This window comes from Salminus brasiliensis, chromosome 1, assembly GCF_030463535.1.
Source record: "Salminus brasiliensis chromosome 1, fSalBra1.hap2, whole genome shotgun sequence".
Classification (NCBI taxonomy): Eukaryota; Metazoa; Chordata; class Actinopteri; order Characiformes; family Bryconidae; genus Salminus; species Salminus brasiliensis.
Window position 1 is genome coordinate 86,742,271 of NC_132878.1, and position 288,358 is coordinate 87,030,628.

General features: G+C 41.4%; 5 protein-coding genes across 11 annotated transcripts; 2 read left to right on the forward strand and 3 right to left on the reverse strand.

Moving 5' to 3' along the window:
* The first annotated feature begins 11,545 nt into the window (after positions 1–11,545).
* galnt1 (UDP-N-acetyl-alpha-D-galactosamine:polypeptide N-acetylgalactosaminyltransferase 1) lies at positions 11,546–166,796 on the forward strand. Of its 4 annotated transcripts, none has more exons than XM_072692097.1 (13): positions 11,546–12,198; positions 66,723–66,813; positions 90,153–90,299; positions 106,148–106,316; positions 125,504–125,670; positions 136,031–136,238; positions 142,005–142,175; positions 147,692–147,809; positions 152,646–152,826; positions 153,654–153,793; positions 157,430–157,528; positions 158,910–159,044; positions 162,701–166,796. In XM_072692097.1, the coding sequence occupies exons 3-13, from the start codon at positions 90,161–90,163 to the stop codon at positions 162,845–162,847; spliced, it is 1,674 nt and encodes a 557-aa protein (XP_072548198.1). In that variant the 5' UTR covers positions 11,546–12,198; positions 66,723–66,813; positions 90,153–90,160; the 3' UTR covers positions 162,848–166,796. The 4 variants fall into 4 exon arrangements, with proteins under 4 accessions (XP_072548198.1, XP_072548208.1, XP_072548216.1 ...); XM_072692107.1 differs by lacking the exon at positions 11,546–12,198 and adding an exon at positions 15,659–15,745; XM_072692115.1 differs by lacking the exon at positions 11,546–12,198 and adding an exon at positions 46,626–46,694.
* A 5,054-nt stretch (positions 166,797–171,850) lies between these two features.
* On the reverse strand, positions 171,851–216,711 carry tmem245 (transmembrane protein 245). 3 transcript variants are annotated; one of them, XM_072692137.1, is made up of 18 exons: positions 216,041–216,711; positions 208,923–209,040; positions 206,963–207,058; positions 204,498–204,620; positions 204,169–204,360; positions 202,194–202,363; positions 198,895–198,918; positions 194,086–194,194; positions 193,819–193,897; positions 192,921–193,011; positions 192,141–192,239; positions 191,567–191,698; positions 189,955–190,077; positions 187,655–187,800; positions 182,887–182,987; positions 179,124–179,298; positions 177,014–177,208; positions 171,851–175,643 (listed from the first exon to the last, which is right to left on the reverse strand). In XM_072692137.1, the coding sequence occupies exons 1-18, from the start codon at positions 216,590–216,592 to the stop codon at positions 175,598–175,600; spliced, it is 2,571 nt and encodes an 856-aa protein (XP_072548238.1). In that variant the 5' UTR covers positions 216,593–216,711; the 3' UTR covers positions 171,851–175,597. The 3 variants fall into 3 exon arrangements, with proteins under 3 accessions (XP_072548238.1, XP_072548253.1, XP_072548245.1); XM_072692152.1 differs by lacking the exon at positions 206,963–207,058; XM_072692144.1 differs by lacking the exon at positions 198,895–198,918.
* A 4,318-nt stretch (positions 216,712–221,029) lies between these two features.
* frrs1l (ferric-chelate reductase 1-like) lies at positions 221,030–230,209 on the reverse strand. Its single transcript, XM_072692168.1, has 5 exons — positions 229,787–230,209; positions 226,974–227,058; positions 225,669–225,807; positions 223,900–224,146; positions 221,030–222,050 (listed from the first exon to the last, which is right to left on the reverse strand). The coding sequence occupies exons 1-5, from the start codon at positions 229,977–229,979 to the stop codon at positions 221,878–221,880; spliced, it is 837 nt and encodes a 278-aa protein (XP_072548269.1). The 5' UTR covers positions 229,980–230,209; the 3' UTR covers positions 221,030–221,877.
* Positions 230,210–268,857: 38,648 nt separating this feature from the next.
* Positions 268,858–273,092, reverse strand: alg2 (ALG2 alpha-1,3/1,6-mannosyltransferase). Of its 2 annotated transcripts, none has more exons than XM_072658939.1 (3): positions 273,029–273,092; positions 271,062–271,374; positions 268,858–270,433 (listed from the first exon to the last, which is right to left on the reverse strand). In XM_072658939.1, the coding sequence occupies exons 2-3, from the start codon at positions 271,368–271,370 to the stop codon at positions 269,531–269,533; spliced, it is 1,212 nt and encodes a 403-aa protein (XP_072515040.1). In that variant the 5' UTR covers positions 271,371–271,374; positions 273,029–273,092; the 3' UTR covers positions 268,858–269,530. The 2 variants fall into 2 exon arrangements, with proteins under 2 accessions (XP_072515040.1, XP_072515049.1); XM_072658948.1 differs by having other exon boundaries at positions 271,062–271,371; positions 273,029–273,074.
* A 313-nt stretch (positions 273,093–273,405) lies between these two features.
* sec61b (SEC61 translocon subunit beta) lies at positions 273,406–279,236 on the forward strand. Its single transcript, XM_072658957.1, has 4 exons — positions 273,406–273,513; positions 274,137–274,234; positions 274,950–275,054; positions 278,806–279,236. Exons 1-4 carry the CDS (start codon positions 273,511–273,513, stop codon positions 278,891–278,893), a joined length of 294 nt encoding a protein of 97 aa, XP_072515058.1. The 5' UTR covers positions 273,406–273,510; the 3' UTR covers positions 278,894–279,236.
* Positions 279,237–288,358: the final 9,122 nt, after the last annotated feature.

Consider the following 288,358-nt stretch of genomic DNA (forward strand, 5'->3'; position numbering starts at 1 on the left):
GAACCCTTTAAGAACCCTTTACATTAAGTGAAGGTTCTTTAAAACTTCTTCACTCCCATACATCTGATCTGCAAACAAAGTTCTTTAAGGAGCCAAAAGTGGTTCTTCTATTTATTTTTAAGAGTGAAGAATACATTATGTAGCCTTGTGAAAGGGGTTAGAGAGGTTAATAGTGAGGCAGGATCAGCTGACTGACATCTTTGGGAAGCTTGTGATGGGGAAAGCTAACACTGTTCTATCTCCTTGGAAGAGGGAAAGTCTGAGTTATTGCCCTCTGGACGACACTTCAGTGTGTTACAGCAGATAACTAAGAGGTTTAGAAAATAATTTATTCAATTGGCTCTATAAATACTTAAAAGGACAGGGAAAAGGGGGAAATTGCCCTCTCTAGCTCAGTTAGAAAAATGCTTACTCACGTCCTACGAAAGTCCTGCAGTTTAAAGACAAGGAAAACCTTCTCCTGATGCTCTTGAAGGTACGTAGGAAAACCTTTTAAAGCTCCGGCTGCTTTGAGGTGAATTTGTTTGAGGCAGACTGTTTATTTATTCTGTTTAAGTACTGTAGTAACTGTAGTAACTGTCTTCAATGACACATCAGTGGAGGAAATGGATCAGAGCAGAAATGAATGTCAGATATGAAGAACTGAGCAGCTTTCAAAGGTAAAGTTAGCAAGCTAGCCCGGAATCTAGATATCTAGGCCCTTAAATTGACTAAATTTTTATGGGGTTACTTGCATATACTGAATTTTAGCAAATGCGTCTAAAAGTGTTTACCCCCAGTGTACCGGGATACTTGCATATACTATATTTTAACTAACATTTATATGTTTATGTGTATATGTTTATTACCCCAGTATACTCACTTTTTGGGATACTTAATTTTAACAAATAAATTATATTCATGTTGAAAACCCTGCAAAAAAAACAGCTTAGACTAACATAGCTGCTAAACAAGCATTTGCTGTGTTTTGGATGCTTGTATGCTAGTCAGTTTTGCTGGTGATGAAACCAGCATATCAGCAGCACTAGGACAGCATAAACCAGCTTTGTAACCTATGCTGGTCTAGACTGTTTTTTAAAGCATGAGAAAGACAGAATTGCCCTGTTCCCCGCAATTTTCATTAGAGTAATACTAATACTAGAGTTAGCTTCTTTACATTTTATTAGCCCATAGATCAATGGGAAGACCTGCTGTCAGCACTGCAGGGATTCCCAATATACAGTGGATTCGCGTAATGCATGCAAGGCATTATAGTGAGAGAACATTTATAAATGTTGGAAGCATGAAAGGGATACAAATATGGATTCTGTCAAAAATGGATTCTTCCCAAAGGTTGGGAAATGAGAGATAATGCTATGCTATAAACTATAGCTTTAGTTTTTATTCAACACCTATATCTGACTTTTTCTATGGCTAATTATAAATCTATAGACTAGTATTTGTGTCAGCTGATGACTGTAGAAAGCATGGACGCTGTGTAAAAAAAAATATTGCACAGGTACAGTGTGGTGTGCTTGCTTACACAGGGTTTGTACTCCTGTAAGCCAGTTGGAGGGTAGTAGTATTACCCATAAACAATAAAAAAAATATAGTGAAATACAAACAATACAGAAAAACATGGACACTGTGGTTTCTATACCTTCCATTCTACAGAAATAAAGCACAAACTGTCCATCACAATAGAAACCAGAGGGGGAGCCACACTCGTCTACTCATGTAGTAGACCCGTCCCTTTTTCCTTGACCAAATGTGTCTTAGACCGCCTTCAGTGAGCTTATTTAACAGAAGCAAACTGGATGTTTCCTTCAGATACCCAGTTTATCCAGAATGTGTACATTTTCAACAGTAACAGCGCAGCTCATGTAAGTTCCACTACAACTCAGCTGCTCCATGTAATGAACAGAAAAGGGTGCAATGCTGGTCCTGCAGACAGTCTCTTCCAGCCAAGCCTTTCAATTACTTCATTCCTAAGTGTAAAAATGACCCAATATTAACACAGGGAAAACTATTGGAATTAGAAACTGGAGATGGAAAGATGGGTTAGAAGAGGACAATGAGATGGAAATGGGCTGTTTTGTCATTGAAATATGAGGATGGGTGGAACTACACATCATACTGCAAGCAGCCAGCAGAGGCACTAGTCCTTCACTTTTGAGAGATGTTGCACTTTCCCTGTTTTCTACAGTCACTGGTGTCAACAGAGTTACCTCAAAGCAAATGTCTGTCTTTCCAACAAAAACACACGTATTTTTGATATCATTAATAAGCATGCATGACCCTATCGCAGTCCAATATACTACAATTTCCAAATAATAAGACAAGCACAAAGTGATCGGAAACAGCTACAGAAGATGTCCACTGAGCACAGTTTTGATTGAAGGATAAGGACTCTAAACTAAATGGGCAAAGTCATGTGACTGATATTGCACTGACAGAAAGACTGTGGTGTGCAAGCATGTACCCCTGTTATGCTGTTGCTAGCATCACAATTCCACTGGCCTAGTTAGCGCAGTTTAACATTTAGCGATTGGCGTATCTAGGCTACTTCAGGATGAGGGTTAAGGAAAACAACTAAGAGTGTTTATAATTGTTTTGTAGGTCACAGTGCTTTGCTATAGTTTTATCCAGGTGTCTCCTCCCTTTAACCCTGTCATAGCCCAAAGTCCTAGTTCCATTTATCAAGATGGGGGTTGGTCTTCCAGCTCAAAGCAGAATTCAACTGAACTCCAGACCACATTCTTTCCCTATGCCATAATCATATGCTAAGGCCATGGTCCGAACTCATCCATCATTTTCATGTGATCTGGAACTACCTGCCATGTTCTTCACTGTTGTGCCCAGACCATCAGTAGTGGTTGGATTTTTCCTCTCCACACATTTACACATGCAGTCCTGTTAGTTCTCAATGGGATTTAAAGCTGGTGATAGTTCTGGTCATGGCATCAACTGAGTTCCCTCAAACCAATCCCAAGCCACTGTAATGCTTTGTCTTGTTGGACTATCCAGTCATTTGTGTGGTTTTCCTCTTTTAAGTTTATAGAAGCATTAGATCTCTTGGAAACATCAGAAACAGTCAATAACCATTAGCATTTAACATGGATGCGTCTGAGAAATTCTTTCAGGCCACCAGCGTATTTTATAACATGTGAAAGAAAGATCAATCTTTTAGTATTGATTTGCACTATTTATTTCTGTGTGGGGCTGCAGAAAGAGAAAGTAATTGTGCCAATTTTGCCCCAAAGCAATAATCACGCTTCTGTTATCCAGAGACTCAGTATGCACACAAGCTGAAACACAAAACGATAAGGAAACTTAATCAGTGTGTTTTTATTATTATACCTCCTAAAATTTGGGAACGCAAAATTAGATCAGTAGAGATTGATTCCACACAGAAAGGATAGCTTTACAAGAATCTGCATTAGTTTTGTGCTTTGAATTAGTTCATCCTTTAGAATCTCTACAACTGGCTTGTAGGCCAGATAACCAGTGATATGCTGCACTGACCCAGTGAGCTGGACATTGATCAACTGCAGTGTGTATGTATTTTAATTGCTCTGTCCTATGTGGCCTAGAGAGGAATATATTCACCTGTTGAGCCTTTGTTTTCTTTCTCATTCTCTTCAGAGGGTTCTTTCAGTAAGTAAGTGTCATGTGGCCTTATGGATAGTGCACTACACTAATGTGTTATCTTTTTTTTTTTTTTTTTTACAAATAAATTTCCATCTTTAATAGACAGGCAAATTTCATCAATTTGGTGAAGACTACTCTTCATGTGTGCCTACCACAAATTCAAAAATCTGCACAACTGTATAATAACAATATCTCACAGAGCTTTTACTTTTGAAACATATAAGCAAGTTCTTTTATGCTTTTATGTAGGTGGAAATATGAATAGACATAATTGACTATAGTTTATAGGGTATTTGCATGCTTGCATGTTTGCACACTCTTGTCTGTGTTCACATAAATGAAGAAATTGCTCTCAAATCTCACACAATGAGGTGTCAACACATGCAGCTAACATCATTACACTGTTACAACAGTGCAGGCCTGAGACGAGGCCTGCTGATAGAGTCTGATGAAAGCATAATAATGTATAATCGACTAAACACAAACAACAATCAGCTAAATACTGCAAACTCATTACTAAATTGGGCTTTAGCAGTGCAAAGAGGCTTCACTTGAGTGACAGATCCATTTTTTGTGTGAAATTCAAGGTTGACAATTAAAACAATCACACTAAGTCTAGTGGAGGTTCTAGACCACTGGGGGGGCCAGTGAACAATAAGAGACGAATGTTAATGTAAAATATAATCAGTTTTCAGTTTCATTGTACTATATTATATATTCTGTATTCTATAGTTTCTCATCTTCCACACAAAAAGATCAACAATGAGCACAATCAACAAACTTTCGGCCTGCTGGTGGGCCATTGGCTGTTTAAGGGGTTAAATGAGGTGTGAGTCACCTCACATTTGCAAACACACAGCAACAAAGTGGGACACTGGTGTAAAAACACATTTTCCAGTCGGAACCGTTTAGTTGTTAAGGACTAGAAGGAGATGTGAACACAGACAAGAGTGTGCAAACATGCAAGCATGCAAATACTCTATAAACTATAGTAAATTCTGTCTATTCATATGTCCACTTACATAAAAGCATAAAAGGACTTGCTTATATGTTTCAAAAGCAATTGCTGTGAGATATTGTTATTATACAGTATGCAGATTTTTGAATTTGTGGTAGGCACACATGAAGAGTCGTCATCACCAAATTGATGAAATGTCCCTGTCTATTAAAGATGGAATTCATTTGTAAAAAAAAAAATATATATATATAGTGTAGTGCACTATCCATAAGGCCACATGACACATACTTACTGAAAGAACCCTCTGAAGAGAATGAGGAAGAAAACAAAGGCTCAACAGGTGAACATATTCCTCTCACCTTCTAGTCCTTCAACTAAACGGTTCCGACTGGAAAATGTGTTTTTACACCAGTGTCCCACTATGTTGCTGTGTGTTTGCAAATGTGAGGTGACTCACACCTCATTTAACTCCTTAAACAGCCAATGGCCCACCAGCAGGTCGAAAGTGTTATTACAAACCCCTAATACCAAAGAATAGCCCCACCAGTCTGTGCAGAATTCCCTGTAGTTACTGGGTTATACACATTCGTGTGTAATAAGCCTTTCAGTGTTAAGGGGTTAATGGGGAGGCCAAGCTTGTATGAGATGATCAGTCTCACCAGGATCTTGCAGCCGTTTCTATGATTGTTGCCTGATGTTGCAGCAGCGTTATCAGTATTTATGGCAATGGTTTTTGGAAAATTAAATGTACCTTTGAGAAACGAAATGATACAGTTGTATAGGTTTTAGTTGACAGGGGCTGTGTAGACATGCCAAACCCCACCCCCTTTCCTCCCACTCCCAAAACATGGACGGCTTGGCTCTGTTCCCTTCTGATCTACAGAAATGAAGCCAATACTGTCTGCCATGTGTTTAAATTTGCATCTTGAGTCTGCACAGAGTGGAGGGTGAATGAATGTGATATCACTTATGACCTTTATTATTCATATTTTCATTACATCCATATGCAAGATCACACACTTTGCTTTTCATGTGGAGTGTTGGGTACAGCCTTTATGGCTGCCATTACCTACTTGGCCAGTTTAAAAATGAATTGGCAGGAGAATATAATGAAGTTTTGGCTTCTGGTGGGTGACTTTTAAGCAAACGTTGGCTTAGAGATTTTTGCTGGACCTAGCAGCTTTGTCTACCACAGGGGAAGCTAGAAATACAGCAGGATCTGTGAACTTTCTTTAAAGATTACCACAGGGACCTGCTGGGCACATGTACCATGATAAAAATACTGCTCGCTGTCTTCCCTTTTCATAGTTTTGTTCTTATGTAGTGCTGCTTTGATTTTGATGGACTAAATAAGGATCAATTTAGGTAGCTGTATTCCACACACACACACACACACACACACACACACACACACTAAATATTGGTCAGAACTTTCCAGAATGAAATGAATGCAAAAAAATGACTACAGCAGCCATGTCCAACACCAAAGCTGCATCTGGCTTCTTAATCTCCACTTTCTTATTCAAGATTTTTGTTCCACCTTAACCTCTTAGAGCAGCTTATTACACACTAAGGAGTATTATTCAGAAACTACTGGGACTTCTGTACAAACTGGTGGGGCTATTCTTCAGTAAGAGAATTTTGTAATAACACTTTCGGCCTGCCAGCAGATCATAGGCTTTTTAAGGGTTTCATTGGTGCAGCAGTTTCATTTTGGTGCCTGTATAGGTGCGAACGGAAAATTCAAATAAGAAGCCAACCTCAGCTTTATCCCATCGCCAGGAAACCACTGAACTTGAAAATTGGAGTTTATAATCTTCAGGGAATATTTTAATGAAAGGCAGATGATAAAATGCAGCATTGTCAGCTCCAGACTGACAATTAGCAAGCTAACTTAGTGAGACTGCTGCCAGCAGTGATGAGTGATGGTGTTTACATCATGCCTGATACTCTAAATGCTGTGATTGGCAATTGAGATGTCTTAGGGTAATCAAATGCTGTTTAATGGGCTAACATTTTGACAGTTTTCCTGAGGATGGAAGATGGCTATGTTAGGATACTCTGCATTTGGAATGCAGTCTGAAAATGGAGATGCCACTGTCCTCCAATACACATTAAGAAATACCAAATATTTCTTAGTCCAATCACAAACACTTTTGTATGACACCTGTTGGCTTGAATTCACCAGTGATGAATTCAGTGGGCAGTGGCGGTTCAGAGGGGGCAGTGGTGGCTCACTGTGTGTGTTCACTACCACAGATGGGTTAAATGCAGAGGACACATTTCGCTGTACATAGTACAGTGACAAATATGTGCACCTTTACCATTGGCTCTGAACACTATTGGGCCTTGAGGTTTAACCTCATAGTTAGCCAGATCTTCAGGATAGAAGGCAGGAAGCAAATGCAAGTAGTCTTAGGCTACGTTCATATTACGAGCCTCATTAATCACTTTTGCTCAGATCAGCTTTGGCTATCTTGACGATTCACATGCATGTAAGTGATCTATATCCACTGCTGATGTGAATGAATCTGTCTCTGAAACAGCACACGTGCAATTTAATATGTTAATATACGTCAACTCTGTTGTTGTTTTGCCGCGCTGCAGGTGCTGACTGATGACTACATCACTTTGCATGTGCATACAGACAAAAGGATGTGTGAAATCCGATCTGACCGTTTGAATTCATTTAAGAAGCCCACAAATTGGATACTTATCAAATCTAGGATCAAATATGAAAGGATATGTTCACACTGCAGGCAAATCGGATGTCCGCACTGTTATTTGCAAGTGATCAGATCAGATTTGTGTGTCCAGGTATCACAAACCTATTTGTGTGGGTTGATGAGGTAACAACATAGATGCTTTCGATATGTCCATCATATCAGGCCGTGTCCACATAAGTCCTTATTGGCAAGTCTCTTCACTCTGCAGCCACCTTTGCGATGCCGCCGGGCAGTTATTTCCAGTCACACAATACCATGCTCTTATTTATATAAATGAGAAGTAATTAACATTTCCAAAATATTGGAAACTGAAGATTAAATTACTGTTTTAAAAACGTTTTAAATCCCTGATAACAGCTGTTAAAAAAAACAACTCATCCTGGCTCTTTTTTTTAATGGTGGGACTTTTTCAGTAAAACGGATATTCCAACTAGTGCCTGGTCTCCCCATTTAAAACGTCTCTGGTTTCATACGCAGCAGCAGGACAGGTAGAAATTGCTCTCAAATTGATGTGGTTGTTGTCGACGTGTTGTGAGGGATGCATAAGACACAGTTTGAGTGCCCAGTGTGTCCAGAATGAGACTAATCCAATTACAATCGCATTTCAAGCCACCTCCAAATGTGGTTTAAATCTGATTTGCAAAAATCAGATTTCATGTCGTTTTTAGCCGTCCAGCCTATCAAAAATCAACCTGGATACAATGTAGATGCCAAAAATCCGATATGGGCTGGCAGTCAGAGCAAGTGACTCAAATCTGATTTCAAAAGAAGGGAAGAAGTTTTTTTTTCAGAGCTTATTGTGAATCTTGTGTGAATCCTATTGTGAATAGACAGGACTAGCGATTGCAGGACAACAGAGCAAGGTTCTGGCCAGTACCTAAATATCATGACATTTACAGCGTTTACCTGAGGCTTTTATCCAGGGTGATTTACATTTGATCCATCTCACACAGGTAAGCAAATGTAACATTAGGAGTCTTATTCAAGGACCCCACTGCCATCCTCGTGCCAAGGTACTAAACCCCACCTTGCCATTGGGATGGAAAACCACTATGCTAAATCAACCACCAGCACAATATTGTGCTGAAGATATTGCATGACATATTTTGCTTGTGGTTGGTGTAGCATAGCAACACTCTTTCATTGTTTTTCACCATGCGTTCGGCATATAATATAGGAGCTCTTGCAAATATTGTAGAAGTTGGTTGAATTTGCTTGATTTTGCAACTGTAAATTCCTGGAAGGACGTCTGCTAGACTAATTCACACAAAGCTCCCAGCAGACTTATTCTACAGCTTTTATAGCTTATCTTAGAACCAAGCAATTTAGCCTAATGATTAACTAGGCCATTTCCTTAATGAATCTTAATGCTGATGAGATAAAATGCTTCTGCTCCATCCCTGATTAAGCAAGGCTAATGAATTATGGCATCTGTCTATGGCAATCCTGATGTAATATTAAGTCATCTGTTTGATTGGTTACTGTGTCTGTCCTTCATGAGCTTCTGCCAAGACAAACACTTATCTTTCTTGGCCCATAAAATCCTATTGTCAGATTTTTATTCTGAGATCAGACAGTAATTGTGTCGCAGTTGTAATTAAACACTGTCAGAGGTTTCACTCATTTCTTCCATGTCGTTATCAGAACCTGCAACACAACATTTGGCAGCTAAAGACGAAAAGTAGATGACTGTTTTTGAACACCTGGTAGACTTAAATGTGTTGTAAATGTTTTTTAATTGGAATTAAATGACCCACGTAGGAGTATATTGCTAAAGTAAGTAAACATACATACACATTTGAATAGGAGTTTCAAGTTTGCAATATTATGATTCTATATAGACCTACAATATACGGTTATTAGTATGAAAGATAGATTCTTACTTCAGATTCTTACATTACAATGAATAGACTGTCTGATTCAGTGATTCAATGATTCATTTATTCAGGCCAAGCAAACATCTGATCTGTTAGTAATGGAGAAGGACCTGGAAAGCATACAGCACAAACACATGACAGAAAAGAGGCCATATAACTGTAAGCAAATTCAACCATTTTGAAATCAAAATGCAAAATGCGTTACAGTATATATTTTATATAGCGTAAGTGTACTGACAGCCATTCGTATTCCCAGTGTGAGTTCTCATGTTATCAAAGTAGCTTGCAAAATGTTACTGCAGGTTTGTAGTTTTGCTTATACCTGATAAGGCCACCTATTCTGGAGTGTTATTTTCCACTATTACACACAGATTTTCCTATGCATTAAATGTACCATAATGCTATACATAAGTATGATATTTAGCTTATTTAAAAAATTAATAATTGTCCAGTGGGCAAAAAAAGAGACATTTGTACAAACTGGTGGGGCAATTCTGTGGTAACACTTTGGCAGGCTGAAGCCTTTTTAAGGTGTTCACACCACACAGGTCCATGGTTATGCACGGGTGTACTGTTATAATCACTGATACGCTCAACAACAGAAGTAATGATAATATGGCTAAATCAGCCCCATTATATATTTCCAATGGCTGGTCCACCAGGATGACACAGTGATGTAGTTAGAAGGTGTGGATTGTGATCTACAACCTGTTTAGGTAAATGTGCACGTATTTGTCACTGTACAGCGAAATGTATCCTCCGCATTTAACCCATCTGGTAGTGAACACACACTCACACACACACACATGTGTTAGGGGCAGTGAGGGTAAAGGGCCCAACAGTGGCAGCTTGCCGAGCCCGGGAATCGAACCCACAACCCTGTTATCAATATCCCATAATCTACAACTTAGACATACGGTTACACAGATGGTACAAAAAATGCACTCAGTGAGAATCAGTTTGACCAAATAATCAAAAATGACACTTTTCTGTGGGCTATGCCAGGCGTGGGCTAGAGGGGTAAGTCCCCGAGCATTGAGCTGAGGAGCAGTGGGACTGTGTTTTCTGGAATTATGGTGCTCCATCCAATACTTTTGGGATGAGCTCTGTGAGTCTGACCTCTGCACCCTACACAATACTGAGTCTGCATTCTTAAGAGTTGTCAATGATCTCCTAATTTCTACTGATGCCAGTCACCTTAATGTCATCATCTGCCTGGACAGTTTTAAAACCATAAAACGTGACATATTTCTTTCGAGACATTCATGCAGTAGTCCGTTGGCTTAGCCATTTCAGTCCTCTGTTTTACTAATAAGCAACAACTGTTGTATATAGGCATCCAAAGATAACTGCTTGGCCCATAGAAAAAGATCAGGGCGTGCCCCAGAGGTCTGTCCTTGGTCCCTACCTGTTCACATTATGTATTTATTTTTTGGTTAGATCATTTGTAATAATGGTAGTTTTCATTGTTATTATAAAGACATTCAGATTTACATTCTCAAATCTGGGTCAGGCTCTGGACTTCTGGTCAGTCACTGGCAGGTTTGAGGCTGCCACTCTCAAATGTTGTAACTTTGTGGCATAAACCTTTCTAAACTGCTGTAATCTTGCATCTGTAAGAACAACTTAACAAAATAATAACAAATTAATAACAAAAATAATAACAAATTAATAACAACATGTTTGAAGTTTTTGCTGCAAACTGTAAGTCTTATATATTGTTCAGCATTTTGTCCTAAAAGTGTCTGTGGGTTTAACAAAAAAAAAATCCTTTTCACTTTTTAACATTATGTGAATTAGGCAATGATAAATGAATTCTCTGATCAATGCATCAGTATATAAGCAAAAAAATATTTCTACACTGACTTCCATTCAAAGTTCAGAAGGTTTTTGGCCATTTTATTTTAAAGTCAGGTCATATAACATGTTTATGTGTAGTCAAAATAAAATTAAAGCCTTATAAAAAGACTTTTAATGTAAATAATGTAAACACAAATAAATAATAAACACAAATAGTAAATAGTAAAAAAATCCCGCACGTTTATACGTCGATTCAATCGGACGGTTCATTGAGTTCGACTGATTCGGTTCAATGAACTGAATCGAACCTCACATAAAAAGTCATCAGAGCGTAGGAATCAAAGAGAGCCCCACCTCCAAATCTCGGAGGATTATTATTATTATGAAATATTAGGCTTAACCACTGCCCGCGTCGGTAAATGACACTCATTTATCTGTCATTTAGTATTTTGTTGACCCATTCTGACTGTTTTCTTCCGGGTTGAGGAGGTGGGCGGGTTTCCTCCGGCTCCTCCTCCGCCGAGCAGCGGCGCTCACTCAGCGCTCCAGCCCGAGCAGAGCACCAGCAACGCGGAGTATCCGCTCTCTGTCTTCGCCTGCTACACTTCACGATTACCGCCAGTAGGAGCGACCGGGCACGGCCAATTTTGGAGGTCGTTGTTTCTTATTGAAGGCGATAACTAAATTAAGCAAACTGCTGCCGGGAGCTGTTCTCCGAGGCGGGGAATCACACGGTCTGCTGGGAGGTAGCTAACGCCGCCGCCACCACCACCACCGCTGCCGCCACCACCACCGCCGCCGTCTCAGGCTGCATGGGAGCCCCTCGTTCTTCGTCGGGACGCGGCTAGCTAGCAGGCTTCCAACCCCCTCCCCTCCCTTCCCTTCTTCCCTTCTCTCACACTTATCAAGCTAGAGCCAGAGACTTTCAACAGACCCTCGTCGGACGGATAACTATCTAGCTATACAGAGCGTGTAGCGGTGAGCTCGGACGGACGTCCGTTATTCGGGGAAGCTTCTCGGCGGAGGACTGCGCTCCTTTTCTGTCTGGAGTGAAGAGACATTTTCTGCTCGTCCGCTGTAGAGCTACTCACAGAGGGGGAGGAGGAGGTGGAGAAGGTCGGAGGGAACCGGAATGCGACTTTTCCGACGTTTGTGAGCTTTCTGGAGAAGGAAAAGACCTGCACATTCACACGACATCTCGGTAACGGTATGTGTCCGGAGGGGGTGGCTGTTGTCATTTTACAGGAACTTGTGCTGTAGCTTAGCTAACTTGTGACTCCACTGTGGATTTCTGAGCGTTTAGCTGTTTACTAGATTATTAATGACTTGCTAGCTTATCATTTGTATTCCAACTTTAACTAGACAGCCAATTATGCACCATTAACATCCTTAAATATGTTCACTTTCAGTTACACTCTGTGTCCAAATATTTATGGACACCCCTTCTAATGCATGCATTCAGCTACTTTAAACTGCACCCATTGCTGACACCCCCCCCCCCACACACACACACACACACACACGGCCTGTCTGGTCCCTGTAGAGAAGTATTGCCAGTAGACTAGGACTCTCTGGGGCAGATAAACGAGCTATGGCACCATGCGTAATGTCAGGCGTGGGCTAGAGGGGTGTAGTAAAGCCCCCCAGCATTGAACTGTGGTGCAACCGTGTTCTCTGGAATAGTGGTCCCCCTTACCTTACTAACATTCCGATTGTTGCTGATTGCAATCAAATCCTCACAGCCGGAAGTCTTCCCAGCACCGTTCAGACAGGGTTTTAATACCCTTCAAAGAAATGGTGAGTCTGCAGTTGTCCAAATACTTTTGTCCTTATCGTGTATGTCTGTATATCTCATTGTATTGTATATGTGAGTCCGTCACGTTATACAGGTCTGCTCATGGTATCAGTATGGACCAAGTGGCGCTGGTTAAGGAGTTTCCCTGTGTTAGTGTGTCTCTGCTAATAGACTTAAGAGCTTGATAGCGACTGATGACATGACAGGAGAAAGCAGGCAACCGGCCTTCACCGCTGAACACCAAAGCTTGCCAGGATGTACAACACGGCCTGCACCGCTCAATAAGTTGTCAGTCAGGCTTACAGAGTATGACAGCCTCCGAGCGCAGCTCTGGTGGGCACTGCCAGCATCTCTGGGCTTGATTACATTTGGAGCTGTGCGGACGGGGCGGCTTTGAAGATCCGTTGGCGCGATTGATGATTGATCGTGGAGTCGGAAGATGCTCTTATGTCTCAGTAATCACTCCAAAGCCCATTAGGAGATGAGAGAGCGGAGCCGGCAGCTGATTGGCCCCAGGAGCCTGCCAGCCAGCCAGGATGGAAGCTGTAAGGGCAGGAGAGGCCAAGGGAACCGAGGAAAGGGGTCTGTCATGTTTTCTCAGAGGAGCGAGAAGAATGGACCATCCATTATTTATCCACTGATCCTTTGCTAGGCTTCTTCCCCTTAGAGCCAGCGGTGCAGGGTGAGCTTTGAGAGGAAGCTTCCGGGCTGTTGTGTGAGTGTGTGTGGTTGTTATTTTGGGGTAATTGGTTGGCCAGGTGTCATGGCCAAAACAGGACCCACTGGGGAGGAAAATTCCCTTTAACTTAAAAAAGGGTCACCATATGACACCGCTTCCATCAAGGCATGTTGATTATCCACCACGTAGCTCAGGAAGAGCTTCATAACTGAGTTTGAATGGAGCGTGATGTTGAAGTGTTTGACTGAATTGGCTCCTCTGAAGCTCAGGCCTTGGCTGCATCTGAAGGAAGTGAATCATATTCCACAAAACAGGGGCCTTAAAAACACGGCCTGCTGTTTCCCTCCCTCAGCAGGAGTTTTCGCAGCAGCCCAGCAGATGCACATCCTCAACATTAACGGTGTTTGTGTGTGTGTGTGTGTCTAGTGACCTCAGTATGTGAGTTTTTACACAGTGAAGTGACTGAGTGACAGTACAGTACAGAGCCAGCACAGAGTCAGCTGTGCTACTTTCGAATGCTATAATTGATCAGAATCAATTGGAATAATATTTACTGAAGGATGCAGCAGTTTCTTAGGCCACAGTAAAACTCTCATGCTGTTTTCCAGCAGAATTGTTGGTGTTGTTGTCTGTATTAGAGGGAAATCCACTTATATTTTTCAGATTCTGAACATAATTAAAGTTTTGTAAATGTGTAAACAGCCATTCAGAGTGGTTTGGTGTGAAATGTTCGAGAGAACCTTACAGAGTCAGAATTGTTCGCAGTGGTGGTGATCAGAACCAGATACCTTCTAACAGAAGGTTGATAAATGAGATGATTAAAAAGCAGAAATGTCGCCATACCAGAAATACTGAAATTCTATGATTTCTAATACCAGATTTGATACCGCAACAAAAATAAACTAATAAATAAATATAAACTAGATTTTTTTTTCAAGCAGCAAGAGTGTGATGAAGTCTTAGGTTAATGAAGTGTGATAGTGTTTTCTTCTCTTCAAATAATAAAAAAAATAAAACTGTCACAAAAATCTAGTACAGATCATCTGTACAGTGGCATAGCATTTCTATTGCAGTGCCCCATTGCCTGAAATATGAAAAAAATGAATGCTAATAGCCTGGGTGTAATAAATAATATGACAAAATGTTAATATTAAAAAAAAAAAAAACCCAGCCTGGGCATAAAAACTTGCTGATTGGCGCACTGAACTGGTTTCCAGTATCAAGTCCAGCATTGGCTCATAACCATGAAGTGTGGTCTAGCGATCATCATATGTCCGTAACAGCTTCCTTTCATAAACACTCAGCAGGGTTTTGACTGCTGACCCGAGCCGTGCTGTACTTCGGTATAGAGATACTTCTAGGTATAAGTAGGACGAACCAGCGCGGTGCTTCTGTTGTTAAGAAAACCACAGAGGTTGCTGCAGGCTCTTTTTCCGAATATCATTGGTTACGAGCCCTGAATGCAGTTCACTAACAGTAATGCTAACGCTTAGATGAATCTCGCTCACCTTGAATTCTGTGTACAGACCTGGAGGTCTGTCTTTGAGGTGCTTAGATAAAGTTTGAGGTGTTTTCTCATTTCGTTCTGAATACTCACACATTGTTTGCATACTGATCCCTGATCATCCGACTCAACTCCCGACTCCTTCTTGTTCTTCCTCTACACAAATATTTTTATTCTGAGGCATTATTTTCTTAAAAAGTGCAGAAGATTTGAGAAGTTGGTCATATTTTTCTATTTAATATATTTCCAAAGTGTACCAAAAATAATGGAATTGTGGTGAAATTTGAGACTGCATGATTAATTCGCTTCCGAATCAATTGTAATCAAATGGGGAATGTGTGTGAGGTCTGGGATTCACACTCCTAACATTGCAGTGCAATTTGTGCATGTGTGTGAGAGGTCATTTACACAGTGAGTATGTCTGTGGTTGTGAGTGTCCCATGAAGTGACCGCTGAACAATGGTGCCATTCTACGACTCTGCCTCGCTGCTCCCTGGGTTTGGCCGAATATGTGCCGGGACAGACACACACACACACTGCAGATGGAGGAGATCGTGTTCCCGCCGGCACCTGGCATCACGGAGCACAGGAATGCCATTGTTTCCATCCAGCCGACTCACTTTCCCGGACACGCCGTAGCAGTAAGAGGGTTGAAACTGAATTACAAGTCATACGTCTAACAGGATAGGCAGGAGAGTGCTTTCAAGAGCCGTAGAGTCGACGAGAGCCATTAGCGTGTACGGCAGGAGTGGATGTGAAGGTGGCGGTGGTGGAAGGTAGGAATCGATTATAGTAATACTCTCTGTGCTCATTTTTTTGGGCCAAACCAACAATTGGATGTAGAAATATGTTAGGTAAGACAGTCTAACCTTGTTTGTTCTTGGTCTTGTTTATATTAAACCAGATCAGATCATCCCATGGTTACAGATGCCCTGGAGTGTGGAGCTGTATTTGTCCTGGCAAAGTTGAATAATAAGAGTGGGGTGCGTGAAAATGACCTACCGTGAGCACTATTGTCCAAAACCCCCAAAACTGATTGATAAGTCCTCTCTAATAAGAAAAGTAAGGAAGTAAAAGTAAGGATATATATGGATAAGGATATATATATATAAAATCCATCATTCCAGACAGTACAGTTTTACTGCTCCACAGCTCATGGGCTTTATACCCTTTATACCCTTCCAGCCTTTATACCCCTTTATATCCCTCTAGCCTCTAGCCTACACCTGGCATTAGGCATAATATATATATATATATATATATATATATATATATATATATATATATATATATATATATTAAGATAAGACTTAATATAAGTATAAAGTATATAAAGCCAAAACTGTGCATGAAATGTATGTATTTATTTATAAATAAATAAAAAATAAATAAAATAACTGGGTGCTTAATAGGTTTGCAAAACCACTTCTAAGCATTTTTCTATTTACTATCGAAGAACAACTCAAAATACTCAATAGTACGGCAGCTTTAAAAGACTGAGCTGTCTCTGCAGTCTTTAGACCCCCCTCTTTACGCTTTCCGTTGATTGATTGCGTTACCGCGCACCGTGCACTGTGAACATTATTATTAATCAATAATACTAGTGCGTGTTTTTCCTCCTCCACCTTGACCTGTCATGAAATAAACACACCAGCTGCCTCACTGTGCCTGCAGGCTAAAATAAAAGTGTGGGTAAAAGTATTGGGACACCTGCTCATTGTTTCTTCCACATTAAGGGTATTATAAAGAGTTTGTCCTGCTTTTGTTTGTTGAACCATCTCTACTGTCCAGTGAAAACTTTCTACTAGATTTTGGAGCACTGCGGTGAGGATTTGATTGCATTCAGCGACAAAAACATTAGTAAGATCAGGATGTTGGATGATCGGCACCCAACCTTACCCCCAAACCCCCCAAATCATTCCAAAAGTATTGGCTGGAGCACCATCCATTATTCCAGACAATAGAGTTTTACAGCTTCACAGCTCAGGGGCTTTATACCCCTCTAGCCTACACCTGGCATTAGGCATGATGGCAGTAGGTTCATGTTTATCATCTGTCTACTCCAGTTCTATCCAGTGTTCTATTCAGTTGGCAAGCTGTGCGCATTTGCACATCTGTGTCAGCACTGGGTGCAACTTCAAGTAGATCAATGTATTCATTAGAAGGGGTGTCCACAAACATTTGGACATTTGATGTAAGGATGGCCACCTCATAGTTCAAAGATTTTGTATTGTCCTCATCTTCCCGTGTCTCCAGTACTGCCAGGATTTCGCCCCCCTCCTTCAGTGTGGATGTCTGAGGTGTTACAGGAGACAAGTAGTCCCACCCAGTTGTCACAATCCAACCAAATCTCGATGGATAAAATCACATCCCGTCTGTAATTATTTCCCCCATGTATATCCTGTTTCACTCAGATGTTCGCCACGTTATTGAAGGGAATTTGGTTTCTGATTTCCAATTGACTTGATTTAAAAAGCGTGGTGTCAAATTGAATCCAATTGGGTCATGGTGATATCTGAGAATCTACAGAATCAAATCTACGCCTGCAGACGGATTTATACCCCTGCTGTTCGGCCGTTACCAGAGGTGGAGGCACTGCGATCTGAGTGGCATTCTGTAATAGATTTGATTAAGTCTTGCCAACTGGCACATTCTGGAGCACTTTGATATCGAAGCTCAGGTTGAGGCACGACTCTGAAAAGGTGCTGATTGTGTGGATAAGACAGAAGGGACCCGTTATCTGCAGAACAAAGTGCTGGAAACAAATCATGAGCAGCCCGACACCAGGAAAGTGATTTGGTTCGTTTTGGTTGAGTTGCACCAACCAGGCAGGCTCATTATCATATCTAAATTGGCCAAACACTTGTGTGTCTTAAGAGTTTTCCTGGCCTGCTTTAGCTTTTGGATGCAAGCCCTTCCGGTTAAAACTTCTGAACAGTTGTTCAAATTAAGAAGTTACCAAAGAGTTTGGCATCACTTGGCGATCACACTTGCTTTTATAGGAACGTCTGTGGTCAAGTTACATCTTACTTCTCTTCTGGCACAGGAAGAAGTTACATCAGCTTATGGTTACAGATGCATGCTCACTAGTTCCCCACTTTCTTGGTAGGGTCAGACAGAGGCCCAGATGTAAGTTAGAGCATAGCAGTGGCGCATGGTGTGCCTTGATGTGACCCCAGTATGTGCGCACAATGTGTCTGAAGCTAGTGTTTGGTTTGCTATGGCTGAAGCTAGAAATGCACCACCTGATAACCCTAGTGAGTTTTGGAAGCTATAGTGGAATAGCGGCGATGGCTTGGCATAAAATCAATTCTATTAATGAATGTTCAGTGACTGCCATAAGTTGCCCTTCTTGGTTCTCCAGCTCATTTACATTTTCTAAAAGTCCTTGTTATAGTGTTCTTCGTCTTGCTGTTGTTGGCTGCATTTAGCAGTAACACTTGCACTGCTGTGTTGTGAATGTAATGAATAAGCTAGCCAGCTAGTGTGGCTAGTTATTGTTACCTAGATAGTTGCCTAAGACAATAGTGATGGAGAGTACCACATCAACCTCTGCACCTCTACGACATGAGTGTTCAGTGGTTGTTTAGTAAAGGCACTGGATCTATGTAGAACCATGACAACGTTAACTGACTGGTTAAATGGTTCCTCTCTATGGTAGAAAACATCTTGTTGATGGTTCTTTTTAAAACCTTTTAAAACTGATCTAGGACTTTCTCTCTATCCAGCACCAAAAAGAGGTTTACTGTTGTTGCTTAGAGTGTAGTTTCAGCAGTCATGTGTGCTGTATTTCCAGATATTTGTGGACATACCTTCTAATAAACACACTCAGCTATTTTAAGTTGCATCCATTGCTGACACAGATGTGCAAACACACACACCTCTCCAATCCCTAGTAGTTGTCAATGGTCAAAAGCCGATCGGCACCAAGAGCCCTTCGAGCTCGGCTCGACCCGCCATCCCTCAAAATCCATGGAAGACAAGCGTCCAGGCTTTTTTCTGTCCTGGGTGTCCGAACGGCAGTCGCTCGCTGTCTTCAAACCCAGACTGAATACCCACCTCTTCTGAGAGTACTTGGGTGAATAGCAGAGTGCTCCTCTTACTGACTTGTGTTTAGTAGAGTCTAAACTTAGAGGTATCTTTAAATTATTAGCCTATTTAAACTAGCTGAGGTTTTTCTTGGGTAAATAGCAAGTAGCATTTAGCAAGTCGCTCTGGATAAGAGCGTCTGCTAAATGCCTTAAGTGTAGTTGGGGAGCTAGGGATGAGATGGGGTGGTGACCCTCCAACATCCTGACCTCACTAATGCTCTTGTCATTGTCTCTTGTATTCATTCAAATCCTCACAGCAATGCTTAAATGTCTACTAGAAATCCTTCCCTGGATAGTAGAGACAGTTACTACAACAAGAAACAATAAATGAGGAACTGTCCAAATACTTTTGTCTAGAAAAATATTGGACATTGACATCAACCCACAATTTCAACATCAGTGCACAGTGTTCAGGTCATTACCTCCTGCTGGTTTAGTGTATGTGGACTTGTCCCTGAGAGCCACCGAGCACATGTTCTAGTGCTATGATTGTTTGCAAGCTTCCAGTAAACAAACATTGATGTTTTCCCCAAAGCTTCCTGGACCCGCCTCTTCCTCGCGGCAGTCACAGTATCGTTCAGGGATAAATAATTGCAGCAATAATAAGTAATAATGTGCCTATTAAGCTTTAAGCAGACAATAGACAACATGTGTTTTGACGTTAAGAAGCAAATAATAAGGGAGATAAGTGAGTGTGCTATTGGTAATGTTTGTTTTTGACAGAGGAAATGGAGCAATAAATGGATTACTAGTGGGGTCTCGCTTCCTCACAGAGGAGGAATCTAGTGGACTGGACCAGTGTTGGAGATCTTGGAGGTCTTTCTACTGAACCAAGACTTTTCTTTTAATTTGACTAATGGACATGTTGACAGACATCTTCCCCTGTCTCTGCTCTCTGCCATGCTGCTCTGTAATTAAATTAAAGCTCATTAGGCTAGATTTGATCTCTAGCATGTTGGACAGCGGTGCACGTTCTCCATCATTAGGTGCCCTATCAGCAGCTGTGACATCATTTTTTCATTTTTTTTTTTCTTTTCTTTTTTCTAAGCTGTTGATATCTTGACCCTTCATCTTGAGACGTCTCTCCTGGGGGCCGACCTGCCCTTCGGCGAACGCGGAGACATTAACAAGACAGCTTAACCTCCGAGGTTTGAGGATTGTTCTAGCGCAGAATCTGCGATTCCTTTGTGAGCTTGATGATAGTCCGGCCCTTCTGACCGGCTCTTATCAACGTTTTCCCACACAGTCGTGCCCTGTCTAGCTCATCAGCAGAAACGCCCTCTTTTCTGTTCTCCTTCAATTCTCACCTTTTTTCTCCTTCCCTTCTGCCTCTCAGGAGAGGTTCAGTCATTTTAGATGAAGAATAATTAAGCCTTCAAGTGCAGAGGACCTAAATACTGAATGCTAATTGTCTGATCACTGTCACTTGAGACATTGATCTAAATGGGAGGTGTGTGTGATAGGGATTCATATGAAAACACAAAGAGGCCATGATGAATTGAAACAGCCGCCTTAAGTGAACAGGCTGGGGATGCAGTGTAGAACACACATGGACATTATTTTCATATGTTAAGAGCAAAGCAAGCAACTACGGTTTCAGATATTTGATGATGAAAGCCAAAGGGCCGTCTAGGTTTGTGTTTGTCCAGCATCACAAGCAGAAATCTCAAAGTTGTTTCCATTGTGGATCTGGATGAATTAAAACAAAGAGGGTTAAAAAAAACTAGTCGGCTGCTCTACTCTGCCGTTCTTGTATCTCTAATATGATCTGGACTCTGAATTAAACGTAACTGATGAGCTCGCCATCTTCCCCTGAAGGATTTGTTTAGGCTAGCAGGCCTATATGGAGGTTGGCATGATGGTGCAGGGTAATGTGTGGTTCTGCATATGTTTGGCTTATAAGTACATCATAAAACCTTTGAGTGGAGCTCATATTCTGTTGTTTATTGTTGTTTATTAGATTAGTGAATGTGGAGAACCTTTTGCATTTTTTACAGTCATGATTCTTCATGGGACCAAAAGTAGTCTTGCTATGTCATTGCTCAAAGATCCATTTGTAGCACTTTTCTTTTTAACAGTGCAGTACGTAAACTATAAACCTAGGTTTCTCCTCGGCGTCCCCAGCCAGTGCAAGGGTTTGTTGAACCAGCACTTTTAAATGAACATAATGAAGTATTGATTAACTAAGCTAAGTGTTGGATGATACGCTATATGCACCCATTGCTGACACAGATGTGCAAATGTGCACACGTAAGCAACATGTCTAGTCCCTGTAGAGAAGCATTGCCTCTGGAATAGGACTCTCTGGGGCCCAGAATGACTCAGTGGTCTAATGTGCTGCTTCTGTAGCCCGGGGGGTCGCGAGTTTAAGTCCCGAGCCATGCCGCCTTGCCATCAGCATCTGGAGTCATAGACAGCACAATTTGTCTCCTCACTATTAGCTGATGTTGGCTTGCACCGACATCTGTTAAGCTTTCCTCTGAGAGTGTTGGCTGCCTGCCGATGCCACACAGTTTTCTGTCTTTGCGTGTATCGGAGCACCAATAAAAGGGGGTAAATGGCATTCTTAAAAAGAATATGACTTTTTTTGGGATGAATTTGGGAGTTGGGGGTGAAGGGGGGTAGGGGGTGTGATCAATCAAATCCTCCTTCCCTGGACAATGGAGACAGTTAGTCCAACAAAACAGGATAAACTTTTTTTTTTAATATATCCTTGGAATGAGCTGGTGTCCCAATAATTTTGTCAGTTTAGTGTAAGCTCATAAAAATGGGCTCCAAACAAGTGGAGCTTCAGAAAGGCCCAGAGTTGTGCAACCTGTACTTATGGTGTTGAAGTATAAGCAGTCTTTTATGAGTGCTATGTGACGTGATGGTAATGGACATCTGTTGAATTGCACAAAGAAACCAGAGCTTCAGTGGAGAGGCTCAGTAACTCAGTAAGTTGCAGCAGTGTTGTTTGGAGCAAAAGTATACTGTGAAGAACCCATGCTGACAGTTTGACATCCCTGCAGTTTTTATGTATGAGGGTGAGCGCGTGCCTTCTTTATACCCTGCTGCTTGTATCGCCACACCACATGCGCGCATGTGCGGTAGAAAGAGCGAGATGGATGGAGAGTTCGACAACGCTCCTGGCTTTCTCTCGTTACAGATAGTGTTCTGTGGAAATGGGTCATCTTTTGCCAAGAGGGAACAGAGCCAGGCCTGTCTAAAGAAGCTGAGCTAGGAAGCAGCCAGCCCACTAACAGCCAGTGTAACACAATACCACAGGCTAACAGGCTAGCACCTCTACCCTCCATTCAAGGAGCAGCACGGGCAAAGATCTATCAAACTAACTCAACCCTCTGTATCCCTGCGGGGACTGTGACAGGTCGGACTTTGCTCACAGTGTGAGGAGGTCGGCTGTGAAGGAGTGGAATGTAAAAGTGACCTGCTGAGAAGACTAGCCAAGCCCCATCTTGGCATGCTTTTACATATTGCACTGCTTTTGCATTATGGTTTGTTTAAGCCATTAGTGAGGGGTTTCGAACACACTAGGCTGAATGAAATTAAGACAGATTAAGGAAGGTTATGGTTACAAACCTATGGACGCTTTGGTGGGTCATCACATTTCTGAAGAGAGAGAGGCTGGACAGTAAATAAGAAGTATCTGGCCAAGTTAGAACAGCGTACGACCGACCCTCAGACGTTGTAGTTGTGCCTATAAACATCAGCTCTAATTGGATTAGTAGTGGAGTCTCGCTTCCTCACTGTGGAGGGTCTAGTGAATTGAACCAGATGGTGAATTCACAGTGGTGGAGATCTTGGAGGTCTTTCTACTGAACCAAGATTGTTCTTTTAATTAAACTAACTGCTCTCTGCTTTGGGGTGGGGTGGCGGGGGAGGGAGGTGTGGTGTGGGGGGTCAAACTGAATGTCACCACGTTTCTGAAGGGAGGAGCAGGACATTTAAATAAGACATGGAAGGCATCTGGACAGCTTAGAACATTGTATGACCCTCAGACATTTTAGTCACGCCTATAAACATCACAAAGTAAAGAGGCCCAAAAACAAGACGCCTTTAATTAGCGTGGACTTGTGGGCCTACTTAAAGAGGACTAATCCCAACAGCAAGTTACTTCAGTACAGTGCAGCACTGATGGAAAAGTAGCACAGCCTTCATTCAGAGACAGAATGTGACTCCTTTGGGTTTTGCTATTTTGACAGGCACGTCTCCTGAAGAAAGATTAAAGTCAGTCACAAACCTGAAAGCCACAAAGGTTTCTCCCCAGGATTCCTCTTTGTGTTTTTTGCCCTTTCTTCTCTTTGAGAGGATACATTGACTCTGAGGGTCCTACAGTCATTTGGTAAAATGTTTCCATTAATGTCAAAAACCTTTTATTTATGTGTATATATACGTATACATAAACATGGAGTAAACAGGCCCAGCTGATCAAGGATCAAAGCGAACCAGGGTGCGTTTATACTCGTCAGCTTTGGTTCAGTTAAAAACTAACCCTGGTGGAATTGCTCTGTTAGTGCAGTTCGTTAGAGTAAGTATGAGCACTGTCTTTCGACCTGTGGTGCGGACCGAGACCACCTGAGTATGAGCGTTTGGAGTATGAACACAATACGAACCACACTCTGGACATGAGGACACAAGATGGTTGTGGTATAGGCGTTCTTGCAGCTAGAGTTGCAGCTAGACGCCTTGGTTTAGCGGAGGTTAAGACTGCAGTGGTGGCTCAGCGGTCAGAGCTCTGGGCTATTGATCACAGGGTTGTGGGTTCGATACCCGGGCTCGGCTAGCTGCCACTGTTGGGTCCTTGAGCAGGGCCTGTCGCCCTCTCTGCTCCCCGGGCGCTGGAGTTGGCTGCCCACCGCTCTGGGTGTCTGTATGTGCTCACTGCCCCTATTTCCATATTGTGTGTGTGTGTGTTTGTGTGTGTGTTCACTACCACAGATGGGTAAAATGCGGAGGACACATTTCGCTGTAAATAGTACAGTGACAGATGTGCACCTTTACCTTTACCTGTGTCAGTTTGGACGCAGCTACAGTCATGTTCAGTTTTACAGCATCTGTTGTTCCGTGGCAATGAACAAAGTAACGTGTACACAATCACAAAAGTGCTCAACTGCTAATATCAAGACGATGGGATTTAATGTGCCAGGTTGAAGGGTTACATTTTAAGCCTAATTGTCCTGCTAGTTATTGTGTGGAAATATGGTAGCATGATTTTTTTTTTATTGTTTTATTGGGTTAGCCATGTCCTAAAGATTAGATTAGTGGCCTTAGGACAGGAAGATCGCTGATCAGTCCCCTGGACTGGCAAGAAGTGTATGTGTGGGGGAGCAGGCATGGCCTGAAGATCGGAGAAGTGGGCTTGGGAACGGAAGGCCGTCTGTTAGATTCCCTGGACCTGCCGGAAAGGGGGGTGAGGGGAGTGAAGGAACAGCGCCTTCTCCTCCCCCAACAGCTGGGGTGCACTTAGCCAAGACTCTGAACTCTGAACTGTGATCTGACTGTCAGACGTTCAGATTTTTATTTTAGTCGGACTGCCATTAGTGTGTAAACCCCTCGTTCCAAAAAGCAAATGCACATTCAGGGATGGATAGGACCTTCACCATATTCTTGCTAGTAGCTTGGTTATAGTGTTTTGGACATTTTTATGGTATGTTCTGGTTCGACTCGTCACTGCAGGACAATACAAAGTTATTTTGGCTGTTCACTTTATCCTGTCATTAACATTTCCAGGATGACTGTCCCCACATTCCCAGGCCATGAGGCGAGGCGTCATTGAATTCTATGGGCATCACAGTCACTAGATCACAACCCACTTAAACACATATGGAAGATTTTGGACAGGATCACCATACCAGTTGAGAAAATACCGTAGGTACCTGCTTCAAGGACTGGTAGAATCAATGCCAAGGCTCATTTTAATCTGGCAGCTTGTGATGGCCCAACACCTTACCAAAGACACTGTATCGTCGCTGTCCCGCAAAACCCTGTATCACCATTTGAGCTATGTTTCACTTTTGGATGTAATATAAATCTGACAGTTGTTGTTTACATTGTGTCAGATTTTCAGGAACAAAAGACCAATAGAAATGCTTCAAAAGGCCTTGGAATAAAGTGTGTTACATTAACTTCCATTAAAATGGAAGTCATTGTTTTTTCCTTCAATGAGCCACAGTTTGTACATCAGAAAAGTCAGGCTGAAGTTTATTCCTTCCAAACCGGTCTCGATGGGATGTGATGTTCACAGAAGCCACATATTGAGTTGAGGCTTGGACTGCTTACTCATGCTTGCTGAAGCAAAAAGAGGTGTCACCATTTCTAAGGTCATCTCTCCATGCTGGGAAGTTTGGCTCGGGTTACTGGTCAGTGTTGCATGTAAAAAGATCAAGTGGTGTATGTGTGGGGAGATCATGTGTATTAGCAGAACACTCTAGTTCTCTAGCTTCTGTGAAATGAGATTACTCCAGATCTCCATCCTTGATGTGATTTTCTCAGTTCATGCCTCAGTGCCAGCCCTGCTTTGTGCAGGTGTTTGAGTTTGAATCCAATTACTCGCAGCTTCAGAATTTCGGTACCGCTGATCAGCTCAAGACCTTAAAATATACCAGAGTCTTTAACCCACGGACGTCTGGTGCTATGACTGTTTGCTGTGCTGTTTATGCCTTTCATTTACATATAATCCACTCTGTATTGATGGGGCTGAGTATTAAGGATGCGCTGATTTGGGAACTGTGACCAATGTTGTTATTAAATATTTCTGTAAATGTATCTGCTGACACCGATGCACATGGACATGTTTATAAATATGCAATAGAGTACATTTATTATATAAGTTCTTCTGTATCAATAGCGAGTGCACTATATGGACAAAGGTATTGGGACACCTGCTTATTCATGGTTTAAGTAGTTTATCCAGCTTTTAATGGAGTAACCGTCTCTCTCCACTGTCCAGGGAAGACTTTCTACTAGACTTTAGAGCACTGCTTTGAGGAGTTGATTGCATTCAGCAACAAGAGTGTTAGTTAGGTCAGGATGTTTAATGATCACCTCCCCAGCTCATCCCAGAAGTATTGAATGGAGCACCAACACCCCATCCCAGAGAACACAGTCCCACTGCTCCACAGCTCAATGCTGGGGGGCTTTATACCCCTCTAGCTCACGCCTAGCATTAGGCAGCATGGTCCAATAGGTTCATGTTGATCTGCTCCAGGGAGTCCTATTCTATTGGCAATATTTCTCTGCAGAGATTAGACAAGCTGTGCATCAGTCTGTGTCAGCAACAGGTGCGACTTAAAGTAGCTGAATGCATCTATTAGAAGGGGTGTCCACAAACATTTGGACATATAGTGGATGTGACTTGTGAGTGGTTGCTAGCCCCCCCCCCTCATAGAGAGTGGTACAGTGTGAAGCAGCTCTGCAGACACGTAACAGGCTGATGAGTAAGCGCTATCCCAGCGATGGTGCCGATGTGGACTAACAAAGATCGGACACACCTTAACAGTTAGTATTGTCATGTCGTTGCTTGCATGATAGCGGACAGTTCACTTTGTGCTCCACGTCACACAGAAAGTGACGGAGTACATCATTTTTTTTTTCTCATACAGAAGTATAAGTGGGGTCATAAAGATCAGTAAAGCCATCCCTATGTTAATATATGCAAGTTTTTCCACTATACATTTCCATACAGATATTTGGCATAGATGTGTGTGTATTATAAGATTAGAGAAATTCTGAAAATGCAGGATTTTTTTTTTTTTTTTTTAATGTGAGACTGTAGCTCCTTCATTCGTTTCAGTGAGAAAATTTTATACAGACTATAAGAAGAGCTATTTCAGTTCATGTAACCCATGGGAAACTTTGAAGAGTTAAAGTTATGTTCAGTAGTTTTACCTCAAAAAGGGGGCAGCATTTGAAGCTGCATGCCAAGTGCTTTAGGCTTTAGTCTAGAGCCAAGTTTGTTACTCTCCATGCACTCGTCTCTGGACTAAAGCCTAAAGCACTTGGCATACAGCTTTAGTTGTATTTCTGTTGTATGGTGAGAGAGAGAGCTAAAAAAAAAGAAATAGAGCACCAACTCCTGAGGCAATGTAGTGCTTGACAGTGTCATCTATACTGGTGTATGAGTGTAAGACCTTGCGTATACTGGTGTAAGACCAGTATTGACTCTTCGTTTTAATGGAAACTAATGTTATTGTATGGTAGTTGCTCGTTGCTTCAGGCTGTGTTAAAATACGTTACTGTAAAGTTTCTCTGTGCATGCTTCTGTACGGCTAACATTTACAACACTGTGTGTATTGTAGTATGACGTATACCAAAAATACCACTTTAGGACATTTTAGAGGTGGGGGACCAGCATAGTTTGCTGATTTCCCTGCTTTAACACACCCACTCGCAGCCACTTGAATGTGATGTGCTTGAGCAGGAAAAGTGCACAGCTGTGCAGGAATTCAGCCCTCCAGGACTGCAGTTCCCCACCCCTGATTTAGGGCCATTTTAACAGACGAATAAAAGAACAAAATGATGAAATCCGCTTTGTAGGATCTCTTGCTTTGATATAATGCTGAATAATGCTGAATTTTATCCCACTTGTGCTGAATTCAGTCAAGACTAAAGAGAGTTAAAGAAAGGAAAGCAACTAAAGCCACGGTCAGACCGGGTTTGGTCAGCGAATTGATGTGAAATGTGAAATTCACACATTTCAATGAGCGGCTGATTTTTAAGTGTTCTGAGATCTTTTATAATCCCTTGCCAGACTCCTCTGCATCCCCCACCTTCTTTCTGAAGGCCTCAGAGAGAGATACTTGGACACCACTCACTTCAACAATCCAGAGCAAACCAGAATAAATGTCTGAGGTTTAAATAAGACCGGCTTCTCCAAAATCCTCTCTGACCCATGTTTTAATCGTCTGCAGGCTGCAGCTGATTCTAATTTTGGACTTTTTAAGTGTTAATAAATGTCTGTGTCCGTACTGTCGGTACGGAGTTGCAGCATTCCCTAACTAGCTAAAGCATTTTTATTGACCAGAAATTAAGAGTGTGTGTGTGTGTGTGTGTGTGTGTGTGTGTGTGTGTGTGTGTGTGTGTGTGTGTGTGTGTGTGTGTGTGTGTGTGTGTGGCCATTAAGTTGAAAGGTTTTATCAGCTACTTATGTGGAGAACAGGCCAAAGGCCTTGTTTGGACTTCTAGCAGTGTGTTTCTGTACTGCAGGTGATCTCTTCCATCATTGGAGGCCTTAACGATGTGTCTCTTGTAAAAACTTGTATCATGATAATGATAAAAAATGGATTATTATGCAGCCCTATTACTTACCCGAGATATTTGAGAGTCAGCTGGGCCTTGCCTGAGACTTCTGTGTGTGTGTGTGTGTGTGTGTGTGTGTGTGTGTGTGTGTGTGTGTGTGTGTGTGTGTGTGTGTGTGTGTGTGTGTGTGTGTGTGTGAGAGAGAGAGGGAGAGAGAGAGGCTGCCTGCATGATACTGTCCTGCAATTCCTTATGTTATTTATACTCGCTCATGCTTGGCCCTGCCTGTGGCTGTGTGTAGGGGCTCTGACAGCTTGTCCTTCTCAAGGGAGATGCATCCTCTCCATTTCTCTCTCACTTCTCTCTGTGTGTGTGTGTGTGTGTGTGTGTGTGTGTGTGTGTGTGTGTGTGTGTGTGTGTGTGTGTGTGTGTGCGCGCCTGGCTAGCGTAGAGTTGGCAGATGCTCATGTGTCTAACATGCTGCTGCATGGTGGGTAGGTGCCACGCTGAAGTGTTTGTGCATGCTGTGATCCTGATTGATTCTCTCTCTCTCTCTCTCTCTCTCTCTCTCCCTTCCTTTGTTTCTCTGTCTCTTTCTCTCTCTCACTCTGTCTATCCCTTATTCATGTTCTCTCAGCCCCCTCTCCGGCTCCCTACTACCTTCCCTCTACCTTTTTTCTCCTTTGCTGCTCTTCTATAAACGTTTTGTACTTTTACAAGATGAATGCAGCAGAGCATTTGTTCCACTCGTGTAAACCAGTACAGTCACATCTGTTCTACCTGGTTTGTGCTGGTCCATGAACAATATATGTTCAGCGTGTTTCCAGTGAACACTGCCCATCAAGCGTTTGCCGTGTTGACATTGTTACTAAAGTGAACCAGACGGTGTGGACTAAAACATACCTACTTCATTTAAGATTTAAAGGTTTAAGAAATGGTATTGTTTTTGTCATTTTGTGTAAAGTGGTGTTGTTGTACAGGGCAGTGGTGGCTTAGCGGTAAGAGCTCTGGGCTATTGATGACAGGGTTGTGGGTTCAATACCCAGGCTTGGCAAATGCCACTGTTGGGCCCTTGAGCAAGGAGCTTCACCCGCCCTGCTTCCCGGATGCTGCAGCAGTGGCTGCCCACTGCTCTGGGCAGGTTTGCTAAATGTGTGTGTGTGTGTGTGTGTGTGTGTGTGTGTGTGTGTGTGTGTGTGTGTGTGTGTGTGTGTGTGTTCACTGCACTGCAAGTCTTGAAAATGAATCCGAAGGCCCATACATTTTTAAAAACCTGCTCTTGTTACCATAGAAGATGCTTTAAGGGACGTGAAGCTGGACATTGCAAAAAGCTAAGAGTCACATATTTCCATAAAGCAACATTTGCTTTATCTGACTAATACAGTTCCTCTAACTGAATAGAGGGTGTCCTCAAACTGTGTATCTCTGAGGTCACACCAGTCTAGTTTAGAGGCACTGAAGTGGACTGTTTTTATCTACCTGTAGAGATAAAGCTCTCTCAGCAGTTACATGCAAATTCATCCACTGAAGCCAGGGGCAGGACTTGCCTTGAAGTAGTACAGAATTTGGATGCAGCCAGCAACATCTCGGTAGGTTCTTTTATAGTCAGTCATGGCTGTATGGCACTCATTGAAGCCCTGCTATAATCTGAAAAGCATGCTAGATGCTTATGTAAGGTGACACATTTGGATTTCTTGTTTTGCTTTGAGTTTTGGTTCCTTTAGTCAGTCTCCAGCGCCTCCAGAGCCTGTACAAGGTTAATTTACCCCATGCTTTAAACGGACCTACATAAGCCCAGTTTAATATTCCTAATGCATGTCTGTAGACTTGCCCTGCAGCACGTACAGGTAGTTTTCCATTTCTGTGCTAATGTTAGGTTAAAGTGTAATACATTTGCTAATAGCAAAATACACACCTATGGAATAAGCCATTTATTGGAAAAAAAGGAAAAGGTGAGTGTGTAGAATCTTCTGAAGATTGTAAATGTATTGGTTAAAGCTTTTAATGAATGTAAATGAGTCATTCTCAGGACTAGACGCCTTTGTGAAGATGTAAAAAGTTAATCATTCAGCTCTGCAACAACCATCCAACCCAGTCACGTTCAGGAATGTGATGGAGGTTGAAGCAGGAACCTTCTATTGCGCAAACGAATGTTTTCACATCAGATATTTCTGTGCTTGGCACCACGCCAGGTATGTTTATGGCAACGTTTGTTAACTAAGAATAACTCAGAAACAGAAAGTCGGAACAGGGATGAAATATTGAGCTTGATGAGCTTGAGCTGAAAGTACAAATGTTTTTGTAGGCAGAGAAGAGGGAAGATAATCTTACCTCTGTTTGAACTTTGCGGTCAAACTTTGCAACTTTGATGATGTCACTTCCTCAAAACCAGAGTAGAAGGATCAAACCATTCTTTTTTATTTTACAGGGGGATACATGGCAGTGTTACGGGGTTGAATTGAAAGGCATTGAAGTATTGGGACACCTGTTCATTCATTGTTTCTTCCAAAATCAAGGGTATTAAAAACAGTTTATCCTGGAGTCTCTACTGCCCAGAATGGCTTTATACTAGATTCTGAAGCATTGCTGTAAGGATTTGATTGCATTCAGAGACAAGGACCTTTGTAAGGTTAGAACGTTGGATGAGCGCTGCCTCATATAGTCAGCAACTCCCCAAGTAAGTATTGAATATATATATATATATCTATCTTGAATACTTAAGTATTGAAAGGAGCATCATCCATCATTCCAGAGAACACAGTTCCACTGCTCTACAGCTCAATGCTGAGGGGCTTGATACCCCTCTAGCCCACACCTGGCATTAGGCATAGTGCCAATAGGCTCTTGTTAATCCGTGCTTTTAATAATCTACATGAATGTGATGTAAATCAATTGGGAGATGCCAGAATGCTGGTAATTGTCAGGAAGCGTGGAAGACCTTTTAAATGTTTTTCATTTATTAAAGGTGTTAATCTGCTGCGTAATGTGAGTCAGGTACATTTAGTGATTTTCCTAATTGAGAATATTAACCAGATGTCTTAAAAGCTTAAAGGGCACCAGATCCTTAGAATCACTCAAATGTGTTACCTCCATATGTGCTCCTTCTCAAACTGTGTGTCTGTGTGTGTCTGTGTGTGTCTGTGTGTGTCTGTGTGTGTCTGTGTGTGTGTCTGTGTGTGTCTGTGTGTGTCTGTGTGTGTCTGTGTGTGTCTGTGTGTGTGTCTGTGTGTGTGTCTGTGTGTGTGTCTGTGTGTGTGTCTGTGTGTGTGTCTGTGTGTGTCTCTGTGTGTGTGTCTCTGTGTGTGTGTCTCTGTGTCTGTGGTATAGGTGGTATGTAAAGCTTGCTGAGATGCAGGTGTTTTTGTAACATCTGTAACACTGAACACATGTTAAGCACTCACACACACATTAAAGCGCTGTGCTTTGTGGACCAGGGTGCTGAATGACTGAGGCTCAGAAGAAAGTGGTGCAGCAAAGGTTAAAGCAACAGTTGAATTGAGGTTTCAGATAACAGCTCGAGTGGAGCGCTCTGCTCTGTTTATGACTCAAGTCTTCTGTCTGTGTGACTAATACAAGTTTGAGTGCTGGGTTTCTGCCAGCGTCAGACAGCTGTTATTCCGTGTCGTCACTAAAACTAAAAACACTCGGGATGGTCCGCGCAGGGGCTATATGTTGTTAAGACGTCTGTGCCGTTTCAGCTCTCAGAGGTAATTCTCTTTGCTCCTTTCGTCTCCATAGCAACTTACCTTCTCGGGTCACTCCCATGGCTCTTCGCCAGTGCTCATTAACTTTGCTCTGCGGTCTTGTGTGTCGGGATGCACAATATGCTGTTAATGCAAATGTTTTCACGACACACTGTGATGTGATGTACTATGAGACAGAAATGAGCGAGCACTGTGAGCTTTTTACCGTTCAGCTGATGTTTGGGTTGTTGGATGGATCAAGACGTTCACATGATCCGACAGTGAAGAAGAGCAAATGAACAGTTTTGTAGCAAACCTTTGCTGTCTGTCTGTCTATCTTTAGGCCTATCTCTCTGTCTGTCTGTGTTTCATCTGTAGACCATACATCTATAGACATATCTGTCTATAGGCCCATCTGTCTGTTTGTCTATAGAACATCTATCTATCTGTCTGTAGACCAATTTGTCTGTTAGTCTGTGTGTAGCCCAAGCTGCCTGTTTATCTTCATCTGTAGACCCATCTGTCTGAAGGTCTGTCTGCCTGTAGACTAATCTCTCTGTCTGTTTATCTTCATCTGTAGACCATCTATCTATAGATACATCTGACTATAGGCTCGTCTGTCTGTCTGCCTGTAGACCAATCTCTCTGTCTGTTTATCTTCATCTGTAGACCATCTATCTATAGATACATCTGACTATAGGCTTGTCTGTCTGTCTGCCTATAGACCAATCTCTCTGTCTGTCTATCTTCATCTGTAGACCATCTATCTATAGATACATCTGACTATAGACTCGTCTGTCTGTCTTTTTTTTTTAATCTGGAGACCGCCTTTCTGTAGACCATCTTTCTCGTCATCTTTCTATGTTTGTAAGTCTGCGTATTGCCCAAGCTACCTGTTCATCTTCATCTGTAGACCATCTGTCTCTCTGTCTATAGACCCATCTATCTGTCTGTAGGCCTATCTCTGTCTACACTATCTGTTCTACATCTACTTGTTTGTCTATAGACCAATTTGCCTGTTGGTCTGTTTGTAGCCCAAGCTGCCTGTTTATCTTCATCTGTAGACAGCCTGCCTATAGAACGAGTATCTGTCTATAGACCAATTTGCCTGCTAGTCTGTGTGTAGCCCAAGCTGCCTGTTTATCTTCATCAGTAGACTTGTCTGTCTGTCTGTCTATAGACCCGTATGTCTGTCTAGTTGTAACCCGGTTATTCTGTCCGTAGACCCATCTGTCTGTTAGTCTCTATCTGTACACTCCGCTGTCTGTCTGTAGACCTTTCTGTCAATCCGTCTGTCTGTCTGTAGACCTGTCTGGCTAATCAGGCAGAAGAACATGGCGTATCACCTGAATATCTGACGCGTGTTTACAACAGAAGATGCTAGGCTAACAGTGTTTACAAACATGGTCATTCATTTCTTTAAATATGAGCTCAGAACTCTAATTCATCAAAGTTTATTAACAGTACTGTTCAGTAAAACAGCCCAGACCTTTAAGTTAAAACAGGAACAGTCAGTCAGAATGGCATTTATTTATTTATTTATTTAGTCATTTATTTAGACTAAATGATATGTATGAACAAAAACTTGAGGCTACAATCCACTGGAGAGCTGAACCATTGACCGTAAAGAGGATATGAGATGTACAGTCTATTGCAAAAGTTTGGACACCCCAGGTCAAATTACGTGTGCTCTTGCTTTTCTGTAGCACTGTAAAGAAGTTCACACATCCTCTGCACAGACACACTTCTGCACACTACACACAGCATAATTACTGTTTAGTAGCTTAATTAAACATATTGCAAAAACAAATGAATAAAATGTGTGTGAAAAAGTAATGGCACATTAAATATTTTCTGTTAAAAAAATAAATAGACATGCTCTAAAATATGCAGAATAAGACAAATAAGACAAACATGGTTTATTGTGATTAATGGCACTAATTGTGTTCTGACAGCTCTAATTGCAACAACCATATCACAGTGTGTTTTCTACCCCCTGCAATATGCCTGATGAGGGGGATTTGTTTGTGTGTGTCTCAGAAAACGAAATCCTAGTTGTGTTCTGCTGGCAGTGTGTTGTCATGTTCCCGTGCTCTGCCGCTCTGTGTTGTTGCAAGCTTCAGTGAGGAAACATAAACTGTGAGTGAAAGCTGAAGCATCTGTGCTGTTCTTCAGACAGTGAGTCAGCAGTCCCCCCCTACCCTCTTCCCCCACGCTGTACACACACTCTCTCAGAGGCCTTCAGCCTTCCGTCACACTCCCCGCAGCCATATGCCTGAGCTGAGCCACTGAACTCATCCCAGCTGCGCACCCATGAAGCCAAGTTAGTGGTTCTTAGTCCCAATCCAGTCCCACGTTCACTCCCACTTCTGCATTTTCTGTATTTTACTCACCTCGTCAGATCATTATGAAGACCTCCATGCTGAGAGTTCAGCATTCCCAGCATCTGCTACACCTCGCACCTTCATCCTGATGTACCAGTACTTACACAAACTCCATCTGAGGTTGAAGATCCTACAACTCAGACCTTCACAGAAGCTCTTCTTTCACTCCGAAGCTGTACTGCTACACTGAAACTCAAACTGATCTTGATGTAATATAATAATCAGTTCACTCATGCATAACAAATGACCAGAGGCGGATGGGTCTTTGTTCCTCCCAAGGTTCCTTGCTCCAGGCTCTTTTTCTGGCCATCTTTGGCTTGCTCACTTGGGGTTAGGCTACAGGTTCTACAGCATTTAGCTATTTTATTTTATTAGTCTTTATTAGTCTCATTTCTGTACCATAAGGTTGTAAAAAGTAAGGCCGTGTATTGGCAGGAACCTGGGGATCTGTATCACGACACACAGGCTGCAGTATTGTAAGCAAGGTGATACATTTTTTAATGCAAATTGTCATAGTATAAAAACAGCCCACCATATGCCTAAAATCTGGGGAAAGGGGTTGACTTTTTATCCAATCAGAAGAGTGGGATCTGATGATGAGTGCAACACGTCTAGCAGTTGGGGGTTAAATGCAACACAACATGCAGCACTGTCTCCCACCAATCTTTACATGTAAACGAAAGTGTTTTTGAGAATCGATACAGTATTTCAAAACATCATGATACTGCGGTTTATCGATACTTTCATACACTCCTGGTAACAGAACCTCTACAAATAAATGTTAACTTGTTATCTGGTTAAGCTATGCTCCGTTCAACCAGTACTGGGGTCAGGAAGCTCTGGGCTAAATAATGAATGATTAATAATATGCCAAGAGGCTGGACTTACATTTATATTTACAGCATTTAGCAGACGCTCAGAGTCGCCCAGAGCGACTTACAAGGTTACTGGTATTACAGCAGTGGGCCAATGTAGTGTTAGGAGTCTTGCCCAAGGACTCTTATTGGTGTAGTGCAGCATAGTCACCCACACCGGGAATTGAACCCCAGTCTCCCACATGCTGTGGTAGCTCACTGGCCAATAGTGGTGTTATCTGTTGTGCCACACCAACCACCTCACTTGAGCTCTTGAGCTGGACTGAACTGAGCAGCCAGAGTTTTGAGTTGTCACTGACTTTGTTGTTTGCTTTTATTTGAGTGAGGCTGTTATGGCACGTTTTCCCCCCCAGGTCTGCAGATTTTAGCCACAAACGGCTGAAAAGGTTGGTCTAGGCATTTTTTCTAACCACCTTGTAACAGCTCCAGCTCCACTAAAGAGATTCTTTTTGAATGATAGTAATGTGTCAGCTTGGTTCACTTTAGGTAATAAACAGTGCTTGGGCAATGCATAAAGCTACATCACATCTGTCTGCTTGTTTGTCTGCTTCGCTATCTATTTATCTACCTGTCTACCTGAAATGATCTGTAATTTGGGTCAAATTACAGGTTTTGTTGATTTTCTTAGTGAGGGGAAAAACTATCGGTTGTTTTTTCTTCCACCTGTTTTTGCCAGGGGCTGGTGTAGCGTAGTGGGTAACAACACCTCCAGTCCCCCTGGCAGACTAGGGTTTAATTTTCTGTCTAGACAAGCACACCACTACACAACAACAAGAGTCCTTGGATAAGACCCCTAATTCTACATTCTACTACCTGTGTAGCATGACTCAAATGTAAGTAACTCCTCATAAGGGCATCATCCACATGCCATTAATGTAAATGCTAAATGAACATATTTATATCATTTATATCATAAATGTTATGGTCAAAGGTTTTGTATAAAGTCCATATGTTTAATATTTTACAGTGGAAGAGAGTTGGACAAGCTATAGTCTATTCAGCTTGCTAACAGAACATCATTCTGAGAGGACAGCAACACTATCCGCTAACACGTAATATAATAACGGATAATAACGTACGCTATAATATCCCAGAGCTGTAAACCAGCCAATAAAAGCAGAGCTTAGCATGTTTCATTTTGAGGCAAAATGACGGGCTGTAAGTAGGCTGAGCATCTGAGCATTTATACATCAGAGACGGGCTTAAATACTCCATAAGTGCATTTATGGCATCTTTAAATCATACTGCCACAATAAAACATTGCTTAAATACCTATTGCATTCAAATTCCACTGTAGTGTTTCTTGTAATGGATTTGTTTACTTGTTGTCACTTAGTGAAACACAATGGCGCTATGTGTTTCTGTTCAGTGCTCTGAATATATGCATCTGTGTTTGGGCTCAACCGGACGCTTGAGTGTGGCCTAAGCCTGAAGTTTGTGGAATATGTGTGAGCTCAGTTAGCCAGTGTTTAGGTGAGGTTACTGGAGCGAACGGTCGGCCACCAGCTCTGTCCGAATAATTCACTGAAACATCCTTTCATAGGTCTTGCCTGATCTGCTAGCCCTGCCAGGATTTTAGTAGGAAGCAGCTAAGATTCAACTACAACAGCTCAGGTTAGGTCTTTTTTTAGTCTTGCCGGGCAATTCTGTGTTTATGAGTTGCTGTTGGAGGGGGAAAAAAAACACATGAAAAACCATGAAGGCGTTGCCATGGTGATCGCAGCTGGCGAAAATTGGTTTTGATCAAAGGAGAACTTTGGCAGTCTTTTATTTCTTCAAGGTGGAAAGAAGCAGGATGATGCAAGAACTCTAGGCCTTTGAGTTCGTATTGGGTTCATAATAGTGAGAGCGGATTTATCCAGTTCAGTTCCATTTTCTAACGTTTCATTGGTATTTTGGGGTATTACCCATTTGGGCAGGCCCCAGTGTATGAACCGGCCCACCTCAATACACATTTTCCTTATTAACCCAGTTGCTTTTGGGTTGCTGTTGTGTCATTATCCATCTATGCTGTATCCTATCAATTTTGCAGTATTTGAATCTCAGCAGAAGGTGTAGCTAGTTTCCGAAATCACCCTGCTACTACTTCATCAGCAGTCACAACCCAAGAAAACACCAGTGATCCAGTTCCATTGGTAGCCATACATGCCCATGACATGACAGTGCCACCACCGTGTTTGACAGATGATGAGCCCTTTCTTTCCTTCTTCATACCCAAACTTGTGTTTGTTGTGTTTGATGTTGTGAACAGTTTTCTCTTTATTGTGGACAAGGAAAGAAACGAGCCTGGTGCTTCAGTGTTGAATACATGTAGATCAGTGAAGGAATCCTTCCTTCACAAGCCTATTAAATGTTGCTTGTCTGGAACAAATTCACTGGTCTCTTGTAAGGCAATACAAATGTGAGGGGTGTTTAATAGATTCACTCGTTTTCAAATACAAAGAAAAGACTTCAACAAGATGATTCCTCTCCACAAAAAAAAAAAAGCTCTCGACTTGAAATGACCAGAAATGTGTTGTATATTATTGAATGCAGCGCCGCTTTAGATGATTTGCGTAGCACTGTGCTGGAAGTACTCTGTGTAAGCCAGCTCAGTCAGTTCTTCAGACGTTGCATTTTTATGGAATATTAAAAACCTCCCAAATGATCCTCGTTCAGCTCAGGCTGCATTGTTGTAAGCCCCCTCGGCCCGCTTTCTTTTTTGCTTGTATGCTTTTAACCAAAAAAAAAAAAAAAAAAAAAAAAGCTGTTCCACAAGTGTTCTGTTTTTCATGGCCTACGGTTCAGAAAATAAAAGAAAAAGCAAGGTCTGTTTGCTTAAGATAAATTCTTCAAGGAATTGTAGGAAGAAAAGGATGTGAATGCGTGCACACACACACACACACACGCGCAAACCTTCCTAAAAGTGTGTTTCCTGACCTCAAAACGCTTCAAATTGCAAACCTTTCCCAAAAAAATCATTGTTCCATTGCAGATCGCTCTCAGCCTGTCTCAGGTAAATAATAGAATGGACCCAGGTCACTGGAGGAGCTGTATTACACTTAATTATTCCTCACGTGCAAAATGAAATGCACAGTTCAGGGCTCCTGAGTGGCGCATTTGTCTAAGCGTCAGCTCTGTTGTAGGAAGGCCTGAGTGGGTATGATGGCTTTTCCTGTCCCCATCACTCTGTGCGATTGCTGTTGCCATGGGTGATGAAACACAATGTGGTGAGACTTCATGTGATTCGAAGGAAGCTAGCCTTTACCCTGCAAGGGCTGGCAGCATTGTGTAAAGGGGGCCTATTTGTGCGTGGCCTATGGAGGAACTTGACCGTGACTAAGCCCCTGTCCACATGTACCGTAATATATTTTAAAACGTTCTTAAAAATGGGTTTTGTCTGTTTTTGCCTCCCTTCTGCATGAACACACCATTTTCGGCACTGAGAAAGTGGAGATTTTTGAAATTGTGAAAAGATGGTCGCCCCATGCACAGCTAGCATGCTCCTGCTAGCAACTATGTCTGTGTGTGGATGGAAATATTAAAAAACGTAGAGAGAAAAATGTGCACAGAGCATGTGGACAGAGCGTGATTATAACAATAAATAAAATAAAAATAATAAATAAATAAATAAATAAAAATATATTCCAATTTATGATATTTTTTTTTTGTAGCCTTCCAAAATCCATTCACTTCAACAGCCACCTTCAGCCTGATGCATCACGATGCATTCCTGCAGCCCATTCCCTTGCTCACTTTCAGTCAGCTGCGCCGGATAGCCACGTGAGCTCCGTGCAAGGATTTGTGGGAATGTGGCAGATCAGCCTGGAACATGCCTGCCCCATCCACTTTCATCCCTTCCTTATCTCTCCATCTCTCGCTGTGTCCTCTGCTCCATCACTCCGCTCATCCCTCGCTCAGGCCCGCAGGATTAAGCCGGATTTAAGTACATGCCGCATGAAGAGGCTCCTTCAAGCCCGAGTGGCGTGGAGCGCAGCTAAGTTACAGAGGTCACGTCACGACTCCCTGCCCCGGCTGGTCTCCGTTCAGTTCAGATCTGCCCGACCGCTTCTACTGCTTCTGGCACATGGGATTGCACTGTTGAAATGAAGCCAGGAGCTAATGCTGTTAGTCCATTTTTACCGAGCAGTCAATTCCGAAGGCTCTGAGGAGAATATTAAAACGAAAAGTGACTAAGCACTCGAGAGGAACCTAATGGTGGCAGTGAACGAAATCATTTTAGCACCTTTGCAACTGCTGTGCGACGTTAAAGGCCCCACGTTCAGCTCAGGGTGCCTAATGTTGACTTTTCAATTCTGTATGTGGAACCTGCTAGATGCCCATGATTAGCTAGCATTGCTCTGAATCCACAGGAAAAGTCACCTTTTCCATCCAGTCAAGGCCAGTCCAGTGGTTTTCTGGCAGGAGATGGCTGTGTTATCATTGGAAAGTGAGCTGTTCCAGGTATAGGCTACAGTGTTCTTAGCCAGCTGGAGGGCAATGAATTAATCCCTACATTTGTAATAATACATAATCTTTGCATATTGGTTGATACCAGACCTCACCTTATGGGAGAGCCTTAAGCATTAATTTATATAATATAAATGAAATAAATAAAAATGAACACCTAGATAAAAATGTACAAATGGTCATTTGTCATTTATTTATAACCCTAGTCTCACACCACCAAATAAAAGTAAAAGAATTGGTTCCATGGATTGGCCTGATTATCCGATACCTGATCCAGCTAATTTTGTTAACATCAGGACTGATACCTAATCCTAATATCGGATCAGTGCATAAAAGTGTAGAACCTTGCACATATAAAGCCCAGATCCATTAAGAGTCTTTATTTTGAAAGGAATTAATGCTAATTAATATTATCCTGATTGTGTTCATGGATTAACAGAATAGAGTTCTGATCAGATCTGATGTACACTGGCTGTCAAATCGACTGATTTGTTGTGTACATGATGTTTAGCAACTGTCCAAATTTTTTAGAGGGGTTATTCCCTTCTTATTTAAATGAAGACCCCCCACTGACTTGATATGGCAAGCAAGACCAGTTCAGCATGCCACACAGCTCACAAAGCGATGAAGTAGGTTGGGGAGGACGTTTATGTGATCTCATGGACCAAACAAAGACTTGATTTACATAGTATTGTCAAGTTGTGGGAGTGTGGAGATGGAAGATCCCAACCACTGTAGATGGTGTGTGGATAGCCCCTCACTGAGCGGACCTTTTTTTTTTTTAAACTATTAGCATGTGGCGCTAACAGAAAGCAGTGGACATTTCAGAAAAAAAAACATGTTTCTTTGAAATGCCTTATCTTGGATGATCTCCGACTCCCCTACACTTGACCTGAATCCAGCCTTTAGCTCATCTTGGCCAGTTGTTTACTACTAATCTTCGCAACTTCACATCCTGTGCTGTGGTTGGATTTCCGCTTGTGCAGATAGCACTGGTATGCTCTTACCAGTATCAGGGAGACCACAGCGCAAAAGCGGGATCCTAGAATGCCAACGTATCTTCACGGTCATGTCAAACGCTTGTAACTGCATGTGCTTTTCTTTGGGGGCTTCTTTTTATTTCATTTGAAAACACCAGGTACCATAGAATGAGTATATTGAGTATTTGAAACTGTTCTGATGAATGAATAGTAAGCATGTGACTTTTATTGAGGTGACAATCGCCCAGATGTAGATTAACAACCCTGTTTACACTGATGAGCCATAACATTAGCACCACATGACTAATAATATAATAACACATGACCCTTGTACCGCCACAACAGATCTGACCGTTCGAGGCATGAACTCCACAAGACCTCTTAAGGCGTCCTGTGGTATCTGGCACCAAGATGTTACCAACTGATTCTTTAAGTCTTGTAAGTTGTAAGATCCATGAATCTCTTTGATAAGCCTTGGGAGCCCATGACCCTGGGAGTTGAAGATGAGGTGAGGTGGTAATCACCCAAACATCCTGACCTCAGTAACTTCCCTAATGCTGAATCCTCACAGCAGTGCTCCCGAATCAAGTAGAAAGCCTTACTCCCTGGAGACAGTTACTCCAACAAATTACTCCAGCAGCATAAACTCTTTTTTTAATAGCCTTTATTTCAGAAGACGCAATGAACAAGCAAGTGTCCTAATACTTTTGTCCACTTAGTGTCTATGTAGACTGGTACAGAACTGCTTTTGAAGGAGGACACAACAGTGTTTAAGGTTCACGGGTTGCCGCTTCCGTGTACCGAACCCTCATTATTCAGCTATACCAGAACAAGCCTGATTTTTAACTCATAGACTCAACAGAAATGGTCCAGAATTACTTAAAAAAAAAAAAGTTTAGTTCCACATGTGAATCTTAGCAGTCTGTTCTGAGAATGTCCCAAAATGCACTTTGTACTGTAGGTGACTTTTTATGGGCATGAAACCCTGTAGGTGTCTGTGGATCGGAGCCTGTTCCACCACTGGAGCTCAACAGCTGCTTTCCGGCCTTGCTTTGGTTGGCCTGAAACTTGGGACAGGACAGAGCCAAGCGAGGATACAGTTAAAGGACTGCAGTGGAAATGTTAATTGCAGGCAGCATTTGCACTGATTTTCTCAGTGATGTTGTTTAGGTTTAGCATTATTTATATGTAAAGCATGCTTCCCGCGAAGAGATAACCGCGTGTGTGTGTGTGTGTGTGTGTGTGTGTGTGTGTGTGTGTGTGTGCTGGGGGGATTTTCTTATCTGTGGTGAAGCTTTAGATCAGTGACAACTTCCCACCCAACCCCCTGAATCCCTAGACATACACACACAGATGTAAACATACATGGTGAAACTGACCAGAGCAGCTGCAAACAGTACCTTAGCTAATGTCCTGTGTTTGGCATTGTGTGTGTGTGTGTGTGTGTGTGTGTGTGTGTGTGTGTGTGTGTCTGCATTTTTTCCTCTCTCTGACATTATCACTAGGCTCTTGATAGGTAGTATCAGCTCGTTGCAGCTGGACATGCATACTGTGTATGGAAGAGAGAGGGAAAGTGTGTGAGAAGTGAGAAGTGAGAGTGAGAGTGAAAGTGTGTGTGTGTGTGTGTGTGCATACTTTCATTCTTGAGTGCTGACGTGAGCATACTTGGATGTATTAGTGCGTGGATAAACCTGATGCATGTGCAACTGATCATGCTCTGGGAGAAGGAATTTTGACATGTACTCATAAACGGAAGTGTGTGTGTGTGTGTGTGTGTGTGTGTGTGTGTGTGAGTGGTTTTAGTTAAGCCATTTAAAATCTCTCTCAGTTGGGGGCTCATGTGGCCTGAGCCTGGTTGCACAGAGACTGCAGACTTAATCTGCCAAAAGCCTAGAATTGGGTCAGCCACTGGTGTGTGTGTGTAAGAGAGTGTGTTACAGTGTAAATGGAATATTGATGAAGCTTTAAATCATAATTGAAAGCTCTTCAGAGAGTGTGAAAGCTGGCTTATTCAATCGGAAACCAATATCTTAATTAATGAAGGAATGCTTTCCTGTTCATTACGCTTCAGAGATGAAAGAGATGATCTTGTGATATAAAAGGGTGATTAAGAAACAATAACAGTGCTGTTTTAAATGGCTAACTTCTGATATTGTTGTTTTTTATTTTTTTATTTTTTGTCTTGATTTTTACAGCTTGTCAAAGCTAGCCCTACTTTCCCCACCACCATTGCAGCTCCTGCTGATTAGCAGAGCGAGCCGTTGGGAGTTGATTTTGTCCTAAAAAGACTGAAGGGGAGACACTGAGAGCTCAGCTTATCGTTCTGTTTGAGCCTTGATGAGCACAATTATAACTGACCCCCCCCCCCCCCCCCTCCTCCTCCTCCTCAACACTCACACACTGCAGAGTGTACTGACACTACAAGTAGTGCTGGTCAGTGTGCACTCTTTGTCCAAATATTTGTGGACACCCTTTCTAATGAATGTATTCTGCTACTTTAAGTTGCGTCCATTGCTGACAGTGATTTGCACAGCTTGTCTAGTCACTGTACAGGCAAACACAACCATACTCACCATTTATGTTTGACCCAGATGGAATTTGGCTTTCATTTTTATCCCATTTGTGCAGTCAACACACACTCACACACATACACACTTGTGAGCAATGCACGCAGTGACCGCGAGTACACGTGCCCGGAGTGGTGGGCAGCCATTGCTGCAGCGCCCTGTGAGCAGAGAGAGTGAAGGGCCTTGTTGAACTGAATTCAAGTAGACAGTTTTTATTGCATTTCAGACTCTGCAGTTCTCTGGGGCTGGCAGCCACGGTTGACTGGGACATCTCTGGGGATCAAACCGGCGATCTTCCAAAGATAGGGGGCGACACCACCTGGGACTTTATTGCTGCTTTGTTAAAGGTGTTACAAAGGGTTCTTTGAGTGATGCCATAGAAGAACAATTTTTGTAAAAGAGATGCATGTTTAAAGAACCTCTCGAAGCTCATTGTAAAGGACACCTGTTTAAAGGTTCTTTATACTCACAGCTTATTTAAAAAAATGTTCTTCTATGGCATCACTGAAAAAACAGGGACATTACACCCTTATTGACATTTACCCATATTTTATCCAGTCTCTGTCAGTTACAATGCAGGTCTTTGATTTGTAGTGCTGGTCGATGTGCACTCTTTGTCCAAATATTTGTGGACACCCTTTCTAATGAATGTATTCAGCTACTTTAAGTTGCGTTCATTGCTGACAAAGATTTTCACATGCGTTCACACACACACACAGCTTGTCTAGTCACTGTAGAGACAAACACAACCATACTCACCATTTATGTTTGACCCAGATAGAATTTGGATTTCATTTTTATGCCATTTGTGCAGTCAACACACACTCACACACATACACACTTGGGTTAGCAAACACAGGCTTTGACCGGGAGCACACATGCCCGGAGTGGTGGGCAGCCACTGAAAGAACAGAGACATTACAGGACATACTGACATTTACCCTTATTTTATCCAGGCCCTGACAGTTGCAATGTAATGTCTTTGATTTAAAAATCACATATTACTAAATAAATCATACGTCTTCCTAATTTAGAAACATGGCAGGGTAATCTTAACTGACTATTTAGGATTCCCTGTTAGGTAAAATTAATGGACATGTGATTTTAAGTGACGAAAACATGGAAAATGAAAAATGTTCTACTTCTGTCATGTTTGGAAAATATTGATTGATATTCAGTACTGGTTGAGTTGTAGTAGCTGTATCAGTATTTCCCCCTCAGGCTTTGAATTTCACAGTTGAAGGTTTCCAGTTTTATACCTCTGTTGTAGATCAGTTCTTTGTGAGGTCTAAGAATCTGAAAGTGAAGAGTGTAGATCTTTATTATAGCCAGTGTGCTGTAGAGTGAGCTGGTAAATGGTGCTCAGAGAATGCCTCAGATTGTTTTTTCTGATGTCAGAAATGTTGATCTGTCGTTCTGTGCTGAATGAGTTCACATCCGTGGGTTAATGTCGCACAAACAATTTGCGACCATTATCACTAGCCTGAAAAATTGATCTCAACAGTGGCCTGAATTCTCAATAGGCATTCTTTCATAATGCACCACAGCTCAAAATTGCTCTACATGGCACATATCCAACAATGTGGTCCAGTTTTAAAGATAGAAAGCATTTCATTGACTAGCAGCCATTAGAACTGCCCATGTAAGTGATATGGAAGTGAGTGGACGTCCCTATTCAGGAAGTAAAAGCGCAGTAAACTGATGCTCCATTAGTGAAGGCCTCAACCTAACAAACTAGTAAGTCTAAACCTACGCCAAGCCAAAAGCCTTGCAGGATGAGCAGTCCCATGACTTGCTGAGCAGTTGTGTAGACTTTTGAGGAACATGTTTAAAGGCCTTGTTGCTTTTGTTGATCTGAGTGCAAGCCAGATGAGGAAAGACGGCTCTATTTAATGTATGGTGGGTCATTTCCATTAAGAGTAGCTAGAGAATTGTTCCTTAATCAATACTCTATTGATGACATTTGCAATATTCACAATGAAGCACTGATTGTGTTTATTATGTGTTCAGAGCAGCCTGATATTCTTTGGGTTTTTGGAGGAATTGAGGCGTTCGATTAGATTGGGATGTTCGGGTATGCTTTGTTTTCTAGCTTCTAGTCATCTCTGCCCCTGCCAGCCAACCAGAACACAGCAGATAGCTAAGAGATAAGCTAGTTAGCAGGCTGTGCATCACCAAATCCAACTGGAGAAGACCCTTGTTTTAGAGTAATGTGTAATTATGAGCATTGATAATATTTTGCATAGTTTTGCAGGTAGAGGAAGTACTGAGAAGTACTCTAGGACGTTCTGGGAATAAACAGCAGCCAGACATGTTACACCGGGCCGTGAGACGAGGACATAAATTCCAGAATGAGACAGCGAGACTGAGCAGATTACAGCCTCACAAATGGAGGAAAAATCTATTTTAAGTAAAAGAATTTCATGCTTTTTTTTTTTTTTTGCTCACACCTGCTACGTTAGCCACCCAGAAGTGTCTTGAAGCCCTTTGTTAAAAATCACATTACAGAACACAGCGTTATTAAAAAAAACTGAACTTTAAAAAGTTAAACACTGTAATTGAGATGCATTATAGACACTTAAAAAAAGTTTTTGCTACATCCACGAATGAGAGTTCTGAATTTTCAGTGAAATGTGCTGCTGTTCTGTTCATGAATCTGAATCTAAATCATTAATATTTCTGTATACGGTTCTTTTTTTTTTTTTTTTTTTTTTTTTGGACTGTTGGAAATGCTATGAGCTCACTGCAGTCTGCAAATTACATTGCAAACAGGGATCATCGGGGTCAAAGCACACTGCGCAGTTCTGAAACCTGAACACTGTTACATGTATGAGTTCCTTTAGGGGTTGTACAGTTTGAAACCATAGAGGAACCGCTTATGGAGCTTTGAGGAATCTTCAAGAACCCTTTTTCTTCTAAAACCTTTTCTTGAAGGTTCCTCAAAGCCCCTTTATAAGGTTTCTCCACAGTTTCAAACTGAAGGACCTCCAAAAAGAAACTTGATGTCTTGTCATGTTTAACAGTATAGAACACAAATGATAGGCAGATGTTTTAGATTGGCCTTGATTCTGCGGTAATTATCTCTGGCTTTTGGTTTAGTTTAGGTGTCAGAATGTACCAGGATGTTTTTATTGTTCAAAACTTTCACTGGTGGAACAGTTTGGGAACCATTACACCCCAGTGCAGTAATTACACAGCATTTTGCTTAAAAATACAGGTCACTCATTAATATCAAGAGTTCACTAATGTGTTTTTTAAAATATGAAGGTACACTGTGGTGGTATATTTTCACACAGTCTTTCTAAATGCACCTTTTCACTAATTAGCTCAATTTGGGAATAGTCTGGGTATTTTTTTATACTACATTAATTCTCACAATCTAAAATACTGATTTTTCTGTTTCTTAACCAACAGACCAACAAGTTGAGAAGATCTGGTGGAGGTTCAAGGTTGTAGAAAGTGAGTGAAAAGAAATAGCAGAGGGTGAAAGGAAGGAACAAAGAGGAATGACCTTTGCGAATGCCAGATTGTCTAGCGGACAATGAATTACACTGTCTGTATTGATCAGACCAGCACTCTGCAATCTGCCCGATCGCTAACACGCAAACATCCAGCTCCCTCAGCTTTTGGTTTGTCCTGCTGGTAGACAGACGTGCTTTATCTTCTAGAAGTTGTTAGATTGAAGTTGAGCCAAGCAGTATTCAGCCACCATTTAGCAAATGCATTTAATTGGCCTAATAATCCCTGCAGAGCGCGAGCCCGCTTATCATTTCATTAAAGGTAATGTTGATGATGATCCATTTCCTGCTGAATCTCCTCAGCTCCATTAGCTCACCCCAGCCTTTTTAATCACAGCCTTTATAAATATCCAAAGTGAACCAGGTTTGTTTGATTTCATCATGTTCTTACATAGATTGGCAGGCAGTGCATTTTCTGTGTGGTGTAGCCTAGGAGACCTTTTAAGCACCTTTCTTCATCTGAACCCTAGCAAGAAGGCAGAGTTTCTTTGTGCAGTAATACGTGATTCAGTAATTCACTTTAGGCTTTAGGAACAAAACACCAAGACTGAATAAGGGAGGGAAAATTCCTGCTCAGCTTGAGAGGTCTCAGAGCCAAGTTGTAAGCCATGCTGTAGGGATCTCGCCAGCATTGGAAACATCCCAGCCACAATGTAGGGTCACTCTGTCAACGGGCGGTTAGAGCTCTGGGCTATTGATGACAGGGTTATGGGTTCGATACCCAGGCTCGGTTGTGGGTTCGATACCCAGGCTCGGCAAGCTGCCCACCTCTCTGGGTGTGTGTGTGTGTGTGCTCACTGCCCCTAGTGTCTGTTTGTGTGTGTGTGTGTTCACTACCACAGATAAAAATGGGTATTGCACATCTTTAAAGTACATCTAAGAGTCAGTACGGCGTCCAGCCTGGGAAACCTCATAGCTGTAATAGAGAAACACTCCATGGGAAGCTTCAGAGCCATGTAGAGAAGTCACCTCCGATCAAATGATATAAAACAAATGGTACGAAAACAAATCTAACTAAATGAGACTGAGGGAAATCGGCAGCTATCATACTTGCACCGTAAACATTCCCGGGATCACAGGAGTCATCCTTTAAAAGTCGTGGAAAAGGGGACCAAGAATGTCCCGTAAAAGTCCCGCGACATGTTTTCCTAAAAGAGTGGGAACCCTGCAATTCCTGTGTGAATAATCCATCTGGAATAAATGTTTTCTGGGATGCTTTAAATTGGATTGATTTCCAGAATAAGTTTGTACTGTTTGTTATTGTACTGGATGATCCAGCCAAACTGCATGAGTTGTGTTTTCACTGAGTGCAGGGTGTGCGAGCGCTGTGGATGAGTCAGATTTTCCAAAAGGCCCATAAATAAATTGTGGCTGAATCTGTTTCGTGTTTCCAAATTTGGGAATCTTGTTATAGCACACATTGACGCCAGAAACAACATAAATGCACATAAACTGTATGTTGCTACGTTTAGTCCAGGGCCTCAAATGAACAAGCTTCTCAGTTTGGGAAGCCAACGCTGCCGCACGTCTCCAAAAACGGCACATTCCTGTTTCTTAACTCTTATCTGCTCAGATATCAGAAAATTCTCTCATCTTCTTCCATTACATTCAGCATTCTGTGATGAGCACAAACAGCTCTGCTTGTTAACTCTGCACACCACACGCTGGGAAATTTATTACAATAGGCCTCAGCCACGGAATGCAGTTTATAGTCGAGCTGTTTATGTCTGTTTCACCTGCCTGGGCAAACCTTGCTTAATCTGTTTTGCTGTGTTGACAGAAGACATTCATGAATTTCTGTTTTGCCATCATTAACATAAAAAAGAGGAAGGAATGGTATTGTGCTTCAGGACTGTGGGGGTCACGCTTGTCTCTAATTCAGCAAAAATACTTGTATAAACTTAGGACTTAGGTGTGTGTGTGTCTGTGGTATTCATTGCGATGTGTGTAAAGAGAAACATTTAGTCATTTTAAGTAAACATTGCATGTTGGAACATATTTGCCGTCCCAGGTATTAAATAAACATGCAGTGTTTAGTATACTGGAATTAAGGCGTGTTGGCTTGTCTGTGCTTTCTAATGAGAATTTCCAAAAGTAAAAAAAAAAGTCTACATTTCAAATGAAGAACATTCAGAGACCACCCTGCAAAATTCAGAGACCGCCTTTATTTATTTTTGTAGTAGTTAAAGAAAGTAAAAGTTCCCTGCACTGAGGAAGGGGGGGGGCGTAAATAAATAACAATAAATAAAATAATAATAAATGAATAAAACAGCATATGTCTGAGGAAAGCTTGCTACTAGACTTTGGAGCATTGCAATCAGTGACACGACCATTAGTAATATCTTTACTGTGGATACAATGCTTTTATCTATCTTCTAAAAGTATATGGACGTGTATGTAGTGTATCCCTTTGGAGGATTCTTTGTTCAGTATGCTTTGTTTCCCCCCTTCAATGCCAGTATTAAGCCAATAACCTTTAATTGTCATGCCATGGTATACCTACCAACGGTATATACTACTGCAACCCTGCATAGAACCGATCATCTACTGAATACCCCAAACTCGCACATCTTATACACACTTGTAATACACACACAGTGGGATGGTCATAACTGTTTCTTTGCTCAGCATTATCTATCATTTAGCACACCTCCCTCCTGCTCCTCAACAGACATAGCATAATTATGGTGTGGAGAGATCACTTGGTTATTACATGGTTTTGTAGATCTAAATGACAATGTGATGAAAAAACCTAATCAAGTAAAAGCAGTGTTCAATGTCTGTGAACTGAGCAAAGTCCAAAACACACAGTAGTATTAGTAGCATCAAGTAATTGAGTACAATTACTCAAGTACTATTTACAACCCCGAAACAGTACGAACAGTAGAAAGTACGAGGAGTGTTTGAATAAGTGAGTGAGGTTATTGATGTGTTTGGTAAAAGCATGCATTTATACGAACACTGATCCAATCAAACATCTGATGGTTCGGTTGGACTTGAGCCATTGTATGGATTTGTTCCACCAGCAGCTCACATGATTAACTTTACTGAAGGATTGATTAGATACTAGGTGCTGGGTGGTAGCAGTAAATACTGGGCTTTTGCAACTGGTTATTAAGTCATTACTGCTCTGATAAATAGCTGAATGATCTTTTTCTTTTTTTCTTTTGTGTATTATGCATGTATTTTGATGTAAATATAAACAGTTAACGTTTTTTTAAGCTATATGTACACTGCTACTCATAGTCCCATTAATATTGCCCCATAGCAATACCTGTGTGATTCTGCTACTGCAGACCTGTTCTCAACAAAGCAGACACTAGAAGCTAAGAACTCTGGCAGAATTAGTTTACCTCAAGCTACTGATGTCACATCCATTCAACAGAGGGGAGAATATGTGTATGTGTATGTGTATGTGTATGTGTGTGTGTGTGTGTGTGTGTGTGTGTGTGTGTGTGTGTGTGTGTGTGTGTGTGTGTGTGTTAGGCCTCTTTAGATGTGCTGTCTGTTGTAGATCTTGTCACAAGTTGCCAGCTAGAGAAAAACTCAGACTGCCGTCAGTGCTTTTGCTGACACAACTCGCTCAGGAAATCTGCATCTTGCAGCGTAGGCAGTGTGCGTCTGTGTGTGAGTGAATGTGTATGTGCGTGAGCGCGGAAAGACAGAGGTCGAGTTTACCGCGACAGCCGGCTCGTCTGATGACAGGAGAGAGATTTGTCTGTTTATTTGCCTTTCTTTCGTAAACGGCAGTGCTGTCTTTCTGTACAGCTTTTAGAATGGAAAACGCCTCAGCCTGACAGTCGGGAGAAGAGACATGCCAACAAAAAGTAGTGCCACTAGGTATGCTGAAAGAACCTTATTTGGAGTGAAATGCTGTGGAGCAAGAAGCGATTTGACATGCATCACATAGAGATGGAAAAATCGATCGGCTATGTATCGCCATCTGATGATTTTCAGCCAAAAGAAGCGATCAGCCACTGATCAAAGCTTGTGCGTGGTTGCAGAAACATTTGCCAGTCAGCCGTTTTTTCTGTCCGCATCTGTCAAAAACTATCGTGTCTTGTGAAGGAAGCAGAGTAAAGACGTAACACCACGTACCGCGTTCACACTCAGTCCAGTACAGTGAGTATCAGAGCGCACCAGAGCTGGTGAACACAGCTAACCACACAGACCAGCAAACGGTGCAGTCCACATTTAACCACGACCAGAAATACAGCAGCAACAGTCGGAAAGGAATCGCATACAAAGTGCTGGAGGTTTTAGTGGTAGATAAGCAGCCCTTTCCGGTTGTGTTTGCACTTATGCTGCTTGCCATCAGCAGCCGGAGCCCAAGAGAGCACAATTAGCCTTGCTTTCTCAGGGGTTGGTAGAGGAGTCCCACCCCTTCCTGCCCACATCACTTTGTGATGTGATGTTGGTCAGCACAGGCATCTGTTAGCTGTTATATCAGAGCTGGGGAGACTTGCTTACTTTCAGCAGTGCTGCATTAGCTGCAGTTCATAAAAAGCTGGCTTTACATGTGAAGGCCGAGAAGACGTGCTAGTCTTCTCCCTGCTAGTGTTGGGGGCATTGCTAGTGACGGGGGGGTGGTAGTTCACATGAACAGGGATAGTGTGATTGGCTGTCCAAATTGGGTAGAAAATGGGGTAAAATGACAAATTATATATATTAAAAAATAAATTTTTGCATCCAGTTTCAATTTTAAGGGGCTAAAAATTCTGTATGTAATAGTATTTGAACTTACTTATAATAATAATAATAATAATAATAATAACTTTTTACTGAAACTATGTTTTTCTGATATGATAATCAGTTCTCCATGGTCCCAGTTCTTAAACTCAAATAAATAGCACAAACTACAGATGGCATATCGATCATAGTGTATTGATTGATATTAATATTGGGCCAGTATCCTCTGAAAATGTTGGATCAGATATCAGAAGTAAAAAAGAATGAATCCAGATCTGCAACAAATGTAGCCTGAATCAGCACATGCTTACACTGCGATGCCAAATTCCCAGCTTTCTATGTTTCTCTCCCTGTGCTATAATGGACAGTTAGGGTCAGTGTTGGTGCCTCTATTCCATCATCAACCAGATCCTCTATGTTGGCATCTGTAAAACATAGCTGGTCTATGTTCCAGAGCCAGGCAATTAGTAATTGGTAATTAGGCACGCATTTAGGTCAATTTTCTACCACTTTTCTTCATTTGATGAGTAACGTTATGTCTGACAGGTGGCTAATAACTCCTCAGCAGCATGAAATGTGCATGACACGTGATGCAACTCATCTAACGCATGCTTAACATGACATCTGCGTGTCTTCACTGAAAGGAAGAAAAAATAAATTCACACAGATGTTCCAACAGACGAGAGTGTGGAGGCATCAACATGCACTATACAGACACACGGATTGGGCACACTTCTGAAATCGAGGGGATTAAAGGGTTTCTCCTGCTTTTGTTGGAGTAACTGTCTCTCTACTAGATTTTGGAGCAGCATTGCTGTGAGGATTTGATTGAATTCAGCAACAGGAACATTAGTGAGGTCAGGATGTTGAATGATCAACACCTCACTTTATCCCTAACCCCCCAACTCATCTCAGAAGTAATGACTCCCGTCATTCCAGAGAACACAGTTCTTCCACGGCTCCACAGCTCAATGCTGGGGGGCTTTATACCCCTCTAGCCCATGCCTGGCATTGGGCACGGTACCAATAAGTTCCTGTTTAACAGAATAGGTCTCTCTGGAGCAGATAAAGGTCGAACTACACGAGATCTGCGTCAGCAATGGACGCAACTTATAGTAGCTGAATGCTTTCATTAGAAGCTAGAGGGTCACTGGTTCAATCCCCTGTACTGGCAGGACGTGGGGACACGGGATTAAAGGAACCGTCCTTTGTCCTCCTTTTACGGCTGAGGTGCCCCTCCAGGGTACAGAGGTGGCTGCTAGCCGGTCTGGGTGCGTGATCTTACTGCCAGTTTTACAAGTGTGTGTTTGTGTTCACTGCCACAGATGGGTTAAATGCGGAGTGTCGCTAATTCTTGTCTTTATACTTCGTACCCAGGTATCGAACCCAAAACCCTGTGATTAATAACCCAGTGCTCTAACTACTGAGAAGATTTTGCCCATCAGGTTCAGTATCAGCTGATATTCAAGGTTCTTATTTCAGTACAATAAACAGTGGTGTTGTGCTCATTCTAGCTGAAACAAAATATTAATTATTATAGATATTGTAGCACTGTGGGCGGAGTTACTCAATTCTTTGCATTTTAAGTTACGGTTTATTATTACAGCAGTTTTATTTATTTATTTATTTGCCTTTTTTGTTTGTTTTTAGATTGCTTTTCTCATGCTAAAGTTGAGGAAAGGATGTATTTACATGCTTTTTTAATACTTTTTGTTAAATTCACAAGTTCTATCTCTGGGAATCTCATGTTGGGTTTGGCTTGCATGTTTAAATCCCAGCAAAGCAGTGGCCAGAAAAGTGGGGAATTATCAACATTTTATCATTGATGTTTGGGGAGGATGTCAATATCGGTCGGTATGATGTGCCTAATGATGTCGGTCTGTCCCTACTGCTCATCCATACTCATAACAGTGGGACTGTGCATGTGTGTAAGAGCAAGAGACATACAGTGGAACGAAGACAACTGAGCACTAGAACTTGGCTATATGTGGTTTAACAGAATCTGTGACTTCTAATGTGTGTGTGTGTGTGTGTGTGTGTGTGTGTGTGTGTGTGTGTGTGTGTGTGTGTGTGTGTATGTGTGTGTATGTGTGTGTGTGTGTGTGTGTGTGTGTGTATGTGTGTGTATGTGTGTGTATGTGTGTGTATGTGTGTGTGTGTGTGTGTGTGTGTGTGTCTTAATGGCTTATTACTCGCAAGGCTTTGAGGTTCCGGGCTGTTTGGCTGAAGTGAGGGCGCTCTATCACACAACTGCCACAGCAGCTTAATCGCTTTCTTAAAACCCCCATTTCAATTTCTTCTTCTCTCTCTGTCTGCCATGCTTCAGTACACACTTACACACACACACACACACACACACACACACACACACACACACACACACACACACACACACACACAGAGTGAATTCCATCAGACGTGCAAGGGTGTGGAGAAACTGATAGCTCTCTCTTAACAGACTTCCTAAAATTCCAGTCATAACTAAGCAGAAGTTAAGACGAGTGTGAGGCAGACAGACAGGAGATGGAAGGATGGAGAGGTACTCAGAGGTCAGTGGTTGATCAGATTCTTCAATCACTGCAGTTGACCATTGTGCACTTTATATGTATGCAATTATTCAGAGCATTGTACTTTTCTGAATCATGTCACACCGGTAGGAGAATGTAGTGTTGAGTATTTCGCCCAAGGACTCTCATTAGTGTGGTGTGGTGTGATTGCCTGGCTGGGAAATCGAGCCCTAGTCTACTACAAGGAAGGCAGTGTTGTTGCCCGCTAGGCTCCACCAACCAGTAAATCTGTAATGATTCTTCAGGAAGCAGTTCAGTGCCTCTTGCGTTCACCTTGCTTTCATTTGGTTTGATTATTCGGGTTCAGGTTCTGGATTACCCTGTTAGAAATGCACAGAATGCACAGATCTGACTGGAGGAGCTTTTTTACATAGCTGTGCCGTGCAGACAGTTGGAGATGAATATCAGCACTGCGGCCAAATGCTGGTGGTGTTTGATTGTTTGGGTATTGGAGAGGAAAAAGGATGAATCCAATCCAGTCATGTATCCAATCTAGCCTAAAATTGAACACACTCGCATCATGTGACCGTGCTAGCTGTGTGTTTGTTCCTTGTGGGCTGTGGGTTTGAGTGTGCTGGCCTACTTTCAGGTTCTCCTAAGTGTTTCCTAAGTTCTTCAACTAAAAACTGTGTACTTTTTAAAATGTAGTAGTTTGTAGATTAGGAACACACCTTACGGCCATTCAGCGTAGCAATGCAACAGAATTCAGCCTCCACAGTTAACCCATCCGTGGCAGTGAACACTGTAAGAACACACACCTGGAGGGTTGTGGGGAGCCACCTCAGTACCCCAGTGTGGGTTAGGTGCCTTGCTCGTGGCACCCTTAGCTGTGAATGCTGCTACTCCTTCACTTCCACTATCCCCACTTCCTGCCAGTCCAGGGGATCGAACCTGCGGCCTTCTGCTTCCAGGCCTGCTTCCCTAACCTTTGGGCAAAGACTGTTCTCTGAAGGAGAACTGCAGGAGAATTTGGCATTAGTATTGGCTGATACTGAAGGTTTCAGTTTCTGGTATCAGAGAAGAAAAGGTAGCATCATGCTATTTCCGTAGACCAGGGATGAGGAACCGAGAGCAGAACCATTTACTGGTTCCTCTGCTCGAACTCACCTACTCTCCTTAATAAAGCCTTCCTGAGCCCCCCCACCCACCCCACCCACCGGCCTATAGAAATGAATATTTATTTGTATAAACAGTTGAAGGTTGTTCGGTGGTGTTCAGTTGTCATGCATATTTTGCATATCTTCCCTCTTGAGGTCATGTGGTGTGTTGGCTTGGTTGGCCTGGTTGGCCCTAAACGGTTTCTGTTTGTGCCCTGTGGCTTCTTCACGAGCTTGTTCACACACTCTGCCCGGTGACGCTCCTCTCTCATGCTTCCCTTCTCCACCGGCCGCAAATTTACGACAGGATCTGTGTTAAGGAGGTGGAATGGAGAATGACCAGAGAGAGAAAGTGGGCGAGCGAGTGAGCGAGGGTGGGAGGGGGATTGAGGGATGGAAAAAAAAAAAAAGAGAGGGAGTTGCGCAATGATGTCATTGAGTCTTAGTTTTGTAGGCGCTGCTCTCAACCGGCCTCACATTATAAATCCCTCTCTCCCTGTCTAATTTCTCTCGCTCTTTCGCTCTCTCTCTTTCTCTGTCTATTCATTCTCTGTCATTACCCGTACAGCCCAGTTCCGGCAGAGGGCAAATTTTGGGTTTGGTGCAGACGTGAGCCTTGAGACTTGCGTCATGCTGGGCTGTTCCAGGATCTCAGGATCATGTCTCAAACAGCATGCAGACATGCTCTTAAACACCAGTATAATCCCAAGTGCTTGATTAAGTCTAAGTTGGGCCTAGATGAATCTGTAGGAGTTTGTTTACCTCTAGGGATTGTGCTGTTCTTTCCTCTATGTGGATTAGGCAGCAAAGGCTGGTAGTTTGAACAGTTGCTACGTTGGTGCAACATATTAAATATATATATTAAGTGCTTGCTTATGACTAACTTAGTAAGTAGAAAAGGTTCACACACAACAGTGATGTTGCTACAACACCATTTGTAGTAGCGTAACATACACGATGCAAGTTGGGCAGGGGCTGCAGATCGGGTACGATGCAGGACTTTTAAAGTCAAAGCAGATTGTCATTTGGGCCGCAGATCCAAAACAAAAGAAACTTGTTTTGAGGTGACCTTAAGTTCTGAGGTGACCTGTCTGGGAAGATGGATTTAGCATAATCTGTACAGACTGTAGAGATAGTTGGGGATGAGTAGCACAGCACATATTGGAGGCTACCCCACATATGAGGCAGATGTTGGCTTCTTATACAAATTTAAGATAGGATAATCCTTTATTAGTCCCACAGTGGGGAAATTCTCAGTGTTACAGCAGAAAGGGATAGCAAGACACTCAGTTACAAAAACTTAGATAAATAATTGACACTATATACACAATATAAATAAGAATTAAAAAAGCAATAGCAATATTATTTATGGGGGGGGGCGTATTGCACATAGTCATTTTACATTGAGTAGTGTAGTTTAAGTGTGTGTGCATGTAGTCCGCTGTGAGCAGTGCTGGTTGTGGAATTATTTACGAATTACTTAAGGTGGAACCTAAATTTAAAAATAGAAACTGCCTAAATATTGCCTGAAGAGCGGTACGTTTCCTGCTCGTTTTCATTGGCTATGGACTGGACCAGTATAGACTACTAGATTTGCGTTCAGTGTCGGGTCAAAAAAAATCTAATGGGTCTGAAACGAGATCAGGAGTCAACAATCTGAGTCTGCACACCTCACACACTACTCTATTCTCTCTCCACCTGCCAACTCTGACTGACGGGAAATCTGCAGACTAGAGCCAGCCAGGGTAGTGTAATTTGGGTAGTGTAACCCCTGGCTTAACATGAGTGTCGTTACACTCTGAACCTTCAATGTTACAATTATGGAGTTACAAAAAAATGCAAATTTAAGGAAAATATTTTGGGGAGAAAATGGGGAAATTATGGAAAAAAGTAGACACATGCTTTCTTTAGTGTGCAGTCTGTTTTCCTCCAAAAATAGACATAATATGGACTAATTTAGACATAAAATTATACTTAAAATGTAACTTAAAATGCATGGCCCAGTCTGATCTAGTGGAATGTTATCGGGGCTGATCCATGGCTGATTTTAATAGATCAGGTGTCGGCTATTTCAGTCTTATTGAGTTCAGGTCCTTTGTTTTTACTGCTGTGCTCTAGCAGAGCGCCAGAAGAGAACTGTGTTTAGTTCAGTGGAGCTATTTTACAGTAGATCATGAACATAGCATAACATCTGTGGTTCTAAGGCTTTGACTGTTTGTGCGCATCCAGAAGATCCTCTATTGCTCATGCTTTCAAACCAATCCAGGTTTCTACTTTTTTTACTTTTGAATTCTGTCTGTTTAGAAATGAAACTATTGCAGGAACACTCAGTATGTTTGATCAACGGGTGTTCAGCACACCTTTCTTCGGTTTCAGTTCAGTCAGCTTACTGCTTTCATAATACAGTAAAGTGATTATCAATAACCAATTGAAAAAAATGTAGTTCCCTTTTAGCAACATTGAGCAAACGCCAGATGAACGAACCCGTCCTGCGACATGATCATCATCTCTGACAGAATCACCTCTATACTCATCTTTACTTCTTTACTGTTTCTTTTTCTTCTGTTGTTTCTCAGGAGACAGTAGTCTGAGTAGTCTGTCTCCACTCTCTGTAATTGATCCAAAAATCCAATTTGGCCAAAAAAAATCTATATTCACACTGCTAACAACCCAAACCATGATTCAGTTGGATCCGGACCAAGACCACCTCTTTTGGTCTGAGCACCTACCTTGTTTGGTCTGGCCCTTACTTCTTAGTTTGGGCTGCCTGGCGATGCCGCATCGGTGGCAGTTTAAAAAAAGAAGCCGTGGCTGGCTGTGCATGTATCAGAAGACGTGTATTAAGTCATTGCGCTCCTAGTGTGAGGAGCATTGCTACTAGCTAGGGGGAGCTACGAACAGGTGGATTAATTGGCAGTATTCAATATGTTCACACAGCAAACTAACCAAACCATGGTTCAGTTTCTACTGACAGACCACCTCTTTTGACCCGACCAAACTTTAAGGCACGTTTCACCTGTACTGGTTCGGACAAAAGTTCTGGATAAAAGCAGGTAGGTGTGAAACTGAAGCGCACTAAAAACACAGCTCTGAAACAAGAGGAATATTAGCATGAACTCTTTGGAATGAAAATATGCATTTCTTTTTTGCAACAGCCAAGTGTGTGGCGTTCATTAGACCTTGTGTGAGACGATGCGCAGGCCAGCTGTTGCAGACACTGCGTTTGCAGAGCATCTCTTTATACGTCTGTGGATGGAACAAGAGCTGTAAATATTTGGACTGAGAGTGTTCTATTAGTCAGTTGTGTTTAATACACACCTCCTACGCTACTGTGTGTTGGTGCTAATTGAGTCCTGTGTGTGTGTGTGTGTGTGTGTGTGTGTGTGTGCGTGCAGTGACTAAGCCTGCCATTATTCTTGGAAACTGAACGACAAAATTGCAATGACATACTGAGTCTCAGTAGGAGGATTGATTAAAGAGGGAGACGGGAAAACAGCTTGTCCTCTCTCTCTCTCTCTCTCTCTCTCTCTCTCTCTCTCTCTCTCTCTCTCTCTCTGTCTCTCTCTCTCTCTCTCTCTCTCTGTCTCTCTCTCTCTCTCCACCTACCTTCCCTTTTGCTCTATCCACTTTATCTCGCTTTCGCTAATGTTCTCATTCTTGACAGGCCTGAAACATCTTGCTGTGCAGTGAGCGTTATACGTTGAGAGGCACACACACACATATATATGCCAGGCTAGTTCAGGCCAGAGTTAACCAACAGCATGAAGTCTTGGATTTGAAGTGGATTTCTTCAAGGCAGAAAAGAGCCGGTTCACTTCTAAAGGGTTTGTGCCCGTTAAATGGAGGGTCACTGTCACGCATAAACCTTGTACTTCAAAATACCAATTTTAGGAGAAGCTTTCAATGAAAGTCAGTGTCAGAAGATTTTATTCCAAGCCTTTTTGGAGCATTTCTGTTGGTCCATTCATCATGACATTCAGACATAATGGAAAGAACAACTATTAAGTTTTAAATTATGTCAAAAAGTGGAAAATGGCAAAAAGACTCATTGATTGTGATGGAGGCCCCATCTCAATTTACAGCACTCACCGCATAAAGGGTTTGCTGCTTCAGTGGTCTGTTAGGTTCTATGTATCCACAGGTCAGAGCAGTTTTGGTGGCACGATGGGGGGTCTACGCAATGCTAGACAGGTGTTTTTAATGTTATGGCTGATCGTTGTATATTCAGCCCAGTAATGAATTGGTGCTAGTTTCCTGTACCCAAATTTAGGCTAAGTTTGAAACTACAGTGTCATGCGATGGTTTTGGGAATCCCTGATTAACATGTGTTACTGTAAATAGATGATAAATTACATGAGTAGGAGATGAACTGATCTCCAAAAGGTATAGGCCTTCATTCACTCGTTTAAGGCTGAGACTTGTTTATATTCTTTGTTGGGAAAGACCGGGTGATGCTAATTTCGAAGCTTTATAAAAATTATTTTAGACTCCTCAAATCTTGTCCCAACAGTCAGCAGCCATGGGCTCCTCTAAGCAGCCAGCTAGCACTCTGAAAATGAAAATAATCCATATGTTGATGTGCATAAAGCAGAAGAAGACTATAAGAAGATGATCTGTGTTTTCAGGTAGACGTTTCCTCAGTTTGAATGTAATCAACATGTGCAGTTGACAAGAGCATTATAGGTCAAGTTGAGGTCTGGAGGGCCAAGAAAACTTTCAGAGAGAGCTGCTTAAAGCTAAATTGCTAGACAGACAAATTAAAAACTCAGGAAAACTTTCAGGAAAATTAGGGGAGGCTGGAGTGGTGGTGCACTGTTCTACTGTGCAGCAACACCTGCACCAATATGACCTTAATCATTAGAGGAAAGCCCTTTCTGCAAGGATCCCTCAAACAACCATTACAAGCTGTGATACTTGCAACATGTTTGTCTCGAGCGTTGGGATGCCATTCTTGGTATTGGGGTGATAATACTCAATATAATAATTCCTATAAACTTCTAACCGTTATAAGCAGTAGGGATGCAACAGTCTGCTTCATGGAGCTTAAACCATGAGCCTTGTCTGAGTTCTTTGAACATCAGACTGCTGTTTGTGTTTGATTAATCTGCAAGGAAAATGAAGTAGATGCTGCTGATATAACAGGAAACAGATAAAAAATCGTTTGGGACTAAATTACTGGTCATCACATAGAGGAGGAGGTCATGACCTGGTGATGTTTATAGTCATGGCTGCATGACCCTGCTGCAATTAGCATTGACCTAAAGCTACTGTGAAGCATTTCATGTAACTTCTCTTGGGTTTCCTAATAAAAAATGGGAAGATTAGGAGTGTGGTAGTCATACACACGTTTTCATGCTGTGAGAAACAGGCCTTAGGGCCTGGACCTGTGGGCAGTGCTGTATGTAGGTCACGATCTCAGCAGCCTAGTAACATTTGATCTTAGGTCAGCGCCGTGGAATTATCTGATCTCAATTCTGTAATTGTGGTCAACACTGGTAATGTCTGATCTTGGGTCAGCACTGTTGATTTGAATTTTCGTTTCTCTAAGTACTGTAGAAAAGTCAGATCTGAGGTTAGCACTGAAAACGTATGATCTCAGGTCAGCACTATGGTAAATTCTGATCTTTGTTGACTGTGAAAATGTCTGATCTAAGATTAAGTATTGTAGAAATGTGTAATCTCAGATCAGCTTGATGGGGAATATTTCATTTTTTTACACTTCTATTGACCTGTCTGATCTCAGTACTGTGGAAATGTCTGATCTCAATACTGTGGAAATGTCTGATCTTGGTTCACCACTATCTTACTGTATGTTCTGATTTAGGTGAGTTATGTGGAAATAGCTGATCTTAGCTTAGCAGTGTGGAAATATATGATCTCATAAGTACTGAATTATTGGGCCTCATAAGTACCGTCAGTGTCTGATCTTGGATCAGCATTGTGGAAACGACTGTCTGATTCTGTGCCAGTCTCATGATGTAATTTACTTCAGTGTGCTAAAGACATAAATGGGTCTGTCTGAATAGCGGCGGTTTTGCTCGGTTTGGTTAAACACTGTGCTTTCTTCTTTATTAGGGGACAAATGCAATAACTCCACAGTGAGAACCGAAGGCCGAGAGAGAAGCAGAGAGAGAGAGAGTTATTGTTTTGTTTTATGATGCAGAGAAATATGTGCGGGTTTTATTGCAGTGGTTAAGCATGTGGCCCGCATGCTTACACACTCACACACACACACACACATAGCTGTGTTAGTGTGTAAATTTGATTTGGATCCCATAGGCGGATTCATTCTCTTTTAGGCGTGGTACACAACCAGATGGACAGAGCCGCCATGTCTCCCTCGCCACTGCAGATGCTCTCCATAGACAAATGCATACATGCACTCGCACTCTCTCTCTCTCTCTCTCTCTCTCTCTCTCTCTCTCTCTCTCTCTCGCGCATTCACACACACATTCTCACCCTCCCTGTCAGTCTGTCTGGCAGGAATCCCCTGGAGTGTAAGTGATTTCATATGGATCCCTTTAGCAGTAGGAGAATGTAAGCTGTGTCGTAGACTGTCATATTTCTCCATGTCTCTCATTGTGTTTCGGTTCACACATGTTCTACCACCCTTTAAAACACTCACCTCTCCCCTCACACTCTCACTCTCCATTAGCTCGCTCTCTTCTGAGATGGCATGACATGATGGATGGCATACTCTGTGTGTTTTCCACGCTGCTTAAAATCTGCCTGCTCTTGTGTAAAAAAACAAACCTGGTTTATGGCATTTGAAGTAGAGCTGCATGATATTAAAATAAAATCTGTTAAATACATTTTATTTTATTGTCTATCTATCTATCTAAATTTATATATATATATTTATAAATTAATATATATATATAAATCATTAATTTATAAAAAACATATATATGAATAATATATATCTATAAATAATATATACATTTATAATTAATATAATTTTATATAATATAATTATTTTTCTTTCTTTTAAAAACATATTTAATATTGTATTAATTTTTTTATAATATAATTAATATATATATATATATATATATATAATAAATGTATCATTTATATATGTATATATTATAAATTAAATGTATATTTATTATTTTCTGTTTGGGCTTGCAAAAAATACATGCATTTATTGAAAGCAGAGAGATACGGAACCAGCATTGAACATGAAAGAAGCATGTGGACATGTGGACTCCAGCCTGCTTCACCTGCCAGAGTTCCATAGTGCAGTTAGCAGTATTCCAAGCCCAGAGTGGGAATGATGGAGGTAAGCCGTTCCTCCTTTTACAAGTCAGTAAAACATCACATTGATTTAGAAGCTGCTATTTGGAGGTGAAATGCTGCACAGTGTTGCTGTAATAAGAGCATGCTCGTGGTGACATGCATGTAGGATGGTTTATACATCCTGTCTTATCAGAGCATATCATGATGACCTCTCTTGGACTATTGACGTGCATGACGACGGGCGACCGGGGCCCATCCTGCTGCAGTGACCGCTGCTGCGTGCTATTGTGGTTGTGATTGACGGATGTCAGTGTGAATGACGTGAGTGCTCCCTGATCTGTGATCAGGGTCGTTTCCTCCTGGAGTGTCCGACTGCGGCACTGATCGTTGGCTTTGGCCTGACCTCAGACTGATGCTGCTGGTGTGAATTATGATGTAGTTGATGTGTGTGTGTGTGTGTGTGTGTGTGTGTGTGTGTGTGTGTGTGTGTGTGTGTGTGTGCGTGCTTGTGCATGCATGTCGTTCTCTCTCTGTGTGGGGATCTGTTTCCTGTATGGTGAGAGATTTTTCCTGGCATTTGGATTGATTACAGCGCAGATCGTTGCGTCTGACCTGACCTCTGAGAGGCTGGATTAATGCTATAGCAGGAAATCAGTGGCAAGCTGCAGCACGACACAGACACTGCTGCATCCGAAGCAGGCAGCGTTTACTGTGTGTGTGTGTGTGTGTGTGTGTGTGTGTGTGTGTGTGTGTGTGTGTGTGTGTGTTACTGCCTTTACTGCAGTAAAAGTGTTGAGTAACATGAGTGCATTCCTTAAGTACAGAGTCACAGAGGCGTCCATTGGAACCATGTGTTCTGCTGACCGTTTCCTGTGTGTGTGTGTGTGTGTGTGTGTGTGTGTGTGTGTGTGTGTGTGTGTTTTAGTTCTGGGAGGTATTGGTACAGTTCAGGATCACATTTCCCAAATATAGCCTGTTATAGCCTTACATCTTATCATCAAATCTGTGTTTGTGTTTAATTAAGACTAGGTCGAGAGCTAGGTTTAGGGTTTGGGTTGAGATCAAGGTTAGGACTTGTTATAGAACCAAGTTGAGGGTTGGGTTTTGGGTTTAGGTTAAAGTGAGGGTTGGGTTTTGGGTTAAGGTTGGATTTTGGATTTAGGTTAAGGTGAGGGTTAGGTTTTGGGATTAGGTTAAGGTTGGGTTTTGGATTTGGGTTAAGGTGAGGGTTAGGTTTTGGGTTAAGGTGAGGGTTAGGTTTTGGATTAAGGTGAGGATTAGGTTTTGGGTTTAGGTTAAGGTCAGGGTTGGGTTTTGGGTTTAGGTTAAGGTCAGGGTTGGGTTTTGGGTTAAGGTTGGATTTTGGATTTAGGTTAAGGTGAGGGTTAGGTTTTGGGATTAGGTTAAGGTTGGGTTTTGGATTTGGGTTAAGGTGAGGGTTAGGTTTTGGGTTAAGGTGAGGGTTAGGTTTTGGATTAAGGTGAGGATTAGGTTTTGGGATTAGGTTAAGGTTGGGTTTTGGATTTGGGTTAAGGTGAGGGTTAGGTTTTGGGTTAAGGTGAGGGTTAGGTTTTGGATTAAGGTGAGGATTAGGTTTTGGGATTAGGTTAAGGTCAGGGTAAATTAATGTGATTTAATACTGATGGCGTTGGCAGTTGTTGTAGCTCGTACCCGGGTGTAGATTAGATGACAGGCTTTGGATCTAGGGCAGTTTCATTTCACCTCCATATTTTTTGCTCTGGTTTTAGCTCTGATACAGATTAATCTTGGTCTCGTCTGTCCCCAAGAACTCTGCACTCTGTTTTTCAGAACTCTGCAGGCTCAAGTGACCTGTAATCCAGTTGTCCTGTTTTTGTAGCTGACAAGTGGTCTGCGTCTTGCAGCGTAGCCTCTGCTTTTCTGAACAGTGGGTCTGATCTGTCAGACAGGTGAAAAAGGTTTTTTCTTCGTTATGGTAAAAATTCTTCTATCGTCAGCAGTGGTTTTCGTTGGCCTACCAGTCCCTTTATTAGTAATAGTCCAGAATGTTGACTTTGCAGAGCCTAAGTTGTGGCTGATGTCTCTTACAGTTGCTTGTTGTTTCTCAGGCTTGTAATGGTTATCTTGACTCTCATTGGCACCACTCATTGGTCTCTACTGTTCTGAAAGGTCAAAAATAGTATGAAGAAAAATCTTCTGTGGGGACGTTTGTCTAGGTTTGACTGTTATTGAAAGCCCTTCACGCTCTGTATTGACTTGACTGGAGTGAATGGAAAGGCCACATCATCAGGAAAGGGGTGCTACAGGTATAGCGTACATTTGCAGTCTTAGGGTCTGTTTCACTTCCAGATGCTGTGGAGTTTCCCCACCTCTGGAACAGAAAGTGTGTGTGTGCGTGTGTGTTGTCAGAGAGATGTGCCCACGGTCGAGGGCCTTTAATTGGTTCTTTGTTCACCTAGCAGCCGTTGCCATGGTATCTCTGCGGCGTTACCGCTAGAACTGTCTCCTTCACACACACTGGTGGTATAATCAGGTTTGCATGAAGTTTGTAAACACACACACACACACACACACACACACACACACACACACACACACATATAAAGACTCACACACAGATCTATATATATGCATATATACATAGCCACATGCATAAGGGAGCACTATACAGTCAGGAAGCATCAGGATTAAAAAAGTGCTTTTGATGAAGTGCAGTTGAGTTCAGTAATAAACACACCTCCGTGTGTGTGTGTGTGTGTGTGTGTGTGTGTGTGTGTGTGTGTGTGTGTGTGTGTGCATGCAGAGACGTGTGCAGAAGGCTGATCTCCTGATCACTTCTCTTTGATAGAGATGTTGCGCTGCATGCTGATATTTTATTCATGATGGCTCCAAATGCTGCAGGCCAGAGCCCTGTGCAGGAGAACACTCAGAATAACTGATTCTAAGTCTCTCTCCCTCTCCACTCGCACTTACACACACATCCACACACACACACACTCTCACACTTACTTGTGAATGCAGTAGAGAGAGAGGGAGGGGAACAGCACAAAAAGAGACAAAAAGATTTGACTGAAGGAAAAAGAGAGAGGGGGAAAAAGAAGCCACTGCCAGAGGACCGGCTGAATCTTCAGCGCACTCTCAGGCCATTCTGATCATTTCTTCACACATTCGGAGATTTTTGATGGTTTAAAGCAGCGGTAGGGAACCCAGGGACGGAGTCCAGCACCGTGTGCTGATGTTCCTGCTCCAGCACACTTTCTGAACTTGGCAGTTAAGAGGTGAGTTGAATCAGGTGTGCTTGAGCAGGAAAAATGAATTCGGCCCTCCAGGACTGGAGTTTCCCACCCCCGGTTCAAATGTTACTGTGGGTAGTTAAGTCCGCAGAAGATTAGCTGATCTCTACTTTACAACCTTCTTTTAATTTATTTATATATTTATTTATTTTTGTGGGATAAGTGTACAGTTTTTGTTTTGTACAGAATGGTAAAAAAGGGACATTGAGCCGCATGCAAGAGATTTGAGCTTTCAGATAACCTTTACCACCATTTCAGACCTTAATTAGCTTGTTAAGGCTGTGGCTTGTTCACAGGTATCACTAAGAAAGGCCAGATGATGCTAATTTTAAAGCTCTGTTCATAATGAAAGAAATGGCTGTTAACAGGGACAGCAGGGCTGTGTCCCATTTGCACACTACTACTAAGGTAGAGCTGGGCAATATGACGATATTTTATCGTATTGTGATAAATGTTGTTATCGTGATAATAAGCTTTTCTAAGTATATGGAGGAGACTGTTAGTGCTCAATAAACACTGGTCAGCTGCAGGTTTCATTACTAACAGTGTAACTAGACTGGTTTCATTAGATGAAGTGCAGCAGATGAATATGAATATGAAGATGAAGATGAATATATATATATATAACTATATGCTACATAGTTCATACGCACAAGCAGTTAAGTATTAGAAATGTAGTTGAGGTCATGAAGAGCAAGAAACATTTCAGAGATTTGCACAAAGTATTGCTAGAAAGTAAAATACCTTCAGGAGATATTAGCAGACTCTGGAGGAAGAGTCAACATGAAGAAACTTTTACTGCATCCTCAACACCAAATTCAGCTTCAGAAGTTTTCAAAGAAATGTATGTGGACTGATGAAGTTAATGTTTCTGGACTCAATAAGCAAAGGTATGTTCGGATAAAAAAGGGTGCAGAACTTTACACCTCTCCAACTGAAAAGCAATGAGTTCAATGAAAGTGAATAAGCGTAAGAGAACTTCAGAGAAAGTTCTTCATGTCGTATGATGTTCTGTCTAACTGCATTTGGAATTGTTTGTTAAAGGGGTCTCTGGTCATATCAGTCGTTATTCATATTTGTTGTGTTATTGCTCTGATGTTCACAGGAGGCATGTGTGAGTAGCAGGTGTCAGCAGTGGGATCTCAAGCTCCAAAGGACCAGAGACCCCTTCACTACACAGTGACGTCTGCCTACAGGTAGGAGTGTGTTTGGGTGTGTGTTTTGTGCTTGTGAAGATAAAATAGCTTGAGCCTTTGATGTAAGATTGCTTCTACAGTAGTCAATAGATATATACAGTAGATGGACAAAAGTAGTGGGACACCTGCTCATTCATTGATCCTTTCGAAATCAAAGGTTTATAAAAGAGAGTTTATCCTGCTTTTGTTGGAGTGTTGTTCTCTGCTGGCTTTCTACAAGATTTTGGAGCATTGCTGTGAGGATTTGATTGCATTCAGCAACAGGAGTGTTAGTGAGGTCAGGATGTTGGATAATCGCCACCCCACTTCATCACCAACTCCTCAACTCATTCCAGACATATGGGAGGAAGCACCATCCATCATTTCAGAGAACCCGGTTCCCCTGCTCCACGTCTCAATTTACTCATCATCATGTGAATTTGCAGTCTACCACAAAGACGCTCACTTTCACTCAGAGACTGACTGACTGTCTGTCTCTATCTCTGTTGAATTGGGGTTCTAGGCAGGTGGTAATTTACAAACACCTATGTTTAAAATCGGCTCAATATTGGCGCACTAATATGAGTTATTAATACTGGTTTCGTCTGGATTAATGCCAACTGAGCAGACTATTCCAGCATTCGTTTACTGTAGGCCCTGCTAGTCCATCTTATAATCCATTCCGGGTGTAGGTCTAAACAGAAAGTAAATTATGAGTGTATTTAAGAACATATTAATAAATTTGTCAGAGTTTGAATAAGCTGCTGGTGTGCCGCCGTGCAGGCAGAGCGCTGTGGCAGTCTCTGCTCTAAATAGACAGTAATGCGTATCGATCTGAGCGACACCACGAAATGGAAGAATGATTGTAAATTGAAGTATTTAATTCCGCTGGCTGTTAGTGCCAGGCCATGCATTGGTAATCAATTAGTGTTCTTTTTCTGCTTTTGGCAGCAGATTTTCTATTAGAGCCTTCACGCTTTCCATCCCTCACGCTGTGCGCGTCTGTGTGTGTGGCAGCATAGCGAGGTCATGTGTTTGACCCTGTAACACGAGACGGAAACATGTTTTAAAGGTTGTGTCATGCGAAGCAAAATGTAAAGTTTCATTGGACGATGTCCAAATGTTTGAATGCATTCATTAAAGGGGTGTCCACAGATACATTAAATTGCATCCATAGCAAACAGCTTGTCTAGTCTACAGTTTGTCTATGCCCTGTAAAAACGTGCCCTATTGGAACCATGCCTGATGCCAGACATTTTCCAGACCATGCTGACACTTCCATGCCCTCTCCAGTACGGTAGTGGAGGTGATGATCCCCTGGGGCAACCACGCCAGTAGCAGGATAAGACTTTTTTTTTCAATATGATTGATTTAAGATGAAAGGCGTCCCAATATTTTTGTCATCTATATAGAGTGTATATATATATATATATATATATATGTGTGTGTGTGTGTGTGTGTGTGTGAATATATACACTGAGAGAGAAATTTCTCCTCCTTCTCCTGTTCAAATCTAAAGGCCTTCAGTGCTTAGTGTTCTGAATGTTTGTTTGAGTGCATCTAACAAAAAAGGCAGCATCATTTAATGTAACATCCAAAAAGCTCCACTTCCACATACTGATGCAGTTTGCTTTGCACAACTTGGGCATGCACAAAGCGCAGCATAATGTGGTGGCAGAAGGAAGTTAAAGGAAACATAGACATCTCTCTAAATAGATTTCCAAAGGTCTGTTAGGGTTAAAAGCGTTTGTGCTGTAATGAGTCACCATTGACTAGAAGAAGAGGAAGTGAAAAACCATGATGGGAACTCTGTATTCAGTGAGTTTGATTTTTCTCTCGAATTCTGGATAAAAGAATGAATTCTGTCTGGCCTTCCAGTAATTTTTAATCAGTGAAGACTAATTATACTCTCGCAATTATCCAAGTATCTTGTTGGATTTCTTTGCGTCTATTTTCTCAAAGTGTTATTTTTTTTCCTGCAGATGCATCTTGCCCACTTCCCCTTCTGCTCTAACTTGACAAAGGCGGGTTAGCCTTGAGGGTTTCCTGCTAGCGGTGTGCGTCTATTTCAAGCTGTGACACATGCACGCACGCACACGCACACACACACACACGCACGCACACATACACATAAGGTTAGTTTCTGACCCAGTGACATCATCAGCACTGTTTCAAAATGGCCTCAGGTCGGTGTGGCCCTGCCCTGGTCAGAAGCTGATAGTGTGAAGTATTGACCTAGAACCAGTCTTTAAAGTTGTTGCAATTAAAGCGGCCCTGTTTGAGATCGTTGCTGTGTGTTGCTAACAGGAGCTAATAGGAACATTCCCTCACAACCCCTGTTTAAAGCCTGTGCTTTTCTCTGGATATAAAGAGGATGAAATGGCAGAAGAAGCCACCATTAAAAACAGTGGCCCTTCACTCTAAAGCTAACCAGCCTAGCATGTACAAAATACTGCCTGAACCTGCAGTACAATGGCAGGGGGCTTTTTTTTTTTTTTTTTTTTTTTTTTTTTTTTTTTTTTTGCAGAATTGCTTTAATTCATCCACATTGAAAGGCTTTCGAGCACCAACTGCTCTTTTCAGGTCCTGCCAGAGAATATCAGTGGGGTTCAGACGTTTCACTAGATCACACCGAAATCCTCATTTTTCATGCAGACATGGATTTACTCTTTTTGTGCTTTGATTGGTGTCTTGCTGCGCTCAGTAGCACTTCATGCTTAGTCATGAATTGATGATTTCTGCCCAGCCCTGAAGCTGCAAAGTGTCCACACACCATCACTTTCACCTCCATCGTGTTTGACATGTTTCTTATTGAGGAATGGGGCAGTGGCGGTTCAGCAGTTAGAGCACCAGGCTACAGGATTGTGGGTTCGATAGCCGGGCTTGCCTAGGGCCAAAGTTGTGCCCTTGAGCAAGGCTCCTCACCCTCTCTGCTCCCCGGGTGCCACAGCAATGGCTGTGTGTGTTCACTGCACAGATGGGTTAAAGACGGAGGTCAAATTCCATCTGTGTCCAACACAAATGGAGAATATGGTTGTCTCGTCTTATGATTTGTTAACTTCCAATCTTCTAAAGGACATTATTTCAAAAGTCTTGTGGATCTTAAACATTTCACCAGTCTCTTTATGGCTTTACAGAGATCTGAGCCTCTCTTGAGCAAGCTAGAGGGGACAGTGGCAAGGGGAAACTCCCTCAGAACGAAAGGAAGAAACTCAAAAGAGGAACCCATCCTCCTTTGGTCAACACCAGATAACAACAAACAGCAGAGACGAGAATAACTGCAGGAAAATAGTGAGAAAGAGAACTGGCTCCATAAATGATGAGAATGCCAGTGAGTGTAGAACACATGTTCACATGCAGGTTAGACAGTCATATGCAGAGCAGTACAGTGAGACACGAATGAAACAATGGGAGGATCCAGAGCGGGACAGCTGTGGGGAGCAGGTTATTGGAGAGCCAGGTTGGGTAACCCTGGGCAGAACAGTAGGAACAAAGCATCTCGATAAATGGTAAAGAAAACAGAATAGGAAGGGAAATCAAAGGGGTTAGGAGGATTATGGTAAAACATCAGGTTTACACAATGGGAGAGCCCGTTCCAGGGGGTAGACAGGCACCAGCATCCAACCACGACAGCATCTGTCTGGCCAATTGCTTTGTTTTTGAGGAAATTTGGACAGGCTGGCCACTTCACTGGAGTCCCAAAGCCTCAGCATTTAACTCTGTCCAGAGAGAAAAGGTCTGTTCAAGTACTGTTTAGTTGTGTCTAGTTGAACTAGCTCTAATTAGCAACTGCATTTTGGCTTATTGAGTAACTGGGCAGTTCCTTTTTCACACAGTTCCACTTTGGATGAATGAATGAGACATATTTTTATTTATTTTATTTCTTTTCTGATGGTGTAAATCTAATTGGGACAAAGTCTGCACTTTGTCTGGTTTGCGAAGTTAAGTCTCACTTTGGCCAGTTCATTGCACTCAGAGCGTGTGAATTACACGGAGCGTAATTACTGCTGATCACCCTGGCTGGAAGTGGTACCCTGCTGTGGGAGGCAGCCTGGCTACCGGCTTATCGTTCAACATTGGTGTGTGTGTGTGTCTGCATAGTTTATTATGCATGACCATGTCTGGGTTGTGTGTTAATTATGGAACTAAGTCTGGCAGCCCCATCCTACCTAACCAGCTGAATATTCTCTTTGAGGTTATCACTCTAATCCACACACACACACACACACACACACACACACACACACACACACACACACTAACCTCTACATACTTAAACACATGCCTAAGCGCACAATTAGTTATTATCTAAAGAGATCTGAGTATTGATCTGAGTTTCTGGAATGGACTGTGAATGCAGTATGTAACCTTTTTATGTATATTTAAAAATTGCAACCCAGTTTGATACTGACACACACACACACACACACACACACTACGAAGCATGCAAATCATAGGTTTAGCAGGAAACGGCTGTATTCATTTGCTTGAAAAAATGTTTTTTTAATCTGAACTGTGAAAGGAAGGTCAGAACTAGTGCCTGAAAGTTTTAGAAATTCATGGCATGGTTTGTTCTGCATGTTCAGTTTTGACATCACAGTGCAGTACAGCTGCTTACTATATAAACTTACTATATAAATAAAAGGGTGTACAGTCTGAACAGTGTGTTTTTGTGAATCATTATTCCATGGTTTCTGTTGGTGTTTTGATAAATCCTGCAGAGATGTTCACAAATGCAAGTCCACACTTCATGCAAGTCAGAATCTTGAGCTTCTAGGGTGAAAGTCCAAGTTGATTCTCCAGTGTCTAGGGGGAGAGTCCGAGTTGAGTCTTGAGTTTCTGGGGAAGACCCAGAGTTGAGTCTTGAGTCAGTGGTGGAAGAGTTCTGATTCTATTGAATTTCTTGGGAAGAGTTTTGAGTTTCTGGGATGAGAGACCAAGCTGAGTCTTGATTCTCTGGGTGGTGAATGCTGAGTCAAGTCTTGAGTTTCTGGGGAAGACCCTCAGTTGAGTTTTGAGTCACTGGAGGAAGAGTTTTGAGTTTCTGGGGTGAGACTTGAGTCTTGTGTTTTGAGAGGGAAAAGTCAGTCTTGAGTCTTGAGTCAGTGGTGGAAGTTCTGATTCTATTCTTGAGCTCCTGGGGAAGAGTTTTGAGTTTCTGGGATGAGACCAAGTTGAGTCTTGATTCTCTGGGTGGTGAATGTTGAGTCAAGTCTTGAGTTCCTGTGGAAGAGTCCTGGTTGAGTCTTGAGTCAATGAGGTACAAGTTGTGAGCTGGTTTTAGAGTTTCTGGGGAAGAGTCCAAGCTGAGTCTCTTTGACTCATGACTACAATTGCCAAGAAAACTATGATAAATTCACAGTACCTATAATACCATACACCGAAAACCTGAACTCTATATAGGCCGTGCATAGTGGTAGGAAAACTCTCAGGAACTGTGATTCATGTATGGTTGAAAATGAAGGGTTTAAACTATTCACTTCATTAAGGTCTGTGGTTTGTATTTATTTAGATTTGTTGTTTTGTTTTTTCTCAGACATTTTGCATGCCTTAAGTCTTGAGTCAGAGTTCATTTGCGAGTCATTCAAGCGCCCAGTTCCATGTCGTTCGAGTCTAAGTTGAGTCTTGAATCACCTAACATGCCACTCGAGTCTGCGTCTTTAAAACTCTATAATGACCAAGTGAATTGTACATGGCCACAGCATACTGCCTTGACTTTGAGCACATTGTCTTAGTTTGTCTTCTCACTGGTCGATTGTTCATAACTCATGTCATCTAAATCTGCCCAGCTGGCAGCTTCCTTCGAAAGGCATTCTTCTCATCAGTTTCTTAACCGAACAGCCATTGTTTATATGTCTGCAGTACCCCAGGATTTACCGCCCAGGTGACATCATTAGCCAGGGTGGTTTGCCCATGAAGAAAATGATGGGTTTTGTCCCACATACTGAAACAATGCTTTGTACTCTCATCAGTCTGCCTTGTGAACACCTTACAGAGGCTTCTTTTTGAATCGTATTACTTCGGATGACAAAAGGTGAGTATCTGCGAATGCTATGGCTACTGAATATCAAATATGTGAATGCCTTACCCTCAAGTCTGCAGGGAATTGTGGTACCATGCTGCAGTTGATCCTATTGTTAATAGGATCAGCATTTTCAACACAAAACTCGCTATACTTTTTCTGTCTTGTGGTGTTTTTCTCAACACTGGTTCATTGTAATTCAGTATCTTGAGAACGTTCTTGTAGTTTTCCAAGTGGTATAACATGATCTACCACATGGCTTTTGTTTCATCATACACCACATTTATAACCATCTTAATCTTAATCTGTGTGGTCATTTGTTTAGCTTTGTCTGGTGGGTGATTGGGAAAACAGTATTAGCAGTGTTTACAGTGTTGTAAACAGTATGATCAAGCCTCATTCTTTTCTAATTCTTCTCATTCTGATGGTCATTGTTAACTGAAATCTGCACCCAGTTGGAGAAGGTATTGTTTTGGTGGGAAAGTAGATAGAAATGTACATCAGTCTGAAAACCAATTATTAGTGTGTGATTTGCATGTTCAAGAGTAGATACAACAATTGAAATGAGGACCTGCACACCAGACCTCACATAAGTTAAGAAAATATTCAAAGAGGGAAAAAATGAATTTCAAAAATGCAGTGTTAAATAACTAATTAAATAAGTTTAATGGATCAGATTTAACATATTCTACAAATATTTTCTAATAATTATCCTCTATTGGGACATAATTTCTAATAAATTTTCAATTCAGGGTCAGTCTGAAAAATTGATGTGATGTTTACATACCACAAAATATAATTTTATCTTAACTGATGAGCATGTATGAAGAATGTTAGGGTTGAATTTGCTGTTTATTTCAAACCCTAATAGAATGTAGCATGTCTATCGTTTTGTGTAAATTAGACATGCTAATCCATTTCAAAACACTTTTTCTGTTGTGGCACACCACAGGGCGTAAATAAACATATTCTGAACACTGAACCAACACTGCTTAAAAAAGCAGCCAATGTATTTGACTAGATATCTGATATAGCATCACCTCACATTGAAACACAAGCAGATTAGTATAATTTTCTAATGTTTTGTTAAGACCAACAAACAAAAAGTAAACAATATGGAATTTATCCATTAATGTGATGAATCAGGCTTTCATGCAGAATAACAGAAGTACATTATAATGGTCTAAGTAATCTTAAACCATGTCATGTCAAGCTATGGGTTTTTAGGGCATTTATAATATATTGCGAGTTGTATCGCAGTTACAGCTACGATCAGTGTTTTTTATATATATTCTTCAACCAGGTTTAATCAGAGTTCAACCTTTCTAGTGTTGCTGACTGGTCATAATATGCCTATTTCACAACTGAAATGTGCCTACCTGAAGTTACAGAATTAAACACAGCATGTTTTCTTTGTTATATACTTTCCAGCTGGACAAAAAAAAACAATACAGTGAATATTATATTATATTTAAAAAGGGGTCTGATAGCAATGTGCTACTGCTAACAGAAATGGAGCATCACATCTACAGCCTCGTTAGATCAAATTCTTGTTCTGCAGATCTGATCAAAGTAATGCAGCATGCCAACTGTGTAGCTGTTTTTTCACTTACAAATCCCTGAATGCACACAAGCGGAATTAATCATTGCAGTAGTCAGTACACATATCAGTCTCACGGAGGGATTAGGACCATGGCCCAGCAGTTTCCTGTAGCATTCCAGGGTTATTCCTGGGTTAGCCTGCATATGTAAGAGGGGTCATGACCTGAAATATGCTTAAATGTGCTGCTGCCATGTGCTAACTCAAGTCTGTGACCTTGCTTTTACTTGATTGTGATCCTTTAGGAAACAGTTCAGTGCATAGTGATTCACTTTGACTTCATTGTTTTACTATAATTCTAAATTAGTTTTAGGAATGTGTGACTGGTGGGACTGTTTACACTGGCTTATATATATATATATATATATATATATATATATATATATATATATATATATAATGTTTTTGACTTTTGGACAAGGTCTGTGTCTCTCCCCCCCAAAAGTCTTTAGAATGTAAAGATTTAACTTAGTACAAAGGTAATGCAGATGGAGGTCTTCATACTTGTACTCTCGCCCCCACAGACGACTGGAAAATGAGTTTAAGGTATTAGGGGTGCGAGTTGAGAGATTCGACAGCTGTGAGATGTGACTGTGGGATGATATGATCATTTGTTGGTTGTTGGTCGTTTCAGATACTTCTAATCTTATACTGCCAGAGTATCTAAATATTTTTCCTTATCCTAAACTGACCTCTCGAAGTTTTGCCATGGCCCTAGCTTTACTAGTTTGCAAAATAATACAAATTATATATATATATATATATATATATATATATATATATATATATATATATATATATATATATATATATATAGCATTTCTCATACAGAGTTAAGTATAATATTTACATTTACATTTATGGCATTTAGCTGACGCTCTTATCCAGAACGACTTGCAAGGTTAATTGTATTACAGAGGTGGGCCAGTGTAGTGTTAGGAGTCTTGCCCAAGGACTCTTTTTGGTGTAGCGCTGCATAGTCACCCAGACCGGGAATCGAACCCCAGTCTCCCACATGTTGAGGTAGCTCACTGGCAGGTAGATGTGTTATCTGTTGCGCTACACCAACCACCATCTAATATACACCAACCACCATCTAATATACACCAACCACCATCTAATATACACCAACCACATCTAATATAGATGTCGATATGAGTGATTTCATAGAGTAGTTTTGTAAGATACTTTATATAGTTGTATATATGATTTAGTATCTGCACAGCTTTTTCACCATCTATAGGCATCAACAATTAGGCTGTTTAGCAAAAGGACACACACTGGAAGGAGGGAGCAAGTGAACAAATAGAAGGGCAGAGCAGGTCATTGCGCACTTGCTACAATAAAGCGTATAATGATGTGCGCGCGCACACACACACACACACACACAAATCCACTATGTGCTACTTGGCGTGCCTTTGCCTTGCACACAGCTTGTGGCTGCGTAGGAGCGTGAGCATGGTAATGAAGTATGATGAGGGTCAGATCAGGTCAAGAAGTGAGGAAAAAAAGTTCCTTTTGTAATCACCCGCACGACATGGGTAGCATAACTGGATAAAAACCAGGTGTGTGTGTGTGTGTGTGTGTGTGTGTGTGTGTGTGTGTGTGTGTGTGTGTGTGTGTGTGTGTGTGTGTGTGTGTGTGTGTGTGTGTGTGTGTGTACACGAGAGCAAGGGAGGATGAGACACTTTTATTTCAACCTCTATTAACCCTTAATTCCTGAGGATATCTGAGGATATAATAGGCATATCTCTAAAGAACCCAGTACACAGGGTGCCACACGCTACTACACACACTTTAAATAATGTTGTCTTACAGCTTTCTGCCTAAAATAAGGAACTTTGCCAAGTATCTATATTTCTTTTCTTTCCAAAAAGTTAGTTTTGTTAGACAAAGATTCCTTATTTTAAATGAATTGTTTCATTCAAATCATCTATAAAAATATAAAAATCTTTCGAAGAAAATAGATAGAAATGCTGTTAGTGGAAATAAGTGGTTCTTCGTCCACAGTGACTAGAATGCTCACTTGTAGAAGGGTTAGAATTGAGAACTGCTCGTAGGATGCCTAGAAAGGCCAATCAAAAAGGAATGTTTCAGGGAAAAGAACACCTCTCCAACTGTTAAGTACATGGATGGGTTGGTGATTATTTGGGTTTGTGTTGCAGCCAGTGGCTCAGAGAGCATTTCACTAGTAGTGGGGAAGAGGAAGTCACTTCAGTTACCAGCACATGCTGAAAGGAGGATGGCTTCTACAGCAGGATAAGTGATTGGTGTGGTGCAACACATAACATCACTACCTGCCCGTGAGCTACCACAACATGTGGGAGACCAGGGTTCGATGACTGGGTCTGGGTGGCTATGCTGCGCTACACTAATAAGAGTCCTTGGGCAAGACTGGGCAACACTTCACTGGCCAGCCTCTGTAAGTCGCTGTGGATAAGAGCATCAGCTAAATGCCGTAAATGTAATGTAATGATACTGTTCGTACATACCTACATACATACATACCTACGTACATACATGCCTATTTTTACCTCTTGTAAAAGAAAAATATATATACACATTTTAGTGTATAAATAGTGGTTAAATATACTTCTTATTAAAATAGTGTGTATATTTATATTACACACTATTACTGCTACTAAAGTTTACACCTCCTATAATAAGATCTTCATATTGCTGACAGTTTTGTATTTCTCGGGCCCCTAATCATGTCCGTTCAGTGATTACTGAACCTCCTCCACTTCTTGCATGCGATTAACTTGGATTTTTTCGACAAAGAGACGGAAGTAGCTTCATGGTCTCCAGAGAAGGTTAATGGTCAGAATAACTAATCTAGCCTTGTCCAAATGCCCTGATGTCCTAATTACAACCAATCAAGAGCAGGAAGATTGACCTTGTCGCTTTCAGGACATTTTCTGCTCGTAAAGCTTTAAATCAGCCCAAAGATGATGCAATTATGGCAGTAGTCTTTGCAAAGAGTGGTATCTTGCCTGCAGACACACACACTCTGGTGTGTATACAGTGAATGCCTTTTTTAAAAAATGTATTTATTCTACGACACTGACACTGAGCCGCTGGTGATATGCATACTGCACTGACACACAAAGCACTTCAGATGTGTTGATAAATGGCATTACAGCTTCATGCAGCTCCCTCACAGTTCTTTGAACACTGTCACATTCGGGCTAATTTTCTGCAAATGAGTCATTGTTACAGAATAAGCTCTAACTAGCTGGGAAAAGCAACAGTGCAGAGCAGCCTGGGTTTAACCACCCCGATCGTATTTACAGCAATCACTTGTTTGATCACACTTTACTGCACTTTTAAATACTACACAAAGAGAAGCTACCGTAGATCACACACTTACTGGCCACTTCATTGGAAACACTAGTGTAGTTATAGGACTGTGGCCCATCTGTTTCCGCAGCCATCCAGGCATGCTGGAGTTGCAGCCCTGCCAATTAGCATTTATTGCCATTGATTCTTGTGCAGCACACCGAAGCATCTCTCTTCACATATCTGTGCTGCGAAAGCCAGGGTCAGGGCGCAGGGTCAGGGTGCAGGGTCAGCCGCGCCACAGCACCCTTGGCATCTTGCTCAAGGGTAACAACTGTAGCAGCTTAGTGCCCTGGATATCAAACCCACTACCATGTGACTTAAAAGCCCACCACCATGCCACCACTGCCTGCATTGTTTGTCTGAGAAAGTGATGCACTAAGCTGTTGGTGTGTTGCACTGCCACTTTATTAGAAACCCCTGACCTACTGCTCCACCTTGCTGGTAAGAAACTGTAGCTTATTTGTTGGAGCACAATTTCTGTTCTCTGCCATCCTCTGTACTTTCATTGTACCGTCAGTCGTTTTCCGACCACCAAGCTGGTCTTGGTTTTATGTTTTTGACTGATGGACCTCTTTTAACCTAGCAATGATCCTGAACCCCCCCCCCCCCATAGCAAATACGCTCATTCATTCATTTGTACAACAGCAATGCTACGTCAGGTACCATTTCCTTCAGCAAAGGACAGAAAGCTGAGGCTGCACAATGGACTGTAATGAATGTAATGCGTTAACTATCATGCTAACCACAAACTGCTAGCTAACGTACAAAGCACAAGCTAAAGCTGCAAACATAAATTGGCTCTTTGGCTGCAAGCTAAAGTTGCTCCCCAGAGCTGATGTTTTATCTAATAAAGTTTCTAATAAAGTGGCAGTGCAAATTACCAACGTCTGTGTGCATCACTTTCTTAGACCAACACGTGGGCAGTGGTGGCATGGCGGTGAGTTGACAAGCTAGCCTAATGTGCTCTGCCCAAGCTGGCACGCTAACAGCAACATTTGCAAAGAATTGTTACAACTATAACAACCATTACATTTCCATGTCGGGAGTCTCTGCTGTTGAAAACTGTCCACCACTCAAATAATATCGGGTCAACAGTGGTCAGAAACTGACCAATGATGAATGCAGTAGGGGGGACTGAAAAATGGACAGTTCAGGACAGCAGAAGGGCCACAGTCTGTAACTGGACACTTGTATAGTGGACCTGTTTGGTAGGTGGACTTCATGACGTGGTCAGTGGCTATGTTTACAGTATAGTCACTGTATAGGAGCAGCATTTTGATACCAGAGTTGTCAGGGGTTTTATTATTTTTTTTATTAATAATTGCTTTAAATGATTGACAGATTCAGGATAATGTACTTCACATTCACTAAAGACTAAAAAGACTGGTGGGAGAGAGTCGTACTAAGGAAGCTATTGGTTTTGAGTAGAAGCTAATTTTCCTATGACACAGCAGTCATTTGAGTTAATGTGACTTGGTGAACGTAGAGCTGGGCAGTAATCAATAAATTTTATTGTTATACACAATATGCTTTTATGAGTGTATTGTGGGTCTCGTCAGTGCTTAAAGAACACTAACTGCACGTTTCATTACAAAGAGTGTAATCAGTCTTATTTAATTCAGTAGACTGCAGCATAGTTTAAGTAAAAATCACGGTACTCAGTTATTAAAATGTTATGCCGTGGGTGCATTTTGTCTACATGACAAAATATTGCTATAAATATTGTATATTGTTTAAAAAATGTCTTTAAATATTGTGATGATATTATTTTTTTTTTTCCATATTGCCCAGCTCTAGGTAAAAGATTCTCGCCTGCAGAACATACCTAACAGAAGCTTTTCCAGTAATACTGCTCATTGTTTGTACAAGCTAGGCTCTTGCATGGAATTTACCCAACCTTTTCAATTAGGACTGTAATCGGATACAGGTGTTTACGTGACCGTTATTCTAGTATTTATCTGTTTAATTGTTCAGTTGGATAGAAATTGTATTCGGAATGGTCTCAATCAGACTAGTCTATTCGGATTGAGGTGTATACAGGTCGTTTTCAATTCTGATTGAGCCCCTGGGGACCAAAATCAGAGTTGTATTTCTATTATGGGCAGTGGTGGCTCAGCGGTTAGAGCGCCGGGTTATCGATAACAGGGTTGTGGGTTCGATTCCCGGGCTTGGCAAGCTGCCACTGTTGGACCCTTGAGCAAGGCCCTTTACCCTCTCTGCTCTCTGGGTGCTGGAGTTGGCTGCCCACCGCTCTGGGTGTGTGTGTACTCACTGCCCCTAGTTCACTAGTGTGTGTGTGTGTGTGTGTGTTCACTACCACACGGAGCTAGTATTGCTCCTCTCTCTCTCTTTGAGTCTGAGGAACCTGCAGAGCTGGTAAGACTAAAACTAAACCTCGCAGGCTGAATCCCCTTCCGTCTGTCACTCGCCACTTCTCTACCTCACCCCGGAATTTAGCAGCTGGAAGCCAGGACAGACAGGAGGTCCCCGATGCAGCACTGTAGCCAGGGAGATCTGTGGCCAGCCACCCACGCATACACTGTCCTACTGGCATGGTGTGTATCTGTCCCCCTGCTAAATGATGCAGTGAAGCGGAGAGGGACCAGAGAGATGACTGGGCATGTGGGGCAGCCGTTCTCCAGTTATGGCTCAAGCTTGTAGCTTGAGTCCATGCCCAGAGCGTTCTCAGGGAGGTCTGATGAGTGCATTTTGGTGATTTTTGATCAGTGTTTTATCATATTTCGGCTTTGCTGAAAAAAAGAAAAATCTGTATATCAAAAAGTATTCCCAGGAGCTTTAACAGGCTATCAGGTTGCAGATTATCTGCATGTAAAATGTGGCTAATAAGTGAAGGTGCAAGTACAAGAAGTAAGTGGATAATATTCGCGTTATCTCGTACAGCAATAGCACAAAGCTACCTGAATTGAATTATGTATTTAATTCAGTTATCAATGCTGTCTTCATATCAGTACACAGTACTGACTACACAGAATTCCATGCCGATCTCTTCGGGAAGCACTAAGAACAATTCTAGCTCGAGCACTATGCAAACAGACAGATAAGAGGGTCTCGGATGTCTCCTCCGTTTTGCAGGAGTGTGTTGGAGTATGGAAACGCTCTTCATGTCTGATATGCCGCTTCCAGGAGTGAAGATAAGTGCTGTAAATGGACCATTCCCCTCTACAGATTACCACTGCAAGCCTCTGTTCTCCACTGAGACTCTGAGCATGGGAGAGAGGAGGAAGCACACAGAGAGAGAGAGAGAGAGAGAGAGAGAGAGAGAGAGAGAGAGAGAGAGAGAGAGAGAGAGGGAGAGAGGGAGAGAGGGAGAGAGGGAGGGAGGGAGGTGGAAGAAGAAGGGAAGAAGAAGAGCAGAGAGGCATGGATGGGTAGATTGAGTAAATAACGAGAAGGAGAAGCTGTAGGGGTTTAATTTACTTTTCTGTAACAGACGGATGCAGCCAAGGAAAGTTAATTACCCTCTCCTCTTGCATCTCAGTGGTGTTTGTGTGTGTGTGTTTGTGTGTGTGGGTCTGTGCCCATCTGTTTGTTTGCCAGCCGTGGGTGTGAAAGGGGTCTTTTGGTTTAATATGCCAGTGCGCTCTTCCTCATCATCTTCTTCTTCTTCCTCCCATCTCACACCATCACTCCCCCCCTTTGATCCTTCTCCTCTCTCTCTCTCTCTCTCTCTCTGTGTCTGTCTGTCTGTGTCTGTCTGTCTGTCTCTCTCTCTCTCTCTCTCTCTCTCTCTTTCAGGATGGGCAAAAGATCATATTCTGATTATGTTGCTGCACATTCTGTAGGGTTGTTTGAATCCGGCACACTATATTGAATTGTATTGCAGTGCATCGTAACTAGCACATTAGCTTGTGGCTTGTGCGGAACACTTCAGCCTCGTTCATGCACTTTTACCCAGTTAGTGCTTTCAAAAGCTGACATATTAAGCTAAAAGGGGACATATGAAAAACCCATTTCAGTGCTTCTACGCATAGATTTGGGGCTGTGGAGTATCTGTCAACCCACAAACTGTGTTTTTTTTATTATTATTTATATATATATTTTTTAATATAAGGTTAGTAGTGCCTAGTAGTATTGGACATGCCGTACCGAGTTATTTTGGCTTGCTACGTCACAAGCCATTTTATTAGAATAGCGTTGCTGGTGGAGTAGCTCCACCCGCTAAATTTTAGGCAGATTAGGCAGAGTTAGATGGTTAAATTTCTATGCACCTTATTAATACCTATCTGTTAAATATCTATGCACCTTACACTCATTACCTCTACTCAGAATTGAGTCATATTTATTATTAGTCTTGCACATTGTACTCTCTGCAGTCTGTCCTGCATTGATTTTGTTCTCGTTTTGTTCCATGTTGCACCTTGTTCTGGAAAAAAACCTTCATTTCGTTTCATGCCTACTGGCATGATGCATGAGTGTGTCGATGCTTATTTGAGTAGCTGGAAACCTAAGGGCAGAAAGGCAGGGACAGCAGACTGTAGCTGAAAGAGAGCGTGACCTCAAGGTGAAGTAAACGTTAGCCAGCTAGTGCAAGCAGTGTCTAATTAATGTTACCTTCAGTAACAATGAAGAAAGGTGCTCCAAATATGAATGAGATTTCTATTTCTATTAGGAGTGCACCAATATGGGAATTGTGGGCCGATGCCTCGATCAGAGATTTTGCATGAGATGTGAGATGTGCATGTCTTCTGATGACCATATATAAACATTAATGCTTAAATGTTTAAAAATGGGGTTATATCCATCTGGATTAGCATCACGGAGAAATATATAATATATAGTTATGCAGTAAAATAAATTAAATAAATGAAATGCAGATGTATTAGTACTGAAGCCCAGCGTCACCTAATCATTGTGCTACCCAGAGTGTAAGCAATATGATCGCAATAGCAGTATCAAGATAAAATCAGTCTGGGTTTAGGTGACTTGGTCAAGGGTGCCTCACCTGACAATGCCAATCCTGGGGATCGAACCACCACCACCATCATCTTCTTCTTTAATTTGATTAAGATTAAAGGTCAAAAGTATTTGTGATTCTGATATCATGGTGCAAAATGCAAACAAACAGCCTGAAGCAAATTCAAGCCTGTGCTTAGTGTGTTCACGTGGACCTGGGGCCTTGGTTTGTGGTTACTTGTGTTTACTGCAGTCAGCATGTTAGTTTGTGGTCAGCGCACTAGTTCACATTTAGCACGTTTGTTTACTTTTACTGCATTAGTGCATTAGGAGCATTATCTCACAGGTAGCACATTAGTTCTCTTAGAAACTCGGTCAGGAATGGTCAGGAAATTTGACTATGTTTAAAAAAGCTCTAATATTGAACTTATAATATTGATTATTTAAATAAAACAGAAAATCTAAAACCATAACACAATATAATGAACGTACCCTTATGAACATCAGCCACAGTAATGCTGCATTAAAGATCTCCGTGGATTCAGACACTTACTACAGTACTACATGGTGCTTCACAAGTGATTTTTTATTTATTTTTTTTGCATGCGTAACAAAACACTATGGATTACTGCTTAGGGGTGTAAGGGCACACTTTCCTAATTTTTCATGCGTCCAAAACAAATTGAATTGAGGCTCCACTGTATCATAGTGGCTTCAGTTCTGAGTTTAGTAAAGGAAACTTGCTCGTTTCCGAAGCTGTAAAAAGCTTCAGAAGGTCACACTTAAAGCAGGGCAGTGATCCAACCACAAGGACTTTCTTAAGAACTAAAAGGTGAATGTCCTACATTGCCCCAGTCAGATCCTGACTTCACTCCCACTGAGGAACCGTGGCACTGTTTGAAAGTGGCAAACAGACCAAAACAACCTCCAGCCACAGCGAATACAGGAGAGGGAAACAGCTCGCTGTAGAACAGCATTTCAGCCTTGCCATTTCTTCTAAATACTTGCAGACACATGAGCTTGTTTTGACTTTGCGCTTTTTATTCACCAGAACTGCTGAGTTGAGTTGAGAGGCTGGTCAGGCCTGTCAATAAAGTATGTCAGTAAAGGGCTTATTTGCATATTGTTATTCTCTTACAAAGTGCAAACTTGCCATGGAAATAACCAAACACAAATATATGTTCACAGTATATAAAAAAAACTACCAAGTCAAGTCAAGTGGGCTACCATGCAGTTCATTGATGTTCCACCTCCATTATAGGTCCAATTTTATGGGTGTACAGTTACAGACCCCATAGTCCATTCGTTGTCGTACTCAGTTTGTCAGTTAACCTTTACATTATTGATCATTTGTCAGTCTCTGGCCAGCGGGACACTCTTTTGTCCAGATATTATTTGGATAGTAGACTGATTTCGGCACAGCAGAAACACTAACAAGGTAGTGTAGTGATTGCAGGTGGTCCACCACCTTACAAAACATCCATCTGTCTATCTGTAATTGTTTTATATCCATCATCAACTTTGCTTTGCAACTTTGCTAAATGTAGCTTTGTTTTATATATATATATATATATATATATATATATATATATATATATATATATATATATATATATATATATATATATATATGCACCCGTGGAAAGGTTTTGTACCTTAAATTAAACATGTGAGAATTTAGAAAGCTCCTAATCTGTCCAGTACGTGTGGATTCACCCAGTAAAACACTAATTATCTAGTGCTCATCCGAATCCGCGCTTAATGATGGAAATCAGGTGAGCTGCTGGTGATGGAACTGAGCACATCCACGCTGTGCTGGCTGATGAGGCCGTCCAGGAGCAATCTGGAACCAAGCCTTGTCCTTCAGACTAGCTCACTGGATTTTCTTCAAAATGAGAACCTCTTGTTCCTTTTTACTGCATTTATGTTCACCTGCAGCTTCTTGTTGAGAGAAATATTTTACAATAATGTGGTCTGTGTGTACTGTGGTGCTCTCTCTTGTTCTCAGGTGGTTGATAGTTGTGCTGAGTGAGGGAATAATGTGGTGATGGACAGGTCACACCTTTTCCCTCAATACTGAAGAATCCCTAATCATATTTGCTAATGGAGTGTAAGTGGGCATGGCTGTGTGTGCGCGTGTGTGCACGAATGAGGGAGATCCCGGGTGCGATGTGTGTCGCACCTTGGTACTTATTGTGTGAATGAATGTGATGGTATTTATGATGGGTGTGTGTGTGTTTGCTCCCTTGCAAATTTGCAGATCTTGCAGATAAATGAGAGGGGCAGAAAGGGGGAGGAGCTGGAAAGATGGTTGCTGAGTGTAAAGTTATGCAGGGTGGATAGAGAGCATGGTGGATAGAACATGTGTGTGTATATATGTGTGTATATGCTTCCTGATGAGGTTGAAGCTGTCCTGGAGGACAGTGGTGACTGATTGGACCCTTCATCTGGCTCCGGGGTAAGAAGGGCTGCTAGTAAGTAAGTTACCCAAGAAGTAGCAATGACTGTACATTCACATTACAGTGAATACATTGCAGTCAATGGGGTCCAAGCACTGATGGATCTATTAGAGAAGCTAGTAGTCAAACTAGTGGTGTAAGAAAATATTGATATATTGAAGTATTGTGATGATGTGTTGAATAATACTGTATCGTTTCTCTACATTTAATTAACAGCAGACAGCAAATCATTTTGTGTGATGTTTAAACCCACTAGACAGCTGGATTGATGGCACTGTTGTATTGCCTTCAGATCGCACTCATTCTGATTGCATATAAAGGTTGCTTTTTTATTTGAATGATGGTGTTTTTATAAGTACAGGTTGGGTAATGAACAGTCCCTTGTGGAGAAAATGGGTAAAAATAGGATAAAATCTATTTTAAAAATAAATCACACAAATCTATAGCCTTGTTTTCAGTCTCGCTGTACTGTGCAGTATATTGAATCGTGACCACTGTACCGTGATCTGGGTATCGTATATCCAGGTTCTTGGCAAAACACAGCCCTCCTCGAAACATTCAAGTTCTCTGCTGTTATGTGAGAGTTTTGCTTTGCCTCTCTTGCCAGCGTATGCACTCTTTTTTATCTGAGAGGTTTCTTGGTCTTCCTGAGCTTGCCTTGTTTTTCCCAGTTCTCCCAGTTCTACTTAACTGCTGCTTCTCAATGATGGTTCATATAATAGATGGTTCATACTTTGTGCTTTAGTGCTTTGCCCATAAGTTGCACTTTGATATCTTTTAATATCTTTATTGTTTTGCTCTGATTTATAGCACCATTTAGCTTCATTGTCAGATCCTCATCCAGCTGCTTAGAGGAGCCTGATGTTGTTGAGTGTTGGCACAAGGTTGAGTCAGAAAATGTCTTGCGTCAACTGACCGTCCCTACTGCCAATTCCTGGCCTCCCTAATCAGTCCTGACGTGTCAGTTCAGACCTAATGAGTCTGTCTCTGGTGATGGTTAACTGAGTTACTTTACTTTTGTTGATAAAAAAGGAATTTAGTGCTGCTCTATATTACCTTTGTTCATTTATTGATTTATTTCATGCAAACCAGAGCGAGACATGAACATCAGTGAGTGTTTATTCCACCTGCTGGGTGAATTGATATCCTACATTAAACTTTATTACACTTAACCAGTCAGAATGTTCTAATAGCATGGGTCTGGAGCTGCTGCTGCTGCTGCTGTTGCTGCTGTGCTGATTAAATGCAGGTGCTGTGGACAGATATTATGTCTGTAGAATGAGCCATTTATACAGTACAGTGTGCATTTTAAGACGTCTTCAGACCACAGCTTCAGGTTTCAGGAAAACCACGGTAAACAGTTTCAGAAAAAAACATGTCAAAATATCTGGTAGTGTTTTAATTTATTTATTATTAAAATGTATTAAACAGACAATGTGAAGTGTTTTTCCCGTGCTACTGGTTGCAACATAATAGTTGAATATTTTTTTCTATGCATGTGAACGACAGTAATGGCGCAGTTCCAGCACGCTGGAAATGTTAAGCTGTAACGGCCGTCTGGCTGTTCTACACCGACACTTCTATAAATACCTTTTGTGTGTTTGTGTTTGATCTAAGATTCGTTGTAGCACAAATTCCATCCCAGCACCAATAAATATCTGTCTGGCTGTCTGGCTGGCTGTCTGGCTGGCTGGCTGTCTGGCTGGCTGTCTGGCTGGCTGTCTGGCTGGCTGTCTGGCTGGCTGTCTGGCTGGCTGGCTGTGTATAGAGTGGTGTGGTTGTGATTTAAAGTGTTTGTATATCCCACAGGTCTGTGCCCACAGGTGTGTGTGTGTGTGTTGTCAAGGTGATGAATGTTTGGCCAGGCTAAAGTGGGCAAGGGCCTTTGGCGTTTCCGCAGTGATGGACGAGGGCCACCAGGACAGTGGCATTTCTCACTGTGCCAGTCATAACCTTCAGACTCACGCTCTCACCATCCTACTGCTTTCTTTCATTGCTGTCTTCTGCTTTTCATGCTCTTGTTCACGGTCCTGACCACTTCCTGTCTCTCTCTGTCTGTCTTTCCATCTGTCTGTCTTCTTCGTCTTGTTTGTCCTTTCTACTTTTTTCTGTCCTTTCTGTCTTTCTCTCTTCACTTTCTTTCTGTCTGTCTCCTTTGCTTTTGAGTATGTCTGCTTTTCCATCTGTCTGTCTTTCTTTCTTTCTCTCCATCTGTCTTTCTCTCTTTTTCTTTTTCTGTCTTACTTTCTCTCCCACTCTCTCCCATCTTTCTTACTGTCTTTCCGTTTGTCTTTCAGTCTCTCATTCTGTGTCTTTCTTTTCTCTCTTTCCGTCTGTCTGTCTGTCTGTCTGTCTGTCTCTCTTTCCATCTATCTTCCCCACGGTCTTTCTTTTTCTGTCTTTTTGTCTGTCCGTCTGTCTCTTTCTTTTTCTGTCTTTTTGTCTGTCCGTCTGTCTCTTTCTTTTTTTGTCCTTCATTTCTCTCTTTCCGTCTGTTTGACTGTTTTTCTGTCTGTCTTTCTGTCTCTTTTTGTCTGTCTGTCTTTTTCTGTCTTTCTCTTTTTGTCTGTCTGTCTGTCTTTCTCTTTCTCTCATTATTTTTAGTGACTCCGCATACACACGTGTGTTGCATGTATTTGGTGTAGGTGTGTGTTAGATGTTGGAGGTGAGTGTGATGTAGGTGTCGTGGTGTTGTGCTGCTGAGAGTTGAGTTGTACTGTCTCGTGCTTTGTGACAGTTTGCTGTAATTCCGCTTTCTAAATCCACGCCAGAGGGGTGTGTGGGGGTGTGGGTGTGTGTGTGAAAGCTGATAAAGTCCATTTTGACAGCATGGGCGTGGGAAGCAGGGAGAGAGAGCGAGAGAGGACGACTTGGGCGGGACGTCCCAGGATCCCTTTCTCTTTTTCTTTGTCCTACCAAATCTTATCTCTTTTCCAGAAATGTCTGTGAGCCGCTGAGCGAGTGTGCTGTGATTCCCTCACGCTGACTACAAAGAGAGGCAGCACAACACACTCTCTCTCACACATACACACACACTCACTTGAAAGCACTCGGTAGGCTTAGCTGGAGTGGCTGCGAGTGAAGTTTGGCAGGAGTGTCCTCAGTATTGCTCTCAGGAGCGAGCGAGGGAGACTAGAGACAGACAGACAGACAGAGAGAGAGAGAGAGAGAGAGAGAGTAGACAGAGGAAAGAAAGGAACCTTCAGCTTTGTATTCTGTCAGCGGAGGCCTAGAAGACAGCCTGACTTCTGCACACTCACACACATCAGAGAGAGAAATAGGTGTAGTAGAGATGTGCAAACTCACACACTCACATACGCGTACACATGCACACACACACACACACACACACACACACACACACACACACACACACACACACACACACACAGAATGGGTTTGGATGGAGAAAAGAGAGGAACAGGTCATCATGTTCAGCACAGCAATTGTTTCTTCTCTTCTTTTTCTGTGGTAGTTTTTGGGCTTTTAGGGGTGTGTGTGTGTGTGTGTGTGTGTGTGTGTGTGTGTGTGTGTGCTTATGTGTGTGTGTGTGTGTGTTTTCTTCATAGTGCCGAGATGATACCATCATATTTACTCTACTGTGAACACATCACCCCTATCTCTGTGTTTCTCTCTTGACCATTTTTTCTTCTAAAATTTTCTTCCTTTTTTTCTTTCTGTATTTTATTGTATTCTGTATTTCTATGTCTATTTCTGTTTTTTCTTCTGTTTCTGTTTATATTTCCATCTTCCTGAATGTTATTTTATCTTTCTTTCTATATTTTTTGCCTCTCTGTATGTTTTATTTCTGTATTTTTGAGAATAGAGAAATCACTGAGAATTTCCCCACTGCGGGACTAATAAAGGATTATCTTATCTTATCTTATCTTATCTTATCTTATCTTATCTTTTTCTGTTTTAGTTATGTAATTGTCTCTTTATTTTGATTTTTTTGTTGTATTTCTGTAGTTTTCTTTCTGCAGTTTTATCTTTCTGTAGTTTTATCTTTCTGCATTTTTATCTTTCTGCAGTTTTCTTTCTGCATTTTTATCTTTTTGCATTTTTATCTTTCTGCATTTTTATCGTTCTGCAGTTTTTTCTTTCTGTAATTTTCTTTCTGAATTGTCATATTTCTGTAGTTTTTTATCTTTCTGAATTTTTATCTTTCTGTAGTTTTTATCTTTCTGAATTTTTATATATTGGCAAGTTAAAAACGTGATAGTCTTGTGATAATCTGTGAAATGTAGCGTGAAAAAAAGTACATAAACAATGTCTACATAAGAAAAACACAATCCAGAGAAAAATCACCATCACCAAAATCACCCAAAAAACCCCATAAAATCTTAAGAGTAATGATAAACAATTTGATATATTTATTTACTTTCCCATGTGTAATTCTATATATTACTTAAGTTAAGTTGTGTTCTTATAAACGTTCTTAGGAACGTCTTGGTGTTTATCGTAACATTCTTAGAAAAGCTTTTGTGAATTCCCCTGTGAACTCTCCCATGATGGCACATGCCAAGTTCTTAAATGTATACCTTGCAACACCTTGCTTGCACTTTACATGCATTTTAAAAACCAGGGCTTAAGACCAGCTCTGTTGTGAAATGATTCTAAAATATAATCAAAAATATCTTCGAGGCATCGAGGTCTGGAAACATCTGGTTTCGATCACCACTACTCTGAACAATTCTAACTTCTCTAGAACGATGCATTTTCAGCAACCCACCCTGAATGACTCACCCTGTTGGCCTCTTAATGAGTTATTTATGCAGCAGCGTTGTAATGTTGATGGAATTCCCCTTTAATACCAACATAATAGCGATTTAACACCCATTTAATAATAGATCTGAAAAGCTAGAAAACCGCCTTTTATTTAAAAAGCTCTGTACTATTCCTTTAGGGGCAGGAGTATGCTCAGTGCATGTTCAGTGCTGTTTGTGGAAATAAGGAAGAGTGTGAATATGCTGTTTTTCTGAGTGTGTGTGTGGGTGTAACGCTGTCTTTTCCTGTGTTGCAGGTGTGAAGATGAGGAAGTTTGCGTATTGTAAGGTAGTGCTGGCCACCTCTCTGGTGTGGGTGATGCTGGACATGTTCATCCTCCTCTACTTCAGCGAGTGCAACAAGTGTGATGACAAGAAAGAGAGGGGGCTTCCAGGGAGAGACGGTGCGTATATATTATATATATATTTATATAAATAGGCGTAAACACGGCACACACACGCACACACAGTGGAACTGAGCTGTTCAGTACTTTTTGCTGACACGGCTGATGTCTTTCACACAAGCTGTATATAATCTCCATTAGAGAAGCATTGCAATAAAATGTGACCTGAGGTCACCATTCCTAATGTCAGAGGTGGTGGGCTAGAGAGGTATAAAGCCCCCCAGCATTGAGCTGTAGAGCAGTGGAACTGAAGTGATGGTGCTTCTAACATGTAGTGTAAAGCCTTCCCAAGAGATTAGAGGCTGCTACTGCAGCAAAAGAAGACAACCTCCCAGTTAATAAGGGCATTGATAGGGAGGTTGTCCTCCTTTGCTGCAGTAGCATCCTCTAATCACATGTCTGATGATCAGATGTCTGCAGACTTTTGGATATATAGTCATGTACAAAGGTTAGGATATCCCATGAAAAGATTTGAAAAAGCCACTGGTGCAGTCTACACAATTTATGTCAGCTGTCCTCTAGCTCGTCATCAGTGGTCAGTTTCTGGCTGCACGTGTTTGCCCGGACCACTTTCAGCCTTGCGGTGACACTGACTTGTGTAAGAACCCCTGTAACATGACTGTGCCTGACACTGTGCACTCGCTCCAGCACCACACTTACTATCTTGTCAGTGTCACTACTGTGTGAAGAACTGCCCACCACCCATAGAATATCTGGTCAGCAGCAGTCCTGGCTGACCGATTGTTTGGGATAAATGATGGACTATAGCTGGTGACTGTACATCTCCATTGCAAATCTATGTGATGGTGGTTAACATGGGAGGTTTTCACATTAAATTCAACTAAGCATGTGTTCTATGCGCTGAAGAGACTCTGCTGCATAAGAGGCTTGGCCAAGCATCACTAGAGAAGAGACTCAGCACCTGGTGATGTCTGTGAATCACGGAGTTCAAGCAGTCACTATGTGCAAGAAATATGCTACACTGGACTATCCCCCCAAACACTGTAGTGTCCTGAAATGAGGGGGACTGTGTAGAAAAAACGTTTACGATTTGAGCATGGTGAAATTGAAGTGTTGCAAGTACCCTTAAGTTATAGTTTGGAATGTGTGCTTTCATTTCTGACTGCTTTGGAGTTTCTAATAAAGTGGCCGGGAGTGTACACTCTCATATTTGTGTACACACACACACAATGTGTAGAAGAAAATCTCATTCAGTATTTGAAGTCATAAAAAAGTCTTTAGGATGTTTACCCTCGCAGGCCTTTCTGCAGCTAATTGTTGAGCTTTGTTGGTAGTAATGTGCTCCTCTCCTGGGAGGCATATTTTATTTCCTCCTTTGTTTTTCCTGTCCTCATAATTCTGCTGTGGATCTGTTCTTTCAGGGGTTCTATCTGCCACAGGCTGTGTGTGCCTGATAAGGTGAAATATAATATATGGACCACTATCAAACTCCGTGTTTGCAGAAACAATGCCCAGTATAAAGGGGCCGATATTGATTTTGTGTGTCTATGTGAGCGCTGGTGAGAGAGGGAGAATACAGGGCAAAAATAGGATCTGAAGGGATTAGAGCAGAGCTTGCACACGGCCGAAAGGGCAGGGGGCAACCTGCGACAGAAGCTGGTGGAGCTTTTGACCTGACCCTTATTTTCGGTTGATGAATACTAGGGCTGCACCCAACAATTATTCATTCTAGTGATTAATCCATCGGTTGATCTAACAACTAATTTATTGATTATTTTAAAGAGTTTTCTGTGTCTGTGAGCTCGATTTATATCATTGAACCTTAATAAAACAATGACCATTTCTGTTAATATTTCAGTGCTTTGTTCTTTTAATTATTTTATCTTAATAAAACAAACACTTCAGGGCATTATTATGCAACACAAATACTCTGTTTTCTGTCATAGCAACCCTTTACCTGAAGTGGAGAATCAATATTTTTATTCATTTCATCACTGGGGTTATATGTAGTTAAGGTAATCACTGGCAATAACCCAAGCGATTCCCTGGCTGTGATGCTATTTATATTACAAGCTATTCTCTCACTCGCACAACACCATTAAAGTAAACCGAAAAATAGAAATCTGCTGAATTACAGATTTAGAGAATGCGTGGTCCAACGTTATGTTGCCATAACAACAGTGGTGCAGAATTATTATTATTATTTATTTATTTTTAACAATGAAAAGGCAGCACTTGTGGTGCTGATATGCTGCCGTACTAAGGCTGCAGTTGACAAAGACAAGCCATTTCCCCCTTTGCAAAGCTTACAGATACTAGAACACTTTAGATACCCCTGGGTGTTTTATTTATTTATTTATTTTTTTTTTTTTTTTTTAACCACAGCTTGCTCTCCAGAGAAATCAATGCCAGCGTCCCAAACCACACATTTCTATACTTTTCTGTAAAGAACGACTGTCAAATTCTCATGTGCCAAAAAGTGGGAAACAGCAAAGTCATGAGGGATGCCATTACATATGTTTAGTGATGATATGAAAGACATTATTTTTCATGGAGTGTCCTAATTATTTCACATAGCTGTATGCAGAGGTGGGCAATATGGCAGCATTTTAATTGTATTGTGATAAATTGTGTTATTGTGATAAACAAACAATGCACATTCTATTATATAATATAAAATCATATATAATATAAAATATACACTCTTATGATTACCAGTGCTTAAAGAACACTGACCAACTGTACAGTTCATTACAAAGAGTGTAATTGCTCCAATTTCACTGGATGAAGTGCAGCAATTTTGTGTAGGAATCACTGGACTAAATATGGGACATCATTTGAATAGTAGTTTTGCCACCACTGACTACTATATCATGCTAAATTATGTGTATTATGAATGTCTTTAAATATGGTGATGTAATATTTTTACTGTACAAAGCACCTCTCTTACATTGAAAATCACTTTAAAATAATGCAAGTAAGTAAGTAAATAAATAGCTAAATAGTCAAAGTAAAAAAACATCTATCAGGAAAGGAAGAACAGTCGTAGAGTTTCTGAGGGATGCCATTCCAGAGCCTAGAGGATACAGCACTGAAAGATCAGGCCTCCCATAGATGCCTGTCTGGCCAGTGGACCAGTATTGGTGGTGCTGAGAGTGTGAGATGAGATGAGATGAGGCGAGGCAAGGCGAGGCCAGGCAGAGCTTTTTCATATGTGAGAATCTGGACTCAGAGAAATGGGAAGCCAGTGTAGTTGATGGAGAATGAGTGTGATTTGGGCTGAGTGTTTTAATGTGAGTAAGGACTCCAGAGGAAAGTTGTGTAGCTAATGGAAAGTGCTTCTAGTAAGTGGTTTGAAGGAAAGTGTGTCGTGAAAGATTAGGCTAAGATTTGGAGTGCTTGTAGGCAGTTTAACGGTGGCACCAACAGCCATGGGGTTTTGAGAGCAGAGCCAAAAGCAAATACAGCTTTTACTGTGTATGATAGTCAATATTGTCATGTTCAAAATTTAGTTAAGCACCAGAGATGAATACTCACTAATGTCACATGAAAATGTGATAACACCAAAATACCAAAATTCTCATAATATAGTAGAATTAATCATATACACTAAATGGACAAAACTATTGGGACATCTGCTCATTCATTGTTTCTTCTAAAATCAAGGGTATTAAAAAAATACCCATATATATATATATATCCTGCTTTTGTCTAGGGAAGGCTTTCTACTACATTTTGCAGCACTGGTGTTAGGATTTCATTGCATTCAATGATGAGAGCGTTTGTTATATCAGGATGTTGGATGATCACCACATGACCTCACCCACAACTCCCCAACTCATCCCAGAAATATTGGGTGGAGCACCATCCATCATTCCAAAGAATGCACTTCCACTACTCCACAGCTCAATGCTGGGGGGCTATTTTACCCTTCTAGCCCATGTCTGGCATTAGACATGGTGCCGGTAGGTTCATGTTTATTGTCTATCTGAGTCCTATTCTATTGGCAGTACTGCTCTACAGGGACTAGACAAGCTGTGTGTGTGTACGTTTGTACATCTATGTCAGCAATGGGTGCAACTTAAAGAATGCATTCATTAGAAGGAGTGTCCACAAACATTTGGACATAGTGTATGCTTTACTGTTTAAAATATGTATGTTCCATTTGACCTCCCTTTGTATCCTCCTTCTGACCGATAGAGCTAGCGGACGCTTCAAGTTAGCGGAGGAGCCAAAATTCGACTGCTGCGTTCATGAGCAAGTGTGATTATTTCTGTGACATTGACTGTGATGTTGATGCTACTTCAGGTATTGGTCTCTAAGTGGTTCATCTCACAGTCAGTGTTTTCAGTGTCGTTGCTTTTAGTTATATTAGCCTCGGCCTACATTGACACTGTGTAGTTGATGGGTAATGCGCCACAGAAGTGCTGATACGGGTAAAGCTAATCTGATCGTCTTATATAAATATTTACCCACCCTTGTCGGGTTGAGTGAAGGGTGTTCATTTGGCGCTGGTATGGGTTTGTTTGCTGATAAAGCTCACTGCCGCATTGCCACATGGAAGCTTGGCTAGATGTGGGCTTCTGTGGGAAAATGGGTGGCCTCTGGATTTATTGCATTCGTGTAGCTGTTGTGTTCTGCTGATTGCGACTAAATCCCCTGCGCACATGTAGTCATGATTGTCCTTGTTTCAACCAGCCACTGGATTTCTCTTCGCAGTGATCCTATCTGTGGTAATCTAAGCAGAAATGCAAGGTGACATATTATTCCTAGCTTGTAAATCACTGCAGCTGATTGAAACCGTGTCTCTTCATCTCTGGCAACCTCAGGCTCTCAGAGTCAGGCTTAGGGACGACAAACTCTTCAATAGAGCTTCAAAAGCTTCAGTAAATAAGGTTCGTTAACCCCTGGAAGTCTCGCTGTTATGGTCATGGAGCTGCTGGTTACGTTCTTTTTCTAGTCTGTATTGACGGGTCCCGTTTTTCTGTTTGTTTTAGTATCCACCAGTATCAGGACTGTGAGGAATGACGTTAACATGATTTCTGATAGGACTGTAGATGGTCACAATAGTACATAATCATCAAATTCAGGTCCTCACCTACAATATATGGACAAAAAGTATTGGGACACCTGCTTGTTCATTGTTTCTTCTGAAATAAAGGCTATAAAACATGTTTATCCTACATGTTTATCTCTAGTGTCCAGTAAAATCTAACAGAAAGATGTCAAAATGTTAGTGAGGTCAGGATGGTGAATGATCAGCTCTCCACCTCATCCCCAGCTCCCCAACTTATCTTAGAAGTATTGGATGGAGCACCATCCATCATTTCAGGGAACACAGTTCCTCTGCTCCACAGCTCAATGCTGAGGGGGCTTTATACCCCTCTGTCCTACAGTGGCTCTTATTCTGTTGGCAATACTTTTCTACAGGGACCAGACAAACTATATGTGTGTGTATTTGGGTTCAGCTTAAAGTAGAATCAGAATCAGAATCTCTTTATTTCACCAAGTATGTTACACATACAAGGAATTTGTCTTGGTGAGAGCAACACGTATGACAAGTAACAAAGAAACACAGAACACAGTCTTAAACTAAAGGAAAATGACACTAAACAATAAATAGGGTAGGGGATAAATTAAAAAAGTAAAAAGTACTAAGGTAATAAAGAGCTGAAAATATATTTACAGAAAAGAACATCTGTACAGGTGTGCAAATAGTCATAGTGCAAAATAGGCAGAGTGCAAAATAGCTGTTCAGTCCAAGTAGCTAAATGCATTCATTGGAAGGGGTGTCCACAAACATTTGGACTTGTGTGGAACCTCTCTTCTACTTGCGAACACAAGTGTGGTATTGATGAAAAGTTTTGTTTTTGGTTTGTTTGAGAATTTCTCTGCTTATTACAGAGTGACAAATAATCCATACACCATACAAATCCACCCATGCACCATACATTTGTTTTCTGCTAACGAGAGCTGCAGCTTCACAAACTGCCCAAAATAGTTTTGTCACCTCTTGCAACAGCTTTAAAAATGCCAGAAATGTCTTTACAATGCTAAGTTTTAATAGGTTTTTACTTTTAAAGGTATTTAATTATAAGATCTGAGAAGTAACTAGTGTATCAAACTTATTTTAAATGACAGGCTACATTATGTGCAGACCAATGTCAAGTAGATTGGACCAGTTTTTTTTGCAGAAAGCCTTACAATCAATACATAAATAGATAAAAAGATACTGTTGCTGTCACTCAAACTTGGGTTGTGTCTCCAAAATAGCAACTTCACAGCTAAGTGAAAGGTCTTTTGCCATTGTAAGTAAATGTATAAAGATTGTATTCTTGTAGCTCTAAGTAATTTAAAGAACTGCCAGATTCACATCATGTCAAAAAATGAATATAATATGGTATAATATTGTCATAAGTGCTGCTGGTTACATTCACTTCATATTCTGTATTGACAGTTCCAAGACTGTCCTTACAAAAGCAAAGCAATGGCAAAACTGTAAAGAATGTCTTTTTTTCTATGCTTTCTGTTCAACACTGTAGCCACAATAGTGCACTTACATCTAGTTTAAAACCTGTTCACATATCTCCTCTGCTAGGACTGGGAGATCTGGTAAAAAATCTGCTGTCCCGCCCACTTCAGCAAAAATGGAGATTTGGTTGTCTATCTGTCAGTGACTGATTAGTGTGTGTATGGTTAAGGAAAGTCGTCTTGTTATTTAATTGAGTGGCCTGAAGTCAGTCTAAATTAATTTGGTGGACTGAATTAAAACTTTTATCGAGCCTGTCCCGGCCTGTAGGCTGTATATTTGACACCCCTGGGCTGGAGGTAGGCGGAGCTACTAAAATCTAATTTGTTAAACTGTTAATTAGGCACATTGCAAAGAGGGCTAGTGGTGCTACATATTTTGTATATATCTGAAACCATATCGTCCATGTTTGATGATGAGTAATTGTGAGGAAAATAGACATAACACAGATTTGGTCAAAACAAATATACTTTTATGCAAATTATATGTAATGCATGACTCTTTTATTCATTCTGTTAAAATCAGACCACACATCTAGACTTCTGTGCTTGGTCTTTAAAGCGTATCAAAGTTTGATGCTAATGACTAAGTAGAAAACCTTTGTCTAGAGTCTGTCAGCATGACTACGTCAGCAGCATCTGATTAACATCTTGTTGTTTCGCTCTGGAGACCTTGAAAGGCTTCACTCTGGTGACAGCTTAAAGATGAGCACAAGTTCTTATCTTGCATGTCACTGCGTCCTCCTTCAGGAACAATCAGTCTATATATGTCAAGGAACCTCTTGAAGGCGTTTATTGAAGTCTTTGAAAAGCTGAAAGAGAAGAAATGAGTGGATGAAAAACGATCTTTTGGCCTGTGTGCTACTTGCAGTCCATACTGATGAGAAGATATGAGAGATGAGCTTATGTCTCTGAGTTCATACGCTTTCAGTCCTAGCCCACTTCTTCACATTCAGTTCTGCCCAAGAAAACACCATCCTCCAAACGATCTCCAAGGCCTGAATAGCTGATGTGACACAGCTACAAAGATTACATATTAAAAATCAGGTTTGTTGGGTTTAAATATAGACTTTATAGAATTTGTGCAGCAACTCTTGCATGATCACTAACCTCCCGCACACTCCATTCAGAGTAAGGTTGGAGGAATTGGAAGACTTATACTCAGAATGACATCAATGGCTCTATTGGATCTGGAGCCCATGTGGTGGATGAACAGCAGTGATTGAAAACACACTGACCTCAGGGCAGATGGGGCTAGTAAAAGCAAATCGACCTTTAATCTACTGAGTTGCTGCATGCTGTAAACGAACATACGCCTGATTTCAAGTTCGTCAGGCCGGAAAACGGCAAGAAATGTCAAGGTAATAGGGAATAGACGTCATAATAGGGGACAAATGACATGACAAAGCCTACAGGCTCAATTCTTGTGAGCTTGCCCAGTCCATAAGTAATAAACTGTAAAGATTGCTTTCTGTGAGAGCGCATTGCCTCTTATTTCTCAGTGTTGTATGAGAAGGATGGGATAGGACGTCCATTGCGGTACAGGCTGTTTGTATAGACGTGTACAGATAGTGCCAGAAAAAGTTCTTTACCCCCTCCTGATTTCATCTGTTTATACTTCTAGAGCTTCAGCAAAGTCTAGTAGAAGACAAAGACATCCAGAGGAAACATATTGCATTTTTAAGGCAATTGTTTTGTTTATTGAAGTAAACAAGTTATCCAACTGCCCATTATTCAGTCAACCAGTTACTCAAATGTAGTTGACTAATAGAATTGCTAAAACTGGACACAGCCGTGTTGAGAGACATTTAGATAAATATTTCCAGAAGATTTAGATCGAACATTTCCAGCATAGTGAACCCTCTACAGAGCCTCAACAAGCATCACCCCAGAACACCATCAAAAGACATTCCAGAGGAGATGAGAAATCTGTTCCTGAAATAAATCAGCCTGGGGAGGGTTATAGAAGTCATTTCTAAAGCTGTGGGACTCCAGCGAGCCACAGTGAGGCTCATTATTTTCAAATGGAGAAAACTTAGAATAGTGGTAATCTTCTCAGAAGTGACCGGCCTACCAAAATTTCCCCCAAGAGCGCAGTGACGACTCATCCAGGAACTCACGAAAGAACCAAGATGAACATCTAACGCTAAAAAAGTAGAAGCAACCCAATTTAGGTCTCTTCCTCAACTGCAAGAACTGTAAGCTTCACTCGCCTCAGAAAAGTTGAGCTTTCATAAGTCTCCTGAAAGAGAATGAGCAAGAATTGGATCCATATGAGAGTTGGAGGTTGAAAATCATTGCTAACTAAGAGAGGCCGACAGGCTTGTCTCGCGTTTGCCAGAGGACATCTTGATGACCCCTAAGACTTGGGAGAATTGCTGTGGTATGCGAGTTGAGAGTGGAACTTTTTTGGGAGCTAACTGAGCACCTAACAATAAGAGTATAATGCTAACCGCCAAACATGGTGGCATTTCGAACCCTGCATCATGCTACTTGCCATCAGTAGCCAGAGTTTGAGAGAGCATAATTGGCCTTACTCTCAGGGGTGAGTTAATGACCTTCCTAGTGTGATGTTGGTAAGCACAGGTGTCTATTAGCTGTTGTACCAAGAGCTCGGGAACAGTGCTTTCCTCAATGCATGTCTGCTGCCTAGCAATGCTGCATCAACGGCAGTCCAAAAAGAGGCGGTGGCTGCCTTTACATGAGTCTTTACAACTCCTAGTGCTGGGGGGCATTTCTAGTATTAGGGGACGTTCACATGAATGGGGATTGGCCTTCCAGATTGGGTAGAAAATGGTGTAAAATTAGAAAGAAATGATTAGAAATACAAAAAGAAAAGCATGGTGGTGGCAGTGTGATGGTGTGGGGATGCTTTAGGGGTGGACAGGAGAGGGTTCAGTCATCACCTTTACCCTTATTGCAGCTACATTACTTTTGCCGAAGGTTTAGTTTGTCAATGAAACCTGCAGGGAAATGAAAGTCCAGGCCATTTTCTGATTCTCACCAACCAACAGTCTCACATTTAATGATGTTGAGGTCTGGATTCTGGGGTAGTCACTCAATTGTTCTGAGTACACCAGCAGATTCCGCAGTTTGATTTGAAGATGTTTTTCCTTTTTGTCTGTTTGCTTTTCTTAGTAAGATCTTCTTGATCAGATCCTGACACATCCTTTCAGAACAGTGTAAGAAAACTTGTAGGTAAATTAGGTCTAAAGCGAGAGAGCTTGATTTTCTACTCACTCGCAAAGATAAATTGCTTAAGTACTGTTTATCTGATGGGGGCAGTTTTGATGGTCTGTCTTGCACAGATGTTTGGAATAGTGCTCTACACACTGATCAGCCATAACGTTTAAAACTATGTTGTGTAGGTCCCCTTCATGCTGCTAAAATAGCTGTGGCCTGTAGAGGCATGGACTCCTTAAGCCCTCTGAAGGTGTCTTGTGGATCTTGCACCAAGACGTTAGCAGCAGATCATGTAAGTTGTGAGGTGGGGCCTCCATGGATCGCATCAGTGAGCGTTGGACACCCATGACCCTGTCGCTGGTTCCCTGTTTTTTTTCTTTCTTTCACCTGAATACCAGAAAAACCTGACAAGACCTGCCTGATGAGTTGGAGATGTTCTGACCCAGTTCGAACCCACAATTTGGTCCTTTTTAAAGTTCCTCAGGTTCTTAGGCTTGCCTGTTTTTTGTGCTTTTAACACATCACTCTCAAGAACTGACTGTTCACTTGCTGACATATAATAACCATGTAACCAGTCAATGTTATTTACATCACCTGTCTGTGGTTTTAATGTTATGGCTGATCAGTGTATGTTTTATTCATTTATGGAATCCTCCTGTTTATTTATTGATTGATTGATTGATTGATTGATTTCCCCCCAAATTAAATAAATGAATATGTCTGATGCAATATAATATTAATAAAAAATGATGCATTCATGTATCTATAATGCAGCAAACATGTGATTCAATGAAGAGCTACTGTGTTCTAACACCAGAAACAAAGACATGGGAAATAACAAATCTTATGATTCTCATTCTGACAGGGAAGACTTTCGTACTTGCCTTATTTTCTTGGTTTCTTTTCCTTCTTGGACTTCATTGTGACCTTTTGACCTGATGGAAGAGTGCTGACTCTGATTGGTCAGTTCAGTCCCAAAGTAGCCCCAGGCGGCACACATTTTCCTGCTTATTCCATCTCTGAACATGGCGAACCCAGCTAATGGAGCTGTTTTGAGCTGGTACCAGGCTCTAAAGTGTCCAGAGCTGAAATAGAACAAAGATGCAAACTGCCCAGGGGTCCGCGAGGACAGGGGAAGCTTAGGATGAAGTTTTGTCAGCATTCACCTGAGACATTTCTGCTTTGTGCCCAAAAAAGGACCATCAGTGTGTCTGTGTGTGTGTGTGAGTCCTGCAATAGTCATTTGACGCTGTTAAGAAGGGACAGGACAAAGTTGCCTTCTAATGCTCTCAGAAAGTGCACACACACACACACACACACACACACACACACACATACACATACGAACGAATACACACACACAAACACACACCTGCACACACAGCATTAAAGAGAGGGAGCCGTTTACATGCTAAAGCTGATGTAATCTCTTTCTCGCCGCAGCAAATCTGACCTTAATCTCACCAAAGCATGCTTTTGGATTTATTAACCATCAAGCCCAGAACAACACACACACACACACACACAATCGCATACAAGCTCAGGGCTAACCACTTTCCTTGATGATTTTGGGAATGCAGAAACGAGTAAATTGTCTTTCTGAGAGGCTTGAATCTCTCAGACCAGGCACTCCATGACCAGGCACTCCATTTATTATTCTCCCTCCCTAAAGCCTTGTGTTCCACAGTAAGGTGAGTGTTCATAAATCCACCATTAAAAAGGGGGCTGGGCTAAAAGAAAAACATCATATAAGCTTTTTAGGAGACTTTTTGTGGAGCGTCGAGTTAAAAGTGGGACTTTTTGGGAGACTGGGGGTTAGGGCAGCGTGGTTCAGCGGTTATAGCACCTGGTTATTCTTGATAAAGGTAAAAAAGGTAAAGGTGCACGTATTTGTCACTGTACAGTGTACACTGTACAGCGAAATGTGTCCTCCGCATTTAACAGATACAGATGTCCTCCATCTGGTAGTGAACACACACACACACACACACACACATGTGTTACGGGCAGTGAGTACACACACACACCCAGAGCGGTGGGCAGCCAACTCCAGCACCTGGGGAGCAGAGAGGGTAAAGGGCCTTGCTCAAGGGCCCAACAGTGGCAGCTTGCCGAGCCCGGGAATCGAACCCACAACCCTGTTATCAATATCCCGGCGCTCTAACCGCTGAGCCACCACTTCCCCAAAAAAGGGTTGGGTTCGATACCCGTGGCAAGCTGCCACTGTGGCTGCTTGTGCGTATGTGTCTGTGTTCAATGGTTGGATGGGTTGAAGGTGGAGGACATATTCCATCTGCGCCCAACGCAAATAGCAAAGAGGGGTGTCTTTGGGAGTCTCTAAACCTAACACAGCATTCAACAGCATACCAACAGTCAAACATGGTGGTGGTAGTGTAATGGTGTTAGGGTGCTGTTCCTGCTTCAGGGATGAACAAACATCCATCCTAAATCTAAAGCTTAAGTGCAAAGTCCACTTCTAAAAGGCTTGAAGAAAACAAAATGCACATTTTGGGGTGACCTTGTCCTGACTCGAACCTCATTGGCATGCTGTGACAGGACGTGAAAACCTGATTGTCCTACTGAGCAGCTCAAGTCCTTCATAAATAGACAAGCCATTTATTATTCTACCTCCGTAAAGCCTTCTGTTCCACAAGAACTTACCCAAACATTTTCCTGTGGAACTGATTTTTCCTTTCAAGTGAACTGTATTAATATACTGTAGCACCTTTATTAAATGATGAACTTGGTATCTGAGGGGTTACAGTGGCTCTTTTTCTTTGTCTGGAGCATAAAGCCCTGAACATTGAGACAGAGTGGTAATCATGATGTGAATGAATGATTTTCACCTTTTAGAAGTAGGGTAGGGCGCAGTGGCCCACAGTACAGGGTAAACTATAACATGGTTTCTTTTGTAGTTAAACTTTTTCTACTTTATTCATTAATCTCCGGAGCAGTGCCATCTCTGAATTCTCATTGTGTTCAGACAGTTATTCCTCAAGATTCATCCTAAACCTGTACTTAATTACGCCAGTCAGCTCTAACATTAAAGCCACTGACCAGTGAAGTGGCTAACCTTGATCATCTGGTTACAGTGGGACCTGTCAAGGGGTGGCACGTACATATTAGGCAGGAAGTTGATGCATTAAAAGCAGGAAAAACGAGCAAGAGCAAAGATCCGAGCCACTTTGACTAGGGCCAAATTGCGATGGCTAGACGACTGGGTCAGAGCATCTCCAAAACTCCAGGCAGGTCTTGTGGGGTGTTTCCAGTATGCAGTGGTCAGCACCTATCAAAAGTGCTCCAAGGAAGAACAAACAGAGAACTGGCAAACGGGTCATGAATGCCCAAGGCTTACTGATGGAATCCATGGAGGCTCCACCTCCAACATAGAGGAGTTTTGAGGATCTGTTACTTGGTGTATCCGATACCACAGGGCGCCTTCAGAGGTCCAAGGTCATAGCTGTTTTGGTAGCACAAAGGGGAAACTACTCTAGGAAACTAGGGTCATGCAGTATTTTGTGACTGTTACAGGTAATTCTCAGAGTTATGTCCTCCTCTTAGCTATATCACAGTCATTTGCATTACTTAAAAAATAAGATTTAGGATCTTTGTTTAATCTCCTCACCACTAGGTTTATTAACCAAGTATTAATCCTAATTGGTTTATCTTATACTGTGGAGTCCCACATGGTTCGGTTTTAGGGCCTGTGATGATGATGATGTTAATTGTGATAGTAATGTAATAATTGCAAGTGAAAACTGAAGAGTGGTCTTACATCAAATGTTGTAGGGTTTAAAGGAGTAGCTGAAAGGCAATGGAAGCGTATGCCCCACTAGTTAGTATTATTTGAGATTACATCTGCCCCATTGGAGTATGGGGCAGGTGTGCAGGAGTGTTTATTGGTGGGATAAACGATTCTTTATTACTTATTAGCTACATTAGCCTTGTAGCTCCTGAGTAAAACTAAAGAAGCTCACTTCAGACACCAGTGTATCTTAGCTAATGGACTGCATTAATGAGGGGAAAGGCCTAAACTGTTTCATTACATTGGTTGATTTCCTGATGAGAAGCTTGAATCCATCAGGCCTGGACCATGCTGTGGTTGTATTTACCCCCAACTAGTTCCCCGCTGAGGAATCATTTACCAAACGCACATGAATCCTATTTGAATCCCTGCTTGCTTATCTGTCATATCTCTCAAAGAGAGCGATTCCACAGTGGTGGTTCTGTGAACCCAGGTGATATTGAAACTAATGATTTTAGAAATTACTACATAATCACACTGAGAGAACAGCAGGCTCTGTTAACAATCTGATAACTGAAGCTTGAAGTGTGACCTGACAGCATATCTTCAGGTTTGGACTATTAACCATAAAAGTGCTCGTCTTCCATACATCTGTTCTTGTATGATATACAATGTACGGAATGTGGATTAATGCCTTATGATACTTGCTACAGTAGCTGAGTGTCCAAAAGTCAGAACACCCTTTACTACATTCATTTACAGTCAAAACAGCCATGTACGTTTAGGATAAATAAGTCAAAATAAGTAGGAGCTGGGAATGTAGGAGTCCTTACCTTCCTAATGTTGGGAGGATTGCTAGTACTAAGGTTAGTACTCTCCTCTGCTGCGTTCTCTCTTCACTGGCATCCTGTAGCTGCTGCCCGCATCAGATTCAAAACCCTGACGCTGGCCTACAAAGCCCAGAAACGACCGCCCCCTCCGTACTTGATGGCAAAGGTCAAAAGGTGATCAGTACCAAGAGCCCTTCGAGCTTCAAGTACGGCTCAGCTCGACCCGCCATCCCTCAAAATCCACGGAAAACAAGCGTCCAGGCTTTTTTCTGTCCTGCACCGAAGTGGTGGAATGAGCTTCCCCTGGGTGTCTGAACAGCAGAGTTGCTTGCTGTCGTCAAACGCAGACTGAAGACCCTCCTCTTCAGAGAATGCTTGAGCGAATAGTAGAGTACTATGGTCTCCATATTTACTTGTGTTTAGTAACGTCTAAAGCTTAGAGGTTTCTTTGAATTATTAGTATATTCAAACTAGCTGAGGCTTTTCTTGGGTAAATAGTAAAGCACTTTTGTAAGTCGCTCTGGATAAGAGCGTCTGCTAAATGCCTTAAATGTAAATGTACTGAGGGGTGTTAAATGTAACAGGTGGTTTAAGTGACAGTACCACATTAGTGTTGAACATTTGACAAACAAATAAAATAAATTGCAGAAAATGCAACTTTGCAAGACCTTATATATCTGTAAACAGCAGTTAACCTTTTCTTTGAGAGACTGGAACAAAATCAAGCTCCAGTCTTGCTTGAGATTTGTCCATCCTTCAACTATAAGTCAGCTCAACACTGAGGGTCTAAAAGGATGTGGAGCTGACATTGAAGCTCCTACTGAGGCCTCATTCACACATATCCAAATATATTTTTAAAGATCAGGTCATTGTGTGTTTTGGCCTCCCGTCCACATAAAAACGCTGAAAAAAAGAGCTCTTCAAGTTGGAGATCGGGCAAAATGCTGACATCACAACACATGCATGTTTCTGGCTGAATCTCAAACACCTCCTTAACTCCCTATATAGTGAACTACATAGATCATAAAACTACATGCAGATGCATCTACATGCAGATAGCACTGGATTTCAGATGTCCACATATAAGTGAATGTAAATAATGTTCTATAAGATATATAATGCTCTATTTAGATTTAGAATCTGTAATTTCACAGTACAGTGTGTGGTATGCTCATGCAAGTGTTTTTGTCTCTAAAAAAGGGAGGGAAGGAAGTGGAAAAAATGGGTAGGTGTGGGCGGGGCCTGGGAAAAGGAAACATTTGCCAGTCAAATGACTGAAGATGCTGGTGTTTTAAGAAAAAAATGGTCTGTTTGCCCAGAATCCAGACCTCAGCCTCATTGAATGTGTTTGGGACCACTTGGATGCTAAGAAACAGAAAATGCTCCAACTTCTGAGTCCGAACTAAGGAGGTGTGAAAAGATCTCCCTGCATGAAAACAACTCTCCTGTAAAGGAAAATAAAAGAGAAATTGAATGAATGGAATGTACTGTAACATCTACGCACATCAGTGTAGAATTCTGTCGAATCATTAGAGCTTTGTAACATGAAATGAGTTGTTGTGAAAACCTCTAAATCCCGACTATATGTTTGTGTGTTCCAGAGGTGGTCCCGAGGCCTCACGATGGACCGGGTGAGATGGGGAAACCAGTGGTCATTCCTAAAGAGCAACAGGAGAAGATGAAGGAGATGTTTAAGATCAACCAGTTCAATCTGATGGCCAGCGAGATGATCGCGCTCAACCGATCACTGCCCGATGTTCGCCTTGAAGGGTGAGTTTGTGTTTGGACGTGGTTGCTGGGGGCGGAGGGGGGGTAGAAAGCTTCAGTTGCAGGGTTTTACTTGTGTTGAGTTCAAGGACTTTGACAATGTTAAAATCAGGTTCATTTCAGACCTCCAACCAAGACATGTTTGAAACAGGGGTGGGATGATTTAGACATGCAATTTCAGATTGGTATCCACATGTGTTTGGTGACAGGTGTTCAGATTTAAGCAATATTCCAAGCTGATATTAGACGATGCATTTAGAAACCCTGAAGAGCGTTTAGGTGACGCCGGACTGCTGTGCTAAAATATCTGCATTTCATTCATTTTACTGTATTACATTTCTCTATGAAGCTGTTCCCAGTGGAATTAATCCCAGTGTCTACATTTTAGACCTGTTTATCAGCATTGGCAGATTTGTACAAGAATAATTGAGAGAATCCGCATTAGCTCACAATTTCCATTCCTTCTCTTGGTGCATTCCTGCGTTATTATGGCTCTACAGCAATGCGCAACTACATTCTATCCGATTCTTTTTCTTCTGCTTTCATTTTATTTTGGTCGGCTTTCTTGTCCCACAGTTTTCAAGATACCGGCAGCGTTCCTACTCCAGATTGCAACGTCCTGGGAGACCATATCAACTGCCTGACATTTTCACACTACTAACAACAAAGCAATAGCCTCGCAACTGCCTGAAAGTGGTTACGTAATTATTATACTGGGTGCACGTTAATACGCAATCAACATGGTTCCAATTCCAAATTATTTGCTTTGATTGATCAATAAGCTGTATACTAGCCCGTATTGCACAAATGTATAGTTTATGTGTAGTAGTAGTAGTCTGTGTAGTTTTTTTTCCAAAAGGAATTTATGGAAACCACCTGGAATATCATTGCAGCCTTACAGCAACAGCCTAGCAACTGTACTTTTTCAGTACTTTTTTTAGTGTTATTGTGACTGACTATATTAAAACAATAGTCTGTACGTTTTGGGGATTTGGGGCTTTAAAACATGCATTGCAGAGCGAATGAATCTGATGATTGCAAACCTCCGTTTAGTCAGTAGAGCAGTTCAGAGTGAGGAAAACTTTGGTGAACCTTGGTCTTCATGTTTTCAGTAGCTCTTCAGTATTGCTGTTCTGTTGAAACCAGTGCCATTAGCAGTGTTGCGGTTGCTCAGGTAACCAGCAAAAGGTGTGGGATCCTCTTTTTGAGGCTGTGCATGTGACATAAGTATGTAAAGACGATTACGCAGTCAGAAAAACGCCTGTGAAAACTTAACAGACCACTATATTGGATGTTGCGGGGGCGGTAGCACAGCACTGAGACAGTTTATTAGAGTATTTGTTCTTCTGCTGCTGTCAATTTCGGACTTGCATTCTTCAAACGTCATCTTTTGCTATATGTATATTATACGTGTGTGTATATATATATATATATATATATATATATATATATATATATATATATATATATATATATATATATATATATATATGTATATATATGTATATGTATATGCGTCATCTTTTTCTACCCTAATGTGTCCATTTCACGCAGTGTGCCTCTCACCCTAAATGTTGCTGATGCAGCCTAGACAAGCTTGACATCTGAAGTCTGCTATTCCGTCAATCTGAAACGACTCGGCTCCATGATGTGAGCATGCAGATAGTACCATTCTGTCATAAGCGTCAATTATTTGTCAGTTACGTTAGCCTTATGTCTTATGTCTGATGGCGCTTCCTCTTCACATCACTCCTGCTGTGATGTTGGTCAGCACAGGTGTCTGTTAGGTGTAGCTGTGCTTTCCTCCTAGCCTGCTGGCTACCTAGCAATGCTGGGTCAGTGGGGGGGGGGGCGCATGTGCTAGTCCTCACCCTAGTGAAAGGGGGGTTCACATGAACAGGATTCCAAATTGGGTAGAAATGGGATATAATTATTGAGGGGGGGATCCCAAAGGTCTGCAGTTTGTGCAATGCCGAATTCCATAAGCTTGCATTATCCCTTCAGAATGTGCACTGCTCATGTGAAAGCGAAACAGGACAAAGACTCGCTGTAGCTACAGTCACGTATCGATTGTATTGGCACTTCTGACCGAGCTGTGTGAGCTTGTCTCGGGCCATGAGCTTCAGAGTGGCAGGTTGGTGTATTGTTGCTGGCTGCTGACAATTCTGCAGATTTGTGTGTGTGTGCAGCCGGAGCAGCAAGTGGGAAATGCGAACAGCAACCCATGAAATGCGTTTATTTTCCACTACTTAATTACCAGCCAGCACCCCCCCACCTCTCTCTCTCGGCTTCGTTTGAAAAGATCCAATAGAATTGACACATTCAATTAAAAGATAAGAGCGTGTCAATTACAAAGTTGCAGCCACCGCTTCCCGCCCAACTTTCCTCCTCTGTCCTCCTCCTGTGTTTCTCCCTGGTCTTTAGATAAGGCCCTAATACAAATAAACATTGTTTATTTCTCAACGAGTTAAGCTTTGCATTTCTGAAAATGTGAGTGTGTGCGTGTGTGTGTGTTGTTTTAGGGCACTTGACTGAGTTACAAAGCGTATGCCTGATGGTAACCTACCCCCCTATTCATTCTCAACCTTTTCAGGCTTGCCTTGGCAAAGCTGAAATCCGGCACTGCCCTCAGCGCGGCTTCCATGTCCGAATGTGCCAAACATCAATCAGCGCTGACTCTCAGAAGCTAAGCCGGTGCAGTTGGCGGGGGCTGTTTTGCTGTGCGTGTGTGTGTGTAATGTTGCTGCAGGTGCTTGCTGTTTCCCTGTCGCTCGAGCGTAGGTGTGTGTCGGACTCCAGCTTGGCTTGGCGCCCGGAAGCGGCGTTCAGAATGATATTTAAGCGTCCCGTGCTCAGTCTGCATACCTTATCAAACGGGATGGAGAAGAATCCTCAGCCTGTGAGTATGGTAGTGGAGGAAAGGTCAGATTATTGTGTTATTGGGGCTGTGTGTGTATGTGTGACAGAGCGAGAGAGAGAGAGAGGGAAAGCAAGAGAATGTTAACGGAGAGGCTGAAGGGCTGCAATGAAAAGTCGACTGAAGTCATTAAGGAGAGACGTACCGACTTCCCATACATGAATTCTACAAAAAAAAGGTTAGGTAGTCCAATGGGACCTGGGGCTGTGGGTTTAGTCTTTGCTAAACTCTGGTGGGTTGGTAGGCTGACTGGTCAGTCGGTCGGTCGGTCAGTCAGTCAGTCGGTGGGCGCTTCATGTCTTCACTTTTTCTTTACTGCACTGTGGCTGTTTACACAGTGTGCTTAGTAAAAAGACATGCACAGTGCAAATGATTATTAGTTTAGTTAGCTGTAATTGTGACTTAGACTTGGACTTGGTGAAGTATTTTAAGAGTAGCCAAGGCAGATATCTAGGTCATTTCAAAGGGTTCGTTTACTTTCGTTCGTTTACTTTGCAACGGTTTAACCCCCCTGGCTACGTTTAGCCACATTATTTCTATCAGCATGTAGAACAACATCCCAGCATCCTCTGCAAACATGACACGAACATTTCCACGACACGAGGAGATGAGAAAAATGAAACCACAGACATGGACAGTACTACACACGAACTTGAACTGACCTGCACTGCCACACTGGCTGTACAGTCAGAGGTGAGGGAGAGGGAGGGTCTCTATGGTACAGTCTTTTTCTCATATGCAGAGCTGGAGGAAGATGCATCGGCTCAGGGCTTCATTAACTTAACTTTTTTTTTTTTTATTATCCTAAACCTAGGCTATCCACTTTTGGGGGCACAAAAATGTTTTTGGACCGCTTGTATCTTACCTTAGACAACCGCAAGATTGACATGGTGGGTAGCAATCGTCTACACTACATAAAGCAGGGTTTGGGATCATCGGATGCACGTTCAGTAATGACACCCCCAGTGTCCGCGCTCACGTAAAACCAATCAAGATGATTGGCCCAATCCGCACTGCTGCAGTAAATAGTATGTAAAAATAGTTCCTCATTAGAAGTGCTTTTATTAGTGTGATATTTTAAGCACACAAGTGTGTGGTTTGTTACGCAGGCTGAGGCTTCAGTGATGTGCAGCCAACTAAAGATAAACATGCTGTGGTTTAATTATTGCTTTGGGTTTGATAGGAATAAATAACCGAGGCTGAAATTAGGCCTACTTCACAGAAGAATAAAATAGTCATTATCACCATGACTTTCTTATTGTTGGGCAGAAAGTACTGTACTATTGAATAGACTGTGACAGATACTGGATGTGGATAAGCCTCTACAGGACAGCGCAGGCGGGAGCAGGCCATTTAGGTTTTCGGTGAGAGGGACACAAATTCACCAGTACTAAAGCAAGCAGTCCAGCACAGTCCTCTAGCATGGAGCCGCTGGTATATGAAGAAAGTACGGTTTCAGTTCTGAAATCATGAATGTCTTGAACGCTCATTTCCCCCAGTTTTGTTACTGGTGAATTTACTACATTTACATTTAAGGCATTTAGCAGACGCTCTTATCCAGAGCGACTTACAAAAGTGCTTTGCTATTTACGCAAGAAAAGCCTTAGCTAGTTAGAATAGACTAATAATTCAAAGATACCTCTAAGCTTTAGACGTTACTAAGCACAAGTCAATAAGGTGACCATAGTACTCTATTCGTCCAAGTACTCTCAGAAGAGGAGGGTCTTCAGTCTGCGTTTGAAGACAGCGAGCGACTCGGCCGTTCAGACACCCAGGGGCAGCTCGTTCCACCACTTTGGTGCCAGAACAGAAAAAAGCCTGGACGCTTGTCTTCCGTGGATTTTGAGGGATGGCGGGTCGAGCCGTGCCGCACTCGAAGCTCGATGGACTCTTGGTGCGGTCTGGCTTTTGACCATTGCCTACTATTCACTCCGTTGTCCATGCAGTCCATATTGACGGTTTTCCCATGTCCACGCCTAACTGAGGTGTAACTGAAGTGTTTCCGCCAGTTGTCAGAGAGCTTATACATACACTTTACAGCCACAGAATTCAAACCACTGATGTGAAGTGAAATGTAGTTACAGTGGCATCTGTCAAGGGGTGGGATCTACAGGTTAGGCAGCGAGTGAACAGTCAGGCAGGTGTTCAAAGCAGGTTTCAAAGCATGATTAAGCATAAAAATCTAAGCCACTTTAACAAGAACCAGACTGTGATGGCTAGACGACTGGGTCAGAACATCTCCAAAACATCGGACAGGTCTTGTGGGGTGTTCCCGGTATACAGTGTTCAGTACCTACTGGAAGTGGACTAAAGGAGGACTGCCAGTGAACCAAAGACAGGGTCATGGGTGCCCAAGACTCACTGATGTAATCCATGGAGGCCCTGCTTTGCAATGTACAAGACTTAGAAGATCTGCTGCAAATGTCTTGGTAGAATGTAAACCACAGGACGCTGTCCGAGGGCTCCCGGTGGTGTAACTGTCTAAGTGTTGGTCATATTATCAAGGGGTTGCAGAAGATTCGCTCAGCAGTGATGCCACAACCATGCTCTCTGGGAAGGTAGGAGAGCATTAGTGAGGTCAGGTGCTGATAATGGATCATTAGTTATTGATTAGTTGTAGATTAGCTGGTTAGCTGGAGCTCAGAGGGCCTGCAGAGCCAGAACGGGCAGGACCTACACAGTATTAAGCAGGTGGCTTTAATAATGTTATGGCTGATGGGTGGTCAGGGCAGTGGTGGCTTAGCAGTTAGAGCTCCAGGCTATTGATGACAAGGTTGTGGGTTTGATACCACACTAGTGTGTGCGCGTGTGTGTTCACTACCACAGATGGGTCAAATGCAGACACAATTGCACCCTTATCTTTATATCTGACAGTCATAAAACCTACCTAGGAGTGATATGTCGTACTGTAAGTAGGGGGAAATCGTAGGACATGAGCCATCCTTCTTACCCAGCAACACCTGAAACCCCTTACCTGCGCTGAAGTGACAGTGCCCCATGGCTTCTCGTGGGTTATTGCTTTAATGGCTTGTAGAATTGATCGGAGTAGAGGTAATACATGTGTGAGGTAAGAGGTCATTGGGGGTTGGGAGTTGGGGGTGGCTGTGTGTGGTTATCGTTGTGTTTAAGTCTCACTAGGGTGCCGTGCCGTGCCGTGTTTTTCATTTCTGCTCCATTTGACTCAAATATTGACCCGGCAGATCAGAGCACTCTCTGACAAACAGTGCGAGAGGAGGCAGGCTTTAGACAGGGCTTATCATACTTGTCCTTGAGAAACGCTGAAAGAGTTGTTTGTGCGAGTTTGCCCGAGATGGCCCACCCCTCCTCTCTCACGCCCAGGCTTCTGCTCCTGCCTAAAACATTTACGATTCGAAGTCTCCGGATGGCCTCGCAAGGCGCGACCATGGAAACAGTTTTGCCATGACGACGTGGTCACCAGAGCTCTACGTGCCAAGAAAAGCAAGGAACTCGACTCAACCCTGCATGAGAAGCTGGCTTAATTGTGTCTCTTCCACACACACACATCTATATACACATCTATATACACACGTGTAGTTCTCCAATGGAGGTGGTGAGGTAAGGCGTTGAGCACTTGCGTCAAGGCAAATCTTACACGTCTCAAGACGAACAGTGAGCTCAGTGGTGCACCTGGAGGTGTTTAGCAGCCGTCCCGGGTGTGGTGTAAGAGTTTTGAGGGTTCTGAGGTTCCAGAAGGCGTCTTTTAGGCTTATATTAGAGATGTTCTGCAGTTTCAACCTCTATACGTTTAATCCCTACACTTCATTTTAATAGTTATGAGAATTAGAAATGGTCATTTCCCGGGCTCCCAGGTGGTGTGACTGTCCAAGTGTTGGTCATATTATCACGGGGTTGCAGGAGATTCGCTCACCAGTGATGCCACAAACATCCATGGCTGGAAGTGCCAAAGAGCATAGTTGGCCATGCTCTCTGGGAGGGTAGGAGAGCATTAGTGAGGTCAGGTGCTGATAACGGATCATTAGTTATTAATTAGTTATAGATTAGCTGGAGCTCCAACACCGTAGAGAACTCCGTTCCACTGCTCTGCAGCCCAGTGGTGCGAGGCTTCATACCCCTGTATCTACCGGATGGCGTCGGGCATGGTGACCTCAGACTCATGCGTGGCGACCCCAGAGTGTCCTGTTGTATTAGCCATTCTTTTCAATTAAACAAGCTGTCTATAGCATACAGTTGTACTATGCAGGCAAATGCACTAGAGAGAGACGTACCCTTACATTACTATACTGCATGTGATGCATTGGCCAACTGATATTTGGTAGAAGTTTTAGGTGTTAAAATATAGCATTTACACTTTATAGACAAAAGTATTGGGACACCTGCTCATTCGTCGTTTCTTCTGAAATCAAGGGTATCATAAAGAGTTTATCTTGCTTTTGTTGGAGTAACTGTTCCCAACTGTCCAGAGAAGACTTTCCTGTAGATTTGTATTTACATTTAGGGCATTTAGATTTTGGATCATTGCTGGGAGGACAGGATGTTGGATGATCACCACCCCACCTCATCACCCCTTTATTCCAGAGAATACAGTTCCACTGCTCCACAGCTCAATACTGAGTGTCCAACAGCAGTTGTAGAGCAGTGAAGCAGCTGTCCAGTAATTGGTCCTTTGCGTGCTTAGTGCGCATGATCTGCCCATGAGATGTTGTCTACGTGTCAGTCTTGTAGGGTGTGTTATAATATGACCGTGTGTGTGTGTGTGTGTGTGTGTGTGTGTGTGTGTGTGTGTGTGTGTGTGTGTGTGTGTGTGTGTTTGTTTGTGTTTGCCTGGGTTCTAGTGAATAGTGGACACACTGTTTGGTTTAGAGACGCCTAAGGGGATGGGGAGGTCAACCCCCCCCTCTCCACCCCTTTCCTCATACTCTCTCTCTCTCTCTCTCAGTTCATTACTCCCTCAGTGCTATGATGATAAACAGAAAGTCTCATGTCATGTGTTGTTCTTCGAATGTGTAAGTATGTTATATGGACAAAAGTATTGGGACACTTTTATTAAAGAGTTAATTTGCTTTTGTTGATGTAACTGTCCCGGGAAGGCTTTCTACTTGTGGAGATTGTGGAGAATTGCTGTGCAGATTTGATTTTGTTCAACGACAAGAGCATTAGAGAGGTCGTTGGTATCCACATTGGTTGCTATGGTGTTGCTAAATGGTTTCTAAATGGTTGCTATGGCGTTGATATCCTAAACTGGGCACAGGCCTACATTAGCAACCACTAAACAACTGAATAGCAACCACTTAGCAACACCATTACAGCTATTTAGCAACACCACATCAAACACCTGGCAGCCACTGAACAACTTGATAGCGACCACATAGCAACACCGATTTGGATGTTTGAAAAGTCACTTTGCAACATCATAGTAACCACTTAGCAACACCATAGCAACTGCCTGGAAATAAGAACCACTTAAGCTACACAACCATTCTGTTTCCTTCAGGAAAAGCATTTTTCTAGTGTGTTAAACTGAGATGGGTGTTTTGCGAAACTGCATGTGTTCCACTGTCCGGTGGGTCGTCTTCGAACTTGCTGCTAATCCACAGAGAGTGAATGCTGTTAATGTAGCACCACTCAAACGCTGTGGTGAACAGCATGTCAGTGTGCACCCAACCTCACAGTCAACGAAGCTCAGAGCACTTATCATCCCACTGTCGCCCTTAGCTAAACTCTCACTGTCACCTCTATTACACAGTTACCTACTGCTTGCTGGTATTGCTGTTAGTAGTAGTGGTAGTAATAATAGTGATATCTCAGTGGTGTGTGATCGAGATAGAGATGATGATAAACTATGTAGTACAGGCATTTTTAAAAGGACCCTGGCTCGAGAGGACCCATGCGCCCCCGGTCACAGCGTCACTGTCAAACAGAACCCGCCTATTTTACAAATTCTGTCCCACACACACACACACACACACACACACTCTTGCACTCAGTGGTGTGAAGACGGGCAGCTGCTAAATGAGTTTTAGTGCTTCAGTGAGAATAAACGACTGTGTTCTGCAGCCTGTGTGATTCAGAGAGAATGTGTGAGGAAGTGGAGAGGAGAGGAAGAGTGTGCAGAGATGGAGAGGATGGCCAAGCAATCCTCCATATATACGCACAGACAGGAAGTGTTGCAGAGGAAGAGGAAGAGGATGGAGGAAGAAAGACAGGCCAGGAGAAAGAAGCAACGTGCTGCAAATCATTCAGCCTTAACTGTGCATGAAGATTCAGTCATATGGAGGGGAGAGGCCCAGTGGAACAGGCTTCTTCAAGGGTTCTTTACTAAAGACCGGGGGCCTCATTCACCAGTGCCTTCTTAAGGTGTTTTTTTTTTAATGAGGTGTCAGATTTATTTATAACTATTTATAGATTTATTTATATTATTTAAAATTATTATTTGTTATTCTGACCTCCCATTGGATGGGTTGAGTAGTGCCCTGCTTACGTGAACTCCAGAACTAGCAGGGTGAAGACTAGCACATGTCTCCTCCTCCATGATGCAACATGGTCGTGATATTAATAATGGCCTCTGCGTGGTTAAGATTGGAGTAAGAGGAGTGGTGATGGGCAGATATAACGGTTCTACAGTGTGGCTGTTGCGCATGTGGACAATGCAGTGACCATGCTGAAGCAATATATTCTGCAGCCCTAGCTAGCAACCACCTGAGACACCATATCAGCATTCTGGGATACCACAGCAACTGCCTAACAAGACCATAGAAATGACCTAGCAACACCATAGCAACCACATAGAAACCATTACCCAGTACCAAAGCAACTACTTAGCAAAACATCATAGCAACCAATTGGAATTATCATATCAACCACCTAGCAACTATTTAAGAACTGAAAAGCAACCACTTAGCAACACTTTAACAACCACTTAGCAACCACCTAGGATACCATAGCATCTGCCTCTAGGCACTGCTAGGCAGTGATTTCCATTGCACTGCGAACAGGCTCTAGTCTCCATGAATTTGGAGAAATACCAGAAACTCGGATAACCAAAACCTCGGATAAAGGTCGGATAAAGGTTGGCTAACCAAAATTTTCATTTTTAACACATCTCTTATCTCTATCTCTATTATTCGGTCCTGATGTTTTGGAATAGTTACCATTGCATCAGTCAGTCTTTTAGTTGTGGAACTACTTTTTGGTAGAAGAATCTGACCGTATTGAAACATATTCAGTCTTAAATAATTATGGATTCCACTGTCCAATTGAACAAACCCCAAATAAGAAAACGTAAATGGTTCTTTGCATTGGGTGAAAAACCTTTTAAACACGCCACCAAAAAATGTTCTACTAGCTCTGTCACTGTTAACCAAGGCTGCTCTGAGTGTTTCATGAATGAAGGGCTGAGTGTTTATGGATAAAAGTGTTTTATCACCCCATAAATCAATGATGTGATTCACTGTGTGAAAGTTGGTTTGATGTGTGATTGACTGTTGTGCTGTGTGGATGTGTGTGTGGATGTGTGTGTGGATGTGTGTGTGGATGTGTGTGTGGCTGTGTGTGTGTGTGTGTGTGTGTGTGTGTGTGTGTGTCATGGAGAATCATGAATATTCATTGTTATTCGATTGCGTGTGTGTGTGTGTGCGCGTGTGTGTGTGTGTGTGTGTGCACCTGCTTGTGTGTATAATTGTTTCGTTTTTTTTTATTAAGCCTTTATTGGCTGGTGTTCCTGTAATTAGAGAGTTACTGCACACTCATAAAAACATATGGCCTTAACTGTAAACACTCTCTCACTCGCACTCTCTCACCCTCCCTCTCTCATGCACTCTCTCATGCACTCTCTCTTTCTCTCTCTCAAATGCACTATTGCGCTCTCTCGCACTCGCTCTGTACATCTGCCTGCCTGCTGGTCTATCTATATTCTCTCTATGTATTCATCTGTCTCTCTGTCTGACTGTCTCTCTATCTGTCTGTCTATCAATATATTTATCTATCTCTCTGTCTGTCTGTCTCTCTGTCTGTCTATCAATATATTTATGTCTCTATCTGACTGTCAATATATTTCTCTTTCTGTCTGTCTGTCTCTCTATCTAACTGTCACTATATTTATCTATCTGTCTCTCTGTCTGACTGTCTCTCTATCTGTCTGTCTGTCAATATATTTATCTCTCTGTCTGTCTGTCAATCTATCTGACTGTCTCTCTGTCTGACTGTCTATCAATATATTTATCTATCTATCTCTCTGTCTCTCTCTCTGTCTGTCTGTCTATCAATATATTTATGTTTCTCTATCTGACTGTCTCTATCTGACTGTCTGTCAATATATTTATCTATCTATCTCTCTGTCTCTCTCTCTGTCTGTCTGTCTCTCTGTTTGACTGTCAGTATATTTCTCTTTCTGTCTGACTGGCTCTCTATCTAACTGTCACTATATTTATCTATCTCTCTGTCTGACTGTCTCTCTGTCTGACTGTCTCTCTATCTGACTGTCTGTCAGTATATTGATCTATCTGTCTGTCTGTCTCTGTCTGTCTGTCTCTGTCTGTCTATCAATATATTTATCTGTCTCTCTATCTGACTGTCTCTCTATCTGACTGTCTGTCAATATATTTATCTCTCTGTCTGTCTGTCTCTCTATCTAACTGTCACTATACCTATCTCTCTGTCTGTCTCTGTCTGACTGTCTCTCTATCTGACTGTCTGTCAGTATATTGATCTATCTGTTTGTCTGTCTCTGTCTGTCTGTCTCTGTCTGTCTATCAATATATTTATCTGTCTCTCTATCTGACTGTCTCTCTATCTGACTGTCTGTTAATATATTTATCTCTCTGTCTGTCTGTCTCTCTATCTGACTGTCTGTCAATATATTTATCTCTCTGTCTGACTGTCTCTCTATCTGACTGTCTGTCAATATATTTATCTATCTGTTTGTCTGTCTCTGTCTGTCTGTCTCTGTCTGTCTATCAATATATTTATCTGTCTCTCTATCTGACTGTCTCTCTATCTGACTGTCTGTCAATATATTTATCTCTCTGTCTGTCTGTCTCTCTATCTGACTGTCTGTCAATATATTTATCTCTCTGTCTGACTGTCTCTCTATCTGACTGTCTGTCAATATATTTATCTCTCTGTCTGACTGTCTCTCTATCTGACTGTCTCTCTATCTAACTGTCACTATATTTATCTCTCTGTCTCTCTGTCTGTCTGTCAATATATATATATATATATATATATATATATATATATATATATATATATATCAATATATATATATATATCAATCTGTCTGTCTGTCTCTCTCATCTGTGTTTATTGGTTTCTCTCTCTCTATCTCTGTTAGTCTGTCTGTCTGTCTGTTTCTCTGTCACTTTACCTATGTGTTTATTGGTTTCTCTCTGCCTGTCTGTCTCTCTATCTGACTCTCTCTATCTGACTGTCTGGCAATATATCACTCTCGATGGTAGAGTTTAGGGAACAGTTTTTGGTATCATTTTAATAGCTGATCCATCAGCAGCTGATCTCTCTGGATGTGTGAGGAAGAGTTTTGTTAGATAGACGCTGTCTGCACCAATCCCCCCCCCCCCACACACACACACACATAACACATCAATTATATATATATATACACACACACACACACACACACACATTTATCAGTGTGCTGCAGAGTGAGTTTGAGCACAGCAGGAGACAGTTCTGACCTTTTCTCCTTTCCTGCTTTCCTGCTGTCGGCTAGGGGTGTGTGTGTGTGTGTGTGTGTGTGTGTGTGTGTGTGTGTGTGTGTGTGTGTGTGTGTGTGTGTGTGTGTGTGTGTGTGTGTGTGTGTCTAAGAGTGTGTAATAGTCTGGAGGACACTGGATTAATATTCCAGCTTTCAGAGCTTTAAATTCTGTGAACAGTCAGTTCTTGAAGGTGACGTGTTAAAAGCAGATCTATCTAAGCCGCTTTGACAAGAACCAAATTATGTTGGCTAGAGGACTGGGTCAGAACATTTCCAGAATACCGGGCAGGTCTTGTGAGGTTTTTCTGGTGTGCAGCGGTCAGTACCTACCAAAAGTGCTCCAAGAATGGACAACAGGTGAACCGACGACAGAGTCATTGATGTGATTCCTTTACCCAGACAGAGAGCCATTTAAACATCCCATTAATGCATTCAGAAAAACGGGACTTCATCCACCTGGATCAGCATTACAGACAACACTAGATCTTTTTTGTCTTCTTTCTTTATTTTCTTCATCTTCTCCTTTGTTGTCTTCTTGATCTTTGTTGTCTTCTTCTTCTTGATTTTTTTTCTTTTTCTCATTCATCTTCTCCTTCTTCTCCTTCATCTTCATCTTCTCCTTCTTCTCCTTCATATTCATCTTCTCATTCTTCATCTTCTCTTTCATCGTCATCTTCTCCTTCATCTTCTCCTTCATCTTCTCATTCTTCTTCTTCTTCTCCTTCTTCTCATTCTTCTTCTCATTCTTCTTCTCCTTCTTCTCATTCATCTTCTTCATCCTTCATCTTCTCATTCTTCTTCTTCATCTTCTCCTTCTTTTGCTTCATCTTCTTCATCTTCTCATTCTTCTTTATCATCTTCATCTTCTCATTCTTTTTCATCTTCTCATTCTTCTTCTTCATCTTCTCATTCTTCTTCTTCTTCTCCTTCTTCTCCATCTTCTTCACCTTCTCATTCTTCTTCTTCATCTTCTCCCTATTCTCCTTCATCTTCTTCTCAGTCATTGTCATGTAACATACATTACAATATAGTTATTTTGTCCATATCGTGTGTGTGTGTGTGTATATAAGAGTGAGCCAGTGTAATAGAGAAAGTGAAAGTAATATAGTCTACTGTTTTTGTCTGGCTGTGATTGCAATGAGGATATAAGCTGAATATCTTCAGCCAGAGAGTGGGGTGTGTGTGTGTGTGTGTGTGTGTGTGTGTGTGTGTGTGTGTGTGTGTGTGTGTGTGTGTGTGTGTGTGTGTGTGTGTGTGTGTGTGTGTGTGTGTGTGTGTGTGTGTGTGTGAACGGAGGTTCTGTTCTGGCCTGGTAAGAGACAGTAAAGTCTCCAGGCTCCATTTTAATCAGGCAGGTAGCAAGAGGCCAGCCAATCAGACGCCTTGCTGCAAATTAAACTGATGTTAGGGACCGGAGAGTGGCATCAGGTTAATGAATTTAAAGGGAAGTCTGTGTGTGCGCATGTGTGTGTTTGTGTGAACGCGTGTGTGTATGAGTTTCCTGAGATTGACAATAGGCTAATGAGTTAAAGGAGGATGGGGCATTGAGGGCCAGTGTTACTGCAGCGGTGGGACACGATGGGCTACAACCCCTCTGCTTGATTTAATTAGAGCGTTTCTGTGTGTGTGTGTGTGTGTGTGTGTGTGTGTGTGTGTGTGTGTGTGTGTGTGTGTGTGTGTGTGTGTGTGTGTTTCTGTTAAGTTTGGACTTAATGGCCCTTCTTCCTAGTTATGTGCTGTGGCCATATATAACTAACACAGTATAGAACCAGCAGATATGGGCAGAGCCGAGTTCAGGCATGGAGCACAGGTGTGCCTCCTGACTTCTCTGGCTGTGGATTTGTTCCACCAGCAGCTTACCTGATTAACTTTAATGGAGGTTTATTTAAATAAACTGGGTTTTTGATGGTAGCTGTAAGTAGCCGAAGTCTTCAGTAAGAGCGCTTGAGTGCTTGTTAACACACGTGCAGATAAAATCATAACCTGTAGTTTATTTGTATGTATTTAGACTTTATTTTTTGTTCAGATGTGTAGGACTGCTGCTCAGTGCTGTAGATGTGTCACAAATGTATAGAAAAGCTACGTAAACATGTTTATTAAAAAAATAATCAATAATGAAACTTTTATAGATTAAAGTAAGTAAGGCCTGTTGTGATAATTAAGGTTTATTTACTGATCAGACAGTATGTGGACATGTAATCGCAAATTTTTTCTGACCTCAATATCGTTCACTGTGTTTACTGGTGTGTTTGTTTACGTAAGAATGAACAGCCTCGATATTTCAGCCAGTTTTACAATTCCGTTCACTGGTCTTCTCTCGGTTGGAGGTGGGGCTCGTGTCTATGAGCAGCAGGGCACTCTGTCGTGTAGACTATGCGGCGCAGACTGCAAAGATGTGTCTGGTATTAATTAAAAGTGATTTGCTCTTTAAAATGATGCAGTTATTATGAATAAAAGGCCTAGACTCATGACGGGCCTAGAATGTGTTTTGAGCATGTTGAGAAGTTTTTGGGTTTGCATTTCTGATCTATATGATCTGTGTTGTAGCACTGGAGTGGAGCTGGCAGTGTTTCATTCTCGTTAAAAATGGCTTATTTATCCTACTTTCCACTTTCTTACTTTCGTTCTTTTTTTTGTATCATGGTATCATCATGTTAAAGGTTAGGTTTTTAACCATAGCCATGTTTTGTATGCGGGTGCAGCAGTTCAGCCTGTATTGCTGTAATTACAGATGGCTGAAGAGCTGCTTTTTAAAAGAAGCTCTTCACTCATGAGATGAGAATGTGAAAGTAGACTACCAGCATCACATCATACAGTGAGAGTGTGTGCTGTTTCAGGCTAGATTTGTTCCAGGATTGCAATTTGGGTCGGACATTCAATGCAGCATTAATTTATTTATTTGCTTAACTTGGCCCTGATGCTAATAACCACGGATACTCATTTTTTTGCAAATTTCAAAGCTTTATAAATGATGTATAAACCTTGTCCGTCGATCAGCAGCTATGAGCTCCGCTGCAGAACACTCTCTGCAGAGACATTGCGATTATTGGCGTCCACAAAGCAGGTTTAAAAGATTATGAGAAGGTTTTCTGGTAGCTGTTCCCTCGGTTAATGATGTAATTAATGTCTGTGAGTTAGCAGAAACAGTGGAGTGAAGTTCCAGAGAGGTCTGCTCCTGGGGTTGCAAGAAAAGCAGCTCAAAGCCCCTGTACCTTCAGGAAGGCAACTCCCTGAAATATCACAGCAATCACCTGAAAAAAACACCACGTTTACCATAGCAACCACCTAGCACCACTGTAGCAACCACTTTGTAACCACTTAATGACCACTTGGCAACACCATAGCAACCACATGGGATACCATAGCAGCCACATAGCAGCACCATAGCAACTACTTAGTTACCACTTAGCAACACCAATGCAACCACCTGGGATACCATAGCAGCCACCCTAGCAACACCATTGAAACCACCTAGAATGATGTACTGTTCTATGCAGCACCGCACAAATGACTTTCATGGAAGAGAAATTGCAGGTTGTTGAGCTTGGCCCACATTATCAGCCAACTGAGATCACTCAGGCATTAGTGTGTTTGTGAATTCCCCGTCTGTCTGTGTGTGTCTCTGTGTGTGTCTCTGTGTGTGAGTTAGTTAGTTTGGGGTCTGTGTTAGAAGTGTCCTTCTAGGTGACATGCACATGTCAAGTCAAGTCAGATTTATTTGTATAGCTTTTTACAACTGTTGTCATTACAAAGCAGCTTTACATAAATAGTGATTAATAAAAGACCCCCAGTGAGCAAGCCAACGGCAACAGTGGCAAGGAAAAACTCCCTCAGAGCTGGAGGAAGAAACCTTGGGAGGAACCAAGACTCATAAGGGGGACCCGACCCATCCTCCTCTGGTCAGAACTATTTAAACATTAATGATAAAAATGAGCAAACCAGGTATAACAGATAGTTAAAAACCTTTTAACTATCATTTAACATGGTCACTAAACAAGTAGCAGTGGTAGGCGGGTGAGCCGCTGGTCTGCTATGGGTGGTGGTGGGTGGGAGGGCCTGCTGGTTGGACCGGTAGGTGGCAGCTGGTTAGACAAAGGTAGAGGGGACCTCAGCGGGCAATCTTTCAGCAGGTCGGGCTGGGTGGCCAATTTACCCAGAGAAGGTAAAGAGACAGAGTTAGTTCTGAGAGGAATTTTATGGAGAGCAGAGAATGTTGAGCAGTATCAGATTGGGCCTGACAACTCTGGCAGGTCTGACTATAACAGCCTAGTTAAAAGGAGCGAGCCAGAAGGTAACACAGACATGGGAGCACCCTGAAACGCTAGCGTCCATCTGCTCCACCGTCTACAAACCTGAGTGATCGTGTGTAAGCAGCAAGACGACAGCTCCAGCATCTCAGTGTACTACAATTCCATGGGTCCGCGAACCCCTGGACCTGCAACCTTTATCTAAGAAACATTAATTACCAAAAGCTAAACTAAACAGATGAGTTTTCAGCTTGGATTTAAAGATTGAGACTGTGTCTGAGTCCCGAACATTATCTGGAAGGTTATTCCAGAGTTGGGGGGCTTTATAAGAAAAGGCTCTTCCCCCTGCTGAGGTTTTCTGAATTTTGGGAACGAGTAAGAGTCCAGCACCCTGAGATCTAAGTAGTCTTGATGGTTCGTAATATGTAATAAGATGTGTATGTGTGTATTTGGTACCCTTTACTATAGAGCTCAGAAAGGCAAACAAAAGGCAGGTGCAGTCTGCGTGGGTGTTTTCGGGCTGACTGTAAGCCCACGTCAGTCCAGTCAGCTGCATCAGGGCAAACAGGAAGTGAGGCAGGAAGTAGGAGCGTGTGTCCCGTTTTAGCGCTCCAGATCCAACAAACACTGGCTTTCCTGTCCTTACCTACTCACACACACACGCTGGCACACAATACCGCGCTTACATAATCCCCCTCGAGAGAGAAAATAACAAAACCCCCGACTCCCGCCAACCCCTTCAGTCACTGAACCCACCAATCACCGCTTGAGTCCTGCCTGACCGACAAGGACGCTGACAATCAGGAGAGCCTGTCGGGAATAACGGCCACATTTGCTCTATAGACGCAGTCCTGTAATTGTATTTGCATGTCTTTCGTGTGTGCTGGGGGAGAGCAGTTAAGGGTGCGTTCACACTTGGCAGGTTAAAACAAACCCTCCTGCCAACGCTCTGATAGTGCGGTGCCATGCAAATGAGGGGAATGGGCCGACATGGGAATTCTGGATCACTGCCTATTTATGCTAATTTCCACATACGTGTTTTGCCAGTTCCAGTTCATACACTCTTACCTGTTGTACTATAGGATAGCGTAACAGTGTTTATTTGCAGAGGGTTTCAAATGTACAGGGAATACATAGGTTTTAGCACAGTAGCCCAGTTTCACCTAAACGTTCTGATCCTCTGGAGTTTAATAACTGCATTGTAAATATCAGTTTAAAATATCAGTCTGCCAGTACATTCTTTACACCAAATATCTGCCGATATTGAGAGTATTTAAATATGTTTAGCCCAGCCTTAACTCGAACCCTGGTGCACACCAAATAAGTGGTTCAAGACTGAGCTACTGAGCATATTTAAGCTTTTCTGATACCTAGATTAGTTTCATCATCTCTTCATGAGTCCTGATCCAGTAACTATACAGTTTTATAAGAAGGCTGCGGTGTGTTCAAAGCCCCCCTGTGAAGCAAAGGTGTCAAAAGTATTGACATTCATGACTCTAAAGCTTTTTACTCTAGTAAAAGTACTGGTTTAAACACTAATTCAAGTACAAAAGTAAAAGTAATGGAAGGAAAACAAAGGCCAAAAGCTTAGGCCGCGCCACAGGGGCCTATAGAAAAACTAACTAGTTTTTTCTAAATGCCATAATAAGGATATTATATTATGAGATGTATTATTATAATTATAATAATAATATTATTATTGTGTATTATTAAAATGTTGATGTTGAAAAATGTTGGGATGCTCTAGGCAACCTGTTTCAGCTGCATATCTGCCCATTGAAAATAAATGCATTTTAGTAATATATGAAAACAAACTGAAATGAAAGTAGAAAATACAGATAATTGTATGAAAATGTAAAAACGTAAAAAGTAAAAAAAAAAAAAAAATTATATGCTTTGTTACTTGACACTTCTGCTGTAAAGTACTCTTTAAGCTCAGTTCTACTTAGTTAAAACTGTGGTAGTTATTTTACTCCGACCTAAGGTCAACTTAAGGTCAAGACCAAGAATACTGCTCGTTTTTTCCTAGGGAGGCAAGTAAGATTCAGATTCAGACTCTGGAGAGCACTGTTCTATTTATGCACACTGCACAAATTAAAACCTTCATGGAAGAGTAGAAAGCTTTTCCTGCATCCTCACAGAGTTTCATGAAAAGAACACCGCTCCAACTGAAATCGATTGATCATACTTTGGCATTGTGTTGCAGCCAGTAGCACAGCGAAACCATCCAGTTTACCATAGTTTATCTGCTCGTTCTCAGCGGGCCGTTTTGCATTTGTACGTTTCTAACACTCTCCACCTTCTGCTCTCCATCTCTCTCTCTCTCTCTCTCTAGGTGTAAGACCAAAGTGTATCCTGACGATCTTCCCCGGACCAGCGTGGTGATCGTGTTCCATAACGAAGCGTGGACCACGTTACTGCGTACCGTCCACAGCGTCATCAACCGATCCCCACGACACCTGCTGGAGGAGGTGGTGCTGGTGGATGACGCCAGTGAGAGAGGTGTGTGTGTGTGTGTGTGTCTGTGTATGTTCTCTGAAATGCCCTTTGAATTTTCGCTCCATTAAAAAATGAACTGCTATTTGAATATATTCAAATGTGTACCAGTACTACAGGGATGTGACATGCTTTTGTTTCCATGCCCAGAAGGAGAGGACATTGGCAGCTGGTAGCTTTGAGCGAGCGAGCAACTGAGGGAGTGTAGCGAGTGTGTGTGTATGTGTGTGTGTGTAATACATCTGGAGGAAAAAGATGGCTGGTGACCCTTAGAGTGTTTAACGTCAAAGCTGAATTGTAGATGACAGGTTTTTGGAAGCATGTAGAAAGAGAAAAAGGGGAGGGGGGGCGAGAGACAGACATGCAGAGATCAGTGAGTGGCTTTATTCTGTTGAATCTCTGATCTGTGTGTGGGTGTCTAGTGCTAGTCTTTTAGCAGTTGTATGGAACACAAGCCTGTAATTTGGCTAGATTGAGGGATTAGTGAACATAATGAACACCTACTTTGATCTCCACCATCTCTCTTTTTCACACACACACACACACAGTTGTACTGGGCGACATGTCCTCTGAACTGGTGTGCTGTTCATTTGTTCGGTTGATTTTAATATTGGTTTTAACAGTAGTGATACATAACCAGCATTATGTCCCTGACTATATCCTACTGAGCTAAATAGCAGAGTGTCTGTTGCCATGCCAATAGACCTACACTGTGTAAGATACCCTTTGGGGGCAGTGGTGGCTCAGCGGTTAGAGCGCCGGGATATCGATAACAGGGTTGTGGGTTCGATTCCCGGGCTTGGCAAGCTGCCACTGTTGGGCCCTTGAGCAAGGCCCTTTACCCTCTCTGCTCCCCGGGCGCTGGAGTTGGCTGCCCACCGCTCTGGGTGTGTGTGTGTACTCACTGCCCCTAACACATGTGTGTGTGTGAGTGTGTGTTCACTACCAGATGGGTTAAATGCGGAGGACACATTTCGCTGTACACCTGTACAGTGACAAATACGTGCACCTTTACCTTTTTACCTTTACCTTTTGGTGTCATTTTAAAAGAGGACAACAGAAGAAAACAGCAGTCAAAACAAGCTAAATCAGGATTACAGCATTCTTTTAACATAGAGCCTCTAAGAGGAGGTAGGGATGTCACAATACCATACATTTGGTAGTCTGTGCAAATACCACAAAAATAAAACCAATAAAATAAATATGAAATATGAATATAAACTCTAAAAATGAACTTTTTTATTTGACACACTTCTTTTGTTTTGTTTTAATATTTGGACACTTTTTTTGACACATCCCGCTTTCCAATAGTTACAGATGAAATGTTTTTAAATGTCTTTCCTTGACAAATATAAAAACACAATCAAAAGACTTCTGATAAATAGGCAGAACATTTAAGAGTGCTGATTTTGCCAGAATTAAAGCCTTTTATTTCTCATTCTCAAAACAGTACTTCAGTACTTCAATACTTAACACATTGTCCTTTAGCAGCAATTACAGCTTTGATTCATGTTGGATGTCTCTCTATTAGCTTTATCCATTTTAATGTTGGCATTGTCTTCCATTCCTCTACGCAAATGTTCTCCATCTCTGCCAAATTACATGGAGAATATTGAAGTACAGCAGTTGTCACAGTCTGGGCTTTGACTTTCAGCAGACCCACCCCCCCTCCCCCAAGCCGTTGCTGTATCATTTTTGCCCTGTGCTTCAGGTCCTGTTGGGACATACACAGATGAGCCAAACGTGAAGACCATTTTCTTAATATATGCCAGCACAGTCCTCTGCCAGCTAAACGGTGCATGTGGACCTGGTCATTCAGGTGATATAAATGAAAGCAGGACGCTTTTGACTGTGGACTGGAGTTAGCCTGGTCTGAAGTGATGTGGTGTATTCCTCCCATAAATAAATTAAAAATGTCTGGCTTGCCCCACAGTAGCTTTTCTATTGGTTCACCCACATCGCACAACATTCTGTTGTAGAGGTCCTGTATGAGTGGCAGTTGGAGGGCAGCTGCAGTGATGTACTAGGCAGATTCTACCACTCTCTGCAGGGCCTAGTGTTCAGCAGCAGTAGCGCTGCTGTGTCAGACCGTGATGCAGCTTGTCAGGATGCTTTCCACAGTGGACCCGTAGAAGTTGCAGGGGAGCTGTTGTGGCAGGTTGACGGGCTGTCGAAGTGGAGGCGTTGTGGGCTTTACCAGCAACAAGGCCATCTATAAGGCACAGACCTTACAGGAAAGAATCTGAGTGGCTGCTCTCTACCCTGGTCGTGCCACAGTAAGCCCCACAGCTGCACGCTGGTTATCGACTGTCTAACTCACGTTTATCTGATGTGCTGAGAAAGCTGAGACCTGCTGATATTGAGGGTGATGTACTCTGTAAATTGCTGCAGTTATTTCAAGTAACTGTGATCAGGTGGTTTAATATTAAGTGTGACAGGCCAGTGTGCAACTAGCATGTCGACACTGTCAGATTTGGAGAGTTGGAAGCCTATTTGTCTGCCCATGACAGTTTGCCCTTGTCACTCAGGTCTTTACACGCTGTTTGACATGCTCTTGTGTTACAGGGTGAACAATGTTATTCGCTTTATCTATAGTACAGAGAACTCAGCCCCACTGCTCCACAGCTCAGTGCTGGGGGGCTTTATCCCCCATTGTCAAGGCGCCAATAGGTTCATGTTTATCTGCTTCAGAGAATCCTGTTCTATTGGCAGTTCTTCTCTACAGGGACTAGATGAGCTAGCTGTGTGTGTGTGTGTATGTGTGCATTTGCACATCTGTGTCAGCAATGGGTGCAACTTAAAGTAGCTGAATGCATTCATTAGAATGGGTGTCCACAAACATTTGGACATACACTGTAACCAATATAATGTATTCAAATTTAAAGCAAAAACAGAAGAAATCAATGAGAGGCCAAAGCTCTCTGAAGGCAGTGTGGAATACCAGTACTCCAGAAGCGTGGGCTTATGAAAATGAATATGAATGTACATATCTAAAATCATAACGTACAGCACGATGTTCAGTGTTTAGAAACGTCCTTGCTGTTGAATTTTATCAGTGCTGTCCATTGCTAAGCTGTAAACACAGCAGAAGTCAGTGGAAGTAAAACTCCCACTAGGCATTGCTCCCACTACATTGAACATTTAACAGGCCCTCTGGCTGTGTTACTACGCCACAATGCCTTGCCTCCATCTCTCATGTGACCCAGCACTTCAGTTTGGCCACAGTGTCTGACTCTGACCGGCCTGGCTTGTGTGACTCCTGTGGGCCTGAGCGAAGAGCATGTAGCCTGCAGGGCTGGGCAGTTGGCACCGCTGCCTTGGCCTCTAAAACCATCACACATCGCACACATCCTGCAGCAAACCACACAGCTGACAACTCACTGACCCAGGGCCATGTACACATGTGCGGGTGTACACACACACCCCCACACAAGAGTGCACGCAGGGAATGCTGCAGAGTTATGACCTCATCCTTGCAGTGTCCCCTTTTGTCCATTTTATGAGCTCCATGTAAGCCAGTCTGTTCACACGGACCACACTCCTCAAAATGATGGCGGAAGACTATGTTGGGTTCCACTTCTGTCAGCCAAGAATAGAAGGCTGAGGATGCAGTGAGCACAGGCTAAGGACTGGACAGGAAAGGCGTGGCTTGGTCTGATAAAGGCTGGACTTGGACTGATGAACACTCCTGCTTGATTCATTTGCTGCTTTCTTTTATTTAGCATGTGTGTTAACCTGCTGATATTGAGGGTAGTACTTCTTAAATTGCTGCAGTCATCTCCAGTAACTGTGGTCATTGTGATGGGTTAATATTTAGTGGGACCGGCCAGTGTGCAACTAGCATATCAACACTAGCATATGTTGTTGTAGAGGTCCTGTATGAGTGGCAGTTGGAGGGCAGCTGCAGTGATGTACTAGGCAGATTCTACCACTCTCTGCAGGGCCTAGTGTTCAGCAGCAGTAGCGCTGCTTTACCAGACCGTGATGCAGCTTGTCAGCATGCTTTCCACAGTGGACCCGTAGAAGTTGCAGGGGAGTTGTTGTGGCCATCTATAAGGCACAGACCTTACAGGGAAGAATCTGAGTGGCTGCTCTCTACCCTGGTCGTGCATGAGTGGAGTCAGAGGAGATACTGATGGCTTTCCTCCCGTATCTCTTCCTGGTCCTGTATGGGTGGGAGGGCAGCTGCAGTGATGTACTGGGCAGTTTCTACCACTCAGGATGCTTTCCATAGTGGAACTGTAGAAAGTGCAGGGGAGCTGTTGTGGCAGGTTGACTATCCTCAGCCTTCGGAGGAAGTGGAGGCATTGCTGGGGTTTCCCATCGACAAGGTCACCCACAAGGCATCGTTTTGCGTGAGAGGTATGAGATACAGTGATTTTTACTCTGTTTTGGGTTGAGTTAAAGAATTTTCCTTGTGTTTTAGGCATACATGATTTTTAAGAGAGTAGCAGCTGACCTCAAGAAAATAGCATTTAATTTTGCTCGCTCGCTTTCACTCTCGCTCGCTCTTTCTCTCTCTCTCTCTCTCTCTCTCTCGCTCTCGCGTGTCTCACTTCCGGAGTTACGAGACTGTGAGGATGAATCACTTCCGGACTTACGAGACACTGAGGACGAGTCAACAGACTGGTCTCTACCTCACGCCCTGGCTTAACTGGTGGATTCATGTGTCCGTCATCTGCTCCTCATCTGTAATTGGTGGATTTGTGCGTTGGTCTATGTTTTGTGTGAATCTGACCAATGGACACTCAGAGGCTCGCCTTCTGCCTCTCGCCCTTTAAATGACGTTATTTGTAAATTCCACTACTTTTGTAAAAATAAAATTTCAAGCACCAAAACAGTTTATCCACATGAGTAAAGTTATGTTTACCCAGGAAATAATAAGATTCTTTAGAATCTGGCCTTAGGTTTTCAGGTCAGAGAATCTCTTCACACAGTGCTCTAGATCACCTTACCATTCAGTTCCCGGTTCCTATAAAACACTGCAGTCTAATGACTTCATGTGTGTGTGTCTGGTTTAGAACTTTAGGAGACAGGGCACAGTTTTCCCGCCAGTGAAGCAGAGTGATACAGATATTCAAGTTTTCATGTTCCACTATAAACTGTTGTTGGCCTCTGAGCATGCTCCTTACTGCAGCAGGCTGGGAATAATGTCCGTTAATGGTGCTGTGAAGATGGAGTGAGCACCATGGTAAAAGCAAAGTATTGGAACTGGATCAGGCCTAAAATAGTCAATACCCGATCCATTTAAGTAAGCCTGGATCCTGCCTGAATCGGATCCACTGGATCATCCCGGGACGTCTCTAGTTACGACATCCTCAGGGTTGACATACAGATGATATACATATGCGTTGTTTCACACTGTTTCTGGTAATATTAAATACTATATTACAGCACAGACATGTGGTTCAAACATTGCCTGAATCTGTAGGTTGAGACGTACGTCTTATTTTAGACAAATTAAATGAAGAAATCAGTTGCCATGCTGTGATTGACCGATAAAGACACTGCCGTCCTCGTTGTTTTCAGCTCCGTGCTCAAGGTCTGGCCTGGCGCTGGTCTCTTTGGTCGCCTGCATTGGATTCTGACTTCACTTTCTCCCATTTTTCAGTCAAGGCCATCTGTAAGGCATAGTCCTTTCTCTAGAGAATAGCTGTCCTACTATCTGGTGGCTGTGTGAAGGACGCAGAATCTCGCTTTCTCCCTCCCTCCCCTCTCTCTCCCTTTCTCTCTCGCTCGCTCAAGCTCCCTCTCATTTTCCGTTATCAGCGCGAGTGTTTATATCGGGAAAGCAAATATTGATCCCTGTGTGGCTTTAACCTCTCTTTTTCTCATTAGTGCTTTCAGGAGAGTAGATGAAAGTCAAAGCAAGTGTGTGCGCGTGTGTGTGGACACGCCCATGTCCTCAAATAGAATGTGATACAGAATGTGTATTATCAGACCCCTTTGAGCACCACTCGTTTGTTCTCTTAGGCAAGACATGCCAATACCACAATGGGACACAGTGACTGTTAGTGATGTCCCAATTGGATCCAGTGAACCAGTGCAGATACTGGTGTATTTAAATGTATTGAGTATGTCCTCTGTTTACTCCAGTTTGGTTGAGGTGTTGTAAAACACCATCCACAGCCTGTAGCAGTGAGGCATGTTATCAGAATCAGATAAGGCAGCAGTGGGTGAATCTCAGTGGCAGCAGTGGGGGAACTATCTTACAGCGGAACACAAAATTTGATTATCTGCAAACTCTGACTCTCTTACTGTGTTTGAAGTGACCGCCTTTCCCATAAAGGGGGTCTCGTACAGTCTATTTTTAGTTTCAGCTCTTTACCACAAGCGATATGCCCCCAAAACCATGTAAACCATGTAAAAAGTAAAATGTTTCCCTTCCTTTCTTTGTAATGTTTTCCTTTACGTTTATCAGTCACTTCCTGTGTTAGCCAGCTGGCATCATTAGCTGCAGCTGTCCAGTATTTTAGTATTCTATTAAAAAGCCAACACCTACATAGTGGCATTTCTACCAAATAGCCAACACCTACATAGTGGCATTTCTACCAAATAGCCAACACCTACATGGGGCCATATCTTACACCCTGAACAAGGAGCGTCACAATGCTCATTGCCATCGTACACACCTCCAAAAGTCTATTTTCACACCTACTGCCTGCATCGTTTAAATAGCAACTGTGCTTGCGAATATATCTAAAACAACTGAAAACAACCGAGCCGCGCAAGGCAAACTTTTCCTGCCGTTACTGTGTAGCACGCAGTTGACAGCTCACCAAAAGTCGATAAAATAGGGCCCATTGTGTTACTTTTACCAAATATCCAACACTATATATATATATATATATATATATATATATATATATATATATATATATATATATTACTCTAAAGATGCTTCACCCAAGGCTTGACTTTACTCAGTTTTGTCTCATACAGTGATGGAAGTCGATGATGTCGTAGCTAAAATAATTATTTTACGATGTTCCACATATGTTAGCAGATTTGAATTTCAAGAAAAGAGTAAATTAACTGATGCTCATTAAAGATGTTAAACATTTAAAATGATCATAAAAAACTGTCAAGCTATAGTCACTTGTAATAAAAATAGCATTCTGCTGTAGCATTTATTACCAGACTACAAAACCTTCATTTTTCCTAAATTATGTGGCTGCATTACGGCATGAAAAACTGGATCTGGACATCCCTAGTGACTATAGTGTGTATGTAAGTATGTATATGTGTTCATGATAGATGTACTGAATGAGAAATACACGCTATTGTACTCTGAACTGATCTTTATTATTCTCTCTATTTCAGTCAGAGCGTGCGATTGTGCAATATAATAGAGGTTTTGTAAACGCACTGACAAACGTCCTACAGTTATTTTGTCACTCAGGCTAGTCATTGTCAATCAGGCCAGTGACACACACACACGTTTGACCAGAGGGACACAACAAGCTGTTTTCTCAATGCAACATAGGTGGATGACAAGAAAACGTCTTCACCATCACCTCCTCCCCCCTTTGCTTCTTCTTTGCTCTGTCATAGGCTGTCGTTTCTGAGGAAAGATAAAGGCCTCCAGTCTAGCTCTCCGCCTAGACTGATAAAGGCTCTTTATTTTGCCTTTCATTGTAAGAAGAAAGGCCTTTGAAGGGTGAAAGCTGTTTACTGAGTGACAGCTCAAACAGCCCAAACATAACTCCACAAAGGTGCAAACACGAGGGTGACTGTTTCCAAGCTTTTTCTGCAGTTTTTTCACCCAATTTCTAGGACTCCCCATCATACAATGCTACCAGCAGTAGGAAGGAGAAGGTTAGCACGTAGCCTTAGCGCCCTTTTTTTTCGAAATAGGTATTGGATATTTGGCAGAAATGGGTTTTGGATATTTTGGAGAAATTACGCTATTTAGGTATTTGATATTTGGAAATGACAGTATTGGGTATTGTCTCAATTTAACCGTTGGATTTTTGGTATAAATTGCACAATTTAGGTGTTGGATATGTGGTTGAAATGACACTATTTTACTATTGAATATGTAATGTGTATTTAGTAAAAGTGACTCTATGTAGGTGTTGGATATTTAGTAGAAGTGACTCTATGTAGGTGTTGGATATTTAGTAAAAGTGACTCTATGTAGGTGTTGGATATTTGGTAGAAGTGACTATGTAGGTGTTGGATATTTAGTAAAAGTGACTCTATGTAGGTGTTGGATATTTAGTAAAAGTGACTCTATGTAGGTGTTGGATATTTAGTAAAAGCGACTCTGTAGGTGTTGGATATTTGGTAGAAGTGACTATGTAGGTGTTGGATATTTAGTAAAAGTGACTCTGTAGGTGTTGGATATTTAGTAAAAGTGACTCTGTAGGTGTTGGATATTTAGTAAAAGTGACACTATGTAGGTGTTGGATATTTGGTAGAAGTGACACTGTAGGTTTTGGATATTTAGTAAAAGTGACTCTGTAGGTGTTGGATATTTAGTAAAAGTGACTCTGTAGGTGTTGGATATTTAGTAAAAGTGACACTATGTAGGTGTTGGATATTTAGTAAAAGTGACACTATGTAGGTGTTGGATATTTAGTAAAAGTGACTCTATGTAGGTGTTGGATATTTAGTAAAAGTGACTCTATGTAGGTGTTGGATATTTAGTAAAAGTGACTCTATGTAGGTGTTGGATATTTAGTAAAAGCGACTCTGTAGGTGTTGGATATTTGGTAGAAGTGACTCTGTAGGTGTTGGATATTTGGTAGAAGTGACTATGTAGGTGTTGGATATTTAGTAAAAGCGACTCTGTAGGTGTTGGATATTTGGTAGAAGTGACTATGTAGGTGTTGGATATTTAGTAAAAGTGACTCTGTAGGTGTTGGATATTTAGTAAAAGTGACTCTGTAGGTGTTGGATATTTAGTAAAAGTGACACTATGTAGGTGTTGGATATTTGGTAGAAGTGACACTGTAGGTTTTGGATATTTAGTAAAAGTGACTCTGTAGGTGTTGGATATTTAGTAAAAGTGACTCTGTAGGTGTTGGATATTTAGTAAAAGTGACTCTGTAGGTGTTGGATATTTAGTAAAAGTGACACTATGTAGGTGTTGGATATTTAGTAAAAGTGACTCTATGTAGGTGTTGGATATTTAGTAAAAGTGACTCTATGTAGGTGTTGGATATTTAGTAAAAGTGACTCTATGTAGGTGTTGGATATTTAGTAAAAGTGACTCTATGTAGGTGTTGGATATTTGGTAGAAGTGACACTGTAGGTTTTGGATATTTGATAAAAGTGACACTATGTTGCTGTTGGATATTTGGTAGAAATGCCACTATGTAGGTGTTGGATATTTGGTAGAAATGCCACTATGTGGGTGTTGGCTTTTTGGTAGAAATGCCACTATGTGGGTGTTGGCTTTTTGGTAGAAATGCCACTTTGTGGGTGTTGGCTTTTTAGTAGAAATGCCACTATGTGGGTGTTGGATATTTGGTAGAAATGCCACTTGGCCACTATGAAGGTGTTGGATATTTGGTAGAAATGCCGCTTTGTAGATTTTTACATTTACATTTATGGCATTTTAGCTGACACTCTTATCCAAAGTGACTTACAAGGTTACTTGTATTACAGAGGTGGGCCAATGTAGTGTTAGGAGTCTTGCCCAAGGACTCTTATTGGTGTAGCGCAGCATAGTCACCCAGACCAGAAATCGAACCCCAGTCTCCCACATGGTGTGGTAACTCACTGGCAGGTAGTGGTGTTATCTGTTGCGCCACACCAACCACATGGATAGATGTTGGCTATTTGGTCAAAATGACACTTAGGGATTGGGTATTTAGCAAAAATGGCAGCAGAGAGAGATCTAGAGAGAGAAGGATTAGTAACTTCTACAGCATTATTGAATCTTCCCTTCCTTTCTTTCTGTCTCTTGGGACTTTTGGGTTAAGACCGTTGGCATGACAAATCTCTCCGATCATCCTTCACAGCGAAGACTTCGTTCCACCTGTTAGAGCTCTAATGTAGCATGAGAGGAGGGAGAGAGAGACAGCCAGAAACAGCAAATGCTGTAAAAGTAGGGTCTGAATAATCGTAGTTCTTAAGCCATTGTTTGTTATAATGGTATTTAATTCTCCCTAGGTGCTTAACATAATGTCACGGTCATAAAACATTTTAGAGAAGGCAAAAAAAAAATCTTATTTTTATGTTCAGCTTATTTTAATTTCTCCTGGGCTCCCAGTCATGAAATGCAATGCTATGTAAAGGCAGCAGAGATTTTCAGATAGTGTAAAAGAACAAAGCCTTGAGGTTTTAGATTGACCGGAACAAAATGTGAATATATTTTTATGCCTTTTTGAAATAATGACTTGTGTTGTGCTTACAGACTTCCTGAAACGTAAGTTGGAACAGTATGTGCGGAACTTGATCGTACCTGTGCGGATTGTGCGGATGGAGCAGCGTTCCGGTCTGATTCGTGCTCGACTGAAGGGGGCGTCGCTCTCCACTGGTCAAGTCATCACCTTCTTGGACGCTCACTGCGAGTGTACCATGGGCTGGCTGGAGCCACTACTTGCTCGGATCAAACAAGACAGGTAAACTCCCACAGTGCAACACTGTCAAACAATATGGGGTAAACCCTACAACTCCCACAATGCAATGTTTCAGTAATGAGAGTCAGTGTGCATGAAATAGCTGAGAGAGATGTGTAAAACTACAGATGACTACTAAGAGTAAAGGATAATAAAGACTTTCTGGATTTTGATAGAGATGTTTTCTCCTTAGTGAACAACATGCCAGCAGTGAGCTCCTGCTGATTCATAGCTGTTACTTTGTTTTAAATGACTGACAGAAGAAACTGACATGCTAATAGTGCCCCCTACTGGGTGCAGATCACATGTAACGCAAACTAACAAAATGCTCATGGTAGTGGCTTGGATGATAGGTAAGGGGAAAGAGTACTTTATTGTCACAAATATAAATTAGTTATCATTGCAAGACTGTTTTGGACCAATTGTATGCTGTTGTATGCTGGAGAAATGGTCAGGCATGAAGACCTGAGTGATTTGATGACTGACAGTTGTCATGACCAACAGTGGTCCAATGAAGGAGGCAAGAGAAATGGTCAGACGACAAGACCTGAGCAATGTTGACAAGGGTCAGATCATTATGGCCATTTTGATAGGTACATCTCAGAAACGTTAAAGCTTAAGGGGTACTCCTGGTCAGCAGTAATGAGTACCTTATGACAGTGGTCCAGTGATGTCAGTGGTGACAAGATGTTACTGAGGCACAAGTCACAACCCTGTTCCTTATGGACTGTAGAGCTACAGAGTACCCATGCTGACCCTTGTCCACTATCAGAAGCCTCTGCAGTGGGCAGACGAGTATTGGAGCTGGATCTTGGAGTTATGGAAGAAGAATCATCTGAACTGATTTCTTTCACATCATATGGACCGCCAGGTACATGTACACCGCTTTACCTGGAGAAGTGACGGCACCAGGATGCACTGTGAGAAGAAGATTCACTGGTGGAGGGAGCGTGATGCCCTTGAAGTGTTCTGCTGGGAAACCCTGGGCCCGAGCATGATTTTGACATCTCTACAGACCAGGCATGCCTCTTTATGGAAGATAGAAACGTGTTCTGCTGGGGATTGATCAAATGTTATGAAGCAGTTTGGCCTTGTCAGATCGGAGTTTAAAGCCACTAGATCCACAGAAACGCCTGCATCAGGGCCAGAAATGAATGAGGTTTCTTGAAAGTAATAAAAGTGCCTCTGAAATTCTAAACACTGGTGGAAAACTCGGCCCTGTAATGAATCCCTCTCTAAGGCCAATGTTCTTCGGCTTAGCGTCCACTGGCAGAGGGCGAGTGAAACATGAAGTGGTTTTTGATTAAAAATCCTAAAATCAATTCTGTTATAGCAGCAGTAGAGAACACTGCACACAATGAAAACACTCCATCTCCAACACCTGAGTCAGCAAATGCCGCAAACGTAACCCGTCAGGCCACTTCTAGATGTAATGCAGACATTATAGAAAGCAGCCATGCTTATACAGAAGAAGTCATTATTACACTGCGTTGGTTTAATTAGTGTTTGTGGTGGTTTAATTAGCTTTGTCTTCAGTGTTGACACTGTCTCCATTGTGTTTGTGCGTGTATGACCGGCTCTGTTAAGCTGGACACAAGCCATTCTTACATGGTGGCTGTGTTTGTTTATGTACCACATGCACCTTATCATGAGAATTTTTTGAAAGGAAGATTGAGGACCTCAGGTCGATAACAATTCTTGGCGAGGAGCCGCCAACTAATGGAATGACCGACCTGAAAGTATTGGAGACAAGGTGATACACACACTCTGTGAAAAAATGCTAGTAATTCCAGTTACCTGCAAAGCTGTTATGTACGTTTGTATGATAACGGTGGCTGTGATTTCACTGTCTGTTGTGAATGATGAAATTCTACACTCTTCAAGGTCAAATTTATCTTCATAAGGCCTCAGGAATTCTTATTTGTGCAGGTCAGGGTTGCAGATCACATGTAACACAAACTAACAAAATGCTCATGGCAGTGGCTTGGATGATAGGTAAGGGGAAAGAGTACTTTATTGTCACAAATATAAATTAGTTATCGTTGCAAGGCTGTTTTTGAACAATTTTGCATATGCAAAATTCAGCATATGTTGTATGCTGGATAAATGGTCAGGCATGAATACCTGAGAGATTTGGTGACTTTGACAATTGTCATGATCAACAGTGGTCCAATGAAGAAGGTAAGAGCAATGTTGACATGGGTCAGATCATTATGGCCATAACGATAATACCGTATCCTGCGATGTTAAAATGATGACGGTATCTCTGAATAATGACAGCATTTCAAAATTAGGACATGTCTGTTGTTTAATGAAATGGCAGAACAAGCAAGCTGGTTCAACCAGTCTGCTAAATCTGCCTGAAACAGTCGAAAACACTCCCAAGACCATTCACACGACTTTGTGCTCTCCGATATGAGGCCTTATTCACTAAACATGTGTTTGTGGGTTCGATTCCCGGGCTCGGCAAGCTGCCACTGTTGGGCCCTTGAGCAAGGCCCTTTACCCTCTCTGCTCCCTGGGCGCTGGAGTTGGCTGCCCACTGCTCTGGGTGTGTGTGTACTCACTGCCCCTAGTTCACTAGTGTGTGTGTGGGTGTGGGTGTTAATGACCACAGATGGGTTATATGCGGAGGATAACATAGTACAGTGAAAAATACATGCACCTTTACCTTTAGTTAGCTGTGCTTTAGCATATTGGCTAACTTACCTGAGCCTAGATAGCCAGCTATGAGTCAAACACAGTAGAACTGGTCTCTCATTATCGCCTCTCTGTTACGGTGTCAAACTCGAACACGAGTTTTTATCATCAGCACTTGTGTTCGTAGGGCACCAGTTAGTCAATAGTAGCGGTGCTGGGCTGTCTGGTACTTGGAGGTTCAGTAGCTGAGCTAGCTAAGCAAAGACTAGCTTAGCTAGTGGGCTCCAAATCCAAAACCATGGAGCAAGAAACTTCAACAGCAGACGCTCGATCCCATGTTTATCAGTGCGCTTTCAGTCAGCCAGGCTTGAGCATGTTCTGTGGTGAGTGGATCCTGCTCATGCTGCTAACTGAGCTAAGACTAACCAGCTTCTTTGTGGTCGTTAGTTGTCGGTGATTTTAGCTTGTTACCATTTACATTTTACATTTACATTTACGGCATTTAGCAGACGCTCTTATCCAGAGCGACTTACAAAGTGCTTTGCTATTTACCCAAGAAAAGCCTCAGCTAGTTAGAATAGACTAATAGTTCAAAGGATACCTCTAAGCTTTAGAAGTTACTAAACACAAGACAATAAGGTGACCATAGTACTCTATTCGTCCAAGTACTCTCTGAAGAGGAGGGTCTTCAGTCTGCGTTTGAAGACAGCGAGTGTTGGACCCAGGGGATCCTCGTTCCACCACTTTGGTGCAGGACAGAAAAAAGCCTGGACGCTCGTCTTCCGTGGATTTTGAGGGATGGTGGGTCGAGCCGAGCCGTACTTGAAGCTCGAAGGGCTCTAGGTGCGGATCGGCTTTTGACCATTGCCATCAAGTACGGAGGGGCTGGTCCGTTCTTGGCTTTGTAGGCCAGCATCAGGGTTTTGAATCTGATGCGGGCAGCAGCTACAGGAAGCCAGTTTAGCATGTTTAGCATGTAAGTGTGGAATGAGCAGTGGGAAACTGCAGCAGTTTAAATCACTAATTTCTGAGTAGCTCTTATATTGCTCTTTACAAAGAGCCATTTAGATCTTCAGAAAGTAGTCATTCAGATGAGCATTTATTAAATTATAAACAGCCAGCAGTCAGAGCACTGTTGGGGTTTTATAGGCAGTATTTTTCCCTCCAGGCATTCATATGACAGATTTTTGATGATGGTGAGAAATTTATAGAACTTTTACAGCAATGGTTCTGTGAAATCACAATTTTCACCATTTTCCACTTACCCTAGATGTAGAGCATGAGCTAAGACACATTCAGTGTCCAGATTATGCTGCTTTAGTTATAAACTGGCACTTGTGTTGCTGACTAATGTTGCTAATAAACACTAGACATCAACGGTCACCCGAATCACACGTCTCACAGTCATAAGGACTTTACACATTATTATTATGATTATTTTGAAGCTGTTTATATATACCAAACAGAATAGGACTCTCTTGAGCAGTTAAACATGAACCTATTGGCACCGTGTCTAATGCCAGGCGTGGGCTAGAGGGGTATAAAGACCCCCAGCATTGAGCTGTGTTCTCTGGAATGATGGTGCTCCATCCAGTACATTCGGCATGAGTTGGGGATGAGGTGGGGTGGTGATCCTCCAACATCTAGATCTCATAATGCTCTAATGCTCTTGGCACTGATTGCAATCAAATCCTCACAGCAGTGCTCCAAAATCTAGTAGAAGTGTAGACAGTTACTCTAACAAAAGCAGGATAAACTCTTTATAGTATCCTTGATTTTGGAAGAAACGAGCAAGAAATGAGCAGGTGTCCCAATACTTTTGTCTATACAGTGTAGTTAAAGATTTAGGTGACTATTGACTTGTGTTTGTTAGCAGCGTTAGCCTCATGGCTCCGGTTTACAATTAAAGAACCAAACTTTGGACAGCAGAATGACTAGGTTGATTGACTGCATGAACGCTACAAGTGGGGAAAACTGAAAATTTGCTGTCGTCAAACCACTCCTTTAATGTCTGATGAAAACTGATGAAGTGGTCAGTGACTGCTAGCCCACTGTGCCCGCAGCGTCCAGCAGACTGCACTGGTTTCCTAAACAAGGAGTTATTGACTGCTGTTGAAATTGTTCAGTATTGATTGTGTGTTTGAAGGGCCTAAACCCTTACCTGTGAGAGGTTTAGTTGGCCACACACACACTTAAGCCCACACACACACAAACACGTATATACACAAGAATACACAACCTTGGCTGCTCGGACCCTGTTTGGCTGGCAGGCAGCAGAGAGATCAATAGCTCTTAGTTGAGCCAGCATTTATTTATTTATTTATTTATTTATGTAGAGTTAATTACATTTGTAGCTTTGGTCTCAGGGTGTGTGCGTGTGTGTGTGTGTGTGCCTGGTTTTGCGCGCGCGTGTGTGTGTGTGTGTGTGTGTGTGTGTGTGTGTGTGTGTGTGTGTGTGTGTGTGTGTGTGTGTACACTCCTGCACATGTGTATGTGTTTGTATGTTTAAATGTGTCAGCATACTGTTATCATAAGGTGTGTGCTTGTGTTTTCCTTCCATGAAAAGTCTCTCTTTTTCTCTCTCTCCCACTCACACACACTCACACACACACACACACACACACACACACACACACACACACACACACACACACACACATACACAGACACACACACACTCTCTGATTCTCTGTGTGTTTGCCTCAGGCAGCCTGTGAGGGGATCATTAGCAGATGAGGCAGATGAAACTCTAGCATGCTGAATCTACTGTGTCCGCAGGCTCTTAAGCGTGCGTGCGTCTGTGTGTGTGTGTGTGTGTGAGAGAGAGAGGGAGAGACAGAGAGAGAAAGCCAGCGTGTGTGTGATCCATCATCGTTGGCAGTACTAGAATGGCGGTGGGCTGCTTGGTGCTGATTGATGACACAGGTTTACTGAGACGTCCCCTCTGATTTGTGTCTGCATCTGTTTGAGAAAGTCTTCTGTGTGGGTAGGGGGGTGGGGGTGGGTGTGTGCATTAACTGATGTCCAGAGCCAGTCATAAGAGAATAAGTTATTCGAATAGAGAGGAAAAAAAAGGGTGTGCCACAATATAAACCAGTCAACATGATTGTGTCTGTGTGTGTTCGGCAGGAAAACTGTGGTGTGCCCCATTATTGATGTGATCAGCGATGACACGTTTGAATACATGGCGGGGTCGGATATGACGTATGGAGGCTTTAACTGGAAACTCAATTTCCGCTGGTACCCTGTACCCCAGCGAGAGATGGACCGCCGGAAAGGAGACAGAACACTGCCTGTCAGGTAACACACACACACACACACACACACACACACACACACACACTTGCACATGTACAAAACGATGCCCTGATCTGTACATAGTGGGACTGTCAACTTGCTTCATAAATAGGATTACTGCGATTGGTCGATGTAATCCATGATGACGGGGGGTGGAAATGCATTCCATCAATAATATAGGGAGTAGATCCACCCTCAGAATCAGCGAGGTTCCTGCCTTCTCAGCGCATTAGAAAAATGCACGTTACAGGGTTGATGACGAGTGCAGAGGTAGGCCGGTAATACCACTACATTATTAAGCATGCATTAAGCATGCACTTGCATGTTTGAATCCAGTCATTTTTCGGCTATTCCAATCTAAAGTTATAGCAGCTGTGGTAGAGTGTAGTGCAGTGTATGAGCACCTGAAGAGAAAACACTGAACAATTCTGAGCAATGGACTTCCAACACTGGATTACACTTTGGAAAAGCTAGAATCTGGGTGTTCATGTGCATTGGGCTTGATGGAGTGTGTACCTTATCTAGTTGTTTTGTTTCTGCCATTATATTAAGCACATGCTTTGTTCAGGGAATGCCATAATTACAGCAGATCACAATTAAATTACAGAGGCCAGTTTACTTAGATAAGATTTAAATGGGAATATCTTTTGGAGTTGCACTACAATAGACCCTCTTTTTTCTCTTTGGTTGCAATGCATCCTGGGGATTGTAGTGCAGTGGATTAATATTAATAAAAAAAATCTAAACCGTTTCAAGGCACAAAGCAGATTGGATTGTGGCCCAAGGGTCTTGCACAGTCTAATTAAATGACTTAAACCTAAACATAGTCATTCAGACTGGTTTGGTGCGAAATGCTCCAGTCTAGATTTGTTCACATTGGTGTTCAGTGAATGTCTGAGCAGTGTAGAGCCTCTTAAAACTCTCTTACTAAAGCAGCTAGATAATGTTGCCTCAGCTGAATATGGAGTGAAATGCATTGTGAGTCTCCTGCAACTAAGCAGCTGATGTACATCCGTCAGCAAACAGTAGCAAAGGCCATTGTAAATGCCAGCTGAACCACTGAAAATAAACAGCAGACTCTTAAATCTCCTAAAATCTCTAGCGAAGCACGAAAAAGTTCATCATCTTCTCTGAAGCAGCTAATGCTGGTTTGTTATTGGGGCTCAGTAAGCCGCAAAAGATGCAGGCACGGGATGCTTAAAAAAGTGGCAATTATTGATTCATGCTTTTTAATGCTGTTTAGTAGCTTAATAGTTCACCCCTGGTTAGTGCAGTAATGAGGGAGATTTAATGAGAGATTATGGACCCATTTCTGTCATAGCCATTACTGTGCCATTACACTGATGGATATGACTGCTGATAAATAGTGACCTTTATTTCAATGACTGCATTCTGTAAAATACTGTTTGCGAAAATCTCTTCCATCCACTGGTGTCTAAAAGCAAGTTTTGTGACAAATGTGTCATTTGCTGGACAACCCAGACTGTTAAAAAAAAAACTTAATGTACTTTAAAAGACTTTTAATTTTTCCCCTTTCCTCCCTATTTGGTACTGCCGATTAACCCACCATCCCCTAGAACTTGCAGTGCTCCCAGCTTAGGTAAGGACTTAACACATGCTCCTCCGATACATGCAAAGCCATCTACCCCCTCTTTTTTGACTTTCCGCCAGTGTGGAAGCGTCGGGTCCTCAGTTCCGGCACACCAGCCAACAGCACGGCCAGTTGTGCTTTCTCAGACTCCGGCCGCTGATGGCAATACGGCATGGCTTGGGAGTCGACCTCGCGACCCCCTGGGCCATAGTGGTAGAGGACTCTCGATACCCTGCTGGCTACTTTAGACAATACCTCTCATTCCCTGCACTCAACACTGGAAAAACAGAACCCCATTCAGGGTCAGACTGATACAGCTGTGCTGTGTTAAAGAGCTCCATGTGAGATCATTCTCACCCACTGCAGAAAAGCTGTACAGCGGTACACCAGTACTGACCCCCTGCTGACGGACCTGTGCTGAATTACACAGTACAGCTTAGCGCAGCTGCTGTTACCACACCTTTACTGTTATAAGATTTATTACATACTGTTATACACTGATCAGCCATAACATTAACACCCCTCCTTGTTTCTGCACTCACTGTCCATTAGATCAGCTCCACTCTCCATACAGGAGCACTTTGTAGTTCTAGAATTACAGACTGCAGTCCATCGGTTTCTCTGCCTACTGTGTTAGCCCCCTTTCACCCTGTTCTTTAATGGTCAGGACCCCACAGGACCTGGTGTGTGTTGCGCTGGTACGAGTGGATTAGACACAGCAGTGCTGCTGGAGTGTTTAAACACCTGTGTGAACAGTCCACCAACCAGAAATATCCAGCCAGCAGCGTCCTGTGGGCAGCATCCTGTGGGAAGCATCCTGTGACCACTGATGAAGGACTAGAGGATGACCAACACCAACTGTGCAGCAACAGAAGGGCTCTCTTACTGACTTTACATCTACAAGGTGGACCAACTAGGTAGAAGGGTCTAATAGAGTGGACAGTGAGTGGGCAGTGTTTAAACACTCCAGCAGCACTGCTGTGTCTGATCCATTCATATCAGTGCAGCACACACCAACACGCCACCACCACCCAAATACGACCTGCCCTGTGGTGGTCCTCTGAGATCCTGACCATTAAAAAATTAAAAAAAAAAAAAAACAGGGTGAAAGGATGCTAAGAGAAAGTATACAGAGAAACAGATGGACTATAGTCAGGACTATAGAACTACAAAGTGGAGCTGATCTAATGGACCATGAGTGTAGAAAAAAGGAGGTGGTGTTAAGGTTATGGTTGATGGCTGTATATTATTTCTACTGAGTAATAATTACTGGGGGAACAAATGCAGGCTTGTACACTCAGCATAATGTCATAATCATCACACATATGAACAATATTCATTTAATTTAGTAGATCAGTGAAGAAAATATTGATATGTAACGCACACAGGGCAGCAGATAAAGGGACGTGACGGTGATTAGAGTTGAATAGTTATGTAGCTGCTAGCGTTAGCCTCATAGAAACAGCGTTGCAAGCTAGAGAGGTTTATGCTTTTGACAGGATTGTGTTTTGTGCTTGCGAGAGATTCTGGTTGTGTTTAAGGATGAAGTCTGAAGTCCTTCTGTGTGACGCTGCTCCAGATCACAGTGTTTTTTGTGTTCCTCTCTGACACACACACACACACACACACACCCTGCAGCCACACAGACGCTGCTGTTTTTGATGGAAGGCCTTTGCTCTCACTGTTGCAGCGTGTTTTTCTGACAACAAAGCAGCTTAACTTCAACAACAACAAATCCGCCATGTAAAAACAAGCTCGCCGTGCCGATAACAACAACAGGTCCTCACTTGTGGAAAACAGGAGAGAAGGATGGACGGAGGGCAAACAGGAAAGAGCGGAGTGGCCAAAGAAAGAGAGAGAGCGGGAGAGCGAGAGAGAGGGAGAGTGAGAGAGAAGGATGTTGTTCTGAAGTAGATGAGAGTAAAAGTGCCATTTCCACTGAAGAGCTCTTTCCCCCGAGTGACAAACAGAGATGTTTGTTCCTGAGATAGAAAGAAAGGAGAGAGAGCGCGAGAGAGAGAGCGAGAGACCTGGAGAAAGATTAAAGAGGAGAGAGCTACTTGCTTGTGTAAGAGAGGGTCTAGACCCTTAAGCGCCTTCTTTGCATGCTAAGTCTGCCTGTGTGTGTGTGTGTGTGTGTGTGTGTGTGTGTGTGTGTGTGTGTGTGTGTGTGAGAGAGAGAGAGATAGACGAGAGTCGGGTCTCATTGGGTTTGGATAAATATTTCAAGCCTAAAAGGAAATTCCACTTTTTTCCTGCACAGTTCGATTGGTAAGGTGTGAGCCGTTTTATTCAGGGTGGTTTTATTTCTCTACAGTGGTGGTGATGGGGACTAGAACCAAATGTCCAAATGCAGTGAGCTTAACACATGCCCTCTGTCTCTTCTTACAATAAACAATCAAATGAAAACACAATCAAACCTATTTGCAGTAAACCAATCAAACCAGACCCATTCAAATATCTAAACACAACTAAAAGAACAAGCGCTTTCACTAAATGACCCTTTTAATGACGACTGCAGTCTGAGAATTATTCAGCCCCTTTATGACCAGCATCTTTAGTACTTAGTAGAGCATCATTCTGCTGTTATGACCTGCTGCAAACGTGATGCATAGCTTCCAGCTTCTGGCAGCGTTCCTGAGGAATCTAAGCCCATCCCTCATGGGCAGTGGCCTACAGTTCACTAATATCCTCGGCTTTGCTTTTGCTGCATCCAACGCCATTAGATTCCATCATAGATGCGGTTCAAGTCAGGAAAACGTGACGACCACTCCAGAGTCTTCCAGGACATCTTCTAAAACCAAGCTTTGGTGGACTTTGAGGTATGCCTGGGATCCAACGATGCCCAATCTTCAGCTTCCTCACAGAAGGGTTGAGGTTTTCACCTAGGATTTCCAGAGACCCGATTAAATCCCTCTTGCCCTTCACATGCTGCAGAGCACCACCGAGCCACCACCGAGCCACCACCGAGCCACCACCAAGCTTCACTGTAGACAGGGTGTCCTTTCCAGCATGTGGGCCTTACTGTGCAGACTTTAACCTCAGTACCTGCTGCCACCGATCTTGCTGCAGCTCTTTTGCAGTCACTTGTTATTTTTTTGGCCACCTCAGGAATCTGGTGGTAGCCGGTGATAGCTTCTTCCTCCTGCCACGTCCAGGTGGTGTAGCCAGTGTTCCTTTTACTCTGTACTTGTGAATTCTGCTTCCAGCTGCACCTCTAGGAACATTCAGTGCTTTGCTCTTTTTGCTTCCTTTTTAAGGTAAGATAAGATGAAATAATCATTTTTTTAGTCCCACTGTGGGGAAATTCATTCTTTTCTTATTTGTGAAGGTAGTGATCTCTTCTCTGAAGTTATTGGACAACTCTCTTGACTTACATTGCATTTACATTATGGTATTTAGCTGATGCCTTAAGTCTTGCCTAAGGACTCTTATTGGTGTAGCGCAGCATAGCCACCCAGACCAGGAATTAAACCTCAAAGTGATTCTGCCAGTTGTTCATGAAAATTTCATGATGAATGGACTAATTGAAATGCTCCACAATGACCTAAAATACAAGCCTTTTACACTGACCTCCATTTTTTCCTTCTTCTGTGAAGTTGCTATTTTAGAGATGCAAGAGTTTTGCTTGACGGCAGCAATATATGTTTGAAGCCAAAGCGTATATATAAAACCCCACTATGTCTGTAATGAATGTATCTGTGGTTTGGTCGGACTTCAGGATTTGTTTTGGCTGCAGTCGGGTTCAGGTTTGAAATCTGGCAGAGTGGATCAGCTAGTGGATTAGCTTTGGGAAGAATGTCCTCGGGCTGTATTGGGGTTCGAACCAAAAATCTCACGCCTAATTAAGGCTCCAGTGTGAGTGGGTTTTATTGATGTGTCTCTGCATGTCTGTGCAGTCTCTCATTTCTCTCCCTTCTCTCTGCAGGACTCCTACAATGGCAGGTGGACTGTTCTCCATAGACAGAGATTACTTCCAGGAGATTGGCACATATGATGCAGGAATGGACATCTGGGGAGGAGAGAACCTGGAGATTTCCTTTAGGGTTAGTGTTTCACTACTGGCTTACACTACCCATTCACTTCACAGCTCATCAGTCTGTGTGGGTCTGTGGGTGTGTTGTTTATTTTGTACATTCTTAGGATATGTCCTGGCCGTGTGTGAAAACCTGAGAAAAAAAGGGGTAAGCAAACGATAATGGGATAGGACGAATGTCCCAGACTCTGGAAAGTCCTAAATATTTCATTGGTTAACATTTCCTTTCTGTTACTGAAAGATTAGGTTTCGGTTTTGGCTGTACAAACACTTTTTACATATCTCCACTGTCAGAACACAACCTTGTATCTCATAAATTTCAGCTTTAGAAAAGGAGGAAAAAACCTTTATAACACTCAATAGAAGTCATTGTACAAATATGTTATTCCAAGCCATTTTAGAGCATTTCTATTGGTCCAATCATCATGCAGTAAAACTGGAGATTATGTATAATACATATGACTAGGGATGGGGCTACATGGTTGGCACACCTGCCACCCTTGAAATAAGCTTTGCCTTTCCAATTGCCACCCAAACTCTAACCTCTGACCAACCCCTAAATCTATGTTGCATGCACAGTGAGTGTGAGGCAGGGTTAGACTCATAGGTTGTTCCTCTAATTGGTCCTTGGACTTATCCGGAGGTTTTTACTTTGAGGTAAGTGCGTGGATGGGTTGTTTGTAGAAACTATAGATCATCGTAGGACCTATAGGCCCAATGGATGTACACCATATGTCCAAAGGGTTGTGGAAACCCTTTCAAATAAATGCATTTAACCCCACGCAATAATGACACAGATGTGCAAATGCATGCACACACACAGCTTGTCTGGTCCCTGTAAAGCAGTATTGCCAATTAAACAGATATCTCTGGAGTGGATAAGCATGAACGTTTTGGCACCGTGCCAAGTGCCATGACCTTGAATACTGACCTTGCTCACAAACTTGTTGCTGAATGCAATCAAATCAAAGAGCTGTACTCCAAAATCTAGTGGTAAGCCTTCCCTGTTCCCTGTTTTTTTTTTTTTTTTTTGTAATACCCTTGATTTCAGTAGACACAATTAATGAGCAGGTGTCCCAATACTTTTGAGCATATAGTGTACAGCAGGTGTGTTGTCCCTATTCCATATTTTGTATTAAACACAATATGAAGCCTAAACACAAAGTGCATGTATTTGAGAGAGGGACAGTCAAAATGTGGGATTTTTTTCCCCCTACAAAGTCTATCAAAGTAGAATTACACCCCTGTCGAATGGTCTTTTTCTGGCTTTTCCTGAGTTATCTTGAGACATGGGCACGCTGCCAGTGCTGCAGCCGTAATTTTTCATGAAAAAGAGGAAATGAGAAAATATACTCCCCTATTTTTCCCCATGACTATAACATGATTCTGACTGAGGACCAAAACTGTATTTCTTCCCAGTGAATCTGTCTTCAGGTAATACTTCGTTTTCACTGGACGTGTCTTGTGTAATTTGCTAAAGCTAGCATATTAATATATTACTTCCTTGGCCACATAGCCACTGCTAATTTCATTCCTGTGCTTAGCTGAATTATGTGATCGCCTGCCTGAAAGAAAAACATGATTTGTCTTTAGTAACGTAAAACTCAAACTGTTATTAGATACAGTATAATGAATGTGTGTGATACTCCTGAATAGATCACTGACAATACAGAGCAGATACAAAAGAGAAGGCTAGTAAAGCACAGGTTCCTATAATGGGATTTTAGGGGATTTTATTGTACACCGTTTGTGCAATCTCAGAGTAATAAAACACGGCACAATAAGAGAAAATGAGAATAAAATTAATGATTTATTGTAAAGATTATTGTCAATAATCAGTTGCCATTGTCTGTAAATGCTCATGACTGCATTGATATGCATTATAACACAACATACTAATACAGTAAATGCATAAAAGATTAAAATATACAACATCAGAAGTTCTCTGTCCTCCAGAATCCCCATGAGCTAAAAGACCATTAAAAATATTCAGCGCAATAAATTTATGCAAATATACCATTTTTAAAACATTGCAATTTTTAATATTACACTTCCGCATTGCTTTACTCACGGAAGGGAGAAGAAAAGAATGGGTTGTTCATAATAACCAGGACCTGCGGGGGGTGAAAAAACAACTTCAGATGGTTCTTGTTTTAAAAGCCTTCAGTCTTCAGACCCTGGCTGTGAGGAAGCTGAGAGTCTTTCAGATTCTGTGTTGGTTCAGTAGGGCTGAATGACGTGACAAATATCATATTGCGGTTGTATCTGAGGTTAACAATGGTAAGTTTTGGATAGTATATTCTCTGTGTATATAGTCCAAATGTTTGTAGACTATTCTATTGAACATTTTCATCTACTTTAAGTTGCATCAGTTGCTGACACAGATGTACAAATGCACACACACACACAGCCTGTATGGCCCCTGTAGAGAAGTACTGCCAGTAGAATAGGACTCTCCGGAGCAGATAAACATGAACCTATTTGCACCATGCCTAATGCCACGCGTGGGTTAGACAGGTATAACACCAATTTGAAATGAGTTGAAATGTGTTGATCATCCAGCATCCTGACCTCACTAGTTCCCCAAGTTCTTTCCACTAAATGCAATCAACACCATTGATTTCAGAAGAAACTATGAACAAGCAAGTATCCCAATACTTTTGTCCATGTAGTGTATTTAATAGTTAACAGTTAGTTTTTGTGTCATTTTGCACCAATAATGTAGTGCTAAAAAGGTGCTTAAACTCTAAATTTCAGTGGCTGCCCAGGCATGTGAAAGCACTGAGAACTTCTTTAATGTAATATCCCATTAAAACTGCAGTCAGATCTTTGGACATGTTGACTCCTTGTAATTTTGCCTCTGTATTTTACCACAATGGATTTAAAATGAAGCAATCAGGGTGTAATAAAGTGTAATTCTTTTGTTTTTGTTTTTAGTGAAAATATGGCATTAGCTGTTTGGGAATTACAGCCTTTTTTACACAGACCCTCCATTTTCACAGTGCCATTATTTGACTAAAAAAAAGAAACCTATCAAGAAGACCAACAGTTTTACTCCACTCTTAAAAGGAAGGAATTTTCTGTAGAACTCCTCCACACCAAAAGGCCTGGATGAGCACAAAAGTCAACTGAAGAAAATCCTTGTCAGAACATCTAGTCAGGCAAGAACAGTCTCGAGGAGGTGGGCGTATTATTGTCAAAGTCTACAATCAAGAGACGCCTTAATGAATGTAAATGCAGAGGGTTTACCTGAAGATGCAAATCACTAAAGAACACTCAAGAACAGAAAGGTCAGATTAGAAAACATCTAAAAAGGCCTGACCTGGATCTGGAACAAGGTTCTTTTGGACAGAATGATGGGAAGTGAAGACAATGGAGAAACGCTTATGTTCTGACAAACATGGTGGAGGCACTGTCAGTCACCTGACCTCAACCAAATTGAGCAGCACAAGTCAGAAAGACCCACAAACCAGCAGCATATGAAGGCTTTCTCAGTAAAGACCTGCCAAAGCATCTCAAATTGGGGAACTTAAGATCTGGTGATGTCTAAATACTCTGTACATTAACTGTGCAGAGGGTGGACGTTTGCCTTGCATGCCTGTGTGAAGTGTGACGGGGTGTGTTTTGATGGTGGCGGAAGTAAGGGCTATTGGTCTATAATCATTCTAGCAAGTGACTTTTAAGGAATGCTTTCTTCAGGGCTAATTAGACACTTTGAAGGCAGTAGGGACAGTGGGTAGCTAAAACCAGGGAGATAACCAGTCTGGGTTTAGCAATTTCCTATTTTTAAAATAGACTATTTCCCTGTTTATAATGGCAGGTTTATAATGACAGTTTTCTTTGTAATCTAGATGTGAGAGCAAGCGATTATAGTTTCAGTTCATTTAATAAGGATTTTTTATATATATAAATATATATATATTTTTTTTATTATTATTATTATTATTATTATTATTATTTTAATTAGTGCCTTCTTAAAGACTGTTCCAGGCATTGGAGTACTCAAATATACAGATATCACCCAGAGACAGATATCAGTCAATTCTAACTGTCAATACTACCAGGTTGAATAGTAACAGGTGTCCTGGAATATATAGATGTAAAAAAGGCTAATTAAGCTGTGAATAAAGATAATGAGTGTTTTAAAGGTTTTGCCATAGTATCAATGGTGTCCACTAGAGTATGAGTTTCCATTACTTCTTAGCTTATATAGCTCCAGTTCCAGAGTGGCCCAGCCATCTAAGTGTTTGCCTTATTATTGAGAGATTGCAGGTTTAATCCCTGATGATACCACAGTCATACATGGCTGGGAGTTCCTGAAAGCATAATTGGCTTCTTTCTCTCTGGGAGGATAGGGTGACCCCCGCCCACATCACAGAACTTGATGTTCTCCTTCAAACATGCACAGCTGTCCAGTGTGCTTAGAGTTTATCCTGTTTTTGTTGGAGTAACGGTCACCATTGTCCGACAGTGAAGGCTTTCGACTAGATTCTAGTAGTAGGATGATCACCATCACACCTCATCCCCAACTCATCTCAAAAGTACTGAATGGAACACCATCATTCCAGAGAACAACGTCCCACTGCTCCACAGCTCAAGCCCCTCTAACCCACGTCTGGCATTAGGCATAGTGCCACCAGATTCATGTTTATCTGTTACAAAAGATCCTATTCTGTTGACAGTACTTCTCTACAGGGACTAGACAAGTGTGTTTGTGTGCATTTCCATGTCCATTTCCAAGTAGCTGAATGCATTCATTAGAAGGTGTGTCCACAAACATTTGGACACACAGTGTGTTTTGAAGGTGTGTTGCTACGTCTAATGTGTTTGTGTATGTGTGTCTCAGATTTGGCAATGTGGCGGGACTTTAGAGATCGTGACGTGTTCTCACGTGGGTCACGTTTTCCGTAAAGCCACTCCATACACGTTTCCCGGCGGGACAGGCCAGATCATCAACAAAAACAACAGACGCCTTGCTGAAGTCTGGATGGACGAGTTCAAAAACTTCTTCTACATTATCTCACCTGGTCAGTTTCACACACCTACACACACTCACACATACATATACATACACATACATATACACACACATATATATGCGCAGTGTCTCTCTCTCTCGCTCCCTCTCTCTATTCCCTCCTCTTTCTCTCTCTCTCGCTCTCTAGAGTATTTGTATTGTCAGTGCTCTTGGGTGGAGGGGCATTATTGACTCAGAGATGGAACATAATGGATATTAATGTCACTGTCAATATTTCCCATTGCGGTCCAGAGCTCTGGGGCCTGTGTATGTGTACACACATTTGGAAGAGATTGAGAATGACTCTGCTGGGGGGGGTGGAGGGGGGGGGCATTATAAAGAATACAACTTTTGCTAAGCTATACTGCAGACTGTTCTATAAAGAACTGATCTATAAAAGTGTCTCACATTGCAAACAGTAGCAGCAGTCCCCTTTATTAGGCCCAGCTGTTTATTAGCTTTTGTCCATTTTTATAGGCAGTATTGTCATACAATGTCTGAAGCAATGTGAACAAGTCTGCTAGAGATTAATGTGTGAGGCACATGTGTGAGGGTTGAGGCCTGACATTTGCACTGCTAACTGCAGGGGGTATAAGCTTCCATTAGGTATTAGCTTAATCAGCCTTGTTGCTCGGGTCAATGCTAAAGACGCAAAATTCAGACACCTGGTCTTAACTGATCAACTGCATTTGAGGAAAGGAGCTCTGTAGGAGAGCTGTAAAATATACATTGACAAACAGTTATTTTAAATGTATTCCATCGTATGTCTCACTTTGCTCACTTCCCTTTCTGTTTCTTCTCTTGCGTTCGTGTGTTTTCGCATGTGTGTGTATTAAGGTGTGACGAAGGTGGACTACGGGGACATTTCAACCAGGACGTCTCTGCGACAGAAGCTGCAGTGTAGGCCTTTCGCCTGGTACCTTGAAAACGTCTATCCTGACTCTCAGATCCCACGTCACTACTATTCCCTAGGAGAGGTAACACCCCCCCCCCCCCCCCCCCCACACACACACACACACACACATTTTGAGTTTCTCTAAATCAGCTAAAGTCTCATTTATTGGTGTTTGACTGAAAATAAAAGCTGTTGCACTTGAGCACCTCCACTAAGGACAGGCTTGGTTATCCACATAAACATCTGAAATCACAGTCCATAATTTACTCCTAGTTTGATTTAAAATGGAATAATAATTAAATAAATGTGCTTTATCTTGAAATGGAATGTGAGGACCCAAGTTATGTTTATAGTGTCCCACATTAAGCAAAACAGCAAAGAAAATGATTCACATTTAGTATACAGAGCTGTATATGGTAACATTGTGAATGAATTTGACACTTTTGTTCAGTGTAATTTGTTATGTAGATTAAAGTGCATCATTTAGACCCCTTAGACCCTGTATGTAAGCATGCAATTCTTCACTCTTATAAACAAACTGCTATCATAATTGACATCAGTTTTATAGGTCCTAAAATAGAACCCTGAGGGACCCCACAAGATATGCTAAATCAAACAGTTGCCAAAGAATTTATAATAGTTTATGCTTTAGGATTAAAAAATGAATAATAAACACAGGGTTCTACGTATTTAATTAAATGACGTATGTGTGTGTGTGTGTGTGTGTGTGTATGCTTTGAAAGAGAGAGAGACACTGTTGTGTAGGGTTCTGGGCATCATATGGATTGATTTGGTCTCTTATCTTTTTGTTTTAGTCGGAAAATTAGATATTTATATCCACACGATTTCCTCACACTCTCTCTCACTCTCACTCTCTCTCTCACTCTTTCTCTCTCTCTCTCACTCTCTCTCACTCTCTCTCCCACTCTTTCTCTCTCACTCTCTCTCACTCTCTCTCTCTCTCATGAATAAACCATGCGTGTTGTCTCTGATGTCTGACACGCCGTTCCCCGTGAGTGTGTCCGTTTCTCTGACAGCTGACACTCGTTCGTCCCGTCTGTCCGTCTCTCTGATGTTTGCTGTTGGTCTGTGATGTCAAAGACACTCTTTGAGCTCTCTGTCCGCCCAGTGACCACCATGTTCACATGCGAGGACACTCGTAGAAATGGAACCACATTCAGAGGAAGTGAGGTCACCATAGATGTACCTGGGCCTAAAGGTCATTGATTGCATGTTGTCCAGTGATGAACTTGACCTTTAGGAGTTGTAGTAATCAGCAGGGATGACAAAACCATGGTGTAGTTTTATATTAAAGCAATAAGCTCTGTGGTGATTTTTTTTCTAATGAAAGCATTCAGCTACGTTTCAGCTGTTCCATCCATTACTGACACAGCTTGTCTAGTCCCCATAGAGAAGTATTGCCAATAGAATAGGGACTCTCTGGAGCAGATAAACATGAGCTCATTGTCTCTTTCTTTTGGGCCATTCCTTGGTAGATTTGTTGCAATGTTTTGGCTCACTGTCATGTTACCTGGTCCGCTCCCACTTTAGTTTTTGGACAGATAGGCTCACATTTTCCTCAAGCCCTCTTCTTATCCAATGAAGATTTCATAGTGGATTCTTTGACTGAGTGCTTGGCAGGCCATGCTTGCAGCAAAGCAGCCCCTGTGCTGAAATGTGTTTGGCTTGTGCCAGACATGTCTTCTGATACAAATATTACAGCTTCAGATTCATCTGTTCAAAGCACATTGCTCCAGAAGTCCTGGTCTTCTGATCATGATCTTGTCTGAGTGTCCTCTTGTAAACTTTAGTCTTGCCCTGATGCTTTGTTTTTTTTCTGACAGCAAGGGTTTCCTTCCTGCACACCTTCCATTAAATTAAACTTATTTGGTCTATTTATGATAGTGGATGAATGTACTTTGGCATTAACTATGGCAAGAGCTGCCTGCCACAGATAACTGTAGTGGACAGTGGAACGGTTCTATTGTACATTGAGATTTTTTAAAATCCCTTCCTAGGCTCATCTACATCTACAACTTTCTTTCTGAACTCCTTAGAGAGCTCTGGATCTGGTCATGGTAATACCACTCGCTTTACCATGTTCTAATCATTTGCAGCTGATGTTAGGCTTTTGAAGTAGTAATAAATGTGGTTGTCCTGTTTCCTGAATCCTGACACAGGAAATTGATTTTTTTTTCTTAGACAAATAGCAGTAACAACACTTCACTTGTCAGGGTTCACATATTTGATATGCCTTCGACATTTTACGTGAATGCATTTGTCAAGATTTAGCCTCCAGTGATGCTACTTACTTACTCATGCTAAAGCTGTGTGTGTGTGTGTGTGTGTGTGTGTGTGTGTGTGTGTGTGTGTGTGTGTTTTCGATTGGCACAGTTATGTCTTAGCTAGTCAATACAACCCCCTGGCATGTGATAAGCTCTGGGTAATTACCCGTGTTCGCATGTTTGACACAGAGCCACAGTTGTGAGCGAGTTTATTTATACACGAGTCTGTATGTGAATATGTATGCGAGTGTGTGTATGTGTGTGTGCATGCAGCTCTGAAAACATAATTAGCTGAACTGCCAGCTACACCCCAGTAAAAGTGTGTAAGCTGAAGCACAGTTATGATGAAGAAAAGCGCCTCATTACACTAAATCTTTTTTTAAAACGCAGCTAACCACTTTGAAGCTGTTTCACTAATTACCGAATAACATGGGACTGTAACGGGGATGACAGCAGCTAGCTAACTGCTGTGCTCGCAGGGTTTATCCACCTAAGTGGAGGGTTTAAGACTCGCACGCTTTCTCTGAGCTGAGGCTTAGCAGCATAATGATGCTGATAATAGAAGTAATAGCAGAACTGCCACCTCATGTCAACTCAGCAGAATGTAGCCTGCCTCATTTTGTGTGTCTGTCTATGTGTGTGTCTGTGTGTGTCTGTGTCACGATGCCTTATTCAGAAGGTGGCAATTTAACTATATAGATATTGGAATTGTTTAGGATCTGTTAAGGAACCTGTGTTAAGGGTTTATTAAGATCTCATGCTTTGTTTATTAATGCCATAATCAGACATTTCTAAATGATGTATTTACTATTTATGATGACCTTTATTAGTACATAAATGGGGGTCTGTTATGTGAATGATAATAATAATCAAAATTTTTTAAATGTATAATGCCCAACAAACACACTACCACCCTGTTATGCTAATTACGGAGCAGAATTGATCTAAATGTGCATGTTATTAATCTTTAAGTGGCGGTGATGTGTTAATTATGCATTATTACAACTAACATTTAAATTATTTGTGAGTTTCACATAGTGCTCAGATAATGTACTAATAAAGATCATAATGCATAATCAAGTCTTTAGGAAGGTAGAAGGCTTTAATGACTAAAGATAAAGGCTTTAATTAAGCCCTGGTTTGGGGCTGTTAAATAAAGTGTTTGCTCAGATATAACAGATATTCCACAAGCAGTCCGTAATGGCTTTGAGCTCTTTTCAGTTGTAAAAGTTGAGCAAAATGCATGAATTCCTCTAATAATGTATAAATGTATTGTATTTTATAAGGTATATTGTTCTTATTGTCTGTATGTCATTGTGTGAAATCAGATCTTTATGGAATCTGATTTTTAGTGTGTGTCATATCTCTCTCTCTCTCTCTCTCTGTGTGTGTGTGTGTGTGTGTGTGTGTGTGTGTGTGTGTGTGTGCTGCAGATTCGTAATGTGGAGACTAATCAGTGTCTGGACAACATGGCTAGGAAAGAAAATGAGAAAGTGGGAATCTTTAACTGTCACGGCATGGGGGGCAACCAGGTGAGTCTCACACTCTCGTGTTCACCTTCTCACTCTCTCACTCTTCCACTCTCTCACAGGAACTGCATAGGATATAATTGTTTTCAGCATCATAACAAGAACATTGTCATTATTTTTTAACTGTACAGTGCTGATATCCTGTTCTTTGGCGTGAGGTTAGCTAGCTGAAGAAATGGGAAAGCCAGTTGGCTAGTGTTGGCTTTTAGCATAGAATGGATGCTTGCTTGCTTCTCCAGCTTGAGTTCCCCCTCTGCCATTACAGGTCCTAATTTGCATAGCAACCTGAGGTTGCATATTTTCCTATATATAGCAGAGTCTGGTGGTGATTTCTTTATTAATCTACTTTTTTATTAGCAGTGAACTGACACTGCTGAATCTCACACATGTTATGCCGCACACTCTAAATAATGTTACACTTAAGCTGCAGGATGAGTCTCATATTTATTGCTTCATAATAAGAGTTTCTGCAAACACAACATTAAGGCTTTGATGGATCGAATTACATTACAGCCACACTGAGGCAGAGTAATTAGATTAGATTTGAACCTCGGTCTACCAGGTGAAGAGCAAGGAGAAGTGCTTTTCTAAAATCAAGGGTATTTTAGTATATATTGTTATGTTATTCTGCTTTTGTTGATGTAACTGTCCAAGGAGGAAGGCTTTCTACTAGATTTTGGAGCATTTCTGTGAGGATTTGACTGCGACAAGCATTAGTGAGGTCAGGATGTTGGATGATCACTCCTCCACTCATTCCAAAAGTATTGGATGGAGCTCCATCATTCCAGAGAAAACAGGTTCACTGCTCCACAACTCAATTCGGGGGGGTGGGGGTGGGGGGGGTTATATGTATTCCTCTAGCCCATGCCTGGCATTAGGCATGGTGCCAATAGGTTCATGTTTATCCCTAAGTCCTATACTATTGACAGTACGTCTCTACAGGGATTAGTGGTGTCCAGAAACATTTGGACATATTGTGTATTTTAATCATGTATTTGTATGTGGTGCAGTTTGGGCACCACAGTCACATAAGGCACACTTCTGCACATTCTATAGCATAATTACTGTTTATGTGCTCAACAGATTGCAAAAAAAAAGCAAATGTACCCTGTGCAAAAGAAATAACCCATTATTTCTTTTTTGAATTGATTATATTTAATTAAAACTTTTTTTTAGGCAGGGACCATGTTAAATCAGAATTCTACCAACAGAATATTTGAAAACTTAACCAAACACTGTTCTTAATGTCGATAAAGTGCAGCTCCCTGATGAACCTTTGTTATTTACCTGAGATGTTTAAACACTGTTTGTGTAATAGAGCAGAAATTTGAACAGCAGTGATGGGTAAAAGGTCCGTCTCTAATGCTGGCCCCTCTCTCTTCAGGTCTTCTCCTACACAGCAAATAAGGAGATCAGGACGGATGACCTGTGTCTGGACGTGTCCAAACTCAATGGTCCGGTCATGATGCTCAAGTGCCATCATCTAAAAGGCAACCAGCTCTGGGACTACGACCCACTGGTAAGTGTGTGTAGGACAGCTGTGGTGCTTTTGTTTATGAGCATAAATGTAGCATTGTTGAATTGAATACTTGTTGTGTGTGTGTGTGTGTGTGTGTGTGTGTGTGTGTGTGTTGGGTGGTGAGAGAGAGAAAGACTGTCCATTTGTGTGTGCGCAGCTATGTGCATTTGACTCAGATCCTTCACCTCAAGGGCACTTATATACCTTCCTTGTCATATAGCATCTAAATCAGGCTTATTCCCATTCCAGGCTATCCGCAGTATGTGTGTGTGGGAAAGAGGGTGTGTATGTATGAGTAAATGTTGACTGTACATGTGCATACACACCCTCTCTCCCTATAGTGTGCCTTATATATGCAGTTTGAGGGCTGATTGTATAGTTAGGTTCAGACAGCTGTCACTGTGTCTAAATATCACACTAATGCCTCAGTATGTTAAAGAGCTCTGAGAGAGAGGAGGGGTGAGAGGGGGCAGTAAATGAGCGGAAAAAGGGAGAGGGGTTATGTAAAGAGAAGAAAAGCAGGGGAGAGAGAAAAGTAGAAATAAGGATAAGACAGTTAAAGGCAAACGTTTGGAGTCAGACTTTTGGCTGTTTACAGTTACCAGTTTAAAAAGCTAAAATATAAGTCAATATAATAGATATCTAATAAATAATATTACAAATGCTTTCTCCAAATTCAACATTAAATGTCTCTTTTAATGACAACTGCAGTCTCAGCATTATTCAACCCCCTGAATAGGGTCCCTCATAAGAGCACACATTTGCAAATCAGGTGGTAAATCAAGAGCTTCATTGGTTGCATCAGGTCTGCTTGAGATAAAACCACATCAAAGTCTACGCCTGCACTGGCTAGGGGTTTGTTGACTGCGATGTTTGATTGCATGTTAGAAATACGACAAAAAAAGTCAAAAGAGTTGTCCAGAAAAGTTCAGAGAAGGGATCACTGCTTTCATAAACATGGAAAAGGATGCTAAATGAGATCAAAGGCACTGAATCTTCCTAGAGATGCAGCTGGAAGCTGTATTTAAAGGAGCATTGGCTACACTACCTGGACGTGGCAGGAGGAGGAAGCTATCATCGGCTGCCATCAGATTCCTGAGGAGGCAGGTGTGACTGCAGAAGAGCTGCAGCACAAATTGGTGTTAGCAGACACTGAGGTTTCAGTTTACGCAGTAGGTCTCATACGATCTCATAAGGTCTCCATGCCCACGCTTGTCTACTGACACATAAGCACAAGAACAGTCGACTCCAATCTGCTCAAAGCTGTTTAAATAATCACAAGCACATGCTGGGAAAGCACCCTGGCTACACTGAAGCTTGGCGGTGGCTTGTGATGCTTTTGGGGCTGCTTTGCTTTCCCTGGAACAGGAAACCTGCAGCGTATGCAGGGCAATTATGAGGAGAGTACCTTAGGCCTTCTGTGAGGAAGCTGAAGCTTGGGCATCATTGGGCCTTCCAACAGGACAATTATCCCAAGCATACCTCAAAGTCCACCAAAGCTTGGTTTCAGAAGTCCTGGAAGGTCCTGTAGTGGTCGTCACAGTCACCTAACTTGAACTCCCTAGAAAATATTTGGTGGGATTTGAAGGCGTTGGTTGTCTGGCTATGCATCTTGTGTGCAGCAGATCATAACAGCAGAAGATGCTCTACTAAGTGTCAAGAAGGGGTTGAGTAATTCTGAAACTGCAGTCATCATTAAAAGTGGCATTCTGTGTTGAATTCGGTGAAACCATTCGTTCTATTAGTTGTGTGTGTGAGATATTTAAATTAGTATTGTTTGATTGGTTTACTGCAAACAGCTGAAAGATGGGGTTGAATTCTTATTCTTAAGGTGGCTTTGAATTCGTAGATGAGAGAATAAAGCAGGGAGAGGGGGTGTGCAGGGTGAGAGAAAGAGAAGGGTAGAAGGGAAGAGACGGGAGAGTAAGAGGGGGAGAGTGATGTGGAGGGTCAGTCTGAAAAGTGCTCTCTGCGTGGCACTGAAGCTTCTGTTGGCTGAAGGAAACAACTGTCACTCCAAGCTCTCTCTCTCTCCCGCTCTCTCGCTCTTCCCTCCAGCACTCCACATCATTCTGGCCCCGTGCCTAGAGAGAAATAGGAGGGGGGAAGCAAAGAGACAGAGAGGGAAAAAAGGACAGACAGGAAGAATGGGTGGGAGAGAGAGAGCGATAGAGAGAGACAGGTGAAATGGAGGACTGCAACAGCCTCTCCACTGTCAGATAAGATGCTCTGTTTTTCTTGCCCAGAAAGAGACAGCCATGGTGAGGGACACTCAGACATACAGACAGACCGACAGACAGACGGACGAAGAGAGAGCCAGGGAGAAAAGGAGTGCAGATAGATGAGTGAATCTCTTGCCAAAGAAGCACCTCTCCTGCATTTATTACCATACATTACCATCACTCACACACTGAGGTGTGTGGGTTTTGTTAGCACAGTTGTATTAGTGTGTTTTACGTCCTGGATAATTGAAACTTTAGAACCCACATCTTACCTAAAGCCTCACAAACATGCCAGCGTGAAGACTTCCGTATGACGTTCGCTGTGACTTAATGTAGCCTTCATGTTGGTGTGCATACATGTGTCTCAGGAGTTAAGAAGAATGACATCATCCCATCCAAATGCAAAATATGGATGTAAAATACACCGTAATTCGATAAATAAGCTACAAAAACAAAAAAAACTACGAAAATGGCATTCAGATAGCCACCTATACTCACCAAGCACTTTATTATGAACACCAGTACGCACAGCAGTGCATCAAATCGTGCAGATATGGGCCAGCAGCTTCAGGTAATGTTTCAGTCAACAGTCAACAGTCTGTAGAATTTCCTCAGGTTGGTGTAATAGAAAACACAAATGTTGAGCGGCGGCTCTTCAGACGAAAACCCCTTACTTGGTTGGAGCTGACAGAAAGACCACAGTACCTCAGTGTGCAGAAAAGCATCTTGGAATGTAGAGCATGTTGAAGCTTGAGGTGGATGAGCTTAAGGCCAGGTCAGGTTCCAGCTCCTTCAGCCAAGAACAGAAAACTGAGGCTGCAGTAGACATAGGCTCACCACAACTGTACAGCTGAGGACTGGAGAGACATAGTCTGGTCTGATGAATCTGGAGTCACAGAGGTGGTAGGGTCAGAATTTGGTGTCGACATCATGAATCCATGAACCCAACCTGCCTTGTGTAAATAGTCCAGGCTGATGGAGGTGGTGTAATGGTGTGGGGAGGTTTTTATGGCACACCAATCATCATGTGAATGCCACAGCCTGTTTGAGTATTGGTGCAGTGTTCAGTGATTGTGTATAACTGCTACCACTTTTTGTACTGTTTGCCATAAGGATTGAGACAGAGTGATTATCAGACATAAGTGCAGAGTTTACTGACAGTACTTGAACACAGCCAAGTTGTGTTCAAGGGTTGTTTTCAGAGGTTGGCCAGTAGGCCTCTTAGTTCCAGTGGAGGGAATCGCAATGCTTCAGCAAACCAAGACATTTTGGACTGTTGTACGCTTCCAGCATGACTGTGCCACAGAGAACAGAGCCCTAACGTCAGCCCCATCAAACTTCTTTCTCATGGAGATTTAGTATATGGTGTGTGTGTGTGTGTGTGTGTGTGTGTGTGTGTGTAATCATTGCATCTCTCGTTCTCTCTCTCTGCAGAAGCTGAGTCTGCTGCATGTGAACAGTAATCAGTGTTTGGATAAAGCGTCAGAGGACGACAGTCAGGTGCCCAGTGTCAGAGACTGCACGGGCAGCCGCTCTCAGCAGTGGCTGCTCCGCAACGTCACACTGCCCGAAATCTTCTGAGCACACACTCGCACACGATGACCCACGGAGAGGCAGACGGACAGGCTCTCGACACCGCTGATGGTGGAGAGATGGAGAAAGAGCGTGAGAGGGAGCGAGCCTGCAGGTCACCTCTGTACTCCTCTTTCATTTCCTGGAGGTGCACTTTGGAGGCGGAGCCAAAATAACACACGTACATATGTAAATGAATCTCCCCATCACTCCACTTTACCGAGACGAGGAACGCGATGGAGAGAGAGAGAGACATAGAAGGAAAGCGTGAGAGAGAGAGAACATGATTCTGTCTTCTGTGCAGAAAGCTTGGTACCTTTGTCTTCCTTTGAGGAGCAGAGGGGTTTCGGTGATGTTTACAAGGTTGCCTCCCTTTTAGAATATCAGATTGTGTGCATGTGCATATATGTGTGTGTGTGTGTGTGTGTGTGTGTTGGTGTGTATGTGTGTCTGTCTGTGGTTACACAGAAGAGTTTCATCTCTTTTTTTTTATTTAAATCTTTCTGGATAAAATTAGACTGTGGGTATAAGTAGTGACCACATCCAGCTGAAACTCACGATTTTGTGTGTGTTTGTGTGTGTGAGCGTGAGCGATGCATATCAGGATGGATCTCCATGCATCTGTGGATGCTTAAGTGATGTGCTCTTCTGATTGGCCCAGCTTTGAAGCGTGAGCCCCCCCTGCTGGCCACTGGTCAGCTTCATCATCAGCTCACCCAGCTCAGAAAGGACAGCCTGCCCAAAGAGAAAGATCAGTGAATATCAGTGAACTCAGAAAATCATTCATATCTTAAAGTTAGACGTAGCTTTTTTTTTTTTTTTTTTTTTTTTTTTAAATACATATTTTTATGAGTGCCACAAGCAAGTACCTTCATACAGTGGCATGCAAAAGTTTGGGCAACCCTGGTCAAAATATCTGCTATTGTGAAAAGTTATGCTTTTATGATGCTTTCTGCTTTCTTCATGCATAGTTGTTTTTGGTCCATATTTCCAGTTTCAAAGTAAGTATTTTAAGACCTTTTTATTCCACTGATATAATAATAATAATAATAAAATAGCATAATAATGCAATTCGATTATTATGCTAATATTTAAATATTCAGACGCTGAGATTGGATCATTAAAATTGAATTTAATAAATACATTTTAAATTCAATTTAATTTTGTAAATATCTAATATAAGAATAAAATAAAAATCGTCAATATAGTGGTTTGATTACATTAACAGGTTCTCCTCTGAACACAAAACTCTGTTCAGAACAGATTGCAGTGGATCTCATTTTTCAGATCAGCAAAATAGGAGGACAAACGTTGCTGTTTGTCCAGAGTGACGTAACTTACGATGTGTGTCCGTTACCAGTATATTACCATTCTCATATTAAGACAGACCAATCACCTTTTGTGCTGTTAGTGGCTGTGTTTTTAACTCACTATACTCTCAGTGTGTATCTGGCAGTTAGTGGTATTAAAAATCACGTTAGTTTTACACCTTTGGAAAATCCAACGCAGTGCTTCCACAACCATTCGGAAGATCACGCCTGGAGTGCATGGTGGCCTAGAACCTTTCCGTGACGCTTGTTTTACAAGCATTTCTGTTTGTCTTGTGTTGAAATGCAAGCTACAAATGCTGATGTGTGGCGTGAATAAACTGTGTGAAAGACTATGGCAGCAGTAAAGCTTTGGCAGTTAATCCGCAATCCACATGATCCATACCCGTCGCATTGATAAATTGGTCATTGCACACATTGCATTCTCTATGGAAGTTCAGGGCCATATATTGTACATACTCATCGTGACAGGCCTAGTTGGTACATTAATAACTTGCACACACATTACAGATTACAATAATGTGCACAACCAACCATTACCAGCAGCTGCACTTTTAAAAAAATAAGAACTATGTACCATCTAACACTGATTCTCTGCCATGTTAAAAGCCTGAAGGTCACCTCAACTCAGCTGAGTTAGCTTTGAATTTCCCACTAGAAATTAGAACTTGGGGGGGGCAACTTGATGTGCAACTTCCAAGTCAGGAGCTTGTATTTACTGTAATACCAAAAGCATGTGAATGCAGCATAAACAGCACACTGTTTGGCAAGTATCACAGCTTGTAAGTGCTTTTTCTAGCAGCTAACAGTCTTTCTATTCCTGTCTGGGGTATTTGGACCTATTCTTCCTTGCAAATCTCACATTTGTATCCACAGATGATTAGGTCTTGGAACTGTGAGGGCCATGGCAAAACTCCAAAGTAGTCCATTATGAATTTGAGGTATGTTTAGGATTGTTTTCCTGATTTCATATTCAACTTTATTACAAACAGTATGATGTTTCCAAGTTTTTCTGCTTTTTTTGAATCCATTCTTCTCCATACCACATGTCCCACTGTGCCAATGGCTGCAACACATGCAAGACCGATCCACCCACATGCTTAACAGTTGGAGAGATGATCTTTTCATTGAATTCTGGACCCATTTTCTGTTAATGGGTGCAGTTTCTTTGAAAACGTCTGATGCTGAAATGTTTGGGGAGGATGCAGGAAAGGTTCTATTTAAATGACTCTTCCATGAAGGTCATCCAGAGTCCAGAATATCTCCTGAATGCCTTTTACAGTCAGTTTACCTTTCTAGCAATCCTTCGAGCAAATCTCTTGGAAAGTTTTCTTGACCTTCACCTATTCTGTTAACTGCCGTTTCTTAACTACATTGCAGACTGAACTATTTGCAGTAACCGAGCTTTACACAGGAGCGCCCAGACTTTTACACACCGCTGTATTTCTACATGAAGAGATTTTCTTCTGTTCTTGTTCTTGCCATTTGTTTGCTGTCTGTTTGTAATGGGATGGTCATTTAGTGCTAACACACAGACTTGCCCAGCACTGGGCTCATCCTGACCAGTTGCCTTCCTCTGAATTGAAGCCTTCTGGCTTGTAATGAACTGTTATCCATGAGCACAGGAGTGATTCTGTTAGGACAGATGAATTCAGTAACGTGTTGTCTTATCATTTACAGATTCAAGGGCTTAGGCTTGCTGTACGCGTGAGAGAAAGTGTGTGGATGGTTGGTTGTGTGTGTGTGTGTGTTTTTTGGGGGGTTTATTTTATATACTCTACATCATTACTGCTATTACAGTCATGTGCATGTGGTTTCCTATATTTGAAATCATTGGTTAACACACACAGTTTAGTTCTTTTTTGTTTTTTTTAACCTTGCGGTGAAGGCTGAAAGAGATTTCACTTGGTGTTCTTTGACATTTCCTGTCCATGCACTTCACTGACTCAATGTTTTTAGTTTTCTTTTGCTTTCTGAAATCATGTTGCTTTAATGTCCTGTTAGCCTCTCTGTGCTCTGTGCTCCGGGTTCAGCAGAGGCTGCAAATAAACAGAATGCTGCTGAGCACTGATTAGAGGGATGACAGACATAGTGATCACCCCCCTTCACACTCTTTCTCCCTCCTCTCTTGCCCTCTGTGACTCAGAATATCATCATAAAGGACGAGCGGGAAGTTTCCCCTGGGAATACGGAACACACGGCACGAAGGAATTCACGTTTTTGGGTTTTCTTTTTTCTTTTTTTTCTTGAGTGAATGAATGAACTCCCTTATCGGTGAAAAGTAGGACATGCTTCAAAGTCAGAGAGGGACATCAGATGGACCTGCCCGTCATTGCACATCCAAGCCCCGAACGAACGGCTAGAGTTTACAGAGTTTTCCCCTCAGTCTGTTGGTGACCGGGTGTCTATACAGAGCTGTGTATGTGTACGTGTCCGTGTGTGTGTGTGTGTGTGAGAGAGAGAGAGAGTGAGTGAGAGCAGCATGCAAGTGTGTGTTTGTGTTTCTATCTGTCAAAAGGATGTCTCTCTTTTTTTTTTTTTTGACTGTGGGCGTGGCCTGATGATGGACAGGTCAGGACACTTGGAGCTGATCCACAGGCTGGAGGAATAAATGGAAAGTTTACAGTCCAGCTTCTGCTCTGCTGTCTCTTTTCTATACACATAAGCCACCCCTGACACACACACACACACACACTTTTCATGCACACTAAGTAAGGGAGCTCCTTTTTCAGCTCCACCCATTTTCAGAGTTCTCATGTTGAATGTGTGATTCAGGGTTCTGAGCTGTAAGCAAGGTGGTTTGGTATGGAATGGTTTAGAGTAGAGAAACCTATCACCCTGATCTCTTTACAGTGATGCTGACGGGAACCTGGAGAATGGAAAATCTTTCTTAACCTTCAGTAAACCTTCAGTGTAAAACTATTTTATTCCAAGTCCTTCTCAGAACATTTCTCTTAGTCCATTTATCATAACATCCTAATATGAAATAGAGCAGATACCAGATTCAAATAATCCACAACTACTTACACTTACAAAGTTCAAAATTTATCAAAAAATCTCAGTCTCATTTCTATATATTTATATGTGACGTACTTGAGTACAGAAGAATTCTTCTTTTGATCAGTATGGATTATATTTTGGCTCCAAGCGCTCCTGTGGACTAAGGTGCTGCCACTATGACCCAAAGATCGCTGGTTTGAATCCTGCCATCAGCAGCCGGCGCCTGTGAGAGCACAATTGGCCTTGCTCTCTCTCCCCACTTTATTTAAGTGTGATGCTGGGCGTCTGCTAGCCGATGCATCAGAGCCGAGTACCCGGCCCTTTTCTCTGTTGATGTTGCACCGAAGTATTCAGTGTGGGGAGCATTGCATTAAATGGGGAGAGTACTAATGAGTGAGTTGGGTAAAATCCAGTATCTCAAATTATTGGAATTCGTTATAAAATCAAACTGAAAAGGATGTACAATACAGAAACGGCTAGCTTCTAACACAATAGCCACAAATTACTGCATCAGCGCGGCGTGACGTGAAGGCAGTCAGCTTGTGGCACTGCTGAGCTGTTATTGAAGCCCAGGTTGCTTTGATGGCGGCCTTCAGCTGGTCTGTATTGCTGCATGAGGTGTTTCTCATCTTCTTCTACTTCTCATCTACCCCATAGTTCCTCTCGGGGGGGGCATTAGTTGTGGTAAACCTGGAAAAGTAGATTCTCTTTAGGCTACAGTTTGCCTTTCAGAGCCCTGCATGTACCTCTCCATCATATGAGTGGCTTAAAAACTAAAGCTATATTTTAAGCTTTTAAAGCTTTTTTTGTAAAGCTGCTGTAGAACTGTCTGCCACCAGACGGCCGGTTTATAATCACTTTCTGTAACGGCTTCATGTGAGGGACTTTTAGAGACTAGAGAGGGGCTTTTTTTTTATCTATTTAGATGTGAACAATTTCTTTATTTACAGTTTAACCATTGAAAGCAACATAGTTCAGATGAACTAGGTTGGAACAGCAGTCAGTTGTGCTGTTATTGCAGAAAAAGATTGTACAGCAGGATTAAATCATCTCCTTTAAAGTAGCAGTAAAGAGTTGACCTCTTCCACAGGGAGGAAAAAGGTCCTGTAAGGAAACCCTGCATAAATGATCTCGTTTTTACAGAATAACATTATAAACAGAATTCAGTCAATTCAGTCATCCAGTGAAACTAAGGGAACAAACTAGGTCTGGTCCTCCCAATCTAACATCCTATAAATTCCAAATCTTTAACCCTCCACTACCCCGTCTCCTCCCTTTCAACCCTATCATCTTTCATTCCTGGCCTCACTCATCAAGAAAGGGGACTGGCTTCCTACCACAAATCAGAAGCCACCCAAGCTCCTGCCTCTGTTACAGTCTCCTACCAAATCATCATAAGCTGAAGGCACAGTCCGAACTAGCAAAAATCTATCAAATCGAACTAAATGGTACTTATAGTGCAAGAAACCCCTTTCAGAGAAGGCCTGCACAAGCTAACGAACCCTTGTCTCGTCTAGCTTTATATGAATGATCTTCCTAGCATGCATCCATAATCATATACACGGGCTAATTAACTTCAGTGACAGTTTTAAGCTTTTGATCATTCAAAACATTCAGTTTTAAGTCAATGCAGTTCTGTTTAGAGTTCACTATTTCTGTAATGTCACAAAATCCAACATGTGTACCTAACCTACCTACTCTATATGCAGTACTGCACACCCTGGAAATGTGAAGGGCACATTTTTGAACAGCAACAGTTAAACAGTACAGTTCCTCTCCTTCATTTACCCATGCTGTGTTTCCTGTGCCACTGGCTGCCACACAATCCAGAAGAAGAAAGGCTCCACCCCATACTTAACAGTAGGCAAGGGGTACTTTTCATCAAAAGCTGTTCCTCTTCTCTCCATACATCTCTTTAGTGGCCAAATTCAAATTCAATGTGTCTTGGCTTACCTGGATATTGTCTTGCATAGTTTAACTTTCATAAAGAGGTCTCAGCTAGGGTTGTGGGATCAATGTGGACAAAATGATCCTGCAGGTCCTTTGCTGTCATACAGAGTGGATGCTTTGCCTGACCAGCACATGAGCAGTTCTCAGAGGTTCCTTGGTCTTTCGGATCTTGTTGAGAACTTCCACAGTTTCCCTTAACTGCCATTTCTTAAAGACGTCTCAGCCAGCAGGAAGCAGTTTGGAGCTGGAAGTAGGCGTGATATCTGTTTATAGCCTTCTCCTGCTTTGTGGGCATTAATTAGCCTATTTCCAGATCCTCAGCTAGCTGTTTAGAGGAGCCCATGGTTGTTGAGTGCTTGCAAGGCTAGATGTCAGAGAATGTATTACCAGCATGAGAATATTAGTAATGAATAAAGTATGAGACCGTTGAGTGCCTGGAACGTGAAGAAGTGTGATGATGGGCTTCAAGAGAAAGTCCCATAATAATTGAAACTGTAATGTTGAAGCCTGTGCACTTCTGCTCAGCAGTGCTCTGAAGCACACGTCCTTGTTTCATTTAACAGATGAGAGAGCGCTCTGATGAAGCCATCAGGTTGAAAGAGCAAGGCAGACAAAACTCACACACAAATACACACCTGCTCACCAAGAAAGAATACAGATAGCTTGTGAGAGAGAGAAAAGGCCCGAGTCAATAGCGCTGCTGAGTGTAATTGAGGAAGGGTGAAACAATCGATTTCAAATTTCACCCTTGGAAGAGACTGACAGCTCTCTGATGCCTCTAATGGGGGATGGGAGGGGCCATGTGATCCCTGAGCTTCGACCTTTTTTGGGGGCTATTGGGGTTAAAGGTCACATACAACAAGGTAATGCACCATTGCATTAAAGGCTGGATGGCACAGACCTTGGTTAGTGAATGCTGCTTCCAAAAATGGGGTTCTCTTTAAATGTCATACTGTGAGAGTGTGAATACTGCTTCAGGTGTTGCCAGCAAAGCTAAACTTCTGCAGATTTAATGGTAGCCTACAAGTGCCAAAGCCAGACTGGACGAGGCTTGCTGGTTTGAGGACTACTCTTCAGAGCTTGGCAGATTTATAAGATCAATTAAATGTGCAGTGTTTGTTTGCATGTAGCACACACAGCATGTTGTAGCATTCCTACACTGTTAAAAGTTTAAGTTCCTGGAGGAACCTTTGGAGGTTCTTCAGTTTGAAACTGTGGAGGAACCTTCAAGAAAAGGTTTTTAAAAAGAAATGTAAAAGAAATTGTCCATTCATCATGAACGTCTGATACAATGTAAATAACAACTGCCAGATTATGGGAAAAATAAGTGTACAACAGCATTGTTATATCACTTCTGTCCAATGAAAACCATGCATCTCCTTTTTTGCATGTTTTTTTCCCCATGGTTTGAAGCCTGTAGCTGCTCTGTTCACTGTGTAAATAATTCTGGATGAATAGACCAACAGAAATGCTCTAAATTACATTACAAACTTAATCTATTAGTATATAATAAATATATTAGTGGTGTCAGTCTATTAAAAAGTTATAATGCTTAAAAATACATCACTAGGCTCTGTAAAGAAAGTGACATATGTGAGGAAGTTGGGGCAAAACAGATGATTAATTGATTACATATTTTTAAATAATTAATGCACTAATTAAAGCCATATATATATATATATATATATATATATATATATATATATATATATATATATATATATATATATATATATATATATATAGTGCTTTAATCAATTAAATTCTATCACAGCATCTAGAATGTGGTGATATCTACCTCTTATTGTCTTATGTCTGCCTTATTGACCTGTAGTGTCTCGGGACTCTTTGATGGAGTGAGAGGTGACTCAGAGTGACTCAGAAAAACACGGTTAAATGATCCAGTTATTCGAGGCTTCACAGATTTGTGTGTTTGCTCAAATAAAACCACAAACAAGAACCAGGTTTTATTCCAAAGGTTTAATAGTGCTTTTTAACCAAGTAGAAAACACTCAACAGTTAGAGATAACTAAAACTTACACACTTTCAAAAAACGAATTAAACGTAAATGTTGATACTGTTCAGTAATTCAATGCCAACTATCCTACAGTCGCTGTGTTTGTAAATACAAATGAAATCTTTAATTTGGTGTAAACCGCATCATCAAAGTGCATCTATCGCCTCCTGAGTGAAAACAAGAACACACTAAGCTAAAGCTACCTACAGACAACACGCCGTGCCACTGTGCTACATGTCCAGTGTATCATATTCAAGCTTCTTACACTGAACTTCCACTTTGGTCTTTCTCCACCCGCCAAAAATAATAACAATTAAAAAAAAACTTTCATCATAGTCTTTCAAAACCATATCTCAGGTTCACATCTCCAGTTCAGTCAGAATAAAGCTCATCTCTATAAACATACACCATCAGTAGGTCTACTGATCGCTCAGATGAACAGGAGCAAAGGGGAGCTCCACCCATTTTCAATGTCTGCAAAACTCTAAAAGCTACTAGAAGCTCCTTCATGTGAAATGGTTGAGTTTCTGGTCATCTGTGAATTCTGACAATAATGTTGTGTGTGTTGATAAGTGATAAGTCAGAAATCATCCCTTGTGTGCAATGTCCATTAGATACATCTAAACAGCTCAGTGAGAGCTAGCCAGGCTAAAGTACATAAAACAATGAGAGAGACACTCACCCCCATCCCCATCCCCACCCTCATCCCCACCCCATCTACCTCCCATAATTTAAAGTAAAAAAAATAAAACAATTAGTTATTTAGTCATCTCCAATTAACCAATCAATAGGGGAGGAGGGCACACATTCAGCAGGAGTGTACTACACACACTGTTAATGCTATTTTTGTATTCATCTCTAATTGGCATTTCTTTTTTTGTGCCTATATAAGCACATATACACATACAGCTTCCCTCTATCACATGATCCCACCAGTCCTGGGAAGGTGAAGGCAGGTCACATGATGCCAGCCACAGCTTCTTTCTGAGCTGCTGTTAACATAACAGCATCAGGCAGATGAAAAAGCTTAGAGGAGGACACTAACTGCCAGACGGGGGCTATCCCACCCACCCAGAGAGAGAAAGGCCAATTTGTGCTGCGAACCGGCAGGGAGTGCACCAGTGATCTCCCAATTAGAGGGCAAGTTGTGTGCTGCTGCTTTCAGTGGAACTGGTTATGAACAGTGGAGGCTGCTTGAGTGTATACAAAAATTAAACGCGTTTTAAAATGATTTAGCTTTTAAAAGATTTTAACTTAATTATTTAAAAAAAAGTTATAAAAAAACAATAATGCCTGACTAACTTTTAACATTACATCTAAAACACCAGAAGACCCTTAAACTAGGTCCACTGGTCATTTTTAACGCAAAAAAATAAATAAATGAATGAATAATAAAAAAAAACCTATGTTTAGATTTCTGGTTCCCATCATGTACATTACACCATAAAACCCGCCCTGAATGACTTTGCTTACATCTCAGCCACTGAATTACTGGATTTCTGTAAAAATGATAGAATTCCCCTTTAAAGCACTGCAGGTCAGTTAGAATGAGCGTCTCTTCAGAAAGGACTTCAGTTCTAAAACACGAAAACACAGGTATTCCACACACACACACAAACAAACACACACACACTAAACTCTGTGACACACTCATCAGTGCCGGGGTGTTAAATGTAGTCTTGTGAAGGAGTGCGGTAAGATGAAAATAAGACGTAATAAGACGAAAATAAGGAGTCTCACTCTCTCTCTCTCGCTCTCTCTCGCTCTCTCTCTCTCACACACACACACACACACACACACACACACACCAATGTACATGTAAACATCAGTAATGCCTATGCCGTCAGCTGTGCAGTGAGTTACACCTGCAGGATCTATGGCAAAACACAAAATCCTAATGTCGTCCCGAGTTCTCTTAATTCCATTAAGTTCATCTGATTAGTCTTAAAGCCTTACAGTCACATACTGCACACGCTGACGAGAGAATGTTATATAGGAAAATCTAGACGCATCAAAGGCACACACACACACATACAAACACACACATACATGACCTTAAGGTCAGCAGTGCTGTACATGTCCACATGGTGGGAGAGTCCTGCATCATGTTAGAAATTGGTTTGTATGCATCATTTCTTCTCTAGCTATTGGGTTGCTCCTAGTCTCCTTGATAAATGCACCTCCTATCCGGCCAGGTCCAGCTGTGCGAATGATTTTACGGTTATTATGATCACGATGGAATTGAGTATTAAAGACATTAAGGGCTGTACCTGGTGCCACAGTCACATAATTAGACTGGAATGTAGCATTTGAAGCTTAAATAGCTTCCCTGTTCTGGGCTTGGACTGGGTTCCACTGAGTGAACAGCAGGTAACTTCACCATTCAGCTAGAAAAGCCAATTACAAAACACCCAGCTCAACTGAAAAACTGCTCCATCATTAACAGCTTTTCTGCAAAAACATGATTACTCTCACTCTCAGAGTAAAATAGTAAAGCAGTAAACACTATTGTGCCAACAAGCCCCCCATCACCATAATGAGCTATAAATAAGGATATATATCAGTGGAATGCAAATATTTGAGCACTACTGGTCAAAATCTCTGATACTGAGAATAGTTTGTGAGTAGAAGATGAACTGGTCTCGTAAAAACATCAAATTAAAGAAGAAATATTTATTTTATACATATTTAAGGCAACTTTATTTTTGTATTTCCATCTTTTACAGTTCCAAAAAAACAAAAATAAAAAGGGTTGGATGCAAACGTGCCTTCACAGCTTCTAAAAGCTTCTAAAGTGGGACATTTTGCTCATTCTTGCTCGTTCTTCCTTACAAAAGGCATCTGTGAGATTCGAGGGACTGTGAGGGCCAGGTCAAACCCTTCAGCTTGTACCTTTTTTAGGTCGTCGATTGAGAATTTTCCTCGTTTCATCTAGAATCATCCCGTCTAACCGTTGCTGGGACTTAACTGAAGTCGCAACCACTGGCTGCAACACAAACCCAGAGCATGGCACGATCATCATGGTTAGGCAGCAGCTGAGAGGAGTCTAATGCCTGCTGATTGAGGGGAAATGGTGTGAGGGGTCAGAGTATTTGTAAAGCTTTAAAATTTGCATGGCTTTTCCTAATGATGCCCGTGAACAAGCCATAGCCCTAACAAGATAATTAAAGTCTGAGACCCTGGTAACAGTTATCAGAGAGCACAAATCTCTTGGGGTGCCCAAACTTTTGTTGTTTACACTCTAAAACTGTGCAACACAGAAATGATAAACTCATTTCGCTTAAAATTCCTTAACTTCATACCTTTTGGAGATCAACTTGCCTTCTACTCACTTAACTATTCATAGTAACAGAAATCTGGACCTGGGTGCCCAAACGTTTGCGAGAAGAAAAAAAAAAGGCTGGTCAAGGAATGTTAACTGCTTTTCAGACAGTCTGTTATTTACTGTTTGCTTAAAGTGGAGGTTATTTATATATTACACAAAAAAAAGGCTGCACATCTTACCTACTGCCTAGACAATGGATCAGTTCTCAAATAGCAATGATATCAAACAACCTTTTCTAACATCCATGTCGTACTGGTCTTTAGGGAGAGTTTCAGTGCATTTTAGTCCACTCTTTTATTGCAGCTGTGCTTTATGTTCAAGTAGAACTCAACACTAACACTTTCACATTCCAGGACCCTATTATATACCCAATTACCACTGTAAGATATATAGATCCAAATCTGCATGTGATCAGCTCAACATACCTGATGCACCACTGAGACTGAACAGCTCAGTCTGGAAGAGCAGTGAAATGGACCAAGCACCACCTCTAACTGAAATGTGCCCCCATGGACAGTGTTTGAGTGATACAATCCTTACCTGACTGGTCTGACACTGTTGAGGATATGTGATCAGGTATCAGAGAAGAAATGATGCATGCCACCAATTGTTGTCCAGGGACCTTATATTAAATTATTTTGTGAGCTCACAAATGAAAACAACAAATGTTCAAATAAACTAACCATGAAAATATTTTCTGAGCACTGATAGTTTTGTGTATCATAATCTAGTAGCGTTAACGTTAGTGTGCTACTTCATGTAGCACTGGAGTGCTAGCTAAAGCACCAAGGTGCTAACTGAACTTCGCGTTTAGGTGCTAGCTGTGTAAATAATACCACGCTTATTGAGCTCCAGCTCCAGGCACTCAGCACAGCTCAAAAGGATATGTACTGCAGTCATCATCATCATCACTGTCATTATAATCATCATCATCATCATCGCCAGCCATGGCAATTCGTTGTTGTGAGGGAACAGCAGTATTTTAATCTTGAGCTTGAACAGGCCTCCAGGTGCGGTTTAAATGGCGGAGGTTCTGTGCTCTTGCGAGGCTGTGTAGGAAACCCCAGAGCAGGGCTCATCTGAGGGGTGAGGGCCGATCAGCAGCAGAACGCACATAAAAGCAGGACTGGGGTCTTCTTTCACTCCGCCCCTCGCTTCAGCAGCAGTGGAGAATCAAAGAAGGATCTGAAAGAGACAGGTCTGTGGGTCAGTATACAAGCCAAGTGTGCTCTGCTCTGAGGAGAATGACAAACAAGATAAAGGTGTGTGTGTGTGTGTGTGTGAGTGTGTGTATTGTTAGCCATTGTGTTAAAACTGTAATTCATGTCTATACGCATTACCGGCCTAGGGCTTGAAGAAAGGTGCTCTTTACTTGACTGTGTGTATGATGTGTGTGTATTCAAGAGTGCATTGGAGTGAGTGTGTGCACATGTGCACTAAATGAAGATGTTGAGGGACAGCAGTCCGACAGCACTCTGTTCAAGTGTAGAGCGTGGGTGTCTAAACTGATGTGTCTCAAAGTGGTTGGGTTGGAGAGATCTTGCCAGCACATGTGTATTTTACAAAGGCACCTTCTTCCAGGTGGCCTGAGAAAGCGGAACGAACACGTCACAGCTTGTGTTTACGTTTGCTAGGGTTGTCAAAGTTAATGTGATAGTACAGCTTTTTTTTTTTTTTTTTTGCTCCTGGGCTCCCCCTACAGTCTCATAGCATAATTCACTTTCCCACACTGCTGTAAACACAAACCACACTGTGAGAACACCCCTTCATGGACAGCTGTAGATAAGCATTTATTGACAACCCAAAGGCTGGTTCCTACCTACTGAACAGTATGTATATTTATACCAAACCATCACAATACGGGCGGCATGGGTTGGTGCACGCAGTCATACAGAGAATACGCTGCTCTTGGTAAGTTATAGACAAAGCATCCTGAATCTGAACGAAGATTGCTGAACATATGGCATAACCAAATTTTAAAAGTCAGAAGATCGCTGGTTAGAATCCTGGTCATACTGCTAGCCACCGGCATCCGAGGCTCCTAAAGAGCCCAGCTGGCCTAGCTGGCGGTCACTGGCGTCTGCAGGCTGGTGCTTTGGAGCCGGGTATGGAGCACTCACTCAGATACCTTAAGCTGCGAGATGTCAGCAAGAAAAGTTTGGGTTTGCATGGGAATTGCAGTGGCTTTAGGAGTATCGCAGTTTTGTCATCTCTACACTACACAACAATCGGTGAAACAAACTTTCTTCTACTGAACCGCGAGGTCCAATCCACTGTGTAAACAAACCCATTTGTGTGCCGTTACACCCCTCGTCTGAAAGAGCATTCCATCACCCTGAAAGGTGACAGCCTGTAATTCTGCTCCTTCAAGCAAGTCATAATCAAACTGTCAGATTCTGTCTGTCCACAATTAAACACCACCTTAGAGTAAAACATGGCCAGCAGCATTTCCCAACATCTCCGATTCAGGGGCTCAAAAACTCGGATGTAGCCTATTACTACATGTGTGGTTGTGTGTGTGTGCGCGTGCATGTGTGTGAGTGTCTGTATGTTACCGGCCCAGGTGTTGAGGGAAGTTGCTCTGTACTGGTGTGGGCTGACTGCTGCTGGGGCTCATTAGCATGGCGCTGTAGATGTTGGAAGCCACCACCAGAATGCAGAGCAGGATTGGGCCGATGATGGCCCCCTCCAAGCCCAGATAGTACGCTCCACCGGCCACGGCGAGACCAGTCAGATAAGGATGACCACCCCTGCCAGACCATACATACATATATTTACTTATGTATAAGTCACACACAGCTGTGGGCTATCAAATACAGCCAAGAATCAACAAACACACACACACACACACACACACACACACACACACACACACACACACACACAATTCATCATTCAACTGCAGCTGTAATTAGAGCAGATGGATCAATCAAAGAAAAACCAAAAAAACAAGAGAACATCAAAAACACACACACACACACACACACACAGCTTGACTGTCTGGATAGCTGTCCCCACAGGGGGGGAAGTGCCCTTGTGCTGTTTGCATTACCTGCTCTCTCCTTCATTAATCTCATTAAACCTTTGCACATTAGGCACAGCACAGACAGACAATCAGTCAGGCAAGGACACAACACTCATTCTCATATAAAACATGCAACCATATCAATGCTGTCAAAAGAAACCTTTTTATAGCAACTAACAGAAAATAAACTCTCTAGTCATTGTAATGAACAATCCATGTAACATCAATGCTATCACCACCATGCTTAGAAACTAGGGATGTCCCAAACCGAACCAGTGGATCAGGATTAGGGGTTGATCCAGGCATTTATAAATGGATTGGGTATTGGCTATTTTAATCCCAATCCCGAGTCTTTGTTTTAAGCATGGTGTTTAGTGCGCCATCTGGTGCCCATAAGGCGTTATTAACGAACATTTTTGACCAGTCAACACTGGTGCAGACATTCTCAGAAGGTAAATAAAAGAGTTTGGAGTCTGGAGTGTTGAGCAGTAAGGAGCTATTTTACAGTAGAACATGAAAACATACAAATATTTCTGAAACTTTATAAAACTGAAACACTCTGCTCTAATTGACTGCACATCTTATCTACACTGTGCAGCTGTACTATTAATACAAACAGATTGGATCAGTAGCTGCTAAAAAACAGCATTAAGAGATTTGACTGGGGGAAAAATAACCCAATCTGAACATCCTTGTTATAAATGCTACATTATGTGCTTCTAATGACTATTCAGTTATTAAATTGAACAGTCCATGTAACACCAGTGCTACCACCACCAAGCTTAACAGTAGTTACATTGTTGTAGCATGGAAAATTCATTTGTACCTACAAAGCTAGAAACAAATTAGAAAAAGGGACCCACATTTCCCCTCACCCCAAATCAAAGTAATAAATAAACTTAACAATGAAACACATAAGCAAGTCTAAAATGACTTATCTTCACAGTTTAAAGCTGGATTTAGGCACATAAGCCCCATTCGTACGGGATCCGCATTATATGGGGAGGGGGGGTAATATAATTAGTTTTTCAGTGATTTTAGTGTTGTCCGAATGCGCCAATTTTTTTTTACAGACTGTGCAGAGTAAAAACTGGCACATATTACCTTCTGTAAAACAAGCCATAAAAATATCCTCAGGCTATATTAATCTCATGCAAATCAACATGTGGGTAAACATTCTGCCATACTCTGAGTTTTTTATGGAGGCCCTCGTTTTGCATGCCACAGATACCTCAGGTTGTTCAAGTCTGCTGGATCTTCAGTCAAATCCAGAAGACCAACCAAAGGTCTACTCAGAGGCACGCTGCTTCTGACAGTTTTAGGCAAGTGACTGTGTAGAGTAGCCTATCGACTGCAGGTGTGTTTTAAACATACAGCTGCTAATTTCTAACTAAAATTTCATTATTGCTATAAGTGAGGTACAACATCAGCATGTTTTTCAGAGGTGAGCGCAGTGTGTAAATCATGCTGCCACTACCATCTCAGTCATTCCTCTTTTTTATCCTGTGCAAATTGGTCATCAATTTTAACAAATGTCCTGTAGTACAAATTACATTACTCCACCTCCCCACGCTAAAAAAACGCATCCCGTTCGAATGAGCGACAGTTCGCACACAAACCCGCCCCCTCCCTATTCGTACCCTGATATATCGGAGTAGATGGCAGTGTCCACAAAGTATGTTGGCAGTAGATGGCAGAAGAGCAGCAGCACAGCTTTGACTCCCTCACCCTGTGCCAGCCACAGGTCCAGCATCGCTGGCAACGCTGCCCAGTATGTCCCTAAAAATGGAACTGCACCCAGAATGGCCGCCATTGCTGTAACACAGAGAGACGGGTTTAAACCATCAGCCTTATTAAGATTGGATTAGTTTATCAGGGGAATGTAATAAAAACTCATCTCCTCAGTAATGAAGCTCCCACATCCGCACAGCAATACAATCACCACAGGATGAGCCAGTTTCTAGTGCCCAAATGTCTGCATTATGCATCCAAACGTTCGAGGGGGGAAAAAAACTGACTCTTACTTTAGTTTTCATTTGCAAAATGTTCTTTTCGCAATTTGGAAAGTGTTTATTTTACACCAAAACATCTCACATATGTGCTCTGGGAGACCTAATATGGCCAAATATGGTCAGGATGCTGGATGATCACCACCCCACCATATCCCAAACTCCTCATCCCATAAGTATTGGATGGGGCACAATCATTCCAGAGAACATCGTTCCACTGCTCCAGAGCTCAATGCTGGGGGCTCTCTACCCCTCTAGCTCACACCTGCTATTAGGCAGCATGATGCCAATAGGTTCAACAGAACCTATTCTATTGACAACACCTCTCTACAGGGACTAGACAAGCTGTATGGGTGGGCATATGCACATCTGTGTCAGCATTAGGTGCAACTTAAAGTAGCTGAATGTATTCATTAAAAGGGGTGTCCATAAACATTTGTCATTCAGTGTATTTTCATTATTCTGAAAAACTGGCATGCCACGGCCACTGTTGCCCTTCTCTACCTTCAGAGAAAGTTTAACAGTTGATGATCATGTTAAAATTATGGACTGTTGGGCTTAGCGCAATGCGGTGTCTGCGCTCATTAGCATAACGTTGAAACCCGCTGTTTTTTTCTGCACAGCCAGGCAACTTTTGCAGCATCATAGCCCATCATGTAATGCAGCACAGCTCTCCACTGAAACGAATAGGATGCAGCAAGAAGAATCTGCAAGTAGATGCATACCATTACCCTTTTACCCAGTAAGGTACCTTATTGCAAAGTTCAGCTCTAAAACAAACACCACCTCATCACGCTGGTAATGGCCCTTGGGAGCAGGTCTGGCTGATTAGGGTTGGAACTAAGCTCTGTGAGCAGGCAGAGCTAAAGGAGTCAGTGAACCACTGCACTAAATTATATTACATAAAAGAAATTATGTCCAACGATGCAGAAAAGACATTCCCACCCGCAGTGCTGAGAACATTACGCTCCTGTGCAGCTGGGTGAAGCCTCTAATGCTGATTAATACTCGTAATTCACAGAGACCAACCGATTACATATTCAGGAGGACCAGGGGTTGCATTTAATGGCATATAAACATGATCCCTAATTTCTCTCAATAATCGAGAAGATAAACAGTGTTTATTCATTCTAATAGAGAGGCACTTCGCAGTTCCTGCGAAAATGAATTCTGTCAAAGCCTAGCCAGAAGAGCAGGAATCAGCTCACACCTCAGGACAGGGGTAAGACAGCTGTGGCTGGATATTTGACCTCACTTCCTGGCAGAATTAGTAGAGTGTAATTAAAATTAGGGATGCACTGATCCGACTTTTTCTGCTTCGATAAGATACCAAACATAAACCTTGTGTATCGGCCGGTACCGATCCGATACCACTGCTGAATTAATAAACCCTATACCTCACCACGTGGGAGAGACTTAAGGCATCAGGATTGACTTTACTAACATTATGTCGCCATTAAGTCGGCAAAGAGGAGCGAGGCAGATCCTAGAAACAGCAAAGCTGTGACTTTTAAAAATGGTGACTGGGGATTTAACTCTGGAATGTTCTGAGATTAGTGACAAACACGTGTTGATTTTGGACACTTCTGAGACTCTGCTGTGTCCCCTGCTCTGAAGTAAACAGAGCAGACTGCTGATGGCCATGTGCGTGGATGTAGTTCAGCTGACTCACTGGCTTGATGTCTGCTATGGTCCATGTATCATGTCTGTAGGTTACCCTGATCCTGAGTTATGAAGCCTAGAATACCGGTGGTGTGGGAATCGGGTTCAGGAAATGGATCGGCCTAATGAGCAGATACACAATCCAGCAATTTTGTAAGTATCGGGGTCCATATCAGCTTCTAGTATCGGATCGGTGCATCCCTAATTAAAACTGTTGGGTTCCTGATAGAGACAAGTCCCCATATTTGCGTCAGGGTTGAGGTCAGGACTTCCGGGAGACAATTCTTAATCCATTTTACAAGTGGGAGTTTGGGGTCATTGTCATGTTAGATCACCCAATTGTGTCCAGGTTTCAACCATCTAGGTGATGGTGTGAGGTTATGCTGTAGAAGTCCTAGCAGTTCATGGTATTCTATTCTAAGCAGTCCTCCTTCATTATTCCTTCTACATTGTGTGGTGATATCACCACTAATGCTTTGGTATGCAGTTGGTACAGTGTTCTTGAGGTTGAATTCCTCACCTTCTGTGTTTCATCTGATCACAAATCATTTCTACAGAAGACTTTTATTTCCTCGCTTTGTTCAAATGCAAGCTTTAGTCATGCTTGAAGGAGCTGATTTTGGAGCAGGGGCTGAAGGTGTAAAACTTGCTTGACTGCAGACAGTGACACCACTTCCAGTTCATTGCAGGCCATCCAAACCAAATCCTTTCCAGCTAAAGGGTGACAGGTTGGGTCTTCACCCAGATATTTGTAAAGTGGATCTACCTGCCAATAACTTGTACTTATCTACAACGGTTTGACCTAATGATCTTGAAAACTTTAGAAATGCCTCCAATTCTTTACAATCATCCGTCTTAGACCTTTACTGAGCTACAGCTGAGCTCATGATCACTAACAGGACCTTTAGAGGCATTGGAAAGTTTCAAGAACATATATAACCACACATATTTCTGTGGTGCTGTCCCACCACTTCATCAGGATATGATTTTGTTCCTGTTGCAGAAAACGTAAACTTGTGCACAATTCAAGGGGAAACATGAGAGAAAGAAATCATTAAAAGCTAATATCATAATAGCATTCATGCCTATGATGTAAAATTCTGACCACAACAAGTTAAAAGATTTAAAGATGAATGGTTAATGTAACGGTTAACATTTATCAATATATTCTATCGGTTGGTTATCTGCCCCAACAATGAAGAAATCACTTGTTGCACATATGCTTCCTACAGAACGTGTAGTAGTTAGATTAGCTGGTTAACTGAACAGTAGTTAGAAGGTGAAATAATTACAGAAATAATCAATAGCTGCAGGTGATACATGAGCAATAAGCCTTATTGAATGTGACCCAATGAAAATAAAATCTTAAAATAATATATTAAAAGAACTAATAAAAAGACAGGTGACAGGTGTAAAATAGAAGACAGGATGAGAGAGGAGGGGTGTGTGCATCTGTGTGTGAGTGAAGGAGAGAGATTTGCAGGGATGTGGTGCGTGGGAGGAGAGAGGTAGAGAGACGGAGAGAGATGAAAGAGAGAGATAAGGACACGGAGAGTCTCCTGTGTGTGTGTGTGTGTGTGTGTGTGTGTGTGTGTGTGTGTGTGTGTGTGTGTGTGTGTGTGTGGTGTGCACGCTGCCAGATGGTTACCGTATGTCTGAGTAAACAGAAGCTGTGTGTCACTGATAAACAAACAAAAGCATGCATGTCTCCATGCTGCTATAAATAGCTTACCTGAAGGGATGAAGACGATGTTGATGCCGAAGATGGTGTGTGTGAGCCAGGTGTAGAGGCCATAAAAAACTGCCATCTTCAGAGACGCATCAAACACACCCCTGGGAGGGAGGGCGAGAGAGAGAGAAATACAAACAGACAGACAGACAGACAGACAGACAGAGAAAGAGTGAACGATGGAGAAATAACGAGACAGTAATAGATAGAGATGGAAAAACAAAGAGAGAGAGAAACAAAGAAAGACAGAGATGTAGAAAGAGAGAGAGAGAGAGAGAGAGAGAGAGAGAGATTTTCACTTGTGTGCTCTGTTTAAGGCATACAATGATGCAAACACATCCACAGGAACACCTGGACCAGTCTTGCTGACCTCACTCTTACACACACTCACACAATCACACACTCACACACTTCCTTAACCAAGCACTGGAACAGGTCACAATAAATCATGGTGAATTCCCCTCCTCATTTCCCTTCAGCAATGACAAACCCCAGTTACAGTCGCATCCTCTGACTTTTCCTAATGGAAAAATTTGTCTGTGTGTGTGTGTGTGTGTGTGTGTGTAACTTAGAATTAATCAGGCAGAGGATATGTGGGAGTGCTGAAGCTGCTGCAGTCCCATACTCCTACTTTCAGGACTACACTAATCACACCAAAAAACCTTAAAAGAGCCCCAGAATGGAACAGTGTATTCTCATTGGCCTCGCTGAATAAGGAGAGTTCAGTACTTGGAACTGACCAACCATGAACCTCAAACACTGCGATCTCTTCGTTAAAGAGAAAATCTTGCATACTCAAAGCATGGCTTTAAATGGACTGATTCCAAATCCCCAAAACTGTTACATAACAGTCTTGACTTCATATACTGACGCCCCCAAAATGTACACACACCCATCCCACTAGGAACAGCCCTAGGCAAAGCAAACAGTAAAGCCTGACAGTGACTTCGAGAGAATGAGGTGTTGTTGATACTGGAAAGCAGCACATAACCTCCAGACTTGGCTAGTTACAGGAATATGGGTTGCTACCATAAACCAAGCCTTGTGACCGTGGCTTTTCCTGTGCCAGTGTCTGCCGAAGGGCAGCTCGAACCCAGCAGACAACAAAGAAAAAACTGGGGATCTGTGCTAGGCTAAAAGCTAACGCTAGACGTCTGTAGTTTTCAGAAGCCCATCTCTCCATTGTCCACTTCCTCAAAACAAACTGGACTACCTCAGCTGAACACCAAACCGGAGCTAAACACACATCTGAAGGGAAAGCATCAGCTTATTTGTTTTACTGGTAAGACTACAGGAACCAAACCCAGGAAGCGAGTGGGGGGCAAGGCTCTCACACTGAGACAACACAACAAGAGGACGGTCTACAGTGTTGATTTTTAGTGAGCTGTTGTTGGTCCTGTAAACCAGCCAATAAAAGCAGAGCTTTTGTCCCCATCAAGGGGAAAATTGCATCATTATAAGGCAGAATAACACGTTGGTAAATAGACTTGTTCAATCACATCTGAGCATGTTTCCAATTAAAGTTATATACTTAGTTTTTATACATTGAAAAACAACCTGAAATACTGACCCCTATCAGAATAGTGGGGCGCTGGTCCAATCCAAGTGTATTCACAAGGATAGGGTTTTAGGTTATATTAAGCCTTTATATTAATCCATGTCCAATCCTTCGTTTCTTTCTTCCTTTGCTGTGGTAAACACATCACGATTGAACATTATCCACGACCTGCAGCAGTAAGACGTGTTATCAGAAGACGAGAGAGCAGTCTAAACGTCTGCAGCGTGGAGCTGCTTCACCGTGGAAAATGAAAGCCTGTAATATCTGCGACCTCTGTATTTCTACTGTGTTCCAACTCGCCACCTTTCCATGTAAAACCTGAGCACATGGCTTTTAAGCTTCAGGTCTGTTTTCGATGTTTTGTCGCGAGTAGAATGTAGTAAATACACTCCCACCACAACCCTGACTCCAGAGTCACGGCCAGATAAAAAGGAGAGCATGATGGAGATGTGCTCTGCCAGCGGTGCTGTGTCCGAGTTAACACGGTTATTCAACAGCGCATTCGGCTGAGAGAGGAGCGCAGCTACTGTGTGTTTTACAAAGATATGACATTGAGAAGTTTCTACTTCCTAAGCATCATTTTTTTTAGACACAAGTCTGTAGCTTTGTTCATAAATCTTTCCCTCAGCTTTCTAGTGACACAATTCTATCCCTAATTCATAATCAGAGAGGTCGAATTTTAGTTATTTACCATAATCATTCACCACGCTCTGATCTCTTACACCATATTAGGGTCATGTCGGAGAAGAATCTGGGAAAGCAGCTATTTTTAGATGTTTGGGAGAAGACTTTAATTCATGTACACAAGTCTTCCGTCTGTGCAAGGCATTCCCCCATTCAGACTGAACCTCTATACCAAGTGTACTTGGTGTACTAAACTATCTATGTATGATTATGTATCACCAAAATGTGAACGATTCCCCTTAACTCCAGCTAATGTTATACTGGTTTTGGCTTTAGAACTAGAATGGTGGGTAGCCACCTCAGTGCCCAGGGAGCAATTGAGGATTAGGGGCCTTGATCACTTCAGGGCACCTCAGTCGTGGATACTGAGGGTAGGTGAAAGTGATGTTCCCTCTGCTCCCTCAACCAAACGGTCCAGTGGCTTGAACCAGTGACCTTCAGATCCCAAGCCTCCTTCACTAATTAGTGATGGCACCCGTTACTGCATCAGGACCTACAGAGAAACTCCAATCATGCTTTGATGTAAAAGCAGCGGCCTAATATGGCAGTTATGTCACAAGTTGTGTCGCAAGTTATAAACCATTCAAGATTCTTTATCTTGCTGAATGTTGGTGTTTTATGCATCTTGTCTCGAACCTGCTTCTCTAGATCCTACATGTTTACTGAACAGAGATCTTTCACACTATCTCTGATCCTGTTGGTAAAACAAGTTGCATGCTATTCTATTATTGCAATGCCTGGAGTCACTTCTTCAGTCTTCTCCCTCTACATCTAAAAAGCTTTTCCTATGCCTTTTACAAGATGTTCAATTCTCAAATAAATTGGGAATCTGGACCTCCTCCTACTCACACTTACTATATTATTGATATTCTCTTCTTTTTGAAAAAATCTGAATGTCTATTAAGGGCCCATACAATCAATTTTCTACAATCTGGGGTCCAATTTCCAATATGTGAAGGTTTCCACATGTTCCAACCAGAGTTCTAATTGGGACGTGCAGGATTATATTAAAATTGTTATTTACTTAATTATTATTTGTTAATGACGTGGTGTGTCAAAAGGCACTAAGAAAGGTGACTGATCAGTGTCAATATTTTTGTTATTTTTAAAAATGTAAATTAATTAATCAAAACCAACTTCCCAGCCCTATTTTTTATATTATATACTTTATATATTATACATATATTTATATATTACCATTTACATGATTATTATTATATATATATTTTTATTTTTAAGAAACTACAGGGTATTTGTGTTAAAGTATGTCGCTTTGATGCTAATTAAACCAGTTTTTCTTTTTAATACTTTTGTATGTATTCATACAATAACCCCCAATTTAATAACCTCCAAATTGAATTTAATTTATTTGCCTTCTTCATTTACTTCTTCATTTCCATTTTTCATTATCCTCTTATGTCTTTAATTATTCTTCTAATCCAGTTGTGTTAAACACATGAGAAAGGGTAATTATAATATAAAGCAATAAAACATTATAGGCTGTGTTACAGTGATCTGATGATAAGGTAAGGGTGTTACCAGGCACGACTCACTATAGTTGCCAAGCAACTATTGACTGCTCACGGACACAAACTTTATTTCAGTAATTCCAACTTCCAACAACTTCTACCCTTAACATTACATAATGATGAATATTCCATATTATAGATGTATTTAAACGGAGAAAACTTATACACCTTATTAATGGCCTCTGACCTCAGTTGACTCCCTGCTCTCCACATAGTGCACCACAGGCACCTGCACCATGCACAATATATCTACATGGGATTCAGCAAAAAAAATCTGGGTGTAGAAACCATGATTCCATAAGTCAAACAGAGCCATTAGAGATGCAGTCTGGATTTAATACAACTGAAGGAGCATCGATGTAAACACTGACTGTTGAAACCGGAAAGACATATGAGGAATATTACTTAATTATTGCATTTATTACAGTGGATTATTTAGTAAACACCTCAATTCACAATTCAGTATTACTGAAGGAGCAGTTTGGCCCTTTATCTATTATTTAGCCTGTTAATAATCTTTTAGCCAGGGAAATCGGCCTAGTCCTCGTTCTTTAAAATGTATTTTTATATTTACTATGCATAATTCAAGATGTTCTGTTTGATAAGCTAAAAGACATTAAGGGCTGCATTTTACAGTGATCTGATGACAGGTAATGGGGTCCTTGGCATGCCTTGCTGTATTTGGGACTATGCTTGATATCATATTTGCAAGCTGCTTTTCAAATTAACAACTTTTGAATGTAACCTAGGTACTGGAATCAGTACACGGTTCACCACATTCAACAAAAAAAGTCATTTGAGCTGCTCTCAAACTGTTCCTGTAGAGCCCTCTCATGGTGGCTCTAGTTACTGCATCAGAAACTACAGGAACTATATTATATATACACACACACCATTTAAGGTTTACTGTTGGTGCTTACATTTAACATCCTTTCATTTGTTTTTAATAGAATATTATACCTGTCTGTGATATGTGAGAGTCTGTGTAAGCTTTACGCACCTGATGGCCTCCTCCACAGACTGGCCAATGATGTTGGATGAAGGTCCAGGCTGGGACAGTGGTGTGAGGTTGATCACCCATTTAACAGGCTTATAGTACTCCCCACTTGAGCTCAGCAAGTAGAACAGTGTCGTCAGAAAGATCACCTACACACACACACACACACACACACACACACACACACACACACACACACACACACACACACACACGGAACAGGCTTTTAATAACAGGTGACTGTATGTGCATTGTGCATAGTCTTTAACATGAATACACAGATGCTAAAAAGTTCACCCCCCCCCCCATACACCACATACCTTATTTTAGCTAAAAACCAGTGAGTGTGTGAAGTGTGTAAGCTCATACCAAACAAAAAATTTCACTTAAATGATGTTAAAGGAGTTAATTATACAAGCTTCAGCGCTGGTAGGCGGTAACTGGTAGCCAGCTGCAGTAGCATGCATGTGTCCTTCTAAACAGAAGGACAAAAAACCTGGACTAAAAGGTAAGACAGGTTCTACACTGCTGACCTGTGGAGAAATGAGTTCCAGCATCTCCTAGTTGTTCAATAGTACAATATTAAAGATGATCTCCATCTGCCGTTTTTCACTTTCTAACATAAAGATAAAGGTAAAAAGGTAAAGGTGCACGTATTTGTCACTGTACAGTGTACACTGTACAGCGAAATGTGTCCTCCGCATTTAACCCATCTGTAGTAGTGAACACACACTCTCACACACACTAGTGAACTAGTACACACACACACCCAGAGCGGTGGGCAGCCAACTCCAGCGCCCGGGGAGCAGAGAGGGTAAAGGGCCTTGCTCAAGGGCCCAACAGTAATTTGAATCTGGCAGTTGTTCTTTATGTTGTGTCAGAATTTCATGATGACTGAATCAATAGAAATGCTCCAAAAGCACATAGTATGTTAGAAAGGATCTTTTCCTTCTCCTGTAAAGTTGCTGTTTTGGAGACTTGAGGAACAATCTGCCATTCAACTCTTCAATATTTTAAGTCCCCTTATCCCAAAGTAGTATGCACTGTGATGCACGATCAATCAATGTGTAAATATTGATTTACACATGGTGTAAATGGTGGTGGCTCAGCAGTTAGAGCACCGGGCTATCGATAACAGGGTTGTGGGTTCGATACCTGGGCTTGGCAAGCTGCCACTGTTGGGCCCTTGAGCAAGGCCCCTCACCCTCTCTGCTCCCCAGGCGCTGGAGTTGGCTGCCCACCGCTCTGGGTGTGTGTGTACTAGTTCACTAGTGTGTGTTTGTGTTCACTACCACAGATGGCTTAAATGCGGAGGACACATTTCGCTGTGCAGTGTACACTGTACAGTGACAAATACGTGCACCTTTACCTTTTTAAATGGGACAGTAATACACTACACTGACAAAAGTATTGGGACACCAGCTCATTTATTGTTTTCTCCAAAATCAAGGGTATTAAGAAAAAGTTTGTCCTGCTTTTGATGGAGTAACTGTCTCCAGGGAAGGCTTTCTGCTAGATTTCAGAGCATTGCTGTGAGGTGAGGATTTGATTGCATTTAGTGACAAGAGCATCCCAACTCATTCCAAGTACTGGATGGAGCATTCCATCGTTCCAGAGAACACATGGTTCCACTGCTCCACAGCTCAATGCCCCTCAGGTCCACACCTGGCATTAGGTTCATGTTTATCTGCGTCAGTGTCCCAGTGTTCTATTGGCGGTACTTCTCAATGCTCAATGCTGGGGGCTCTATACCCCTCTAGCCCACACCTGCTATTAGGCAGCATGATGCCAATAGGTTCAACAGAATCTATTCTATAGGCAATACTTCTCTACAGGGACTAGACAAACTGTGTGTGTGCGCATTTGCACATCTGTGTCAGCAATGGCTGCAACTTAAAGCAGCTAAAATGCATTCATTAGAAGGGGTGTCCACAAACATTTGGACATATAGTGTATGTGTATTAAAACAGTGAAGCAAGAGTGTTGATGTGTTTTGCCCATGGTGATTTTTCTGCAGAGTTTTATTGCACTTCTAATTATACACACCTGATTCTCACATTCAGCTGCACAGAGGGCTCGATGAACAGCATCAGGTGTGTTAAATTAAGACTGTGCATAGAAATAAAAACTGCTCAGAAATACGAGGCTGATATTGAACGAGTAAAGGGTTTCTCACTGTATATTTGCCAGAAAGAGAGACAATCAGTGCAAACGTTTGTTAAAAGATTTTGCTTAAACTGCATCTCCATAAGCTGTATTGTGCTGTTTGTGTGTGTGTGTGTGTGCATGCATGCATGCATTACCAGTGACAGGGCAAAGTTGAGCAGTGCCGTTCCGCTGTGGAAAAGCACAGTCAGCAGCGTAGTTGTTGTGGAGATCAGCAAGCCCACGTTTCGGCTCATCACCACCCACAGAGACTCCAGGATCTACACAAAAACACACACATACAGGTCCTCATTACTCTGCTATACAACCACCCACACATTCATACATATACGCTATATGTCCAAATGTTTGTGGACAACCATCTCACGAATGCATTCAACTACTTTAAGTTGCACTCATAGCTGCTACAGCAAATACACACATACAGCTTGTCTAGTATCTGTATAGAAGCACTGTCAATAGAATAGAACATTGGCACCCCGCATAATGCCAGAGATGGGCTAGAAGGGCTTAAAGCCTCCAGTATTGAACTGTGGAGCCTAACACCACTAGAAAGTTCCACCATGCTTCTGAGAAAATGTTGTATAAACAGATGTGGCACTCAAAAAGAGAACACTGGACACCAAAACCTCATCCCAACTGTGAAGCCTGGTGGAGGGGGCATTATGGTTTGAGGCTGCTTTGCTGTCTTAGGGGCCAGAGTTCTTGCGATCATTGGGGAACAATTAATTCAAAGGTGTATCAAAACATTTAACAAGAGAATGTATGACCTCAAGCTGAAGCGATGTTGGTGGGAGCAACAAGGCAATGACTCAGTAAATCAACTACAGAATGGTTAAAAAGGAAAGAAGATTTGTGTTTTGGAATAGTCAAGTTAGAGTCCTGGCCTTAGCCCTTTAATTCAATTTATTTATCTAGTGCTTTTTACAACAAATGTCAAGTCAAGTCACATTTATTTGTATAGTGCTTTTTACAACTGTTGTTGTCAGAAAGCAGCTTTACATAATTAGTAATTAGTAAAAGACAGAAAAAAAAGAAATAACGTAAGAAGACATGAAGGATCAAAGACCCCCAGTGAGCAAGTCAACGGCAACAGTGGCAAGGAAAACCTCCCTCAGAGCTGGAGGAAGAAACCTTGGGAGGAACCAAGACTCACAAGGCGGACTCTGACCCTTCCTCCTCTGTTCAGAACTGTTTCTAAATTATTGACCATCTATACTGTTGAACTGCTCTGATCATAATCATAATATATTAATCATGGTGTAGTATAACTTAATATAGTCATGGCAGTGATGGTCAGAGTAATGATAGCTAATAGTGGTGATATTAATAGTGGCAGATAGTTAAGAGTCAAATGTTGTCACAAAGCAGCTTTACAGAGATCTGGGTCCGAGTCTCTTTTTGAGCAAGCTAGTAGCAACAGTGGCAAGGAAAAACTCCCTCGGGTCAAGAGGAAGAAACCTTGAGAAGAACCAAGACTCAAAAGGGAAACCCATCCTCCCCAGGTCATAAAGGTCTATAAAGATTCTGTGGAATAACGTGAAGAGGGCTGTGGACTCAACGCATCTCAGAAATGCTGAAAAACTGAAACACAGTTGCAGGGAGGAATGAGGAAAGAGTCCAAAATTCCTCCTCAGCGTTCACTTTTTTTTTATCTAGCCTGCACTGTTGAGTGTTTACTCAACATGCTCAATAAAAGGCAAAAAAACGTACTGTTTCTTGAAACTGTATGTATGAACACTTACTCACCGAAAGCAGTGTTTCAATGTTCTCCTGCACGAAGGAAGCAATGTCCTGCCAGTCTAAAATGTCTCCCAGCCAGCTGTTGTGCCTATGCAGATGGTGCTTCTGGCCACGGTGGCGTCCAGTGTAGGTTACATTCTATAACACAGCAGAGCGAGAAGCACTGAAAACCAGAGAAAAGCAAACTCTTCAAATCATTTGGACAAGCTTTAAGCAACATCAGCAATGTCAGTTGATTCCCAGGACCTGACATTGGCACACACAATGCCATGTTAGTAGCATGGTATGGTGTATGTGTGTGAGGCACTGGTATATGCATCAGGTCACACTATTACACAGCTATGAAGCCATTAGTATAGTGATAATAGCCTGGTGGTCACAAATACTTAGAAAAGAGAAGACATGTGGTCAGAAAATGACCACTGATGAATGGCAAGAGAATAAACCCAACTGAAACGGTACCATCTACAATGAGCAAACCCATAGCAGAACCATTTTGGGTTCCATAAAGAACCATGTTTGTGTGGCAGTAAATGACAACATGTCCAAAGAGTAAAGATAAAGGATGAATGTACTTTACCTTCACAAACCATGAGTGGTACAGTCGGTCCCACAGTTCCAGAACCTGCTTCTCTATCACTGCAGTGTTGTTCACCTTATCACCAAGCATCTTTTGAAGCTACACACACACACACACACACACACACACACACACACACACACACACACACACACAGCTAAAGCTTAAATTACATACACAAATACTACACCAAAACTGTATAAACAAATTGAACTTCACAGGAGCAGGGCTCCTGATGCATGCACTAGTACAGCACCATCTGCTGGTCTGAAACCTAAGACTCCCATAGAATGTATTTATTGAGTACTTTAAGCCTTCTATGGTGTAAACATAGTAAGTATGTGACCGTGGTTGGGACGGAAAATGCCCGTTTACAACCCTACATATTGGAGCAAGGCATTTCAACGGCTCTGCTTTACTGATGCACAGCTTGTCAAAAGGCTTTTGCTAGTGGACTGGGTGTCTGTAAAAGCTGGGAGTGTAAATACACTAAATGGACAAAAGTATGGGTCACATCACATCACACATCAAGCTATGTGTGTGCATTTGCACAGCTGTTTTAGCAATGGGTGCAACATAAAGTAGCTGAGTGCATTCTAATGAGGGGTGTCCACAAACATATGTGTACACAGACATATAGTGTATAACAAGTCAAGACTGTTATGTAACAGTTTTGAGGTTTGGGAACTGGCCTGTTTAATGGCTTTGTTTTGCTTCTGCAGGTTTTGGCTATGAAGACACAATTTTATTATAGTCTCTTTAAAGCACAAAGTCTCCTACCTTTTGAGTTATCCATTCTCTCCCATGCTGGTAGACATTTGTGGCAGCAGAGTTCAAAGCCTTCTGAACAACACGAGCCTCTGGAAGCCAGCTACCACACACACACACACGCACACACATTAGTAAAACAAATCAATATATTATGAAACACTGAATCTTTGTGTTTGTACGCTTTTACACATTTTGGTAATGAAAACAGTAATCTTCAGACTTGTAAGGTTAAGCTTAGTATCTAAGCTTACCACCTGCCTCACAACAGATCTGACCATTTAAGGCATGGACTCCACCTGACCGCTGAAGGCATCCTGTGGTAACTGCCACCAAGATGTTAGCAATTCTTTAATTAGAAATTCTTTAATTCCTGCAAGTTGTGAGGTGGGACCTCCACGGAAAACCCCACAAGTTTTGGAGATATATATATATATATATATATATATATATATATATATATATATATATATATATATATATATATATATATCACTCAGACACATAAAATTCAATGTATTGTTAATTTCTTTGTTTGCCTATAAAAGCTCTTACTGCCCAGATAAATAACTTTTTTTTCTTTCTTCATCAACATCTAACATCTTTTGCTCAGTATTATGTATGATATAAATCATCAGTATCACACAAAAACCTTGTATTTCCATTTTTACAGTTTTTCATAATTTAATTCTGACAGTTATTCTAAAATTGTCAGAAACATTCATAGTGAATGGACCAATAAAATGCAACATCTTTTCACATTAACTTCCAATAAAAGTTGAGGAGTCTCTTTTCTTGTAAATGTGCCATTTTGGAGATACAAGATAATGACAGCAACAATATAAGCAAAATGTATGAACACACATCCTGACACTGTACAAAAACAAGTGTGTGTGGGGTTGTGTCTTACTTGGCCCACTCGGGGTGGTTGGCCACAGTTTCGTTGATCAGGTTGCTGGTAACCTCTATGATATGGGCACTCTCGTGATGTACCTGAAAAGTGAAACGCCCACAGACGCTGCATAAAGAACAGAAAGAACCACAGGAACAAACAGTCCCTCACCACAGCCCACTACCTGAATGAAGAGCGGGAGAGTGGATCTCGGTTATATTAAATAAGCCTTATAGAGTGGCTATGTCAGCCCTTTATGGTGTGTTTGTGGGTTTGGAGCACAAGGTACCATAGCGGTGAGCAGGAGGGCCATAAGTAGAGTCCCTGTGACCAGCAGGAAAATGATGAAGATGCTGATGAGCTTATCCAGAGATCTCTCCAACCACACAATCAGCTGGGGAGAGAAGGAAAGAGAGCAAGAGAGAGAGAGAGAGAGAGAGAGAGAGAGAGAGAGAGAGAGAGAGAGAAACAGAGATTAGCCCTCATCATGCAGGGATGCTGGAAGAATCAAGTGGGTGTACACACACAGAGAAACCTGCTTCTGCAGCCCTCTTAGACAACACAGAGGATCAGTCCGAACTAGCAGCAGCTATCCTGGGTCTTCCTACAGTAAAGACGTTTCCAAATCCTTAATTTTGGAGATCTTGCCTCAATCATGGTCACCAACACAACAATACCTCTGGTCGTAAATTCTGCTCCAGGGAAAAATTTGAAGAAATAGTTTGGTAAAAAATAAAATATAAATAAAATCTTTAAAGACAACAATCAGGCAAGACATGTTTGATGTCCCAAGTTTTCTTCTTAAAAATAGAAGGACAGAAGTACATTTAAGGATGGCCATAAATTAACATATTTAATTGTTTATTTGTTTAGCTGGTATTCTTTTCTCCATTTAGTATTTAAAAAAAGTTCAAAAAAGAAGTCACAAAAGTTAAAGTCTACAATACATTTATCAGTGAAGGCCTGAGTACTTATCGTTAATGCACAGAAAATTACAAATACATGAATTCATGTATAATTTAATGCATCATAAATTAATGCCAGGCATCCATACCACCTTGTCCCAGGGCCCAACAAATGGCACCACTTCTCACATGGTCACTGAAGCTAAGAAAATACAGATAGTAGAGAAAAACCCTGAGAGGTTGTGAAACCATCTCCAGACCCAGGTCCCTTCTGCATTATGCTAAGGCTGTCGGGTTATGAGAATGATTATTCTGGTACACCGCTAAGGCTATCTTAAGCCGGTAAGATTTAGGTGAAAAAAAATAGTAGCTGTCCTCTTGAAGTCTGTTTACTTGTACTTTTGTCTATTTTTCTAGATAACTGTTCATTAAAAATGAGGACATAGGACATATAATATATGGACATTTGATCTTAATTTACACAATACTGAGAGATGGAGGCAACATAACTAACCACATACGACTGAAGAAATGTCTTTAAAAATATAATTAATAGAAATACAATTTTTCTGTGAGAAAAAAGTTAGAACACCTCCATATTTATTAGTACTTTAAATGTCCAAACTTAGAATCAGGTGCAGAACATCAGCTGCAGATGATCAGAACATGGTTATAGAGGTTTGTGGAGGAGCCTGTCTTATTTTAACCTCAGACATTTAGCTTGGTTTGCTCTTGATTGTTGAAGTGAATGGTGAAGATCACCCTGGCCAGATCCAAAGAGCTCTCTGAGGCCTTCAGAAAAAGGTTGTAAATGCAGAGGAGTCGGGAAAGGGGGTTAAAAGGATCTCAGAACATTCCGAAATCAGATGATCCACCGTCTGCTAAATCCATTACAAGTGGAGAACATTTAACACAACTGCTCACATGAACACGTCAGGCTGTCCTAGCTCAAGTTTAGCCCAAGAGCAAAGCACAAGACACGTAAAGAAGTCTCCAACAACCTGAAAATGTCACCATGGGACCTACAGGTAGCTCTCGCCACACTTGATGTACATTTACATTAACATTTATGGCATCTAGCCAACACTCTTATCCAGAGTGACTTACAAGGTTACAGGTATTACAGAGGTGGGCCAATGTAGTGTTAGGAGTCTTGCCCAAGGACTCTTATTGGTGTAGCGCAGCACAGTCACCCAGACCGGGAATCAAACCCTGGTCCCACTTTTGTAAGTCACTCTGGATAAGAGCGTCTGCTAAATGCCGTAAATGTAAATGTAATGTAAATGTCTCCCACATGGTGTTGTAACTCAAGTGGCAGGTGGTGGTTATCTGTTGCGCCACACCTTAATGTAAAAGTGGGCTATATCATCTACCATCTAGTCTCTATCAGAAACCCTGAAGATCAAATGTCCATATTTTAAATATGTAAAAAAAAAAAGAAAAAAAAAAGGTTTTATGGGGTGTCTTAACTTTTTGTACATTACAGTACAGAGCCTAAAACCACATAATCTCAACGCAGTGTGAGATCATTTAGGCATGCAGTTTGCATAGTGCCAGTTAGCGGTGCATTCGCTTCCATTATCAGTTAGCTAAATTACACTAATTCACAAAGCTGCAAACTCTGGACACCAAACATGTCTTGGCTGATCAAGTACAGTTAATAACACTGGAAATTATACCATTTCTTGTTCTAGCCCTTTTTAATAAACAGTTTTGTGTCTATTTTTCCGTCTTTGCTGACCTACTGTGTCATACATACATGCCATCAGTGTGCTAACCCCAAAGACATCAACCAGGCGTTGTTGCACCTTTGGTAGCTGTACCAGGTTTCTCTGTGCACCCCACAGCTCCAGGCCTGATGGGCCAGTCTAGTCCTGTTCCTGTCTTCCACTTGGCCACACAACTAGTTAGCACACAGTTAGCATCATGGGCTAATGTGGTGCCGATAAAGCTGCATTAGTAGACGTTAGTGTTTAATGATGTGTTTTTGCTGATGAAACGCACGTTAGAGCTCTATGGATTCTTTCCGAAGCCCATCAGTCTGTAAATACACAAAAAGGGTAAGTAAAAAAGTTTAAATGGGCCATGGACATGCACATGGACTTAAAACCTCAATGTGACCCTGAGCACCAGCTGTTCCTCTGAGCATGGGGTGAGCGTTCTAAATCTAACACAACACTCGGGGGAATGTCATGCTACGTGACAGAAGGGTAGCACTCATAAGAGACTGATTTCCTATACTTTGGTCATGCTCTGGCAGGGCATTCCTTCACAATTTTATATATATAACAATTTTATTTTATATATATATATATATATATATATATATATATATATATATATATATATATATATATATATAAATAAAAGTTTAGTTAAACAACAGGTTACCACAGGTTAATAAATCAAGAATAGCTATACATATATGGGTCATCTGGACTAGCATATATTTATAGTCGAAATGGACAAACATAAGGTCACTCAACGACACTTGTTACAGGCTCCCTTGCCTTAATGACAGCATTTCTACTGTCATTTGTACTGTCACACCAGTCTCTTGAGGAAGCTCCTGTCCACATTAATCTAATGGGTGCACATTTCAGCGTAAGTATGTTGGGCTTATTACGGCATTCCAGCTGATGTTCCAGATCGTAGAACGACGTCTGGTGAAATGTCTTCTGACAGAAGTCCGATTGGACATTTAACTGATCTTCCTGGTAGAGATCAACAAATATGTTGGTATTCTGGCACAGTCCACATATATTTGATACGCCTGAGGTCAGGATATTGAGAAGGCCATTTCAAAAGCTTAAACCTTAGCCTGTTTTAACCTCTCCTTAACCAACTATGACAAATGTTTGGGGTTATCATCTTGTTGGAACACCCAATTGTGTCCAGGTTTCAACCATCTAGTTAAAGGTTATTCTAAAGAACTCTGAAGCAGCCCTCCTTCTTCATTATCGCTTCTACTTTGTGCAATATACCATGATGCAACCACCACCATGCTTAACAGTAGGTACATCCATTGAATCCTCTCATTTGTCTCATCTGGCCATAAAACGTTCCTCCAGAAGGTGTTTTGAAGGTCACTTTAGTTGAGTTTGAAGGTGTTGATTTTGGAGCAGGGGCTTCTTTCTTGGATGTCAGCTTCTCAGTCCATGACAATGTAAAACTTGTTAGACTGCAGACAGCGACCTTGGTGTTCCAGCAGCTTCCAGTTCATTGCAACCCTGAGTCTTGGAGGGTATTGGGTTGTTCTTGAACATTTGAACCAAATTTACTCTTAGCCGACCGTTTGGGTCTTCTTCTAGACCATGGCAAAGTAACAACACCTCCTAATAACTTGTAATTAGGAGTTATTCCTGACTTGTGTGTTGGTCAGTCCAATAGTGCTGCCAATCAAACCCTTTGTTGTGGGCAGAGAGAATCCACCAGCTGTAGCCAGTCATGACATTACTAACAGGAGATTAAGAGGACTTGGTCATGGCAAGGTAAAAAACATTGTGGAACATTCAGCACCCCTAAATTAATAATCCAAGTTTGTGTATGTATATAGCTGACTTAAAAAAAAAAAAAGGTCTAATATGGGTCCTGTAAAACTACCCGCATGGACACTACCTCTTGCTCAAAAACAACAGAACCATGTCTCTCTTTCTTTAGTATCCTACCCAGACTTCTGGACACACCAACTCCCCACCCAAAATCCCCTCTTCCCCTCACCATGACACACTCCAAACCTCAGGGACCCCCACTCCCACCACCCCTCTCAACTCTGTCTGTTTTTCTCTTCATGCATCTCACACACTCTGAAGCCAGCCAGCCCCATACACACACATCTACAGCTGTGGAAGAGTCCGGACACTCGCGGAATTGACTTTGCCTTGCTTTGCAGTAGTTTGAATTCCCAATGGTCATTAAAGAGACGTTCGCTCCCTTCCACAGCGCAAAAAGCACCACACACAAGAACAGAAGAGACAGCCGGAAGCCGGGGAGCTTAGCTGAGGACAGGGGAATGGAAGGGTGACCGTGGATGGGGAGGGGAAATAAATAAATAAATAAATAAATAAATAAATAAAGCATCAGGTCAAGCTTCTAATAAGTGTGCACACGATCACGCTCGCATTCTCTTCCTCTCGGTTAGCTTTCTTTCCTCATCGCTCTCCCACACCTGCTAGCGCAGATCATTTACCTGCTTGTTAAGCCAATGCCAGAGCTTTGAGGAGGGAGACAGAGAGACAAACTGTTATTAGAAACAACCAATAAGAGTGCAGGAAAGCAGCAAACATCCATATGGTTTTCAGGCAACAGGATTGTAGGGGAAGGGGGTAACGGAACGGTTCTCATCGGACAACAGGAAAAAGGATACATTGGGTTGGGTTGGGGGGGGGCGGTTTAAGATACAAATACATACTAGCACAGTTTGAGTTTTGTGATGACGGTAAAGTGCTCTTTGATTGTGCTGAAAGAAGGTCTAACCTTCTCAGTAGGAACAGTTTGGGAAAAATAAGAGGTTGTGGAATAACAGGAATTATTTCAGACCTACATGTGTACTACAAATGAAGCTGACGTAGGTGTTGAGAATTCTGGTTTCTTTATCTTTATAATAAACTTGAAACAATGCAAACTCTCATACACCTGGAGACCACCAACAGAGCTGCAACTTAACATTAACATCTTCTGGGTTGGTCAGCCACTAGGGGGCGCACCTGAGAAAAAGTCCAAAATGAATGGGTCCTCATGGTTCTAAGGATCAGTACTCATTTGGTATTTTGGGTCTTTTGATAATGACTGTAGTGCCCTTTTGTGGGCTAGTTAGACACTTCCAATTTATACCAATTGCTCAACCAATCACTGAGCAGGATGACTTTACTATCGGTCAAATCACAGCTCAGGGAATGGTCTAATTTTACCTTACCTTTAATTAGTGGAGCAACTTGTTGGAAAGGGGAGCTTCAGTCACAACTGGACCTACATGCGGTGACTGTTTTTTGGACGGGAATGTTTTAGACAGATTGAATAGTTGGGTTATGTGGAATTGTCCATTTATCTTTGTTAGGTAAGAAAGGATTGTGAAATACTGGCCTCATTAAAGCTGGTTCAGTGAAAATACTTCACTAAATACGTACATGCGTCTATCGAAATGCAGCTTTGCATAAGAATGTAAAGCTTGCAAATTGAGTCTGCAATATCTGTGAACTTTCAGTTTGTATTTCTTTCTGCAGTAGAAACCACACACACACACACACACACACACACACACACACACACACACACACACACACACACGTGTACTAGCTGAGCTGGGCAATAAGACTATATTTTATCATATCGTGATACATTTTGGTATTGTGATAATATGCTTTTCTAAGTATATGGAGGAGACTGTTAGTGCTTAATAAACACTGATCAGCTGCAGGTTTCATTACTAACAGTGTAATTAGACTAGTTCAAGTAGATGAAGTGCAGCAGATGTTGAGTATAAATCACTGTGTTCAGAGCAGGAGAGCATCTGAATAGTTGTTTATAAGAATCTGTCACTGCTGATGTTTTTAGTCTGTGATTACATGTACTGTGACAAATATTATGTATTGCGGAAAAAGCTGTGATATAGTATTTTTACCATATCGCCCAGCCCTAACGTGTCCGCACATGCAGAACGGGATAATGATACATTAGGAGAGGCTTGGCTGTTTGTGTGGTAGAATAAATTCAGTCTCCTTGCATTTGTAAAGTTCTTATCAAACCTTAAATGGAGATTGCGGTTCAAAATAGGACTCACACACCAGCACTTATTATACTGGTATAATTATTTCTACTAAAACATTATTTATAACTAAATATTATATTTTTATATTTCTATTTGTTTTATATGGAGAAATTCTCTCATCAGACAATAACAAATATTTAAGCACCACTTTTGGTCCCACTTTATATTGGTGGATAAGATGGCTAACTGGTGTATATCACAATATTTTGACATATAGGTCTTTATTTACTGACAATATTCAAGATAGACTTAAAAGGCATATGGTTTATGTCTATCTCTATCACTATGACGATAAAAATAACTTAAACCCTTGACGATAAAAAATAACCCTTTCCCACTTCTAGCTCCATTCATCACTATTCATCATGGACTTGCTCACAGGTGCCCTCTAGCATTTTTCAGTCATAATTTGGTTTAATTGGAGGACTTGGAAGTCGCTGGTTGTGGTATATATGCAATCAACATTTTGGAATCAGTGTTTTCAATCCAATAAACGGCATTTGGTTGCAGTATGAACTGTAACTATAAAGCTATAATTATTTATAAACTATATAAAATGTTTATATGCATAGAAAGAGAATCTAAAAAATGAAAACATAAAATGTGTCCCGAGTAATTATTAAATCACGGACACAGAAAAACCCTGTATGTCCAATTTTGCTGTTTTCCCCATATCATTTGAATCTGACAGCTGTTGTTTAGGTTTTGTCAAAACATCCTAATGAATGAACCAATACAATGCTCCAAAATGACTTTTTACATTGACTTCCATTCACACGTTTTTTTTTCTTTTGTAAAGTTGCCATTTTGGAGGTACAAGGTTTTTGCGTGTGAACTATTTACTCATTCATTTTTAAATATATATGACAAATGATGAGTGAACATTTGAATGCTAATGTATTTACAACACAGCAGTCTTTTATATTGTGGGAACATTAAATTAGGAATACTCTCATTCATTGGAAATAAATCTTGTTACATTAACATCAATGAAAACCTAATATGATATTTTAAACAGCACTGATGTGTTATTGGTGTAGGTCATGTTTGTCTGAGAAGGGTTACAGACCGACAGACTGTCCATTCAGAACACTGTAGCTTAAAGTAACACAGGGCTTCATTACAAGGCTACATAAATACAGTTACAGACTGGCTACAACTGCACTTTATAATAGACTGTAAACAATGCAAACGCTCATATACCTGGAGAAGACCAACTGAAGGGTTGCAGCCATTCTAGAGGACAAGCATTTCCTCTTTTCAAGTCACAGAAAAGTAGAAACAGATCACAGCACACATTGCAAGACAGACTGACAAAACCACAATCATGCAACTGTAATTATGTCTGCAATCATGTAGCTGCTATAACATCTGCTGTGGCACAGACTTTCAGACCTAAATATAGAACTAAACCAATCCTCTTATGAAAACCTGAGAAAATCTGAGCCATTAATTAATTACATAAACCTCAACACGGCCCAACAAAGTGGTCCGCTAATCCCTAGACTGGCTTTTCTACTGTTTACGGCTTTCAGAGCTCAAGAGAACGAGCAGCAAAACAAATAAAATGGAACAAGATATTAATCACCTCCGGAAACTGTGCAAGTGTGTGTGTGTGTGTGTGTGTGTGTGTGTGTGTGTGTGTGTGTGTGTGGTAACAATTTGCATAGTTCAGCACACTGTGGCTGTGGTAGTGGTGGTGGACCCATGAGAGGCAATACCTTGGTGTCGACCCTGAGCAGAAACTGTGCAAGCCCTTTAATTGGTCCAGGCAGCAGAGCGTCCTGACGGTCTCTGACAAACTTCTCTAGCACTGCCCACCACGCTGCCAGGGTCCGCTCAGCGAAGTCCTTCACACCAAAACGCACCACCAGCTTCTTTATTACCCACACTGCAAAACCACATACAAACACACACACAGTGTAAAACCCTCCTGAAAATCTCACCAGCTGCAAATTTCACTTCCTAAACCTAAGTGGGTAAAAAATACAAGCAAAGCTAGTAATGCACCAAGACCAAGACCAACATTCTGGGCCTTAACTGAACCGAACAGGATTTTTAGTCAGCCTTTAATGTATCACTGAATAATGAGGGGGGGGGGAGTTTAACCAGTACAGTATAATGATGATAATAATGAATAAACCTATAAATGCTTTAATAACATTATTTAAAGTAGAATATAAATATAAAGAGAATTCAAATTGTCATAAAATATTTATAAACATTAAAAACATTCATATAAATGAAATTGAATTGAGGCTTAAATCAATTTAGGTCCACATTTTAAAAAGTTAATGACAAAAGACAAATGAGATAGATTAAAAGAAATAAAAGAAATTTAACTTTTTATTATTATTATTATTATTATTATAGAAATAATGTAAACAACTGAACAGCATTAAACTATCAATAAGCAAGTAAAACATTTCTGCAGGTGAAAGAAAAGATAAGAATGGTGGTCAATATGATAAAAATACACCATATGCCCAAATGTTTGTGGACACCCCTTCTAATGAATGCATTCAGCTACTTTAAGTTACAACCATCGCTGACACAAATGTGTATTGAGCAGTGGAGCAATACGTTTGGGAGGAGTTGGGGAGTTGGGGATGAGGTAATCAACCAACATCCTGGCCTCACTTACGCTCTTTTTGGTGAATGCAATCAATATCTTACAGCAATACAAGTCTTCCCTATGCAGTAGAGACGGTTACTTCAACAAAAGCAAGACAGCCTCTTTTTGATTTTAGAGGAAACACTGAATGAACAGGTGTCCAAATACTTTTGTCCAGATGGTGTATTATATTAGTAGTGGCAGATTCTTAAAAACTGCTATTCAAATACTTTCCCATACTTATCACAATATATTAAAATATTTCATATAATTATTTACCATCCCTGGTGTGAATATAACAATAACTGAACTATAAAACTCAAGAGATTAACAGGCTGAACAGCTGATAAGTCAGCGAAATCAGGTGAAAAACTGAGCCTTTAAGATATACATTTAGGTAAATAACAGTTCAGGGTAAATATGCCAAAGCTGCTTTTTGCTCCATATCTTTGGAGACTTTTCACACAAAGTCTAACTTTATGTTTTCATTTAAAATTAGAAAATAAAATGACTATTACTCTGTACAAACCCTCAGAATCATACATTTCTAACCAGCTTTATTATACAACCTAAATCTATTGAATAGATGTCTATTATATAAGGACAAAATATTAGGTCAACTGACCCCAAGAAGTTTCCAGGGAGTAAATGACAGGAATGCAGTGACCCAGAAAATTCAGAATTAGATTACAGCTCTTCAGTAAATGTGTTGAGATTAGGTTTGGCTCCATTATTTGATCAGGACAGAAAATCAGGCAGAGTATCTTACCAGGGGAGGCTTCCTCTCTAAATTACCCTTTATTTAAACAATTTGTGTTGTCTGGAAATCCAGTTACATTTAAAAGCACTACTTCAAATCTGCCTTAAGCAGTGAGTTGTTTGTAAAGATGATTGCTAACACTGTTGTAGAGCTACCTAATCTTCACAATATGAAAATAGCTTCACATTTTGGTCAAATGTTTTTTTTTTTTTTTTGTCTTTTTCGGTCAGTTTAGGATGCCAAATGCTGGACATATGGCTATGCATCCCTAGGCAAATTCCAAGCACATCTGCTCATCAAAACACACACAAACACACATTACCAGCAAAAGGGATGGGCAGCAGCTGCAGGATCCAAAGGTTGAGCCAGACTTGCACCAGCACTATAGCCCAAACCAGCAGCACAAAGTAGATATCACTGGCCTTCTCTTTGTGTGGGAGTCCCTGGAACTCTTGGCGCACTCGCAGAGGGGTTACAGGAACTCCGCCAACCTTTCTGGGGGAGTCCACTGGCTCTGTGCAGAGGGGGGAGGGGGGGGGTTACAGTTACACTTACACAGGTTTGTTTATATGGTACAGGCTGGGGATTTCCAAAAATATTTTATTTGTGTACTTGGCTGTGACTGTATCTATGTGACTGTTTATTCATTACCTTTAGATGGTGTGTTCATACTGCTTTCTCCTTCTGACTCAGCAGTGGCGGTGTAATTGCTGCAGGAGATGGCCATGTAGATAGTGTTAGCAGCAAAAGACAAGACCTGTCCTGGAAGTTCACCTAGACACAGACAGAGGAAATAAGGGAAGGAGGGAGGGACACGACAAGGGATTTATCATGAATGTGGTCATCAAAAACTACATCTGTGGGATATTTTCCTCATTAATAAAACTATAATAAATAAATACACATAAATATGTTCAACTGTTCAGAAATATCACCCTTAAAAAAATCAGTTTGGTGTAATAGCCAAAGAAATATAGAAATTAGGGCCGTCTCAATCATTACCGGACTTGAGCTCATTAATTTGATGTGCAGTAGTAGCTGGACGTTTACATACGCTCCTCACTGTCATGGATACCACGGCAATATTGGGATTTCAATGATTTCTCTGAACTGTAACTTTTCTGGGGTAGAATGAGGGATCACATAAATCTTTAACTTAAAAAATTCTCAAAAGATTCTGGAAGTTCTGAAATGTTTAGCTGGCCAAAGCCAAAGACTTTCAACTTTCCCGTTACTGATCATGATTGACTACAGCTGGTATCGTCTCTCCTGCTCACATAAAAGGGTTAGTTTGACAGCACCCATTCGATTGACCAAACATACAGTTCAATGGGAAAGACCAAGGAGCTCAGTGCAGATCTGAAAAGTCAGGATTGTCTTGTGAGGTACGTTGAGGAGTAGCCACTTTGCCATGGTCTACAAAAAGACTCAAACTGCCACGTTTTGGTGAGATGAAATCAGTTTGGATAGTCAGGAACAACCCAAGGAAACAGGCCTTTAAGAGTAAACCTGGTGCAATAAACAGAAGAAATACTGTTTTCTATTAAAGATGTGTTGTAGACTCATTCTGCACCAGAAAAGTAACTGAAAGCCCAATATTGCCATAACATTCGTGTAAATGTCCGACCATAAATGTAATGTTTTAATATTAATATATGATTCATCATATAAAGTGTGGTGAACTGTGCAGTACTGAAATAGAGGACACACATGAACGCATGCATGTAGGTACAAACTGCAAGACAATGCCCCCAAAGAGTATCTGGACACCTTAACTGTTGTTTGGGAGACCTATTTCTTTAGATCAGGTCATATAATATTTAATAAAATGATATTAATTCCAGAGGAAAACATTTTATATACATTTTATGCATTCACAATTCACTACATTCAGAATTAGATTTTTTTGATATACAAAAAGAATATTTTTAATGTATTTTAAGTTTATTACACATTACAAATCCCATAAAAGTGCAAAATCTGAAAATAGTGCTTGATAGTATTTCTATCACGTGCTCTACCCACAGGCCATGTGCGGGTAAGCTTGTGTTCCCGGACAGTCTCATGAACTCATGAAGTGTACAAAGGAGGTTTTGTATGAAAGAATGCAGAAGGCTGTAATTGCTCAAATGATAATGGCCTCAAAATCACCTTTTGAAAGACTACTTTACCAAAATAAATAAATAAAGTTTTTAAATGGTCTGTTCAAAATAAATGCCAATTGGTTGGGTATTTTGTTTCTAACACAATAAATGCAATTTTAAAATATGGAAAATCAAATATTTTTGGGGGCACAGTGTTTCATGAAACTTACATGTTCGCTCATATTGTTGTTGTGACTCAACAACCTGTCTCTTTTTTACTGACAGTTATTCTGAACATTGTGTGATGAATGGACCAATAGAAATGCCCTAAAATGACATATGACACTGACTTCCATTGAAAGTTAAGTTGTTTTTCAACTTCTGTTAAGTTGGCAAATTGAAGATACAAGGTTCTTGCATGACAGCAAAAATTAAGCTTGTTTAACCAAGTCTGGGTTGAACAGTCTGTCTCAAAGCAGCATTACAGGCTTCTCAAATATCCCTTCCGTTAAGACGGATTTAAAGGGCTCAGAGTGGTTCAGCGGTCCAATGCGCTTCCACTATGCTCGAGAGGTCAACATCTACCCACATGAAGAGAGCCTGGCAAATTGTGCTCTCTCTGACTGAGTCGGAGTCAGAGAGAGCACAATTTGCCGGGCGCATTCTCCCCTTATCACTCCACTTTTCAGTGATGCTGGCGTCAGCTACCCAGCGATGCCACATCCGCTGCTTTGTATGTATCAGAGGAGACATGTGTTAAGTCTTCACCCTCTGAGTGTCAGGAGCACTGCTAATGCTAAAAGTGCTAGTGGAAAATAATGCACTGATTGAATTTGCTGATTTGAAAGCCCTACGACAATGTCTCCCATTTCTCTCGCCGTTCTCCACAGAGCGTTTAACCTATTTCATTGTTTGGCCTTGAGAAATATTACCCAATAATCATCTAGTATAATCAATAGTGACAGCCGGAGAAGAAACAATAAAGAAATAAACGCACGTTATAAGCAGCAGGTAACTTCAGACTGTCCTCACCTTTCCCTGATACAGAGGCTTTCTCCTGTGAGCCCACTATCAGCAGAGAGACCACCACCACAAACACTGGCACTCGCCAGGCACCTGTCAAAGACACTGCACAGAAACACACCACTATGACACAAGATATTCGCTATAAGCTATTTCAGACCTGTTTTAAGAGCAGTGGAACAGTGGGTTTCTGGATGCGGGAGGAAGTAGTTTGGGGATAGAAAATGAGATGAGTGGTTGAGCGAGACAAGAAGAATGAGGGGACCTGTTGGCCAAGAAGAGCAGCTGTGTGTTGATGCATCAGGGCCTGTTGGTGGGACAAAGGTCAGCACAAGGCCTTTTTAGCCAAAGTCCATGCTGACACAGACCCCACTGTTTCACTATCCAAGCTCAAATCTCAGCATAACAAATCACCAGCAAAGGTCCCTTAAGACCAGCAACTAAAAATACTTACAGGCCAGTCAGATCAAATTATGGCTGAGAGACAAACATGTCATTAGAGACTTTTAACAGTAGTGACATTCACACTGCCCAGCACACACATACACAAGCTTGTGTTTATACGGTGTATTTCACATTTCTGACATGATTTTAAATCTGATTCTCTTCTTGTCTGTTTTTTTCTATTTTGTTAAAATGTCATAATGACTGGACCAATTAAATTAATGACTTCTTAATAAAACCTTTAATTGAAAGTTGAAACTTTAAAATTATTTTTTTTATTATTACTTTCTCCCCTAAATTTTACATGTTGGAGATACAAGGTTTGTTTGACAGCAACAATATGTTCCATGTAAATTACTATGTTTATGTAGAGGATCTCCCAACAGGCAGAAATTATACTGCCTTAAACAAGGAAACAAACAAACAAAATATTTACTTTGGTTTAGCCCATATTCTTCCTGACCTATTACACCCTAGGGGTTACTAATCAGTAACTACATGCAAAGCAATGCTAACTGACTGAGTTGTTACTTAGTTATAACAGTAAGGCAAAAAAAAAAAAAAAAAAAAAAGCCAGAAACCGACGGTGGTTCCAAGGAGGTTAAGGCCGTTTTCACACTTGTCCTGAATACACAAGTCAACACCCAGGGGCTAACTATCACTGTCAAGCAGCAAAGTACAGTGGAAGTACCAGTACAAGCCAACACTACTAATCCGTACAGTGTTGGATGTTGATGAGAACGCCTCCTGTGGTCCTCAGCACTGCATCACTGGCAGGGAGTCTATTCTGAGGCCCACATGTTTTAGAGTAGGCTTTGTTTACAGTGTGGAAGTGAAAGTAAACCACAGTAGCTTGGCGCTATATGGGGTAGAAAAGCTATTTAAAAGGGATAAGTGTTTAGAAATTAAACAAATTACATGACAAAATAAAAAATGTCCATTAAAAGGCTGAATATTGATGCCTTATTGTCTGTCATCAAAGCACCGTCAGACTTTGTGTGCCCATGTTTATTCATAAAATTAGTAAATATTTTATTGCCGGGAATGAGATTTAATGACACACTGAAATCAAAATTCATACTTTCAAATCAGCCAATAAATAAATAAATAAAAAGCATTAGTATCAGCAGCTATTAAACCCTTTACACTCCAAAGCTTATTATACACTAAGGTGTATTATTCAGTAACTACAGGGACTTCTGGTGGGGCGATTCCTTAAACTCCGTAAATTAAGTCTGTTGGCTTTTATTCTGTTTCTGAAACTCAGTAATTCATTCTATGAGCTTATGTGTGTCCACAAAAACTAGTTGTGGGTCTTCTAAGTACTACTTCAGATCCACAAAAAAGTATGTGGACAATATGAACAGCTTTTGAAGTTTGAAATCTGGACTCCCTAAACTGTTGGACTTCAGCCTCGAGCTGCAGTGTAGCTCTAATTATCACAGCTAATGACAATATATTATATTATATTATATAGGTATTTTCCCCGCCCTCTTGTACCAAAGCTGAACTGTGCAAGTCTTACCCAGGTAGAATATGAGCGCTGTCCAAACAGGCACCGACATGGCCCGCAGGTAGCCCTCCATGCCAGGGGTCCACTTAAAGGCCACAGCCAACACATAGCCCACCACTAACGTGCCAACCTGGGGAAGAGAGAAGGCCTGTGACTGACTGAGTCATCAGATACACAGAAGGTTCAATGCTGTTCATTATGCTATTGCACAGCTAATCTAATACTGACTAATCACAACCTCCTTGACCATGACATTAAATAAATATAATGCTGACTACAAATAGTTTAGTAAAAAAATCTAATTTACACAATTTTCAACAATTCTTCACACTCCAGATACAGTCGGGCAGCCAAGACACGTTTAGCATCTGAACTGTGCTTCTTTAGGTTTGCAGCGGTGATGAGTCCCGTGTAGCCAACTGTGCAAAACCTAAAGCAACAAACCTGAATTTGGGTTTGCTTATTTTTGAAGTTAGTAGTAGGTCACACAGTGTTAGAAACCACAAGTCCAGAGAATATGTGGTAGCCTATGTGCAGAGATTGATGACCAAATTTCACAAAGGTGAGTTCCACCCAGAAGCCTTAAGCAAGCTAGTAACTTGCCGTGATATATTTAGCTTAATTAGCCGAATGGCATCTGACTATGACCCAGGAAGACCCACCTGCTTCTTCCAGATCTGCCAGGGTCTTTTTCTTTTTTGTTGGGAGGTTTGGGTTTTAAAGTAATTCATTCATTCGTTTTTTCATTCAATAATCACACATTCAAGAATTTGGTCAAGCAAGTCTTCATTTCAGGGGTTTTCTGAAATCAAAACAGGTTCAAAATTATACACAAATCTACTTCTATTACTAATTCATGTCCATTCCAAACTGTCTTTTAATTTGCCATGGCCAAGATTTATGGTACACCGCACAAACTTATGGAATAACGAATAATGAAGACTACCCCAGAATTCTTCAGCACAACCTCAAACCCCCAGTTAGACCGTTAAAACTTGGACATAATTGGAGTTTCCATCAGGACAGTGACAAACACACATCAAGAGTGGTTGTGGAATAGATAAAGCAGGACAGGATTAGACTTTTGCAAAGGATTGCCTGAAGTCCTGACCTCAAACCTATTGAAAATATGTGGACTGTATTTTGAGGCCAGGTCTGTGCCAGGAAACAAATAAAATTTACTGAACTCTATCAGTTTTGCCAAGACGAGTCCTCAAATATTCAACCAGAATTCTGCCAGAAGCTTGCTGAAGGACATTGAACGAACTGTTCGGTGTGCTGTATGTATGAAACTGACCGTGTATTGATTTCAGCCCACAGAAGCTGAAAAAAGCCCCAAAAATTAGGCTCATGCACCAATTTATTCTGTTAAAGATGATGTGCATTCATTCTGCCCCCCAAAAAACAGTTCAGTAGAACATCACTGAAAGCCTAATATAGCCCTGCCATTAATGATAAGTATGTAAATGTCCGACCACGACCGTACATACTTTTGACTTATAGCTCCAGGGCAACTGGGGTCCACATAGCCACTATAGTACATCCCCACAGAGCAAAGGGCATGGGGAAACAGGGCATGGGAAGTGCAGCACAATTACACACAGTCACAATGCAAATACACCACACAGTATTACCAGGGTTTGGTATGAGAACTTCTAAGGAGGTGCTGAATGTCTAAGAGCACTCTGCTCTTTGAAACGTAGAACAGGAATGGCATTAGCTATTTAGCCCCACAGCTATTTAAACTCATCAGCATGTGGTCACATGTTCAGCTGTTACTTAAGACATTGTGCAAATGAACTTTTGAGCATGCCCCAGGGTTGGCCTGCATGATGTGACCAAGAATTCATTTCTCAATATTTCTTTCTGTATTGAGATTAAAGAAACATGTTGTATGCAATATCTGACCAGTTCATAGGTCACAATAAGTCAGTTACCAAGTAATGACAAATAACTAAATAAAATGAAAAATGAAAAAATGCCATACTGACTAACTATATTTAAATGTTTGTATTAAAATATACTATATATTCATATCCAGCTCAGTCCAGGACATTTTGGCTTTTGGACACACTGTACCCATTTAGACCAGCAGCACTTGGCCAGTAGCAAACTGTCAAATGCCCCATTCTCTCAGGCCAGGCAACTGTGACACACTCAACATCAGTGTCGGAATACAGAGGAAGAAATACACACACACACACACACACACACACACACACACACACACACACACACACTATACATCCAAAAGTTAGTGTACACCCCTTCTAATGAATGCATTCAGCTACTTTAAGCTGTACCCACTGCTGACACAGCTGTGCAAATGCACACACAGATTGTGTCTAGTCCCTGTAAAAGTAAAAGTATTGCCAATAGAATAGGACTCTTATGGGCATATAAACATGAACCTATTGGCACCAAGCCTACGGTGCTAGGGTGGACTATATGGGTATGGGTATATGGGTATAAAGCCCCCCAGAGGACTATGTTCTCTGGAATGACGGTACTCCATCAAATCCTTTTGGGATGTAAAATTTAGTAGAAAACCATCCCTGGACAGTAGAGACGGTTTCTTCAACCAAAGAAGGATCAAATACTTTTAATAGCTGTTATACCTTTTAAATGAAACAATGAATGAGCAGGTGTCCCAACACTTTTGTCAATTTAGTGTAAATTTAGCAAAGAATTTAGAAAAAATAATTTAGCATAGCCAGTTGACCAATCATGTGTTTTTTAGAGAGCTGGATGGAGACCTGAGGACCCAGAGGAAACTCGCATTGGAAGAACCCATGAAACTCCCCACAGACAGAGACCAAAACTCTGTCATGCAGATTTCTCCTGTACAACATCCAGAGAATTCCACCCTTCCTCTCTAGAGAGGTCACTGAGGTGCTCGTTCAGTCTCTTGTTACTTCAAGACTTGACTACTGCAACTCTCTTCTGGCAGGTCTCCCTCTGCGCACCATCAGGCCCCTGCAACTCATCCAGAATGCAGTGGCACGGGTCGTCTTCAACGTCCCTAAATTCAGTCATGTCACTCCACTGCTGCGTTCTCTTCACTGGCTTCCTGTAGCTGCTTCCCGCATCAGATTCAAAACCCTGACGCTGGCCTACAAAGCCAAGAACGGACCAGCCCCTCCGTACTTGATGGCAATGGTCAAAAGCCGATCCGCACCAAGAGCCCTTTGAGCTTTGAGTACAGCTCAGCTTGACCCTCCATCCCTTTAAAATCCACGAAAGAAGAGCGTCCAGGCTTTTTTCTGTCCTGGCACCAAAGAGGTGGAACGAGCTTCCCCTGGGTGTCCGAACGGCAGAGTCACTCGCTGCCTTCAAACGCAGACTGAAGACCCTCCTCTTCCGAGAGGACTTGGATGAATAGCAGAGTACTATGATCTCCATATTGACGTGTGTTCAGTAGAGTCTAAACTAGCTAGGTCCCTCAGGTCCCTAGAGATGAGTGGCACAAAAACCCTAACCCTAGCCCTAGCTAACCTTAACCTCAGTAAAAGAAAATAAGCAGTTCTGCTTTCACACTTTTATCAAATGTAACATACAGCTTCTATACAGCTGCGCTTTGATCCACCTCTAAAGGACATGCATTTCTGGACAAGCTGAGGTGGTAGAGTACTATTAAGGGATTTTACACAAATATGACTTCCGTGACGAGTCACAAGTTTCCGTGAGCACTGTCCTGCTTGCTTCCCCAAAGATATGAAGCGTAATGATCAGCATGCCGAGCCTGGAGTAGCAATGCTAGAGGAGCTACTCTCCCTGTAGACAAACTGCACATCACATCATCGGAGGGGAAAAACCATGCCCCTTATGGAGGAAAGCATCCTGCAAAGTGATCAACAGAAGTGAATGGGGAATTGTGGGTTGTCTTGAAACTACTTTAACATAAAACGTCAACACCAGCCTACTTTAATACCCATCCGCCTGCAGAAAGGGTCAGGCATGTACATACACTAAATATGTTTGGACCCCCTCTGTGTCTCTTTTCTGTCCCAAAATCAGTGTGGAAAAATGATCCCACAGAGCGGCCAGTCAGAACTACCAGACTCACAGACGTAGATGCTATCAGGATCAAATTAAGTCCCTGTATGAGTCTTCACATGGCCCTGTGGCCAGGGAGCCCTTCTGTCTGTTGGTTGTTTTAAGCTCGTCTTCTTGGCTCTGTTTGCATCTGAGAGTCCTGTAAAAAAAATAATTAGGGCTTTTCGATGCGATTTATCTTGCGACCCACCACCCTACAGCTTTTTAGCATTTTTGCTGTTTTAGTTTAAACCCAATAATGAAAAGTCGTCAAAACAATTCACTGGAAAGTGCAGAGTTGTGTCACCCTTGGCATGGGCTTGGCCTAAACCTACTCTGTCTCTATTACAGCTCATCTGATCAACATCATCAACATCATTTTCAATAAATGATGTGTGTGAAAGTATGTGTAAAGTCTCTCAAACATGCTTCCTCCAAGTTAAAGGTTAAAAATGCACATATTTGCCGAGCCCGGGTATCGAACCCACATCCCTGTCAACAATAGGCCGGAGCTCTAACCACTGAGCCACCACTGCCCCACATGGTGTTATCGCAGCCCTCCTCTAGTCTTCACGCTCTCATAGCGTGCAATTCAGCTGGAAAAACCATCAACACTTCTGTAACTTAAATGAGAAGTCAGAACTGCATAACCCTCAACATAGCAATGACCACAATCTCACGAGGTGAAAACTGATCATCTCACATATGAAGGTCAGACAGTCGGACGTAGTAATCAGTGTGTGAAGAAACTCTGAGCAGGGCTGCTGACCGAACAGGTCAGGGGTGGGGAACAGAGGGCCAACACAGTTTCTGTGAGTTGAATCATTTAATAATTAGTAATTGTTTAGTTTTCGTTTCATTATTATGTGCTTATTATTCAGAGTCTACTAATTATTTAGTATTTATTAAGTATCCATTAAGTAGTAATTATTTAGTAATGACCAATTCAGCATTTACTAATTATCCAACAAGTATTAATTACTCAGTACCTACCAGTTATTCAGTGTTAACTCATTTAATAATCACTCATTATTTAGTATTTACTGATTGCTCAGTATATATTAGTTATTCAGTACCTACTAATTATTAATTAAGTAGTAATTATTTAGTAATTACCAATTCAGCATTTACTAATTATCCAATAAGTATTATTCAGCACCAACCAGTTATTTCATATTTACTATATATTCAATAATTACTTATTTTATTTAGTACTTTTTATTTTTTCACTACGTACTATATAATTAATTTGTATTCGTTCTTCAGTACATCCATTATTTAATATGTACAAATTATTCAGAATCTACTAATATGCAAGTATATGCCCATATGTAGGCCTTTAGGGCTAAAAAGGGTAATACCTCGAAACTGTTTTGTAATAGGTCTGAGATCTACTCATGTTGGAGAGGTACATGTAGGGTGCAGTGAGGCAAAATAGCACACAAAGGAAAGTTTCACTACTTTACGTTTCACTGTCGGCATCTTACCATCATCACCTTACACTTGGCTTTACTGGTCGTTTTGGATCGGGGTCCTCGCACTGCTATTATATAGAAAACAGAGCCTGTCCTCCTCTCTAGAGTTCAGTCTGTCACATCAAGACATCTCAGGATGGGTTTCCTGAGGGTATCTCAGCTCAAAGAGGATTTCTTAAATGGCTGAGCAGGCATCACACTGAACACTCTCTCTAACAGTCACCATACTTAACCTCTTGAGACCCTGTGTCCTCATATGGGAACATTAAATTTCTATAATGGATTAAATTAATTATTTTTTTTACTTTAACCCTTTGGCATATAAGGACATTATTTTTTGCAAAAACGACTGGCGATGCAAACCAAGCAAAGGTCCGGCTCTCAGGAGGTTAACCTAACATTAGGCCACATTCACACTAACAGGTTTTCATTTAACAACAGCATGTAAACTAAAAATGATCCAGACGTGCCTTTATGCTCTGTGTCAGGACTAACCCCTGTCCATGCTAACACACCTGAAAACACATCACATGACCACTCGTGTGCACTGGGCATGCGGGTGCCGGTGTAAACAGAAAATACCACAAAAGGAGGAACAGCAATGTTTTTATTGAACAGTTATCAACAGACCTGTGCGTGTCTTCTTACCCATCATTCTATTTTCAAAGTCCTTTCATGTCTTTCTAAATGCAGCCAGTATAACAGCCAGTATAACAGCCATCCCACCAGTGTCCGAACTCAAACACTCCACAATATCAAAACTACGCACTGGACAGCAGCATGTTTTCATGTAGCTCGGTAAGGAACACTGAATCTCTCTGTACAACAAATAAAAGCATTGCTATTAGTATCATGACTGACTACACTGACTCTACATGGACAAAAGTATTGGGACACCTGCTCATTCACGGTTTCTTCCAAAGCCAAGGGGCTTTATACCCCCTCTAGCCCACGCCCGGCATTAGACATGGAGCCCATAGATTCATGCTTATCTTCTCTAGAGAGTCCTATTCTATTGGCAAGTGTATCTACTCCATGATCAGGAGGAATAGATGATTAGCTTACTTACTTTTCCAGATTTCAAAATGTCCCATAAACAAGTGTGACCTTGTTGTGGTAATGACGGTAACGTTGGGGGCAGTAATGCATTTTTTAAGCTTTATAGATATAAACTTGCATAATACATTATGATGTTTTATTTATTTTTGGATTTAATACCCAATATAGTTAATAATAAATAAAAAAATATTTATTTACTTGTATTAACAGGACTTTACAATCTGAGGACATAACGGTTCCACTAATTAAAGAACCATCAATTAGAAATTTTAGAAACAGACGTCCAATGAATGTACTACATAAAGGGCTTAATACATACTGGACAACTAACCTAGAGATGTCCACTTGAGGTCTTATTGAAAAATATTAATACACTAATAATAAATAATAATAATAATAATAATAATAATAAACAGTATAAGACAGTATTACCTCCTCAATAATTCATGCATAAAAGACCCAACTCAATATGCATGTTTTCCTGGTGACACTGGGTCCTGTCCTACAGCATAAACACACACCCACCCACCCCACTCCACCCCACCACCACAGCCCACTCACCCAGAGCGCGTTGAAGTAGTCCAGCGCGTAGCAGATCACTGCGCACATGTGTCCGAGCACCACCTGCATGCCGATGACACTCCAGAACAGGTAGAGCAGGTAGAGCAACGGAGCTCCGGCCCCGATCGCCAGCAGCACGTGCAGACGCTCGAGCACCAGCGCGCCCAGCGCCTCCACGCCGTAGTTGACGCAGCACGGCGGCACGAGCAGCGTGCCCAGCACGATCGGCGTGCCGCTCTCGCGCAGCCCGCGCAGCCACGAGCGGCCCAGTCGCGCCAGGGAGTGCTTGAAGGGGTGCAGGAAGGTGCCGCAGAGCACGGCCCACAGCAGCGGCCGCAGGAAGGCCTCCAGGATGAAGTACACGAGCACGGCGGCGCCGCAGCAGATCGCCACGAAGATCATGGCGCCGGTGTTATAGAAAGCCTGCTTGATGTTGCGGTCGAACTTCAGCGAAGACGGCTGACCCACCGGGCCCACCGAGGGCTGTAGCGGCGTGGGCGGCGCGCGCCCGGCCGGTTCCCCGTCCACTCCCGGGTCGTCCGTGTCTGCCATGTTCGCTGGTTAACCGCTCCCCTCCCTCACTATCCCCTTCTCTCCTCCTCCGTGTGTGTGTGTGTGTGTGTGTGTGTCCCTCTCTGACTGAAGTGGTGTGTACGGAATAACCACCACATGAGGAATAGCGGATGGAAAGATGACGTAGTTATTGACGAGGATTATGGGAAACGTAGTGCCACGGTGTAGACTGACTCTAAATACGGGTGCTTATCATATTTTACAAAATTATACATTTAAAAAGGTTCCTGAAACAACACACACCCAAATCTTATCCTTTAAGCATCACACAACGTTGACATACCAGGGCTTTTGTCTTGGAGGGCAGAAGTGCAATGATGGAAAGCAAAATGTATTTAAAAAATATGTATTTTAATATATTATATTATGAGACTACATTATATACACTTTAGAAATACACTGTAATAAGCATGGATGTCCAGAAAGCTGCCCCTTCTTTTCCCTGATGTGGCTGAATAAATACCTATACCCATACAATACCCCTTTTTGATGCATATAGCTGGCACTACCTCAGTACAGAGATGCAGCGGCGTCTCTGAAAGAAACTAATGTTGGCTTAAAAGTTAACAGACAGCTACCATGGCCTCTTTCTAGCTCTTAGCTCAAGCTGCTAGCTATTCAGGCTCATTTTCGATCAACCATCACACAGGATTTCAGTTCTACTTTAATTGCCAGCCAAAGTAAACATACTCCATATAACATAATAAGTCATGCTGACAATTTCCTATTTCCCTTTTGTAGGCAAACAGGAGTCATCCACAAACCAGACTTCTCAGTAAACTGCATAACCTGAGCATGACATGAGGATGGTTTAATAGGAGCTTTCCTCCAATGGACATTCCTATCTGACAATCCTCACTTTATGCTGAAGTTATCTCAGTTCGTTTCCAGTTGTTTTATAAGGTGAAAGTGTCTTCTGGTAATAATAATAATAATAATAATAATAATAATAATAATAATCACTTATTACCAGAAGCGAATAGTTAGCCAGAAGGCCCTCTATGTAATTTATTAATAATAATAAATTTAATAAACTAAAAAAAAAAAAAACTAATAATTTATCAGCTCTAGGTTCATCCGTCTCTTCACAAAACCATCTAACTGTCTAAATGTTTGATAGTGGTAATTGTAGGCTGGTACCTTAAAAGTCCTAAAAGAATTTGCTATAGAATAAGACTTTCACTACTTTCACTATTTCACTTGCATGCACCCCGTGCTGCGCTTTATCCTCACCACCTCACATATACATCAGTAACGAGTGCTGTTCGGCCCTGCACTGTCCCGTCTGTTTACTGCGTCTAATGTCTGTCGTGTGTATTGTATTTATGGTATTGTTCTGGTTCTATCTTTGCACATGCATGATTGCACTTTACGTGTCTGAATTGTAGTGTATTGTTCCATGGTGCACTATGGTCCCAGAGTAACGTAATTTCACTCCACTGTGTAAATTAACAGTAAAAGCCTCTTGACTTGACATGAAATATGACGTAAAACAAGTAAAACCATCTAGAAGTAAGTTGAAATGTGTCATTATATTTCTACAACCATCTCATAATAGGAAATACAGTCGTATGTAACATATTGCACAACCCTGGTCAAATGGCACATTTTGTTTGAATTTAATAACATATTTCTATATACATATATATGTGCCTTTATTTTTGCACACAACATATTTTATTTTATTTATTTTAATTTGACAAATAAATAAATAAATATGCAGATCCGTGTTCTCTGTAGAGCATGAGAACTTATTTACACATGGAAAGCACATGTAATTTGACCTGGGGTGCGCACACATTTGTCCAATCAGCCATAACATTACAACAATCTGTCTAATATTGTGTAGGTCCTCCTCATGCTGCAAAAACAGCTCTAACCCGTCGAGGCATGGTCCCAAGACTTCTGGCACCAAGACATGAAATAAGCTTTGTCTAGTCTAGGCTTTCTCTTAACCTCGGCCTGAAAAAACAGCCAATGGTGAAGTACAACAGACATGCAATGCCCATCAAAAGTTTGGGGACGTCACTTCTTTTGCATATATATATATATATATATATATATATATATATTTGTAATCATCTTAATGTAATCCGAGAGTTTTCCATGATGTTTTTGTTTGGGCAAAACATAACTGTTTGGTCAGAAAAGCACTTTTATCAGTTGTTCCTTTAGCCTTGTAGAGAAAATGTGAAAGGTTTTCAATTTTCTAATACTTCTGGTGATAATATAACATGGAGCAGATTCATGGTTGTAAACACAGTAGACGAAACTGCAAAACCAGTACTGTGTCAACATTGCAAATTTCCATTAGTCTTGGTGCAGGCTCAATATGGGAAACTATATGGCTACATACGTCTAGGCAAAAGACAATAGAGAGCTTCAATACCAAAAATCATAGCTCTGAAACAATTCAAATGTGCAGTTCCTCAACCAGTAAATGCTGGTCTTTCAAGCGTATTATATATTACTTGGGATAAAACAAATAAACAGAGTAAAAAGCAGTTGGACATGCACAAGAATGTGGTGTTGTCTGAAAGGAGGCCTTCAATCTGAAAGCAGCCCTCTATAAAAAACTACAACCTATAAAAAAGGTGAAACACTATAAATATTAGGATTTATAGCCATCTATCCAGTATGTAAATCAGAGTTGGTATCGGTACTTGGTTATCGGCAGATACTTAAAAATCTGGTATCGGTATCTGAAAGAAAAAAAGTGGTATCGCTGCATCCCTACATATGTCCAATAGTATCCAGCTGCGAGGCTCCAGAGTGGCACATCTGTCTAAGCATTGGCCCTTTTACCAGGAGACTGTGTGTTCCATCAACCGTAATGCCACTGCCATGCTAGCCAACATGGGCGTCAGTAAGGGTTCGAATCCAAGAAGCAGTCTGCTATTCAATGATGTTCTATTGGTGGCAGAATGAAAAAGGAAACCCACCCTCACATGTGGGTGTGATATCACACTGAAGGAGGCCTAGGCAATGGGTAGAATTGGACTAGGCTAAATTGAGAGTAAAATTAGGTTGGACACCTGCCCGTCCAACATTTTTTCCAACAATGGAGCAATAACAGTTTCCACTCTTCTGAACAGGATTTGATTCTATTAAGCCGTATTAGAGCAATACTGGGGTCAATCCCAATGTCAGCAGGATTTCGTCTGGATCACAAACAGCTTTCCAGTTGAGCCAACAGTGTTTACATGAGTTTCATCACTGCAAAGAATGCAATTCCACTAAAGAGCCTTTACACTGCTGGAGCTGACACTGCACTCAATGACCCTCTGCACTCAAGTCATGTATGAGGTCAATTTTGGCTTAAAAAGTATATCCCACATTTCAGTGGTTCAAATGGTAAAAAAACAACTCCTGCCCTGCGAGGCTTCTCTGAAGTTCTGAGATTGGTTCCTATCATATATATATATATTTTAGATTTATGGCTCTCATCTGCCCTCCTGTTATGACCATGCATATTGGAATGCCCAAAAAAACTATTCAGCACATGCAGCTTGCCTCATCCCAGTCATTACAGTGTGGAAAACTTAATCTAAGAGTTACTGGATTCACAAAAAGCTGCGGGCTTGATATGCAAATCATTTAGCTGCTTTTTTAAACTTTGGACACCCAAATTGCTCCTGCATGTCAGAAAACCCACATTTAAATGAAATTCAAATAAAAAGACATGGAATAGGACTCTGAGAAGGTGCTGCCTTCGTGACCCTAAGATCACTGGTTTGAATCCTGGCCATCAGCAGCCGGAGCTCAAGAGAGCACAATTGGCCTTCCTCTATCTGAGTGGGTAGATGGCACTTCTTCCCCACAGCACTTTAGTATGACTCTGGTCGGTATGGGCATCTGCTAGCCAATGCAATAGAGCTGGGTACCCGGTGCTTTGGGTGCTCGATGACATAGCATAGCTTGTGGTGGTGGTGGCTGGTTGTGCAGGTGTTGGAGAAGAGATCCTCATCCTGTCAGTCCTCATCCTCATGAGCATTGCATGTGATAGGGGGAGAGTACTAACCAGTGGGTTGGGTACATCTAAAATTGGGGAGGAAAATTGGTGTATGTTTGGAACCTGTTTTTCTGAGAGTGTGGTGAAAGCACCATATACGTACACTGTTTAAAGTATAAGATCCTTGAGGAACATTTGGAGGTTCTTTAATTTGAAACTTTGAAGAAACCTACAAGAAAAGGTTTTTAGAATAAAAAAAAAAGTTCATTAAAGGCTCCTCAAAACACCTTAAAAAGGTTCCTCCGTAGTTTCAAACTGAAGAACCTCCAATGGTTCCTCAAGGATTTAATACTTTTAACAATTTGATGACTTGCAGAGTTACATTTACATTTCATTTACTTTGAATCTGACTTTTGTCTGCTTGTTTCCATGCCAACCAATGACAAAAACATATAAGAGGACTGTATGAAGAATAACATTTAATCAAATTCAAATAATAATAAAATATCTCCCGTTCTACTCACAAACACAAACGTGATATCAACAGAAACCGTTAAATCTGCACTTTCAACAGCACTTCTTTCGATAAGGTGATACCTGTGAATGCTAAGGATTAATACTTGTGTTAACAAAGGGTTTGCATAAAGTAGCTGAATTCACTAATTAGAATAGGATGTCTGAATACTTTTGGACATATAGTGTATGTTGAGTTCCTGGCCAAAGGCTGTGGTTTATAATAATCTCTATAGCTCCCTCTAGCGGTAGAAAAAGTGCAGTACCACTTAATACATGATGGTCAACGTGCAGCTGTGAACACATTAAGGTATTCCTGAATTAGTTCCATGCATTGGCACTTGATTTGACATGCCATATCAACGTGAAGGTATACGTAATACAGAGACCTTATTGGAGAGACAATGAACCAGAAAGAAGCTGACAAAACCAGGAGCATTGTGCGTTCATCTGTCAAACAGATAAGGCATGTAATTTCTATGGCATCCTGAATTGATCCTACAGTAATACACACTGGATTAATAAATATGGCTAATAGTACCATAATCCTCACCTTACTCGCTACTCCACTGCGGAAGTCTAGCTTGCTGGAGATGATTTTCTACTGCAGTCATTTCAGTAGGCCTACATATAGCTCGCTGTTGCTATTTTGTGATAATTCTCAGATGCAGTTTTATTGCTCGCGGTCTCTAATGCTTATATATGGCCATAAACTCTGTTGGTCGCAGTCGGTCACTCCGGGGTGAGTTTAGCCCCTCTCCCCCGGTGCCTGTTTGCGGCCAATGACGGTCGCCAGGTGTTACGGGGTACCCATGAGCAAGTAGAAGGTGAGGGCCACGATGAGGAGGAGGCAGAAAGGGGAGGAGAAAGTCTGGTAGGCAGCAGCGGGCATGAAAATGTCCTCGTATTTGTAAATGCTGATCATGTGATCAGACACTGGCGGCGTGTCAATGTCGTGCCTTGTAATGGAACCTGGGAAAAACAAACGGAGGGATTTCAGCTCAGCCAGAAGTGACATGGTGATACACATCAAGGTAGGAAAGCAGGAAAATAACCACAGGGCAAACATGAATTACAGGTAATGTTGACAAATGGGTTCATCTGTATTTATGTATGCAAAGTGTATGTAAAACCTGACCTGACGCGAAGCAAAGGGCTTTCATGAACAAGCCCAATGGAGAACAAGATGTGCCTTTTGCAACAAACTTGAAGCACTGTAAGAACCTGATATTGACATCCATCTGGAGTGATCTTATTACCAATGGACAACAAGAAATTCTTCATTTCTCTTGTGAATACAAAGCTTTACTCATGTGGATGAATTATTTTGGTGCTTGAAACAGTTTACCAGAGTCTTAGCTTCACAAAAGCAGTGGAATATATTAATTAAATTGTATAGAAACGGCAAGAGGCATAAGACAAGTGTCCATTAGTCAGTTTCCCACAAACCCATACAAACATATCCGCCAATTACACATGAGAGGCAGATGACGGACACACAAATCCACCAATTAGACTCTGTGAGAGGCATGTGACGAGTTTCTGAGTGTCCACTGGTCAGTTTTCCACAAAACATCGACAGATTCACAGATCCACCAATTACAAATAAGAAGCAGATGACGAACACACGATTCCACCAGCTAGACAGAGCAAGGGCGGAGCCATGCACGATCTGGCAATTGGAAAATGCAATTGGAAAGGCAGGCTCTACAGATTTAGGAAATGTTTGAACTGCATTTTCGCACTTTATTATCTCAAAGATATTGATAGACACGTCTGGAAGCATCGAATGTAAACCCCAAGCGGTGTTGTACTCTGTCTTCAAATCCCACTGTTCTGACTGTATAAAAAGTCAACTTTACTTTTACTCAGATCTGATGCATATGGTGGAATGTTGTTTATATTATTATAAAATTTGACTTCTCAAATCTCAAAAATCTCAATAAATTGCCTTGATAACAGTATTGCAATATATCGCAATGTGTTACAGTATAGCAACCCCTGTATTGTGATACAGTTAGATAATGATCTTGAATGAAGCTTGCTGACCTACATTTACACAGGAGTACTGTGGAACATCAAAACATCCTGGGCAAACTTGAGGCAGGGACTTTAAGAGGGTTATGCAAGTTTGCTTAAGGCAACATGGCTGTTTCACGGTGCTTCTGTGGACAGGTGAGACAAAACTAGAACATAATGCTATGTTTGGAGGGAAGAACACCAAAACTTAATCTAAAACCGTGAAGCATGGTGGAGGGAGCACCATGGTTTAGGGCTGTTTTGCTGCCTCAGAACCTGGACGATCATTGAGGTGTATCAAACTATGTAACAGGAGAATGTATGAAGAGACGTTGGGTAATGCAACAAGACAATGACCCAAAGCACAGAACTAAAGAATGGTGGTGAAAGATCATTTGTGTTTTGGAATGGCCAAATCAGAGTCCTGACGTTAACCCGAGGCGCTAATAGTACATTTATCACATAACGAAAACATTTTACATAACATTTAAACAAGTGAGCTTAAACTGAAGACAGATCACAAATGTCTATCAAAGCTTGGCACAAAAAGATAATGTCAGAAGCCGATCTGGTCAGACTACTGACTGTAAGACATTTACAAGATGCCAGATGTGAGAATAAAGTAAGCAGACAGGGTTACAATGTCCAGAAGGAAATTAAGAGTGGAGTTCATGCAGGTCATGCAGGTCACTAAGCTGCTTCTAAAGTCTGTTATTAATGTTCATTAGATCGGTCTATTAGGTATTTTACTCATGTCCTAATGGTCAGTATACTCTGTGTAGGTTAAATGTCTCACACATACCCTGTATAGCAGGTCCCCAGGCAAACAGGTAGTACCAGCTGAGATGCAGGTCCACCAGTGTCTCCTCCCGTGGGACGTGCAATGGACGTTTGAAGCGGCAAGTGACCCTGTTGTTCTCAAAGATTCCCTCCTCGTCCCGCGCTGGGTTCCGCTTGATCTCTTTAGCCCACTGGCCCACATTATAAAAGTGATGGATCCTCACACGCCCGTTATCATCATGAACACAGCCCATGACATCATCTCCTCCCTTCAAAGACACATCAAAATAGGGTCAGGTCACGCAACATTTCTGTAAAACCAATGAAGAAGCAAACAGTGTGCCCAAGTGAGCAAGTGTGTCAAAAACACTCACTAAACAGTGACAAGAACTGAGGAAAAGTAAAGGATAAATAACAGGACTTGGTCAGTTTATGGTGCTAAATGAATACAGCTTTGTTGGTCTAGCTTTGCTGATAAGCTTTCATATTTTTATACATTACATTTTCCTTACAGTGAACACATTTATATTACATTGATTTTGTAGCATTAATGCTGTAATATACACCAATCAGCCACAACGTTAGCACCACCTGCCTAATACTGAGTAAGTCCCACCACAACAGATCTGACATTTACATTTATGGCATTTAGCTGACGCTCTTATCCAGAGCGACTTACAAGGTTACTCATATTACAGAGGTGGGTCAATGCTAGGTGTAGTGCAGCATACATAGTCACCCATACCAGGAATCGAACCCCAGTCTCCCACACGGTGTGGTAGCTCAATGGCAGGTAGTGGTGTTATCTGTTGCGCCACACCAACCATCTGACCATTTAAGGCATAAACTCCTCTGAAGGGACCTGACCCATCCTCCTCTGATCAGAACTATTTAAACATTATTGATAAAATTTACCAAACCATATACAACAGATAGTTAATAGTGGTGATATTAATAGTTTAATTTAAGTTGTGAGGTGAGGCCTCCATTGATCTCCATGCACTTTTGATAGGTACTATTTGCTGCATCTGCCACAAGATCTGCCTGATGTTTTGGAGATGTTCGTTCCCATCAAAATTCGGTTCTTATGGCTTAGCAGCTTAGATTCTTTTGCTCTTCTATTTTTCCTGCTTTTAATACATCACCTTCAAGAACTGGCTGTTCACCTGCTGCTTTTATATCCATGCCATGACAAATGTTTTTCACTTTTTTCACTAGTACTAATGATATGGCTGATCAGTGAAGGTTTGGTGTTAATTCAGCTAATTCATGCAAATAACACTCAACATTTTCTCACTGGAGTCTCAAACTGTAAAAAATAGCAACCATGTATTTTGGAGTGTAGCAGGCAGATTTCCTTTATTTTTAGGCTAACGGCTTGATAGATTAGCCAGGTAGGTTCCCTCCTATGCAGATTGCCCACCCAACCATTACTAGCCTTATTTACCGTAGTGTAATACTGCATGTTGTATGACATATTAAGTCCGTAATACAATCTTCAGCAGTTCCGTTTACATGTACTTGTATCCTATTATTATGTGCACCTCAAACCTAGATTCTGTTCTTTCAATTGCCAGAACCATGCTGTGGTATTGTTTACTCCTCTATCACCATTATGATAATTAATAACTATAACTAATTTAGGGTTTCTTTGGAATTTGTTTTGTTGTGCTTCAGATAGTAATCAATAATCTACCCAAATAAATTTGTAACAACCCTCCCAACCCTGAGCATAGCTAACAGCACATCTCTCCTCTCATACATTTTAATCTACTCTTCTTATTTATTTACCATTTTCTTGTCAGAAGAAAAGCCCACTGCAACCCAGCCATCTGTGTCTGCGCTCATCTCAAACTCCACATCTGTGCCGATGCGCCTGTAGCTCAAGAAGTAATCACACGTTTCTGCATCACAGCCAGGCTTTCCGTACCTACACACACACATACACACACACACACACACACACACACATACACACAGATAAACAGACAGAGAAACAGAGACAAAGCTTGAGCGCTGTTATCTGGAGCTTCAGCCGTCCAAGTTTATACATATTTAACAATGTTCAATCTTCCACTGAATGCTTTTAGCCTAAAGGATTCAACATTAGTAACACTTGACTGGACCGGAATAAGCACATTGCCCTTAACCAAATCAGATAATGGAGTATTACTGCAAAATAAGCAATAGCACAGAGCACAAACCAGACATCAGTCTTAAAATACACTAAATATTAGTTTAGCAAACACTGGGCCAGATGCAAGTAGGCAGTAACAGCACTATACCACACAAAAAGTGCATCACAGTGTTGAAGTCCTATTTATAAAGGGATGGTGGTGTTCCTCAGCATGATACTCTCTTTTTAACACTGCTTTATTTTTACACAGGCTCATAGTAATCAAATTCAACATGTTAATGAACTAATGCAAATGAACTCATTAAACCCTCTACATAGGCCTTCACTTCAGTTCTTCACCCTCATAACTGCAATCCTCTCATAGTCCCTAAAATAGAACCCTGTGGGACACCACAAAATATCTTAAACTGTTACTAAATAAACCATAGTAGTTTCTGCATTATGATAATAACAGAATAATAAACCTAAGGTTGATTTATGGTTAATTACCAACACCCAGCATCGGTTTGATTGTTAAAATAGGCCAAAAACCTCAGAATCAGAACTGTGGATTCTAATAACAGAAGCGAGGAAGTACTGTAAGAAAAATATACAACATTTGTGGTGTTTGTCAAAAAGTTAATTCCAAACAGATCGGAATGAGTTTACAATTTTGCAATAGTACCCCATTACAGTAATACTGGATTAGGAACAGGGCTGGGCAATATGGTAAAACCATGATATCACTTATTTAAAGGCGTTTTCCTGATATGCAATATTTATCACAATATTCTTACATGTAGACAAAATGTACCAATAGCAGCAGACTTTAAAGACTGACATCCAAATCCTGTCATTTACTTTGTGATACAGTGATTTTTATTCAAGATCTGATGCACACCATCCAGTTAGACAGGACTAATAATCTTTGGCTGATCAGCATTTCAGAAAAAAAAATGTGTAAGTTAGACTTTTCTCACCTGATACAGCCTTTTGTTACTCCACAGTCGCTGACTTTGATGCGGGCAAACGGGTCAACAGGTGGTGCAGTTGGAAAGGGGTAACCTGGGTGACACACATCAAACAACACATCAAACAACACATGCTAGAGTCCATTAGAGATAACCTTGAGCTATGATACTCAAATTGTCAAAGACGGGAGATAGATACAAATGTACTCTATATCTGTGTTGGGTCAAATCTGAGGATCCCAGGCTTCGGGATTTGAAAACTTTCCAGGCTATGGATTTTGCGAAATGGTACAAAATATGACAATTATTATGACAATTTCCTTTGTTTTCGTAACTTGTACTGATACTAGTAAACATGTTCTCGCTGTTCTCTCTGGTGAGACACACCCTGCAAAACAATACAAAGAAATGGTAGAAATGGTAGTAGTTTTAGACGTATAGTAGTGCTGGGCGATATGACCTCAAATTAATCCAATTACAATTAATTTAACAATTTATCTTAATTACAATTCACAAGCAATTCTTTTTTATGAATTCTTTTTTATATGTAGTTGCCATATCTCAGATTGGACAGGGTAATGGATGTGGTAGTATGTTTTTAAAGGGGCAGTACATTAAAAAACAGACACAGTGGGGAAAGTAGTGACAGAGTTTGTAAAAATTAAACAAAATAATCAAAATTATTACAATATTATGATGGTTAGATTAATCTTCTAGTAATTCACCCAGTGCACAGGATGGCGTCTCTTCATTTCCGGCTTATGGTTGGTATGCATTACTGTTTCCGGTTGTAGTATTTGTGAGAAGAATTGAGAGAAGCTGTGGATAGTGATCATGAGTGTTTTTAAGATAAAAGAGAAACTATTAAAATATCAACATTAAGAGAAGATGACGTCTCTACATTGTTGCATGTCTCTGTGTGCCAATTCTTCAAGGGACAACTCAGAGATTAGCTTTCATAGGTTTCCAGTGGATCCTGAGGAGCGGCTCAGCGGCTTACAAAGGTTCGTAGTGACAATTTCAGTCCCCTTCAAAGTACTTGCGTCTGTAGTAGGCATTTCAACACAGGCGAGTGTGTTTGGAAAGAGAAACTCAACAAAGGAGCGGTGCCTTGTCTTTTTATCTTAGAGCTCAGTTGCATTTAATACACATTCAGTTAAATGTCAAGTCAGCATCTACAAGACATCTACAGTCGACCATCAACCATTAATTCTAACAGCTGTAAGAAAGACAGGCAAGTATAGAGTTTATTTATCTTCAAATAAAAAATTGTGCAACTAGCCAATTTCCCAGCCCTATCTTATACTGACTGATGTCAGTCTAATAACAGTCCATGCAATAAGGGAGAGCAGGGCACATCTCTGCTACAAAGAAAATTGTGAAGTTTCTTTCCAGCACTTCAGTTTCCGAAGTGTGTAAAGATGCACAATGAGCTCTGCATACTAAATTACACCACATATACATCATTGTACTGTTTAAAATTTATATAATCTGAGAGATGTTTACATCGCTATTTACATATAGACACTGGATAAGATGGGTGTTGAAGTGTAGTGTGAGTGGGGAGAAGTCTTTGGTGGGTGCAGTGTGAATGAGCAGTTGGCCACAGTTCCAGTAAGTAAACTGGTAAAATTAGATAACAACTCATCCCATAAGTGGGGTTAAATGTAACAGATTGAGGGCTTAGTTAGCTTAGTAATGTCTGGTAATTTCATAGACAACTACAACACAAATGAGCTTAATACATAAATATGATTCATTTATGAGGTAGCTAAATAGAATAAGTACTACCCTGATAAACTCAAAATATGTACAGGATGTCATTTACAGGACATTTCTGATGAATCTGTGGAAAAAACATCCAAACCATTCAGAAATGAATCCCATAAATGAATCCCATACTGAATTTATATGGATTTACATTTACATTTAAGGCATTTAGCAGACGCTCTTATCCAGAGCGACTTACAAAAGTGCTTTACTATTTACTTAATAAAAACCTCAGCTAGTTTGAATGGACTAAAAATTCAAAGATACCTCTAAGTTAGGACACTAATTAACCATTAAATTTACCATTAAAACACACTGGGGTTAATTAAATGCACAACTCAAAAACACTTATGATGCAAACGGTTACTTTTATGATATACACTATGGTGAATATTGTCAAATATCTGTCTGAATATTGTCAAAATTCATAGATTGCTTTATGGAAATATGAGAAAATGACCTATAGCAAGTTCTCCTCGAACTTGCTTGAAAAATTGATCACATTTCACATTATTTTTATTTCATATTTAATCAATTAAACATTGCAGTCAATAGAATGGCTTTAGATGACACAAAGTGTGACTCTACATGCAGTCATACAGCCTAGACCTGTGGAGAGACCCCCCCCCCCCAAAAAAAAGTCCATCCACTGCAGAACAGAGCAAGGCCTGTTCCATTGAGAGCGAGAAGGGGGCGGGGCTTAGCCGCGGGGTGCTGACCAAGGTGCTGAATGAACGAGATCGAGATCATCTGCTTCACGAAACCCTACCATGATCTTTAAACCCTCAAAACACCAAAACCATGAGCAGATTTCGTTTATTACACTAGCTATTGATTCCCAACAGACCTGCCAGCAACACTATCCCACCACGTCATTCCTGTCAGCCTAGTCAATCGAGGGGCTTCACAGGGAAAACAACAACAGCCCTAAAGCCTGAAATATAAGCAGTGGAGCTCAAACTGGAGCTTTAGCGGCATCTAACACCTCCAAAGCTTTCATTTTCGTCCCTATCCCCTCCAGTTTGCTGAGAAGTAGGCTATTCCCCTCTTACCTTCATCCGAAAGGTACCTGGACTCCAGAAATTCGGAGGCAAAGGTACTGTAGGAATCTTTATGGTGGTCTTTGTGCCCCGGTTCTCCATGCTCTCCATGGCCGGCCCGGAGAGCGTTGTCGTCGGTAGGGCTGGCGAGGCATGCCAGCCAGAGACTGGGCTCCAACAGCAGAGCAAGCTGCAGGAGAAACATCACCACAGGCTTCTGGTCAGGTTTAGTCCACGAACAGAGGAAGAGGGACTCACGTCTGGGGTCGCATTTGGTCCTCAGGTCTCACATTACACTGTTTAGCTCATCCTAAGCGGATTGAATCTTGTTTAGGGAAAGCAGCTGGATTAATAAGGAGGATAAAAGAGATAGTAGCATCGACGAGACTGCGCCAACGAGGGGGATTTGAGGCCGGGGGGCTCAGTAATGAGGAAGGCTAAACCAATCGGCTCAGGGAGAGATTTGTACCACGTCTAACGGTGTTTAGGCAAAGCAGTGTAAGCTCTGTGAGAAAAGAAAGAGGTGTAGTCTGGAGCAGTGATTTAACCTCGGCTAATTATGAAATAGTGCAGATATGTTGGTTGTGTGTTTTGTTAAACCTTAGTTTTACTCATGTCCTCCCCCTCTCTCATTGCACAATTCCCTCCCCCTCCCCACGTCAGATGATGACTGACACACTGGGGTCCCAATGAGAGGCGTGTTTACAATCTCCTTCAGTGGCTTATTTACTAGCTCCAGGACCATTAGCCTAGCCTCCTCGCTAATACAGCCTCATTAGTACCGTGTATGACATATGAGCTAGATTTAACCCAGCCAGCTCCCCAAATCAGATATTACACTACTCCTGCTACTAGATCATCTATAGCCTAGTTACTGATCATCTTGATACACCATGTGTCACAGGTGTCCAATTGTTTGTGGACACCCATTCTAATGAATGCATTCAGCTGTTTTAAGTTGCACCAGTGGGACAAAGCTTTGGGACACCTGATCATTTATTGTTTCTTCTGAAATCAGGGATATTAAAGAGTAATTAAGATTTTATCCTGATACTGTCCAGGGAAGGCCTTTTCTAGTTTTTGTAGCATTGCTGTGAGGATTTGATTGCATATAGCAACAAGAGCATTAGTGAGATCAAAATGCTGGATGATCCCCACCCCACCTCATCATCCCCAACTCCCCAACCCATCCCAGAAGTATTGGATGGATCAACACAGTTCCACTGCTCCACATTTCAATGCTGATGGGCTTCATATACCTTTCTCTTCTTCAAAAAACCCTCTCTACAGGGACATGACAAGCTGCATGTGGTGGAGCATCAAGTAGCAAGAATGCATTCATTGCATTGCAAAAGGGATGTCCACAAACATCTGGACATATAGTGTATATTATTTAAAGTTTTTAGCATTATTAATTGTGTAATTGTCACACTGATGTTGCAGATGTCTTAAAAACTCTTAAAAATGTGTATTACATATGATACACATCAAAGGGTTTTATGGCATATAAGAAGGTAAAATGCATAAGATATAAGCCTTAGTACAACTGGCTTCTCTACGCTGGCTTCCTGTAGCTGCTGCCCGCATCAGATTCAAAACCCTGACACTGGCCTACAAAGCCAAGAATGGACCAGCCCCTCCGTACTTGATGGCAATGGTCAAAAGCTGATCAGTACCAAGAGCCCTTTGAGCTTCAAGTACGGCTCGGCTCGACCCAACATCCATTAAGATCCATGGAAGACAAGCGTCCAGGCTTTTTTCTGTCCTGGCACCAAAGTGGTTGGACGGATTTCCCCTTCCTCTTCAAACGCAGACTACAGACCCTTCTCTTCCAAAAGTACCTGGGCAAAGTGTAGTGTCGTGTCTTGCCTATACAAACTAGCTAAGGGTATTTTCTGAGTAAACAGTGAAGCACTTTTGTAAGCTAAGTTTGCAAATATTTATACACCTTTTATTATATAAAAAAACATTTACTAGCCTTTATTGGTCCAAACTAGAGCCAAAAAGTTGAAAGTGTGCTTTACTTACCATATAAATATTTAATAACAGTATTTTACGCAACAGAGAGCTGTATAGATGCAGATGTTGCTTAAGGATACCTCATCAATGAATATGCTCTTATCTATTTGTAACCTACAGTGTTTACAATGAGAGCCAACAGTCCTATTATAAACACATGCAGGCCACATACTATCCTTGCAACCTAATTGATATAGTATAGGAATAGTTTCAATGCTGTGGAAAATGGATGGAAAGTATTTGTGTCCTTTTAGATTCATTGAAGTATTTTTGATGACACTACAGGTAGGACTATTCATATCACACAGCAATGAAATCAGTGTAGACCAGTGTAAAATCAATGTAAAAAGCTGATGAAGGCAAGATGGCAGGATTAAAAAGAGGAACTTATTACAGTAACAGGTAGACAGGTAGAGGTAGGGTTCCCATAGCTCTCTGTACTCTCATGTTAATTGACCACAGAGCCCATGGTAAACAAACAGGAGTTAATACGGGTGATTGAAAACCACCACAGGCGAAAGTTCCTTATTAGGCTTGACACCACCAACAAAATGACAGCCAATGCTCAGAGGTTTACTGCTTCTGGTAATCGTTCAGAAAGGTGGAAGCTTCAGTTAAGCCATGCCATGATTTTAGTGGTTCTTAGGGAGTTTATTGATCACTTGCCAAGATATAGGATTGATCTGCATTTGGCAAATATGGATAAAACATGGCAAATATATTCACAATATGGGAATTGTGGCCCAATGCGCACATATTTGTCTTATCCAGCAAGGTCAAATGTTTAAAACCATTAGTGAACAGATTCTCTGTTAGTCATGTTAAATATTTTGCATCTTATTTTCTGTCCACTTTTGTCGGCTATTTAATGTTTGGGCGGCTTCTATGTTCCTGTGTGTTTCTCTGGAGGCTTTGCCTTTTGCCAGGCTGCCAAATAAGAAGCAATTCTTAATGACTTTGCCTGGTTAAAAAGGTTAAATAAAACAAAAACGATATACTTTTCTAAAATAATACAGTTTAATACATGATTCATTGGCAATTATTTTATAACCATCTAATAATCTGAGTGAAAAGCCTCTGATGAGTAGACCAGATTCACCAGACCATCATCTGAACACAAGCTTCAATGGAAAAGATGCTGCTTTGTCACAAAAAAACAAATAATTGGAATCTGTTACTCAGTTTTCTGCCGGACACAGTAGGGGGCACTAGAAAATTCAGGGGTCCAGTACAACCCCATCATTAAGATGTGTAGCAGTGGAACTGTGTTCTCTGGAATAATGGTACTCCATCCAGTATTTTAGGATGAGTTGGGGATGAGGTGGTGTGGTGATCATCCAACATCCTGACCTCACTAAAGCTCTTGTCGCTGAATGCAGTCAAATTCTCCCAGCGATGCTCCAAAATCTAGTAGAAAGCCTTCTTCCCTGGACAGTAGGAACAGTTACTCCAACACTTTTTAATACCTTCTATTTCATTTATAATTCATGCACAGGTGTCTCAATACTTTTAAAGGTGAAGGTGCACGTATTTGTCACTGAACAGTGTACAGTGTACAGCGAAATGTGTCCTCCGCATTTAACCCATCTGGTAGTGAACATACACACACACACACACACACACACACACACACACACACACACACACCCAGAGCGGTGGGCAGCCAACTCCAGCGCCCGGGGAGCAGAGAGGGTAAAGGGCCTTGCTCAAGGGCCCAACAGTGGCAGCTTGCCGAGCCCGGGAATCGAACCCACAACCCTGTTATCAATATCCCGCCGCTCTAACCGCTGAGCCACCACTGCCCCCAATATAGCAATATTTTGCCAATATAGTGTCTCTAGATAGCAAATATCTACTGATACCAATATGATTTTAATGATATTGAGCATCTCTAATTGGAGTTTCTTTCTTCTATAGCCTCTAAGAAAGGGTCAGCATGGAAGAACGGTTCAAGATCAGGTGGGATTGCAGACATGGACACTGCCCACATTTATAAGTCCACCTATTAACCTCTTAAAAGCTGTGGCTGTTTTTATAGAAGTGAGAAACTCAAGTAAGTAGTGTAGTAGGTTTATATTAGTGGTGTCAATCGATCAAAAAGTGAATCACAACAATATTCATTATATATTAATTATGTATTATATATTGATTAATTAATCACAAGTTTAAATGCTAGCTAGAAGGTCCTTGAATTTATGGGCGGGAAAACAAATAGCTAAATGAGTGGTATGCCTTATAAACTGGCTAGAGGATTTCAGAAGATTTTTGTTCTTATAATATCTCTTAAATATCTTTTAAGATCTTTAGCCTTAAACAGGACAAAGCTCGGACACAGAAGCTTTAACAGAGAAAATGCTTCAGTGACTTTTTAAGAGATAAATGGATGATCAGTCATTGGGCTGGATTAAGCTAAAAGCTAAGAGAGGAGCAGCTGTGTGTGTGTGTGTGTGATAGAGAGAGGGAAAGAAAGAAATTAGGGATTTAATTAAATTTAAATTAATTTAAATAATTGAATTTTATATTTCAGCATAAACAAAGTGTAACCTACTGCTCTTTAGAGAGATTGACCTACGGTAGGAAATTGGTAAGATGGTCAAATTTGGTAAGATGATTAATTTGGGTTAAAGAATTTGGGTTAAAGGTTCAAACGTTAACGTTGACAGCAGTAGTTATATAGTAGTAGCAGCAGTAATATACCTGTCTACTGCAGACTAGTCACTAGATGGCAGTGTTGGTTCAGCAGCTGGGTGATGCCCTCCTTTGTCTTTAAGTTGCATTTCATCACTATAGTGAGAAAGCCAACTCTTATTGTCAGTACAGAAATAAAATATCTGGGACCTTGATAAAATATAATAAGCCCTAAAGGAACACCAATGTCCATTTCATACAAGAAAAGTAAATAAAAAACATACTAACTATAAATATAAAAAAAAACTCATTCACTGAATGGCCAAAATATTGGTATACCATTACACCTACTTTACACCTACAGGAGCTTTTATGACCATTATAAATCCATAGCCATTAATATAGAGTTGGTCTCCATATCTGTCACTTCGTGGCTCAGCTGCTGTGGTTCCTAAACGCTTCCACTTTTCAATAATACCCCTCACAGTTGATGGTTGATTTCTAGGAGGGAAGAAATTTCACCAGCTGACTTGTTGCAACAGTGAATGAAACACCCAAATTCAATGACTAATAGGTGTCCCAATACTTTTGTCAACGTAGTGTATTTAAGGAAAGGCATGAATCAAAAGAGAAGGAGCTCAGCCTGGCCGATAAACTCAGTAAAGCCACCAGTAAAATATGGTTTGCGTTGTGGGTTGGTGTTTTTAGAGACTCTCAAACTGGCCAAAACCTACATAGCTAACAATAGGCCTCATTCAGCAATATCTTCCTAAGAACTTTCTTAAATTAGTTCTTGAGAAAAGGCCTAACAGAAAGTGTATGTCAGACTCAGGATGTGTTTTTAAACCACATAATTGTTTACAGCTCTGCTCTTATAATGATGGATCCCATTGTCTGTGCGAATTGTCTAAATCCGTTATAGGACTGCATTGATAAATGTCTGAATCTTCGTGGAAATTGCGTCAGTGGGTTTAAAGGCCCAAAAATGACACACAGCCAGCACAACTGCCTTAAATCATATATGCAAACACATTTTTTTTACTAAGAGCTTGGCGTACATCAGATCTGTGTAGATTTGTGTCTTTAACAGAAAGCCATTTTTACTGATGCTCTGATCCCAGGTTGTGATATAGCTGTGTGTGATGGCTCCATCAAGCAAGAACCAGCATATCCACTCTTACACTGTAGCCTATTTTATTGAGACAGAATGGACCAGATGTTCTATGTTCTAGATGCCTAGTTCAAATCCTGGTCATGCTGCTAGTCATCGGCAGCCGGGCCCTGAGAGAGCACAATTGGTCTTGCTCTCTCCATGGTGGGTAGATGGCGCTTTCTCCCCACAGTGCTGGCCGGTGCCGATGCGTCAGAGCCAATGTAAGTTTTCAGTGCTTTCCTCTCAATCTTTAAATCTAAGCTGAAAACTTTTGGTAATTAATGTTTCTTAGATAAGGGCTGCAGGTCCAGGGGTTCGCAGACCCAGGGAATTGTAGTACACTGATATGCTGGAGCTGTCGTCTCGCTGCTTACACGCGATCACTCAGGTTTGTTGACGGTGGAGCAGATAGATGCTGGTGTTCTCAGGGTGCTCCCGTGTCCGTATTACCTTCTGGCTCTCTCCTTTTAATTATGCTGTGATAATCAGACCTGCCGGAGTCTTCAGACATACCCAGATGCTGATTCTCAACATTCTCTGCACTCCATAAAATTAAAAATAAAATAAATCTTTTCTCTCTTTACCTTCTTCGAGTAAATGGCCACCCAGCCCGACCTGCTGGAAGATTGCCCGCTGAGGTCCCCTCTACCTGCGTCTAACCAGCTGCCACCTACCAGTCCGGCCAGCGGGTTCCCCCCCAACCCGCCACCACCCATGGCTCACCCGCCTGCCGCTGCTGCCTGTTTGGTGGCCGTGCTGAAACCTAGATGGACTCGTGTCTGTCTGTCACTATTAATATCACCACTATCAACTTTCTGTTGTATCTGCTTTGGTAATTTTTATCATTAATGTTTAAATAGTTCTGACCAGAGGAGGATGGGTCCCCCTTGTGAGTCTTGGTTCCTCCCAAGGTTTCTTCCTCCAGCTCTGAGGGAGTTTTTCCTTGCCACTGTCGCCGTTGGCTTGCTCACGGGGGTCTTTGACGCTTCATGTTATTTCTTCTTTCTTCTCTGTCTCTGTCCTTTATTAAGTACTAATTATGTAAAGCTGCTTTGTGACGACAACAGTTGTAAAAAGCTATACAAATAAATTTGACTTGACTTGACTTGACTCTAAACACGTTGGTACTCAGACAATGAATTGGTGGCAGCTCGAAAAAAGTGGCGATGGCTGCGCACATGTCGGAGGAGGCGTCTGCCGGTCTTCACCCTCCCAGTGTTGGGAATATGGCATGTGATAGGGGGAGAATATGTATGTGTTGGGAGAAACTGGGAAACAGAATTATGAATTTCCTATGACACTTCAGCCATAATTCTGTGATTGTTATTTTTTCATTTTTTCCACATCATTTGTACCTGCCATCAGACTTTTATATCCAACTTTGAGATGTTTCAAACATTTTCAGTCTTTCTTTTACTTTGACCTCTAAGACCTTGAGGCATTTGGTTGGTTGGAGGTTTTCCTTCTCCTGTAAAGTTGGCAGTTTGGAGGTCTGAGGTTTTGACTCTGATGTCTATAATGCAGACAGAAATATGAAGGCAAGAATTGTTTAAAATTAAAAATGGAAATGTTTAATAAAAATTATAATATGGACCATTTACCAGTACAGCATAAATGTCCTGTGTGAGTGTAGTGTAGAGTTTTGTGAATGGACTTGAGACTGAACTGAAGGCAGATTTCTCTAATCTGAGTTAAATAGAACTGAACAAAATTCAGTCAAATTGGGAAAAAAGAGAATAGCTATTTGCATATCTTCACTGCAGCAGATCCTGCGTTTAAATTGTGATGCTGATGATAAAATCAGAACAAAAACATTGTATCTGACATTACAAAAGAATGCACGTTCACTACATGTGAAATGGGAGAGGTCAGCCCACAATTCCCATATCTGTGCACTCCCATTTTTAATGGATGGTTGGTTGAAGAACTATTGCGGTGCATTGATGTGCAGATGAAAAACCTTCACATGATGTATAGGTTCCAAGCCAGGAACCATTTGGGAATGTCCATCCATTCATCCATCCATCCATCCATCCATCTTCTTATATGCTTTTCACTGGTCAGGTTTGAGGTGGGTCTGGAGCTTAGTAGGCTTACTAAGGTAGAAACAGCTCCTGAACAGAGTGCCAGACCATCATTTGAGAACATTTGTACTTTTAAAAATGACGTTTTAAAATGTTTAAGAATGTAGATGATACACTTCCATTAATTTATACAAAGATACAAATTAAAATGTATCTGAAAAGTGTACCATCCACCCATCGTCAGCACCGATGGGTCTGGAGCCTACCTGGAGTTAGTGGGTGCAAGGCAAGAGACACCAGTCCATTGCAGGGCACTGCACACAAGCATTCAGTCACACACTCCTTTATACAATTTAGCATAGCCAATTCACCTACTGTGTGTATTTCTTGAGTCCCTGGAACCCCGTATGGACATGGGGAAAACACACCGAACTCCTCAAAGACAGTAACTGGAGCAAGAATCAAACCTACAACTCTAGGCCTCTGGAGATGTATGGCACATTTACTACCTGTGAGGCCACCATGCTGCTCTTAATGCATTTCATTTATGAAAATTAATGAGGAAAAAGTATATGAAGCATACGTTTAGATTAATTTGTGTGTGGGGGGGGCCCCTCTGTATTAAACAGTAATGCAAAATAGATGAATAAATAAATAACTCATGGATAATCATAGATCTTTGGACCCCACTGTATGTATAATGAAAAAATTCCCCTCTGAGTTAACAGTCTATTCCACAAGAGTCACTGAAACCCCAGCAGATCCAAAAGTCTCACAGCGCTGAAGACCGCTGGAACTGAGTTTACTTAAAAATGGGATAAAGGGCATGAAAAATGGTCAGAAACCCTCTTTCACACTTGACCCTAAAACCTCTCTCCTTCTAACCTCTTCTGCCCAAACCCAAGCGCAGCGGAATCAATCCCTCTCATTCTCACTGGACATGGCTAATTAACCATTGCTAAGCAGGGCTATTAAAGTCTACTTAAACTCTGACCATCTGTAATAGCCTCGGCCTATCACCAGCCACACACACAGATCTAATAGCTTTACCCAATTACCACTGAAGCGCTGGGGGAGAGAGGACGATGAGATCCACTAACCTGGTAATGAAGAACCTACGGCATACCTGTCTTATCTTAATAACCTTATATACACACACACACAGTCTCACAGACATATGCACACACACACATACACACACCAATCTGCTAAATGTCAATTGTGTTTCTTCTGGGAGAGTGTGTGAGTGGCAAGTAGACAATGGCCGGAGGTTCCATTCACAAACTTGTAAAAGAGAGAGAGAGAGAGAGAGAGAGAGAGAGAGAGAATATATGTGCTTCAATACATCCTCATGACCAGCAGCATGTTTACAGCGTGCTCCATTTACACAGCCTATTTGCTTTAAAGGCCCAATCAGGATTATTTTAAAGCTAAATTGAATGCAAATAACATGCAAATCAATGAAGCTCACTAAGTTTATATAACAGACCAATTTGCTTTATGCTGAAAAAAAAATATTATTATAAATTACATTATTATAACTGAAATGAACTTGATATACTTTTTTGCATGTATTATACAACAATGGCCAATAAACAAACACAAAAACATACAGAAAACACTTAAGCTGGAATATGTTCACAACCAAATTGAGATTCTGCAACAGTTTACAATTGCAGTTCTCATGTTCTACCTTCAGCACCTTCACCTACCTAAGCAATTTGCTGAAATTTAACCCTAAAGACAGATTTCTTTCCATTTAGAGCAGCATTATGCGTAAATTGGTATTTCTTGCTCCTGGGCTCCCCTACAGTCGGGAAGTGTAATTTGCACTTCATGAGTCATCACTATAGGACACGTTTTTCTGGACGAGCTGAGAGCATTTGGACTGAGGTGGTGGAGTAATATTGCAGGGTTTTACACGAATATGGCTTGGGGTGTGCAGTGTTATGCGGTTCTCGCAAGCCTTGGCTTGCACACTTCACCAAAGTTACATAATGCAGTGTGCTAAACCCATGATTAGCAATGATAGCTGCACTAATCTCCCTATTCTCCCAGGTCAGTGGAGCATCACTGTGTTTTTAATGCTGTTATTTTAAGGTCAAAAATCTACATAATGCTGCTTTAAACAGTTGTATATGCTGTTGTAGCTAAGTAGGAGTGTATCATCATGCTCCACCCAATGATTGTAAAAATCATACACACCAATCAGTCATAACATTGAAACTACCTGTGTTATAACACCTGCTTGTTGAAACATCTCTGACCCATTGATGGTGCCCTGTGGTATCTGGACACCTTCATCCTTTAGCAAGTTGTAAGTTTTGAGGTATGTTCGGTTGTGCTTCCTTGGGCACCTTCTGGTAGATACTGACCACTGCATACCAGGAACACATCACAAGACCCGCCTGATGTTTTTGGACCCAGTTGTCTAGTCATCACAATTTAATTCTTGTCAAAGTGGCTCAGATTCTAACGATTGACCATTTTTCCATGCTTCCATCATCTTCAAGAACTGACTGCCAACCCTGGACGGACAGACGCCACCAGATAATAGATGTTCTTCACATTGCTCGCTCTGGTTCATACAACTGTTTGGATTCTTGTTACAGTGGAGGCATTCGAGGGGAACTGGAGCTCCACTTCACTGTTGCTTTTGTTAGTTTGCTGCTGGTTCATTGATCCAAAGGTCTATCATGAGCACTGTCCAGTGTAGTCTATGCTCTTAAAAATTAAGGTGCTCCAAATGGTTCTTTGAGTTTAGGTCACTCTAGGTAATAGAGTAAGGTAATAGAGTAATACGACCTAAGAATTCCTAAGAATTGTTGGTATATAAGTCTTGTTTGTAATAGAGATGGGTGAGGGTGAAGAACCTTTACACTGGAAAGGGGTCTTCACACTCACACATCTCTGTTACAAACATGGGACCTGATTTACCAACAATTCTTAGAAATTCCTAGGTCTTCCTAGAACCCACTTACCCAGTTTTCACTAAGGTTTCTTTTTTGGGCTCTGTTATGAGGACACTGAGATCCACCATTCTAAGAGCAGAGCTGTGAACAAGTCTGCGCTTTAAAAAAAACACACCATGAATCTTACGTAGACTTTTCTCAGGATTTAATTCACAAACAATTCTTAGAAAGACACTAGTGAATTAAACCCCATGTTCTTTATGGAACCAAGTTTTCATTTTAGGAGCGTGTACTTTGTACTTATAGCGTATGGCTGATTACACCATAGACAAGGATGTTCACACATGTCCTCATAATTAGAAAAGAAAAGAAAACCAGTCGACGCAAAATGCAAGTTCTGAAGCAGCCACCCATTAGCTTCTATTATAGGTAAGTTTTGAGGCAGCTGGTATTCTGTATTCCTTTATTAAATATAGACAACCCCTACATAATGACTGTCTGTGGCAAATGGCCACAATATAGATAGAGATAGAGAGCTAGAGCTAGAGATAGATAGAGCCAAAAGATTTGTGGTTAAAAATCCTGGAGTATCCATTAATAAGAGTTTTAATGCTGACCCGCTGTACACACTGACTACAGGGCATATATACAGTATATAAGGAGGCTCTGGTACCCTGTTGTCATGTTTAACTGGGACCACTTACGCCTGTTACAACTGTCATCATAAACTATATAAAAGCACTATTTGCTTTGAAGTCAAAATACACACAACTATGCACGTGCCTGCAGCCACCGTCACCACCCCCTCCACACACACGCATGGCTTCTGACAATAAAAGGGGGCCTATTGTTCAGTATAGTGAGCGTGTGTGTGAGGCTTCATCTTCACTTGTCAAAAGTCCTTACAGGCTGACGGCAAAGCAAGCACTGCTGACATACCCATCACTCTTGCTGACATGCTGACACACTCACTCTCGCTCCCTCTCACATGCACACACACACACACACACACACACACACTTGTTTTTATACACTGTGAGAACAAAGTCTATATGGGTGCTTTATGTGAAATCTACGTACAAGTACCTAAATAACAATAATTTTGACAGGCTGGAACCCATTGGACATCACCAAATGCTGAGTTTCCTCCTTTGAGATGCTTTTGCTGTTTACTGGTTTGTGGGTCTTTCTGCCTTCAGTCTTGTCTTCAGTACTTGAGAAAACCTGCTCAAATGGGTTGGGCTCAGGGGACATGCAGTATGTTTTGGGTCATTGTCCATCTGTACTGTGAAGCTCCATTCTATCAATTTTGCAGCTGTTGACTGCAAAATTGATAGGATGGAGCTTCACAGTGATGGGTATTGACTGCAGTGTAGCTCTATACACTGCTACTTTTATCAGCAGCCACAACCTCAATAAACACCAGTGACCCAGTTCCATTGGCAATCAAACATGCCCATGCCATAACAGTGCCTCCACCATGTTTGACAGATGATGTGATATGCTTTGGATCATGAACCCTTGCTTTCCTTCTGCATACTCAACTTAATCTCAGTTTTCTCTGCCCAAAGCACTTTTTTCCAGATCCTGGTCAGGCTTTTTCAGATGTTTTCTGGCAGTCTAATCTGGCTTCCGTTCTTGAGTGTTATCAGTGGTTTGCATCTTTAAGTAAACCCTCTGTATTGACATTCATGAAGGCGTCTCTTGATTGTAGACTTTGACAATGACATGCCTACACCTCCTCCAGACTGTTCTTGGCTTGACTGAATGTTCTGAAGGGGGTTTTCTTTACCAGTAAAAGAATTCTGTGATCATCTACTTTTACTCTTTTTGACGTCTTGTGGTCGTCCAGCTTTTTTTTGTGCTGCTGAGCTCAGTCTTTCTTTTTAGGAATAAACTCTTGATTTGGCCACTCCTAAAGTTTCTGTCTCTCTGGTAGGTGTGTTTAGTTTTTTTTCATCCCAATAATAGCCTCCTTCACTTATATTAACACCTCTTTGGACTACATATGTAGAGCTCCCATAAACAGCTAAATTCAAATTCAACACTTGGAATCAACTTCAGATATTTTATATTCTTAATTTGTCACAAATTAATGAGAGAAAATGCTTATTTAGAAAATGCTTAGTCCAATTACTTTTGAGCCTGTAAGATAAAGTATGGGCTATGTAAAAACTATGCTATTTCCTAAATACTTAACTCTATATTTTTGTAAACCCCCATTAAATCTAAATGTCCACACTTTAGTCATACAGTATGTAATTATAATTATATACAAAATGTGTGTGTATTATATATATATATATATATATATATATATATATATATATATATATATATATATATATAAACCAGAAGTTTACATACACTATATAAAAAGACACATCTGCATTTTTCTCACTGTCTGACATTAATTTAGAATAGGTCAATTAGGATTACCAAAATTATTTATATTATTATTTCCAGAATAATGAGAGAGGGGATTTTTTAGACAAAAGTCTAAATACACTAAGATTACTATGCCTTTAAACAATTTGGGACAGCCCATATGATGATGTCATGTCTTTGGAAACATCTGAGTTAATTAGAAACACACCTGTGGATGTATTTTAAGGCACACCTGAAACACAGCTTGAAACAGCTTCTTTATATAACATCATGGAAAGTTGAGCCAAGATATCAGGAAGAGAATTGTGGACTTGCACAAGTCTGGCTCATCCTTGGGTGCAATTTCCAGATGTCTGAAGCTGCCTCAATCATCTGTACAAACAATTATACGCAAGTACAAACAAGATGGGAACGTCCAGGACCACTCAGGAATCATATCGCTTTGAAAGGAGACAGGTTCTGAAAAGGGGGAAGCTTGCAAACCTGAGAACACCATCCCAACTGTGAAACACGGGGGTGGCAGCATCATGTTGCGGGTTGTTTTGCTGCATAAGGGGCTTTGTGCACTTTACAAAATAGATGGTGTCATGAGGAAAGAACATTATGTGGAAATCCTGAAGCAACATCTCAAGACATCAGCCAGGAAGTTAAAGCTTGGGTACAAATGGGTCTTCCAAATGGACAATGACCCGAAGCATACTGCCAAACTGGTTACAAAGTGGCTTAAGGATAACAAAGTCAATGTTTTGGAGTGGCCATCACAAAGCCCTGATCTTAGTCCTATTTAAAATGTATGGGCAAAGCTAAAAAAAGGCATGTGCGAGCAAGGCGGCCTACAAACATGGCTCAGTTACACCAGTTCTGTCAGGAGGAATGGGCCAAAATTCCTGCCAACTATTGTGAGAAGCTTGTGGAAGGATATCCAAAATGTTTGACCCAAGTCATACAGTTTAAGGGCAATTGTACCAAATACTAATGAAATGTATTTAAACTTTTGACTTTGAAAGTACTAAAAATGAGAAAATAGAAATAATTGTGGTAATTATATATATATATACAGTTGAAACCAGAAGTTTACACACACACACACACACACACACACACACACACACACACATATATATTTTTTGGTGCCAATAGGCTCATCTTTATCTGCTTCAGAGAGTCCTTTTCTATTGCCAGTACTTCTCTACATGGACTAGACAAGCTATGTGGGTGCATTTGCACGTCTGTAACATTGGTTAGAAGGGGTGTTCGCAAACATTTGGACATGTAGTGTATATTGCTATATGTAATTTACGCATTCTCTATTTTAAGTCTGAAAATGTATGGGAAAAAACGACAAACACTTTGTTTGCTACGTATGATGTCTCCCTCTCTCATACACACAGTTACACACACACACACCACACACACACACACACAAAGGGATCGATTGACATCTGTGTTGCTCACCGTGGACAGGCCTGTCTGCTAGGCCCTAATCTCGGTGAGTCCCCGCTTTCCCTGGGAGCCCATTATGGGCGTGCGCTGTGTGTTAGCCCATTAATCTGCTGATGGTGTGGCACGCTAGATTCCTTCCCCACTAGCTCCCAAGGGAGGGTGTTGTAGTGATAGATTGAGCTGTGTCTGTGTGTGTGTGTGTGTGTGTGTGTGTGTGTGTGTGCATGTGTATATACGTGAGCCATCTTCATCTCTTTGTTCGACCGGAATAAAGAGAAAAGACACAGCAACAATATCCCACTTTGGTCTCTCTCTCTCCCTCTCTCTCCCTCCTCTCTCACTCTGTGTCTCTCTCTCATTTAGAGTCTGGTCACAGCTTTCTCTCTTCTATCTGGCTGCTGCTTGATTGTTATTTGATCCTGCATTATTCAGTGAATCCAGATAGAGCTAAAGTGTCACAAGTTTGTCTTTGTATGTAAGCAGGACTCTCGGATATACACTTTCACAACATTAGGAAACTTGAAATCAATGTTTTGAGTAATATAAAGCCAGTCTGGTTATAGACAGATGTATAAAAGGAGGATTATATATAGATGTAGATTCTGTGTGGGAAGCTGTAAACAATTAGTGAGTGATGAGCTAATGAGAGAGTGATGAACAGGGCTGTAGATGATTCTATAACCATCAGTAAAGATGTAAAGCATCAAGAATGAGAATGAGAAGGTCTTGTATGGGAAAGTACAGACAAACAAGGGGTACAATGAGATTAAATTTTAGACTGATATGATTTTTACCCAATTGTCTTCAATTTTTTGATAGCCCAACACACTTGTTAGTACTCTCCCCTATCACTTGCATGCTCCCGACACTGGACACTGGAGGGTGAGGACTGATACATTCCTCCAACACCAGCCACAGCCTCTTTTCAAACTGCAGCAGACTCGTCATTAGTCAACCAATGCGATGGAACTAGCTCTGGGTAATGCCGGGTACCTAGCTCTGATTCAATGGCTAGCAGAAGCCTGTGCCAGCCAGCATCACACTGATTTGATGTGGAAAGTGAGCAAGCCATCAACCCAACCGGAGAGAGCAAGGCCATTTGTGCTCCATCTGGCTCTGGCTGCTGATGGTAGACAGTATCAGCAGCTAAATTCGAATCAGGGATCTTTGGGTCATAGTGGCAGCGCCTTAGTGCGCTGAACCACTCGGAGCCTGGGACATAGACTTGTACATATTTTATACAAAATAAGTTCAATTTACAAGTTAAATCTTTCGATTAATCAAAAACATGCTACAGATTAATGTAAATAAAATATGTTTTAAATTATTACCATTCTAATATTAGCGCTTCAATTTTGAGGTCAAAATGAAATGTGTCATTTGACATGGCCTCTTAATGCTAATCATATTTTCTCTAGATTTTTTCTCCATATTTAGTTTGGAGAGCAAGTCTGGTCCAAACAACAAAGAATTGACCAAGTCCTGAAGGCCATAGCAGACATCATCCACAGTGAGATCAGCCACTGCAAGCACCTCCTCCCAGTAAAGAAGACCATTGCTTTTGTCAGGCTTGGGGAGAAGATACCATCAGGTGCCAGGGCCACCTCCTCTGGCCTCCTTTGAGACTGTAAGCTGAAAGTTTACCCGGGAAGCAAAAGAAGTTCCCGGAAACTGCTGCCCAGATGACGCTAAGGCCAGACATTGTAGTGATTTCAGAAGCCTCCAAGCAGATCATACTCCTTGAACTCACTATTCCCTGGGAGGAGCGCCTGGAGGAGGCCAGCGAGAGACAGAGGGCAAGGTACGCTGAGCTGGTGGAACAATGTAGAAGCAGTGGGTGCGTGCCTATCAAGGTGGGATGCAGAGGTTTCGCGGGGTAGTCCCTCTGCAGGGCCTAAAACATGCTCAGCATTACAGGTGTCAGTAGGCGAAGGGCCATGAAGTTGGCCACCGCGGCAGCATAAGTTGCTTCAAAGAAACTATGGATCAGGAGAGGAGAGCCATGGGTACTTGAACTATAAGTGTCTGATTGTTGAAAGAGCCAAAATGCTTGATGACCCCAGGAAACGCCACCGATGATGTGTCCGGGTGCCTCAAACAATGTATGCTGAAGGTACTGAATTCATTGTGTTTGCCTATATATGCATACTATACAGTATATGACTTTTCTGTCAATATTATAGAATAGTGATTAGAGCTAAGCCTTCAGTTCAAAGTATAAAAAAGACTAAAATGACTAATGTGACATATTCAGAATTAATCAAACACCTCACAGGAGCTATCACTGACTTCCAGCTGGGCTTATCACCAAAATGAGTTTGAGCTTACTGTAAAAAGGGCATGTCATTCTAGCTACAGACATTTTTTTTTATTTGAGTTGTCTTTTAAGTTTTTACTTTTTTTCCCACTGCAGCAGCGCCATCCTGTGGCTGCGTTCAGGCATCTCTTTAAGAAATTTCATCTGGTTCAGAAGTCTAATACACTGTGTTCGAATCTCGAGCCATGCTGCTTTACCATTAGCGGCCGGAGTCTGAAAGAGCACAATTGGTCATGCTCTCTTTGGGTGGGGAGGTGGCGCTCTCACCCCTCACAACTTATAGAGATGTTGGCTGGCAGAGGCGACTGTTAGGTGGTGCGGCAGAGGTGGGGACCTGCCACTTTCCTAAGAGCGTGTCGGCTGCCTGGCGATGTCACATGGGTGGCAGTTTGAAAAAAGGGGGTGGCTGGCATCGCATGTATTGGAGGAGATGTTTTCTTGAAGCCCTTACACTCGTAGTGTCAGGGGTGGGTTAATTGGCAGTACAAAATTGGCTGCAATATGTGCCATCTAATGTTTAAATACAACAAGCATGATGATTCTTTAAAATATATATATATATATGTATTTAACATCTTACTAAATAAAGAAATAATGATGATTTTTCAAACTTTCGAGCGGCAGTGTACATCTGTCTCATCACTGCTGTGTTTGCAGTTCTGTGGTTTTTCCCCGTTCTTTGATAATACAGGTGTACTCGGCTAAGCCGACAGGTTCGACAGTGGCTGTTGGAACACAAACACCAGCGTGTTCCAATCAATAGCGTCATTAAACGTGAATTAGTGCTAACTTGATCAAACAGCGCACTTTAGCGCCAATCAATTACCATGGTAACCGCAAGGGGCCGTCTGGCTGACACGAGGGCCCACTCGATCCTCAGCAGGAGATGCCAATCACTCTCCACAGCCTGCAGCGCAGTACGAGAGGGAGGAAAAGATGAGGGAAAGAAGCGATAGATAAAGAGAAGTAGTCTCCATGGCTCGATCCTTCAGCCCATCTCCAACCTCAAGATGAACTTGTAGGATGGGAATGGGAGGGGAGGGGGGGCAGAATTCATTTCTTGAAGCAGAGAGGAGAGTGGGTGGAGGGATGGTATCGCTGGATGTGGTACTTGCATTCACTGCTGTCATTATCCTGTCCAGAGAAAGAGAGAGAGAGAGAGAGAGAGAGAGAGAGGGAGGGAGGGAGAGAAAGAGTAAACGGGAGGGCCAATTGATCTGCTCACGCGCTGTAAAATCTACCACATGTCCGATTCCACGTCCAAAATGTTACCACACACTGTGCAAAACACATCTGCTTTCAAACAGTCAACTACCACAGTGATGTGCCTTAGCTACGAAAAGCCCTTTTTACAGGGAAAGGTAATTGTGAGTAGTTCTTAATCTCTCAAAAGAGGTAAAGTTAAATGTCCTAGAGTAGAATTGCTATCTAAGGAATAGCATCTCGGCTCAGCTAAACATTTATACACAACGTTGTGTGTTGCTGAATGTGCCACTGCAGACCATTACAACGTGCCATTAGAAGACTGTTCCTTGCTTTGAGTAATTTGAAGGTCTAAATCAGAGGTCCACAGTCAGGCAGGCCGGACCAGTTCTCTCTTGAAAAACTGACCACCTTCCATTTCTTTGGGAAGGAAACATGCTTACAGTAGGACAGTCCTGGCTTGGCTGAAGCATGTAGCTAGTGGACGAGCACGGTTGATTGACTGACAATTTTCTCTCTGATAAAAGACAACTGAGCCTTTTCCTAAACCTACATACCACAGCTCTGCCCCATCACCCTGTGTTTGCATTAGCAGGCCACAGAGCAACAGACAACTAGTCATTTCCTAACAGAGCAGGTGATTGTACCTGTGATTTAGTGCCATGCAACACAATGACAACGCACATACAGATGAATCATTTGAAGTAAACGATTGGCTTGAACCAATTGCGGACAGGGAGGTCAGTGGTGCATAGTCTGCACTGGTTTACAATTGCCAACTAGTTACCTCCTCAGCTTCAGAACTAACTCTGCCTCTTTGCCTTCTCAGAGTAAATGGCCACCCAGCCCGACCTGCTGGAAGACTGCCTGCTGGAAGGCCCTCCTACCCACCACCACCCATAACAGACCAGCGGCACACCCTCCTACTACTGCTACCTGTCTAATGACCATGTTAAAACCTAAATGGACTCTTAGCTATCTGCCACTATTAATATTATTACCACTATTAACTATCATTACTCTGACCATCACTGCCATGACTATATTAAGTTCTATTACACCATAATTAATATATTATGATTATGATCAGAGCAGTTCAACAGTATAGATGGTTTGGTAACTTTTATTAATAATTGTTTAATTAGTTCTGAACAGAAGGTTTCTTCCTCCAGCTCTGAGGGAGCTGGCTTGCTCACTGGGGGTCTTTGATCCTTCATGTCTTACGTTATTTCTTTTTTGTCTCTGTCTCTAATTATGTAAAGCTGCTTTGTGACGACAACAGTTGTAAAGACTTGACTTATAGGAGCAGGCTAACAAATTCCCCAACTGCTGAGAACCTCAGCTGTTATTTGTAGTTTTATATGAAAGTTCAGTGTGTGGTCATGTACTGTGGTGAGTATGCAAGGATCTGATTATGTTCACTTTTGTGTTTCTACTGGTTATCGTTGCTGGCTAATTGAGAAATTACAGCCAAGCTAAGCATAGGGTCCACTGAGCCCCATTCTGGCACCTCAGGCTAAAACTCAGACTCTAAAGATCTCAGCTGAGTTTAACTCTTCATCTTTTTGTGTCTTTAGGTCAGTGTCCATGGGGTTAGGAAGAATTTACTTTATGGGGTGCTCTCCCCTCTAACTTGCTTGGTTTGGACATTCAGACTTTTCAGTTCAGTTGCAAACTAAAATAGCAGGTGTGAAAGGTGCCTAAGACCACCAAATAACCAAAATTTGATCTGACCAAAAGAGGTGGTCTTTCACACTGCAAATGAACCAAACCATGTTCCAGTTTAATCCAGACACACCCCTCTACAAACCAAACGATTTCAAGTATAGGGAGACACAGCCCTTGTAGGTGATCACAACAGGTACAGTATATATTACAAAGCTCTGTAGTGCACTCGCTAAACTGTGAGTGCTAAACTGCTAAACTAAAAGTCCAGAAATGCATTTAAGAGTGTTTTGTTTTTCTTTAGGGGAGGTTTAAAGTGTGAATTCCTCCTCTTGACTGTATGTGGAGCCCAGCAGTACAAATTCCAGCATAACACTGCTTTAAATCTGGCACTGCACTGAAATTCTGTTACCTTCACACTGTAATCTGTGTCAAAACAGTCAGTTTTGCTCATCACCTCTTTCCCGCAGTGCTCTAGAGCCAAAGGAACTGGCGCAAGGTGTAGCTACAAGCCCACAGGACTGCATGTGGTCCGTAAGTATTTGACATATTGCGCCTGTACACTGATCTCCCCCCACTCCCCACTATGGAGACAGCTTATCTTAATGAGTGACCAAAGAACCAATGTAGCAAGATCATTACTGTAATCACAGGCACTGATGAGGTAGGTTATCTTTATCATTACACTCACATACACACATTGGTATAAAGGATGCCCTGTCCGTATGTGCATTGGGATAATTGATGCAGATATGAAAATAACCTCTGATGGCACAGCAGATCCTGCTCTAATTGGCCTGCGTAAAAGTGATGAATACGTACCATCGGATATTATAACTCCTGCAGTAAACAGTGCGCACCTAATCTATTTTACCAGGCCTCTGAAGCGCTGGCCAAAGATTACAAAGAACGTGGACATACTTTAATAGAATGAATGCAATCAAGAACTGATGTTTTAAAATTCAAGCAAGAAATAGAAATAAGATATATAGAGATATATAATTTATATATAGATATAAAATATAAGGAAGAAAAAATAAGATATTAATTTTAATATTAATACTAAAATGATTCATATGAATTTAATTGAAGACAATTTAAACAACTTTATTACTTTAGTTTTTATTTTCATTTTAGTTTCATTTTCCCTTATTCCTTTTATTCCTACCTAAAATTACTTATATATATAATGTGTTACTATTATGATTATTGTTCTGTAAAAATATCTGTAATATCTGCTACTGCTTCTAGAAGATTCACAATAAGAAATTGTTATTCTTGCTTATGTACTACTACTACTACCCCTACTACTATCACTACAATCACTGAAATATTTATTTATATTAAAAATGTTGTGATTTAAAATTTTAGATATTTTAATAGCTCACAAAGACATGCACGGTTCGCCACAAGCTGTGGTTGTAGCATATCTTCGCTGTCTAATGAAAAAAAATGTATCTCCAAAGTGGTGAATTTACAGGAGAAGGCAAAAACAATCTTAACTTTGATTGGAAGTCAATGTAAAATAAAAGTTTATTCCAGGTAATTTAGTGCATTTCTATTGGTCGTGTTTACACAGAGTAAAAACAGACGAAAATGGAAATACATGTTTTTCATTGGACAGCAGCGATATGTTCGTCTTTTATCTGGCAACAAAAATAATCTACTAATTACAACTAAAATACTGCACTGCACTGCAATCACTAAGTTTGCGCTAGTCCTGAGCTGAGCAGAGATGAACACATAAATTAAGCAATTACTCCATAGCCATCAGCCATGGCCGTTATATGCAGGTGAGTATACAGTATACCAACATGGCATAATGCCACAGCAAGAACATTTTCAGGTCAGTTTATGCAGAATTTGTTCCAGGTTCATAAACTTGGTTCATAAATCTTCTAGCAGCACTGTAGCTGCATTTAGATGACGATGCACGTTTTAGCCATTGTGTACTGCACAACTCTACACTAGCCCAGCTAGGTTGCATGCTTTCCTTAGACAGCTATCCCCCTCTGTAAATCACAGTGTTGCCAACTGCTCAGTAAGGAAAGTAGCTATTGGCTGTCCTAAAAGTCATTAATGACGTCATCTCCTCCTTGCATAATGGTCCAAATTGTCTAAATATATTAGAACTGCAAATGAACTCTGAAGAAATGAACTTCTTCTGTTGATTCCTTTTTTTGCCTTTTATTTACGCTTTCACTTCCTGAAATAACCTAATGACTTAAATGCTTTGTCTAGACCCACATTACATAAACCATTTTTACATACATTACATAAATACATTTTGTTTGGTGTTGTTAAATGTTAGAATATTAAATTTAATCAAAAGACTGTTATCAAAAGACTGCTACTCCACGCTCAACCCTCCTCCTTTATCCGGGCTTGGGAGCGGCAAAGTGGCCTTAAAAGAGACACTTTGGCAAAGTGACTCAGAGTTTTTTAGTTTTCTTCCTTTTTTTAGTGTTTTAGTGTTGAGGTGAGTGAGTGAGGGACTGAGACTGTGTGAGTTAAATGCAGTGGCTTAGTGTCGTGTCTCTCTAAAGACACATTGGCAGTAGTAGCTCAGCGGTTAGAGCGCCGGGATATTGATAACAGGGTTGTGGGTTTGATTCCCGGGCTCGGCAAGCTGCCGCTGTTGGGCCCTTGAGCAAGGCCCTTTACCCTCTCTGCTCCCCGGGCGCTGGAGTTGGCTGCCCACCGCTCTGGGTGTGTGTCTGTACTTACTGCCCCTAACACATGTGTGAGTGTGTGTTCACTACCAGATGGGTTAAATGCGGAGGACACATTTTGCTGTACACTGTACAGTGACAAATACGTGCACCTTTACATTTATATTTACATCCCGCTCTGTAAATAGGGTGCGGGACCAGCGGCGGCTTTGGGCATGCGCAGTTCATTTGCATTGTGGACATGGAGTGCGGGAAGCTGTGAGTCTTGTTTTGCAGAAAGAAATATATATCTATACTGTATATACAATATCTATATTGTGTGTATATATATATATATATATATATATATATATATATATAGTATAGTATAGATATAGTATATACAGTATAGATATATCAGCATATATATATATATATATATACAGTACTTTACTTCTTATTTATATTGTGTATATAGTGTAATTTATTTATCTGCGTTTTATCTGCTAATAAAGGATTATCTTATCTATATATATATATATATATATATATATATATATATATATATATGTATATATATATATATATATATATATATATATATATATATATATATATACAGTAACTTCTCAAGGTTTCTTCCTCTCGACCTGAGGGAGTTTTTCCTTGCCACTGTTGCCACTAGCTTTCTCAAAAGAGGCTCGGACACGGATCTCTGTAAAGCTGCTTTGTGACAACATTCGTTGTAAAAAGCTTGGATAAAGAAAATGTTACGGAATTGAATTGAATCAAGTCTATACAAACTAGCTAAGGATATTTTCTGAGTAAACAGTGAAGCACTTTTGTAAGTCACTCTGGAGGAGAGTGTCTGCTAAATACCTTCAATGTAAACATAAATATTTATCAGGTTTTGTCATATTTTAAAAATCAAACTAAATGGAAATGTCTGAAGTTTAATTAATTTAATGTAAATGTAATGAATCAGGTAACTTAGCTTATCATATATATTTGTATTGTTTATAATTCTGAATATAATCATTAAAGTGGAGTCAACCTCTAGGGCTTTCTTATAAAAACAATATTTATGACTATATTGGATACAAATAAATATAAATCTGTATTTCTTCACTAAATGTATGAACACAGAGTGAGCTGGATAAGATAAAATGTTTAAGTCTAATTTTCTAAGACTCAGACTTTGGCACTGTACTGTAACACAGAAGAGATGAAAAGATAATAGTAGAGAAATGGCCTGATGAAGTGTGCGACAAAAGCAGAAGCAAATGAAAATAGAAGCTCTGTGAGCTTTTGTCCAGGCTGACCCGTCTCCACTGACCTCCAGTATCCCATCCTCCCCCAGCGGAGTGCTGTACAGATGTCTGTGGTACTGCAGAGTGCAGTGATTTCCCATGTGTTCTCCCCACCCCTGAACCTCCGATTCTCTCTCTTTCCTCTCCCTCATCTCCAAAAGCTTAAAGATTCCTGGCTGGGATTCAGATGGTAATTGAATATGGTTCGCGTCTGTTCAGATGATGGCAGAGAAAGAGAGTGGGGGCTGGGCTGAATTAGGCTTGAACACCTGTTGCTTTGCGGTAAATGTGAAGATATCTCCCCAAACTGTCAATTTATGATATTTTTACTAACTCAATTGCAGATCAAACTCGCTACAGCGCTACAGGTGTCCAAATACATCAGCATATCGTGACGCATCAACCTGAACGTGTTGCTTCAAGTGAATTGATCTTTACCGTGAGGAACCCTCAGGGCGTTTGAGGCCTTCAGAGAAGGCCTAATGATTTCTAGGACCTAAAATATGATCTTTTTTTTGCATTTGTTGTATTTAAATTCCACTTGTACATAATGTTCAAATATGATACATATTTTAGACCAACTCTGCGTCAGAGCAATCTACACAGTCATTGTAAAAGTGCTACATACAAGGTGAAATATGTGGTAATGTCTGTTATAAGAGCTATAGAAATAATCCAAGTACAAGGTCTTTTACAAGTCTAAAATATCCATGGTTGATCTAAAACAGCCAAAAATATGCTGGACATTGTGGCTACTCAGCAGGGGTTTCTAATAAAGTGGCCATTAAGTATATAACATGCAGTGAGTAGCCAGTGCAGTAAAATCAGCCTTGATAGATTAAACACACTCATGAAGAAAAATCTATAAAGCTCTACTTACAACACACACATGCTTGCACACACACACACACACACCAGAGAGATATGGGGGGTTACCCTCTGACAGAGCCCTAAGCTGTGATTATCTGTGCAGGCAGCAAAGGGACCTCTCACGGGCATCCTAACCCCTGCCTGCCGATAATTAGCCCCAGTTAATTACAACCCTACTGCAGGTTAAGCTAGTGAAAACCACCCAAGAGATACCGGCATACTATACCCCCCCGCACACACACACACCCACACACACACACACCTCCTGAGACTGGTTTTATGAGCTCAGTGTCCAGGTACAGAGCGAAGTCTGACCAGTGTCAATATCGGAACTGACAGCTGACAACTCAAGGCCCTGGACATGCACACACACACACACACACACACACACATATAGAACAGGCATCTGTGAGCAACTCTAAGAGGCAATACAAGAAGATCTGGCTGGAAAATGGCTTGAGGTCCTTCTGTTCTGGGGAGATTTCTGTCTTTCTCTCATAAACCTTAGAGAAATCTTTGAGGTTTTGTCGTTGACATTAACATCCAGACAAGCCCTGGGTCTCTCCTGTTTCATAAAAAAATTAATTGTTGCTTCTACCAAAACATGCGATAACGACCATTTTAATAAAATAAAATCTCTATATCTGTTTTTCAGTTCCCTGATGATCTCATAATTCCAAGGACCCCGTGACATTTGGGGAAAATTATAAATAGAATGACACCAGTGTGTGAAAACACCTCAGGGCAATCGGGGGTCCCTAGGCTGGTCAGTGTTGGCTGCCTGTCAACTCACTTGCCCAAGCAGTACAGATAGCTTCATCGTCCTCAAAATGGTACAGTGACAAGGTGGAAATATTTAATATCTTGCTCTGATAATTAATCAAAGCTCTACTCGGACAGGATTGAAATTGTACAGGGTCTTGAGGTACTTTTTCAGGTACAACCTTTTCAGGGTGCTCCCATGTCTGTGTTACCTTCTGGTTCTCTCCTTTTAATTAGGCTGTTATAGTCAGACCTGCCGGAGTCATCAGACACACTCTGATACTGCTCAACATTCTCTGCTCTCCATAAAATTCCTCTCAGAACTAACTCTCTCTTTTTACCTTCTCAGAGTAAATGGCCACCCGGCCCGACCTGCTGGAAGATTTCCTGCTGAGGTCCCCTCTACCTGCGTCAAACCAGCTGCCACCTACCGGTCCAACCAGCAGGCCCCCACACCTACCAGCGTCTCACCCGCCTACCACTGCTACCTGTTTAGTGACCATGTTAAAACCATTTTTAACTATCTGTTGTATCTGGTTTGGTCATTTTTATCATTAATGTTTAAATAGTTCTGACCAGAGGAGGATGGGTCGGGTCCCCCTTGTGAGTATTGGTTCCTCCCAAGGTTTCTTCCTCCAGCTCTGAGGGAGTTTTTCCTTGCCACTGTCGCCGTTGGCTTGCTCACTGGGGGTCTTTGATCCTTCATGTCTTACGTTATTTTCTTCTTTCTTTTTTGTCTCTGTTTTTTATTAATCACTAATTATGTAAAGCTGCTTTGTGACGACAACAGTTGTAAAAAGCTATACAAATAAATCTGACTTGACTTGACTTGACTTTTCTCTTTGTACCGCCACCAGGATCAGCCAAGTCTGTGTTATTTGCCCTCTGGGAAAATTACAAGCGAGTTACCTGCTGTTTTTTACTGAACACAGCGCTACTCCATACACCACAAGGCCAAGGGGTTTCTAGTGCCTGAATGTCTGAGTCTCGTGGTCACATGGATGATCACATTCATGAAACGTTGCGTCCAAACGGTTGAAGGGACGCTGGCCTTTACTTCAGTTCAGGGTAAAACAAAGTTCCAAAGTTAGTCTGTTTTCTTTTTGGTAAGTAATTCATAAATTTCACAAAAAAAATTCTAACACAAAGCAACATCCGCCTGGAGAATCACAGATCCAGCTTACACCTGGTAATTCGGAGAGGAATTTTTGATAATTCAGATTTCCCCAGGTGTAAACACCCCCAAGATGCTCTGTGAACCGATTACGATCGGATCACTCAAACCATATTTAGCGGTGGATAGAGACGGATCTCATCCACATTTAATACAAGTGTAAATGGATTGTGTTTTCTGTGATCAGATTCCGTCAGGTGAGCAGAAATACATCTGTCAAAAAAAACCATTACCACTCAGCGTTTGTGCTTAGCACCAGTAAATGAGATCCCTGAGGAGGTTTTGGGAGGTTCTTCAGTTTGAAACTGTTGATGAACCTCTTAAGGTGCTTAAAGTAACCTTCAATAAACATTTCTTCTCTAGAAACCTTTTCTTAAAGGTTCTTCAAAGCACCTTAAGAGGTTCCTCTGCAGTTTCAAATTGAAGAACCTCCAAAATTTCCTTAAGGATTTTATACTTTTAACAGTGAGAGTTTTCCCCCCTGGCATTGTAACACACGTCTGTTCACACTGGGGATGCACAAGTGTAAACAGAATACGGTGAAAGTAAATCCAGATACTATTCGGGTACAAAACGCATGTTAATATTAATGAGATTTATTTTCTCAGACTGGACCAGATCAGACCATCACTGGATGTATTGAAATTTAATGGATTTAATGGATTTAATTTATATGGTAAAGTCCTTGGGCATTTCTCACTTACACAGGAGCTCCTCCTGCTTCCGCCCTCATTGGCCATGTCTGTGTTTTTCTCCCTCCTCCTCTGAGAAAATAACAGGCTGAATTACGTGCTGTTTTCAGGTCTGATCATGTTAGTCTTTATAGGCAGATGTCTCCTCACGTTGGAAAAAAAAAGGTTCATAGGTGTGCATGTGAAAATGCCTATTCACAGCGAAGAACCTGTAAAAAAAGATTAACCCAAGAACCCCATGCATCTTTAATCCCGTCCGACAGGTGCTTTACATGAACGCCCTGAACGCACATATCCATCAAAGAGCCTTTGTTTGATATTATGCATTTCTGAATCGCAAAATCACATTATGAAATGAACTGAAAGGAGGCCCAGCGTGGCTCTTTTACTATTCGAACATTAATGTTGTAGATAGATTTAACTTTTTTTGTCATTGTTTAGCTCAAGACTGCTTGTGTAAATGTGATCTGGGGACCATGTGACTTCATCTGGGCTCACTGCAATATCTGTCCTTATCTTGCCGAGTACACAATGAGGCATAACCTCATTTACAAGGATCAATTACTTCAAACCTCCTTTCCTTCCTTCTCACTCTCTGTATCCTTTTCTGTATTCCCGAACAGTGGAACACTACCAGCACACTGACACACACACACACACACACAGACACACCAACAAATGCTGCCCTATCTGGAGTAGCCATTAAAATCTCACGGCATGTTAACTTTTCATGTTCTCTGGGGAAGCGGTATACACACGGCTGTTTAATACAATCCAATTAACTGCAGGAAATTAGCAATTAGCCAATTAGCAGTTCCACACTGAAGAGAAGACTCATCAGGGTGTTTCTAATCCACACCTCTGGAACCTGTTAAAGCTGAGCGCCAGCTGACGGCTTAATCCACACACACATACGCACACATGCTCACACACACACACACACACACACACACACACACAAACCTAGAAGGCACACAGGATAAAACAGCCTTATTAGAGGATCAGCTATCACTGATACTGAGAGAGTTACAGTAGCAGCTGCACATTATTACAAACACTAATAAGAATGAATAGATAGTATTATTAGTAGTATAGTAGTAGTATAGTTCTCACACACATTCACACTTGCTTTTTTTATACAATGTCAGAATGTGGGGGCAAAAATAAAATTAAAAAATGAATGAGTGTTTTTAATAAAATCAAATTTATTTGTTTGCAGATTAAAGCGCTGATGTCCTCCATTTATACTGTAGTTTTTATTGTTCATTTTTTAGTCTTACATATTAGTCTCATGCACAATTACTTAATAAAATATATTGTTATTATATATAAATATGAAAGATTTTGTTTGAAATATAAATAAAAATAATAATAATAAAAAGTGAGGACTTGGTCCTGACATTGTAGGTTTTTCTCCAGTTGTCTTACAAAGTGTAAACATATAGGCAATCACATATAAACACAACTGCAAGAAGGTCCTGGAATGCATAAACTCTGTTTAAGGCACAACAGATTGCATTTATTCAGTATTTTAAGTTGTTCTTTAATGTATAAATAGTAAGCATATGACCTGTTTGTTTTGGAGGAAACAGAAAGATGAGATGGTAAAAGGTGATTGGCTGGGGTTAGCTTTTACAGTACATTACATTACATTACATTGAAGGTATTTAACCAGAGTGACTTACAAAAGTGCAAAAGCATAAACACTTAATTCGCACCTTGGTTGACCCCTAATGGACATCACTAGAATGCATTTCTGGACTTTTCAGAGATACAGAACCGTCACTGAAAGTGAAAGAAGCATGTGGGCCGAGGCTGTACAATAGAATTACAGGATTTTACTCCAATATGACTCTTACGCAGTTCTCTTACGCAGGGTGTTGTCCTGCCCTCTTCTCTACAGTTCCATGGTGCATTAGGAAGGACAGAGACCCCTGTTACACACAGTGGGGCATCAGTATGATTTTAAAGCAGTTTAAGTTAAAACGCTACATAATGCTGCTTTAAAAGCAGTTTGCTAACAGTATCTCTCCCTATTTTCATTCACTCACACTCGCACACACATACATACACTGGTTTGTCAGTTTGCCAAGTTACGAGCACTTCCAAAACAGATGCTCGATTACTAATAAAAATCAATGGTCCACATTATCTCAACAGCCGCCTCGCGCCCCTCTCAGCTCAACAGCTTCGCACGCAGCCTCTTAATTAAATCGCTGGTGTGAACATTCCTTTCGCCTTTCCAATCTCACTGACACGCCAGGCAAACACACACGCACGCACAATTAAGTGTTGTCTTACTCATGAGGTCGCACATTTAGCTGCAGTGTGTGTGTGTGTGTAAGGAAGTGTGTGTTTGTGTTGGCTGGCTTTTTGAATGAGTGCTTGGCCCCCTTTGACCTCTCTCTTGGCCGTCTCTGTAATTCGCGCGCTTCCATTAACCGCTGTATTGATAACGGTCATTAGCATATTTATGGTGACGGCAGGGCTGTTATTGTTTGCACGGGTTATTAATCTTCTTTCCGAGCAGCTGATCTGACAGCTCAATCTATTCTGCCATCGCACCGCGCGCCCGCTCGTGCCACGCACAGCTTTTGTCCCGGGGTAAATAGGCAGCGCGCGCGTGTGTGTGCAGTGTGTGTTCATGGTGTGTGTACACAGGGGATTTTGATTGACGTGACCCCTCCTCAGGTGAGCGCTTCCTCCAGCTGGGCCGAGCCTTCTCTGGCATCACTGACACCCCGCCAACCGCTGCCAGGCTCGCACGATTGTTCTTACTGATTACACTCCCCTGGGACACACACACACACACACACACACACACACACACACACATTTCCCCTTAATAAACATACACCAGTGCTCAAAAGTTTGGAATTGGTATCCACTTGGGTTAGATGTAAAAATGTCATTATACACTGTATGGACAAAAGTATTGGGACACATCTCGTAATCATTGTATTCAGGTGTTTCATTTAGTCCCATTGCCACACATGTATAAAATCAGTTGGTGAAATGTCTTCCTTCATAGATACACCACCATCAGCTGTGAGGGGTATTATTGAAAAGTGGAAGCGTTTAGGAACCACAGCAATTCAGCCACAAAGGGACAAATCACGTAATGTTACAGAGCGGGGTTGTTGAGTGCTGAGAAGCGTAGTGCATACAAGTCTCCAATGCTCTGCTGACTTAATAGCTGCAGAGCTCCAAACCTGCTGTTAGAGCTGCAAAGGGGTGACAAACTTCATATTAACGGATTTAGAATGGGATGTCATGAAAGCTCCTGTAGGTGAATCATGTACTTTGTCCAAATGGAGTATCAGTTGATCAGTTGCAAAGGGTCAAATAACAGTGGCATTGTATCACTCTCAGATTAAAAAAAAATCTGAGCTTACTGATCAAAACAGCTCTCACACACTCTCTCTATCCCTCAGACAGAATCTGCACTCAGCCTACATAAAAGTCAATCTGATGTGCGTTATGTAGTGATAGAAAACACAGCATTGCTTAAACTCTGCAGATTTGATAATAGCGTTGATCCAGCACTACAAAGCACCTTTGCCTTACTTGGACATGCATGTGGTAGCAAATTTGTAGGAAATTTGAGTTAAGGAAGTGAATTTCTTTAAAGACTATTTTCATTCCAGCATACAGGGACATTTTTGAAAGGTGAGCTTTTTCAAGTGCTATCCCCATGATTGCATTTTAAACACCACACATACGAGCACCTAAATAGCTACCTGACTGAGGGGATGCTTTATATAGCCTATGCTATATATGCTATACCAGCTGTACTCTTATAGCCAGTGTTTTATCTGTTGCTCAATGAATGTGACTGTTTATTTCCGGCTGAAAGAAAGCCTTCAGACTCCAGTTTCCCCATTTTGTGTTTTCTACATTTGTTGGATGTAATTGCTCTCTACATTGTGACATTGTTTTAGCATAAATGAGCAAAACAATGTGCTCAAAAATACGGAATACACTTTCACGTGGCAATTTATTTACAGTTAAATATGTGTTTACCTTCAAGTAAAAGTCACTATTGCAGATCAATATCTGTATCTGCATTTCAAGGGTTTAAAACATAAAATACAATAATTGTGCTGATAAGAATGAGAACCATACATAATTCTCCTATATCCTCCGAAGGCAAGTTTTAACTGAGGTGTTTCTGAAAACTCTACTCTGGACTACTCCACTGACTGTAATGTGAATTTGCAATCACCAGATTAATTTGCTCTGAAAGAAGGTTCTACAAAATCTTCAAAGAACGAGCCTTTCATTATAGAACAGGACATACCTGTGCTACCTGAAGTAAATAGAGTGTTTTAAATGAAGGAACTGTTCAGAACCTGATCAATTTGACAAGAACCAGATTGTGATAGCTGGAGGACTGGATTAAAACACCAGGCAGGTCTTGTGTGGTGTTCATGGTATGTAGTGGATATTACTTACCAAAATGCTCCAATGGGTGAACTGGGTCATGGTTGATACATGTGGTGAGTAAAGGTAACCTCATCTGGTCCGATACCACAGAAAAAATACTGTAGCACAAACTGCACAAACAGTTAGGCTGGCTATGTCTTGTGGAGTCCATGCCTCGATCCAGTCAGCAGCAGCACAAGGGAGACCTATAGAATAATTGGCAGATGGTTTTAATGCTGTGGCTGATTTGTATATACTTTTATTCATGCTATACAGTGTGTCATTTGCAAATCAACTTATATAGACGTGTTTTGTTGTTGACAAAGATAATGGCACTAAGGGATCACATTATTCACCCCCCTATATTAAGTATGTTTTTTTTTAATGCTGGACTTAAAGGGCTACATAATCACAATAATAAAATAAAAAAGTGATTAAGTAATTAAGTGATTAAATGATTGAAACTTATAGTAGTAAAAGAAAAAGTAGGTTTTCTATTGGCTAAGTGCTGCATGTAGATACATAAGGTGGTTTGGTTAGTTACTGCATGTTTTCTTGGGTTTTGGGGACAGCTGAATATCTGGATTGGAATATCTGGATTGCTGTGTGTGTCTGTGTGTGTCTGCCTGAGGGGAGAGGGTGAGGGGGACCAAAGCATCTAATCGGGGGTCCCAGGCCAGCGGGGAATACTGTGGGTGTCACTCTCTCCTGATGATTGACAGCTTGTTGATTAGGGGTCGGCTGAGGGCTGGAAATCAGCCAGGACCACTGGGGGCAATCAGCGGCACCGCCATTCACAGTCTCCCTCTTACACAGTCTCACACACACACCCCTCCCCGCACTTAGCACTCCGGTGGGAAGTGACTAGATCTGATCATCCACAAGTAAAATCACCTGCACTTAAAAAGAACAGATAAAAAGGAGAAAGCTCACAGGAGACACACCAGCGGGGTCAGTTTTAGAGCCCTGACCCAAAATACACAGAAGTTCACCTGTTAGTTTACTATAAGCACACTCGAAGGCAAATAAACTAGGGGTGTAAAAAAGCATGTTTTGGAATCGATTCTAATAAATTGCGATGATATTCAGTAAAGTATGAGTTCATTCATTGGCCAAACTAAAATTCTCAGGCCGCTTTTCAGATGTACAAGAAGAACACAGCTTTGTCTGACTGTGTAAATTACCCTCCAGTCACATTTATATCAAAGTGTATTAATGGTCATTATATTTATGCAGTACAACTTAATACTTCTCTTCGCATATCCCAGCTTAGATATCTCCAAGGGTCAGAGCACAGTGTCAGGCATGGTGCTGAAGCCTTCAATATGGTGACCATGCATCTGCTTTTTCCCCAGACATGTCCTCTTTTTAGGATGTGAAAAATGCATCCGGCTGGGGATTTACATTTACATTTACAGCATTTAGCTGACGCTCTTATCCAGAGCGACTTACAAGGTAACTCATATTACAGAAGAGGGCCAATGTAGTGTTAGGAGTCTTGCCCAAGGACTCTTATTAGTGTAGCGCAGCCCAGGAATCGAACCCCAGTCTCCCACATGGTGTGGTAGCTCACTGGCAGGTAGTGGTGTTATCTGTTGTGCTACACCAACCATCATCTTTCATTATAACTATTGGTGTAGATGTATCTGCTTCTACATCAACCATTGGTCAAACTGCTTAAATCCTGCCTTCTCGCTGCCACTGTTGGAGATCAAAAATTGTATAATTTTTGTATATGTATAAACATCTTTTTACAATGACTTCCATTTATCGTTTTTTCCCTGTCCTGTAAAATTGCCATTTTGGAGATACAAGGTTGACAGTGACTATAATTAGAAACAACATACCTTGGGCCTTCTGAAAGTCCTGCATACCAGCTGTATTCACAACAGTAGTCTAGCCAAGTTTCAGTCAGTTGTTAGAAATGGTAAGCACTGTATGTTAAAGTACAGTGTCTTTTATAAGCTAACAGTGTCTTTTACATGCTGTTTGCCTAAAGAACAGCTCAATAAAACGTCTTATCCATCACAGCTAGCTTGGCGCTAGCTAACAAACTATTAGAATTCCAATCAGGGCGCTAAAGAAACTTAGCATTACAGTAAGTACAGAGGTGGGGTTTTCATCCTTGTTTGTGACTCAGTTTTGACATGTATAGCCCAAACTAGACCAACTAGAAACCTAGATCTAACTGTCATTGTTCACAACTTAAAATATCTAAAAATAATATTGATTTGTACCAAAATGATCAAACTGAATCACAGAAAGTCACAGGAGATTTGATGATGCTCTGAACCAGTTAGAACGAGCTTGAGTTATCTACCTCTAACACGCACAGAGTGATGTGAACTCATGCTCAAACTCATCAGCTATGTCCATGCACACATTCAGTGACACCCCTTTAAGAACAGCTCCTGCAGTGGCCCTGAACCCTAAGCTCCAAACTGGGGGTATGGAGTCAATCACAGTAATCCCCTGTGCATTCGTCAAATGCAGATTGAACCTTTTTCGCTCTAAAAGAACATTGTTCGGAAACCGTTTCTTTGTCCATGGTGATAAATATCTGCTTTTATTGAGGCCATCATTCTGCTCGTAACGTCGCACGGTGATATATTATTGATTGCTTTATTAAAACACCCAGGCGAGATTGTTTTATACTACAAATGTAAATCAAAACTCACTCCTCACACTACACCAATTACCCAGGGCCCAAATATGCTAATGTAGCAGAATATTTTATAGAAGCACTAAAATCTCAAATCCATAATTTGTTAGTGTATTTCATGTAAGAAAACACTAAAAGGCAAGCTATGAATACAAATTGTTGGGAGCTAATCTGTTATATGGAGCAGTGATGAGCGATAAGCGTGAGAGAGAGCACATAGGAAAGACAAAAGGGGAATGTTTAAGCCGTGTCTGAAACACAGACACTGGTAGGAATTCATAGAGGTATAAGTTATTATAGCATGTGGGCTACCATAAATGAGATGATATTTCACTGGAAATGGTGAATCCTTGCGAAGTCATCACCCTGCTGTACCGAATATGTGTGCTTGTGCATCTTGCATATCTAGGGTTCATGTTCTGCATGCTTTCTGGATCTTATTTTTTTCTTCAAGGTTCCCTTTTAAAGTTTATGTGGGTTTATGTACTGAAAATAGTCTGAATTCATTTTTACACAAGCGTGTACGTCCACCTGCTTCATCCTTTAAAATTCAACAGGCTGTTTGTTACTGTACCTTTAAGACAAATATATGCAAATAGCCTCTGTTCTGATTGGCTGCTCTGTATTGTGATTGTACTGTATCTAAATGTGAGTTCATGACATCATAAAAACATAAAGACATTTTAACAAAGTTTACATTCGGCATTAAACTCAGGTACAGATACTGGATGAGTAGTTCTAGATCTCAGAGGTATTGGACAGAGGTAACTCCATAGAGCTTTACAGCTTTATAGTGCAGTGTTGGGGGGAGTCATACCACTCTGATGCATGGCATTGGTGACTTTAGGCTGATATACAGCTTCTCCACAGTGTCCCATACTATTGCCAGCAATGGATGCGTCTCACAGTAGACAAGGCCACTAAATAGAAAGTGTCTGTATACTTTTGGACATGTAGTGTATTTGTTTCTACAAGTGCAAGGTGAGTTGTTTGCCTGTCTGATTTGCCAATAAAAGGGAATGATGTGATGAGATGATGTAGAGATTATATCTACTGCAGTGGTCCTGGCTTTCAGCACTTGTGTAGGAAATATAAGCAGGATCAGGAAGGTAAGTGTTTTTCTACTTGAAATAGAGGATATTATGGTACCAGGGACATTAACTTTGGAAGTGTCAGAAAGGAACAACAAGTGGAGACAAACTAAAATTAGCCACAAGAAACTATTGTGGGGACCAAGCACTGTATGACATGGCCTTTAACCACTACAAATATAAACATCCTAACTTACACAGTCAGGTAAATGATGGGTTGGGATGAGTTGGAGTTGGCCTTGTGATCTAATGCTCTCTAATGTTCTTGTGGCTGAATGCAATCAAATTCTTCCTCTTTCCTTTCCGTCAGCCTTCTTAGATGAATAGAGGCTGTTGCTGCAGCAAATTGAGGTCATTTTAAACCCTTAGTTCAGAACAATGTTGGATTAGCAGGTGTCTACAAAAGTAGACATATAGAATACCTACAATTATTAAAACAGCCACATATTTACCTTTCCAAACTCAACATTTTAAAGCATACTAACATGTACTAAGTCATGTCAGGTCAATTAGTATTTGGACAGAAATACATTTTTTTACTTATCTAAATCTGAAATTAATCACATATAAATTTGATGTAATTGTATTCTTTTGGCCTTAAAAGTTTAGGGGATTTGACAAAAAATACTGCATAAACCATTTAAGAATTACACCCAATTATAAATATTTTCTTTTCATGAAATAGAGGGATTATGTTCAGTTCTTCACAGTCAACAACTGCAATAACTGAGTGTCAGAATAAATAAGCAGAGAAAATGTTAAATTACTCAAAAGCAGCAACAGCGGAGATCAAGTGCTATATACCTTGTCCTTCAAATACTACAAATACCTAACTAGCCCGAATGTTTAATTGTAGCTCCTAATATACCTGGAGTTGGTATAAAGTAACATATGGACAGTTTGAGCCTCTACTCAAGGCCACTGTACATCAGCTTTATGGTTTGATTTTGTTTAAGAACACCTTGGTACCCAGTTAGATGGATATTAGGCCCGATTTCCATCCATGGCTCACACATCCAATCAGATAGACTGCTTTGTAAGTTGGTCATGTTTGTTTAAACAATTTACTAGAAATCACAAACAAACATATGACAGATTTGTAGGCCTACGGTGTTAATTGTGCAACTCGAAGTAATCATTTTGCAGACCAGCTGGGAGTATGTTAGGTCACATACAGCTAAACCTCAAAGGGAAACCTCAAAATCAATCAAACTATCAAGTACCAACTAGAAACCTAGTATATAAATATAATATATTTATAAAAAAAGCAAAAATAATTTTAATACAAAGTTATTATTCAAATTTAAAACAGTGATAATATCTGAACTTTGAGAGCATGCAAAAATCACTATGGTTAAATAAGCTTGAAAGCCAATCACAACTTTTGTGTCTTGGCAGGCTCTCCTCTTGTCTTTCACATTGCTGTTGGGTGACTTTATGACATTCTGCAAATTTAGGAAACTCAGCATTGTTTGATTAAATACCTGGAATTAACTGGCTGACATACACGCAGAGATGCAAATTTAAGAAAAAAAAATGAAGTGGTCTCTTCATTTTTCCGGAGCTGTATTCACCTCTGAAATCAAACCGCCACTGTTTTTCACCAACCAAAAGCCGACCAAATAGCAAAAGAAGAGTGCAGCAATGCTCGGTAACCTCCACTTGCTCTGAAGGTTATGCAGTCTGACCTGGTTAACGCTTCCATTTGATTTACGCCTTTGCAGGCCTCATAAGCCCTCTCTTATAATGCATGATTACGACCCAATCAGTGCCCAGGTAAAAATAAGCTCTTCATATTTAATGCGGGCCGTGTTAATGAGCAAACGCTGCTCTGGAACTGCCAACAAAACAGATGAACTGGCCACGGTAGCGATATATCTGACGGTCTCCATTATGGAATTAAAGATGAGGGTGTTTAAGTCCTATGTAATAAAACCCATGTGTGGGACATAAACCTGCATGCTCTGCATTGTGGGCAGTTGCCTTCTCAACAGTACTGCAAGCAGAATTCTCTTGAATAAGAATGCAGATATACATTATTATAAAAACTGTATCAGAGGTGTAATTCATTGGAACTGCATTCTCTCATCAATAAATGGGTTGAGAGTATTTAGAGTTGCGTTTGTGATCTAATGCTCTTTAATGCTCTTTTTTCCCATCCTTTCAGTCTTACTAGATGAGTAGAGGCTGTTGCTGCAGCATATGGAGAACCATCTAAAATCTTAGTACAGAGGAATGTTGGATTAGCAGGTGTCTACAAGCTTGGACATAAAGAATACCTATAATAATAAAACCACATCATAATAAAACACAACAAAACCACAAAGACACATTATTTTCAAAAATACAATATAAATAAAATAAGATCAAAATAAAATAAGTTAATTGTTTAAGTTTCCAAAAGGGGAAATACCCAAATAAGCCCACACACGGTCCAAGCCCCCCTGTAAAATGTCAAAATTTGAGTAATTCAAAGGAAATCGCTTTCTTTTGTGTCCGAACAAAAATAATTATTTTAGTAATCATTGAATTATTTTAATTTAATTGAGATCAATTATTATTTAATTAGTGTGAACGTTGAGGGACTGTCAAAGTAACACACAGAAAAATCACCATGAAAATGGTTTACACCCTCATGGTTTAACCTTACAGACTTGCTAATGCTGCTTCAGGAAGAGAATGATAATTATTGAATTATCAATACAGTTTCTAATGCAAGCAATCAATAAAATCCTTATGGATTTGTGTACTTTTTTGTGTGTAATTTAGAGCATTTCTATTGGTGCTTTCATCCAGAATTATTTACACAGTGGACAGAGCAGCTACAAGGTTCGAACCATGGAGAAAACTAAAAATTGACGTAAATGGAGATACGTGTTTTTCATTGGACAGCAGCGAAATACACAAATAATATAAAACCTACTGATGTTAAAAGAGAGCATAATCTATCATTTTCACTATGCATCACAAAAACAGATGAAATACATATGAATAATATGTTTCCTTTGATGTAGAGGCTTATTAGAGGCTCTTCTTAGGTAAAACATCTTATCTTGCTACAGTAGAATCTTTACACCTATGAATTCCTGCTGTTTAGTGCAGTTTTATCTCACATGAACATGAACTGAACCATTCAATAGTTTATACATTTACCATATTTAACATCTACTTTCCACTACTTGTGCTTTAAAATGTCTTTAAAAAACATATTACACTGTTCCCTCCCATACTGTCATTTGCGTCCGAGTCACTGTGCATGAATATACTCAATATTTAGTATTTAAAATGTTCTTTATGTAGCAAATATCTGATTATCTAACTTTTTAACTTGTGAAGCTGAAGAAGATATATTTTATGCCGACTTTAATCTGCTGAAGTTATTGTTGTGCTGTTGTGTGGATAGGAAAAGCTATGTTTCTGTATGCTATGTATGTGTCAATGCTTGGCATCAAAACAGAGAGGTAAATAGCACAAACTCAAAAGCGAAAAAGATATTGAATATAAAATGTTGTAAATTACTATGTGATTAAATATGTAATGTCATTATATTTTAATAGAAAATTATACATGATTATTTTTATAATAACATTTGTATAACTCTTTATAAGGGTTAAATAGCCAACGAATGGTCAACATTCTAAAATAATTTATAAAATAAAAATGCTGCTTATGTATTGACAACCCAACAACACTGTGTGCATCATTTCTTTTTAATGATGACCTCAGTTTCATATCAATAGCATCCATGAGAAACAGAGTCACAGAGAGTCAGTAACAATCCCAAAAACCAATACAGAATTGTGCCCCTTTGTCTCTAAAAGAACTTTCCTTGCAGTTAACTAACTTATGAGCTCCACTAGTTTCAGGCTGAAATAACAGCCGCTATTGTTATTACTGAACAAAGGCTGAGATGCTTTAAGACGGAGCGGGGCACAGAAATACTCCCCATCGATTCCTGCCCCAGAAACTCTCTAATGGTCCGCAGGCAAAAGACACACACACACACACACACACACACACACACACACACACACACACACACACACACCTCTTACTCACACTCGCACCCACACTCGCACCCACACTCTTCAGGGTCCTAAGATGACACACGCGATCAATGTAGCCAGCAAACAGTAATTCATTAACCTCTCAGTCAGACGGCTGCTCCACATTCTGGCCCTATCCAAGCTAAGGTCCGCATTGTCCCCCCAGCCGGAGTCCTAGACAGGTTAAAACTGCCCATTCGTTCACTGCTCTTTCCTCTAATTAACGAGCGCATTCTTTCATTGGTCCCTCCAAGGCAACCTGCACAGAGGAATGCTGCGGGTGCTGGAGCAGAGCCATTCAGTCCTGGTGATGTCATACCATCAAGCGCTCAGGCTGAGGATGTGCCTGTGGAGCTGGTCAGTGAAGGCCTGCAGAGAGAAGCGCTCCATGACTCTGTCCCGGCCTGCCTGGCCCATGCGTTGCTTGAGTCCCGGATCTGTCAAAAAGCGTTCCATTGCTTCTGAGAAGCTTTCTGGTGTGGGATCACACAAGAAGCCAGTTTCCCCATGCGCCACAGATTCTAATGGCCCACCAGAGCTAACAGCAATAACAGGACAGCGGGTGTACATGGCCTCCACCGGCACGATGCCGAAGTGTTCGTTGCTGGGTGTGTAGAGCACGCAGCAGCTACCTTGGAGGAGGGCCACTTTCTGCTGATCTGAAAAAGAGCGCAGGAAGGTGATGTGCTCTTCCAGGCCCAAAGAGGCCGCCAACAAGCGCAGTTCTTCGTAGTGCTGGACATTCTCGACCACACGCTCATCGTATCCTCCCGCCATCACCAGATGGACCTGGTCCCACTGCCTAGAGGAAACTCGGTCCCTCAAAGCGCCTAACGCCTGCAAAGCCAGTGGCAGGTTCTTCTTTCGCTCGTAGCGGTTAATCGACAGAAAAAGGACACGCCGGCCCTCAGGAAGAAGACCAGAGAGATCTCGTTCCACTTCTATGTCAAAAGAAGCAAAGTTCAAAGAAGGGTACAGGACATCTGTGTGGATCCCGGCCAGGTTGGGGAAGGTCTGTTTGAAAATGCCGGCGGTGAACTTGCTGTTGACTACGATGCGGTCAGCCATGCCAGTGGTCAGCTCCTCCAGGCGGTCGATGGGTGCGCGGTAGAGACGCTTCAGCAGCGAGCGGCGCTGGGTCAGTAACTGGTCGGGAAAGTGGCAGTAGAACAGGACCTTCTTCCTGTGGCGCGCCAGACGCAGGACAGGGATGCATGCTGACACCTAACAGAAGCAGAGGCAGAATAACAGAATAGTTCATTCATAGTTTATTAAGCACTTTTTAAAAAGCATTTTAATATTCAAATAATGTACTCTACATGGACAAAAGTACTGGGACACCTGCTTATGAACTGTTTATTCTGAAATCAAAGGTATTTAAAAAGAGTTTATCCTGCTTCTGTTGGAGTAACTGTCTCTACTGTCCATGGAAGGCTTTCTACGAGATTTTGGATGAATGTTAGCGATGTCATGATGGTGAATAATAAGCCCCTCTAACCTCATCCCAAACTCCCCACCTCTTACTAAGAGGTCTTCAAAACTAGGGGTCTTTATACCACTCTAGCCCACTAAACAAGCTATGTGTATTTGCATTTGCACATCTGTGTCAGCAATGGGTGCAACTTAAAGTAGCTGAATACATTCATTAGAAAGGGTGTCCACAAACATTTGGACATATTTTTTATGTGTAAAAAAATTGTGTACGAGGCTTAATCTGGGCAAGTATTTATCCAATAGCAATGGTTAAAATACCACAACCTCTGTGTTTTAAGAGCGTCAGATGGAACAATACAGTGGCAGACTGTACAGTGGCAGACTCAGAATAAGAGAAGAAAATCAAGTGGTCAGTTACCTGATCACAGAAGACAACGTCAAACTCCTCGCCACTCAGGAACACCAGGTAAAACGCTACACAAATCATGCGTAGGTAAGCGCAGAGAGCATGGAAGTACCCAAACACACTGTTGGGTAACCAGTCGCCCACACACATGACAGGAAGGTCCGATGAGAGCGTCTCTGAGAAGCAGTGTTGTGGGTCATAGTGTGCTGTCCAGATCTTGACGCTGCAGCCGCGAGAGATCAACGCCACGGCAGCATCCACCACCAGGCGCTCTGCACCTCCTATACCAAGATCAGGGTGCAAGAACGCCACCCGGACCATCCTGCTGCAAAACAGGCCAAAGCAAAGGACAAAAAGTCCAATAGAGTCAATTATTTAAAGTGATTGTTTGATGAAACATAAATACATTTCCACTTATACAGTCCACTTCCAGATTTAGATGACCATGATGATAGTTACCCTAGGAGGGGTAGGTCTACAAACTTTGCTACAGTAGTCTCACTGTCAAAATTATGACATTAATGAATAAACAATAGCACTTTCATGTTGGCAAAATACATTGTCAGCAGGGCGCTTGCTTACTAAAGTGTAAAAGTCAGGATACTGAACTGTTTACCACAGTGCAGTACTGAATAAGCCTTGAACTTTTCAGTAGCTATTTATCTTGTTCTGTCTTTCCACATAGCAAACACACACACACACACATATACAGATGAATTCTGAACTGCTATCCAAATACTATAATATGGACCCCCTAAAGTAATAAAATAGCAAACCAATACCTCCAATTAATAACAATTCAGTCATTAATAACATTAGTCATTAATAACAATACAACTCATTTTAAAGCAACACTAAGCAGCTTTAACTGCTAACTGTACAATTTAACTTTGGTGAAGCAGGCAGGACACTGCTTGCTAGAACTGCATAACGCTACCTAACCCAGGTTGTGTTTAAGTAAAACCCTGTAATATTACTCTACTGTAGGGGTGGGCAAGGGTGGGCAAGGGTGGGCAACACAGTTTACTGATTTCCCTGCTCTAACAGACGTGCTAAACCGGTCAATTATAAGGTGAGTTGACTCAGGTGTGCTTGAGCAGAAAAATCCAGCCCCCCAGGACCAGAATTGCCCATCCCTGCTCTGCTGCGACAGTCAACATGCTCTTTTTACGGTCGGTGACCGTAGTTAACGGTAGGCATCTCTTACCTAGTTCAGCAAACGGTGTCCTTTAATTGGGAATTAAAGTCCAAAATACCCTTCCTGGCTGTAGGGGGAGCCCAGGAGCAAGAAAGGCCAATTTTCCATAGTGTTGCTTTAACAGTCCGTTTTCTCAATGTAATAAATCGTTAGGAAATTGAGGGAACAATTTATTGATAAAGGGAAATTATTAAGGGAAATTATTTATTAAATCGAGGGAGCGAATATGATTTATTATTATTATTATTATTTCCTACCCTAATACTTTGTACTATCTCTTGCTCAATACAGCAATGCTTATTCAAATTATCTGCTGTCTATTCAGTTAAATTGGACTAACTACACCGTTTTTAATAAAACATGCAGTGATCACTGTGCTTTAATCACAGGAAATGTCCACAATATGCTCAGAATAAGCATACTGTATATCACGATATAATAAACAGTGTCATATTGCCCTCCTCTAACCAGAGCCCTGCTGATAACTGACAACAGACTGTTGGGATGAATACATGACATTATAAACACGAGATCTTGTGTCGAGATTATATCATCCACAGCTGTCTAGGCAAAGTGAAGTTTTATTAAAGTTAGCTCAGCAGAACTACCAGATCACCATCGCTCTGAATGAAGGCTTATATGACCCCCAAGTCAAAACCTAACCCCCGTAGTTCTGCCTATACCACGTTCAGACACCGCTGCATTCTGCCAGCAGTAATGTCAGATTATGCGACAGTTCAGATCTATAAGAATAATAAAGAGCCTGTAATTAGACACTCACCCTGGGTCACTGAATTTGGCTGCTTACGGTGGCACTACAGTGCTGCCATAGAGGCTCAATCGCCGTAAATGGAGGCTAACATTGCACGGAAGCCGGGCTGACACGTGGAAACCACTGCCTGGCGGAGCCAACATGGCCCCTGGCTCCTCACCGCGCATAAGACACGTCACTCTACCTGTTTACAAACTGTAAAATAATACAAATAATACAGCTATGAATGGCTAGATATGTTAAATATATGTTTTAACTGGTCAATGCCTAACCTCGCCCCTTAATAAGCCATAAACATCGCACTATTATTGTCTTGCGTGGAGTTTTAATTCAGGCGCTACTCGGGCTACTCTAGAGGGTCCTTCCTAGTGTTGTCGTGGCCTTCCCAGTCTCTTCGACTCTGCAGCTTCCCTACGCTCCCAGTTCATTCAGAGAGCCGGGCTTTCCCAACAAGTCTCACTCTACAGAGCTACAGAAACCCTCTAGACAAAATGGTAAGAAGTTCTTAGTGTTGTATTTGGTTTATATGTGGCTTTTCTTGGCAGAGAATTTGCTTTTTCGAGCTCGTATCTCCGTTTCTTTCGGTTTGACGGACACAGCCAGGTAGCAGCTAGTCAGTAGTGTCACTAAGCGCAGTACCTCTCTCTTTTAAGCTGTTAATGTTTAAATATATGTATTATAATTGTCTAAAGTTGTTATTTTGGCTTATTTACACCAGTTAATGCCTGTCGAAATGAGAGATACCTGCTGTTCTCTCAGTATACAGTTAGTCCACGTTCGCATACGTGGCTTTACATTAGTGGGCCACCAGTACTGTTAGCTAGAACTGCAGTACATCTGCACTGCCCTATAACACAGCCCCTATTATCAGATTATCACATAATCTTTTGTCTAATATATTCGTACATATTGGATTTCTTAACACTAGCATCCTCTAGTTTCTGTTTATTCTGTGTATATTCAGTTTATGTAGTTCTGTGTATTTAATATGAGTGCTATCCTGCTGTGGAGTGATTACCTGAGCCTCACCACAAGCATTTTAATGTCCTGAGATGTTGCACAAATGGCCGTTCAAACCTGGCCTTGACTTTTATTTTGTCTCTCTGGTCTTTTTCAGCCTGGACCTGCAGCAAGTGCATCCAATGTGGGCGCCTCCGGACGCTCCCCCAGTAAGACAGTGGCCCCTCGTGCAGCCGGCTCAACAGTCAGACAGAGGTATGGGGACTGACTGAACCTCGGCACATTCCCATCAATGCTTCCTTTTAGATATGCTGGATTATGGTCACAATGTCTAAAATACTGAAATCATCATGACCTTCCTGATGCTGGAAGAACATATGTCATTCAGTAGCACATGGGTGTGTTCACTATCCAGAGCACAGATTTTGATTTTTTTTTTTAAGCTACCTGAGCCTCATCCAGCCAAACACCGACCAGTAGTTTGGTGTAGGCACTGGTAGAATAAATGACCGCACACGATGCTACACCAGGACTCCTAACATTACAGTCTTGGATGTTAAGAATAATTTTGGGTAGTGAGTACAAGCTGGGTGGGTGCTTGACAGTCTGGTTAGATCAATTTCAGACCTGCTTCTAAAGGGTTAGATGGCAGATAAGAATTTCTTAGTGGTTGTGTGGTGAACACACTTAGTCTTGATTAGATCAGCCACTAGAAATTAGAGTACCTGATCTTAAGTGGTCTTGGCCACACCACTGTTTGTAAGCTAATGACTACTGATAGTCAATGGCTTTGTGTGCTGGTTCCATGCCTGTATTCCTTACTTTCATAAACTACCCAGTTTAATTACTTATTATGCAAAGATTGGTTTAGTGTGTATAATTACTGGCTATAATAGAGACCATTTAATAGTTTAAATATTACTTTTCATTGTAATAAGACTATTTAATTTAAACCTTTCTTGTTTTTCAGGAAAGCAACTGGTGGTGGTGCACGGTCTGCAGGCAGAGCTACAGCATCAGCAGGCACAGGTGGCATGTGGCGCTTCTACACAGAGGACTCGCCGGGACTCAAAGTGTGAGTGAAATAACACATAGACAAGTATACACACTATTATGGTGTTTTTCTACCAAGCAGTGCAGTACATTACGGCTACTATTTTGATTTCAGAATTGTTCAAACCCTGGTTGAGTATCTGTGTCCTTTTTCTATAACAAAACCAGTACCAGTACAATATGTCTCCCTCTGCTATCTTAACCTCTGTGTGGGGCAATACACATACAGCATCCATTACATACTATTTAGCTGAAATGCTTTTAACAGCTCAGTACATCTGTGTGTTTAGTGAAGTAACCATGTGCTACGTGCTAAAACAGATCCGAAAAGCCAATTTATTATAGTAGTTTTCCACAAGTTAATACAGTTCTCTGGGGTCCTAATGAAATGTCTCTGACATGCGTTGATCAAACTACCACAAGAGTTTAGCTTCACAGCACCATTCTCACCTTATCTAAACAACCCTATTCAGAATGGCCCAGTTTAAGTGATTGTTGATGACAATAAGACACTGCTCACCCTAAACCCCCACAAAGCTATGCCACAAAAAGGGTTCTGGGCCAGTGTGAACTTTACATGATTGGTACAATCATATGTTGCTCATACTCTGTTGTAAGTTTTCTCCTTATGAACATCTGCGGTTATCAGATATCCATAACTGTGGCTCACTAGAGCTTTTCAAATGAGCAGTAAATTTTGGTGAAGCAAAATTCATATATATATATATATATATATATATATATATTTTTTTTTTTTTTACTTTTTTTTAATGACCCCAAAACGAGGGGAACCAAAATCAGCACGGGTACTCAAGCAGTGGGAAAAATGAAAGATCACAGCTTTGCGGGTGTACCACGCTGCTCTGCACCATCTGGTGAAAAGTTCCATTAGTCATTCTCTACAAGCTTAGTCAGGTTTTTACACTTATATCACTTCCAAGTGCAACAAGTGCACAAACCGACTAGTTTAGATTTAGATCCGCATCAAACACTAAATAGTGGACCATGTGCAGTACCAGTCAGTAATAAGGGTCAGCTAGTAAATTGTTACTGTTCTGTGAAGGTTTCTTTTTTGTAAAATGGTGAAGTTTCCCTGAAAGCAGTGCAGCTGGTTATACAGCAGCATTATCACAACATGTGGTAAACTAACGGGGTACTGAATAGTTGCAAATGCAGACCACAGAAATATTTAAAGCGGGGTAATCAATGGTTTAACCTCTAAATTTGTAGCATCAGATAGACACTATAAAGTAATTAGTCCAAGCTTTAAGCAGGCCTGTAAATTTAATCTGAGCTCAGACCTAATTGAAGAACATTTGGTCCAAACCTGAGCCACAGCACCAAGATTTAAAGACAAACCTGACTATAACTCAGCAGAATGATTTCTTAGACCAGCTCAGCTTTAAAAATACAGCCATTAAGCAGTGCCTTCAAACAACTGGCTAAACTTATATGTGTGGTATTCACATGACCTTGTTGGCTAATGCCAGTTCACTTAAGGTAATTCTAGATGGGAGGGTGAAACCAAAACAGGGATCATTTCAGATCAGAACTCCTGCTCGCAAATAGCCTGTGAGTAGCCTAAATAAGACCCCAACATATCCTCGAGAAATGATGACCGGACCTGATCCAGCCAAAAGTGAATAGACGGGAGTTGTTGGATTTGGACAGCAGTTTTACTGCTAGTTAAGTAAAAAGGCATAATCCTGAAATGGTTCTGGATTTATGACCTTGTCCTACTGTAAATATTTACTGCTTCATTTTTGTACGATGAGGTAATAAATAAATGAATAGAGGTGCTTAATCTGTTGAAAACACACACACAAACACACACACACAGCCACTCATTTTTAATTCATCCCCTCAGCTCAACAGGAAGTGACACGGAAGGGCGGGGCAGGGGGATCTAGGAGCTTTAGCATTTATGAGGATAAACATGAAATTTTAACGACAGGAAATTGGCCTCTTGGGCTCAACCTCCGTCTTTATTTGATCTCTCGCCTGCTGATTGCCCTCCTACAGATGTGTTTGTGTGTGCACTTCTGCACTCCTTTAGTTCTACCCCAGTCTTAAACTTAACATTGAAATGTGCACAAGATTGATCAGTACTTTAGTTGTGAACATTGCTGTCCTGATCTTCATCTATGAAAATGCACATCTAGCAAATGATGAGATTTTTCTTCTTAAGGCTGCAATTTAAAAAAAAAAAGTTAATATTAATACTTTAAGATGTAAAAAGATTAAATTGAGTCTGGAAGGGTGTGATCTGGTGCAAAATGTTTATTCTCACAAAACATGCAAATGTTGGGACCCCATCTGCCACGTTTTTATTTATTTATTTATTTATTCTTTATATATCCGTACATACAGAGATAAAAAGGCTTGCGTGAGCATGCTAGCCACATATGGGGCTACAGTACAGCTTTTTTTAATTTATTTTTTTTATAAATGTTTTTTTTTTTTTTTGAAAAAAAGTGATATTTTCTTTTATAGAAAACTAAATTTTCACTTATTTACTAAAATTTAGTAATCCTTATGAATACTAAAATACCAAAAACATGGTCAGAATTTCTATCCATAAAATAAAACCTAAAATACCATCCAAAAAGAAAACTTGAAAATTATTGGCTATGTTGAGAGCCATGTAAGAGTTATCAGTAGCAGTTCGATGGGCTGATCTAGAGTTACTTTTACTGGGTTGAAGTGTGAGTGTGTGAGTGTGTGTGTGTTTTGGAGCTTAATTAAAGTTCTGTCTGAAAAGGTCACATCAATTAAAGCCTGGGGGGTGGGCCTTGAGTCGGCATGGTTACATGGCTGCCTAGCGACCCAGGGGATGGTCAATTCCTACTTTAATAAAGCCCCTCGTTAGCCGCCCTGCTCGTTAGCGCTGTGCCACTCACCGGCATTTATAATCCTAATTACGCCTCTTCTACGTCACATGACCAAAATGAGCCACCCTGATTGGCCCATGGGAAAGAAACATAGATTGACTAAAGCTGTCAGTCATGAAAGTCGAGGAACTTTATCTATACACTATACCTAAGTAATCCTCTGTGAGATTTGTTTGTATTTATGCTCAGATAAATAAATAATAATAAATGCCCATACAAAAAGAAGACTTAAGCATTTAAATGTAATAACTGCAATGTGCACTATATGTCCAAATGTTTGTGGACACCCCTTTTAATAAATGCATCCCGCTACCTTAAGTTGAACCCCTGGCTGACACAGTTGTGCACATTACACAGCTTGTCCAGTCCAAAGTGTTGCAACAGAATAGGACTCTCTAGAGCAGATCAGCAGAACCTATTGGAACCCATTCCTAGTCCTGGGTGTGGGCTAGCGGGGTATAGAGACATCCCAGCATTGAGCTGTGGAGCAGTGGAGCTTTGTTCTCTTGAAGGATGGTGCTTTATCCAGTACTCCAAAAGCAGTGCTCCAAATTCTAGTAGAAACTAAAACTTGACACTCTTGATTTCAGAAGGTATCATAAGCGAGCAGGTGTCCCAATAATTTTGTCCATGTAGTGCAGTATCATGGAATTGGAGTGTGAAGAAGCTGAAAATGAATAAGACTGTTAAAAAAAAACCTGTACCCAACCATTCAACTTCCACAGGTGGTGGGAGGCTCTCTGCAGAAACTAAGCAGTAGCCTGATGCTCACCACTAGGGGTCCTTCTGTCAGCGTGAACTGTTCAGTTTAGCTTTGACATGTAACACTGCAATACTAATGTCGCACTCTCTCTCTCTCTCTGTTTTGCTTTCTCTCCTTAGTGGACCAGTGCCAGTGCTGGTAATGAGTCTGCTCTTCATCGCATCTGTCTTCATGCTGCACATATGGGGAAAGTACACCCGCTCCTAAACCCCAGTGACCTTTCACCTTGGATCCCAAACTCCTCTATGATTACGACTTAAGCCATTGGACACGGACCAAACTCTGACCCTCGAACACCCTAAACCGTTTTCATTTGTTTCAACAGCCATTTCAGAGGGTTCAAATCCATGCCCCTTCCAGCTTCAGCAAAGGTTTCTTACCCACTACAAGTGTATTCATTTCTTATACATTTTTTTTTTTCTTTTTTTTTTTTTTTTTTCTCTTCAGCTGTTCTGGAGCAGGACGTGTATGTAGTATTTTTTTTTTGCTAAACTTTGTACAAACAATTATGAAGAACTGTACAATAAAAAAACAAAACCACAGAATGACACCTGTTGACTGACTGGCTGTTTTTCCCCATTCCTTCTAAACAGAAAGAAAAACTGTTCTCGGTGGCTAATTTGCATAACCTCAGCTTGCATTGCAAGAAGGTGCTATGCAAATTCACATTCCAGACATGTGTTGATGGGGCTCCACCTGTCTCAGAGCATTGTGAAAAAGCATGCACATGCGGTAGCCTGCAGCTCTGCAATCACAACTTCTTTAAAACTGGTCGGATCAGCTCTGAACGTTGAGGACACACTCCTGTCCAGATGACACACTGAGCAGGATTTAATTAGTGGATGATTCACAGTTGTTTGGTGTGAAATTGTGTAATGTAGAGAAACTAACCGCCTGTCTTTAGTGGTGGTGATCAGAGCAGATATACAGTAGTCAGATGTACCTATTCTATTGTCTGTGTAAATGACCACTGTTTGTTTGTGTGGTGATGTTCAGGGGAAATTGCTCTGTGTGTACGGGTCTGTTTTAGAAAAGCTACATTACAGGTCAAAACTATTGTGCAGAACAATTGTAAAACAATGTCGTAAGCCTCCAGCAGTGTTTTACCTGTAGTCATTTCACATAACCTTACACTCTTCAGCCGTCAGCTTCCCATCACCAGTGCTGTGAGCAACAGTGTGTGTGCGCACGTGTGCATACTCTGTTCATTTTAGGCCTAAACCTTTGCGCGAAACTATTGCTAAACAATATCTCAAGCCATAGACAGACGTGTGGTTCCATTCACCACCACCACTGTAAACAATTCTGACCTGGTAAGTTTCTCTAAAATAGAGCGTTTCACATCAAGCCACTTTGAATGACTTGTTTGTATCCTAACCACTGAATTATGAAGAAATTCTAAAACGCTGGAGGAAATCCCCTTTTCAAGGTAATCAGAAACTACATAGATTAGCCATAACATTATCCTACCACCTGCCTAATACTGAATAGACCACTCTTGTCTAGGTCACCACAGCAGATTTGAGCATTTGAGGCATGGACTCCACAAGACTTCTTAAGGAATCCTGTGGTATCTGGCACAAAGATGCTAGGAACAGTTTCTGTTAAGTCCTGTAAGTTGTGAGAGGCCTCAATGGATCGAATCAATGAGCCTTAGGTGCCCATGACCCCATCACTGGTTCACTGGTTGTCCTTTCTTGAATCACTTTTGGTAGGTACTGACCACTCCATATCAGGAACATCCCACAAGACCTGCCTGACGATTCCACCTGGAGATGATCTGATCCGGCGGGTCTAGCCATCATAATTTGGCTCTTGTCAAAGTTGCTAGATCACTTTCAAGAACTGACTATTCACTTGCTGCCTAATACTGTATATACACCCTTTGCCAGATGCCACTGTAGATAAGATAATGTAGACTTTAGCTGTTGTGGGAGGTTGTTGTATAGTTGGTGTGGTGTAGTGAGGGATAACCATGGCCTTTTACATGGCAGGCTGGGCTTTGATTCCTTGACTACACCAATAGCAGCCCTTGGGCAAGACTCCTAACACTACATTCGTCTACCTGTATAACCTAATTTGAAGGTAAGTTGCTGTGGATAAAAGTGTTAGATTCAATAGAGCATCAAATACTGTAAACGTACTTTTTATCCATTAACATTCGCTCAAAGCAAAAATGATTTAAGTCATAAAAGGAGACGCCGGCTGAGAAGGCGTCTAGCAGTAAGCCTCCACTTTAATACGCTCCCTTGATAAACTTCCTTTGAAAGAATTTAATGTGGCCATCAAATTAATTATGAGTAAAATGCCACGCCGACCAGACCCGAAGCGCTAAAACTCTGAAATGGCAAGAGGAGGAATGCATTTTACATTAGTCACAGAAAAATAAAAATAATACAGCAAGAGAAGCACAGATGAGCATTAGACTTCTTCTTGTAGTCAATAAGCAATTTGTGGCCTTCTGTTGAGAGGAATATGGTAAAGTTCATTTTCTAAAGATGTTTATACTTTATTTGTATGACACCATTACATTCCCATTAGAACTGTCATTAGACTGGCTTGTGGCCTCAGAGATTAGGAACCTAGGAACCTAGACTAATAAGCTTGTTCATTTCCATTCCTCCAAAAGCACTAACCGCACTCAACACTGAATAGAGGATATTTAACAGTGGCTTGTAAACACACAAAATCCTGGAATGCTTTCTTTTACACTGTGCAAAAGTGGGTCATCTGATAGTAAGTACCAAGAAGACTAAGTAGTCTAAATTACGCTGAAATACCCAACAGGTCCCTTTTCTACTAAGGGGGGAACAGGACATGGTAAAATAGTACAAATCATAGTACAGTCATTGTTTTCCTTTACGCCCTAGATTCCCTTTTGTATTTAGGCAGTTGAAAGAGTCATACTATATACAGTGGCATGCTATAGTTTGGGCACACTTCAGTGCTCAATTTCTCTTGATATACAATCGATAAGTGAGTAGAAGATGAGCTGATCTCCAAAAGACAGAAATACACTGTTTTCTACATTTTAAGGAAACTTAGTGTAATATACTTTTCTTATTTTGTACAATTTTAGATTATAAAAAGGGGAAATGAGCATCATGCAAAAGTTTGGGTACCTCAAAGGATTTGTCTCGGACCTTAATTGGCTTGTTAGGACTATGGCTTGTTTCCAGTCATTGTTAAGAAAGACCAGGGGAAGTTCAAAGTTCAGCTTTATTAGTACTGATTCCTAAAAAACGGATTGTCTCAACAATCAGCAGCCACAGGCTCTTTTAAGCAGCTGCCTAGTATTCTGCAAATGAAAAGAATAGATGTCCACAAAACAGGAGAGGGCTGAAATAAAGTGTAGCGTTTTTTTAATAGTCAACAGGAATGGTGGAGGTCAAGTTGAGGTCGGGAGGAAAGAAAGCTATCAACAATTATTCAAGTATTAGTCGTTCTACTGTGTCCTTAGATAGAACATCTAGCTAGAAATGTGAATCACTTTTACCATGTTACAGGAAATTGTAACACTGCTCTTTGGAGATTGCCCCACATGCTGAGATGATACCTATAACCTAATGACACCTACAACCTTTCAGTGTGATTTCATATCTTAGAGCTTGTCATCACATTAACCAAACAAATTACTTGAGTTCATTTTCCAATGAACCCTGATCCAGATTCAGGATGATGCACAGAACGTAGGGCCCTGTAGAAGAAAAGGGTTATCCCAAATGCAATATCTCTCTCTATTTGAACTTCTCTTAAATACTCTATTAAATAATGGTTTTCCTGAACTAAAGAGCTGTAGATTGCTCATTTGTAGAGTTGCTGCTCTCCTGAAAGAACATTGCCAGTCACTTCCTCACATAAATGCCTGTAGGGGGCACTACACATCACTATACACACTGAACTTGCACTCTTCATGGGCCCGGGGAGTCTTCGCTCCATTGCTTGACTGTGTGTGTATGTGTGTGTGTTCTTCATTATTCATGCCCTGAATAATGAGGGTTAGGTTTCCCACTGGTCCACTCTAATCCCAGCCATGGCCCACACAGCCAGAATAATTCAGCCTCGACTTAAAAATAAATCCATACCAGGAGAGAGACAGAATATGTGTGTGTCTGTGTATGTGTACACTTTGGTGGACATTGTTGGATGCATACACTAGGGTGAATGTGTCACTTACCTTATGCTAGGAGCAGCACACACACACACACACACACAAAACTTGACTCAGGAACTTTTAATTCATAGACCATATGCTCAGATGTTTATCCAGCATTTCCTCTGAAATCATGGGAATTAACAGAGAGTTTGCCCCCCTTAGCTGCAGTAACAGCCAATGCTCTTCTGGGAAGGCACGACTACACTGGATATTGGCACTTTTCATTGAGAATGTGACTGCATTCAGGCACAGGAGGATTAGTGAGGTCAGGGGCTGAAGTTGATGGTTAGTTCTGGATCTCATACACTACTCCAGTTTATCCCGAAGGTACTGGATGGAGGTCGATCACGGCAGAGAAGGCCGTTCCACTGCTCAACAGCTCAAAGCCAGGGGGCTTTATATCCCTCTAACCCAAACCTGGCATTAGGCATGGTGAACTTACGGTCATGTGCTGTACCTCCAGATCATCATGGCAGTGCTTTTCGCAGGAGATTATACAGGTGTGTGTGTAACTGAACACCTGTTTCAGCAGTTGGTGCAGCTTAAAGGGGAAGTTCTACAGTTCTAAAATCTGTGGTGATGATAGGAAGCGGGGGGACACAGATATGCCCATTTTATTTACTATCCAAAATGACCAGTAAACCTACACACACCGATCAGCCATAAAATTAACACCACCTCCTTGTTTCTAAACACTGTCCATTGTAGAAGCACTCCAGATCTAGAGACTGTAGTCCGTCTGTTTCTCTGCTTACTCTGTTAGCCTTTTTCTACCCTATTCTTCAATGGTCATGACCCCACAGCACCACCATACAGCAGCTATTATTTGGGTTGTGGGTCATTCACAGCACTGTGGTGACACTGAGTTTTTAAACACCTCAGTGTCACGACTGGACTGAGAACAGTCCACCAACCAGAAATATCCAGCCAGCAGCGTCCTGTGAGCAGCGTCCTGTGACCACTGATGAAGGACTAGAGGATGACCAACACCAACTGTGCAGCAACAGAAGTGCTTCTCTCTCTGACTTTACATCTACAAGGTAGACCAACTAGGTGGGAGTGTCTAATAGAGTGGACAGTGTGTGGACACAACACACACTACAACACATTTTATCCAGTTGTCTTCCCCAATTTTAGACCAACCTACTCATTAGTACTCTCCCCTATCACATGTAATGCTCCCAGCACTAGGAGGGTAAGGATTGACAACAGAAGCACAACCAGCCACCGCCTCCGTTGCAACGTCGCAGGGCCAGGTACCCAGCTCTAATGCATTGGCTAGTATTACACTAAAGGGATGTGGAGAGAGAGCAAGGCCAATTGTGCTCTCTCAGCCTCTGGCTGTTGATGTCAAGCAGCATGGCTGACTCTGTTTCTCTTGAATGTTGCGCTTATTTCAAATCACTCTGAAGGACTTAATTTACATCTAAATGATTGACTAATGCAGGAATATTTGATTTGATCAATGAAATCACCCATAAAGTGTTAGACTTCAGATTAGAAGCTGTGTCTGGATGCTTTGAACATGTTAATCAGTTTTTACGAGGATTCTGGTGTTCACAAGTGTTTTGTTATTTTTGATTTGTGCAATTTACAAAGTCAATGGGATCCATCATTATAAGAGCAGAGCTGAGAACAATTCTGCACTGATACAGAACAAATTTACGAAAATTCTTAGGAAGATATTGGTAATTGAGGCCCAGCGAGGTTAGTAGGTCGTAAAACACCTGCAGTTAAAACTGCCTTCAGGAGAACTTGTTAAATGTTCTAGCTAGCAAAGTCAAATGGAGCTGCTTTTCATGACTTTGTTCTTTGTTTTTTTCCCTTTTGACTTGGTTTGGAGCTTGAATCTGTTCTTACCTGGAAGACTACATGTAAATTTGCAATACACAACAATGAAGTTTCTCTTAACTCTTGAGTTTTTTCTTCTATTTATTTTTCGGTATGCATTTTTTTTCTGGTAACCATTTCCTGTGTGCTTAACCACTGCCTGTGTAGAGGGACAGCCCCCAGAATAAACTCATACACACATACACATATACATACACCTATATATACACATACTTACACCTCCAATAACATGCACTGCAGGCATGGATTACATAAAGACTTCAGAAAAGGCTAAAGGTTTCACACTGGCAAACATTGAGAATGCTTTTCAGTCCAACATCTTGCAAACCAGTATTCTCCCTGTAACACACACACACACACACACACACACACAAGGACACACATATACATGCATATGCTCATTTCCACAGAGGGAGAGTCACAGGAAAGAGTTTTAAATAGGTCAGTGTCTACACTGATATCATCCAGGGCGCCCGCTGACATCGACCCTCTTTCTTTACTCATCCAATCAGTCCATGCGGAGGTGTGCATGGGGGGGGGGCGCTATCGTTAAGGAAAGCAACAGTGGAGTGGACCTGGGGTGGGAAAGCCCCACTTTCGCAGATATTTAAGTTAGAGTGGAAAACCAAGTTGGGCCCACTGTGAGATTATGCGTACTAGGAAAAGAAAACGTCTCACCAACCCCCCCACCCCCACCCCCCCCAAAACGGCCAAGAATGGACTCTTCCACGATAGGGGGAAATGCTGTACATCAGCAGAACCAAACAGGAAGGACGGGTGGGGGCTTAGGTGTGAGCTGCACCTTTCATACATTTGTATGGCCAAGTCTGCATGATGCATATACTGCCCTTTACTAATGAGTCACCTATTGCTGGGCTTTTTGTTTGCGATCACAGCAGCAAAAGCCGATGTATAGTAGTATCATAATTGCTAAAATGTTAACTGGCACTTCTTCTATCATAATTTTCAACCAGATTTATGGTCATTGTTGATGTATATTTTCACTCAGGATATCAGAAATGATGACTTAGCTCCGCCTATTCATACTGCACTTCTCAGGAGTGTTTCAGCACGAAATGCTTCATTAATGAGGCCTAATGCAGGACAGCCAATCAGAACAAAGCTCATTTATCATATGTCTTAAAGGCACAGTAAAATAAACAGTCTGTGAAATTCTGGGGGATAAAGATAGGTTGGAAAATTGTCAAAAATTTCAACATATTGATTTATGACCATTTATGTTTTTTTATTTTTGGGGGTTTTCAAAAATCAACCCAGCATCAATATTACACATACAGGGTCTGAAATATGCTTATACACCCACTTTGATTTTTTTTAGACTAATAATTCAGTGGTGCTGAAAGCTCTAAACATTATTTAACTTGCCAAGGCCCCTTAACTTACTGTTAGTGATCATGATGGACTACAGCTGGTAGCTTCTTTTCTCCACATAAAAGTGTTTTTTTCACAACACTCATTGGATTGACCAACACAGTACAATGGGAAAGTCCAAGGAGCTCAGTGTAGATCTAAGAAGGGTCATTGATCATAGATTTGAAGTCAGGAATGTCTCTTGGAACCTTTTTGGAACAACGGCAGATTTCCAAATCCTGAGTTTGCAAGTTACTGGTGTAGACAACTTGCCAAGGTCTGGAAGGAGACCCAAACTGTCACCCCCCAGCTGAGAGGGCACTGGTGTAGGTGGTCAGGAACAACCCCAGAAAGATTGATAGGTTACACTAATAAATGAAACTTGTATGAAAATGGAATATCTCTGTGTAATTCAATACAATTCAAAGGACAATGGTTGTAGAACAATAATGACTGAACAAACAATTGACACCTTAATTGACTAAAAGGCTCTTGTATATGGTTCTTTGTAGTAAAGTATTCATGCCTATTGCAGACATTATGCTGTGTAGAACGTCACACTTCATACTCCTAGAGTAAAAAAGTTCCAAAATGAGTGAATTTAACTCATTGGCTAATTCTGAAGTTCTTCACGAGCTGAACTGGGTTTTCGAGCAGGGAAAGTACTAGAGTTTGCTGTGCTGTGGCCTTCTGTGACCACAGTGTGACACCTGTGACCTAAATCTTGATGTAAACGCGCGTAGGTTGCCATAAACATGCACTTATGGACACCCTCATTAATCACAGTAGAAGAGGATGAAGGAGAGCAAGTGGAAACTCAGCAATATGAAACCTATTTTACCTTCAAAGTACTGTTTTACTTTCAGAACAGGGCTGACTGTCTTTAGTTACGTCTGTGTCTCTGCTTGTGTTACGTTTTGGGATGTGTTATTGTGTCTGTGTGTCTTGTAGCTGTGTGTGTATGTGTGGGTTTGTTTTCATGCATTTTCAGGACAAATCATCTCCTGCTATTGTACGAAAACCAGAGAACAAAATGTTTTTCAATTTTAAGGGCGTTTTCACACTTGACATGAGTCCGCACCCAGGACCGATTCTGGGCTCATTTGGGGGAGGAACCCATTGTCGTTGGTTTGCTTTCACGCAGAAGAATCCCAAACGAACCGTGGACCGATTGCATAACTTCGATCCACACTTTTCTGCACGCTTTTTCGCAAAGCAGTAGAAGCCTAGACTCATCTGTTTATTGCTTTTTTTTATAATTGACCTTGGATACAAAGACATAAGCGGTGAAGAACAGAGCCTTCTGGAGTAACAACATTTCACTGTGCAGGAACACCTGCAAACAAGCAGCTGTTCTGGTAGGACAAGGTTTTTAGCCATGCTGGCGATAAGGTGAAGCAGTCACGTGACAAACTGAACCATTCGCACAACCCCTTACACGGTGCCGGGAGAGTATAGCTTCCTCATCTGCAGCAGACCCCAGACAACTCCTCAAAAACAGCTTTCAGTCTTGAGCAAACTCACCTGGGTCCAGAAAAAGCTCTAGTGTGAAAACTCCCTAAAACTAAAAGACCAAAATAATTTCAAGCCATTTTGGTTACTGAGGTTACAGTAAATGTTAGGTTAGGTTAGGAAAGTCAATGATAAAAAAACCAGACAATGATAAAAAAATAGGTTTTCAAAAAATGATTAGGAGTCAGAGAAAATGGGACTAACAACCATACAAGACCTGGTAGATTACCAACCAAACCTGCATGGAGAGAGAGGTGAAAATTAAGCTCCACTCTTACATCAAAACTGAACAAATCTTGTGAAAGCTGCTCTTCCTTCCACTGTGGGAAGACTACTCAGCACTGTGGGTCTGAAAGGATGTGAAGCTTTTACTGAGAAAAGGAAATGGACCAAGAAGCTACAGGTATTCTCAGAACAATGAAGTAGAAAACACCGCTACCGTCCCTGTGCCCTGTGACAGTCTAGCTTACCATACTACACCAATAAGAGTCCTTGGGAAAGCCTAAAGCCCCTCCTCCACCTAATCTAACGGCCAATAAATTCCATTTCTACCTTGTTCCCACGTTCTTGACAAAGTTAACGCAACCCACCACCACCCTGTCTCCTCCCAATAACTCCACCATATCTCTCAGTCCTAACTCCACTTTTCAGAGAGAGCACAGAGCAAAAACCACCCAAAGTCTAGCATAAAGTTCTATGGGCTCGCCTCCTCTCTTACAGTCAGTGAAAGTTTCCTAAAGAGAATAATAAAGGTAAAAGTGGATGCACTAAATACTAAAATA

Excerpts from the sequence above, each read along its gene's own strand:
- galnt1 (XM_072692097.1), top strand. The coding sequence starts at position 90,161 with ATGAGGAAGTTTGCGTATTGTAAGGTAGTGCTGGCCACCTCTCTGGTG. Across the intron at positions 136,239-142,004 it reads GCTCGGATCAAACAAGACAG|GAAAACTGTGGTGTGCCCCA; the intron begins GTAAACTCCCAC and ends TGTGTTCGGCAG. Across the intron at positions 142,176-147,691 it reads GACAGAACACTGCCTGTCAG|GACTCCTACAATGGCAGGTG; the intron begins GTAACACACACA and ends TTCTCTCTGCAG.
- tmem245 (XM_072692137.1), bottom strand. The coding sequence starts at position 216,592 with ATGGCAGACACGGACGACCCGGGAGTGGACGGGGAACCGGCCGGGCGC. Across the intron at positions 209,041-216,040 it reads ACTACTTCAACGCGCTCTGG|GTTGGCACGTTAGTGGTGGG; the intron begins GTGAGTGGGCTG and ends TCTCTTCCCCAG. Across the intron at positions 187,801-189,954 it reads TCAACTTTGCCCTGTCACTG|GTGATCTTTCTGACGACACT; the intron begins GTAATGCATGCA and ends GTGTGTGTGTAG.
- frrs1l (XM_072692168.1), bottom strand. The coding sequence starts at position 229,979 with ATGTTTCTCCTGCAGCTTGCTCTGCTGTTGGAGCCCAGTCTCTGGCTG. Across the intron at positions 225,808-226,973 it reads GTAACAAAAGGCTGTATCAG|GTACGGAAAGCCTGGCTGTG; the intron begins GTGAGAAAAGTC and ends GTGTGTGTGTAG. Across the intron at positions 224,147-225,668 it reads TTTCTTCTGACAAGAAAATG|GGAGGAGATGATGTCATGGG; the intron begins GTAAATAAATAA and ends GTGTCTTTGAAG.
- alg2 (XM_072658939.1), bottom strand. The coding sequence starts at position 271,370 with ATGGTCCGGGTGGCGTTCTTGCACCCTGATCTTGGTATAGGAGGTGCA. Across the intron at positions 270,434-271,061 it reads ACGTTGTCTTCTGTGATCAG|GTGTCAGCATGCATCCCTGT; the intron begins GTAACTGACCAC and ends TGCTTCTGTTAG.
- sec61b (XM_072658957.1), top strand. Across the intron at positions 274,235-274,949 it reads GGCTCAACAGTCAGACAGAG|GAAAGCAACTGGTGGTGGTG; the intron begins GTATGGGGACTG and ends CTTGTTTTTCAG. Across the intron at positions 275,055-278,805 it reads GACTCGCCGGGACTCAAAGT|TGGACCAGTGCCAGTGCTGG; the intron begins GTGAGTGAAATA and ends TTCTCTCCTTAG.